The sequence below is a fragment of the Esox lucius genome, chromosome 1 (assembly GCF_011004845.1).
Source record: "Esox lucius isolate fEsoLuc1 chromosome 1, fEsoLuc1.pri, whole genome shotgun sequence".
Classification (NCBI taxonomy): Eukaryota; Metazoa; Chordata; class Actinopteri; order Esociformes; family Esocidae; genus Esox; species Esox lucius.
The window spans coordinates 4198136-4468484 of NC_047569.1; the positions used below are offsets into that span (position 1 = coordinate 4198136).

Below are 270349 nucleotides of genomic sequence, written 5' to 3' on the forward strand. Positions count from 1 at the left end.
ACAGGTAAATAGCCACAGTAAATTATAGTCCACACATATGGTACATCCCCCCCAGGGAAGTATAGCCAGCAAACACCAACAGCATTCACAAAGAAATACAAATATTCACCACAACCTCACAGCACACGTTTCATATCTATAGGTAAACACACACACACACACACACACACACGCACACGCGCACACACGCACACGCACGTTCCTATTTCACTCAAAGGCACAGCCAAAGTTCCACCACAATTCACACATTAGTAAAATAAAGGAAGCTACATGCTATGCTTCTACTCCCTGCTTTATACCCGTCCCTCTAAGCATTCGTTATTGACAGCACACATTTAGCGTCCTCCTGGCAGCTGGGTACATCCCTCCCTGGTGATACAAAACAAAATTACTAAATAATATTGAGGATAAATATCCTGTACTTGTCGCAGATCCCCACGGCCAGTACAGATAAAAGCGTCTCTGCCAGAATGTACACTTGGGAACCCAGCAGTGCCCCTTCGTCCCTGTTGCGATTCCCAATCGACCTGGTTCAGTTGTCGTTCGCTATAATCCACCGCCCGCACTCTGCTTTACCCTCCCTGCACGCCATCTGTCTGGGGCAAACACGGTTACTGAGTGACACACCCGCTTCCACCCTGTAGCACATCTTACAAGAGTACGGTAGGTTACATAATGATCGCGTTCCTTTCTACTATACTTAGCAAGCGTTGAACATGGTATCACGTCCAGCTCGCTCATTAGCAGTTCATCCGAGCCCCTCTCCGCGTTCTCCCCCTGTCGTTCTGTTCTTTGTCGTCCGCTTTATCAGTCCTTGGGCCAATCAAAGTCCATCTGCACTAACCAGTCGGCTACCAGGCACCTGCGGCTACGCAATCGCCGTAACGTAGTATTCCAGCCCATGGATAAGTGTCAGTTTGTACAGCCTACCAACCACACAAACATACAGCATACATGACAGACATGGTATAAATTCCAGTTCTAATCACCCACATATGACATTTACACTGCCACAACTCAGCTGCAAAATGTGTAGAATTTTCTCTTATTTCATGAAAATATTAATCCCTCAAAGGAACAGATTTACAGTAGTCCTCATAATTGACCAATTACAGTAAAAAAAAAGCATACAACTTGTTAACTTTCCAATTATTATTATTAATTACATTGTTGAAGTCAATTATTTTAAATGAATATTAATTAATTAGAATGTCCTGTGGAAAATAAAGTTATTAGGTGTGTGTGAAGCAAGACAGCACTGGAGAGCTGTACTGTACTCAGAATGGCAATAAAACCAGAAAAGATGCAATACAGGGACAAAGAAGAATATTTACCAGGGCTTCAATACCAGGAACATGTGGAGTAGACTAAGAACTACTAAAGACTACAAATGGAAAATCTGCAGTGCACGCCTTGAAAATAATAACACAGGCTTGGATGTAAAGATGCAAATACTCAGTGCAAATACCCAATGCATATACTTGTGAAGTCCCTGGACCGAACAGCATTCCCGGCTGCGTTCTCAAGGGATGTGCTGTCCAACTGTCTGTGTTCTTTACAGACATTTTCAATTTTTCATTGCTACAACACATAGTCCCCACTTGTTTTAAGAAGACCACCACTGTCCTCCAGCCCGACCATCTCTTATCATAAAGTGCTTCAAGCTGTTAGTCAAAGCGCACATCGCTGTCTCCCTGCCTGCATTATTAGACCTGTGACAGTTTGCCTACAGACCAAACAGTATTAGATTCCTAAATAATTATTTTAGTTTACATTTTGATCATTTAGCAGATGCTCTAATCCAGAGCCACTTACAGTAAGTGCATACATTTTAAGAAAGCTAAGTGAAACCACTACATTGTCAAGTCCTGGCATGGCAAGTCTGCTGTCTCCATAAGATCCATTGCCCTCTCTCTTATTATATTAACCTGTGTTTCTTGTCACTGTCCCTATTAAAGTTCCTCCTGCCCTTGTGTTTTTTTGTCGGTCATTATTTGGATTCCATTCCATTGTGACGTGTTTCTGCTTTTGTGTGTAATTTTCCTTATTTTATTAAAAGTCCTCCATTCTCCCAGTGCCTGTGTCCTGTAGTAGTGAGTTCTCCCTTTGCCTGTGTCCTGTAGTAGGGAGTTCTCCCTGTTCCTGTGTCCTGTAGTATTGAGTTCTCCCTGTTCCTGTGTCCTGTAGTAGTGAGTTCTCCCCGTTCCTGTGTCCTGTAGTATTGAGTTCTCCCCGTTCCTGTGTCCTGTAGTATTGAGTTCTCCCTGTGCCTGTGTCCTGTAGTACTGAGTTCTCCCTGTTCCTGTCTCCTGTAGTAGTGAGTTCTCCCTGCACCTGTGTCCTAAGCATAGTAGTGAGTGCATCTTATCGGTTAATTCAAAAGTCAGTGCTGGAAAAAAGACCATACACACAGGAATCTTATAAAACAAAGTTTACAAAAGACAACAGATGTGGTGGAACTGGAACTAGTTTAGGTACTCTATGAAAAGGTTTGTTTACTGTCATAGACCTGCATTGGAAGAATGAATGGACACTGGGCGGGCGGTGGAAGGAGTACTTCAAGGATCTCCTCAATCCCGCCGTCACGTCTTCCATTGAGGAAGCAGAGGATGAGGGCTCAGAGGTGGACTCGTCCATCACCCGGGCTGAAGTCACAGAGGTGGTTAAGAAACTCCTCGGTGGCAAGGCACCGGGGGTGGATGAGATCCGCCCTGAGTACCTCAAGTCTCTGGATGTTGTGGGGCTGTCTTGGCTGACACGCCTGTGCAACATCGCGTGGCAGTCGGGGACAGTGCCTCTGGGATGGCAGACCGGGGTGGTGGTCCCTCTTTTTAAGAAGGGGGACCGGAGGGTGTGTTCCAACTATAGGGGGATCATACTTCTCAGCCTGCCCGCGAAAGTCTATGCCAGGGTTCTGGAGAGGAGAATACGGCCGATAGTAGAACCTCGGATTCAGGAGGAACAGTGTGGTTTTCGTCCGGGCCGTGGAACACTGGACCAGCTCTATACCCTCTACAGGGTGATGGAGGGTTCATGGGAGTTTGCCCAACCAATCCACATGTGTTTTGTGGATTTGGAGAAGGCATTCGAGGTCCTGGGTCCCTTGCTAAGGGCTGTCAGGTCCCTGTACGACCGAAGCAGGAGCTTGGTCCGCATTGCCGGCAGTAAGTCAGACTTGTTCCCTGTGCATGTTGGACTCCGGCAGGGCTGCCCTTTGTCACCGGTTCTGTTCGTAATTTTTATGGACAGAATTTCTAGGCGCAGCCAGGGGCCGGAGGGTGTCAGGTTTGGGGACCACACGATTTCGTCTCTGCTCTTTGCAGATGATGTTGTCGTGTTGGCCCCTTCAAGCCAGGACCTTCAGCATGCACTTGGACGGTTTGCAGCCGAGTGTGAAGCGGTGGGGATGAAAATCAATACCTCCAAATCCGAGGCCATGGTCCTCAGTCGGAAAAGGGTGGCTTGCCCACTTCAGGTTGGTGGAGAGTGCCTGCCTCAAGTGGAGGAGTTTAAGTATCTAGGGGTCCTGTTCACGAGTGAGGGAAGGAAGGAACGGGAGATTGACAGACGGATCGGTGCAGCTTCTGCAGTTTTGCAGTTGATGTATCGGTCTGTCGTGGTGAAGAAAGAGCTGAGCCGCAAGGCGAAGCTCTCGATTTACCGGTCAATCTACGTTCCTACTCTCACCTATGGTCATGAGCTTTGGGTCATGACCGAAAGGACAAGATCCCGGATACAGGCGGCCGAAATGAGCTTTCTCCGCAGGGTGGCTGGGCGATCCCTTAGAGATAGGGTGAGAAGCTCGGTCACGCGGGAGGAGCTCAGAGTAGAGCCGCTGCTCCTCCACATCGAGAGGGGTCAGCTGAGGTGGCTTGGGCATCTGTTTCGGATGCCTCCGGAACGCCTTCCTGGGAAGGTGTTCCGGTCCCGTCCCACCGGGAGGAGACCCCGGGGAAGACCTAGGACACGCTGGAGGGACTATGTCTCCCGGCTGGCCTGGGAACGCCTCGGTGTCCCCCCGGAAGAGCTGGAGGAAGTGTCTGGGGAGAGGGAAGTCTGGGCATCCCTGCTTAGACTGCTGCCCCCGCGACCCGGCCCCGGATAAGCGGAAGAAGATGGTATGGTATGGTATGGGTCACAGAGGTACTGATTCAACTCTGTGGTAATTTTCAAGACTGTGCTTTAGGGGCATTGAGTAACTATACTGTTAAGTGTTGGTCTATCCCTGTCAGTCAGCTTCAACCATTGTCCCTCTATGGCAATGCAATTTGGACATGTTTGGCATATGTTGTCATGATTTTTGAGACTGTTCCTCTTGATTCTGCCTGTAGCTAAGATCTGTCTTTTCACACAATCTCCCGTACCGTTTCCCATTATAAGCGTACCACTAATGTGACATTCACCACCATGCTGGAAAATATAAATAATCAAATTACGTGTTGGATTTGCCGCCCCCCCCCCCCCCCCCCGGAAACATTTGGCCAAATCTGTCAGTTTAACACTCAAAAAAAATATTAAATGCATTATGCTACAATTTAAAAGCTTTATCCGGTGAATGGATTATCTTGGCAAAGAAATTCACACTAACGTAGATCAACAGATTTGTGCACAATATTTGAGAAACAAATCTTTTTGTAGGTGTAGAACATTGCTGGAATTTTTGCTGTAACTCATGAAACATAGGACCAACAGTTTACAACCCCGTTTCCAAAACAGTTGTTACGCTGTGTAAAATGTAAAGAAAAACAGAGTGCAATGATGTGCAAATCATTTAAACACTATATTCAATAGAACATGGTACCAATACAACATATAAAATACTGAAATTGAGAAATGTTATTGTTTGTTGGAAAATGCATGTTCACTTTCAATTTGATGCCAGCAACATTTTTCAATAAAGCTGTGAAAGAGGCACCAAAAGACTGGAAACATTGTGTAATGCCAAAAAAACTAAATCTGGTAGAATATCACACTACTGACGTCAATTAACTACAGGTCAATAACACCATTGGGTATTTAAAGATAATTCCAGAGAGGATGGGCCTGTGAAAAGTGAGGATGGGGAGGGGTTCACCACTCTGAAAGACTACAAGTTCAAAAATAACGTATCAGAGTCTGAGGAGCTCATCATCTACACTACACAATATAATTAAATGATTCAGATAATCTGGAGTAATCTGTGCATGCAAGAGAGAAGGGTGAAAACCAATATTGGATGGCCATGATCTTCGGGCCCTCAGACGGCACTGCATTAAAAACAGACATGATTCTGTAGTGGACATCACTGCATGGGCTCACGAACACTTCCAAAAACCTATGGCGTCACATCAATCTCAAAACTGACGCGCACATAAGCTAGAGTCGAGAGAGCAGGAAGACAGGTTGCGCATGCAGAGGAACTCGTGTGCACGCCGGTCCCACTTCGAGAAGAAAAATCAGTCGAGAGAGCAGAATGTGACGTTAAGAGAGCAGAAACACAAGCCGCGTGAGTGAAGGACCAGTCGCGCAAGAGTATTAACATTGTGAGAGCACAGACATCGTGGCTTGGAATTTCTTGAAAATTCTGCTGCGCCTTCTCGAAACCCCCTGCTCTCCAGTCATGGGTCGTTCGCTAACTTTTTGGTGAACGATGGGAGACGATTCGCGAACGGAAAAGCGCCGTTCATTTGGCTCTTAAATATGTTTGAGGCAAGTTGTGTTAAAATAAGACATTTACAAAAGGCATTTGCCCTAAACCGCAATTATTAAAATAAACTCGTTCTACAAAATGTTGCCCACTGTTAATAACGCTGAACAAAAATATAATTCCAAAGGAATAGCTTGAACCGTGAACGCATTAATTAAGACGTAACACTTTCAATTCGTTCTGGCTCCACCAACAATCTCCACAGGCACGTAAAAACGAAACATCTAACAGTCCTGTTGCCACAGCTGAAAATTGGTGTTAGTGTGTTACCTGATGCTAGCAAATGCCTCTACCAAATCTGCCACCCAGACCTCCACAGGCCAATACATGCCAAAGGCCATTACCTCATCAAAGAAGATGATAGATTAAGAAATTGTTAAAATGGTTGCAAGAGATTTCCAACCACATTGTTGAGGACAAGGGATTCAGAAACTACTGTCATGTTCTAAATCCAGCTTACGTTCTTCCAAACAGGATAACCCTAACACAATTGTTCCTCTGTTGAACCTTGAAACATGTTTATAGTTTTTCCTTTAACCATTTTACATTATGGGTTAATGTGTGTTACAATGTTTTGTTATTGTGTTCTATTATGATCTGTTCTACTGTTCTTTCAATATTAAAATTTTTTCAACACAATGAAGAGTTATTGCATTATTAACAAGATTTGGCACATTTGTTTAATGCATGGAAGTTGCTAGGATTAATATGCATAATTTCAGTGAAAGATAAATTAACCACAGCTTTACTAAGGCCAGCACATGTTATTATGGCCGTTAGATAATTTGGGTTGATTAGAAAAATTTGCATAATCATATTTGCAATAAAGGGAGATAAAAAAACAAGAAACCAGGCAAGTCTAGTTCAGCCAGCCCACAATAGAAAGTGTTGCCCTCTGGAGATTCGAACATGGGTCGCCCAGGTGAAAGGCTGTGCCATTAACCACTACAACACAGAGCTGTACATTTGCCTGGTGTCAGTATAGCCTTGTCTCTATCCTGAACAAATCCTCTTTTGCCACTGGCCATTTTAATAGTTAATTGGCCATTCATGAATGTAATTGATACCGCTAAACTGGCTAACATTTCTTACTAAGTTTACCTCCACCACAAATAGCGTCTATGTATGCCGTTTGCCACTAGCTGTTTTAACAGCGTATTAGCCAGTAATAAACTTTACCGGCATAACTTGAATAGTCATAAGAATTGAGCAATTGTTAGCAAGTCTGCCAAAGCTACTTCATTTCATGGCATGAGAACATATTTTTTGTTTTCATGGCAAAACAACATCATTTTTCTTTCATTCTTGAATGACATTTATACAATAACTATCAATAAAGGCAACGATAACTAACTTTTTCATCTAGTGAAAAGACGAGATAATCATGGAATCTATCAGAATTGTTATTGTTCTCATTAGATTTGAATTTAGGTCTTCCACATGAGAGGCACTGTCTTTAACCACTATGCCACGGCATTACACATTTCAGCAGTCGCTAGACTCCATTGAGGATTGTGTTAAACTGACCAACGTTTCTTATTAAGTTTACCTCCACCATATGAACTGTTAGCTTTTGCCACTGGCCATTTGAACAGCTTATTATCCAGTAATAGGCTTACTAGTATATACTAACTTCCTAGGAATAATCATAAGAACTGAGCAATTTCTAGCGAGACTGAAGATGAACGTTTCCATGCCAGAAACAGTCCCAATATAAGCGTATACATTATAGTGAGCCAAAGCAAAATAACTGTAAACTGTCTTATTTCAGGCTTACTATAATGTAGTCACTGGAGGTTTTAGCAAGGAAAGTTTTGTCTATATGGAATAATTAATAATGCGTACTTCGCTTCACCTGCGAAAAGATACAAATTTGGGACCTATAGTTCGCATGTTCGCTTCTCTAACCACTACACTATTTAACAAGGTGAAGTCACAAAGTCAGTTAGTAAGAGACATTCGCTCCTGTCTCCGCTTATGCGGTCCGGCGAAAAGAGGTGATGCAACACAGTGGTAAACATGACCCTGTCCCAACTTTTTTGACACGTGTTGCATCAATTTCAAATGGGCATGTATTTTTCCAAAAACAATAACATTTCAAGTTTCAACATTAGATATGTTGTCTTTGTACTATTTTCAATTAAATATAGGGATAATGCACATCTTTGCATTCCATTTTACACAGCGTCCCAACTTTTTTGGAAATGGAGTTGTACATTAACTATACTTTAGTTAACATGATGCGAAGAGAATGCATATATCAGATGAGTCGTATTCTGTACATTTCATCATTTTCAAATTATTTAGGTTAGTATTGTGTAACTACAATGTTTTTCCACAGTCCTAAATTTCCTTATCACAACCATTAAACTTTTTAAAAACTATTGTCCGCTTGATGAAATCCCTCAGGGGTTTCACTAATCTCAGGCAACTCGGTTGGAAAGGACACCGGCACCTTAGTGAATCGGTGTATTAACTGTGGAAAGCCTAATTAATACGTTTACAATAGATAGAAAAAACAAAATTTAACTTGTGATTTGATGAGCACATTATTACTCTGGAACTTACCTAGGCTAGTCATACCAAAATGAGTTGTACTAGTCAACAAAGTACAGCTTTTTATTTTTTACGTATAAGAACTTCTGTTGCATCTTCACTTTTAGATGTGTAGATTAGTGACACCAGAAATCAACAAAATTCAGAATGTAGACAAAATGTGGAAAGTAAATGGGGTGGAATACTTATTAGGCACTCTACCACTAGCCTAGTTGACATGACCTGTGTGACTCAGAGCACAGGGAGCCAATGTGGGTGTCAGTTGGGCTACTGTATCATCCTCTGCCAGGCCTTATTACTGAAGCAACATGTATTTACTCAAAATACTGACCTGCACTAATAGACTGATCATTATGCCAGTAATAAACTGTCAGTTGATATTTTTTACACTTAAAATTATAAACGCAACACTTTTGTTTTTGATCTAAGACTTTCTCTAAGTACATAAAAGGTCTATTTCTCTCAAATATTGTTCACAAATCTGTCTAAATCTGTTTTAGTGAGCACTTCTCCTTTGCCAACATAATCCATCCACCTCACAGGTTTGGCATATCAAGATGCTGATTAGACAGCATGATTATTGCACAGGTGTGTCTTAGGCTGGCCAAAATAAAAGGCCAATCTAAAATGTGCAGTTCCATCACACAGCAAGTTTTGAGGGAGCGTGCAATTGGCATACTGACTGCAGGAATGTCCACCAGAGCAGTTGCCCGTGAATTGAATGTTCTCAAAAGGCGTTTCAGAGAATTTGGCAGTACATCCAACCGGCCACACAACCGCAGACCACACAAGCCCAGGACCTCCACATCCAGCATCTTCACCTTCAAGATCGTCTGACACCAGCCACCCGGACAGCTGCTGCAACAATCGGTTTGCAAAGCCAAAGAATTTCTGCACAAACTGTCAGAAAACTGTCAGAAGCTCATCTGCATGTTCGTCGTCCTCATCGGGGTCTCGACCTGACTGCAGTTCGTCATCGTAACCGACTTGAGTGGGCAAATGCTCACATTCGTTGCCGTCTGGCACTTTGGAGAGGTGTTCTCTTCACGATGAATCCCGGTTTTCACTGTATGGCATCGTGTTGGTGAGCGGTTTGCTGATGTCAACATTGTGGATCGAGTGGCCCATGGTGGTGGTGGGGTAATGGTATTGGCAGGCGTGTTATGGACAACGAACACAAGTGCATTTTATTGATGGCATTTTGAATGCACAGAGATACCGTGACGAGATCCTGAGGCCCATTGTTGTGCCATTCATCCACAACCATCACCTCATGTTGCAGCATGATAATGCACGGCCCCATGTTGCAAGGATCTGTACACAATTCCTGGAAGCTGAAAACATCCCAGTTCTTGCATGGGCAGCATACTCACCGGACGTCACCCATTGACTAATGTTTGGGATGCTCTGGATCGGCGTATACGACACAGTGTTCCAGGTCCTGGAATATATACAGCAACTTCGCATAGCCATTGAAGAGGAGTGGACCAACATTCCACAGGCCACAATCAACAACCTGATCAACTCGAAGGAGATGTGTTGCATTGTGTGAGGCAAATGGTGGTCACAACCAGATACTGACTGGTTTTTGGACCCCTGCAATACAGTGAAACGGCACATTTTAGAGTGGCCTTTCATTGTGGCCACCCTAAGGCACACATGTGCAATCTTAATATGCCACACCTGTGAGGTGGATGTATTATCTCGGTCAAGGGGAAGTGCTCACTAACACAGATTTAGACAGATTTGTGAACAAGATTTGAGAGCAATAGGCCTTTTATGTACATAGAGAAAGTCTTAGATCTTTGTGTTTAGCTCATGACAAATGGGGGCAAAAACAAAAGTGTTGCGTTTATAATTCTGTTCAGTGTAAGTCATGACCCTATGTAAAATAAAATTCCTATGTTTGACCATCTGCAAATATTTCATCAATTTTCAAGTATGTTAACACTGGCCCCTACAGCACTACACATGGGTTTAATCCTGCTTTTTCAACAAAAACCTCTTCTCTCTTTCCAACCAACCATTAAAAACGCCTAAAAGAGTCAAAATATGTGCAAATCCTTTTTATTCAAGTACATATCTTTTGATGAAGTTGGTCAACAAAGTCGGTTTACTAACCTTTAACATGGATGAATGTACAGGCAGGGAATGAGTATATTTAATGAGAAATGTGGGGGTATACTGTAAATAATGTACTGGCCTAAAATTCTATTAAGCCTGAGAGAAAATGTTTAGATGTAATCCCACATGCACCAACAAATGATGATATAAAACAAAACAACATATTCATAGCTGAAAACAGACAGCATTAACACAGGACGGGGCACTACAGAAAAATGCAATTACAAATATATTTCAAAATCAAGTAATTACAGTAACATGCAAATACCGTACTTTGTTTTTACACTTGTAGAAAAGGTAATAAAACTAGCGATACGGAGTAGTTCTTCAGTATAAATATTATAAATAAATTCCTTTTGTATATAAATAGCTTCCTTTCCCAATTGCTGTGTCTGACGTACATGTAGTTGTTTGAAAGGTATGCCACACAGAGACTAGGGTTTCAAATATAATTAATTTCTTCAACTTTTAAATTATGGAAATTCATGACTGGGTGAAAGATTGGTTGATTTTCACACCTACAATTGAAAAACATGGTACATTACCACAGAACTGCAAAGGTGAGAGGTTCCTTTGAATTTTGCATCAAGTCTGCTTATTCGCTGTCAGCACAAAACATCTGTTTTAGATAGACTGTTGATTGTGAGGAGTAAGAGAGGTTGTGTTCAGCTAACTGATTCCTGTGTTGTAGTGGATATCACCCATAGAAAACAATACAGGCACCTGGAAATATGGTCACACCCACACACACGGGTCTTTCAACTCCTTATTTCTGCAGAATGAACTGATCAATGAATTCATTCTGCTCAGCTTCCACTTTGGAAAGAGCTTCGTACTCTATGCGATACCTGAAAGAGATCACACACCAACAAAAAACATTATTCCAAACCACAATAAATTATTATCAACCCCTAATAAACATTATTATTTTGTTTGTTACCTTCTTGTTGAAAACGCCACTAGAATGACTTTTTCCAGTGCCAGATTTAAAAGTGTAAGTAGGATCAGCTTGGTCAAAATAAATCAGTGTATTGAGTTGTTTGGAATCACATGCAGAATCCAAGCTTTCAGCCCCACTCTCAGCCCCTTTAAATCACTGGGGGAGTGTGTAAGTGCACTGGGGAAAAACTCCATCGGGCTCAGCCTTCTTACCGCTCTAGTTGCATTTGCTTCTCTGCTATCAGGGCCTGGAGCTGCTGTTGCTGGGCCTCCCTCTGTTTGGCTACTGACTTCAAAAGGTTCCTTGCTCCAATAGCCTGGGGAAAAGGAGGAAGAGCAGCAGCAGATAAGAAGGGCTCTGTAGTTTCAACAATGGCCTAGCTAGCAGTCAAAGTCCACTATTTTCTTTTCTTTAGTTGCCTTACTGATTGTAGAGACAGTCATCACATTGGACTGACCAGATGAAAATGCTTGACTTGCCAGTTAAACATTTGTTCTGTCTGAACCCGCAATTTTAACACATTAAGACTCTCAATGTCACTTCGAAGAATAAATGCAGACATTTACCTTCATCTTTTCGGTCTCTGCTTCTTTGGCCAGTTCGTCCACCAGCTCAATGAGACCACCCACTATCTTCTGAAACTGGCCAATTTCTGTGTATTAAATTAATTTAAGTTATGCAGCACATGGATGTCAACAACCTATTATCAAGTTTAGCATTAAGAACCGTTTTAATTAACTGTGTGGATATCTCTACTGCTCTTTCAACAACAGTATTCTTTAAAAGTCACAAAACTGAACAGAAGTGGTAGGTTCAAAATCACAAGTATATCTCAAGGGTTCCCAACTATTTCCCGAACTTGATAGCAACAGTTACTTCCCAAGCCAAGTCCAAGTTCATTAACTCCTCAATGTAGCTAAGCTTTCTGAATGCCATAGACAAACCAAACATTCCCATATGCATCAGTCACATCTTCCACTAACATTTGACAATTTCTTTCTAATATAAATCACTTTTAAATGTACATGTCATTATAGACTTGGTAAAACTAATCAAAAACCGAAGGAATGTCCTAGCCCACAGTGCCCCAAATAGGTTTTATATAGGCCATATTTATAAAGAGCACATTATATAAGAACAGAATGAACAGATGAAATATAATGGAGTGCTCTTACTATCAACAAAGTCTTTACACTCTTCTTTGAGCTCTGTGGTCTTCTGGCCCACTTCCGGCTCCAGCACCCGTAGCTTGTTGAGTTCATCAAAATGAAGACCAGCTTCTGCCAGTGGGTCTTTTGCCATGGCCACAAGGCCTTTCCCAAGAGTGGGAATATAGACAGGTGCTGAAAAGAACAAGATAGCAGTGATTCACTGTGAAACTAGGCCAAATAATTAATTATAATATGTCTTGGATTGTTATTAAATGCTAGAAGGGTTGTTTGGAGGAAGGACTGTGGACATGGTATTCGCCATTTTAGCATCTAACCTATATGCAACATTTTAGAGACTTAAAAGGTGAGTTGAGTAAGGCAAAGCCAGTTTTGATTTCCTGAAATATGCTTTCAGGTACAGGGAATTTGTTTTATCAGGTCTGTCACATTAGGAAAACTTGCATGAAAAAAGTCAGAAAAGGGATACCTGGAACATGAGAGGAAGGTAGAGGATGCCAAATAATATAGTTTAACCAGAAAAGGAACCAGACAAGCCCACAATTAAAAGTGATAATTGTTGTTTCCCTCACTGGATTCGAACCCAGGTCTCCCACGTGAGGAGACCTGTCTTTAACCTACGCCAGGGTGTCATACATTTGTTCAGTCGCTAGAAACCATTAATCATTGTTAACGTTTCTCATTAACTTTACCTCCACCACGAAGAGCATCTATGAACTGTGTAGCTTTTACCACTGGCCGCTTTAACAACTTATTAGCCAGTAATAGGCTTACTAGTATCTACAAACTTACTAATTGGAATAGTCATAATATATTAGTAATTGGTAGCGAGACTGGAGATAAGCTGTGCACTGCCAAAGCTATTTCATTTCAAGACACAAAAACATTCGTTTTTCTATCATTCGTGAATGACACTGACACATATATAGCTATAAATATAGGTGACGAGAACCGACTTTTTCCTGAAGTGAAAAGACGAGAGAATCGTGGAAACCCCTAATCTTTTACTGCCCAAGGGGTTTTGATCTAGCCTATATTACCCCAAAAAGCATGCACGGATGCGTGCTTCGTAAATCCACCAGAAATAGTCGCAATATTGTATAACCGTAAACAGATTTAGTTTAGGCTTACTATAACGTGAATACTGAAGGTTGTTGACAGCAAAGTTTTAGTCTATCCTGATCTAAAAAGCTTGCACTGATGCGTAATTCAATAATCCACCAGAAATAGTCGCAATAGAATCGTAAACAATTTTATTTTAGACTATAAAGCAGCTACTGAATGTTGTAGCCAGCGAAGTTTTTGTCTATTTGGAACAAACCCTAATGCATAATGTGTTGACTGTGACAAGATTCGAACGCGGGACCTACTTTACGCAGGTCCGCTTTTTCAACCACTACGCTAATAAACAAGGGGTCCGTTAATCCCTCGGTCGCTCACACACTCAGTAAAATAAGATATATTATTCCGGCAAAAAGGATAGCTAAAGTAAGGTAACGTTTGTTTACATCAACCAGGGAAGCCACCTGGTAAGGTTTTTGTATTAGAACCTTAACCTAGTTAATTAGCTAGCTAAGTTATGTAGCTAGTAAAAACGCCTGGCTAGTTAGCCTAGTATTATTAGTATTAGCTATGTATGTTTACCTAGCTAAATTAAATGGCAGCAAAGGCAGATATCACACAGCTTGTTGAGCCATCCAAAACAGCTTGCACTGGCCGCAATCAAAAGCTAACTAGCTATATGGCTAGCCCCTTATCAACTTGTACTTGTGCTGTTGTTGACGGCTGGTAGTGTAACTACATGCAACTTCTGTACTAGAGTGACACGCCGACTATAGGACTGGGTTTGTTATAAGATTCGGTTATAACAAACCGTTGCTAGCTACCTGTTAACGAGCACATAATAATGGTCACTATCTAAAAGCGATGCAAGACTTACGTAATTATTTTCTACAAGCGCAAATTTAAGTAATTAACTTACCTTAAATGTATTTAATTTTGATATGTTAAGATTATGTGTCAAACACCACATATAATATAACACTTCGGCTGCCACAGAAACCAATAATGGAAACAAACATCAGCGTCTTGTGAGCAACATTGAAGAAACACTGCCGGGTCACAAAAATCTGGAATTCTTCAAAATAAAAGAGACCAACGAATTACTTAAAAACGGAGATAAATTGAGTTTATTAATTGTTTGAAAACATGTACCTCTCAAAACATTGACAACAATTCAAATATGATAATATTTAAGAGTAATTTTGATAAAAAGTGGGTGTTAAAACACGTTCAAGGGTAAAATTCAGACAATGCCAATGACAGAATATGGAATACATATTGCCTCATAGCTCATAAACTATTGAATATTCCTCAGAGAAAGCAGTGTAGGAAATGTCCAGGAGAATGTGTAGAGTAAGAGAAACCTGTCTAATCATGGGGATCGGTGTGCTACATCTAGCAACACAATATATCCACACACTCTTTTTCCACAATGTAACTTAATGGATACATATTGACTCATACAGAAAAAACGATTCTATACGCCGCAGTGAATGTATTGTAGGAAATGTTTAGGAGACTATATAGAGAGTTTATGTGCAAAAGAATCAAGGGGCACTCTGTATTTGCAATTGTTGCTGGTGTTTTACTCCGCCCACCCCATTGGCCATAATGTAACTCAATGCATATGAAATATATATTGGCCTATAAAAAAAAACTGTTCTATACGCCGCGGTGAATGTATTGTAGGAAATGTCAAGGAAGGTGGATAGAGTAATTATATGCAAAGAAATCAAGGGGCACTGTGTATTTGCAATTGTTGCTGGTGTTTTACTCCACCCATTCCATTGGCCACAATGTAACTCAATGGATATGAAATATATATTGGCCTTTAAAAATATATATATTCTATACGCTGCAGTGAATGTATAGTAGGAAATGTTCAGGAGACCCTATAGATTGATTATATGCAAAAAAATCAAGGGGCACTGTGTATTTGCAATTGTTGCTGGTTTTTTACTCCGCCCACCCCATTGGCCATAATGTAACTCAATGCATATGAAATATATATTGGCCTATAAAAAAAAACACCAGCAACAATTGCAAATACACAGTGCCCCTTGATTTTTTTGCATATAATCAATCTATAGAGTCTTCTGAACATTTCCTACAATACATTCACTGCGGCGTATAGAACAGTTTTTTTTTTATAGGCCAATATATATTTCATATGCATTGAGTTACATTATGGCCAATGGGGTGGGTGGAGTAAAACACCAGCAGCTATTGCAAATACACAGTGCTGTTTTTTTTGGTTTTGTTTAGCATACAGTCACTTAATCAACACTGCAGGATATAGAATAGTTTTTCTGTATTGGGCAATATGTATCCCATGTACAGTATATTGTAGAGTTTTTCCTTGGGTGCTGAAGAGGGTGTGGAAAATATTGTGTTGCTGGATGTAGCACACAGTGCCCATCCAAACTCAGTTTATTTGGTTAGTAGACACTCTTCTGAACATTTCCTACAATACATTCGTTTAGAATAGTTTTTGCTCTATGTATCCCATGTACAGTATATTATAGTGTGTTGCAATGGGGGAGGAGGTGGAAAGTATAGTGTTGCTGGATTTAGTGCAAATAGTCCACATATAACTAATAAACACAAGCAAATTTACAAGGATTATATCATCAAGGATTCATTAACTCATTTTTAAAATATGAAATGTTTACAACAGTAGTTTACTCCATCTCCATTTCTCAATGTGCTACAACTTAGAATATTATTCATTTTTTGTGAAGTACCATTTAAACAGTATTTAATTATATATATGTTTTGAATATGTAGGTATTCCTTTTATTATCTATATCTTTACAATATACACCAAGCAAAGCGGCAAAATAGATTACTGTAATATTATTAATATCGCGTTTCATCGCGGACTTTTATTTTGAAGGCATAATCCGACTGTTTAGCCAACTTGTCGTTAGCTTCCGGTACGGAGAATAGGAGTCTGCTTTTTGGGAGTTGTAGTACTTACCACGAACGTGGTAGCATGACGTTACTTAGCACGTTCGTGGTAAATTCTACAAATCCCAAAAAGCAGTCTCCTATTCTCCGTACCGAAAGTTAGCTACAAGTTGACTAAACAGTTGTGCAGTTGTTTAGTAGCGTCATGCTGGCAACATTAGAGATTCCGTAGCAACAATAAGACTTCCGGTTTTCGGATTTTACCTTCCAAATGAATCTATTATGCCACGCTGCTTAGTGTATATTGTAAAAAATGTATTGTAAGAAATGTTTAGGAGACTCTATAGAGTGAATATATGCAAATCAATTAAGGGGCACTGTGTATTTGCAATTGTTGCTGGCAATTTACTCCACCCATGCCATGGCCACAATGTAACTTAATGGATATGAAATACATATTGACTCATACAGAAAAATATTCTATACGCCACAGTGAATGTATTGTAGGAAATATTCAGGAGAGTGGACAGTGACATATGCAAAAAAATCAAGGGGCACTGTGTATATGCCATTGTTGCTGCCATTTTATGCCGCCCATACCATTGGCCACATTCCAAATTGATGAATAGCCATCAATTTAGTTACATTATTCCTTTTGTTAATGGAGCTGATAATTACATACTAGAAGTTCAACGTCTTCAACTGTATAAGAAGAATATATTTTATTACAACTACATTCAAGCCATAGCTTAATTTGAGAAAAAAAGTATGCATATGTCTGTTTATTGAAAGATACATGTTTCAATTGAGAAATAGGAAGGCTTGTATTGTATTCCATAGGGTTTGTGGACTGTAGAGAAGATAACTCTTCTTGCTTGGGTACAGATATTGTGTCAGAGCCCCGGTGGACCAGTACCTCCTGCCAAACGGTAACAGAGCAATGTCTTGGATGTCCTTATGTAAGATTAGGGTCTGAATATCAGCACCTGAATACAACAAACCAAGCGTGCCGCACAAGCCCTGAAAAGTGAAGCCAAAACGTCTCGATCGCCCCCTGGTGAGTGGTCCCAGTATAGGTCATAAACCCCGCCCTCCCCATGTTATTCAATGGGACGTGAGACCAACTAAACAATTAAATTACCCTTCAAATATCTTTTTTCCGAAGCTGGTTTCTGTCATTTACTGTAGTTTGTATCACGCTAATGTAAATTCAAGAGTTTGTTTTTAAAATAAGTTGGTTTTTAGTTAGTTATTTAATGCTATAAATATGGTGGTGTGACGTCGTGATTCACAGCTGTGATTGACAGCTATCTGAGCCGAGGATCAGGCTTTTTCCCGATCTTCGGAGGACTGAGGAGATTGGAGCTTTACATTTAATCTCTAAATTTCTATAATTGATATAATTTCACACGGACATAATGGGTTGTTCTGCAGTACATTGTGCTAACCGATCTGGCATTTCCAATCGATCTTTGAATTTTTTTCGGTAAGTTAAACTTATAAGCTATTTAATTAGTAAATAAATGTAATGGGTTAGCTAAAAGACAACAAGCCTTGTTAATAGCCATGTTAATAGCTAGCAGGTGATCGTTAGCTAGAAGTTACCAATTATTTTTGTATTAGGCCCATTCTAAATTAAGGTTAAACATGATGTAAGTTAGGCTATAACATATCGTCTAGGTTTAACAAGCAAAGGTTGTACTGTACTTGGACTTGCGATTGATTACGGTGTGCGCATTCTGCGAGGGAGAGTGAGGGCGGGGCACAGGGTTGGGGCCGTTGATTTCGCAGCTTTACGGCTTTACTTCCTGCTCGCTACTGCGCATAACTACTGCGCAGAACTGGTCCCAAGATCGCTATCTGCGCAGGCGCAAGTCCAAGATGTCAGCGCCGTATCGGGACACTGGTGGCTTCAGTTTTCACCAATGGAAAAGAGCGAAAGGGCGTCGTCCATTTTTTTTACAGTCTATGCAACAAACATTCTGAGAGCCATAGTGCAATTACACAGTATTGCATAATCACATTATTGCAGACAAATTTTCTTGTAATAATGTACATGGAAGGATTTTTTTCATGGTGTTCACCATCTGCTGAATACGTTCTGACATTAATGCAATAACCTTTTTTTCATCTCATGTTGTTTGGAATGAATTAATGTTATCTCCAAATAGGACTGCTTTAGTGAAAAAGCACACATAAGGACCACAACTACTTCCATCTTCCTGAGCTTTGAAATTCCCACAACATTGATAAAATTCATATTTCAGAACAATGTCCACAACCTTTTCATGTAAAGCCAAATGCTTTAATGCCAGATACTTCTGTAGTGGGTGAGTAGTTAATGTAGGGTATAATGTGTCAGAATGGTGATTTATGGCCCTGGGGGGCGGGGCTTCCATATTGATGTGACAGGTGGGCGGGACATCTGGTTTGTAGGGTGGGAATTCCGGTATGACGTATGTTAGGGTGGGACTTCCTGTATGACGTGTGTATGGGCGGGACTTCAGGAGTGACGTACACATGTCCAGTGACTTTGTAATTTATGATTACACTGATGTGTCCGTGTTTGATGTTTTATAACGTCTGATGAGCAAAACAGACTAGTGTTGTGTTTGATGATTAACAAATGGCCCTTAGGGTTCCGGAATGTTAAATTCCCAGGCAATAGATAATTGTTGTGTCAGCAGTAAGTTGTTTGATGCTCAACAAATGGTGTTCGTCAGATCTAAAACCCCCGGTGTTTAATCTTCTGACAAGTGGTGCAACAGATGCCCTACAACTGGTGATTGTTAACCTTTCATGTTTTAAGGGTTGATTGGCGTGGTCTGCGTATTTAAATTACGCAGACATCGGTGATGGTCATTCAGTTTTGCCTGAGCAAACTTACATACACAATACAAAACATGGAGGATTGTGCTACGATCAATGTTTTGGGTGAAACACCAGTGAAAGCTAATATCTTAAACGCCGCTCAGCGATTTGGTAAGAAATTACAGATGGACCACAGAGATGCAATCATCAAGTTTAACCCGAATCCATCACCTACACCAGGATATGTTGGCACAGGAATGGGGATTGGATGATGGTCGGATCGGTGGATACATTTTCAACCCAGAGCTACCGGAGGTGGCATTTTATGAATTACCCAAAGGCCATGTGTTTAAGGCTGGTGTGACCGATCAAATGGTTTTTAATGCCGGATTATGGGCCACCTTTCGAAAATCGTTTTATTTGGGGCCAAAACAAGGCCCACAAAATACAGTAGATGTACTGTTTAAAGTTGTGGAGGGGTTGAAAGAGTATGACTCTGTTAGATTGGAGCTATTTCCGGAAAATGTCAGCGGGGTAGATTGTGACTGAGGGTGGATCGACTGACGTAAGACTGTGAAGCCCCGCCTTAAGCTAACACCGACCTCAACACAGCATAAAAACAGACAGACTGCCTGAGACAATCAAGCAGTCGGAAGAATTTACGAAACATGTCTCAAGAATACAACCAAGCGGTGATTGAAGAACCCAAGGCCGAGGTCTGGCTGTGTGACACCTGGGATGACAACGCTGAAGCCTTCTACGGAACCCCTGACCCCGACAGCTCGATTCCACCGGCATACCCTGCAAGAAACTACCACTGGATTGACCGGATTGGTGATCAGCTAGGTCTTCTTAATCTGTCATACATTTCAAATGCTAACAAGAGTTATCACAAAATGGACAAACACCTTGTACCAAAAGTTTTAAAGATCATCAAAGCAACAAGGGTATGATTCTGGAAAACGTTGTTGGGGCTATTCTACACAAAGCATGCATCGGATGTAAAGTGGACCACCCGAGCCAGACAAGACATTCATGTCTCGAACCGCCTGAGTATTTTTTTGAGGCCCATTATGATGACATTGTGGCAACAGTTTTAACACCGCGACTGAAACGTGTTGGTCAAGGCTTTGACTGATGTTCACGAGGCCGCTGAGAACTTTCTGCAGGAGCTCAAGTTGGAGCCGAACATCACACAGAGACTGAGTGAGAACAGGGATGAATACATGGACAAATTTTATGAGGATGTTGTATGCGACGCAGCAGCATCATGGTGTGATGAAAGCAAAGAGTCTGTTGTCTAAGGCCAGGGTAGCTTCAGTTCTCATGTTAACATGTATATAAACAAAGACTATGAGAAATCTGAATGTTTGTGTAACTTTTCTGAATATCTTGGTTGTGTAATTTCGAAAACTCAAATAAAACGATGTTAAACATGTATTAATTCTCATTATTGCACAAACACTCTACGATGTCTGAACAGGTTATGAAAAGTATTTACTACGACCCGGAAAACCCTGGTGCTTATGTGGGTAGAGAGGGTTTGAAAAGAGCATACTTGGAAAAAATGGTGAGGCCGATGACTGGCTGCTCGCTCAGGATGCATACATGCTACACAGGCCTGTAGCTATACATTTTAAAAGAAATAGAGTTATTGTTCATGATATAAATTTACAATTTCAGCTGGATTTGGTTGACATGAGTGCTTACAGTGTGGAAAACAATAATATGAAATTTATGTTAACATGCATAGAAGTATTAAGCAAATACGAATGGATTTGCGTGCTGAGAAATAAAAGTGCTATCGAGGTAAAGCGAGCATTTGAAGACATTAAAAGAAGGAAGAACACCGCAAAAAGTCCAAACGGACAAGGGGAAGGAGTTTTTGAATTCACATTTTGAAATGTTGATGAAGAAGTACAACATAAAACATTTTGCTACAGGACATGATGTCAAAGCGAGTATCGTTGAGAGATTTAATAAAACAATTAAATCACGAATGTGGAGTTATCTCACAGCTGCCAACACTCATCGCTATGTTGAAGTTATTCAAGATTTAGTTCATGGATACAACCATAGCTACCATCGGTCTATTAAGATGAAGCCTGCTGACTTTTGGGAAGAAAATGTTAGATTAGAACCTGTATGGTACAACATTAACGAGAAATGGTAATCAGAACTACAAGTTCCAGGTTGGGGATACTGTGAGACTCTCAAAGCTGAGAGGTGCGTTTACAAAAGGCTATGAAAAAGGGTACACAGATGAATATTTTACAATAACAGAATGTATTCCTCGGGTACCTCCTGTATATAGAATTAAATATTATGATGGTGATGTGATAGTTGGGACCTTTTATGAACAGGAATTGCTGAAAATAATCATGGCTAAGGATAAAACTTCTAAAGTGGAAGCAGTTTTGAATGAGAAAGTACAGAAAGGGAAGAAAATGTGTCTTGTGAAATGGCTTGGTTGGCCTGAGAAATTCAACAGTTGGATACCATCAGAACAAGTGGTTGACCTAGAAACTGGATACAACTCCAGGATTTTCAGGATCTCGTCATTTACATTGACTGCGATCAGCATGGGTGACTGTGGTTTCTACATAACGCTGCCCAGTAACTCATCGAGACATGTCTATCCAAGCAATACAAGTTCGAGCTATTCCACAAAATTTGCCAAAGGTATAGATTTGAAAGGTGACTGGGAAGTATCTTTGATATAATTCCAATACCCGCATACGTGGAATACTTTTACATGGGGTGAAAACGCATTTGAACTACATGACTCGAATAACGATAAAACTTGGAAATATGAACTCAACACTGGTTATTACAGCAGCATAGTAAAACTAGTGACAGAGATCAACAGTTATATAAAACCACATGGTGTATGGGCGGGGTACGATTAATTTAAAAATAGAATGTTTCTAAATGGTGAGCCCCAGTTTAGTTTGAAATTTAGTGCAAAACTGGAACAGATATTGGGCTTAAAACAAGGTGAGCGGTGGTACGCCCCATGGTACGGGACATTCCCCACAGATATTCTGGCTAGGTTTAACACTCTATAAATCTACACAGATATAATTGATTATCAACGTGTTGGTGACAGTCATGTCCCACTGCTGCGAACTGTACATATTGCTGGGAAAAAGAACGAAGTTGTCACAGTGACGTACGATAAGCCACACAGTAAAATCTGATCAAAACCAGCTGGTTTCATTTGTAGTGGGTAAGGTGATTGCAAAATTACACTTCAGACCCGTCAAACATTCGTTTAAAATTTAAGATGCAGCCTCAGAAACTCTATGATGATCCTCAAAGGTATGTTGAATACTACACAACACAGGCCGGTAACGGTTTACCGGGGTATCATGGTAGCGCTGCAATGTATGGGGCTGGTCTAGGGGGCCTTTTCCGAGGGCTTTTCCGGATGGCAATACCTTTGTTGAAGTGAGGGTTCTCAATAGCAAAACCACATCTGAAGAATGCGGCTAGGAATATAGTTGGCGATGTTGTCAACAGTGTTATGTCCCGACAGACAAAACAGCAGGATGGTTCTGGATTGATGGTTATAACTCAGGGTTTTAGAAAGAGACCACCAGGTAGGCGGAGCCTACCCAAGAGTAAAAAACGCAAGAATGAGACAAAAACAAGAGCCCCGGTTAAAACAGGACATACACCCCGGAGGACACTCAAAGGGAACACGGCAAAGCTGCTTAAGAATATATTTTAGAGAGATGGCACTCCTACACCTGGTGAATGTCTGGTGAATGTATGAAGACAGAGTTGGATTTATTCACAGTTCCATTCACACAGACATCTATCGAGAAAAATACGTTGAAATACCGACCCTATCAGCAATATCAGACGCAGCCCCTCTGGAGTTCTTTATTGCCGGGAATGGCGAAGACTACGTTGATCTAAACAATACTTTGTTGTACCTACGTGTAAAAGTCACTAAACCGGACGGAACTAATATTGATGCCGGAGCACGTGTTGGGATTATCAACTATACGATAGCCACCTTATTTTCACAAGTGGATGTCTCCTTCGGTGATCTTTTAATTAGTCAGAGTAGCAACACATACCCCTAGAGAGCCGTTATAGAGAGCATTCTGAATTACGGATGTGATACATTAAAGACACAGTTTTCAGCTGGTTTGTTTTACAAGGATGCCGTAGGTCACATGGATGTTACGGACCCTGCAGGCGAGAATGATGGACTCACGAAAAGGGCTGCCTATTCAGCGGATAGTACAACATTTGAAATGATGGGCCCTGTTCATAGCGATATCTTCTTTCAAGAGAAACTTATGTTAAACGGTGTTGATATAAAGGTTAGGATGGTACGCGGTAAAGATGAGTTCTGCCTTATGGGGGTCGGGGATGTGCGTTATCGTTTGCATATATTATCAGCGTCACTATTTGTCAAGAAAGTGTCTGTTTCGCCAGCCGTGAAACTTGGACATGCTCAAGCGCTACTCTCAACCAATGCCAAGTACCCAATTGTAAGAGTGTGTATGAAGACATTTAGTTTACCAGCTGGGGGTCGCGTTTGCAACCAGGAAAACCTATTTTTAGGACCTCTGCCAAAATGTATTGTAATCGGATTGGATGACAGTCTTACCTGAAGTTACACAAAGTATCCATTTAATTTCAAACATTATAATTTGGAGTTTATGGCTATGTATGTAGATGGTCAGCAATTTCCTAGCAAACCATTCCAACCAAATTACACAACAGGGTCAGCAGTGCGAGAATTTTACCAATTGGCCTTAGCTGACAGGTCGGACTTCATACACGGCTATGCCCTTTATGCATTCAACTGCGCACCCGATGAGGAGTGTGGTCAGCACCTATCCTTGATCAAGTCAGGGAATGTACGTCTTGAGATGAGGTTCAGACAACCACTAACCAACACAATTAATTTAGTTGTTTATTCAATCTTTGACTCCATTATCGAAGTGTCAAACCGGCGACAAGTCATAGTTGACTACTATTTGGTAAACGGTGTGGAAATGAATACCACAGAGTTGACTAGTGTGGTGAACCAATTTTCACCTAGGACCCATTTCTATGGTGTGCTGGCAAGCGACCAACTACCTAGAGGTCCAAGATGTTGCATCAATGATGATTGTTAATACACACCCAAGCAATCACCCCGGGGAGCACTGGCTGGCTATTTACATAATGGACGATGGCATTGAAAGGTTTTATGACTGTTTTGGAAACCCCCCGGAAGTCAATCAATGCCTTTCTGCAAACCTGTGAGAATGTGGAATACAGTTCAAAACAAGTACAGGACATGGTTTCAACCACGTGTGGGTAACAGTGTGTTCTTTCTCTATCTAATGACAAAAGGTCTGAGTTATAAAGATGTTATGTCTTTTTATGTTGATGATTTACGAGAAAATTATGCCCTAGTCACAAAGTTTGTAGCTAAGATGTACCAGAGTAAGCGTGATAAGCAAATGTTTAATTGCATACAGCATGCTCAATCTTGTGAATCGTTTAATTTGTGCCTTGGTTGTTGAAGAAACAGAAAAGCAAATCAGTGTTTGTCAACTTTATTATTCAAATATAAAACCATTTGTAAAACCACATCAATGTTTACATAGTATTTTTCATACAACATTTATTCAAGGTACAACATACACTTTGACAATGGATCACAAATGATAAAAAAGCATGAAATAAAAACACATTAAAAAGGATGCCATTTTGTAGGGTCCGGGGTAGGGGGTTCAAAGAAAGCTTTGGTTGGTTGAAAACCAGTTAGTGGGTGTGTGGCTAAATCATCCATTGTGTCACCAGACGTTTGTTAATACAAATTAATTTTACGTCTTACAAGCGCATTTGGAGTAGTTGTAAAAGGCATGTTGAGACATGCCATGGCCTCTAAAAACACCCCCCACTCCAACGGTCTTCTATCATCAGAAATTGTATTTGTTGCTGTCACACTTTGAACAAGATCCATCATGTGGGAGCCCCTGATTATCTCACCTTTGAAAATGAATTCACCATTTGAATTCCATGAAGTCAAATCTTTAGACCGGTGCATTCTATTAAGAACATATTCAACATTATTTTTTACGCCTCGCAGGCACATTATCCAAAATGTAATCAACAAGGTCAACATTTCGGTCAACAGTTTGCTTAGTCTCAGTCACGTTTAATACATCAGACCCAGTCTCAGACCCGGGTAGACTTCAAGTCAGTGTGTTTGTATCAAGCTCCCCCTGTCACACAACAGTCAAAAATCTTTGTAAAATGGCAGAGTATCTTTTAGCTTTCTCATGTAAATCCATATCAGGCTTCAACAGAATAAATAATTTAACAGATTGTCTTACATTGGTGCTAGTCGTTTTGGATTCTCACAGTTTTTCTAACTGATGTTGTAGCACCAGAAAAATGTTCTGAGCATGATCCATGTTGTTTAACCGATCCATGTTGTCTCGATGCAATTAGACTGGTTAGGAAGGGAATGGCAAGGCTTAGTAACGGCAGTAGAACCCCTCCAGATTGGTTTAATGGTTTTTCTTTTCCTTGCTACTGATGTGTTCTTTCTAGATAATTTTGTCTTTTTGTCTCTTTACTTTTCGGAGCTGCGATTCTGTTAAGGGTATATTTCCGCGCCTTAGATTAAGCGCTATTTCACAGAGTGATAGAATGAGGTCGGTGGATGCTGATTCTAAAATAACTTTTCGATGACTTGCCGGTGTTTGTAATTGCAGCACAATTCAAATAAATTACTTCAAATAAAATAACATTTACTTACAACAGAAACGATATACTCCGCGCTTGAAACAACAGCTGACTTCTGTGGATGCTGCGGGTTTAATTACTGTCTTTACATCGCAGCCGGGGCGCCTCCAGCAAGTCACGCCTCTTAACTTTGTCATTGGTTACATGTCATTGTTATTCACTTAAGATAAAAATTGTTAGAACTATACAGGCTGCAATGATTAAAATTCAGGATAAAACATAACTATTTAGTTCTGTTGATTGTTGACTTTTGACAACCAAATATATTGATACTTCCTGTCTGGTAGAAACGCCATTCTCGTTAATTATCGCGGCACAGTCGTGACATCGCGTAATATAATGTTATATATTAACGATAAACTAATCTGCTTATATATATAAACGCTGGCGATTGTCACCATATCGCCATTAATCTGTTCAACATTTAACAAAAACAAGACCGTAATACAGCAATCAAAAATCAGATTTCAAGAGTTGGTCATTACGAGAATGCAGATACTACAGTATTTTTTTTTAACCAACGTTGCCTATTATTAAACATCTCTACCAATGTGTGGAAAACAATCTCGCGTTGATCCCTGTTGTACAATTTCAAAAGACGCCTTTACGAATGTTTTAATTACCTGAAATAACCTATCCTTACCTGTCAACGATTCGCCGTTGTTCATGCAAATTTATACGCTACCTGGCAGGTAACTTTGTAGCGTTTTGCCATATAATACAACTTAAAAGTTAATGCTTACTTAAAACAACCATTTTTATTACAAAACTCATACATACACGTGCCTAAATCCATGTTTTTATTTATAATAATATTTTAAAACCCAAACTGCGACACATTCCACCTTTGCTTAATGTGTGGTTGGCCCTGGCCATGACTATTCCTTCAAAATAATAACATTGTTCATGCGATGTTTGATGTAGTGCTGTGTTGGACAACAAACCGTGAAACACGGTTATTAATAGTGGTTATTAAGGGGGCCATGACTACAGGGCAGGTATCATCTTATGAAAAGTGGGCTGAAACTATCCAAATTGTAAGTCCCTACCCCCCCTCCTTTATATTTTACACAAAATGCATGTCTCCCATGTGAAACTCTGTGCACCCTTTTGTTGAACACCAAACAACTTACCACTGACACAACACTTATTTGTTGTCCCATTTGTTAATTAACATTCCGGAACCCTAAGCCCCATTTGTTAATCATCAAACATAACCCACCTGTTATAACACTAGTCTGTTTTGCTCATCAGACGTTGTAAAATATCAAACACGGACACATCAATGTAAACATAAATCAGAAAGTCACCGGACATGCGTACGTCACTCCTGAAGTCCCGCCCATACACACGTCATAGAGGAAGTCCCACCCTACAAACCGGATGAGGAAGTCCCACCTGTCACATCAATATGGAAGCCCCGCCCTCCAGGGCCATAAGTCACCATTCTGACACATTATACCCGACATTAACTACTTGGGTGGATGCCCTAAAATATTTTCTCATACTGCTTTAAGGAGTCCATGTCAGGCTGACCATTGATGGGGATCTGGGTGTTGCAAATGACACCATCATTGACAGCACATTGTAAATGATTTGAATATTTCAGGTTAAGCAGTGGATATTTGTAACAGGCACTATTACATTTTTGATGACCACAAGAACATAACCGGCAGATCTCTTGATAGAACTCCTCTGCACTCCAGCTTGGCACGAAACGCTTCTTGCCTCGATATGGCTGAACTGATGGAGAAGCAACATGGGTAGGAGCAATTTATGTAGAGACAGCAGTGTAATGAACACCGAGACCAGGGGGGTGTGGTTCCAATTGCAGAAACGCAACTGTCGATTTATTTTTGTACAGAGGAGTAGGCAGGAGCAAAAACAGTAGAGACGGGCCGGTAGGTTCAGTAACCAGGAGATCAATCCACGAAGGCGCAAAGGCAGGAATCGACAGAGAGGAGAAACCAGAAGCAGGCAGGCAGGTCAGGATACCGGGTGATCAGTCCACGAAGGCAACAGTACAGGCAGGGGTAGACGGCAGGAGAATCCAGGGGCGGGCAGGCAGGTCAGGATACCGGGTGATCAGTCCACGAAGGCAACAGTACAGGCAGGGGTAGACGGCAGGAGAATCCAGGGGCGGGCAGGCAGGTCAGAAAACCAGGTGATCAGTCCGCGATGGCAACAGCACAGGCAGGGTTAGGCGGTAAGAGAAATCCAAGGAGCAGGCAGACAGGTCAGGATGCAGGTTTCTAGATAACACGATAGGACAGAGTCGGGAGGGGAGAGAACAACAGGCTGGGAGTCAACAAGCAAACACGCCGAGCAATAACGGCTTAGCAGGTCCACTACAAACAATACCTCACAACTGAGTGGAGGCAGAGAACAGGCTAAATAGAGAGGCCAACAGGGCACAGGTGTTCAGTATTCTGGTGATTGGGATCTGGATTGCTGGGTGCGTTCATGCATATCGGGAAGTGAGAGCGTAACGGTGGCAGGTGAGGAGCGTGACGGGGAGGACCTGGATGCGGAACGATGTGCGAACCTCACAAGCAGCTCCTGTTGATCCATCTGTGAGTTCATTGACCAACCTGACATTCACCCGGATCATCCTGAAATCATTAAAAATGACATTAATGTTCTGGACACAGTATATAAACCTAGGCTGTATGAGATGAAAGAAGAAGAAATCTGACATGGAAATGGATGACAAGAAGTAAAGCTTACCATTGGACAATCTTCTGCCAGGCCAGACTCAGAGGCAGTACCTTCAGGTGATGCATCGATGAGTTCAGTGGTCTGACCAACCTGACGTTCACCCAGATCATCCTGAAATCATTAAAAACTACATTAATGTTCTGGACACAGCATACAAACCTAGGCTTACCATAAGCCCTAGACGAATATTGAACGTGCATTACTAGTAAGTAAAGAAATTACACTAAATTATGAGATTACAATTTGGAACCCAGCACAACAAGGTCTAGTTGTACCAATGACCTGCAGTTCCTCAATCGAAGTGTACTTGATCAATGTAGCCATAATTGGCATCTCAGAATCATTGCTCATATGGCTGAAAAGCCTTCTGTAAGTCACACCCAGATCACTTGCTTGGGTTTCATACTCCAGGGACAGCAGTTCTTGATAATGTAGGTCCTTTCCCCCCCCATCAATGCGGAATGGAAAATCAAGGAAAAATATCTGAAAATAATTGGATGTTATATTGACAGATTTTAGTAATTTAGAGAAACATCTGAGAAATTGCACATTTCATTTACAGTAACATGTTTATACAACTAGTAATGGCAGTTAAAGTTTTTTTCTGTGGCCATCTTAACTTAGCAGCAAAGAGGAGTTGTTTAATCTCTTCCTCTGCCTAATGGATGGGCTGGTTTTAAGGTTGTTACCAGGAGCGATCAGACATACTACGTCTGGGACAAGGCCTTTGGGTAACACCTCCCAGCGAACATCTGCCATCAGATATAAAGTTCTTGCTCCAGGAGTGGACATGAAGCCAAAAGCCATGGAAGGTCGACCTTTGGAATCAGCCTGATTTGGCATGAGGACAAAGTTATCCACTAAGGCACAGAGATGAGAATCCCCAATGACAAGGATTAACTATAAGGAAAGAAAGATATTTATCCCAATAATTACATTTTTTATTTATATTGTTTTGAAAATATGTGCACATCCTAAAACCTTCATAGTAAATTCCAAATGTAGGCTATTAAGTTTAGTCTAAATATAACTAATGTGGGGCATTACAACTCAGAAAATACATTTCTACTCAAGATGATCTCCATCTGTCTTGGTAGTTGGAGTTTATGATGCTTAGGATGGGGATTGTATTCCGAATGTGGCCAATACTTTCCTGCTTTGCGGGAGCCAAACTGGTATGACATTCCTGTCATGACTGAAAGTCAATATTATATCCGGCTGTCTAGAACAAGAACATTTGCTTGGAGACAAATATATTACAGAGCTGCACAATGTTGGTCCTGGAGGGGAAAAACACTTCTGTGTTTTGTTTCTAAGAGGAAGTTTGCACTTAGACTGACTCAACTGCACTCAGATATCCCTGGTCAGAATAAGTCAGTAATGTAAGAACGAAGACCTGGGTTTTGGCCCTACGGGACTAACATACAGTACAGGGCAGCCATATGCTGTAAAATTGGTAACATAGAGATGTCCATGGTGCTTTAACGAGTCTCAGCCTTTTAGCCCTTGGCTAACTGTTTTATTAAACCTCTCTGGGAATGTTGCTATAAATACTTTTTAATTGTCTTAATATAAATAATCTAAATTAGTCAATAAGGAGAAGCTGTGTATATTGATTTTCAGCCTCTCTATTTTGGCAATACAAATAAATCAGAATTTTGCCCAGGCAAATGAAATTAACAACATATGCATTCCAACATGAATGAAACAGCAACACCAACAAATTGAGTAGAAATTGCCAACCTAATAAAGAAACAAAGCCTCTTCAATAGTCGCTCAAGAGATTGTTGAATAGTGATTCAGTACATATGTAAACTGTTCCTAGCAAAGAATCCAAACAAGCATTGTCTGCAAATGTGGTTTGTCCTACTTACCTGGTTAATGGGACACACCCTCTCATGTTACAGGCCTATCAAATGAGAGATTTGTGAATGAGATGCTACCTGGCAATTGAAAGGACGATTGGGATAACTATTGCACAAGTTAATTTTATGGTCAAATACAGTATAAAACTGATTAAAAAAATTTTTTGTATGCATTGAAATGCAAACAATTCAATAGCTGATTTTTTTTAAAACTAGTCATGAAGCTGAAGTCATAACATTTGAAATATTCTAAGAAATTTCAATTTGGACAGGTGCTTAGCAGTGACCTAGATTTAGCATAATTTAGTTTAACTGGTAATTACACTACATTTTGCAGTAGAGCTTGTGTTGAGATATATAAAGATTAAATAATGCTGATTTAATAACCATGTTTCTGTTTTATTAAATTGTATGCTGCAGCCAGGTTAGGAAAATATGATTGAATACATTAACTATCTAGGTTTAAAACTCACACTCACTCACACTCACTCTGACTTTTCACCTGTCTTATTGAGAGAGATAGGATTAAAACCCAACTATTAACATGCAAAAGAAACCGCCTCCTATACAGCAGGAAGAAACCTTCTGTCTCCAACCCCCTGATGTTCTAGACTAGGTTAGGACAATAGAATGTAAATTCCTGTAACTTTGTAAAGATTTCACATCTGTATATGAGAATCTGTTGATCTGTGACCGAAAATAACCCCAAGGGGACAGAGTTTAGAGCATGTCCTTTTCTCACTAGACAGCAAAGAAACCAACGAGATTCGTTCAACATGTCACCATGCCAACGAAGAGCCAATAAGGAGGGTTTTTTACTCACAAGAGTGAAAAGTAACCGCCCCTGGGGCAAGAGGAACAAAACTGATAGGGGCGAATAGATATGGAGACTTTAGGGTTAAAACAACTATTTACAGGCCAGCTGAAGCGTAATTCATGTATTTTGACTTATAATTTTTTCATTAATAAATCTTTGTGATAAATCTTCATTCGGACCATAGCCTCTCCTTCTTCAGAGATTCTCCATCCATCATCTTCCGCTTATCCGGGGCCAGGTCGTGGGGGCAGCTGTCTAAGCAGAGATGCTCAGACTTCCCTCTCCCCAGACACTTCCTCCAGCTCTTCCGGGGGGACGCCCAGGTGTTCCCAGGCCAGCCGGGAGACATAGTCCCTCCAGCGTGTCCTAGGTCTTCCCCGGGGTCTCCTCCCGGTGGGACGGAAGGCGTTCCGGAGGCATCCGAAACAGATGCCCAAGCCACCTCAGCTGACCCCTCTCAATGTGAAGGAGCAGTGGCTCTACTCTGAGCTCCTCCCGGGTGACCGAGCTTCTCACCCTATCTCTAAGGGATCGCCCAGCTCATTTTGGCTGCCTGTATCCGGGATCTTGTCCTTTCGGTCATGACCCAAAGCTCATGACCATAGGTGAGTGTAGGAACGTAGATTGACCGGTAAATTGAGAGCTTCGCCTTGCGGCTCAGCTCTTTCTTCACCATGACAGACCGATACATCGACAGCATTACTGCAGAAGCTGCACCGATCCGTCTGTCAATCTCCCGTTCCATCCTTCCCTCACTCGTGAACAAGACCCCTAGATACTTAAACTCCTCCACTTGAGGCAGGCACTCTCCACCAACCTGAAGTGGGCAAGCCATCCTTTTCCGACTGAGGACCATGGCCTCGCATTTGGAGGTACTGATTTTCATTCCCACCACTTCACACTCGGCTGCAAACCATCCCAGTGCATGCTGAAGGTCCTGGCTTGAAGGGGCCAACACGACAACATCATCCGCAAAAAGCGGAAACTAAATCGTGTGGTCCCCAAACCTGACACCCTCCGGCCCCTGGCTGCGCCTAGAAATTCTGTCCATAAAAATTACGAACAGAACCGGCGACAAAGGGCAGCCCTGCCGGAGTCCAACATGCACTGGGAACAAGTCTGACTTACTGCCGGCAATACGGACCAAGCTCCTGCTTCGGTCGTACAGGGACCTGACAGCCCTTAGCAAGGGACCCAGGACCCCATATTCCCGAAGCACTCTCCACAGGATGCCGCGAGGGACACAGTCGAGTGCCTTCTCCAAATCCACAAAACACATGTGGATTGGTTGGGCAAACTCCCATGAACCCTCCAACACCCCGTAGAAGGTATAGAGCTGGTCCAGTGTTCCACGGCCTGGACGAAAACCACACTGTTCCTCCTGAATCCAAGGTTCTACTATCGGCCGTATTCTCCTCTCCAGAACCCTGGCATAGACTTTCCCGGGGAGGCTGAGAAGTGTGATCCCCTATAGTTGGAACACACCCTCCGGTCCCCCTTCTTAAAAAGAGGGACCACCACCATGGGGAAAAGCCCGGCCACCAGGCGCTCGCGTACGAGCCCCAACCCCGGGCCTGGCTCCAGGGTGGGGCCCCGGCTGCGCCATACCGGGCGAAGTCTCGGAACTCATAATTATTTTCGTCATTAAGGGGGTTTTGAACCGCTCTTAGTCTGACCCGTCGCCTAGGACCTGTTTGCCTTTGGAGACCCTACCAGGGGCATATAGCCCCAGACAACATAGCTCCTAGGGTCACTCGGGTACTCAAACCCCACCACCACTTTAAGGTGGCAGTTCATGGAGAGGTTCAGAGATTCTTATACACGTAAATTCTCTACAAGTAGGTGACACTGATGTGATCTCTGAGTGAAGGACGGAGGAATAAGGAGAATCGGAAGGACTGAAAGGTTGAGGCCGCTGTTGACTCTTATGTGGGCCCCAAAAAACCTAGGTAAGCCAATCCTGTTTAATCAAATTTGGCATAGGGTTATGTAGGAAATATTAGACATAAGATTCAACAGCCATCAACTCGTAAGTCTATTAAAATCTGTAAAAGTAATTGATAAAAGTAATATCCAATTGAAAACTACGTCAAATTCAAAAACAATGTCTGTGAATTGTGTGTGATTGTTTGTATGATTGTAAAGCTTAAAAAGCCTGAAAAAGGTCCATGGTATGTTAGTGTACATTAGAAGTTTGTTAAAGTCGACCAGGGTACATGTATCAATTTTTAGATGTATGTGATCTTGAAAAAGAGACCTTGTTGAACGTGTATACATTTTGAATTTACGTGATCTTGAAAAAGAGACCTGTTAAATTTCAGTAAACATTAAAAGTCCGGATTGTGTCGACGGAGTTAGACGCTGGAAAATTAGAGTTAGACTCATTGGACAGCGAAGAAAACAACGAGATTCGTCCAACATGTCACCATGCCAACGAAGAGCCAATAAGGAGGTTTTTTTACTCACAAGAGTGAAAAGTAACCGCCCCTGGAGCAAGAGGAACAAAACTGATAGGGGCGAATAGATCTGGGCGAATAGATGTGGAGACTTTAGGGTTAAAACAACTATTTACAGGCCCACTGCAGTGTAATAAATGTATTTTGACTTATCATTTTTTATTAATAAATCTTTGTGTTAAATCTTCATTTGGACCATAGCCTCTCCTTCTTCAGAGATTCTGATACACGTAAATTCTCTACACTTGTTACTTTGGTAGTTTGAATATAATTAGATATTGGTGTTTAACAGTAATTTTGTGTCTGTTCTGATGTAGCTAAAAACGTTCTTTAAAAGAAAGTATGCAAATATTCCTTTTCTGTTCAGTATCATATTCACACATAAAACATAAATTTTATATTTTACAGATAAAATAACCTACATCTCTAAAGGTGGTACAGCAGGCTAATGACCAGTTAATGTAAGTCATTGACAACAACTTTAGATCGTTGGCTGAATTATTAAGTAATCACCAAGTGGTGATTATCAGCTCCATTAACAAAAGGAATAATGCAACTAAATTGATGGCTATTCAGCAATTTGGAATGTGGCCAATGGTATGGGCGGATTATAATGCCAGCAACAATTGCAAATACACAGTGGCTCTCGATTTTTTTGCATATAGTCTATCCACTCTCCTGAACATTTCCTACAATATATTCACTGCAGCGTATAGAACAGTTTTTCTGTTTGAGTCAATGTGTATTTCATATCCACTGAGTTACATTGTGGCCAATGTTATGGGTGGAGTAAAATGCCAGAAACAATTGTAAATATACAGTAAAATGCCAGAAACAATTGTAAATATACAGTTCCCCTTGATTTTTTTGCACATAATCTATAGAGTCTCCTGATCAGTTCCTACAATACATTCACTGCCGCCTATAGAACAGTTTTTTTCTGTACTGGGCAATATGTATTTCCTATCCATTGAGTTACTTTGTGGCTAATGGTATGGGTGGAGTTAAATGCTGGTAACAATTGCGAATACACAGTGCCCCTTGATTTTTATGCATATGATTACTCTATCCGCTCCTGAAAATGTCCTACAAAACATTCAATGCGGCGTATAGAACAGTTTTTTTTCCATTGTATGAGTCAATATGTATTTCATATCTACTGAGTTACATTGTGGAAAAGTAGTGTGTGGAAAATAGATGTTGCACCCTATTCCCCATGACTTTCTCTGTGGAATATATAATAGTTTATGAGCTATGAGGAAATATGTATTTCATATTCAGTCATTGGCATTGTGTGAATTCTGCCATTGGAACGTGTTTTAATACCCAGTTTTTATTGAAATTACTCTTAAATATGATACATTTTCGTAAACAATTAAACTCAATTTATGTCCGTTTAGAGGTAATACATTGGTCTCGTATATTTAGAAAAGTTCCTAATTTTCTTGACCCGGAAGTGTTTCTTTAATGTTGCTCACAAAACTATCTATAGTTCTGTAGGTCATAGCGTTGCCTTGTGTAAATGTCTATTTTACAGGCGCGCAACGGTACGTACATATCATCGTTTATTTTGTTTTACTAACAATAAAACCCTTCAAAATACGAATCACTCTGCCCAATTAAAGACGACGTGGGTGAGTTTTTGATCAAGCTAAGAGTGTTGACGTTAGCTAGCCAGCTTACTATCTACGACTAGTTACTATATAGTTAGGGCTCTTTTGTATTACTGTAGTTAGTTAGCAAACATAAGCTATTTAGCTAATTGTACTGTAGTTAATTTTTGGAAGTCGGTAGCTAAATTTCAGTTTAATTTGGTACAGCCAGTAGCTACCTAGCTAGCTAACGAGTTTGTTACCATTAGGTCTGATTATTAGTATTATGCAGTATTATGCTCCACCTTTTATGACTAGCTAGCTAGGTCATTATAAATGTTTGTAGTAGTAATTACTGTTCCTACTTAGGAAACAACCGGCAAAGTTGTTAACTTAGCTCTCTACAATTTGACATCATAACCCTGTACTTTATCTTATAATTATATGTACAGTACAGGATTCTAGGATGAACTACTTTCAAATAATTTTAGCTAGTAGCTACTAACGTTAGCTGATTCGTATCTGTTTTAGAATTTGTGTCATCCGTGTTTTACTCAAGAGTACTATACATATACTGCATTTACTAGGAGTTGCCATTTCATACTGTGTGTGAGAACATGAATAAAACTCACAGGACTCATCCCGTACTGGTTTGAATTTCAAGACCCACACGTATGTTATATCAGGGGAAAGGCCAGGGAAGTTGGGAGGGGTAGCTTTATTGCAGCCAACCATGTTCTCAGCTATTGGTGTTAAAGCTGCAGCCAAATGATCTGAACAACTTTTCTTTTGTTTCAGAGAATTACTGAATTCAGACATTTCTATAAGTCACTGACTCAGCCTGTGGTCTCAGCACAGTCCAGGGCTTTGGGGTGCAATGCCTAAAGAAACCCCTCGATTGTTAAGTTTGTGGGCAATTGTTTCATTATTCTATTGTTTTTCTACTGCCTTCCAGGTATGATTGTTTGGGCCAGTGAGAGGCTCTGGAGGCCCCCCCAGTAGCTGTCACCACGGCGGGGGATATCAAGTCCTCGGTCTGCAGGGTGGTCATCTACCTCCAGAAGGACATGTCCGGGGACAGTTGCCACCTTCCCCTGCACCAGCTACACCTCCAAACTCAGCCCAGCTCTGGTTCCCCAGCCATTACACCTCCCCATGAAGGTATACATACATGGATTAGTGGGGAAACAATTATAGAATGTTTTTTAATAAATGAGTCATTGTCTGTTTATAATATGTCTGCAATGTTTTTAATTCCCAGCTAACAAAATAATTGTACACTATTTTCTGGCATCAAGTCAATAAAAGTCCATCCTTGAATAGAATATAACTTAATTTTCCATCCAGGATGGACACTTTTCTTGGGCACCACCGCACATCACAAGCACGTCCCATACATTCTCACACAAAACGATCAGTTCCTCAGAAAACTTGATCATATCATTCATTTAAAACATAAAACTATGAATTCCTTTGACAGCACAATCATAACATTCAGTTAAAGCATGAAAGACAAATGTATTCATTCACAGCTGACGATTGCCAAATCCTGGATTGATAAAATATATTAATAAATAACATCTAAGAATGTTCATTTAAGTGGTTGAGAGGCTTTTAGTAGTCTACTAAATGAATGTTTAAATATGTTCTTGGCCAAGGGCATTCTGTAGCTCCACCCAGAGGAAAGTTTTCAAACTAGGGGTATAGTGGGTGGGAGGGTAGTTAATGACAGCCAGTGCCTTCCTTTTGGTTGCCTTTTGAAAAAGGCCACTCAACAGAGGTTGCATGTGCCCAATTGTTTTACCTGCTTTGTTGACTATTCTGTTGCTTTTGCCTTTATTGCCCAGGTTTCCAGACTGGAGAGTCATGTTGAATGTCAGGATGGTTTCCACCAGACAGCAGTATACCCTTTTCCGAATCTCTTTGCTGACACCGAGCTCTAAGTTTCCTGGTTAAAACAGTCGCTGGATTGCTGTTTTGGAAATACATTCTGCATTCATGAATTTGTGTCCCAAATTATTTAAAACTTTCGCCTCTGCTGGCTGGTTGGCAGGCTTTTGCCACTGATGATCAGCTCTATTGTCTTTTCCACATTGATGTGTGGGTCGGTTGACTGGCACCACTGTTGCATACTTCTAACCTGAGTAAAATAGTTCCCATCTGATGTGGCATCTCTAAAAAATACTCCCACCAAGGCCATTTCAACCGCATATTTAAAAATACTAACGTTATATCCTTTAATCTTTGTTATATCCTTGTTTTGAAAGTTGAAGAAAAATCTATTAATACAATTCGTGCATATGATTTCTTTGTGTTTGAGTTGACCAGCCTGCCATATTTCCCAAAGTTAGAGTAGCATCCTCAGTCCCTCTCTGAGTCTAGTTTATCTCCTATGGACAAGGTAATGTGCTCACTGACAACTCTTTCCATGCATTTTGCCAGCAGGGGTATGAGGGCTAAAGGACATAATTTGGTGGTAATGCCCCTGGCCTCTTTGGCGCTGGTGCAATAGTTTGGGACTCTTCGGCACTGGTACAACACTTTGCCTTGAAGACAATCCTGTTCTGGTGCTTTATTTGGCTTTAAATGTGACATTTATTTTTACTGGAGTGTATTTGGGAATGTTGTCATATTGGTTTACATTCGTATAAAAATCAACAGTATCAAATTTTCCATAAAACTGATGACTGAATTCCTTTTCCTTATGCTTTACAGCATCAGTGTTAATAATAATAATACTTCCTTTCATTTAGGCACCTTTCCACATCTTCTGACTGATGTGGAAAGGAAGTGTTGTTGGGAAGTGCTTAGATTTTCTTTGAACGACATTATTCACAGAACTGGATGTATGATGTAATGCTATCCGTCAGTTTGTGAGATTCCGCACAAGTAAAAACAGCTCCCGGTTTGTGATGTCAAAGCAGTCCCTAAGCGCTTACCTGTTTGGCTCTGTCCGTATCTGGATAAATGGCTCTGCTGGTTTTTCACATTTCAACTGCTGCCTCTATTTCTTTAGAATATGGATGGGTTTATGATCTGATTTCATCATTTATATTTCCATAGCATTGAACTAGGATGCAAGTTGGACATGTACCGTGGCAAGGGACAGTTTGGAGGTGTGTGGCAAGGGACAGTTTGGAGGTGTGTGGCAAGGGACAGAAGTCTCCCAGTAAAAAGACTGTCTGGTCTGTCCTAGACATGTGACATTCACCCCTTCTCCAGCTTCCCAGATGGCATGTCCAAAGACCAAGGCCAACAGCTACAGAAGGGCAGCGGGCCAAGGGAACAAGTATGTCCGTCTGAACGTAGGCGGGACCCTATTCTACACCACGCTGCAGGTGCTCACCAGACAGGACTCAATGCTCAAGGCCATGTTCAGTGGCAGGAAGGAGGTGTTCTCCGATAGACAGGGTGAGTGTCCAGCTCCTCCTTATGGATACGAGAGGAGACTAAATGGTTTAGGCCAGTGTTTCTCACAATTCTCCTCAAGGACCAGCAACCTTCCATGTTTTTATTTTTATTAATTTTTTTAACAATTCCAGAGCTAGCACATCTCAGATTTGTCAACTAGAGAATCGGATTGCAGTTCAGGACTACTGCAAGATTGTGAAAAGTGTGTCCTTCGCCAACAAGAGATTTGAGAACCACTTGTTGGAGACATCATAGATTTTGGAATGGAGAACATAATGTCAAAAGCAGACCTGAACTAACATGGAGTTTACATTTTTTTTCTCTCAGCTATGGTTTTTCATATGAACTCTTTCCTATCAGAGTCAGTCAATCCTGGGAACCTCACCTGACTTACACCACTTGCTACACTGTCCTCATTTCCCCAACCAGGCTGGATCCTGATCGATCGCAGTGGGAAGCATTTTGGCTCCATACTGACGTACCTGCGGGAAGGAGTGGTCACCTTGCCACCGGGCAGACAGGGGGTGCTGGAGCTGCTGGCCGAGGCCAAGTATTACCTCATCCAGGGACTGGTGGAGCTGTGCCAGGGAGGCTTGCAGGTCAGATAATAGAGCGCTTGGGCCACAAAAATGCAACATCTCAACATCTATTTTGATACTGTGGCAAAAAACTATAGTAAATCGGATGTATTTGATTTATTAAGTTACGATTAAAGCGTAGTTTACTTTTTATAAGGAACATTGCTCAGTGCTTAGAAAATCTCTCTAACCAAACAGAATTGTTTTAGATATTATAATATAAAATAGCAATCTAACTGTAATTTAAAATAAGATTAAAAGCAGTGGGTCAGTCGTGAACATCTCAGTCTGCAAATGAATCCAGATGCACTGAAGATCAAATGCACAGATTGATACACTGAAGTGAGCGCCTTAGCTGTCACAGTTAAATTGAACAGTTTTCCTGACAGTCATTCCTTTTACTTAAGGGGTTATAATAGGTGCAAAGTTAACTATTAAAAAGTTAGAGACATTTGTAGAAGTGAAATGGAAGACGCTATGCACCAACTGCTAAATAGTGGACGTCAGTGTTTACGTGCACTTTTACTTATTTTGTAAAAAATTTTTAGAGACTCATTGAATTCCATGAAAACACAATACCGTTCTAAAGGTAGGGGTCACAAAGAATTGTCTGTCCATGAAAAAATAGATGAAATTAGTTTGAATAATAAATGTAGCAAAATGAATAGGAAATAAAGTCATTGGCAAGATTAGAAATAATAATTTTTAATAGAAAAAATTATTGTGTACTTTAAACTTTGCTTTGGTCAAAGAATCTTCCATTTGCAGCAATTACAGCCTTGCAGACCTTTTGTATTCTAGCTGTCAATTTTTTTTTGGTAATATGAAGAGGTTTCACCTAGAGGTGGACCGATAGTGGATTTTTAAAGGCCGATATAATAAAGATAGTTTGGAGCACGAAAAAGTCGATAGCCGATCAATCGGCCGATACCACCCCCCACCCTGTCGGAAATAAACAAACTTTGATTTAATTAGAAACAGGATAACTGTTGAACTGAACATCTTATTTAGTAATAAAGAAATACATCTGGAACTGAGCATCAAACTGACTGATTCTAGTATGCAAAATAACACTGTGGGAGCTATATCAGAGTTTACCTTTTTTTTCCGCTGCCAATATGGCCGTTAAAATTCCAGAAATTCAGCCATATAGAACAGCTACCGGACATATGTCTTAAATGGCCATATAATAGCCTACGTTTAAACAGCAATAAAACACAAATGATATTATCCAACAAATGTTTTTTATTTAAATTAGTCAGCGCAATGAACTCTTCACAAATTGAAAAAAATTCGAAATTGGCATATAGGCTACAACTAGGGCTGTTGTGAATATTACATAATTGCCTGATCGCAATAGTTTGAGCCAGATCGCAATTATTTTATAACCGACCATCATTTTGCACAATATTTTTATTACAAAATCATGTTTTCAATCTGAATAAGGTATTTTGAAGCCAAACATCTCAACAAATACCATGCAAATTGTCAGTTTCCATAGGATGTCTAGAGGCCATGGGTGCAGAAGAGTTTGACAGCTCTGTGTGAAGTTATAGGTGCAGATCATTTACTGAATCTCGGTTGCTTGCCAAAGGCATGTTTATACCTAGTTAGGTGTGCTTGCCAAAGGCAAAGCGCAACTATAGGTTTCTCCGCTACTGCTACCGCTACCGCCACCGCCACCGCCACTGCCACCACTGCCACCACTACTACCACTACTACCGCCACCACTACTACCACTACTACCGCCACCACTACTACCACTACCACCACCAAATAATAATATTCTTCCTCCAGCTCTACAGCCTAAATGGTAAAAGCTATAAACACGAAACCAACTCCAAAACGTCCCACATGCTCAAACTCTGGTTGCTTGAGCAGATTTTTTGATAGCTATTATACTTTTTTAAACTATATCAATATTTAAATGGGTAAAGTGTCCATAGACTTGAATGGTAAAAAAACTCTCCTCCTAAGAGTTTTTAAGCTTTCAAGTCCAAACCAATGCCAAGATGTTCAGTCTGGCCCAACTGGAGTTGCTTGTATTCTGATTTTTAAGTACTATGTACTTTTGTAATAATTAACATTCAAATCTTGCATAAATTAACATGTTTCAATGAGAGCCAAAGTAATACAGAGGTTTCAGTTAAAAATGTTCATGCTTTAGGGCCTATCAACCTTTGATAACAACTTTAAAGGTTTGAGGCATGTTTATGAATAATTGCTAATTTACATTGTTTGGATATAACTGGGAATGACTCTTGAACCGTTTGTGCTACAGACACGAAACCAACTTTGTTTCACATGTTTAGGCTATACCCACTGCAATTTATGAAAGGGTACTTGGTTTTACATATGCAACGTAATTAGCGTAAATTAACTATTAGGCTGTATCTGTAACTGTTTGAGCTACAGACATGACACCAATTTAGGCCATCCCTACTTCAAATTAGGAAATGGTTATACATTTTTACATATGATAATTAGCGTAATTAGCAATTAGGCTGTATTTTTTGAAACCGTTTGAGCTACAGAGACCTAACCAACTTTGTTTCACACATATAGACTTTATCCACTGCAAATTACGAGATGGTAATTGATTTTACATTTGCTTATTTGCGTGATTACTGTTAATTTAGTATTTGGCTGTATCTTTTAAACTGTTCAAGCTACAGGCATGAAACCAACTTTTTTACTGCAGTTTAGGCCATCCCTACTTTGAATTAGGAAACGTTTATCGATTTACATATGATAGTTTTCATAGTTTTGAACCATTCGAACTAAAGAAATGAAACTTTGCTTCACTAGTTCATCTATTCCTTGTTCATATAATGACACAATTTATTTTATGTATGTAATTTGCATAATTAGCATTAATTATCAGGCTGTTTCCGTTGAACCATTCGTGCCACAGACACGAAACCAACTTTGTTTTACACGTTTAAGCTATCCCTACTGCAAATTAAAAAACAAATTGATTTTACATATGCTATTTTGCGTAATTACCGTGAATTTACCATTTGGCTCTGTTTTGAACCGTTTGAGCTACAGACACACAACCCACGTTGGTACACCAGTTTAGGCTATCCCTACTTCAAATGATGTAATGTTTATCGATTTTACTCATGATAACTCGTGTTAATTAACTATTATACTATATAGTTGAAACCGTTCCAGCTACAGACACAAAACCAACTTTGTTTCACACATTTAAGCTATCCGCTTTGGAAATTGTTTCCAACGGGTTATTGATTTTACATATGCTAATTAGCGTAAATAGTGTTAATTAACTACTAGGCTGTATTATTTGAACTGTTCGAGCTACAGACAAAATCTGCGATTGGTAAAACTTTGAGATCTAACTGTCATGTATGCTAATTACTCTCACCAACACTATATCTTGAACCTTTAAAAATACAGATTCCTAACCTTTTGATAGGTAAGCACTATTTCAAGCCATAAATACTTTTTAATCAGCTAGCAAGCACACCACATTTTCTTCAGGAAATGTACGTGTCTAGTTTAATTTATTTCAGTTGCTTATTTGTCGGTTCAGCTCTGATCGTCCATAGAAAAAGAACTATCAAGCATGTGTACAATTTAGACAATATTGACTAATATTGTAAGTTGAATTTTGTCATTTCTAACCATATTTCCTAATTAGATAATGTGCATTAAAATGTATGGATTTTACGATTTTAGTACTAATCGCGATGGAAAATACTCATAATCTGAGAAGTTCCATAATCGTAAATCGGGGTATTCCTCATGTGAGTGACTTGAAAAAGTTCTGCCAGTCACTAATCATCCTCTGCAATATATGGTCAATGAAGCCGAATGGCTCTGCTAGTGTACAGTGGGGCGAAAAAGTATTTAGTCAGCTGCCAATTGTGCAAGTTCTCCCACTTAAAAAGATGAGAGAGGCCTGTAATTTTCATCAACTATGAGAGACAGAATGAGAAAAAGAAATCCAGAAAATCACTGTTGGATTTTTAATGAATTTATTGGTAAATTCCTCTGTACAATAAGTATTTGGTCACCTACAAACAAGCAAGATTTCTGGCTCTCACAGACCTGTAACTTCTTCTTTAAGAGGCTCCTCTGTCCTCCACTCGTTACCTGTATTAATGGCGCCTATTTGAACTTATCAGTATAAAAGACACCTGTCCACAACCTCAAACAGTCACACTCCAAACTCCACTATGGCCAAGACCAAAGAGCTGTCAAAGGACACCAGAAACAAAATTGTAGACCTGCACCAGGCTGGGAAGACTGAATCTGCAATAGGTAAGCAGCTTGGTGTGAAGAAATCAACTGTGGGAGCAATTATAAGAAAATGGAAGACACTGATAATCTCCCTCGATGCGGGGCTCCACGCAAGATCTCACCCCGTGGGGTCAAAATGATCACAAGAACGGTGAGCAAAAATCCCAGAACCACACGGGGGGACCTAGTGAATGACCTGCAGAGAGCTTGGACCAAGGTAACAAAGGCTACCATCTGTAACACACTACGCCACCAGGGACTCAAATCCTGCAGTGCCAGACGTGTCCCCCTAATTAAGCCAGTACCGTCATCGCAATGTCCAGGCCCGTCTGAGGTTGGTAGAGAGCATTTGGATGGTCCAGAAGAGGATTGGGAGAATGTCATATGGTCAGATGAAGCCAAAAGAGAACTTTTTGGTAAAAACTCAACTTGTTGTGTTTGGAGGAGAAAGAATGCTGAGTTGCATCCAAAGAACACCATACCTACTGTGAAGCATGGGGGTGAAAACATCATGCTTTGGGGCTGTTTTTCTGCAAAGGGACCAGGACGTCTGATCCATGTAAAGGAAAGAATGAATGGGGCTGTGTATTGTGAGATGTTGAGTGAAAACCTCCTTCCATCAGCAAGGGCATTGAAGATGAAACGTGGCTCTGTCTTTCAGCATGACAATGATCCTAAACACACTGCCCAGGCAACAAAGGAGTGGCTTCATAAGAAGCATTTCAAGGTCCTGGAGTGGCCTAGCCAGTCACCAGATCTCAACCCCATAGAAAATCTTTGGAGGGTGTTGAAAGTCCGTGTTGCCCAGCTACAGCCCCAAAACATCACTGCTCTAGAGGATATCTACATGGAGGAATGGGCCAAAATACCAGCAACAGTGTGTGAAAACCTTGTGAAGACTTACAGAAAATGTTTTTCATTGCCAACAAAGGGTAAATAACAAAGTATTGAGATTAACTTTTGTTATTGACCAAATACTTATTTTCCACCATAATTTACCAATAAATTCATAAAAAATCCTACAATATGATTTTCTGGAGAATTTTTATTTTGTCTCAGTTGAAGTGTAACTATGATGAAAATGACAGGCCTGTCATCTTTTTAAGTGGGAGAACTTGCACAGTTGGTGGCTGACTAAATACCTTTTTGCCCCACTGTAAAAATAGAAGAATATTGTCACTTACAATAAAAATCTATATTTAATTCTTAAATGTCGTTATGAGTTGAGTTTGTATAGTAATGATATAAAGAATAACCTCGTTTTCCAATTTCTTTACAACAGTACTAGTCTAACCACTACAAAAAAGCTTCTGATTGCGTCTCCACTTCTCACTAAATGCAAATACCAGTCCATTCCATTTCCACGGAACATAAGCAGTTGAAACAATGTTGAGCTCAAACAAACCAATGACGGGAAATTGTTTAAGCAAATTGTAGATTATGAATATGATATACTTTATACACACACCACTTGATTTTCTAATTATAATTTTGTTTATATTGTATGCTAATGGTTAACGCTTTCCTACTGAAAGTGACAGAAGACAATTTGAATATAATTTGCGTGGGCCAATATAACATTGACTATTTGTTGACTGTTGGAAGTTTGACTCTTTGTACTGACTCAGACCTTGTCGAGTCGTTCAGTAAAAAAAGTGATTATTTCAAGTAATTTCGTTAATTTGAGTCAGTAATGTCTGCAGCCAACTTTATTGTCACTGAACAAGTACAGTACAAAGAAATGCAATTAGCATCTAACAAAGGGTGCGAGTAGAAGAGGGCAGAGAATGTACTTGTATTAAGTATAATGTATGTTACAGATTTGATCTACTGATGTGCAATTTATAGATGGGCAATGAAGGCAAATGCAGTACAAATGGCAATTCTAAATGCCACTAAACGTCCTCTGCAATGTATTGTCAATGAAGCTAGCAACCATATTAGGGATGGTCACGGATAGTCGAATATTCAAATACCCAAAATGTATTTTGTATTTGAATACTTGTGTATTCAATTAACCCCAATTTATTTACGTATTTGTATTTTTGGTTGAAATAAATAGACTTGAAGGTTATTTTTCTGAATACTTTTAAAATTCCAATCTAAAGGTTTTACATATGATGATAAACCACGCCATTTAAGTATACCGTTTAAGTGTTTTTGTAACATGCGCTCCTTCACATGTGCAGTAGAAGTGTGGTCGGGCCCAGTCAGAATGATGCAGTATTTACTTCTTAGCCTACTGTTAGCAAGTGGATGCAAATCAACTAATTCAAGGGAAGAAGGAATATATTTACTGAATTGATGTTACCTCCGGGAAAAAATTATATTTGGCCACAAAATGCTACGTAAAGTTCAGCTGTGGAATTGAAAGGTGGTTGAGAGTGCAGAAAATAGTGAGTTAGGTAAACTCTGATATTGCTCCCACAGTATTTTTTTGCATACGAGAATCAGTCAGTTTGATGTTAAGTTACAGATTTCTTTGTTTATTTAGGTATTTTCTTTGACTTAGATGTTCAGTTCAACAGTTATCCTGTTTCTAATGAAGTCAAAGATTTGTGGGGGGGGTGGTATTCGCTGATCAATCGGCTTTATCCTGCTCCAAACTGGCGTTATTATCGGCCTTTAAAAATCCACTATAGGTCAACCTCTAGAAGGGAGTCACACTGCGTTGTACGAAGTCGTTTCTTTGCAGTTTCTTGCATGGAATAGCCTTCATTTCTCAGAACAAGAATATGGTTTTCAGAAGAAAGTTCTTTTGTTTCTGTAATTGAACCCACATTTGCTGACGGTCCAGATACTGAACTAGTACTAAACTGACTGGTCCATTGGAACCAATATCTGCTGCTGCCGTCTGTCTACAACATATTGTGTATGTGGCCCATAACCATATTTTTCTGATTGACAGGATGGTAAGGAGGAAGCTCTGTGTGTCATTCCGGTGGTGACCTCCACCAAGGAGGAGGAGAAGCTCATCCAGGGCTGCACCAAGCCTGTGGTAAAGCTGCTCTACAACCGAAGCAACAACAAGTATTCTTACACCAGGTTAGCTACTACAAGTAAAGTTAACCCCTTCAAAAGGGCAACCCCACACCTTTTCCATTCTTCTGAATGTTTGAAAATAATTAGGTGAATCGGATAAGTGTCTAACTGAGGGCCTCTAACATCAAGTACTCGTCAGTTGTCTGTTTTTTTCTCAGTAAAACACTTACCGTAGCTCCTCAGCCATGGGTTTACCTCCACAGCAATTCCGACGACAACCTTCTGAAGAACATTGAGCTGTTCGACAAGCTGTCCCTGAGCTACAACGGCCGTGTACTCTTCATCAAGGACGTAATAGGGGATGAGATCTGTTGCTGGTCTTTTTACGGCCAGGGACGCAAGCTGGCAGAGGTCTGCTGTACGTCTATAGTGTATGCTACAGAGAAGAAGCAGACAAAGGTTGGCACGCACACTGTTTTCAAGCTCCAGTGTGTTGTCAGACAAACATGGTCTAAATTATTATTTTTTAATTGTAAATTAGGAATCACAAAATGTCTTCACTTGCCCAGATTTCACATATTTTATGAGCCCTCATAGAAATGGCACTAACGAGCACTCTGTTTTGTCTCCTTTTGTCACGACGCTAACCTTGACCTATGTTGGACTGTCTGTGACTCCATCTCAGGTAGACTTCCCAGAGGCAAGGATCTATGAGGAGACCCTGAACGTCTTGTTGTACGAGACAGCGCTTCCTGTCCCCGACAACACCCTATTGGAGGCCACACGCCGTCGACATGCTCCCAGTCACACCCACTGTGGCTCCCACAGCGAGGAGGAGGAAAGCCCCGCCCACGCGGGAGTGGAACTAAGGGAGCGTGTGCGCCGTATCCACGTCAAGAGGTACAGCACCCATGACGATCGGCCGCTGGGACTCTAAGAGCACGTGGCATGCTGTCATCTTCTCTATGCAGTACACACTACAATTCCCCATCGTATTCCCATCTCCCTGTCAGTCACATTACATTGAGTGCCTGGAAGTTATTGGAGGAATCCTCCAACATTGGTTTCCACGGATAGAACTTCAGCCCTCGGTGAGGCGAAGCGCTGTCTTTCGAATTGCGCCTTCATTCTCCAAGGTTTCCAAGCTTTTGCCAAGTTTGCCTAGTCCTGGCTAGAACTGCATTCCTGTGTTTTGGATGTTAACCATTAACATTTGTCAACCATTTATTTTTATTTTTTTTAAATTATTCTAGCTTTTGTCACTGTCTTTCATACCTGCAAAAAAGAACCATTGGAGGAAATAAATACACTGTAGCATATTTGCACAGTTCTATACACAGTGTATGCCTCCAGCTGGGGAACTACACTTCCTTTCCATTGACTTAAGGCACAGGTGTTTGGATCATGGCCCTAGGTAGTTTTTAGGATTTATTTCACAGGAAATAATAGTGGGTCTGGATTTGAAAACAGTCATGCAGCAGTACATATGTGCTGGATGCAGCGAATTGCCATGCTGGACTCCTGCAGGCTGCATCTTGTTTTTTTATATGACCCAAAACTCTGATAAAGAGTGCACTATTGGGAGAAAATGGTATAGGAGCCATCATCTATCATAGGGTTAGCAACACCACATCCTATGCCCAAAGGTCTATGGTCAAAAGTAGGGCACTTTGTAGAGTAGGGGGTTCTTTTTTTGACAAATATACAGTACTAGTCAAAAGTTTTATAGACTTACTCATTTAAGGGTTTTCCTTTATTTTTACTATTTTCCACATTATAGAATAATAGTGAATATCACAAAACTAATAAATGGCATATATGGAATTATGTATTAACCAGTCAAGTATACTAACCCTACCTTGTCAAAACTGATTGACTCAAACGCATTAAGGAAAGAAATTCCTCTAAATTTTAACTGTAAATTGAAATTTCTGGTGATTACCTCATGAAGCCTGATGAGAGAGTACAGAGTTTGCAATGCTGTCATCAAGGCAGAGGATGGCTACTTTGAAGAATCTGCAATATGAGTATATTTTGATCTGTTTAGTTTTTTGGTTACTTGTTGATCCCATGTTTTATTTCTTAGTTTGGATGTCTTCACCATTATTCAACAATGTGCAAAGTAGTAAAAATGTTGAATGAAAAGAGGCGTCCAGACTTGTGACTGGTACTGTATCTAAACTGTCATTATCTACTACTCCCACCGAGACTCTGGTGTTCGTGGCTGAAAATTGACTTTGGCACAACATGGCTGCCTTACCCAGTTGCCTCATGAAATTTGTTGTTGGAAAATGTATGATTTAATATGAAATGTCTATGCTGTTTCATTTTTAACTTGTTAACCTCTTGATTATTGCCCAATTTAAATGTCTTCAAACAGTAAGAAAATCAATTACCTTTTTTAATGTTATAACACAATAGCAGTGGCGCATATATTCCAGTATGAGCTTTATTTAACTGATGCAGACTGTTTTCCACATTGCACCCTGTTCCCTGTATAGTGCACGTAGTAATTACCAGGGCCTTCTATGTAAGCAATAGGGGGAGTGCCATGTGGATCTCACTCACATTTGAATCGCTGGTGAAGCCTGTCTTTGATGAAAAATGTCTCAAACCACTAATATAGATGTCACCACTCCCTATATAGAGGTATTTTCCAAAATAATATATTTAAGGCCATTTTATATTGGAGTTTACTTAATTTGGGTGATTTATTTTATGCTGTTCTATACTTTCTGAACTGGTTTTTGTTGAGCTGTGTGTCAATTTGCAGGACAAGCAAATATGACAACAAATCAATCAAAATCTTGGATTTATTTCCATCTGTGAATAGATGGGGGTGACTGCGATTTTTTTATTTATAGTTTTTTTTTTTGTATTACATTTAATCATTAATCATTCCAAAGTCTTTAAATGAGAGGAACTTAAGGGACATTCATGCAGCCCTGTCTTAATGGCCAGTCTTGTTCCCAATGCTTTGTGCAGTAACATGGGGATGAGGTTACTTAGTTATATATTATGCTTATTTTCCAGTTTGATCAGGTAGTTCCTTAATTCTTCTTAACACAAGTGTGCCTCTCTCAAACAAGTTTTGATGCAGTTTTATCTTTAGTCCTTTATTTTCACTTTTTGGTAATAAAATATATCCAAATAATTAAGCGTTCTTTTGTTCACTGGGCTCCATAGGTGTTGCTTTCTTCACACAACGTTCTTACCGGTACTGGATCTTGCACCCTCTTGCCTTTGCAATGTGACATTGTACTGACTTTCTACCACAGAAAGCTAAATGTTTTTGTTTTATTAGCCTTCAATTGACCAGGTATATCACTTATTCATGTTTTACATTTGTAAAATTGTACTGAAGTATTGGAGTAAAGCAACATTTACTGGCTGTTGTGGTTTCATTGCTAGGCCACTTGGGGGCAGTAGTTGGCGCTATAATGGCTGAGAATACGGACCAAGTTTAGAAGGTTGTATCATGATGCCGTATGACGACATTCATTTATTTTGACTGCAGTCTAACATGAGATGACATGATTTCTAAATCGGGAAACGCTGGCCTCAATATATTCTTACCCTCAAAAGTGACTTAAACATACCAATGCCATTGATCAGAATATGAAAATATTGAGTTTTGTCATGTTAACTGAAAGAAGCTTTGTTTCTCCTAAACATATATATATATATATATATATATATATATATTTAAAAATGTTTATTTGCGTGGGCCGATGTTGCATTTCGAATGAATAAACCTATCTAATGATCGAATGTAATCCAAAATTGATTCCGAAATGAGTGTTGTTGGTTACAGGTGCGTGCGTGTGTGAACGCGCACCTGGCTACCAGTCTGAATAATGCTCTGTGTGTGTCTTTAAAACGTTCATTGTGCCATATTCCATGCAAGAAACTAGAGCCAAAATGCTCAGAAGCATCACACCTTACACGCCCCTCCCCCCTCACTGTTCGGTGGGTGGAGAGGAGAGTAGAGGAGAGCTAAAAATAAATCTGTCAATGGTACTGGAGCTGCTTTCGCTGCGCGAGGTAAAGTGTAGTGATTTACCCCATTGATCAACAATGGTAAAGTGGGCGGTTCGAGTTCGGTTGGCGTCATCCTGAAGAGAAATGAAGATGGCTCCTGAATGCTCCGCGGCAGCACGAGCACACAGATGCGTCAACCGCCAGCTGTCAAGGAGCACGAGCCCATTGCTGTGAGAGGGAAGGGAACGAGGAAAAAGTAAATAGAAGCTTAAGGGCGGAAAGCACTACCCATCCGTGATTGCGGGTCGCAGAGACGGACAAAAGAACGGAGAGCCATGGGTTCGTCCACAGATGAAGAATTCAAAGAAAAATTACTATGGAACGTGAAACGAGAAGTAAGTGCATTTGTTTCACAATCCTGTTGAGCCATGACTACATTGATTAGTAGTTTTACGGGGTAGGCATATTACTGAAAATCGGCTTATTTTTTTATTTGTCTATTTCCGTGTTGGTTATGACGATTCTTTGAAGAGGAATGGGTAATGTGAATATATTTTCATTTACATTGAGCAAAAATCAATACACTATCTTGTGTTGACACAACTGTAAATAATGTACGTTAACACCGTAATCGTCAGTTCATTTTTCATGCTATTGATAATCAGGTTGATCTCTGTTTCCGTCGTTTTTTTTTTTATGTTGACGCTTCAGCAGTTTGCAAAGGGAGTAAAAGGTAAGGAAGAGATGTTGGAAGAAAAACCTTACTATGGAAACCTTTTGTTCTAGACAAGAACGTGTGCTACAGGTGTAAAACAGCGAATGATAGTCTATTAAAGTGTCATACTACTGAAGATGCTCCGTCATTGAGGTTGGGCTGTATGCATTACAAAGTAATAATTTACCTTGTTTTGTATTTGTGTAAAGGTTACCACGAAGCCATTTAACAATGTTGGAGCCTGCATCTGCTGTTATGATCAAATGGAGGCTGTTTAGAAATGTTTTCTGCCGGTTACCAACTTGAATGAGGCGTTGCTTTTACTCTTACTGTGACAGTTTAATTAAATTATCACAACAGGTGTTATTGTGCATTTGAAGCAGTTATAGCTTCACCTTCGTATATACTGGTTCGGCATACTGCATAATTTGACCGTAGTTAAACAAGATGTTTGGCCAGTAATATTATTCTTACAGGGTTTACGTAGGATGCTTCTAAAAGTGTAGGATGTGTTCAGTAGGCCCTGTTTTATAACGGTTTCTTATCATTTTAGGGCAGTAGTTTTGAAAGTAGTGCTCACGAGTCAAAACGGGGTCCTCGTGAATTTTGAACATCTGTGTACATCATCCGTTCCATATGATTTCCCCTGCAATTTCTATGAATTTCAATACTTTAACAATACCATAGTAAGATCCGCATAAAGCCTTTACCTCCCTTCAAACCCCTTGAAGTTTGCTCGGAGCTATGGTTGATTGTGATGATTTTGGTAATGAAGTAGTCCATTACTAGGAGCAAGCTTTTTCCAGCTATAAACCTGTCAGATTTCAAATTGAAGCAAATATGTGTTTTTTTATGTATTTTATATGCCAATTTATTCCTGCTTGAGTTATTCATGTATGTGGGTCACTGGATTTAGCAAGCTTTTGAATGCAGTAAGCATGTGTCATTTGTAAATATATACCGTAGCCAGTTGTTTTGCAAATAATAAATGCTAGTTATTAATTGCATTAGTTAAAAAAAATCAACCATTACAATTATTGTATTCTTTGTTTACTGGTTGTTTATACTACTGTGTTTATTAATATACAGGCAAGAAGTGTACTATCCAGCTTTAGTGCTATTTTTGAATGTCAAAAAAAAAAAAAAAGGACCAGACAATTGTTAGACTGACTCATCCAGAATGGTTGAATGGTTAATATTCATGCTTCGGTTCTATATTCGTCCCGGCATAAAAGTAGACTTGGCACCTCCTCCCTCTACCCCTTCTCTCAGCTCTCCCTGCACCCCCCCCCCCCCCCCACCCCACTCTTCCCTCTCAATATATCTGAACACAGACCTATACCTCTCTGCCCCTTATGTTTTAAACTAAAACCGTCTCCCAACCTCAAGTCCAAAGCCCTCTGGCCAAACTTAATGCTTACTCCCATCCTTTGCCATAAAACACCTAAAAAAGTCAGCTCAGTTCTGGAACAACATTCTTTGGACAGATGAAACTAAGATCGACCTGTACCAGAATGATAGGAAGAAAAAGGTATGGAGAAGGCTTGGAACGGCTCATGATCTGAAGCATAGCACATCATCTGTAAAACATGGTGGAGGCAGTGTGATGGCATGGGCATGCATGGCTTCCAATGGCACTGGGTCACTAGTTTATTCATGTGACAGAATACCGAAGCAGCTGGATGAGTTCTGAAGTGTATAGGGATTTCAAGCAGTCATTGCCTGCAAAGGATTCTCAACAAAGTATTAAAAATGATAAAAATATGGTGTTAATTTGTCATATTACATTTGAGCCTCTGAAATAAAGGGATAGTGTATGAAAATGGTTGCAATTCCTAAACTTTTTATTCAATATTTTTGTTCAACCCCTTGAATTAAAGCTGAAAGTCTGCACTTTAGTTGCATCTGGGTTGTTTCGTTTCAAATATCAAGGTGGAGTACAGATTCAAAATTATGAATATTGTCTGTGTTTGAATATTTCTAAACCTAAACTGGAAACCCTACAGAGAAAGACATAACATTTTAAATAATCCCACTTTAAGTTAAAGGGAAAACCAAACTTGTGTTATGGATGTGATAGAAATAGATAGGAATTTTGGGGAAAATAGAAACTCTGAAGAGTTGCCATTGCAAAAACATGCAAAGTAAAATGTAAAATAATTTATTGGAAATAGATTTTTCATGCTGTGGTTGACCTTACGGTGGAATTGCCCCCAAGGCTATCTTAATTTACAAATGGTAGAATTTATATATAGCCTAAACATTCTCATGCTATAGGTTTTAATAGACAGAAGGAAAAATAAACCCAGGACTAAAATAGCTGTATAAATTAATACAGACACACACACAAAGACTTGGTCACAACAACATAATGCTCAAGGTACAAGCATCTCACTGAACTGAAACCAATCCATAAGATCATATTCAACTTGATCAGAGAGCAGAACAGTGTCAATGTATACACTCTGCAGTGAATACCGTACTATGTCTAAGACACAAACACAATGACAACCAACGGAGATTCTTTTACCTGTACTTTTCGGTTCAGGAGTAGGCTTCATTTGTGTCTGGGATATTGACAAGACAATCTATTAGGTCTCTCTTCTGGTTCTGTGCAGCCTGGAGCTTGCACTGGCCAGACAGCTTGGTCAACATCAATTTGCCACCGTGGGAAACACTGAAATGGCACTGTGTAACCTATTGCAGTAGTCTGTGGGTGTATCCAAAATGGCCTCCTATTCTCTTTAATCTTGGGTACCCAGAAGAGTTTCTCCATGTTCACACAGAATTTGTCCAGGAGTGATTATTCTCTGTATAATTCTGTACTTTTAACCAGAATCTGTGGCCTGTTGGTCTCTGTTCAAAAGTAGTGCACTGTTGGGATTATGTTGTAAAGCTTGATTAGTCAAATATGCAAATACAATATTGCACGTTCCCAATGGCTTGATCCATCTGTCCCCTCACGAAAAGCAGATGTCATGAAGAGGTATTGATCCTGATCACTATCTGGAAATTATTACTGTCTAATTTCTGACAGGCATTTTATATTTTCCTTCTGTTTGAAAATGAACATCAATACATCAATGGTAGAAAATTTGTATTGACCCTAAAGTAGTATATGGATTTACAGAATGAATGCATTATGTTTAAACAGAGAAATCATATTCGTTGAGCTGTGATGGGCAACATTACATTGTTACCTTTCTTTATAATTTGTTACCCTTATTTTACCAGGTTAGTTGTCTGAGAACACATTCTCTTTTACAACAATGACCTGGGAACACTTGGGTAATGGTCTTGCTCAGGGATAGAATGACAGATTTTTCACTTTGCCCAGTCTGGGATTTGATATAGCCATACTTCGGTTAGTGTTCAGAAGCTGTAATTGCTACGCTACCCGAGAAAAACTTTTGATAGTGGTTGCGTCCAGCAGTAGCATCCACACATAGTTCTGAATGTTTGTTGAAATTCTGCACATTTTGACATGGGATAAGGAAACATTTTTTAAATTTTTTTATTTAAAGTAATTGCAATGGGGTAAAAAGAGAGACATTTTTATGTTTTTATTGTTGTGTTTTTCCTGCAATTCTACACAAATTGTACAATATTTTTTCAAACTGTACATTCTAATTTATAAAAAATAGTTTAGGGCAAGGTTTCTTTTGTATGGAAATTAACTCTTGGACTAAATAAACGGGAGGACAGGCCCCGATGTTTGCCTTCCCTGCTGTAGTCAGTGACTGTAAAAAATAAAATCTAAGCAAAGCCGCTGTGGGTTTTTGGTTTTAAGGTCTGTATCTCTTTAAACCGCAGTCAGCCACCTCAGTGTTGCCTGGCAACTGAAAGCATCAGCGGCTAGCTAAGAAGTTAAATTGCATCAATTGACGATTAATACTGCCGCAGCTCACTGGCCTGTCAGATGGAGAAGAGGAAGGGAGAGGAGGAGGGGAGAGGCTTCCCCCTTCAGAAAGATGACTGCTTGTATTCATTCCACCTGTTTTATCAACTCCTCCTTAATTACGTTGTCCTGTTTTCCTCTATCCTTTCACTCTCTCTTGTCTCTCTCCCCTCTCTGTGTCTCTCTTTAGTTTAATTTTACCCCCCTCATATATTTATCCCTCTTTCTCATTCTACTCTCCCTTTTTTCTGTCTCCCTCACTTTCACTTTGCCTCCCCCTTGTCTTCCTTTATCTATCTGCTCCCACTCTCGCTACTCTATCTCTTCATGACAGATACAACAGACCGTGCCCATATGGTAGTGCTGATGATGTGATAACACTGATACTGGTCCCCAATTACAGTGCTATTTAGTTCAACATCCTTCAGTACCGAATTCCCTTTAACGCTGAACTGACAGAGATTAAGACAAACGTTGGCTGCGCACACCCCGCTAGCAATCAACAAACAGTGGAAACACAACTTGTAGAACCGTTAGAATACGAACGGAAGACAACGGTCGATGTGCCTCAGCCAGAAGTGAAAGGATGGCGACCCTCTCCCATCCTGTGCATGACTAGGGTTGATCTGTCTTGACCTTTAGCCACGGCAATACAGAAGGTTTTCTATCCTGAGTAGCAATTCCTCTATCCCGTGCTGTTTTCTGTCGTGTATTAGGTGGTTTCGGCTGTACACCGGTAACAAGAACACATGAACGACTGTGCCACAGCCCTTCAATTGGTGTGTTGATAGCATATGATTCAATTGTTATAAACTTAAATAATACGCCGTGCCTTAATCCAAATGCCCCGTGTTCTTTCTTAACTCAGCGATTAGCTGCGGATGGGGATGGTCACAAATGATCGGACAGTGGCAGCTTTATTGCTACACATTCCCCGTGTTATGTTCCTTCCATTGTGATGTGGCAATACATTTAGCTTTACAAGTGCAAAGACAATTGTTCGTAACTGTGTCAAGGTTCTGTGCAATGCGCATGCATTTCCGTAGATTTCTGGTCCCAGTCCTGCGTGGTACGTCTCAAACATGCCAGTGTTAATTCAAACATAAGGGAAATTATTATGCTAACCAAGATTAGTCTATGTAGCATTTTATTCCCTCTCTCGTCATGTAAACAAGCCCTACAAATGGTGAGTATGGAAGAGTCAGAGAGGAAAGGAGTGGCCATTTAAAAAATGGTCCCCCCTATATTTGCTGTATTATCCATGCCCAGTTGAAAACCTAGCCTGGCTATGTGTTACAGATTCATGATTGCTTTCTTGGGGCCTGTCCCGTACAACATACAATCAGTTCAAGAGCCATCGGAAACCACTGCTGGAAAATCACCCTATGGCACAGACTTTACAGTCCATTATTCTTTTTTATTTTTTTTTACTGTAATCGCATGGTTGCACATTACACCATCGGCACCTCTTCTGTATTGCACACAGAGGAGCTAAATCCTATTACCCTGTCATCTTCCCAGAAGAAATATCTTCTCATTATGCAGCCCAGTGTTGGGTACTAACTTCCCACATTCAGTCTGAAACACAGATTCTGTGTCCCAACTGGCATCCTATTCCCTTTATGTGGCTGTAGTATTCTAGTCAAAAGTAGTGCCCTATAAATTTTATAAATATAAAGTCTACAATTTGTTACTCAAATGGAGAAACTACTCTGGAGGCGGAACCAAGGTTTGTACTGTATCATTGCAGATTGACATTCGGACACAGAAATGAGGTATTGTTGTATTTGTTGGTTCTTGACAAGCTGTCTACATGTTTGGTCTCAAGACTGCGCTCAGATCTTTACTATGTCATGCAAACAGCTGAAGTTGGAGAAGAGTGTTGCCAGTTTGTGTTCCAAGTCAATCTATATTTTCCTTTTTACACTGAAGTGTCTTTTCTGTCTGTCTGTATGTTTGTCTTTCTCTGTGTGTTTGTGTGTGTGCTTGTACAGCTTCTCTCTGTGTGTAGAAGCCGATTGATTTCTCCCATCCATCCTCCTGCTGTCACAGCCTCTCCTCACCCTCATCTTAACTCTCCCCACCCCTCTTATTTTTAGTGTCCTAATAAGGCCTGAATAATCATCTTGTTAAGGTCTTTGTCCCTGCAGTCCACAGACAAAAGCAGAATAGGATGTAACCCTATTATGTCATGCTAAACTCTACCCCAAGGCAGGATTGGTCTGCCTGGATGAATGAATAGCAGGGAGCGAGGGAGGCTGAAACCATGACTGCACTCCAAATCGAACCCTGTGCTCTACAAAACTTGTGTAGAAGTTCCAACCAGAATTTTGGCTTTAATTTCAGTATGTTTGGCCACATTTTTGTGTAATGTAATTCCATCTTCATGTTAGGTTTGTTTCCAGCAAGTATATGTTTTCCTTGAATATATTTAAATATTTACTCTGCTACCCCGTCAAGCACTGTGTCAAATTGCTCCATTCTATGCTAGACACCTTGGTATTGTCAGAGGGCTGCAACCAGGATATGAACCCCAACCACCATAACGCAGTTGTGCTATGAGGCAGCGTCTATGAAAACTGCGTCATTATTCCAACTGTGGAATTGCTACACTCTTGAGTAACTAATTACATCACCTCTATAAGCTTCACTGAAGCAAATACAATTCAACTTCAATCATGGTCAACGTATTCCGGGTAATAGTTTATATACATGTTTTTTTTCTGGATATGTTGTTTACATATACAACCCCATCATCATCATCATCATCTTCCGCTTATCCGGGGCTGGGTCGCGGGGGCAGCAGTCTAAGCAGAGATGCCCAGACATCCCTCTCCCTAGACACTTCCTCCAGCTCTTCCGGGGGGACACCGAGGCGTTCCCAGGCCAACCGGGAGACAAAGTCCCTCTGGTGGGATGTGACCGGAACACCTTCCCAGGAAGGCGTTCCGGAGGCTTCCGAAACAGATGCCCAAGCCACCTCAGCTGACCCCTCTCGATGTGGAGGAGCAGCGGCTCTACTCTGAGCTCCTCCCGGGTGACCGAGCTTCTCATCTCTAAGGGATCGCCCAGCCACCCTGCGGAGAAAGCTCATTTCGGCCGCCTGTATCCGGGATCTTGTCCTTTGCGTTCCTACTCTTATAGGTGAGAGTAGAAACGTAGATTGACCGGTAAATCGAGAGCTTCGCTTTGCGGCTCAGCTCTTTCTTCACCACGACAGACCGATACATTGACCGCATTACTGCAGAAGCTGCACCGATCCGTCTGTCAATCTCCCGTTCCATCCTTCCCTCACTCGTGAACAAGACCCCTAGATACTTAAACTCCTCCACTTGAGGCAGGCACTCTCCACCAACCTGAAGTGGGCAAGCCACCCTTTTCCGATTGAGGACCATGGCCTCAGATTTGGAGGTACTGATTCTCATCCCCACTGCTTCACACTTGGCTGCAAACCGTCCCAGTGCATGCTGAAGGTCCTGGTTTGAAGGGGCCAACACGACCACATCATCCGCAAAGAGCAGAGACGAAATCGTGTGGTCCCCAAACCTGACACCCTCCAGCCCCTGGCTGCGCCTAGAAATTCTGTCCATAATAAATACGAACAGAACCGGTGACAAAGGGCAGCCCTGCCGGAGTCCAGCATGCACTGGGAACAAGTCTGACTTACTGCCGGCAATGCGGACCCAGCTCCTGCTTCGGTCGTACAGGGACCTGACAGCCCTTAGCAAAGGACCCAGGACCCCATATTCCCGAAGCACTCTCCACAGGATGCCGCGAGGGACAGAGTCAAATGCCTTCTCCCAATCCACAAAACACATGTGGATTGGTTGGGCAAACTCCCATGAACCCTCCAACACCCCGTAGAAGGTATAGAGCTGGTCCAGTGTTCCACGGCCTGGACGAAAACCACACTGTTCCTCCTGAATCCGAGGTTCTACTATCGGCCGTATTCTCCTCTCCAGAACCCTGGCATAGACTTTTCCGGGTAGGCTGAGAAGTGTGATCCCCCTATAGTTGGAACACACCCTCCTGTCCCCCTTCTTAAAAAGAGGGACCACCACCCCGGTCTGCCATCCCAGAGGCACTGTCCTCGACCGCCACGCGATGTTGCACAGGTGTATCAACCAAGACAGCCCCACAACATCCAGAGACTTGAGGTACTCAGGACGGGTCTCATCCACCCCCGGTGCCTTGCCACCGAGGAGTTTCTTGACTACCTCAGTGACTTCAGCCCGGGTGATGGACGAGTCCACCTCTGAGCCCTCATCCTCTGCTTCCTCAATGGAAGACGTGACGGCGGGATTGAGGAGATCCTCGAAGTACTCCTTCCACCGCCCGACGACATCCCCAGTTGAGGTCAACAGCTGCCCATCTCTACTGTAAACAGCGTTGGTAGGGCACTGTTTCCCTCTCCTGAGGCACCGGATGGTTTGCCAGAATCTCTTCGAGGCCAGCCGATAATCCTTCTCCATGGCCTCACCGAACTCTTCCAAGGCCCGAGTTTTTGCCTCCACAACCACCCGGGCTGCAGTCCGCTTGTTTAGGTCTTTTTTATGTTGTTTACATATACAACCCCATTTCCAGAAAAATTGGGACGCTGTGTTGAATGTAAAGAAAAACTTAAAATCATTTAAATTAATTTAAAGCTTATATTCAATAGAAAATTGTACCAGGACAACATATCAAATGTTGAAAATAAGAAATGTGATTGTTTCTTGAAACATATATACCCACTTTGAATTTGATGCAATCAGCATGTTTCAAACCAAAAAAGGAACCAGGCAAGCCAAGTTCAGCCAGGCCACAATTAAAAGTGGTACATACTGCTGCCCTCACTGGACTCACACACGGGTCTCCCATGTAAAAGGCATTGTCCTTAACCACTACTCCACAGTGCTACATGCCAAATGTCAGTATAATATCTTGACATTAGATAATTTTGTCACGCATTAACATCACGCCAAGTTTTAATATTTCGCTAGACACCATTAAGCATTGTGTTAAACTGACTAAAGTTTCTTATTAAGTTTACCTTCACCACAAATAGCATCTATAAAATGTATTGCTTTTGCCCCTGGCTGTTTTAACAGCTTATTAGCCAGTAATAGGCTTACTAGTATCTACTAACTTACTAGGAATAGTCATAAGAATTGAACAATTGCTAGCACGAATGAAGATTAACTTTTTCCTGCCAAAGCTATTTCATTTCAAGGCACAAATACATTAGTTTTTCTTTCATTCGTGAATGATATTGATAAAATAACTATCAATATAGGTGACGATAACTCACTTTTTCATCAAGTGAAATGACAAGAGAATCGTGGAAACCCCTACTCTTTTACTGCCCTAGGAGTTTTGATCTAGCCTATATTTTATTATATAGGCAGAAAATCCACCAGAAATTGTTGCAATATAACCATAAACAGTTTTAGGCTTACTATAACGTAGCTACTGAAGGTTGTATCCAGTGAAGTGTTTATCTATCTAGAATTAATCCTAACGCATCATTTGTTTTGAATGTGACAAGATTCAAACACAGGATCTATTGCTTGCAGGTCCACGTCTCTAACCACTACACTGTCATTCAGCCAGTCAGTCAAATTTGCTCTTCTTGGCCGGCTCCGCTTACGCGGTCTGGCAAAAAGCTGGGACAGGGGCAACAAAAGACTATAAAAGTTGTGTAATGCTAAAAAAACAAGAAACCAGGTGAGCCTAGTTCAGCCGGCCTGCAATAGAAAGTGTTCAAACTCAGGTCACCCACGTGAAAGGCTATGTCGTTAAACACTACAGTTTGCCACTTTCCGTTTTAATAGTTAACTGGCCATTCATGAATGACACTGATGCAGTTAAACTGACTAACGTTTCTTACTAAGTTTACCTCCACTTTTTGCCACAGGCCATTTTAATGGCGTATTAGCCAGTTATCAGCTTTACCGGTATCTACTAACTTACTGGAATAGTCATAAGAATTGAGCAATTGCTAGCGAGTCTGCCAAACCTATTTCATTTCATGGCACAAGAACGTATTTTTTTCTTTCATGGCAAAACAACATACTTTTTTTTCCATTTGTGAATGACATTTATACAATAACTATCAATAAAGGTGACGATAACTAACTGTTTCATCAAGTGAAAAGACAAGAGAATCGTGGAATCTACCAGAAATAATTCATAAATGTTGTTGCTCTTAATAGATTCAATGTTAGATCTTCCACATGAGAGGCGCTGTCTTTAACCACTACGCCACAACATTACACATTTCAGCAGTTGCTAGACTCCATTGAGGATTGTGTTAAACTGACTAACGTTTCTCATTATGTTTACCTCCACCATAGCGTCTATGTATGTACAGTTGTAAGTCATAATATAACCGTATACAATTTCTGTTCAGGCTTACTATAATGTAACTACTGTATGTTAAACCAGCAAATGTGTTTGTCTATCCTGACCCAAAACGCATGTGTACTTCGAAAATCCACCAGAAACAGTCGAAATATAACTGTAAGCTGTTTTATTTCGGTCTTACTATAATGTAAATCCTAACGGTTTTGGCCAGCAAAGTTTTTACTATACGGAATAATTCATAATGCGTACTTCGCTTTGCCTACTCGGGACCTATAGTTCACAAGTCCGCTTCTCTAATCACTACACTATTTAACAAGCAGTCAGTCAGTCAGATCTCTGTACGCATGGGACAAGATCGAAAACCAATATTGGATGTCCGGGATCTTTGGGCCCACTGCGATTCTGTAATTCATGCAATGCATGGGCTCAGGAATACTTCAATAATCCACAAATGCAAGTTAAAACTCTACCATGCAAAGAAGAAACCATATATAAGCAACATCCAGAAACACTGTTGCCCTATCTGGGCCCTAGCACATTTAAGTGCAAAGCTGTCCTGTGGTCTGATTAATCAGAATTTGAAATTATTTTTGGAAATCATGGATGCCATGTCCTCCGGACTAAAGAGGAGAGGGACCATCTGGCTTGTTATCAATGTACGGTTCAGAAGACAGCATCTGTGATGGTATGGGGGTGCATTAATGCACGTGGCTTGGGTGACTTGCACAACATTGAAGGCACCATTAATGCTGAACAATATATACAGGTTTTAGAGCAACATACGCTGCCATCCAGACAACGTCTTTCTCAGGGAAGGTCTTGCTTCTTTCAGCGAAACAACACCAAACCACATATTACAACAGCATGGCTCTGTAATAAAAGAGTCTGGGTGCTAAACTGACCTGCCTTCAGTCCAGACCTGTCACCCACTAAAAATATTTTGCGTGTTATGCAATGAAAAATTAAACAAAGGAGACCCTGGACTGTTGAGCAGCTGAAATCCTATATCAAGCAAGAATAAGAATACATTTCACTTACGGAACTACAGCAATTGGCCTCCTCAGTTCCAAAAGGCTTACAGATGTTGAAGTCTAACACTTTGGTTTGTTGGAAAGGAGAATAAAACACCAGGAGTCAGGTTCCGCATATTCCATTTATTACAAAAGCTTTTGGAGACAAGGTGTTGCCACACATTGTCTAAGGATCAACAGTCAAAACATCATTTTTATACTTCTACTACACCCAAAAAGATAGAGGGGTTAACTTACAAAGTGTGTGCCATTGGCCCAATCCCAGTTCTATTCCTTATAGGATAACTGCAAGTATCCCCTTGCCCCCCTTGTGGTGTCTGTGTTGTCTGTCCGACTATATGTGTGTGTGTCTCTGACCTGTGACGTGTTTCTCACAAAACAGACATACTAAATCTTTCTCTCCCCGGCAACCGCTTGAACAGGGTTTCCTATTCTCCTACTTGCTCCTTCAGTTTCAGCTCATATTACAAACAATTTATATTTTGTTTCATTGGTTACAACAGCTTACAACAGTTCACTAACTTATACAATCAATACATCTACACAGAGTATTGTGAAAAGAAGAGGTGATGCAACACAGTAGTGAACATGCCCCTGTCCCAACTTTTTTGGAATGTGTCAAATTTAAAACATTTATTTTTCCTTTGTACTATGTATGTTGTCTTTTTCAATTGACCATGGGGATAAATGATTTGCACATCATTGCATTCTGTTTTTACTTGCATTTTAAACAGTATCCCAACTTTCTTGGAAACAGGGTTGTTTATTTGAATGTCCTGCGTTCCACATGAAGCTGGAACATCAGAGTACCTGTCCGTTTTCTGAAAAACTTCTAAAAATCCTTTTAAAGAGCATTTGAAACAACTCCACAAGTGTTTAATGAGAAGAATTAGAGAGAATGGATTGATTCTGTAATTGTTTGAGAAAATGTGAATGCCCAGTGTCGGGACCCTTTGTCTGGTCTGGTTAGTGCAATCTCTACTTTGGTTGTTGGCTGGGTTATGTGTTCTGTTCATATCCCCAAAAACATCTCATTCAGTGAACAATTTGATAAGAATCAGAATACCTCAGCAAGGTGTGTTTTGTGAAAATATCTTGTTCGTCAAATAACCCACAACTGCCGTGGAGTTGTTGTAACAAGGCACATAGATCTCTTTTTTTGGAGGAGTCAGCCATCAGTGAGCAAACAGTATCTACAATTGCTCAGAAGTTTGCATACCCTTGGAGGATTAGTAATATATGTTCCATTTGTAAAGAAAACAACATGAGTGAGCAGGCAAAACACATGTCTTTTATTTCTTATGGGATTCATATTCAACTGTAGGTCATACCAGAATGGCCAAATCATAAAACAAAACATGGGAGCAAAGAAAAAATGAACTGACCCCTGTTCAAAAGTCTGCATAGCCTTCGTTTTTAATACTGTGTATTGGCCGCTTTAGTATTAATGACAGCGTGCAGTCTTTTGTAATAATTGTCTGTGAGGCCCCGTATTCTGGCAGGTGGCATAGCTGCCCATTCGTCTTGGCAAATGCCTCCAGGTCATCAATCAATCAATCAAATGTATTTATAAAGCCCTTTTTACAACAGCAGTTGTCACAAAGTGCTTTACAGAGACACCCGGCCTTAAACCCCAAGGAGCAAACAACAGTAGTGTTGGATTTCAGTGGCTAGGAAAAACTCCCTAAGAAGGCCAAATTTTAGGAAGAAACCTAGAGAGGACCCAGGCTCAGAGGGGTGACCAGTCCTCTTCTGGCTGTGCCGGGTGAGATATTAAGAGTCCAATTAGAATAATAAATACATTTATCTGGGCTAAATCCAGAGTCTATTTGAGTCTAGACTCGGTCATAAGTATGACCAGGTGGACAAGGACAGGGACAGCAACGGGCCCCCCAAACCAGGTACTCGGCAGGTATGGACCAGGACCTCATCTCCTCCTAAAATTTAAAACTGGAGGAGACTGAGAAAAGTTAGAAAGCGCATTCCTCATATCCCCCAGCACAATAATATAGCAGCGTAACTCCTTGGAACTGAGACGGGGGGGTCCGGCGACACTGTGGCCCTACCCGGGGGAGGCCCCGGACAGGGCCCAACAGGCAGGAAATCAATCCACCCACATTGCCAGGCATCAACCAAAGGGACACCCACCAACCAATGTCTTTGGTGGTCTTGCATGAACCGCAAGTTTGAGATCTCCTCAGATTGGCTCAATGATATTAAGGTCAGGAGACTGTGATGGCCACTCCAGAACCTTCACCTTTTTTTTGACCACTGGAGGGTCAATTTGACCTTGTGCTTAGGGACATTGTCGTGCTGGAAAGTCCAAGTGCGTCCCATGCGCAGCTTTCGTGAAGAAGAATGCAAATTGTCTGCCAGTATTTTCTCATAACATACTGCATTCATCTTGCCATCAATTTTCACAAGATGCCTTTAGAGCTCACACACCCCCAAAACATCAGTGAGCCGCCACCCTACTTCACAGTGGGAGTTGTACTCTGTTCACTATGGGCCTTGTCCACCCATCTCCAAACATAGCTCTTATGGTTGTGACCATAAAGCTCTAGTTTGGTCTTGTCACTCCAAATTACAGTGTGCCAGAAGCTGTGAGGTGTGTCAAGGTCTGAAGGTTACGTGTGGGTTTTTCTTTGTATTCCTTTATGTGCTGTGAAAATGCGGCATGTTGTGCCATTCGAATAGCGATGGGTATAATTTGCTTTAGGCTTCTCGTAATGGTTTTCATAGGATCTAACAAACAGATCCCTGATAAAATAAAGAAAAATAAAGCAACAGTACAGGGAAGCAAAGACAAAGAACGGAAAGAGTTGGAATGACTGAAGTTCGTACGAGGCCATTGACTCAATAAAAAACGGAGCGCTGAAACCGATACGTAGCCTACAGAACCTAAAACAACACAATTACCTCAGAATTCTCCCAAATCCTTCTATTAAAGTTAGATAGTTTTGACAAAATACTTATTAAACTAAATAATGAATACAATCGCTTTCAGTTGCAGTGTCACGAGTGTAGGTGGAGAAGGAGCCGGTCTCAGAAGCGTTATTATTTATTTTACTTTACTCTTTTATCGCTTTTTATTTTTCATAACCGGAAAACCAAATCGCGTTGGTAGTTTACTCCTCCGTCCCCACCTAAGCCCCTCCTTAAGTCCTTTGTATCAAATATATAGTTGAAACAGGAAAGTCTAGAGCCAACATTAGCGGTGTAGACCTGGTACCGGGGTAAAGCACCAGTGGAAATGCGGCACTTGTGTGTCTGTAAGAAGACCAAACATTGAAGGTTATGTAAACTTTTGATCAGGACCTTTTGGGTGATTTCTGTTATCATTATGATTTAAAAAGGAGCTAAACAACTATGTGATAATAAATGGCTTTATATGATCACTCTCCTTAAAGAAAAATGTCACAAATTCTGCCAGGGTCTGCAGACAATGTATGAGCACAACTGTATCTCTAAAGCATCCATATTAGCATAATTTCTAATCAGTTTCTTTTATATGTGCACACCCCAGACATGCATGCATGAAATAAATTGTGAGAATTTATTTTCAAATTCATTCTTTTTCTTTTGCAGTGTTTTTTTTTATTTTTTTATGTAGTTTGACCACAATAGTGATGTAGGTATATCACCTGCAAATTGAGTGCCATATAAATACCCATTCTTGCAATAAATCCCTATTCTTCTCACTCCCACTGATATAGGTAACCAAATAATAATCCATATTAAAAAGTTTGAAGTGTTAAATTATAACTACATGAAAAAACATTGTGTAATGGAAAATCTAATGGGACATGCGGTTTTGCTATGTCAAAGATTTGGAACACTGTTTCGCAGAGAGCGCAATATTGAATATTTGTATAGTGGCTCAATATATAGTTTTAGTTAAACTCTCTACCTATAAATTGATTGTTTTGAAACTTATTTTACAGAGGCAAACAAAGGTAATACATACCATTCCGATGCACATCTAAGTGCTTTTTGGCAATATGTTCTTTCATTACTTTGCGCCAGCTGATAAATTGTATACACTTTCCATACACCAAAGCAAATGATCGGAATAATACGGCTCCCAGGTCACTATACAAGTCCTAAAACAAGCTCAACAATGCAAACATTTCCAAGTGATATGTGATGCATTCAAGACTCTGCTGAATGTGGTGGCAGGTGGAAAGCAGGACCTGTTCATTCTGCAGAACAACATAATAATGTACCTTGTATACACAAGGAAGCTGTTGAGGATGTGTGGCCTGTTGGTGATTGCGATCATGTTTGAAGAATAGTGTATTTGCCAATGCTAAAGTTACTTGAGTTATCCCCCTTTTTAGCAAAGTTTATATTTTATTGGTCAAGTGAGCCACAAGTGACCGATCCAAATAAAACGTTGACATGCTCTCAAAATCTCACGGTATAACAACAATACTCTCAGATTCGTTGCGTTGTTTTGTTCATACTATGGCATAGTACATTCCTTGCAACAGTGTTATAAAAACACATGTCTGCGGACTAGCAACTTTCCATGGAGGAATGCCTACCGGTCTGTGGCATATCCCTCTAGTCCCACCAATTGCCATGACTCTTCCTTTACAGAAGAGTTACGCAAGTAAAAGCCCGCTATTTAGTGGTTGGCACATGCATTTCAATTTCACTCATATTAATTTTACTCTTGCTTTTAAAGAGTTTGGGCCATTAGCTGTTATGACCCATTAAATTAAAGGCATGACTTTCAGGAACCCTTTGTGTCTGTTTTTATTTATGATGCTTACAAGCTGTGTCCTGACACGTTGAAAGGGACTCTGGCAAAATCGCAAATGAAAGCAATGCATGTCTTCTTTTTACTACACTAAATAGTTACTTGATAATCTTCCATGATGTTTCCATGAACTTCTAAATCCTATTCTGATGCATGGCAGTCTCTAACAAACCATGAACCTAAATCCTTCACATTTCAATTTGGTTTACCTAGTTGTAGAATATTTAAGTCAGTTTCTTAAAATTATGGAAATAAAGGTAGAGGTCAGAGGAGAATGGGCCGACTGATTCTAGCTGATAGAAGAGCAACTTTGACTGAAATAACCACTCGTTACAACCGAGGTATGCCGCAAAGCATTTGTGAAGCCACAACACGCACAACCTTGAGGCGGATGGGCTACAACAGCAGAAGACCCCACCGGGTACCACTCATCTCCACTACAAATAGGAAAAAGAGGCTACAATTTGCACGAGCTCACCAAAATTGGACAGTTGAAGACTGGAAGAGTGTTGCCTGGTCTGATGAGTCTCGATTTCTGTTGAGACATTCAGATAGTAGAGTCAGAATTTGGTGCAAACAGAATGAGAACATGGATCCATCATGCCTTGTTACCACTGTGCAGGCTGGTGGTGGTGGTGTAATGGTGTGGGGGATGTTTTCGTGGCACACTTTAGGCCCCTTAGTGCCAATTGGGCATCGTTTAAATGCCACAGCCTACCTGAGCATTGTTTCTGACCATGTCCATCCCTTTATGACCACCATGTACCCATCCTCTGATGGCTACTTCCAGCAGGATAATGCACCATGTCACAAAGCTCGAATAATTTCAAATTGATTTCTTGAACATGACAATGAGTTCACTGTACTGAAATGCCCCCCACAGTCACCAGATCTCAACCCAATAGAGCATCTTTGGGATGTGGTGGAACGGGAGCTTCGTGCCCTGGATGTGCATCCCACAAATCTCCATCAACTGCAAGATGCTATCCTATCAATATGGGCCAACATTTCTAAAGAATGCTTTCAGCACCTTGTTGAATCAATGCCACGTAGAATTAAGGCAGTTCTGAAGGCTGATGCCTGGCAATGTGGTTGGATTGATTTCCTGCCTGTTGGGCCCTGTCCGGGGCCTCCCCCGGGTAGGGCCACAGTGTCACCGGACCCCCCCGTCTCAGTTTCCAAGGTGTTACGCTGCTATATTATTGTGCTGGGGGACATGAGGGATGTACTACTAACTTTTCTCAGTTTCCTCCAATTTTAAATTTTAGAAGGAGATGAGGTCCTGGTCCACACCTGCGGATTACCTGGTTTGGGGGGACCGTTGCTGTTCCTGTCCTTGTCCACTTGGTCATACTTCTGACCTAGTCTAAAATCAAATATACTCTGGATTTAGCCAAGAGAAATTTATTTATTATTCCAATTGGACTCTTAATATCTCACCCGGCACAGCCAGAAGAGGACTGGTCACCCCTCTGAGCCTGGGTCCTCTCTAGGTTTCTTCCTAAAATTCGACCTTCTTAGGGAGTTTTTCCTAGCCACTGAAATTCAACACTACTGTTGTTTGCTCCTTGGGGTTTAAGGCCGGGTGTCTCTGTAAAGCACTTTGTGACAACTGCTGTTGTAAAAAGCGCTTTATAAATAAATTTTGATTGATTGATTGATTGAAGGCAAAAGGGGGTCAAACACAGTATTAGTATGGTGTTCCTAATAATCCTTTAGGTGAGTGTACATAGGAAATATAGTAATTGACAAGGTTAGAAATAATGATTTGTAATTAAAACAATAATTGTGTCCTTCAAACTTTGCTTTTGTCAAATAATCCTCCATTTGCAGCAATTAAAGCCTTGTAGACCTTTGACATTCTAGTTGTCAATTTGTTGACATAATCTGATGAGATTTCACCTCATGCTTCCTGAAGCACCTCTCACAAGTTGGATTGGCTTGATGGGCACTTTTTACATATCATATGGTCAAACTGCTCCCACAACAGCTCAGTAGGTTTATGATCCGGTGACGGTACTGACCACTCCATTGTAGAAAGAAAACCAGCTGGCTGCTTCATCCCTAAATAGTTCTTCGATAGTTTGGAGCTGTACTTCGGGTCATTGTCCTGTTGTAGGTGGAATTTGGCTCCAATCAAGTGCTGTCCACAGAGTATGACATGGTGTAGTAAAATGCCAAAGGTCTGCTAGGAGTGAAATTCTTCCTTCTTCAAGATCCATTTTACCCTGTACAAACCTCCCACTTCACTACCACCAAAGCACCCCCAGACCATCATGTTGCCTCTACCATGCTTGAGATATGACATCAAGCACCCTTCCAGCATCTTTTCATTTGCTCTGCATCTCATGTTCTTCTTTTTGATCCGAACACCTCAAACTTTGTTCATAATTTTTTTTTCCAATCTTCTTCTTTCTTTTTTTGTTCTTTTGCCCATTGTAATCTTTACTTTTTATTAGCCAATCTGAGATATGCCTTTTTTTTTTAAACTCTGCCTAGAAGGTCAGCATACCAGAGTAGCCTCCCCACTATTGCCGTTGAGACTGGTGTTATGCAGGTACAATTTAATGAAGATGCCAGTTGAGGACATGTGAGGTGTCTGTTTGTGAATTTGTTCGTGATGGAGTTTTGACTTTGTTATGTTACAAGGAATCCACCTGAACCATCGATCTAGCAGCTCCGTCAACAATGACAAATGTATTACTGTTGATATGTTATCAGGAGGCCTTGCATTAGCTGATTTCCACCATATGTAATGTTATACAGATGCTGATACATCAACTAGAGATGTACCCTGGGGCATTTCAAACTTAAAATTGATTGGTCTCTTCGGGAAATGCCAATGAAGTCCTTCCTAGCAATGTTGTAAGCTGAGTAAACAGAATTCAAGTTCTAAGACTTATAAAGTACTTGGTTCCTAGTATTGGCAACTGTTGAAGTGGTCTCTAATATGGAGTGATTAGTGAAAGTTATATAGTGTTCCCTATTCGTTGCCCCTTTGTCAGAATTAGTGCACTAGGTAGGGACTAGAGTGCCGTTTAGGATGCGTAATCATTTATACAGCTTGTTTGCCAATTATGGGCCAACAAGATAGAGATGACAGACAGGCCTGGATTAATTAAAGCGCTGTCTGATCCAACGCCTGGAAGAGAGAGGTAGGGAGGGACGGTTGTGGCGGTGAAAGGGGGGGGGGTGAAGAAGTGAGGAAAACAACAAGATGGTGAGAAACAGAGAGTGAACACAGACACATAAATGAAAGACACAAAATGTCTAATGGCGAAATCCTTAATCCTTGTCAGCCCTCCCTGAGAACACCGTCTGCCTTTGTGCCACAGCTCATTCTCATTTGAATGCATTTGTGCATTCACATTAATTAGGCAATTGTCGGCTGGCGATTATATTGAAGAGCTTGGAACGATTTGAGACTGTGTAATTGCCCTTGTGGAGGAAGAGCTGGGTGTGGTAGGAGTCCGATCCGTTACACGTGTTCAACAGTATTGACGGGTGACGGTCAGGATTGTTTTCTTCATGGAGGTACTGCTGCCGATGATGACGGTCATGACAATGATTAAAAAGAGGAAGATGATTAAGGATTTAATTAGGTATGTTCCCCATTTGCCACTGCTGTAATGAGCAGAAACGCTTGGGGTCCGCACAAAACCTAGAACATTAAAGGGGAGTAGCGACGATCATCTAAGACTTGTCTAAGTTCATGAATCGCTAGTATTAATTGTTGGACTGTTTGTACAGTATGTATTCAACTCTCACTCAGGGAGAGCAGGGTCGAGCTAGCGTAAGTGCAGTGTTAGAGGGTTATGTAACATTGAAGGTACCAAAAATGTTTTGGTTCCGTCAAAATACTCATGCAGCGTTTCTATCGCAGGTACTGGGCAGCATGGTGGTTTGAGCCTGTGGGGAAGTTGAGCCACCCCTTGTTTCTAGGCAAGCATAGACAAAATTGGTCATGTGACCAAAGAATTTTGAAGAGTCATCCACTTTATTCAACCTGTGATGGAGAGAGGCACATGGAATGAGTGGTAAGCACATTTAAGTAAAAAACAAATTCCAAGTGATTTTTTTTTTATGTTCAAGATTCCTGAGTTTGAACAATTACAGACAAGTTTGAAAGAATCTCACACGTGTTAGTGCTTTAGAAAGTTACATGAGGCTATACTGCATGACTTTAGCTCTAAACTGCTAGATGATTATATAAGGTTGTTCAAATGGTAGGGATGGGGTAATTTGAGTAAGTGACCTCCCTGTACCATCAACCCATGCCATGGAGTCCTGATTGCACATCAGCAGTTCCAGACCCAGAGATACCCCCTGCTACTCTGCTTGAATCATGATCCTGAACACTCATCCATAAGTGATGCTACTGGTTCTCCTGCCCATTTGGGGTGTGTCCCCAGGAGACAGACTTCAATTCCCAAAAGCCACAGCAACTAAACCTAGAATGAAAAGGAAGAAAGTAAAATCAAGAATCTTGACCAACACACCAGAAAAGCTAGCGCTGCAGAAGGCGTACAATGACTGACAAAATAAAAAGACTGGAAAATTCTAGAAAAGTGACATTTGTTTTGGCCCTGAAAGGGTCCAAACAGATCAGAACCAAGACTAAAACTGTTGTCTACCGTAGCTCAGAAGAAAGAGACAAACATTTCGGTTAACAACACCCCTGACTATGACAGTTCAGAAAATGACCTGAGAGAGAATCTGTGAATATGAGGTGAACATTTATACTTCAGTGTAATTAGTGTCACAATTTACCCTGACGTGGCTCAACTTAACCCTCATTGGGGCTGGTTAAGCCAAGAGACCACTTTTTTTTTTTTTAACTGTTTATTTTAAAACCAATGTGATTATTCCCAGAGATGCACCACATCATGAAATATATGTACATATTTTAGTTGGAGACATTATAGTAATTCCTTCACTAAAGCCGCCTCAAGTAAAAACTGGCTCAATACACTCCGCTCTCTCGTATAGACTTTTAAAATGTGTAAATCCTTGGGCGAAAATAGGCGCTTGATTTATGCTTGGACCTGACAGAAATTAGCACCCCATCTTGATTAGTGATTGTCACTTTCACACTAACTACTTCTCAGCAGAAAATTCTGTAGGCTATCAGTTTTTGCACACGCAATAAATCCCTGTTCTTCTCGCACTCAATGACTTCTACTAGTGATTTCTTCTCCCGCTTTTTGATTGACTCAGAGCTGGTGTCTAGCGACTGGTGATTTAACAAGATGAAATGCTAAGTGCTAGACGCTAGCCGTGGGTGGTCATTAAAACACAGCATGAGTTAAGTTGAGGTAAGACGAGAACCAAGTGGTCTCAAGGTCGACAATCGCCGTAGTATGCCACAGTCATAACATCATAAGTAATTCCATTAAGTATCTACAAAGAGACACAAGTAAAGAGAATCAGACGAACATGCTTATACATTATGTGAAATTATGCAAAAGTATATATAACTGATACTCAGGTGACTGACATTACCCAGGAAAGTCCCACTGATTGTACTGTTTGGTGTCTGTTTACCATTGTCTGTTTATGATATTCTGTTTACTATAATCAATTTAATGTAATCTATTTCCTATGGTCTGTTTACCATATTCCTTTTTTTGGTTCTATACCACTTAACCTGGTTAACAAGTTGTTTAACATTAACATGTTAATTAGGTCACCGTTGTTGTGCTGTGAAGTGCAGTTTTATGTTTAAGATGTTTGTGATGATACTGAGCTTGGGTTATCTATGTTTTCTCTGCAGGTAAAACAGATCATGGAGGAGGCGGTGACTAAGAAATTTGTCCATGAAGACAGCAGCCACATCATTGGACTGTGCAGTAAGTACACACACACACACACACACACACACACAGACAGACAGACAGACACAGAAACCCTCTCCGAGAGCTCTTCAGCTGTGATTTAGGAGGGAGTCTGGTTGAAGGACAGTTCTTGACGTCACCAATGACGTTTACTGTGCCTGCATCAATGGAAAGTTAATAATCACACTGGAGTCAATGGAAACACAGTTTAAAGGCTCCCTGCCTGCCGAACAACCACTTTCTCAAAGAAAACTCAGGTCTTTGTGTGTGTATGTGTGTGTGTGTGTGTGTGTGTGTGTGTAACCCTGTAGTTAGGTCAGTGTTTTCTGGAAGGCTGCCAGTGGAGGGAAGGGGTTTTATGTCCTTTCTGGGCCGGATGGAAGCTAGGCAGTGAGCTGGCAGGTGTGTGACTCACACCTTTACCAACGGATGCTCCCGCCACGCTGGTATGTGTGAGAGTGTGTAGTGCAGCTTTTCATCTTCCTCTGTTCTTATGGAACCAGGAGTGGTAGTGCACATCCAAAATGACTTCCTAAATTCTGTAATGTGCCCTATGTAGTACGATATCTGTTACAAAAGCTCAAACTCACTATGTACTGTACGTTAGGAGAAATTGCGTCATTTGAGACACAACTCCACAGATATTCATGGGTCTGGTTCAGGGAATATGAGAACAGGTAGACTAGCAATAGTCTGACCAATAACTGAAAGGTTGCTAGATCGAATCTCTAAGCTGAAAAGGTGAAACATTTCCTCTGTCCCTGAGCTACAGCTACAGTTCATCTCCCTCCAGTCTCCTGAATCTGGTACCTGTGTGGACATCAACCTGTTGGGATAGTGTGTTCATTATGGCCATTAAACATTGAGAACAGTCAGCCTGCACAGAGTGTGCTAGTTTTGATCAGGGACCATAGTCAAAAGTAGTGTGCTAAGTAGAGAGCAGGGTGCCATTTAGTGTGCAGCCTGAGACCCTGAAAGGGTGTTACCGGGCCATCGGGTAATCAACTGAAATAACAGGCTTCCGTTTTTTTGTCTTTTTCTGTATTTGTTTTAGTACTTTTGTTAGAAAAGTACTACTATGCATGTAAATAAGGTAGTTGTACAAATTAGGCAAGTGAAAGTTGGGTCCTGTCCTAATATTTTACTTTGACTCGTCCGGATTGTGTGCGTGCGTGCATGCGTGCGTGTGTGCGGGCGTGCATGCGTGTGTGCGTGTGTGTTTTTGTGCATCTGACACTCCACGTAGCCCTGGCAGGATATCACTGAAACTTGTTGTCTTTACAGCTCAGTGTCCCCCCCCCACTTAATATGGTGTGTGTGACACATGCCACCATCCCCAAGACATGGCCTGTCAAGCTTGCAAAGACATGTTTCACAATAAGCCAGTGGCTTCCCTTTGCAGTTCAAATCATCCGCTGTTTTCCCTGTCCTTACAGCAGATTCTCAGGGCATGGGGCGGGTAGGTGGAGGGATTTGTGGTCCTGGGAAAGGTGAAAGCTCAGGTGCCAATGAGTGCTGATGTCAGTGCTCATGACTCATCCGGCCTCCCCTGCTGGCAGCTCCGTTAATGCCTGCTAATTATGGAGCATCCGCTAACGAAGGCTGAGCCGTAGTCCTCAATGACACCCTGTTCCCTTCATATTACACTGCTTTCTGTCCAGACGTATCGTCAGGGAATAGGCTACTGTTTGGGAAACTGACCAAATGAATACTGTTGTTTTATTAGCACCGAGTGGGCGGGCAGACGGTTTGGACCTATTTTCCTATTTTGGCTCGCTGTAGTTGGGATGGCTTAATTAAGCGTTTACATGCATAAAGAGCGAGAGAGAGGGAAACGGAGAGAGGGTGTATCTACTGATAGAGTAAAGAAAAAAGAGAGAAAGGTAGAGAGAAATGGTGTAAAGAGATAGGTAGAGAGAAATAGAGGGAGGTATAGAGAGAATGGTGAAACACCCAAAGCTAAATTTGTACAAATAAAGACATCATTAGAGTTTTACCAGTAATGCACACACACACAAAAAATATTCTTGCAGGGGCTGCAGAGATGTCTTTGTCCCTACCTTGTCCCTATTAACTGTTAGCCCCACAATATTTAGCCTTACATCTTAAGATTGAACCCTGACCCCTTATCCTATATTCTAAACCCAATTTCAACTTTTGTGCTAAACCCAAAACCCCTGAGTCAAAAATAGCCTTCCTTATCAAGACCGGCGAAATGTTCTCAAATCCCCACCAGGATAGCTTAACTTGTGGAAACAAACAAGTAGTGCATCTATGCATGCGGTCAGACCGGCACACGCGTTCATATAACCCTACAGTATCAACACGCACCACCACTGGTGGAGGTATGGCTTGTTATCAAATATAGTCCGTTCAGGGGTGGAGAGTAGGAAGAACACAACGACTTGGCAACCAGCCTGGGGGTGGCAGGGCTATTACTGGTACAGATGCTGTATCCTAATTATACCCAGTTTATCACAGCAAACAGAAAATGTGATTCATTAAATGGGTTGTGAATGAATTAACTACTTGTGGGAGTTGATACATTCTTTAAGTGAAATTCAAGGAAAATGCTAGCAACAACTTAACATATAATTTAGCTTATGCTCAGTTGGGAGACAATACTTATTTTAACCTGACAACCTGATAATTAGTCATCAAATAGCATGTGTTGATGTCTGTTTTAAAGTATGTGATCTGTGTTTAAAGACGTTAGTATGCCACGTCGCTTGGCGCATTTAACCATTGCTCCTGTGCAATCGAAAAGGGTGCTCTCGCACGCTTCAAATCTTTCACTTTGAAAAAAAGACGAGGAGTACCAGCACAGGCAGAAGAGGACTGGCCACCAGTCTGGTTCCTCCCTAGGTTTCATCCTAATTTTGGACCCTGCTAGGGAGTGATCACAAACACTGCAAAAAACATTCTCTTTCTTCCCCATAGCTAACCGATACCAGCTTTAGTTCGCTACCTAGTGGATTAAGACCTACACAATTCAAACCAATAATATTAAGTTGATTTTAGTAGTACAACTGCAGTCTACCCATGTTTGTCTCTTCGTATAGAAAAGTAGTCATTATTTGATTATGGCATTTCTCTAAACCATCACAGTTTTTAAACTGCATCCAATTCCATGATTATTCAGTTTCTCCCTTTAAGTCAATGAAATTTGGATTCTAGCTCATGCCAGTCAAAAGATAGGACATTTAATCAGCACCACCTGTTCTTCTTTCTATAGTTCTATCTATTGGTGGGACTCATTTAAATGGATAAAGCATGTTGTGGGGCAGTTCTATAGCTAGTTGTTCTGCTATCCTACCTGTGGATATAAACAATCATCTCATGTAGGCAAACAAATTGTTTTCTCATAACAACCGTGGGCTGTGGTGAATTCACATTTTTATTCTGCTGGAGAACCAATGTTTTAGTGGCAAAACAATTTCAGCTTGGCAAATTCAAGTATCCTTTTAGTCCATTCAATATTTGATTATCTTCATCAAATAACACAATTTTTCTTAACCTGTGACGAGGACCTGAAACCCAAAATGATGGACTTGCCCAGACTTGCCCAGACTTGCCCATTATTACTTGAGACTTGTAGGTTAAGAATTGCAAAATTGTTAGGACTTGCAAAATTGTTCAGGCAGACGGTAGGCAGGGTCCTGGTTGGGTACAGGCAGGGTCTCGGTACACAAATAATCTAGAAAAAGGCACTGTAGGTAAATAGGACACCTGGAACACGGGACACCAAAAACACAAGACAAACTGGCTAAGGACAGAGGACAAAGGTTAAATACTCAGAGGATAATCAAGGGACTGATATAACTGGTGGGTGTGAAGCACAAGACAAGACAGGTGAAAACTAATAGGAAAAGACACAGGGCGTGACAGGAGAAGAGAGATCGTGTAGTTGATGTTTGGACAATCAGACTTCTCGGATAACTCTGTTTAACAAAAAAAGTTGCAATCAAAGTTTTCAGAATGCAACACAATTTTCTTTCAGCATGAAAAACACAGAATCTGAGTATATCCTGGTCCCTTCCAGTTTCACTTAATAAATGGCTCCTTTTTCGCTAGGATTATGTAAACTTGTGGTGCCAAAGAGAAATAGCATAATTGATAGGAAACCATTTAATGACAATGTCATCACCTATCTTTCCGTAACACTAGATTTGAGTGGGTAAATGGATGTTGTTTGTAAATTTGGATCAAGTGACTCACTTGGGCATTAGGACCATTACTCAGTCACCGAAACTCAGTCTTCGACCACAGAGACTTATGACTCAAATTGCGACTTGTGTGTCAACCACTGTGGCCAGGTGTTCGACTGGAACCGAGATTTGTGACTCAAGTGGTGGATGGGACTTTACTTGGATTTAGCCAAAAGGACTCGTGACTCAACTGGGACTCAAGCACAGATGACTTGGGACTTGACTTGGAGTTAAAGTTTAGTGACACAGCTACATTCCTGCTACACAGGGTACAGTTTGGGCAGCAGACGCCATCTGATTGTCAGGCCAGTCTGTGTGGGTAGAGGACCTTAACTCTGACCACTTTAGTATTTGTCTCTGAGTTCATGTGTTGGTTGTGTTTGTAGCTCCGATCCAACCCTGATCCTTGGTCTAGCTACATTGTGAGTGTATAACGCTACAACATGATTATTATTAGTGCAAGATTATTTCCAACGCACGCACACACACACACATATACATACACACACACACACACACACAGGCATATGGACACATACACACCAACACACAAAAACTGGGTCTGGACTTCCTAAAGGAGGATCTCATTACAGTATGGTGTGTATTAGTCTCTCTTTCTGTCACTCTTGGTTTGTCGGTCTCTGTCTGTATGTGTCTGTCTCTCTTTGTCTCTGTATGTCATTCTCTGTCTGTCTGTTTGCCTCTCTCTGACTGTCTGTTTTTTTCTGTCTGTCTTTCTCTGTCTGTCTCTCTGTCTTTCTGTCTCTCTGTCTCTGTCTGTCTTTCTGTCTCTTTCCTTTTGGGTTTGTCTCAGAATGTCTCTCTTAAGTTCAATTAAATAGACTTCAGTGACAATGAAAATTAGGTTACTAACATGTCAAAGTTCCCACATAACTGTGAGATCAATTGCAACTATATTAAAAAGAATGGAAATAATAGTGGTATTGTAATTTAGACTGTTAATTGCTACTATGACCATAATAACTCATGCTTTGTCTGTTATTTCAACTTAGTTAAATGTATTATTGTTCTCTGGGATTAATTATTAATTTACAATACAACATCATTAAAGTAACAATAATAAACTAGATTGCCAAGAGTACAGAGAGTACAATTAATACAATTATTTTCTTTCAATTTGTATTCATAGTTACATCGACACAAGGCTAATTTCTATGTATAGCCTTCATTGGAGATCAGAGGTGGAAAGCCCTAAGTTGTTTTTGCCATTTAAAATGATGAGTCAGTACAGATGATGCTGTCATGGTAGCGCTGAGCGAGTGAGGACATCCTTTGTTACTCCTTAATGTGATGAAGACTATTCATTTGTCTGACGCAGCTTTTAACATGATCTCTTACCTCTTATCCGCTGACAGCAACATGTGAATAATAGCTTTGTAAGTATGGGAGCTAGACATGTTTTAGTCATTTAGCAGACACTCTTATCCAAAGCGACTAACAGTTTGTGCCTTTATCTATAGATATTTACATTGGACAACCACATAGGTGTACTTACGACTAATAGGCTTTCTTAATGAAGTAGCTATCAGCGCAGTAGTAACTGTACTGGTCAATGTTAGTGCACTGGCAATGTACAGTTACTGAGTGTACTATTCAATGTTAGTGCACTGGCAATGTACAGTTACTGAGTGTACTGGTCAATGTTAGTGCACTGGCAATGTACAGTAACTGAGTGTACTGGTCAATGTTAGTGCACTGGCAATGTACAGTTACTGAGTGTACTGGTCAATGTTAGTGCACTGGCAATGTACAGTTACTGAGTGTACTGGCCAATGTTAGTGCACTGGCAATGTACAGTTACTTAATGTACTGGTCAATGTTAGTGCACTGGCAATGTACAGTTACTGAGTGTACTGGTCAATGTTAGTGCACTGGCAATGTACAGTAACTGAGTGTACTGGTCAATGTTAGTGCACTGGCAATGTACAGTTACTGAGTGTACTGGTCAATGTTAGTGCACTGGCAATGTACAGTTACTGAGTGTACTGGTCAATGTTAGTGCACTGGCAATGTACAGTTACTGAGTGTACTGGTCAATGTTAGTGCACTGGCAATGTACAGTTACTGAGTGTACTGGTCAATGTTAGTGCACTGGCAATGTACAGTTACTTAATGTACTGGTCAATGTTAGTGCACTGGCAATGTACAGTTACTGAGTGTACTGGTCAATGTTAGTGCACTGGCAATGTACAGTTACTGAGTGTACTGGTCAATGTTAGTGCACTGGCATTGTACAGTTACTGAGTGTACTGGTCAATGTTAGTGCACTGGCAATGTACAGTAACTGAGTGTACTGGTCAATGTTAGTGCACTGGCAATGCACAGTTACTGAGTGTACTGGTCAATGTTAGTGCACTGGCATTGTACAGTTACTGAGTGTACTGGTCAATGTTAGTGCACTGGAATTGTACAGTTACTGAGTGTACTGGTCAATGTTAGTGCACTGGCAATGTACAGTTACTGAGTGTACTGGTCAATGTTAGTGCACTGGCAATGTACAGTTACTGAGTGTACTGGTCAATGTTAGTGCACTGGCAATGTACAGTAACTGAGTGAAGTTCGGCGCACATTCCTGTTCCTTCGAAAATGATTGCTGATATGACTCCCTTCATGCGATTATCGGAAGGTTTGTAATTTATCCATTTGCCTCCATCATGTAGGCTATAAACTTAAACACACCCCTATATGTATGTATATACAGTATATACACCCTTCTGTTGAAATATGGTGTGTCGGTGAGGATCTCGCATCCTTCTCATCAGGGCTACAGGTTTGCATTATATAACTAGTTACCATGAGACAAGTGTTCATGGTAAGAAGTCAACGTGTCTGTGTAGATAACATGCTGTGGGCGGTTTGGGCGGTTGCCAAAGCAGGCGGAGTGTCCAAGCTTCCAACCCCTGGCCCACGTGCCGACAGATCGATGGGAAAATTACCATCCTCCTCTATCACACGTCTTAAATAGCTCCCTATTCGCTATTATTGGCTCTGTTTCAGAAAAAGTGCACCACATAATGAATCTTGAACAATTTAAGACTCTGCCCAACCTATGATTCCAAAAGTGTGGTGCTTGGCTGCAGAAGGGGCCAAGGAGAAAATAAAATTTTACATGCTTTTTTATTTTTATTTCACTGTCTCATTTGACCGAGTAATGGCATAATTAGGCCAACCCTGTGTGGTAGTGGGTGTAGTCTTTGTGTGTTTGTGTGGTTAATATGCAAACAGCAGTGAGCAGACACACTTAGAAGAGTTCGTTCTTACTAAATGGCTCATTACAGCTATTGACTGCACCTTGACTGGCACTAAGCTAAGCACAAGCTAGCAAGATCCTATTGGTCAGAATGTCAGCCCAGTTCCATCTTGCTACATATGCTTCCTCTGCCCGGCCACTGGGCTTTCTCTACCCATGGACTACATCTAGAATTTTCTGAGGGAAGGGTATATGGAACCAAAATGATTCTGACATGAACCAAAAGGGTTATTCAAAGCTTTCTCCTATGTTCATAGTTGAAGATCCCCTTTACATTCTAGCACCTTTGAATTTAAGAAACCGAGCAGTACATCCGTTGGGATATCTGGCTCCATTATGTTGGTAAATTGTACTGCAAGTCAACCAGTATGTTGTTCCAGTTGGCCTGTGGATGTCCTGAGGATGGCGGTCATTCGTGTATCCCCATCTTTGCAGCATTTCCATACCACTCTCTGAAATCTTTATCCATCAGCAGAGAGACAGTAACAGCAGACCGCTAGATCAGTGCTGCAAGAACAGACCACCGCTGTGTTCTCAGGTCATTTCACCATCAGTTGTTTCTTAATGAGCCTATTAGCTGCACCAGACCAGAAAAAGACCAGACCATACACTTCGCCTGTCCCTAAACCAACCCATCCTTTCTCTTCCCTCTGTCTTTCTTCATCATTCCTCATTTCTGCCTAATTTCTCTCTTTCTCTTTGTCTCTTTCATCATTTAGCCTTCTTTTTCTGTCTCATTGATTCTCTCGCTCTCTATCCACAATATAGTACTTCTTTAGTGTGATGTAACAATGTACATACTGGATGGTCAGTCATTAGAACATTCAAAAGAGTATAATGATAAAACATATCTCTTGTTCTCCGTCCCCTTTCTCTGAGAGCCTTGATTTAGGTCTATTACTTTCATTCCCTGAGGGATGGAATGAGATGCGATAATGTGGACATGCATGCATCATGTACATATGTGAATACAAATATAATCTTGCCTGATAAGTCCCTACAGGTGTGTAGCAACCAGGAACCCCAACTACTGTGCTATAAAATATGCAGCTACACCTGTATTCACTGATTTCAGAAACTCTGTTCACAGCGACTCAAAAGGGTGGGGCCCAAAAGGGGTGGCACCTAGTTAACAGGAAACAAAGGTTATAGACATATCCCTAGGTTCCCTTTCGGTGGGTCACTTTGGTGCCACAATGGGGGCAATACATTGAGCTGCTAAGCTGGAGAGGCGGAATACTGACATGAAGGACTGAGACAACCCGTTCAAAGAAGAAAAAGCAGCACAAAAAACAAAACAGAAATCAAGGCCATCAGGCCATCCATCCCTCTTAGCCGAAAACACCAAATGGGCCAAGCTTCGTAAGGTAACATCCAAGCTGTGGAACCTCAAAAATCATTTGGAGTGTCCTATTTCGTATCCAACTGAACCCTGTCTAATGTAGGCTGTGTTAGATCAATCAGTGGGAATACAATAAAAGAGAGTCCACAGTCCATCCTTCAGTGTCTTAAGATACCAATACACGATGTGAAACTCTGCCCAAAAGAGCCACCGGTATAAACAACAGGGGATCCCTCCAAGGTACCAGAGCCTGATGATAGTGTTGTAATGGGTTTAGGCGCTCTGCCAGCAGCCAGCATGACAAAGACAGTTGCAAAAGTGCACCATCACCCTGACATGGAACAGGGAGAGAACATGACAGAAAATGTCTTGTTGCTGAACGAATGTGAAAACGGTGGAGAACTGAATCCACCACGAGACCCAAAAACGTAACCTGCTAAGAAGGAGTCAAACAGCTCTTCCCTACATTCAACCAGTACCCCGGTGTCACAACGGAGCCAAAGCTAAAGAGAAGTAAGCATCCTTTAGATTGACCGTCATGAACCGATTGCCAGGACGAATCTACTCTAGCAGCAAATGCATCATGAGCATCCAGGACATGACTGTACGGAGATAAGATTGTGAAGACGCAATTCCAGAATTAGACGCAATGCGGGCACCAGGAAGTACCAGCAGTACAAACCACTCAGAGCCTCCGTTCTTATAATAAGAATTTTTAACTGCTGGCTGAAATTATGCATAGTAGATTCTAGTAATCCCAATAATGTTCTCTAATGGGCTTATCTCTACTGAGCCGCCAGTGAGCAATTGAACGACCATAAGATAATAGCATCCATCTCTTTTGACTTTTACAGACCTTTCTGCGATGATGGCAAGCTGTGGTTTTCCGCCTGCCAAATGCAATGCTATGGCTTCTGTAAACTGTATGATTGAACCCGATTCAGTTGCTTTTAAACTGTTTTTGCCTTAGGGCAAAATTGCTACTATGATATTGGTTCAAAAGTCATAGTGTTGTAGATCTTTTCGATTGAAGGTTGTTATGCAGGGATGTTTTTCTGTGTGTCTGTTTATATGACTGGCTGCGTGCGTGCGTTCTTCTGTGTCTGTATGTGACTATCGTTTAAGTAGTTTGCATTTGTAGAAAGTGGTGCGGTACAGAAGTTGCTGTGAACATTGGTGCAGCCTCACTAAGTGACAGACCCTTAAATTCATTCTTGCACAGCGTCTGTACATCTTTATATTTTGGTGCGTAGACGATGCCCCTGTTACGACCAACAGCTCCTCAACAAATCTCAGCAGTTTTTCCTAAACGTGGCACAACCGAGTCGAATCAGGCCTCATTTGGAGGAAGAGGAAAAGGCCTCAAGAGAGCAGCAGAAAGAGAGGTAGAAGCAGAAGATAATGACAACATTAGAGTGATGACAGATCATGCTTCCCTCGCCGCTGATCTGCACCAGTGACCCAGAAGCTGAGATGGGAGAAATACAGCCAGGATACAGGATGCATTGGATACCCAGATTTTGAACGCCCTGAATCAAAATCACCACCTTGAAGCAGCCCCAGCCAACGCTGTCTCACCTAGCCCCAGCGCTTTGCTTAGCTTTTTTTACGGTTCCTCCCATCCTTATGTTAATAAAACATCTTCCAGGGCCTTGAACAGTTGTCCTTTGTCTGTTCACTGTGTCTCTCTCCATTACAATATTTAAGTTCTCTTGAATGCAAGTTATTGGGGTTAGTCTTTTACAATATGTCCTGACAGAAACAGCTATCCAAATGCCATCCTGTTAACTGTACAGTGCACTACTTTTAACCAGAGTGCTATGGGAGTAAGGTGCCATTGGGATACAGATTATGACAAAAGTCCTTGAATTGTGGTATGGTCGATGTGGTTGTATTGTATAGGTTTTGTGGATTAGTATTGACTAAATGCAAGGTGGTACTTTGAGATAGTTGAATAATGGGTCAATATGTAGAAACAATGACTAATAAATGGCAAAGATGAGTGGCAGTACTTCCTACCCATAAAAAAAAAAGTTTAGGCTTACTATAATGTAGCTATTGAAGCTTGTAGCCAGTGAAGATTTAGTCTATTTGTGGGTGTCCATCTACTTTTTGGCTTTTCGTGTTTATCAATGCCAGGGTTAATGTTTACTATCTAGCTAGTACAGCTACATAGTAGTAGTATGATGTCAATCCACACAGGTAGGTTACCTGATAATTAGGTGAATGAAAATTGAAATTGCTATGTAGGCTGTACCAGCTGCTGTAGCTACTACTAGTATTGTACTATTGTACTAGTACTGGCTATGTAGCTAATATTTGTGTATTTGATGATGTAGCTTTATAATACCAAATGAAATGTCCTCCCGCTTATTGGTAGAATTCCCATCCAATGATCCAAATGACATATTTTTCATCCACTTTGCTAGTGGAAAAATTCTAAGGTAGGAACTATTGTAAAGGGAACCAGCGGAAAAATGTACCAGACATGCCTTTTCCTATGCCTTGGCTGTTGCCCACCATCGGCAAGTGAAATTCGTCTCACATTTGCATAAAATAGCCCGTGGCTCTATTTTTCAGCGCCTCCTACGCTTGCTTCGGGCTGCTTTGTATCCCACACTGCCCTACGCACATAGTCACATGACTCAATTGAAAATAAATTGGAGGTGAAAACCACATTTCCCCTAACCTCATTGCGTAGTGGACACCCACCATAATCCCTAATTGGTATGGTCGGTGGCAAGGATTCAACCCTGGTCGACTATGTGACAGTCAGTGTCTCTAACCACTACGCTATTTAACAATGGGTAGTTAGTCAGTCAGTAAGAGACATTTGCTCATCTTGACCAGCTCCGCTTACATGGTCTGGCAAAAATGAATTCATTTTTAATTTCTTAGATCCCAATGTTGCGTATGCATTGTATTTAAATACTTGTGAAACTGTATGGATACTTAATCAAAACATTAAAGAAAAATGCTATATTCAAGATTTTATTCTAATAAAAAAAATGTGTCCCAGCTATTGGCAGACATTTTTATGTTGGGGCTGAAAATTGTTAAAACCATCACAAGAGGTTGAAAGGTCTTCTGTGTTGTAAAAAGTGAGATAAAATGTTTTGTCCCGTACAGTACGTGATATTGGTCTTTAAGTGGTGTGAACCAATGTCACACATACAGTGCTTTCAGAATGTATTCAGACACCTTCACATTTTACACATTTTATGTTACAGCCTTATTCTAAAGTAGATTAAACAGATTTTTCCCCACATCATTTTACACACACAAACCAATAATGAACAAGCAAAAACAGGTTTAGATATTCTTTTGCAAATGTATATAAAATACATAAATATTATATTTGCACAAGTAATGAGTACATTGTTGAAGCACGTTTAGCAGCAGTTACAACGCTTGACGCTTGGCCACCTGTATTTGGGGAGTTTCTCCCATTCTTGTCTGCAGATCGTCTCAAGTCAAGCTGGATGTGTAACGTCTCTGCACATTTTCAGTTCCTTCTGGAGATATTTGAACGGGTTCAAGTCCAGGCTGTGGCTGGTCCACTCACAATCATTCACAGACTTGATTCTGAAGACATTCCTGCATTGTCTTGGCTCTGTGCTGTGTTTGACAATCACCCTAAACTGTCCAATTTGAAGGTCAACCTTCACCACAGTCTGATGTCCTGAGCAGTTTGGAGCATCTTTCTGTTGGTCCTGACTTCTCTCCTTGTCAGTGCAACTGAAAAACTTCCTCACAGCATTATGCTGCCACCACCATGCTTCATCATGCTTCAGAGATTGTATTGGCTAGGTGATGAATGCTGGTTTCCTCCAAATCTGACACTTGGCATGCAGGCCAAAGAGTTCAGTCTTTGATTTATCTCATGATTTGAGAGTCGTGTAGGTGCCTTTTGACATAGTCCAAGCGGACTGTTATGTACTTTTACTGAAGAGTAGCTTCTGTCTGACCGCACTACCACCAAGGCATGATTGGCGTTGCATTGCAAAGATTGTTGTACTACTGGAAAGTTTACCTATATCCACACAGAAACTCTCGAGCTCTTTCAGACTGGCCATTGGGTCCTTAGTCACCTCCCTGACAAATACCCTCAGTTTGGCTAGGCACACAGCTCTAGGAAGTCCGTTTAAGAATGATGGATGCCACTGTGTTCTTAGGGACCTTCAATGCATTGTAAATATTTTGGTATTCTTCCCCAGATTTGGCTTGGTTTATGCTCTGATATCAACTATCAACAGGGGGACCTTATATAGGCAGGTGTGTGCCTTCCAAAATCATGTTCAATCAATAGAATGTACCGCAGGGGGACTCCAATCAAGTTGTAGAAACATTTCAAAGCTAATCGATGGAAACAGGATGCATGCACTTGAGCTCAATTTCGAATGTCACAGCAAAGGGTCTGAATTCATCCTTTTTTTATTTTTATTATAAATGTTGTAAGAACCTGTTTTGGGGGGCCATTATGGGTTGTTGTGTTTAGATTGATGAGGATTTTTTTTATTTAATCCATTCCAGAACATGGGTGTTACATAAAACATGGATAAAGTTAAGGGGTCTAAATACTTTCTCAATGCACAGTATTATATATTTGGGGTCTGCAGAATTATTGGAAGTAAAACTGTGTCTGGGTGTCTATGGGATAAATATATACAGTAGGGAGAACAAGTATTTGATACACTGCCGATCTTGCAGGTTTTCCTACTTACAAAGCATGTAGAGGTCTGTAATTTTTTATCATAGGTACACCTCAACTGTGAGAGACAGAACCTAAAACCAAAATCCAGAAAATCACATTGTATGATTTTTAAATAATTAATTTGCATTTTATTGCATGACATAAGTATTTGATCTCCTACCAACCAGTAAGAATTCCGGCTCTCACAGACCTGTTAATTTTTCTTTAAGAAGCCCTCCTGTTCTCCACTCATTACCTGTATTAACTGCACCTGTTTGAACTTGTTACCTGTATAAAAGACACCTGTCCACACACTCAATCAAACAGACTCCAACCTCTCCACAATGGCCAAGACCAGAGAGCTGTGTAAGGACATCAGGGATAAAATTGTAGACCTGCACAAGGCAAACTGTTGGTGCAATTATTAGAAAATGGAAGAAGTTCAAGATGACGGTCAATCTCCCTCAGTCTGGGGCTCCATGCAAGAGCTCACCTCGTGGGGCATCAATGATCATTAAAGGAAGGTGAGGGATCAGCCCAGAACTACACGGCAGGACCTGGTCAATGACCTGAAGAGAGCTGGGACCACAGTCTCAAAGAAAACCATTAGTAACACACTACGCCGTCATGGATTAAAATCCTGCAGTGCACGCAAGGTCCCCCTGCTCAAGCCAGTGCATGTCCAGGCCCGTCTGAAGTTTGCCAATGACCATCTGGATGATCCAGAGGAGGAATGGGAGATGGTCATGTGGTCTGATGAGACAAAAATAGAGCTTTTTGGTCTAAACTCCATGCGCCGTGTTTGGAGGAAGAAGAAGGATGAGTACATCCACAAGAACACCATCCCAACGAAGCATGGTGGTGGAAACATCATTCTTTGGGGCTGCTTTTCTGCAAAGGGGACAGGACCACTGCACCGCATTGAGAGGAGGATGGATGGGGCCATGTATCGCGAGATCTTGGCCAACAACCTCCTTCTCTCAGTAAGAACATTGAAGATGGGTCGTGCCTGGGTAAGAAGCATCTCAAGGTCCTGGAGTGGTCTAGCCAGTCTCCAGACCTGAACCCAATAGAAAATTTTTGGAGGGAACTGAAAATCCGTATTGCCCATCGACAGCCCCAAAACCTGAAGGATCTGGAGAAGGTCTGTATGGAGAAGTGGGCCAAAATCCCTGCTGCAGTGTGTGCAAACCTGGTCAAGAACTACAGGAAACGTATTATACCCTTGGAGAATTGGTAATATTTGTACGATTTGTAAAGAAAACATGAGTGAGCAAGCAAAACATGTCTTTTATTTATTATCGGATTCACATTCAACTTTAAATCATAAGAGTGGCACAATCATTAAACAAAACATGGCTACAAAGACATTTTTTACTGACCCCTGTTCAAAAGTCTGTATATCCTTAGATCTTAATATTGTGTATTTCCCCCTTTATCATCAATGACAGCGTGCAGTCTTTTGTAGTAATTATCTGTGAGGGCCCAAATACTTGCAGGTGGCATACCTGCCCATTCGTCTTGGCAAAATGCATCCAGGTCATGCATGCATCCAAAATGCACCCCCCCCCCCCCCCCCCAGAACAGCAGTGAGCCACCACCATACTTCACAGTGGGGGTGGTATTCTGTTCACTATAGGCCTTGTTGACCCATCTCCAAACTTAGTGCTCTATTTTAGTCTCGTCACTCCAAATTTGTGTCTGCCAGAAGCTGTGAGGCGTGTCAAGGTGTTGTCGGGCCTATTGTAACCGGGCTTTTTTGTGGCATTGGCCCAATAAAGGCTTGTTTCTGGCATTTGACCATGCAGCCTGCTCAGTGCATCCACGTGAGAGCTAACAAACTTATTGACTATTTATACACAAACACTATTTACTATTTAAAAAGCCACAGGTGTGGGAACTTCCCCTTTAATTACCGGTTTCACCTGTGTGTGTCACCTTGTCTGTCTGTAACAAGGCCAAACATTCAAGGGTATGTAAACTTTTCAGGTAGATCTGTTCTATGAACTAATGACAGTATATCATCTGATATTAGGTTTAATATATGAAAAACATACCCTCATGTGCAGTCCTTTGAAAACGTATTACAGTGCAATTCCTGTAATTTGCTAGAACTTGGAAATGCATAATAGAAGTCAAATCATATTATATGGTTTACATTTCAACATATGATGACTTATATCATTCCCAGACTGCCCCTTTAATAAAGTACAGGCATTGTAAAATATGGACATTTTCTGATTTGCATCAACTCTCCAGGTGATTTGGGAGAGCCAAAGCAAAACATTCCCTCAATGACAAATCGCTGTGCTTCTTATCACACTGCTCGCTCAACCGGCACTGTAAACCCTAATGTATTTCTAACTCAAATGTTTCTACTAAGTGTAACTCAAAGTTAGAGACATTTTCCTAATTTCTTAAAATATTTATGCTATACTGACTTTTACTAAAAACATTTGTTTTAAATGTTTATGTTTCCAGCATGCTCTGCTTCAGGTTGATATTTTGGAATTGTTTCAATAGCTGTAGTGTAAGGCAGTGACTTAGACCACTGTGCCACTTGTGGACATGGAACAGATCTTGAGGAAACACGTTCAATATTTGTTTGGCAGATACATGGTTGTGGTTGGACGTGTGATGGGTGGCTAATTGTTTTGAGATTATTTAGTAGAAGAGCTACTGTACTGAAGTGTTTTGAATGATGTATACCAATGCTGATGTATACAAACTGTTGACCTTAGACATCCATGAGACTATGACATGACTACATTACATTCTGGAGATGTCCTAAGCACATTTCATTTCCAGGGCTTACAGTGTTTTGGCTGAATATATTCACTGTCTTGTTTTTGTGGAAGTATACTACATGTAGGGTTCATGGTTACAAAATCATGGTGACAGGTCACAGAAAGAGGAGTAATGTGGTATAATTATTTTAGTTGTGTGTGGACAATACAGAGGCTTAAGTTATTCATATTTGACACATGCAAACACACAGACACACAGACTAGTAGAGCTTATTGAGGATGACGCGAGCTGTAAGCCACCGGAGACCAGGGAGAAGCTTTAGGTATTCCACTGATTATAGCTGGTCTCCATGACAACTCTATCCTCCCACAGACGTGTGTAGCGTGCGCCCTGTGGAACTGAATAACAGGCTCTCACACACAAGCAGGCACAAGAACACGCACGCACACACACATGCTCACACACACATACGCACACACATACGCACGCAAGAACACAGACACGCGTGTGCACACTTATATAACTGGTCTCAGTTGGGGATCCTGGCTGACTTGTATTTCAGGAGACGTGTTGTACTGCCCTGGCCTGTGCAGAAGCTAGCAACGTTGGTGTGTGTGCGGACCTGTGTGTTGTGGTCTTATAAATCCAACCCTAGGCAAAAGCAGTGATGGACTCTTTTGGCAACTTCAATAAGGGAAATAAATACAATAATAAATCTTCCCTGGGGTTGTGTCCTCTCATAATAAAATCACGAGGCAGTCATACCTGAACTTCATATTTGGAAACCAAAGTTTGCAAGTAAAACCTGAGTGGTTGGTTTAGTTAAGGTAACTTATGCAACCTAGCCACTTGCAAATGCAAAAGTAAAAAATAAGATCTGTGATCTCTGTTGGTCTTTTATTCAAGCAGATGATAAAGTAATGTAGACAGTGACTCTGTTCCCTCAGTACCTAACTTAAGTTCAATTATGTATGGATATGAAATGTTTAGAGGCCACCTAGATGTCTGCTGAGACTTGTGGCTGTGTGCTTGCATGTCTGAGTGCATGCGTAACTGTCCATATGCGTGCGTGCATGGGCATTTGTGCGTGTTGAGTAGTTGCTTTCATGGCTCATGTTTTTCTGCATGTTGTGCCTGCCAGTCTCAGGCTTTTGTGTGTGTGGGGGGGGGGGGGTAATCGACAGTGTGAATACGCGGGCACCGAGCACACAATACTCACAGTGCTACATCAAATGCTGTGTCATCTGCATGACTCTTCCATTTATAAAAACCTAACTGATGTAACTAATGTAACAAAAACAACAGATTGGTCTTATACACATAATATACCAACAAAATGATGCTTCACATAGAAAGGTTAAGTAACTTTTGAAAAGGTAAAATACCAGAATTTCGATGTAAAAAGACCAGTGAAGTGTCGGCCCCCTTTCCATACCCTTATTATAACAGCATGCAGGTTAATTTAGTTCCAAATGTTTAATATGTACACCAGGTTGGGGGGTGGGGTTGGGGGGGGTTTAGTACAATTGTCTTTGTATCCAAAGTTCGATAGTTCAGATCTAAGATCAGGCTGTACTTTGTGTTTTTATCTAAGTTTACATACTCTTTCAAAACAACACTTAAGTTTTCTTCCAAGGTCTGCATATCTCAAGAAGATCAAAATGCATTTACACATGAATCTGAGATTAAATGGTTACTAGGTTAGTATGGTGAGTAAAAACATGTAGCTGATGTTTTCTTCTAAGTTCTTTATCTCTCAGGAAGATCTAAATGCATTTGCACATTAATCTGATTGATAAAATGGTAAGGAGAGTAAAAATGTATGGTGAAATGTGATGTTTTTTGGAATACTATGCAGCAGCGGTGATGGTTTCCGTTATACTATACTATTAACTATTCAATTCGGTTCTGGATGTAGCATATTGTAGTATACTGTAACCTGGGTGAAAGATATGTCTTGCTGTTGCGAGCCGGCATTTTCAAAATTACGTTGATTGACACAACTATAGTTGTCATAAATCCATCTAAATACATGCCCCTATTAAACTGATTGACATCTGTGGTTAGAGTAGGATTATGGGTAAAACAGCAAAAGTGGGGGACAACATGTTTGCTAATGTCTTGTTTATAATTGATTACATTTATTTTCTTGGCACCAATCTACACACAAAAAAAGTGTTGCTCATCTGGATTTGGGTGGTTTCTCATATTCTTCGTTGCAGATCCTCTCAAGCTCTGTAAGATTGGGTGGGTAACGTCTGTGAACTGTGATCGTCAGGTCCCCCCACAGATGTTCAATGGGTTTCAAATCCAGACATCACTATGCTGAGGGACATTCTTAGCCACGTTTTTAAAATGTTTTTAGCCAGGTACTATACTAAGACAAATTCAAGGGCAGAAGACTCCAATCACAGAGCGGATATAAGTCACATAATCAATGACGACTTACATGACTGAAATCTACTTTCTTATTTTCGGTGCTCTTTCAAAGAAAGACCTGGTGGTAAATTGCAATTTCTAAATTTACCCAACACCCAGCGAACTTGGGAAAGGAGACATTGCGATGTCTTCCAAAGCACATCCAATTCCATTGTTATTACGCTGCTTGCCATTTAGTATTAGTGTCAGCGCTATCGTAAACCAATATGAACCCCATTAGGGTGTTGTTAGCAGGTTTACCATCTGTGTAGTATTAGTGTCACTGCTATCGTAAACCAATGTGAACCCCATTAGGGGGTTATTAGCAAGTTTGCCCTCCATGTAGTATTAGTGTCAGCACTATCGTGAATCCAATGAGGCGGTTGATAGCACGTTTACCCTCTCTGTAGTATTAGTGTCACTGCTATTGTAAACCAATGTGAACCCTATTAGGGTGTTGTTAGCAGGTTTACCATCTGTGTAGTATTAGTGTCAGTGGTATCGTAAACCAATGTGAACCCCATTAGGGGGTTGTTAGCACGTATACCATCTGTGTAGTATTAGTGTCACTGCTATCGTAAACCAATGTGAACACCATTAGGGGGTTGTTAGCACGTATACCCTCCGTGTAGTATTAGTGTCAGTGGTATCGTAAACCAATGTTAACCCAGTGGGAAGCTGTTGGCAGGTGGCGGCAGTTGACCTTTTACTGGGTAGCTCTGTACTTGCAGTGGCTGTGGCAAATGCATCTTTGCACTCAATCTAAACCATAAATATCAACTTGGAATCTGCTCACAGTTGGTTACTTGTCTTGTTGGTCACAAGACAAGTGACCAACAAACAAAATAATGATGTTATGCAGAATTATTGTTTCCCCATTTCAGTCCTTACCCTAGACCTGTGAAGGAGAATGTGATACACTACTGATTCCAGAAAAAATTTAGGTATCTTAGTCAACGCAAAATACAAAGCATATGGTCTCTCCAAAATTCAAGTTGGTTTTAATGGCACCCTGTTTCCAGCTGCTGTTTTCCAACTCCAATCCTAGCCTCCTACAAATCCAAATGGATTTAGCTCATTGAAGGCTTGACAAGTAGTTGACAAGTGGAAATAGGGTGCTAGTTTGGAGCTAATAATTAAAATGGTTATTGACGAATACTCAAAGCCTAAAGTTGGGACATGGTTTACCCTATGGCACCATATTGGGATAAGTGGTATTTACTATGTATGTATTTGTGTATCAGACCTCTGTAAGTAGTAGTGGTCCACACTTGCAAGCACGCCAACACACTCAAACCCATGTCTCGCTGTCTCCGAGGCACCCCTCGGTGGTCTCATGCTACGATAAATGGAGGGATTGTTTTCCATCGTCTGGGCAATGGCAGATGTGCTCATTATAGTCAGCGAGCAGTGCTAATCAGGGCCATTGTCACCCAGAGTTTGGGCTGATTGAGCTGCGGAGAGGCTTGCTGTTTACGCGTGTGTGTTGGCGTGTCGCTGTGTTTGTGATTGTTCGTGCATGTCTGTGATTGTCTGGCTTGTTTGCGTGGGAGTCAGTAAATTGAAAGAACGAGGGGAGAGAGGGAGAGGGAGGGACAGTGGGATTATTAACAGTGAACCTGGTCTGAAAGTTGTGTATTGGCCCTCTCCGTTCTTCTCCTTAGGTGTCCACTCTACTGCCAAGTGGTCAGTACCCCACTAGGACCTCTTACGCTTTCTCTCAATAAGCCTGAGATCCCAGGCTCTAGATGCCCTCTCTCTTTCCCAGGTAAAGTGCACTTCAGTCAGGCTGGCGTTGGCTGGAGCCAGGGCCAGGGCGTGTGATGCTGTGGATACTAGATTAGCAATACATCAAATTCTATGGGTCGGGGGAACTTTATGTTTATGCGGTACCAGTGCTTCATCAAAAGGTCCATGTTTCGTGTTCTGTTTTTTCAGGAGTAGTGTAGTAGAAAGAGGGTAGGGAGTGACATGGGACACTTCATGTCTTCAGAGACTGCTCTAGTTTAGAGGGAAATGCTTTTTCTGTTATTTTTCGTTCAATCAAATTTGCCTGAATTTACGGAATATCTGGTAGGAAAATGTGTGAATCATTAGCCTGTATGACAGTTTTTAGAAAGTAAATGTATGATAGGCTTTGGCTGAACTCGCTTAGTCTATTGACCAATCAAGTCCCACGACACATTACTAAGGTTACTCAAGTAGAATGACATGGTCACTCTTAGGCCACCTTGAATGGTTGTTGGCATATACTCTCTGTCCTCGATAAACGTGTGTCAGTCTGTGGTGGACCAAACGTTTCTCAAAAGGTGGCATGGGGGTTATTTAAATGATCCCCCATATTATCTTGAATTGTACATATATGGCTGATCAATGTACACTACCGTTGAAAAGTTTGGGGTTACTTAGAAATGTCCTTGTTTTTGTGAGAAACGCACACTTTTTGTTCATTAAAATAACAAACTTGATAAAAAATACAGTATAGATATTGCTCATATTTTAAATAACTATTGTAACTGGAAACGGCAGATTTTGAATGGAATATCAACATAGCCATACAGATGCCCCTTCTCAACAACCATCAGTCCTGTGTTCCAATGACACGTTGTGTTTGCTATTCCAAGTTTTAAAAGGCTAATTGATGATTAGAAATAAAACTGTCCTTCTTTAGACTAGTTGAGTATCTAGAGCATCAGCAATTTTGGGTCCAATTACAGGCTCAAAATGGCTAGAAATTAATAACTTTCTTCTGAAACTTGTCTGTCTATTCTTATTGTAAGAAATAAAGGCTAATCCATGCAAGAAATTGCCATGAAACTGAAGATCTCATACAACGCAGTGTACTGCTCCCTACAGAACAACACAAACTGGCTCAAACCAGAATAGAAAGAGTAGTGGGAGGCCCCAGTGCAAAACTGAGCAAGAGGACAAAAACATTAGTGTCTAGTTTAAGAAACAGATGCCTTACAGGTCCTCAACTTGCAGCTTCCTTAAATAGCACTTGCCAAACACCAGTCTCAACGTCAACAGTGAAGAGGTGACTCTGGGATACTGGCCTAGACAGAGTTGCAAAGAAAAATAAATATCTCACTGGCCAATAAAAATAAAAGATTAAGATGTGCAAAAGAACACAGACACTGGACAGAGGAAGATTGGAAAAAAGTATTATGGACAGATGAATCTATGTCTGAGGTGTTCGGATCACAAATAAGAACATTTGTGAGATGCAGACCGAATGAAAAGGTGCTGGAAGAGTTCTTGACGTCATCTGTCAAGCATGGTGGAGGCAATGTGGTGGTCTGGGGTTGCTTTGGTGGTGGTGAAGTGGGAGATTTGTACAGGGTAAAGGGATCTTGAAGAAGGAAAGCTATCACCCCAATTTACCACACCTTGCCATACTCTGTGGTCGCTGGTTGATAGGAGCCAATTTCCTCCTACAACCTGACAATGACACAAATCACAGCTCCAAACTATACAATAACTATTTAGAGAAGAAGCAGTCAGCTGGTATTCAGGAAGCATGTGGTGAAATCTTTTCGGATTGCTAGAATGTTAAAGGTCTGCAAGGATCTAATTGCTGCAAATGGAGTATTATTTGATGAAAGCAAAGTTTGAAGGACACAATTATTTCTTCATTTAAAAATAATTATTTCTAACCTTGTCAATGACTATATTTCCAATTAATGTTGCTATATTTCCTATTCAAACTAATTTAATGTATGTTTTCATGGAAAACAAGGGATTTTCTAAATGACCCCAAACATTGGAACGGTAGTGTAGCTGGTGTCACGGGTGGGTAGAGTACTGAAAATATGTACTCAAGTAAAAGTAATGTTACTCGTCCTAAAATTTATTCAAGTAAAAGTTGAAGTTCCACTTGAAAAAACTACTCAAGTAAGAGTCAAAGAGTACTCGGTCAAAAAAGTAATTGAGCACTAGTTACATATTTTGTTCAAGACATTAGCGCCATAGTAACAACAAGGAAAAATGATTTAAGAAATACAAATACAAACTGCATTTTTTATGTTTGAATAGGCATTTGTTTTATAGTCATGCAGAATAGAAAACAAAATAAATAGCAAAAATCAATTATACTGTATTTCTATTGTTAATCTGATTGGAATTTCCCTCATAAACGTCCTCGAATTGACAACTTTCCGGTGTCTGTGTCTGTCATTTTTTTACAGATTAGATTAACTATATAGCCTTATAAATTTCAATGATGGCTTTTATTGTGATAAAGAAAATCTGAGTGCTGCCAGCATAATATCCTGCTGCCAGAGTTGGGGAGTAAGGGATTAAAAAAACAGTAACTCTAATCCGTTACCAACTAACATATTGTAATCGGATTACAGATACTTTTGAAAAAAGATATGATTACTTTTGGATTATTTCAATTGAAAAATAATAGTTACGCGAAATAATCATGACACGTTGCATGTTTGATTTCTTTTTATATAATGTTTTAAAAACATCGTTATTTGAACCAAAATAACAATCGCTCGCCTCAGTTGTTGGGTGTGATCATCATGCTCAAAGGTGGGTGCGCATAACCAGATTAGTGACCGATGACGCACTAGTTGTATTGGTAAAAACAGAGTATATCTAAGATAATATAAGCATACCCATATAAAATTTGATTTAGTTATTCACTCCACGCATATTTATCAGAACAATGATAGGCAATGGGCCTACCTGGTGTTATATATTTTTCAAGTTTCAAGGTCTAATTTATCAAAAGGACTGAACAACACAGTAGGAGAAAATGTGTTGGGAAGCACTTTGCCAAAGGAGGATGATTTGCATGTGACGCAGCCACCTCAACTCGATCCGTCCATGCAGGTAGGACATGTGATCCTGATTTTGCTTTGCATCTCAGAAATTTGGTTATGATTGGCTGCTGAACGCTTTGGATTTAAGCTAGGAGTGCAGGTATATAATCACAGTTTATTTCTTTCATTTGCGTTTTGAAAATCCATCGCCGGTGTCCCTAATAATAACCCAGATAGCAATGAGTCGGCGGACCGGAGGCGGTCCTCCAAAGACAGTAGAAGCGTCAGAATGTCTAAATCGCAAACACGTTTGCCAGCTTTCCGCCGCGGCAGACGCTTTTTAAAAGCGGCAGTCGCACTCCTACCGCCTGTGTTCTGCAGCCGGCCCGTGGTCCAACCGCCTTTCCACCGCCGTTATACAAAAGGTTTTCGAGCGATCTGCCGCTTTTATATATATATTTAATATTTATAGCATGCAGTTTATCGAGAATAATGATTGATCAAACCAGACAAATTTCCATTTGGTGTTTTAATTCCACATTTCAAAGTACAGTAACTGTCATTCAAATAAGATGTGTCAGATCACCGAAATAAATAATAGGCAGAAAAAAATAAACAAATACACACAGAACATGCAGGTTTCCAATAAAATGTTGGTTAAAAAAAAAAGAACAGCCATACAAGCAAATTATAACACAAACACAATCATTGTTAATAATATAGAGGTCAGCTCTGGGATGAAAATAATTACCAGTAAACATAAGTAATGAGGATATTTGGTACCAAAGAATGTGCAGGATACCAAATAAAACGAGGTAGAACATCACATTTTCAAGCCATTGAGTAAAGCTCTAGAGTAGAATATTCCATTATAATGGCATTGCTGACCTGGAGCACAATATTTACACCATGCTGCATTAAGATGTGTCTCTTGTATCTGTGATAAACAAAACTTGATATACATATATAAAAATACAGAGGTAAAAACAGTAGTAGAACAGACCATTATAACTGCAATGCTGACCTGTGGCACAAGGATTTACAAGCTATATTTAACAATAGAATAACAGTTAAGCACTGTGATGGAATGAAAAATGCTGATGTTAAAAATAGAGTAAGTAGAATTTGGTACCAGGTACTGTGCAATATCAAGTATCAGAGGTACGAAATAGTATTTCCAAGCTATTATTAATTGAATAACAGTTAAGCATAGTGATGAAATGAAAGTAGAATGTTGGTACTAGTTAATGCGCAATATCAAGTAACAGGTATGAAATAGGATTTACAAACTATAATAGAATCGTTAAGATGGAATGAAATAAGCCAATACTAAAGTTAATACAAAAAAAACAGGGTGGGTTTGGTGAGTGTAGTCTGGCACTTCTGGCTTCTTGATGTTACTGACTGCAGGATAAAGAAAGTGTTCCAGTTCAGGGATGCTGGGGTGTCAGTAGTCAGCCTAGGTTTAAGGGGTTGGCTGTGGGTCCTTCTCAGCTGGGCGGCTTTTTCCTCCTTCACAGTCTGATGCTCCTTTCAGGTAACGTGTAACGTTAACCTGGACCGCCTCATCAGTGGCATCCTGGGTTGCCGGGTTCCTCCGGAGGGCCCCTGTAGAAAATACAGATCTGTCATTACATTTGAATGGCATAAGGCATAAGGGCAACTACTTAAAAAAATTACTTTGAACAATGGTCTTCAGGAACAGGTCTCTAAAACACGTTTTATCCCCTATACCAGTCCAGGTTGTATTAACGGCAAGATTATTAGAGAAAATACTCTGAGGCATTCTCCACACTGTTGTCTTCAGGTCCCTCCCACATTTGATAGCCAAAAACCGAAGCTGAAAATCCAAAAATGTGTTAAATTACATTTCTCGCAAGCTTCTCATACATAAATATAAAATGTGACAGGCTGTGGATTTAGACTGTAGAATATACAGTGTACAAACTTAATTTGACTTTTTAGATTACCCTACGGCCTTATAAACGAAAGCAACACACTTACAAATCGTTCCTGGAGCTCTTTATCCTCCCTCAAAATGCTGTCAAGAAACACCAAATCTTCCTGGGTGTCTAGGGGGAGTAACATCCCCTGGCAGGGATAGCTCTCCAACAGACACATTGGCACTGAAATGTTGCAGCATAGTGTCCATTTTGTTTTCCATGCTACGCACAACATCGCCAAACTCTCCAAGACGTCGCAGCACTAGGGTCTGATCTGCACCTACAGGGGTTCCCAGAATAAAAGAATAAAGTAGTCAGTCCTGGTCCCTCAATTACTAAACAATGACATTTATACCTAGGTCTAATACACGTACATGTGGACCCAGTGGGAATTAAATCAAAAACCACAGGTGTTGTTTGCAAGTTGTACCTGATTGCCCAGTGCGAGCAAACATCTTCAGCATTGTCCCAAATAGCTTCACCTGCGCTGTCACCCGAAGCTACAAAATGAAAGGCATATGGTCATTCTGAACCTACATTACACACAAAAAAGTAAAATTAAAGAAAGAGTGCATGTTCTCACCTGCTCGTGCATGGCTCCCCTCCCTCAGGGCATGGCTCCCCTCCCTCAGGGCTTGGTTCTCCTCCCTCAGGGCTTGGTTCTCCTCCCTCAGGGCTTGGTTCTCCTCCCTCAGGGCTTGGTTCTCCTCCCTCAGGGCTTGTACAACACACCTCCACACCTTTTATCCAGAAAGTCAAGTGCCCTAAAGAAAAACAGATTATGGATAAAAGGATTCCTAATCTTAAATAGAAGCAATAGTTTCCAAGACAAAAAACATCACAAATAACATCACTTAATTGTACTCAAACTCTTGGCTCTGAAGTGGAGTCTGGATTACTGGGGAGAAACCTGGTTCTGAGAAAGAGGGAACAGAAATTTGAAAATCTAACTAAGTGTACAGTTTAGTTACAGGATCACAAATTAAGCATCACAGCAATACATTTTACATACCAACTCTGAAGTCTACAGATGGCTCAACATTTTCCTGGTTTTCTGGAATCAATGCAACTTCTGTAGAATGTAGTGATTCAAGTGAATGTCCTGTTTGTCCCTCTCAACTCTTTTCATTATTATTTTCCTTTTGGCCCAGTAACTAAACATTGTGACTAACAATGTATTTACCTTTAAAACCAAAACGATTGACCAACAGTAGGTCTCTTGGGTGAAGATAATCGGTTATGCTCTGGCCAAGGTATCTGCAACAAAACCGGATTGTTAACGTTAGGAATATACAGTAGCTATGCTGTGGGGGGGAAACATTATCAGCCAAATGTGGAACAGTGAAATTGTTAAAAATAAAATGTAAGTGGTTACTTTCACAAATGGTAAAATGTATTTGTGTGCGTGTGCTCTCAGTTGCAAACGTGCAAACTCTGATTGCCTAAAGTGGTGTTCAACTGTACTAAGACGATGATTTTTTACTTGACGATGAAGTTTGTTACTTGACTGGGTGTTAACTTACTGGAGTATGTGCGCGTTCGCCTAAAAGGGGCGCGTTCGGCGACGTAAGCAGAGTTTTTGTACAATGTATCGTGCTCCGTTTTCTTTCACGGAACAATGCACGTTTATATAGATAGGAAATGAGAAGTTTAAAGAAAAGTTAACCGTAATCTAACACCGTCGCGGTCAACAAAGCCAGGTACGCTTGTTGGCAGCCTGTTGCCAACAGAGTAAATTCGTGAGCGCAGTGTTCTTATGTTTTTTTTTATTTTGGCTTTGTAGTATGATTGAGATGTAAGGACAAGTAAAATAGTCTAAATATGTGAAAACAATTAAGATAATTCAGTTATGGCCTACACATGGGCTACATCTCTGAAATTGACCCTTTACTCACTGTTAATTATTTAAGATCTACTCCATAAAACACCTAGGTTGTAGGGCTACCTGTATGAATTTAATGATCAAATACATGAACATTAGTGCTGTGAAATTACTTTCTCATATTCTACCAGGGGCGCTCTAATGGTGATATTCGTACGGTCAATTGCACCAGTCACCCTCCGGATTCCCGGGGGGGGGGGGGGGGGGTTATATATAGCCCAAGCCCAGCCTATACATATTAAAATAGACCAAGTATTATTTGCTAATTACTTGCGATAGCATAAAAAGCATACTTGATCTTAAGAACGCTTTAATGGCCGGGGAACAAACAAATCCATCAATGTGCTTATGTTGGGTAACATCGGGTTAACCATGAAGATAACCTTATCCGAGCAGTTAATAATTGCAGCGTGAATTGCCATGACAGCATACCAATTTTCGTAGTACGGGTTAATCGTTTAATTACACCCGACGTCACCAAGTTACTCCGGTTAGGCAGTTCGTAGCATACCCCTCTGGACTAATTTTGTTTAAATACTTGATGGTTTTTCAATGTTAGTTTGAGTTAACACTGCAACGTCTGCTTCAAGTTAGTGAGTGGCACCAAGATATTGTCCTACATACACAACAGCATGGTTATTAAAATGTTCGCCTTCAATGTCGGTGCCTACAAACAAACTTAAAACGGGAGAAAATAAACCTCAATGGTTGGGAAATGTTGCCTAACCAGCTATGGCAACGGCACAAACAGAGCAAACGCCATTCCATTAAATGAACTTAAACGAATAGTTTGACACAGGCTGCACCTTCAAATTTGTAATAAGTGTAAAATAGAAAATGATCTCTATTTTGTACATTATTATAAGTGAGATTATCTACACTGTTTACACCCATGTTTGAAAATCGAAAATAAGAAATCGTAATTCAATATTTTATCCAAATCGTGCAGCCCTAGTAAATATACCATAGTTAGGTCCTGTAGTGTTAAATAATGGTTTGTCTTTGCTCTTGGTCTTTTAGCCATGTTTAATTGACTGAAAAACAAGTTAATGTATGCCTACTTTTGTCTTTAATGAGAGCAAATGTAATGATATGAGAGAGAGTGAGAGAGATTGGTAGTGATGAGAGCATTATGCACACTTTGCAGGTTCATTAACTTACTCTGTAGTCAGTCAGACACACACACACACACAAAGAAACACAAAAACATATTTTTAGAATCTGATCTTTCTGGGGACTCAAACCGCTAACTTTAACCCTAAACTAAAATTCTAACTGTAGACTGAATTTTAATTTGTACTCCATACCAAGCCACTAATCCAAAAATACACTTCATTCCCTAATGTGGACTAGCAAAATGTCCACAGAATGCCAAATGTATGTTTAATTGTCCTTGGCAGTTTTTCTCCAAAGTCTGCTTGGAGCCGAATGACTTGCTTCATCCCGGTAGACCTCAAAAAGCACTCTAGGATTCAAAGTCTTGGCTGAATGACACAACTTCCCTCCTCTACATGATGAAAAGCCATCCAGTGTGGCGTTCTGTCATCCACCCATTTCAAAATGTCACCTACTACAAAATATTTTCTTTTCATACATCCAGAAGGATGTATGTGTCATAGTGTCAGTATTCTGACATGGCAGGTGCTACAATAAACTGAACGAAAACACAAACACAACATGTTAAATGTTGGTCCCATGTTTTATTTACTGAAAATAAAGATTATAGACATTTTCCATAGGTAAAGATTTGGTTCAAAATTTTTTTTACCATCCCTGTTGGTGAACATTTTCACTTGGCTTAGATATGTGTTGAATATTGAGAAGCTGAGTAAACTGCTTGATCATTACAACAAATTTGCCTTGTGCTGGCGACAATAAAAGGCCATTCTAAATTTTGCAAACAGTACCAGGCCAAAGATGTTTACATTTCTGAAGGAGCTTGCAATTTGCCAGAAATATAATGTCTCGATCAAAACACTTCTAAAATTGTGTTAGAGACTTTGACAGTAGTGTATGTTCAACTTCAATTAACCGACTTAAAGGTGGCTTATTCATCATTTTCCATATCAAAATATCCAATGGTAACCCTTATATATCATCAGCTAATGTTAGAAAAGAGTATCTAGCAGAGTGTCAGGACTGACATTATCCCCACTGCCTTGGTAGCAAGTAAAATGTAGAAGGCTGGGACATTCATAGATAAGATTAGATTAGATTGGATTCAACTTTATTGTCATTGAACGAAATGCAGTGGCACAGTGATGCAGTAAATGCGTGTACATCCATGAATGTGTTTGAGGTGAGGGCCCAGAGGCGTTGCTAGAATCACAATGTCACTTGCACCCCAGATCACGTCCTGCTCCTGCACAACCTCCACTTACACACTTATAACCTCCCCCTCCTGAACGTCACTCACACCCCAGATCACCTGCACAACCTCCACTTACACATTTATAACCTCCCCCTCCTGAACGTCACTCACACCCCAGATCACCTGCACAACCTCCACTTACACACTTATAACCTCCCTCTCCTGAACGTCACTCACACCCCAGATCACCTGCACAACCTCCACTTACACACTTATAACCTCCCTCTCCTGAACGTCACTCACACCCCAGATCACCTGCACAACCTCCACTTACACACTTATAACCTCCCTCTCCTGAACGTCACTCACACCCCAGATCACCTGCACAACCTCCACTTACACATTTATAACCTCCCCCTCCTGAATGTCACTCACACCCCAGATCACCTGCACAACCTCCACTTACACACTTATAACCTCCCTCTCCTGAACGTCACTCACACCCCAGATCACCTGCACAACCTCCACTTACACACTTATAACCTCCCTCTCCTGAACGTCACTCACACCCCAGATCACCTGCACAACCTCCACTTACACATTTATAACCTCCCCCTCCTGAATGTCACTCACACCCCAGATCACCTGCACAACCTCCACTTACACACTTATAACCTCCCCCTCCTGAACGTCACTCACACCCCAGATCACCTGCACAACCTCCACTTACACATTTATAACCTCCCCCTCCTGAACGTCACTCACACCCCAGATCACCTGCACAACCTCCACTTACACACTTATAACCTCCCTCTCCTGAATGTCACTCACACCCCAGATCACCTGCACAACCTCCACTTACACATTTATAACCTCCCCCTCCTGAACGTCACTCACACCCCAGATCACCTGCACAACCTCCACTTACACACTTATAACCTCCCCCTCCTGAACGTCACTCACACCCCAGATCACCTGCACAACCTCCACTTACACACTTATAACCTCCCCCTCCTGAACGTCACTCACACCCCACATCACAATCACCAGAATTCTAGACACCTGTTCCTCATCCACACTCCACTTATATAGTCGACCTCACCCACTTCCTCTTTGTGAGGTATTGTTTGTGTTTCGTGATATATTGAGAATGTGATCTTCTCTGCTTACCTGTGTTTGACCAGTTTCTGCATCGTCCCATGAGTTTGTGATTTCAGATTAGCCCTCCTGTATTGTTGCCCAGATTCTGTTTATGACCTCCTGCCTGCCCTGACATCGACTCCTGCCAAGCCCTTCTGTTTTTCTGCTTGTATATTTTGGAACACCTGTGTATGACCACTGCCTGCCCTCTGATCTAGTCCTTGTTTACTCGTCCTTTTTGGCACTGAATAAGCACTACAACTACGCTCTGCGTGTGAATCCATAACCCTGCTCTAAGTGTATTCTTTACAATGTAATATTAAATACCTTATTCATCAAGTTAGCTAGCTAGTCAATGAAAGCTCTCTGTACTGCTGCTAAATTGTTATTTCGCTAGATATTGAAATGTAATTATAGGCCACCAATTATATGACAGTATATGCCACCAATTATTTGCTAGTTTTGACCAGCTTGCTGAAATAAATCCTAATCCTAAATCGATGTTCTTGTTTGTTTTATTTCTATTAGAAATAAAATAGAGAAGTCTTTGTTTGTGATGATAAAAGAAAACGTTAGCAAGCTAAGTTTATTTCCGATCAGACATTCCTTGATTCTATGCTGGAAAATATTGTAACAACCTAGCTAACATTTGTGGTGTTCTCTGCAAAAGACAAAGAAAAAATAAATGTCACTCTGGGAAGTTTGACCAAACTTAATGCTTAAGCAATTATTGCATGAAACAATTACATTGCCTTTTTAACTAGATTTTGTCTTGTGCAAGCTGGTCAAAACGCGCATATAATTTTACCCCTGTCAACAAGCTACCAACGAAATATGGCAATGGATAGTCCAGATGGCTTTGTGATCAGTTAAGTTGTTTGTTTATTCTAGTTTCTGTAGTTATGAAAAGGGCCCTACTAATTTGACCCCATCAAAACAAATGTCGGTGTTCATTGTACCGCCAATTGGAGGTGTCTAGTATAAAAGATTAAATCTGATGAATGCGTGTTGCACGTCAGTCCACCTTGCCGTCTCAGCTGTCTCCGTCTGACTGCAGCCTGCAAGCAGAAATTGTCTCCAGCCGCTTACAAACAAAACTATCAATCAAACTCCATTAGGTACCACAAACCAGCGTAGTAGACCCTGCATTCAACTCATTGCCGATAGGTGGCGCAAACTTGCATAGGGCACCTTTAAGCAAATGCCCATCTTCAACAGCCACTGGCACACTGGAGAAGTAATGCTCTTCACAGATCCCACTTTCATTTCTACCTGGCAACTCTGTAAAATTCTTTGAAATTGTTGCATGGTGAGTTTAGGAGTGAGCCCTGTGATTATGCGATGGCAAGAGCTTTCAGGCCAGCTCATTGATTTCCATTGTGAGTGTTTTCTGGCCCCCTCCCCAGCCACATCCCTAAAGCTGTGAGATTAAACCCAGCTGTTTGTCCTGAATGGCTCCCTATTTCCTAGTACACTACTTTTGAATGGAGAGAGGCCCTAGTCAAGATGGTCATTACCTAAGTACAGAGGAGGGTGCTGTGGATGTTATTAGGACACAGATGGTCTTTTTGATCCCCCCTTATTTTTGTAGATATGAGAGCTTATGTTTGGCTAAAATTAATTGTTATACAGTGATTCCCTGGTTGACCGTTTGGAGACGATAAACACAAACATGATATATTTCATAGTTTGTATCTGTTTAGCCTGTCTTTTCCTTCCTTAGCTAAAAACATCCAATCTACACATCCAGTTCCTGTACCCCTGTGTTCATGCTTGGTTTCCAAATGGCACCCTGTTCACTAGGGGCCCTGGTCAAAACAAGTGCACTAAATAAGATTGTCACATTGTACCCTTATCAGTGCTGGAACCTGAGGATGATCGATGGCTAACTTATGCAGGATGCTGTAGTGTCTAGACTAAAGTGGAGGGATGCATAAAACAAACATGATTACTTCCACTTTCCAACCCCTCGATAATGCAATAACACAAAAGCCAGCTGCCACACCAATAAGGGACTTGTTTTTCATTAAGACAAAACATATAAACCAAGTCCCTCAATCCACCTTTGCACAAAGCTGATAGCTGATGCAGGTAATGAAACAAATCATCACTAATAATGGTAACACACTTGGCCTCTTTAGTGGTGTAGTGGTCTAAGGAACCATTTGCATTGCATTACAACCTAGGAGACTCACAGAAAAGTACAACTGCTTGAAGGACATCATTTTTTCAATGATCCTGAGCTGGCTGGGATTAGGTGCGATATGACAGAACTTAACCACAAATAGGATACGAAATGGCAGAACTGGCAGGAAAACATTTGAATGGTGATACACAAACAAAATGTAAACTTTAAGTGTTACCGTGATTTTGACTGTAGCTAAGAAGGCAAGTAAGATTCTGTATTACTATTTCATATTACAGTACTCTTACTGTAGTATAAATATGGTATCAAAACAAATACTGTGTAATGGTGCTACAAAACTGCAACATGGACTGCATTAGGTACTTGCTACCGAATGAATGAATAGATGGAGGGGTATTGTATTGTATTTCAAAGTATTTTGTTGTAATTACAGAATCTGTCCAGGCAGATTGTGATGAAGTATTTTTCTGCAATAAAACATTTTTATGTTTAAAAAACATGTTTTATATATCACTTACACACTTATAAAGGCTTTCAAACTCGCTGAACTTACAGGGCTGTCAATAGCTTTTATAGCCACAAAGTCAACTTCCAGAGCCAAAAATTCTCCATTGGAACCAACATTTTTGGTTTTAATTTATGTTAACCGTTTGGTTAGAGTTTGGTTTAAGAAATAGCCTAAGTTTGTTAATTTGCAGCTAATGAAGGTAGTTACAACCTGATTCCAAGGAATGATCAGCCAAAAATAACAAATGTTCAACCATTTATAGTCCAAGACTCGCTGCAACTCTAAAAAGCTAATGCTAAGGTGATAATCACAATTATCCACACAGTAATACATGCACACTGGATGCCGCTGTAGCAAGCTGACTGTGAGTGTTGAGCCATCACTCACACACACTGTGTTTGTTTGAGAGTCCTAGCTAAGCTTGCTTGTGTGCAAATGTTTTGGAGTGATATCTAGCCAGTAGCTCTTCCCAAAATCTGAAAGACAGAGAGAGAGAGACATAAGGAGTGTGAAAGATGGATGGATCTGAAGATGTGACAGTGAACTGCGACAGAGAAAGACCGACAGACAGACAGAGAGGCTCTCTGTCGCCTTTCAATATGCTTACCTTACAAACCTTATTCTGTGTGTGTCTAATCCATCCTAAGGACACTGCTACTAACAGACTGTTTCTCTGTAAGCTGTAGCTAAATACCTGTAGCTGTAGTTCCCCTCAGCCAGACCACACTCACAGCAATGTCCGGGATTAGCTTCCGGACTGCATTGTCCTATGGTCTTTTAAGCGCTGAGCTTAAGCCAACATCCACCAAAGCCTCACCTTGGGGGGAGCTACAATTTTGGTAGTTAATGATCCGGCCAACCTACGGAGATGGAGGTTAATGCAAATGTGGATGGAATTTTGGGGCTGGTGCATTTTCTCCCTTTAACATCAACAGTGCATACTCCACTGTTGCTTTTTATGAGCTAACTCAGTGACCTTTTAACTAACTCAAGACCTGCCACTGTTAGAATCCTTCCACTATTTTTTTTATTTTAGGTGTCTTTGAAGGTATCCTTGTAATGAGAAGCGCCACAAAAAATGTATGTGTTATTAATGTAAAGGCAGTGATGATGATGAGGTTTATTATTAGTATGTTTTATTGTAGTCCACAGAATCATGCTCTGTGGTGAATCTTCATCTTTCAAAGGTCAAGGAACTGGTACAGAGACATATCATGGAGTGGAGGTGGAGCCCTGGTTGGTGGTCGCCTTGGAAACCCCTAACCCCCCTGACCTTTCATCCCTCTCCACTCTTCTCCATTCATTCATCCATCCAACTCTCACTACCAATCATATCTCCCCATCTGTCTCTCTGTCCTCCAATTCATCCACCCTATCCTCCATCCTTTTTTTCAATCCTCAACCTCCCCCTCCCTCCCTGGATAAGAGTCTGCTAAATGACTAGAATGGAAATCCCTGTTGTCCAGCCTGTGCAAACAGAAGAAGAGCATGTTCAAGCCAGGCCAAGGAGGCGTCTCAAGAGACAAACAGGCTGTCGATACGAGATAAATCCATCTGGACACTTCTGAAGTCCTTTCATCTGTCAACACATCAACAGCAACAAAAAAAACAGCAACAGTAGTAAAAACAAATTAGGCTTAAGCTGATGTTTGTCAGGCTAACATCCATGTTCTAATTAGCATTCTACAGATCGTCTGTGGAACTTCTACTCTGTTCTCGTTTGAAGTGCACCACCACTTTCTTCTGTCAGTCGGTCTCCCTCACTCTTTTACCTTCTCTCTCTGTATTTTCTTCTCCCCCTCTCTCTCCCCCTTTTCTCCTCCCGTCATGAATCACCACCTCGGGAATGAGCGACCAAAACAATATGTCAGTTCGAGCAACTTTATGCGACAAGCTTGGCGAATCGCCTACGGAAGACGGATCATTATCTGCATTTTGAGGCTTTGGGGTGTGTGCAGCTCCCTTGTGAAAGGGGCTGCTCATCTCTCCAAGGGTAAAATAAATGGCTTAAATAGCAAGGGAGGTGGAAAAAGTGTGAAAATGACCGATTAAATGTGGAAAGCTGTGTTAAGCTCTCGCCTTCTGTCTATCTATTTCTCTCTGTCTCTTTCTCTCTTTAAAATTCAGTTCAATTTAAAGGAGCTTTATTGGTATGGGAAACATATTGTATGTTTGCCAATGCAAATCTTTCTGTCTTTCTCCCTCTCTGATTCTCAGTTACTTTTCTCAAGGCTAAAGGGAGGGGGATGAGTCAGAAAGTAACTACCATTCTCCTCCTATCTCAGTCTCCTTCTCTTTATCCATCCTCTTTTTATTCTAATTTTCTTTGTGTTTTTTTTCTTCTCTCATAGGGTCTCTCGTTCATGGTCTACAGTATCTCTGTTCATTACTTGTTTTCTCTTTCTGTTTGACTCTCTCCTATTATCTTTCAACCTCCATCCCCTTTTCACGCCTTTCTCTCGATTTGACCTCTCCCCTCCCTTACAGAGAACCCCCATGATTTCACAAAATAATTCAGATGGGCAATCAGATAAGAACACTTCGGTTGTGACCCTATGTCCCCCCCCCCCCCCCCCCCCCCCCCCCCGCGTGTAGTGTCATGTTATCACAAGTTGCTCTTCACGTCACATTACCACTTCGGCTTCACAAAGCACATGATCCTATGCAACTTTTCCCATGTGGCCTTGTGGGAAACATACACGTTTTCCTCTCTTTCCGAAAGGGCCTCTTTGATTCTGTCTCTTGCTGTATCTCCTTTTCTTTCTTCGTCTCTTCGTGTATTTTTTTGCTTTCGGATCCTCTCTTCCTTTTTGCTGTAATTCTCCCTGTTCTCTCTATTCCACCAAAGCCCACCCCCATGTCCCCAGCTTGCGGCAGTCTGCAGATAGTTCCCCAGCACTAAATTACGGGCAATTAGGAAGCATAGGCACTAGCCCTCCCAGGCCAGGCACAGGTGGCTCCACAAACAGACACACAAGCTTCACCTACCAGGGCTAGAATAAATTACACTGATTAGTCATCGATCGTGATAGCCTTTTCCATAATGTGCACGTGTGTGTGTGTGAGCAGTGTGGGAATTCTGATGTACATACACAAAGAGGCAGGCAGGCAGGCAAGAAGGTACCTTGGGTTCAAATCGTGTTTGCTTAGCCAACTCATTAAAGCCCAGTTCAAGTGTTCATGTCGAATACTGATTGAAGACAGGGATGGCCGCACTATCCGCTAGTTCAGTCCAGATCTCTATGGCTCTCTCCCTGTCAGCGATGACCGACACCCAGCTCTGCTACGGTAATTATCCCTGTCTTAATTAGATCGGCTAATGAGCTCAATGGAGACAGGGACACGCACACAGGCTAAAGACAGGACCGGATACACACACTGTATCTCTTATCCAATCACAATCACCCTTTCTCACAGTCTCCCTCTCACTCTTGCTTTGTATCTCTTTCTCTTTTCCTATATTATTCTCTCTTCCTTTCTTTGTCCCTTTCTCTCTTTCACCCTGTCTTTTTTTCTTTAAATCTTTCCTTACCCAAAATGTATTTTGTTTTCTTTCCGTTTTTTTGTCTCTATTTCTTTCTTATTGTTTTGCTGTCTTTATCTGTTTTTTTTCTCTTTTTATATCTCAGTTCTTTTCTCTTTTGCTTGCTCTTGTTCACCCACATGTTCTCTCTGTCTGTTCTCCTTTCATCCTTCCACACTCATAGTCCCCACCTTCTTGCTATCGCTCTGAATCTTATCGTAAGCCTTTTAGCTCATCCAGATTGACTTAACTGGAAACTCTGATGCAATTAGACAACTTCAGTCTCTGAGAAAAAAGAGACAAGCTTTACTGTACAGAAAGTTAGAACTTTCTTTTTAAATGTCTTGGTAGAGATGGAAGGAGAGACATCTTTCCAGAAATATCCCCTTCCCTTTCCCATTCCTAAGAAATGACACAGATTTCCCAACAGATTTCTGCAGATTTCCTATCACTAGAGACAAACGGTCATTACAATCCACCCAAGACAGGAGATCTAGGAGGAATTCATTAATCACAGACGATTCGATGCCACAAAGTAATGTGTGGGAAGATTTATGCCAATTTATGTATCAGGCTAATTTGTTTTTGCAGTCCGCGTTGTTTGATACAAAACAGCTTCAGGGTCATTAGAAGAATTGATTAGAATTAACAAATAGAAATTTGTTGAGAACATTTTTGCAATTTCAGCTTTTTTGTGCATCTCAAATGTAACCGTATTAATTTGTATATGTTAGCATACACATTATTTTATGGTATAATTTGGCTTTGCTGAGAAAATGGTTGCTATTTCTTCGTTTTCATATGTGGTAGATATTAGAATTGCTGCACAGGGGTCAGCAGATAGCTTAGCGGTTAGCGTGTCTCACCAGTAACTGGAAGTTTGCTAAATCAAATCCATGCAGGCAGTTCGGAAAATCTTTCATCCTGTCCTTGACCAAGACAGTCACCCCACATTGCCACTGTAAGTTGCTCTGGATAGGAGTGTCCACTAGATGACTGCAATCTCAGACCTTGACTGTTTTCATGTATTTCTACGCGCTCCCATTTAGTCACTATTTAGCTCCGTTTGGGGGGAGGTTCCATTTTTAAATTTATTTCAGTTTTTTTCTCACACCAGTTTGAAACTTGACCTACGCAAACTGACTGAGGCAATCTCACAATCCTGTATTTGAGGCTGCCAATAATTGTCTATAAAACAGGGTATATAATAATTTCAGAACGACGGATAATGAATCCTTCTCCATGCAGCGTTGCTGCCCATGACCGCTGACACAGAGCTGTATTGTGCCAGTGGCATTTCCTTGGTCATATGAGTTCTGAAGGCCACATACTGTTCATTAATAACATGTGTGACTGATAAGCAGCTTCCCAGCAGAGGCCTGTTCCATGTAGTGGTCAAACAAACCCACATTTGTTTTACTGTTTTTTTACCAGCTACGTATGCTAAGAAAATATTCTTATCTACAACAACAACTTGGGAGCATTTGGGGTAACCTGTGTTTCTCAAGGACAGAAAGACAGGGAACCCCAATTTTCACCTTTTTGGCTCTGGGATTAGACCAGCAAGCTTTTGTTTACTTCACCACTAGGCTTTCCTGCCGCTTCAATTTACATTTCATTTAGCAGACACTATTATCTGGAATAACTTCCAGCTAAACCAACTACTGAACAATAAACCAACTTCCTGTAACAATATTATAGCACTATGTGGTTTCTATCAATCTAAAGCTTTTCAGTTTGTGTCAATCATGAATAGGTAGGTGTGAAAAGCAGTCACGTGCACTAATCGTGTTCAGGGAACTGCGTTAAGCAAAGTTAGATGGCCTGAAACATACAACACTGTGCTCAATGAAAAACACTTAGCTACCACTTAGATGATTCATCAGCTTCACACATATACAGACACAGTGCTTATTCTAACATTTGCACTTGGTTAAATGGATATATGCTCGATTTCACCCCCCCCTAATCTAACAACCCTTTTCATTTGACATGTTTCTGCTCTATCCTTCTGCGGCTGTCTCTGTAACAAACAATAATGTGAAACACATTTTTTTTAAAATACATATTGTGAACCTTATTTTCAATATCTTTTCAACATGTGCTCATGGGGGATAACATGTTTGTTTCAGTGTCTGCTGAATGCAAGTCTAAAAGAAGCAATAGAAAAAGCTATTAGAAGCCATGAAGGGTGGCATAGGGTAGTCAACTGGTCTAAATCACACGTACAGCTAGAGAATGGCTTTCAAAACCAGACCTCAGCTCCTTCAGCTCCTCAGAAAGTCTCTCCTTTGTCTTTCCCAATTTCTCTATCCAAACAATCCCTAAATGTCTGAAAATATATTCCATAAATACATCCCTGTTTACCAAAAAGTTGGGACACTTTGTAAAATGCAGATTAAAACCGAATGCAATGATGTGCAAATCATTTATTCCTACATTTCATTGAAAATAGTTCAAAGACAACATATACAATCTTGATACTGAGAAATGTTATTGTTTTTGTAAAAATACATACCCATTTCGAATTTGACAATACAAGCAATACATTTCAAAAGAGTTAGGACAGGGGCATGATTACCACTGTGTTCTCTTCTCCTCTTTTACCAGTACTGTGTAAGCATTTGGGATGAGGAGGCCAATTTCTGTAGTTTTGAAAGTGAAATGTTTTCCCATTCTTGCTTGATAGAAGGTTTCAGCTGTTCAATGGTTCAGGGTCTCCTTTGTCATATTTTTTATTTCATAATGCTTTGTCCTTGGATGCAGAGATTACTCTAGATTCTCTGAATGTTTTAATGATATTATGTACCATAGATGATGAGATCCCCAAACTTTTGTTGGGCAATTTTACGTTGAGAAACGTTATTCGTAAATGACTATTGTCTTTCCCCATCTTCACTTCTGACAGACCCATCCTCTCTGGAATGATATTTTAATAACCAATCATGTTAAGCCTGTTGACAGTTTATCTGTTTAGTTGTGTGATATTCCACCAGGTTTAGTTTTTTATAACAACTTTTCCAGTCTTTTGTTGCCTCTGTCCCAATTTTTTTGTTTAAATGTGTTGCTGGCATCAAGTTAGGTGTAGGCATATGTTTTTCAAGAAACAATAAAATGTCTCAGTTTTAACATTTGATATGTTGTCTTTGTACTATTTTCTATTGAATATAGGGTTCAAATGATTTGCACATCATTGCATTCTGTTTTAATTGCCATTTTACACAGTGTCCCAACTTTTTGTGTAAATCAGCAATGCCTTCCTGTAACGGAATGTTGAACGCATGCAGTCATTTTCCCATGACTTTTTCCTTTTTAAGTCCTGTCAGATATTGATATAATTTAATACACTAGCATGCTATTCCAACAAACACAGGCACTCTTTCAAGTTTGTCCCAAATCCTTAATCCTTGGTGTTTTGGAACAGGGCTCCACGATGCACATAAAAGTGTTAGGGTGTCACTATATGGAATAGGGACTCATTTGTGCAGGAGTCTTTCTTCAAAATTTTGGTCAACCAGCAGCAGAGATATTAATCAAGAAGATGACCATTTCCCTTTTCTTTGCGTAATGTAAATGCCAGCTTTGTCTACTTGGCCGAGTGTGCTGTGTTTTAGTAGAGATTTGCATGGGAAGTCAGATTTATTACTCAGATCAAAAGAAGAGTTCTATGTAGGGTGTAAGTTGCCATTTTAATGATGTGGGATGCTGCCGGATTGGGAGGGACTGTTTCCCCTCCCTGTATTATGCTGGGTTAATGTTGTGTTAGCGAGGCTGAATGGCAAGTGTTACACTGCTGATAGTGGATGGGTGGTTGCTGCTAAAGATTTTGTTTTCCTTTATTAAAAAATGAACAGCCAAACAGCCAAGATGGTGTCTTGCTTAGCTTAAGGGGTCCTTATAGGTTATTCCACACTTCCTCTCTTCAGCCAATTTAAGTTAATTGCTGGCACAGAGCTAATGCATGTACTAGCTTGCTCACAAATCCACTTCTCAATAGTTGAAGCTATATCTTTCTGATACGTCCCCTCCCTAGTTTCCCTCTATGCATCTAATATCTTATCCAGTTTGTGATTGTGGCCACATAGGAGTTACAGATTTTATTTATATTTGACATCCCTTCCTTACTTTGAAAAGACTCTGACATGCACACAGTTTCAGTAAAGTTTATTACTGAGGTTAATTACAAAATCCCACTTGGAGGGCCCTGGTGGTAGAAGGGAGTTGGATTGGTACATGGAGTGTGGGTGTCTTTGCATGTACGTACTGAAAGCAGATTTTGTAACATGGAGGAAAGATGTTCTGTTATTAATGAACTCCCATTAACAGAATCTTGTTTTGGGTATGCTTGTCACTGGCAGGGACTGATGCCCAGTTTAATACTTACAGTTTATCCTAAGTCCATAGTCTAACCTAACCCTGGGACAGAGTTACAATTTTCAGCAGCTCAATGATACAAATGTTAATGCCAAAGCGCACCAGAATGACGTATCATGAGGGGTTGAGGGTTCTGTCCAGAGTTACAGGGTTGAAATATTGCAGTCAGTCAATTATTATGATACATTTTCGTGATCAATTTTGAGCTATTTATGAATTGTATTCTTGGCACTCATGGAGGGGTATACGGTGGAATTGTCAACAGTCATGGAGAGGTCTTAAAGCAGAAAACATCCCCCGGAAGAAGGGCAGCTCCACCTTGTCAAGGTAAAGCTTAAGGTGGTGGTCTGACATCCGAGCAGAGATGTCTGCCTGACAAACAGAAACACATGTCACTTCCTGGGTGTCGAAACATAGTTGTATCATCTGCATTGATAGGAGAGACCATGTGAGGACAAGTTGCGAAGGGACTTGGTGTATAGAGAGAAAAGAGGACAATGAACCTCCTATTTTGGGCAGGACTAAATTCAAACTTACATTTTGGCACCTACATGGCGTAGTACACCATTTTCAGGGGCCTGTTTTGGCTGGACTGCATCGCTTTTACAACTTGCGGCCGAAAATCTCTGAATCCATGTTTCACTCTGTAATGTATAGATGTACCCTACCGATACATATTTTTTTCTTAATGTATTATCAGTTTCAATAGATTATTTCATTTGACTATGTATCGAATACAGTCCCTTTATAGATTTTATGTAAGAGGCGTGCAGACTGCACTAGAATTTCACTAGGCGTAAGTAGGTAGATGCCAGACAGAGGACAAGGGAAAGACATGATTCTGTTGCTAATGTAGTAAATGAACACATGTAATGGTCTTCTTCTCCCTCCACCCCTGTTTCTCTGGTCACTCTTTCAGGCACAATCGAGGCGTGTCTGGGGCACCTATTGAAGCGGCGAGCAGCGGGCTTCTTGCGTAGCGACAAGATTGCTGCCCTCTTCACCAAGATCGGCAAGGTCAACACCACGGCTGGAGAAGTGTGCCGGAAGGTCCAGGACCAGCTTACGCAGCAGGCAGAGATTACTAGGTACTGTATGACCTTTGTGACTTTCGTGACCTTAACGCCTTTGCCTTTATAGCCTAGAAATCCAGTCCAGAAACCTATTTAATAGAAGTGAGTATGTAAAATGTACTGTGAAATGACTTTGAAAAATGTCATGGTTCTGTTGGGATTTTGAGTTTCTGAACTGGTAACTCAATATAAAAAATACAGGAGTATATCCATGATATATGAACTACATAAAATATCTTTAAAACAGGTTGAATTTAATTAGCAGCGCCAAATCTTTTTTTCATGAATTATCATTTTCTGCAGCAGACATATGGTGAGAAATATGTTTGAAACATCCAATTGCCATAAAATCACATTAACATATTGCAACACATACAGAATTTAGAAAAAAACTTTATTGAATTGTGAAAAATCTGTATTGTGATGGCCCTCAATTCCCACCCCTAGTGAAGGGAATTGCTTGTCATTCGTTCCTTAATGAAAAAAACTGATGTTAAAACCGCACAGTGAAGAGGACTGAGAGAGTCACATCTGTCTCACCCTACTGGTCTGTGTTCATCCAAACCCAGTCTTTATCTCTGTACACGCACACACACACACACACACACACACACAAGAAAATTGCGATAAGCGGTTAAGCCTCCTCACATTTCTTGCCTGCCCGGTGTTTGTGCGTGGTGTGTGCAGTGTGTGTGTGCGGACATGATATCCCCGTAGCAGTTTTGCCTGTGTGTATACACAGCAGAAAGATAAAGTGGTCTGTGCCCCACGCATGGACTGTAGCAGGAGGCAGCAGGCAGCCCGGCTGTTTGTTAGCCCATTAACAGACCATTAGACGGAGCCTCATGGTCACAGGCCCACTCTGGGGCTGGGGCGGGGAAGGAAGAACAGCGGCTAATGGAGAGAGGGGCGCACGCATGGCCACACATGCCCGAGTGCATGTACGCACGCTCTCATGGTAGCGGCTCCCAAGTCCCCGTCTCTGTCTGAACGCTGCGAACGCTGGAGCTGGATGCGTACATTTGACTGTATTTGCTAATTGCTGGTGGCCCCGATCGTAAGCAGGATTAGGCCGTTTGAGCACCGACCTGATTGATTGCCACGTCGGGCCCCTTAGGATGCAGTTTGTGTTCTCCGATGTCTTTTATCGCTGTAGCTCACTTCACATTTAGTGCTTTCCTTTCTCCCTCCCCCAGTGGGGAACGAGGCACTGAATTACATGTTTGTTTAGCCGTATTTTGCTGTACGCTCCACCCAACCCATGCCCCTCCTGCTCCACCCAACCCATACCCCTCCTACCCCACCCAATACATGCCCCTCCTGCTCCACCTAACCCATGCCCCTCCTGCCCGTGCACCAGACCCCCCTCCCTTAGCCTCAACTCCAATGCATCACCCCTTCTCCCCTCTATCTGCTCATCCCTCCTCTGGGCCTCCATCGCCCGGTTACTCCCGTTGCCATGGCGACCTCGTCATTGTCCCACCACCATCATGCTGGCCAGAGAAATGATTAGATTGAGAAAGGTGAGATAAAAAAGGGAGGAGAAATGGAACAAAGAGGAGGGAGTAAAGATGGAAGAGAAGAGAGATGGAAAAAGGAGAGAGTAGAGAAAGAGGAAAGCCCATACGGAGAGAGAAAAGTGAGAGAGGCTCTATAGATCCAAAATGTTCTGCTGTCATCCGCTGCAGTGCATTTACCAAAATAAAAGAGTAATACCAATAACAACGAACACGTCGGCTTGATAAGAGAGAACGCTCCCCTCTGTTGGCGGCCAGCAGCTGCTCAATGGTTTGTGCTGTGTTTTGGTTGTGACCGATTTTGAGTCAGTTTGGCTCAGTCTGCTTGTTCTGTTTTCCTGAGACCCTCTTGGTTTTAGCTCCTCAGTTCTTCTCATTAAGCTATTAGTCTGTGTTCTGTTACTCTGTCATTCCAGTTCCTAGCCCTAAGCCCAAACGGTCTTATTTATATTTGGTTAGGGTAAATATTAGGTATGTTTAAATGTCCCTAAACTTGGGCGCACATCCACACACAAACAGATAAACAATCTCACACTTGTTCTTCGTGGGTTGGATCAATGCCGTTGTGAACCCAGCTGACAGGGGCTCTCCCTGCTGTGTGTCTGCGAGGTGAGTGCCGCTGTTACCAGACGGATAACTGGTCACCAGATCTGCCGGCTGGGGTGTGAGAAAGATGGATGACCACCCGGGGTCATTTACTGGCTGGAGTGTGCAGACCCACCCACGCGCAAGCATAAAACTGCACACATACACACAGACGCAAGTAGGCGGGGGTGATACTCTTGCACCTGCACACATGCACTCAGCCACGCCTTCACACTCTGTTCAGCCAGACTATTCAGAGACTGAACCACCACACCCCGCCCACCAGTTGTTTGGCGAACACTTTCCCAAGTGATGTCCACACACTCGCCTTGTTCGAAATACTGGAAGCATCTCCCAGGCAGTCCCCACTCCCCAGAAATGTTTCCACTGGGACTAAAGAAAGTAAGTGCGTTCAAAATGGCACCCATAAACCTACGGGTTCAAAAAAAGTGCACTGATTGGGGAATGGCATGCAATTTTGGAGAGAGCCCAGAATGACACACAGAGATTTATGTTGTATTCAATAGTATTTGCTGACCTCTCACAGTCACAGTTGCCTATTATTTTACATTAGTGCCCATTGAAGAATGAATGTTTAATAAGCAGAAATAAACTCACTCAAATAACCTAACCTTGTTAATATGACTGATTTATTTAGTGGTAGTTATGAGTAATCAATACTTACCAGTAGTTAATATTCAACAGACTTAACTGTAAATAATTAATGATACTATGCTTTATAAGTGTGTTATACACGAATTATGGTTCTTCCCTAGTCCTGTGTCTGATAACCAAGTTCTATACAATGTTTAGTAGTTTTATTTTAATGTTAAATGCATATAATACAAATCATTTGGTGTGACATTCAGAATTGTGACCTATTCAGAATTTGTTTGAGACAAATCATTAAAATCTCAATGGAACACATCTAAAATAGTATCAGCGAGAGACACAAGCATTTTGTTAGATTTGTAACAGGCTTTGTCGGAATTAATCAAAAATACAGTTCTACTGTTTATTGTCAGAATTTAAAGACTGACAGCTATTTGTAATGAACAAATCAAACAGAAGCAATCAAAATAGCTCAACACAACGAATGCTTCAAGTGGTTTCCCCAAATTCAACTGAAAATGCAACTTATAATAACTTCCCCACTGTCAAAATTATTCAACCCCTTCATGGCAAGTATCTATAGTACTTAGTAGAGCACCCTTTTGCTGTTATGACCTGCTGCATACGAGATGCATAACCAGTTTCTGGCAGCTCTCCTGAGGAATCTTAGCCAATTCCTCATGAGCAATGGCCTCCAGTTCAGCAACCGCCTTCTTCAAATCCCACCTGAGATTTTCTATGGGGTTCAAGTCAGGTGACTGTGATGGCCACTACAGAATCTTCCAGGACTTCTTCTGCAACCTAGCCTTGGTGGAATTTGAGGTATGCTTGGGATCATTGTCCTGTTGGAAGTTCCAATGACACCCAAGCTTCAGCTTCCTCACAGACGACATGACGTTTTCTCCAAGGATTCCCTGATACTTCAATGAATCCATCTTGCTTTCTACATGCTGCAGGTTTTCTTTGCATCCATGCCAGAGGATGCAAAGCAAACCCAGAGCATCACCGAGCCACCACTATGCTTAACCGTGCCAGAGGATGCAAAGCAAACCCAGAGCATCACCAAGCCACCACCATGCTTAACCGTGCCAGAGGATGCAAAGCAAACCCAGAGCATCACCGAGCCACCACCATGCTTAACCGTGCCAGAGGATGCAAAGCAAACCCAGAGCATCACCGAGCCACCACCATGCTTAACCATGCCAGAGGATGCAAAGCAAACCCAGAGCATCACCGAGCCACCACCATGCTTAACCGTGCCAGAGGATGCAAAGCAAACCCAGAGCATCACCGAGCCACCACCATGCTTAACCATGACCAGAGGATGCAAAGCAAACCCAGAGCACCACGAGCCACCACCATGCGTAACTGTGGGCAGTGTTCTTTTCAGCATATGCTTTACTCTTCTGCCTCCAGACATACCGCTGAGCCGTCATGCTGAAACGTTGCAGTTTTGTTTCATCGCTCCACAGAACAGAATTCCCAAACTTCTGTGGCTTATTTACAGTGGGGAGAACAAGTATTTGATACACTGCCGATTTTGCAGGTTTTCCCACTTACAAAGCATGTAGAAGTCTGTAATTTTTATCATAGGTACTCTTCAACTGTGAGTGACGGAATCTAAAACAAAAATCCAGGAAATCACATTGTATGATAAGTAATTAATTTGCATTTTATTGCATTACATAAGTATTTGATACATCAGAAAAGCAGAACTTAATATTTGGTACAGAAACCTTTGTTTGCAATTACAGAGATCATAAGTTTCCTGTAGTTCTTGACCAGGTTTGCACACACTGCAGCAGGGATTTTGGCCCACTCCTCCATACAGACCTTCTCCAGATCCTTCAGGTTTTCAGGCTGTCGCTGGGCAATACAGACTTTCAGCTCCCTCCAAAGATTTTCTATTGGGTTCAGGTTTGGAGACAGGCTAGGCCACTCCAGGACCTTGAGATGCTTCTTATGGAGCCACTCCTTAGTTGCCCTGGCTGTGTGTTTTCATATGACAATTTTAGGCAATAATACAACAAACTGGTGAATATATTCAGATTCCAATACAAAATCTTAAAGACCGCATATATTTTAGGAAATCTAAGAGTCAGTATAACACAACATAATTATTTTCAGGCCAAATATTTGAAGTAAAATATATATATTTCAGTCTTATTTCAACCACCCACATGCGGTTTGATCCCACGGCAAAGGGCTGTTCCTACCAGACGTGATGCAGTTATTTCTATTACAAACCGCTCAACAACACAGTTCTGTTACACCATCTGGAACACCTTGGCATTCAGCATTCAGGGTTTAAGAAAGTTGGTTCTGATACGGTTTTGGAGCATGTAGATTCTAAATGGAAGAGCTGTCACCGTGGCGCTCTATTTGTCACAATCATTTGTTGTTGGAGTAAAATGGAAGCTGTGTCGTTTTAATCTACCTTTATCTGAGGTGCAAGTTGACATTTGTTGACATTTTGAATTTGAATGACATCCCTTGCTCCAGTATTGGATTGTTGTCTTGTGGGCATAGGGAGGTTATGTAACGGTTTCACTTGGGTGCCAAATTGGAATCCTAATTACTAAATAGTTCACTACTTTTGACCGGAGACCAGAGATGCAGTGGAAATGAGGTTAGAGTAGGGGTTAGTTGACACACACAAGCGCATACACCCACACATACGCTCACTTTTGTTTATATATTTGTGGGGACCAGAAAACCATAAATCCATGTTTCTTATCCCCTAACACTATTCTTGATGTCTATATTTAACCTAGCTGAGTTGCCAGGTTTTGCTGTGTTCTTATGGACCTCTGTTCCTCACAGTTATTGTTAGACTTGGATCACTCATACACACACATACACACACTTTTTCTAAGTGGAATTGATATTTAATACAAAGCCATTTATACGCATGGCAGGTATAGTGGGTAGACTGAAAAATTACTAATACATGGGATAAATGTATTTCAGTGCATTAGTGTGTGTGTGTGTGTGTGTGTCACAATTAACAAGATCCCTTGGCAACCTGAAGCAGCTGAGGGAGTGCATCGTGACTGCGGCTGGCAGTTTGAGTGGGAGTTAGGGAGTAGAAGGGTCACATCAGAGTTGATTATAAACAGGACACAGCCGGCGCCCTGCAATTATCGATATCAGTAATAATCAAAACATCATATCAATATCAGTAATAATCAAAACATAATAAGGCCAGTGATGGTGACTACATGTAACATATTGATTCACATATTCTTGACTCTGTCACTCCCCAATCTCTCCTCAGGGTTCCCCTGCCTTTCCAGATTCATCTTGTCATAAGACATAAACCTATGGAATGTTTATATTATATCTACTTTGTCCAAATTTTGTAACCACACCGAAACCTCTGTGTGCTCGAAGTATATATTGTTTTATTTATTTATTTAATTGGAAAAAGCATTGGTACCAGTAGGTTTGGACCTCATGAGCATGATTCTTGACAGAATCGTCAAAGTTTTTTTTTTGCATAATGGCAGTGAAGAGATCCACAATGGTGTCTACTGAAGGTCTGTGCAGCATGCTGCCCTCACCTGGTGTAAAGTGCAACTACACCTTTTAAACAGATGTCTCCCTGAGTACAGAAAGGCACTCCTAACATATCTGCTTAATGAACTTATATAAATCTACTCCTAGCTCTTAAGAGTGTATATAGATTAACCCTATTGACCTGTAATAATTTTTTTTATCTTGCTACCCAGTAACAGCAGTTACAGTGCTAATATACCCAGGCAAAAAGCAGCTGCTTTTGAGTGACTTTAAAGAGAGAGTTCGTCCAAAAATCATATTTTGGTGACAGTCCCCTTACCCCGAGTTGTTCCTTCAGCCACATAGTCATTGTTTAAAACAATACATTATTCAACTCTGTCTCAGTCAGTAATTAGCATTATTAATATTGTCCAATTTTATGAATGGAAACTGTGCATCCCACTCTACTAAAGCTGCATTTCAATTGATAAACAACTCCAAAACAGTAATTTGTCGTGCTAGCATCAAATTTTTAAACATTATTCTTACGAAACAATCGACAGAATTGGCTGAATTCAAACTGGCACTAGCGATCTATTTCCTTTAGCCACCATACAAAGCTTCTGTTCTTCAGCAGTGATGTCACTGAGGTGAGCTTTAACCTCAACAAGCTACAGTGGATATTAAAAGTCAACACACCCCTTTTAAAATGTTTTTGTGACGTAAAAGAATGAGACAAAGATAAATCATGTCAGAACTTTTTCCACTTTTAATGTTACCTATAATGTGAACAATTCAATTGAAAATCTTCGAGGGGGAAAAATGAAAAATAAAAACCTTACAATAAACCTAGTTGCATAAGTGTGAACACGCTTTTATAACTGGGGATGTGGCTGTGTTCAGAATTAACCAGACACATTCAAACTCATGTTAAGTAGACATCATTACACACCTGCCATCATTTAAAGTGACTCTGATTAATCACAAATAAGGTTCAGCTGTTCTAGTAGGATTTTCCTGACATTTTCTCAGTTGCATCTCAGAGCAAAAGCCATAGTCCGCAGAGAGCTTCCAAAGCATCAGAGGGATCTCATTGTTGAACGAAATCAGTCAGGAGAAGAGTACAAAATAATTTCCAAAGCATTAGATATACCATGGAACACAGTGAACACCATCAAGTGGAGAAAATATGGCACAACAGAGGCATTACCAAGAACTGGACATCCCTCCAAATTCATGAAAAGACAAGAAGAAAGCTGGTCAGGGAGGCTTTCAAGAGGCCTACAGCAACATTAAAGGAACTGCAGGAATTTTTGGCAAGTACTGTCTGTGTGCTACATGTGACAACAATCTCCTGTATTCTTCATATGAATGGGCTATGGGGTAGGGTGGCAAGACGGAAACCTTTCCTTACAAAGAAAAACATCCAAAGATTAACGTTTTGGAATGTACCAGCCAGACCCCAGACCTGAATCCAATTGAACATATGTGGGGTGATCTGAAGAGGGCTGGCCACAGGTGATGTCCTCCCAATCTGACCGATTCAGAGCGCTTTTGCAAATATTGGGCAGCCACCTCAAGATGTGGCACGCTAATAGACTCCTAACCAACTGTAATAAAATCAAAAGGTGCTTGAACAAAGTATTAGTTTAAGGGTGTGCACACTTGTGCAACCAGGTTATTGTGATTACATTTTTTTTCCCATCAAAGATTTCTGTTTGTTTTTCTATTGAATTGTTCACGTTATGTGTCACATTAAAGGTGGGAAAAGTTCTGACATTTATCTTTATCTCATTCTTTTACATCACAAGAACCTGGCATTTTAACAGGGGTATGTGAAGATAGGTTGCTTCGCCTAGCTGGCCCATTTTCAGCGGTGCACATCATAATAATATTTGTAGTTGTGGAAAATGCTGTGGTCATAAGAAAGGCACAAGGGATGTGGGAGAGGAGACTTGAGGTTTCATTCGTTGCCATATCTGTAAGCTCTGTTCACAGTTCCATCTCTCAACCCCATCACCAGGATGACATACAACCTCCAGATCAACCATATACCAGTCACAATGAACGCAGCACTCCTCCCAGCTCCCAATAACTGAAATACTAAGCCTGTTCAAGAGTTTGTGATAGCTTTATAACGTTCTTTGATCCCAGCATGCCCTCCGTGTTTATGGTTTGGGTTATCCTAGTCTGTACCTTCGCCTGAGCCACATACGCACTTGTATTTTGGAATTTTTTAAATTGCTGCTAGTTTACATAGTTATGTATATTATTGCTATACTTGATATATCTATAATATTCAATACTTAGACACATATTGTTCATATTTCAGATTCTAGTCTTTTTAAAGTTGCTGCTAGTTTACACTGTTATATATATTATTGCTCTATTTTTGCTTTAGATATTTCTTAATTCTTACTACGTGGATGTTGTGTGCCATGTCAAAATAATTTCAATGTGCAGGATGAGGCTGTGTTATTTGGTTAATTTGATAAATATACTTTAAACTTCTGGATTTCCTTTGTTTGTGACGATGTCGACTGCCTGTTCATATCTGACCCCGCTTTTTGCCTGCTTGTGGATCTTGAGTTGAAATTAAGTTCTACCTGCTCTGCAATTCGGACAATACCTCTGCTTCTCCAGAGTCGTATTGTGGGAGAATCAATTAAGCAACTTCAGCAACAAGACATACAAAGTTAGCGAGAAACATTTTACTACAGCAGATCGTGACCCACGTTCACTTAGAAGAGGACTAAAGGCGAATGCAATTCCATCAAGTTACCCAGTTCAAGACAGGACAGATTGTAAGTAACACTTCTGATTGCTATGTGTTAATACACAAAGTACACATTGCCTCTAGATATTCTGGGCAAGGGGATTAACGTGTTCACCATCGCCCCACATTAGCTGCTGTCCAAGCTTCTATTCGGTCAATTCATCATTTAAGTATTATGGTTAGAAAAATTTTCTTCCTGCTCGTATTCACAGTCAGATATAATATATTTGTATTTTTCTTTCTCAAGCAAATACAGTTTGACTGTCCACAGTGAATATCAAAGACAAAATACTTGCTTTCTAGCTCGCAAATACAAACTTTAATTGACTTTGATGTATACACTTAATCCTACCAAAAGAATGCATGGATTGAAGCAATTGTGAACAAAACTGACCAGTATAAACACAGAAAATACCAGAAATGAGTATTATATCGGGGAAATTGAAACTTTATTTCAAGGAATACAACATTGTCATGTTCTTTGAGGTAAACAACACCACTTAGATTGAAGTGTTTTAGAGTTGTTTTCTGCTTGCAATGCAGCTTTGTGATAGCAGTATGTACCGTTTCCCTTCATTAATTTGTATGATTCTAATAACGCTAATTACTGACTGAGACAGAGCTGAATAATGTATTGTTTAAAAAAAATTACTCCATGTGCCCAAAGGAACAACTCAGTGTAAGGAAACTTTCACCGAAATATGATTTTTGGACAAACTTTCCCTTTAAGTAAATAGTCTGAATACAATTAGTCTGTTTTCCTGTGGTAATCAAGACAAAACACTAAGCTACATGGACCTTATAACCAGGCCAGCATGTACCTCAATAGACTCTGTGCACCAGCGTAGTGAAGAACTTCCACTTTTGTCTAGAAGTCGGTATTGCAGTTTCCGGTTTACTTACTAATACTCATCCGCATTAGTAAACACCTAAACTCACAACAAGATGAGTGATGCTGTTGTACGAAAAAAAAGAAATATAATGTATGTGACTCATTTAAGTTTCAAGGTACAAGTGGGGCATCATTTTAATCAGGAGAATGTCCTCTTTTTAATAAAACGAACGAAGGTTCGTTTAAAATCACTTGCTATAGGGACGCGCTAGCGTTCCAGCTCAGCCAGCGTTCTTTTGCAGTTTTTGAGGCTAGGGTGAATTTTTATGCGTTCTATTGTCCTGCATAATACTACACTAAAAAGGAACACATCGCTAACTAGCTTAGCCGATAGCCGATAGCCGGCACACCACAGTTAACTACCTACCCTCGTAGTTGTGCAGATAACTCGATACGTAGAGTTTGAATCCCTTGTTTCCTCTTGCTTGTTGGAGCAAGGGACCAGGCATCAACAATTCGATGGACATCACTAATGCTTATTTTAGGCAGGTCTTGGAGACGCGGGTGATCGCCTTAAGTAAACCGGAAAATGATATGCCGACATCTGGCTAAAGTGGAAGTTCATTGACACATTTCTGGTACTGTTCCAATCTTGTATTTGGTCCTTATGTATTTGTGTGAGCTTTGTTTTTTGTGCCTTAGAACCCAGAGGACCCAGAGTGTGGGTCAGGAGCCACTGAGGAGGCAGGGGTCATCGTCGACAGGTCGTGCCCCCCAGCCCCTATCCGCTCAAGCCATCAAGCACATCTGGGTACGAACTGCCCTCTTTGAGAAGGTGCTAGACAAGATCGTTCAGTACATCGTGGACAACTGCAGGTAGTCCTTGCAAAGATTTTCTACTTTGGCATTCCATTGTTGTAGTCATAGTGGTTCTGGTCTCACACATGTAATTTTTATTTAATTAACTTTTTATTTTGTTCTACACAGTACATTACTTCTTCATCAGATCGTTTTATTACCCTAATTTTAATGATACATTCTGACATGTTTCTTATTTCTTGCACATTAGGCCAAGCAAAGTTCTTTACTCTGTATTGTTAATGGGTATTGATTAACTATTCATTTTGTTGTTTCTTTATATTGCCATTGTGTGTGCTTGTGCGTCCTTTGATTGAGCAGGCATTTGAAAAGCTAATGTTGCTCCTGAATAGTTTTTAATTCTTTTTTTTTTATCAGGTCAAACTTATGTTCGTTATTTTCCAGAATTTGGGTCGTGTTTTTAGTAGGTGGCTTTTTTAGTAGGTGGCTTTCAGATTGCAGGCCTGCATTAGTGAAGGGTGAAGCAGCTATCGAAGCATTGCTCTGTCTCAGCGGTCATGGGTAGCCTCATTGTGTGAGGGACTTTTACCTATTCCCCTTGTTGTCATGTCATACTGTGACAATATTTGAAGATCATTCAGTATTTAAGGTACTTTTGAATGGTGGGCTTGTATTAAGTATTTAAAATATGTGTGCTCGTGTGTGTTCTCTCTGCAGTAAGTACTATGAGAAGGAAGCCCTGATGCACGACTCAGTGTTTGGACCTATTCTGGCGTGCCTACTTGGTAAGTTGGTCAAATGAGATTCAATGCACATCCTTAGTGTTTGTTTTAAATGGAGACATGACAGAGTATGAGAGTGCAGCTTTTATAATCTTTCATACTTGGTAAGTTGCCCATATGAGATGTTATAATACTAAATTCTGTTGTTATAATGCATCTACAGGTAGTTATAATGTTACATTGGTTGTTATAAGGATAGCTTTTGTTGTTATAATGCATCTACAGGTAGTTATAATGTTACACTGGTTGTTATAAGGCTTGGTTCTGTTGTTATAATGCATCTACAGGTAGTTATAATGTTACATTGGTTGTTATAAGGCTTGGTTCTGTTGTCAGAATGCACTAACCAATTGTTATAATGTTCAGTTAGGGGATACAAATCAACATTCTCTGATGCTCTTTTATTTACTCTTCGCTGATATTTACATGCTTCTCTTAATCTTTCTGTCCCTCTTTATTTCTCTGTCTATGTCTCTTCCTCTGTCTCTCCTTCTCTCTCTATCAGTTGGTCCTTGTGCTCTGGAATATACCAAGCTGAAGACATCAGACCACTTTTGGACAGATCCATCGGCCAATGAGCTGGTCCAGCGCCACCGGATACACGGAGCCCACCGAGGCCAGGATACTTCCCCTAGCCGGAGGCCTGCTCTGGGGGTGAGAGAGGCCAGGTCCCTAGGGGGCATTCACTGGAGGGAGTCCATTAATACAATTAATTAAATTAGAGATTCAGTAAGCAGCGATGGAAATCCTAATTTCCTTTATAATTATCAAGCTAGTATAATCCCCTCAATTAAAATTACCAGTCCCCTCAATTAAAATGACCAAGTCCGGGGAGTAGTTCATCAGACCTTTGTAGCCAGAAAATAGGTATGGTAACTAGAACGATATTGGTTAAAATCATTGGTTGGTAAATAACCATGTCAGATTCAATCATGGTCAAGTACCTACATATAGATTCTGAATCATGTAGACCTTTCTCTTGGTCCGCTTCCCAGATCCGGAAAAGGCAGTCCAGCGTCAGTGTAGCCGATGATAAGTTTGCGGCGTCGGCTCGGGAATATGTGGAATCTCTTCACCAGAACTCCCGTACTCACCTGCTCTACGGCAAAAACAATGTCTTGGTCCAACCGGTAAGGATTTATAATTCTTACCTTTGGGGCTGGGGTCCATTATATTTCAGTGCCAGCCAATTCAGAAAAACGCTCCAGATAAGCATATAAGACACTTGAAATTTGAGTGCACAATACTTGATGCATCTGTTGTTGAACTGGAATTGTCACTTGGCTGTAGTGCTATAATAGAACTGCAATAGTAAGCAAAACCTAACTTTAACTATCTGAAGAGGACTCTCTTAGCTGTGTTCCGCTTCACGTTTCTTCTGACACTCTAAAAAGAAAAGGTTCCTGCAAGATTCTTTAGGGGTGTTTCAAATTAAAACTGTGGTGTACCTTGTAAAAACCCATTCTTATTGGTTCCTGTAAAGAACCTTATGAATAATCCGTTGAGTTTCATTTTTGTAGAATCGTTAAAAGGAGTTCTTTAAAAAATCATTTTCTACTTCTTATTAAGGAACAAAAATCTCAATTTTAAACCCCTAAAGTAAGCAGTGGTTCTCAACAGGAGGGTCTAGGCCCACAAATGAGCCCAAGAGTGCTGCCAGAGGGGCCTTGATATTAGAAGGAAAATCATAACAATAATTTATATAGCTATTTTACTCAATAAATAATCCACAGTATTACTGAATTAGGAATGGCACATTGAGATTTCAATGTTAGATCATTTATTTTAAAACACTGAAATGCAAATTAAAATATTTTAAGTAGATGTTAGGTGATGAAAGAAAACCTCCACATGTAAATATTTGGTAGAGCCACCTTTCACTATAATAACAACTTTCTGTATTTTGGGGTAGGTAGGTACCAACGTTTTGTGAGTAATTTTGACTGAGCCACTGTGGAACATTCACCTTTTTTTTTATAAAGCCACAACATATAGTCCTTGCTGAAGAGAATCATCCCCATAACATGATGTTGCTACCACCATACTACACTGTAGGGATGTTTTGTCTTTATGGGCATGGGCAATGTTGCGTTTTCCCACACAAATCTGGCCAGAAATCTCTATCTTAGTGCCCCCATCTGACCGGTATTCCCTCTTATGCTTTTTGGCCAACTCTATACATGCTTTCAGATGGTACTTTGAAAAACAGCTTTTATCTTGCCACCCTCCCATTCAGGCCAGTGTTATGCAGAGTTCTTGATATAGTTCACTGGTGTACCCAGGGTCGGCCCTAGCCATTTGGGGGCCCTAAGCAAAATTTGATTTTGGGGCTCAGGGCTCACTAGCAGTCTGGGGCCCCCTAGTGGTTGGGGCCCCAAAGCAGTGGCTTATGTCGCTTATGCCTAGGGCTGGCCATGGGTGTACCAATTACTACATTTCCAGCCAATGAACTCTTGAGCTCCTTCAAAATGATTGTTGGCCTCTCTGTGGCTTCTCTCACAAGTCTCCTTGTTAGGTAGCTGAGTTTAGAGGGACACCCTTTTTTTGGCAGTGCCTGGGAGGTGTGATTCAACTACAACTTCCTATTTGTGCTCACTGGGATATCCAAAAAAGTATATTATTTTGTACCTTTTCCCTAATCCTTCCAGATATTTGTATTACTTTTCCTCTAACTACTGTTAAATGCTCTGTGGTCTTCATCTTCTTTTGGATTCACAGCCTGGCCAACAATTTTTAAATACTGTTTTTATCTAAACATTGTGCAAGCAAATTCAATGGTTCACTATCCTTGTGAGGGCAATTTATTTTATGTTCTTTTATTCATGTTTCATTAATTACTCAATAATATGAGATAATTGGTCAGCGGTTTGAAAATATTGTTAAATCCAAAAATATAAAAGACAATTCATTTGATAATATCTTGCTGTGCCAAAATAGGAACATCTGCCAGTAAGAATGTTAACTACTGCCTCAAAACTATCACCTGACCACTTCATTCAAGGTTTGCAACATGAAATGTTTGCTCATGTTGAATGAATCGACAGCCATGAAAAATAAATGCATGGCCAGGCATTCTGTACATTCTCTATTTGAAAATAAATCAAATATAAAAACAATAACATTTAGTAATGTTGGCTGTTGGTACTGGCCACAAGCTACTTAATTTTAATAAACACAATGAAAATATGTACTTTTGTAATACATTTACCAAAAAGAAAACTGAATATTTCATCTCTATTTATTATCTTGGACCCAGAGGGGCTTTTGAGGCAAAACGATTGAGAACCTCACTGCCCTGAAGGATACCCTAATAACTCTGTCTACTTTGCCTCTAGGGTCCTTTTAGGGAGTTAATTCCCCAACCACTGTACTTCATGTCTTCTGCTTTGTTAGCTCTTTGGGATTAAGTGCAGGTAACTGTAAATCTGCTCATGTAAAACAGGTCGATTGAACTCTAGGCTAGGCAGCAGCTGTGAACGTCACCAACATTATTGAAATCAATGAGGCTTCAGTGTTCCCTAAATGATCCTGTATTGGTGTCTTTGGTATTGTGTATTATACACAGCACGCCTACACTGTTCAGCTCTGTGCTACTGTGGCTCTGACATGCGCGCAAAATCACACATTTCAGCTCCCACCTACTGTCACACCACTGACCCTTACACAGTCAGGAGGCAGGCTAGTGGACGAACGTGGGGGTGGTGCTCCCACACACTGGTGCACAGACATTCTAATTGAGGAAACATCGGCCTCTTTCGGATGGTGGTGAACGCGTTGATCGTAAAAAAGTGTGGACATTAGATTTTTTTGTCTGCAGTGTTTGATCGAATAGACCACAGGTGTCAAACCAAATCCACGGAGGGCCTAGTGTATGCTGGTTTTTCTTTCCAACTGGTTCCCAGTTCAGACTTAACAACCAGGTGAGGGTGGAACCTAACCAGTTAGTGACCAAAATAACCAATGAAGTACAAGGTAAGAGTGAAAACCTGCAGAAACTCGGGCCTCCAACACCTGTGGGACAGACCCTGGTTTGGCCAAAGCCTTGAGTGGAGGAACTCGGGCACAGTTTAACAGGATCTGTCTGTTAGTTCATAGACGATTTCTCTGGCTCTACTGTCAAGGTTGTCGAGGTTTGGCAGCACATTGCTGAGGCTGTGTGGTAATCGATAGTACAGGAACCCAGAGCGATCACAGCCAGCTAGAGACGAGGAAGGTTTAGCTCTAATTAGATTTAGAAGGGAATGTTGATAGTGAAGCACTACACCAGTAAACATGCTGCCACCCCTCAGCAGCTGATATTCTCTACCATTTCCTTTTTACATATCTTCCTTTTTTTATTTTAATTTCTGGCTCCCTCTCTGGAAAATGCACATTCACATACATTGGTTTTCCCTGTGCAATATTCCAGGGTGGGTAAAATGTCGGCAGTTAAATGTAAACGCAAAGGTATGGCCTTAACCCAAATTGCTCTGATATAATGGCACTTTTCCACTGCATGGTACCTGACGGACTCAACTTGCTTTGGGAGCTTTTCCCCTGTATGGTACTAGCTTGACTCTACACACCTCGCCTTTTTTGCTTTTACACTAGCCAAAAGGTACTTTTTTTCGTACCTGCTTCGTCGAGGTTCCAAGCGAGCTGAGGCAATACCAAAAGGTGATGTGAAAACAAGGAAGACTTCTAATTGGACATGAGTGACTCAAAGCGTGCAGAAAAGCAAAACAAGGTGTTCAACAGTTAGCCTTCCAGTGTCAGAGAATGCACTGGTCGTTGAAATCAACTTGTTATCCTCGTGAGAGACGCGCCGTTTTTGAAGCCTTCAAAAGGACCTCGCCTTTTTCCTCTGGCTTTTCTATAGGCTAACTGGCATACATTGCGCTGGTCAGAGTAGTAATGTCAAGCCAAGTCCAAGAAGCCTACCAAGTTTTCTAACAATTTTTGCAGTTTGCAGTATATTAAGAGAAAAGTTATTGCTCACACGTGCTTCTTCGCTACTACCGGAATAAACACTGCCTTGTGCACAGTAGGCTACTCTAGAGTCAGTCGGCGTGGTATTATAGCCGGAATTAATAAAGCAGTTATTTATACCTTTTAATCTGGATGGAGGTGTTATGTATGTATGTGTTGGTGTTGAGTTGTTAAGAATATACGTTTAAATCTAACAGAACATTGCAGATTTTTTTTATACTGCAGGGCAATAATTCTATACTTATACTTTTTCATTGTTTTTCAAACAGGGTCTGTGACCATGTTATCCAGATTTAGTTTAGTTTGATTTGCCACTTTACGTTCAGAGCTTGTCAAATTAAAAGAAAACTGATGGAGTTCATTCAATAGATTTTTTTGTTCATAGCAGGGTTTATGTTAGTTGGCAAATGCTGGCTTTTCGTCGGAATAGCCGGTAGTTTTACGATATCCTCCATTGATGTTCCTGATATCCTCCATTGTTGTCTCGCGTTGGAGGTGGCATCACGGCAGTTTTCCTGTGATGTCACTATGGGTGGGTACTATCTGCAGTGGAAAACGACCTCGAGACGAGGCGTGTAGAGCCGAGTCGAGCTGGTACTAACCAGAGGAAAAGTTCCCAAAGCGAGTAGTGTGGTGGCGAGTTGAGTGAGTACCATGCAGTGGAAAAGCGCCATAAGATACAGAGATTACTGCACACGTGTTGGTTTTACTTTTTATGTTGCTCAGTTATCCAGTATGCTCCACCATCCTTTATCACATATAGCCTAAAAAACATGGTCACTGGTATAGCCTAAAAAACATGAAATGGTTGAACCATTGCATTACAGGCCTTAAACAGGCTATTAAGCATGGGAGTCAAGGCTACATACAGCTACTGTATTACTTGTTTTACATGAAATTGAAGGGCATTTTTAAATACACTGGGTTGGTTGTATTGGAAACATAAGCACGACACAAAGTCCTGGAGTGCTGCAGCCACTGGAAATTGACTGGGTTTAATCAAATACTAGTAATCACTGAAAACCTAGTTTAAACAAAAGGCTTACCTTTTGGCATTCCAGGAACATGGACACCCCTGTAATAGCTGCTGAGTTATACACAGCTCATTACTTTTGCCACGGTATAGCAGAACATAATGGCAGCAGGATATTCAAAATGCAGTCCGTTCGCGAAAATACTACATAATCTAAGAATAATGTTGTGGTCCCGAAATAAATATCTTGTGAGATGGTTAGGAGAAATGTCATGAGGAAATGTTTAAGAAACTGGGCAAGCTAAAGATAGGAAATGGTAAAGACACTTATTGTCAATTATTACTTTTATTCTATCATAACCCAAACTAGATTCAACTAGATTAAGTATTGGAAATTGGAGCAAGCGGACAGGTTAGGTAGTGGCTGTGCAACTGTCAAATAAATAATATACACAATAGTAACATAATAAAACAACAGGCCTTCATGATTTTTAGAGCTAAATCAAGACAAATAATCTCATGTGAATAAATGTGACATAATTTTACCAATTCATGTATACAACTAGCTACAGTTTGGAGGAATAAAAGCTGGTGCAAACCCAGCTGGCCACTGCTATGACATCTCTACCTGCCATCTACAGTGAGAAAAAAAAGTATTTGATCCCCTGCTGATTTTGTATGTTTGCCCACTGACAAAGAAAGGATCAGTCTGTAATTTTAATGTTAGGTTTATTTGAACTGTGGGAGACAGAATAACAACCAAAAAATCCAGAAAAAAGCATTTTAATGAGTGAAATAAGTATTTCATCCCCTCTAAATCAGAAAGATTTCTGGCTCCCCGGTGTCTTTTATACAGGTAACGAGCTGAGATTAGGAGCACACTTTTAAAGGGAGTGCTCCTCAGCTTGTTACCTGTATAAAAGCCACCTGTCCACAGAAGTAATCAATCATATTCCAAACTCGTCCACAATGGCCAAGACAAAAGAGCTGTCTAAGGATGTCAGGGACACAATTGTAGACCTACAACGCTGGAATGGGCTACAAGACCATCGCCAAGCAGCTTGGTGAGAAGGTGACAACAGTTGGTGCGATTATTCACAAATGGAAGAAACACAAAAGAACAGTCAATCTCCCTCGGTCTGGGGCTCCATGCAAGATCTCACATCGTGGAGTTGCAATGATCATGAAAGGTGAGCAATCAGCCCAGTACTACACAGGAGGATCTTGTCAATAATCTCAAGGCAGCTGGGACCATAGTCACCAAGAAAACAATTGGAAACACACTATGCCGTGAAGAACTGAAAATCGTGCAGAGCCCGCAATGTCCCTCTGCTCAAGAAAGCACATGTACAGTCCTGTCTGAAGTTTGCCAATGAACATCTGAAAGATTCAGAGGAGAACTGGGTGAAAGTGTTGTGGTCAGATGAGATCAAAGTCGAGCTCTTTGGCATCAACTTACCGTGTTTGGAGGAGGAGGAATGCTGCCTATGACCCCAAGAACACCATCCCCACCGTCAGACATGGAGGTGGAAACATTATGCTTTGGGGGTGTTTTTCAGGTAATGGGACAGGAAAACATCACCGCATCAAAGAGACGATGGACGGGGCCATGTACCGTCAAATCTTGCGTGAGAACCTCCTTCCCTCAGCCAGGGCATTGGAAATGGGTCGTGGATGTGTATTCCAGCATGACAATTACCCAAAACACACAGCCAAGGCAACAAATGAGTGGCTCAAGAAGAAGAACATTAAGGTCCTGGAGTGGCCTAGCCAGTCTCCAGACCTTAATCCCATAGAAAATCTGTTGAGGGAGCTGAAGGTTCGAGTTGCCAAACTTCAGCCTTGAAACTTTAATGACTTGAAGATCTGCAAAAAAGAGTGGGACAAAATAACTCCTGAGATGTGTACAAACCTGGTGGCCAACTACAAGAAACGTCTGACCTCTGTGATTGCCAACAAGGGTTTTGCCAACAAGGGTTTTGCCACCAAGTAATAAGTCATGTTTTGCAGTGGGGTCGAAAACTTATTTCACTCATTAAAATGCAAATCAATTTATAAAATTTTTGACATGCATTTTTCTGGATTATTGTTGTTATTTTGTCTCTCACTTTTAAAATAAACCTACCATTAAAATTATAGACTGATAATTTTTTGACAGTGGACAAACGTACAAAATCAGCATACGATCCAAAAAAAGTTCCATAGAAAATTCAGAGAATGATGATAAACATTTTGAGGACCGTGACGTTGCCCGGTATGGCGCAGCCAGGGCCCCACCCTGGAGCCAGGCCCGGCTGGGGCTCGTATGCGAGCGCCTGGTGGCCGGGCCTTTCCCCATGGGGTCCGACCGGGCTCAGCCCTATGGAGCGACGTGGGGCCTGCAGGAGGGACCGTAAGGGGTCGGTGCGTAGAGGATCGGGCGGCAGTCGAAGGCGGGGGCCTCGACAACCCGATCCCTGGACATGGAAACTAGTTCTAGGGACGTGGAATGTCACCTCGCTGGCGGGGAAGGAGCCTGAGATTGTGCCTGAGGTTGAGAGGTTCCGACTAGAGATAGTCGGGATCACCTCTACGCACGGCTTGGGCTCTGGAATCACACTCCTTGAGAGAGGATGTACTCTTCAACACTCTGGAGTTGCCCATAGTGAGAGGCGGCGGACTGGTGTGGGTTTGCTTATAGCCCCCCAGCTCTGCCACCATGTGTTGGAGTTTACCCTGGTGAACGACAGGGTCGTTTCCCTGCACCTACGGGTCAGGGATAGGTCTCTCACTGTTGTTTGTGCCTACGGGCCGAACGGCAGTGCAGAGTACCCAACCTTCTTGGAGTCTCTGGGAGGGGTGCTGGAAAGTGCTCCGACTGGGGACTCCATCGTTCTACTGGGGGACTTCAACGCCCACGTGGGCAACGACAGTGACACCTGGAGGGCCGTGATTGGGAGGAATGGCCCCCCTGATCTGAACCTGAGCGGTGTTCAGTTATTGGACTTCTGTGCTAGTCACAGTTTGTCCATAACAAACACCATCTTCAAGCATAAAGGTGTCCATCGGTGCACATGGTCAACTTTGTTGTCGTTTCATCTGACCTGCGGCCGTATGTCTTGGACACTCGGATCCGATGGCGGGGGAGGAAGCTGGACAGACTCGGCAGACCCAAGCGTACTGTAAGGGTCTGCTGGGAACGTCTGGCTGAGTCTCCTGTCAGAGAGATCTTTAACTCCCACCTCCGGCAGAGCTGTAAGTTCTCCGGTGCCTGTCGAAGCGGCGGCAACCCCCGAACCCTGTGGTGGACACCAGAAGTAAGGGATGCCGTCAAGCTGAAGAAGGAGTCCTATCAGGCCTGGTTGGCTTGTGGGACTCCTGAGGCAGCTGAGGGGTACCGGCAGGCCAAGGGGACTGCAGCTCGGGTGGTTGTGGAGGCAAAAACTCGGGCCTGGGAGGAGTTCGGTGAGGCCATGGAGAAGGACTATCGGCTGGCCTTGAAGAGATTCTGGCAAACCATCCGGTTCCTCAAGAGAAGGAAACAGTGCCCTACCAACGCTGTTTACAGTGGAGGTGGGCAGCTGTTGACCTCAACTGGGGATGTCGTCGGGCGGTGAAGGAGTACTTCAAGGATCTCCTCAATCCCGCCGTCACGTCTTCCATTGAGGAAGCAGAGACTGAGGGCTCAGAGGTGGACTCGTCCATCACCCGGGCTGAAGTCACTGAGGTAGTCAAGAAACTCCTCGGTGGCAAGGCACCGGGGGTGGATGAGATCCGCCCTGAGTACCTCAAGTCTCTGGATGTAGTGGGGCTGTCTTGGTTGACACGCCTGTGCAACATCGCGTGGCGGTCTGGGACAGTGCCTCTGGGATGGCAGACCGGGGTGGTGGTCCCTCTTTTTAAGAAGGGAGACCGGAGGTTGTGATCCAACTACAGAGGGATCACACTTCTCAGCCTCCCCGGTAAAGTCTATGCCAGGGTACTGGAGAGGAGAATACGGCCGATGGTAGAGCCTCGGATTCAGGAGGAACAGTGTGGTTTTCGTCTGGGCCGTGGAACACTGGACCAGCTCTATACCCTCTACAGGGTAATGGAGGGTTCATGGGAGTTTGCCCAACCAATCCACATGTGTTTTGTGGATTTGGAGAAGGCATTCAACTGTGTCCCTCGCGGCATCCTGTGGAGGGTGCTTCGGGAGTATGGGGTCCTGGGTCCTTTGCTAAGGGCTGTCAGGTCCCTGTACGACCGAAGCAGGAGCTTGGTTCGCATTGCCGGCAGTAAGTCAGACTTGTTCCCTGTGCATGTTGGACTCCTGCAGGGCTGCCCTTTGTCGCCGGTTCTGTTCGTAATTTTTATGGAAAGAATTTCAAGGTGCATCCAAGGGCCGGAGGGTGTCAGGTTTGGGGACCACACGATTTCGTCTCTGCTCTTTGCGGATGATGTTGCCTTGTTGGCCCCTTCAAACCAGGACCTTCAGCATGCACTGGGACGGTTTGCAGCCGAGTGTGAAGCGGTCAGGGTGAAAATCAGTACCTCCAAATCCGAGGCCATGGTCCTCAGTCGAAAAAGGGTGGCTTGCCCACGTCAGCTTGGTGGAGAGTTCTTGCCTGAAGTGGAGGAGTTTAAGTATCTAGGGGTCTTGTTCACGATTAAGGGAAGGATGGAACGGGAGATTGACAGACGGATCGGTGCAGCTCCTGCAGTAATGCGGTCGATGTATCGGTCTGTCGTGGTGAAGAAAGAGCTGAGCCGCAAGGCGAGGCTCTCGATTTACCGGTCAATCTACGTTCCTACTCTCACCTATGGTCATGTGCTTTGGGTCATGACCGAAAGGACAAGATCCCGGATACAGGCAGCCGAAATGAGCTTTCTCCGCAGGGTGGCTGGGCGATCCCTTAGAGATAGGGTGAGAAGCTCGGTCACCCGGGAGGAAGTCAGAGTAGAGCCGCTGCTCCTCCACATCGAGAGCGGTCAGCTGATGTGGCTTGGGCATCTGTTCTGGATGCCTCCTGAACGCCTTCCCGGGAAGGTGTTCCGGTCCCGTCCCACCGGGAGGAGACCCCGGGGAAGACCTAGGACACACTGGAGGAACTATGTCTCCCGGCTGGCCTGGGAACGCCTCGGTGTCCCCCCGGAAGAGCTGGAGGATGTGTCTAGGGAGAGGGAAGTCTGGGCATCTTTGCTTAGACTGCTGCCCCCGCGACCCGGCTCCAGATATGCGGAAGAAGATGAATGAATGAATGAATGAAAAAAAAAGTATCTCATTGTAATAGGGCAAAATAGACTGAGATGACAATGTGTGCAATTTCCAACACATGTCAAAAACCACATTATTAGCTTTATCCAGATTAATGTTTTTTGTTAGATTGTAAACAATTAGCTTGCTAACAATTAGCTCATCCTTGAAGTTTATGTTGACTAGTGACAACACTTAACTTACACTTCTCTTTTAAGTTGACTTACTGTTTGACTTAGCTACCTAACCAAGAATCATCTAAGTGTAACTTAACCAGTAACATTACCGTGGCATAGTGTAGGATGGCACACACTGAGGTCTACCTTGAGTACACATTTGTGTAGCTGCAAGTCCAGATAGCTTTGAGAAAGAAGTTTCCAGAGTTGGGGGCTTGAATGGGGTGTACATGAAAGGCTGTGGCTACGGATACCGAGTTATCATTTGCCACTCCATTTAAAAGCAGAACTCTCACTGAGTCTTCTTCCTTCATCCCTGTAGAAAAAAGAAATGGAGGTGTTGCGGGGGTATCTGTCCCTCCACCAGGCGGGGGATAACCTCACCTTGAAGTGGACCCCTAACCAGCTCATCAACGGGACACTGGGGGACTGTGACCTGGAGAAGAGGTAGATTCATGGACATTATTCAAGGAGCAGAAATACTCCAAAAGCCACCCACCCCCAAAAAGACCAGAAATGATGTTCTTCACACTGCAATTCACAATGTTGGAATTTTGTAGAGTTTTAGATTTTTGGGGGGTCTATTCGTTGGCTGTTCCATTAAATGTTACTGTCTTTCACTTGTTTGTTTTTTCATTTCCTTGAACATTTAATGTCTCAGATTTCATTAAAAAAAGTATTTCCCTCTCTTTCTCTCCTTTTTCAGTATTTACTGGGACTATGCCTTGACTGTGCCTTTGCGACAAATCGTCTGCATACACTGTCACCAGCGACGTAAGTCTCCACACTCACACATACACAACAAAGTATTTGCATTTAAAATCCTTTTGAACCTCATCTCTAAACATAACCCACTTCTAGTTACACTTCTACACACATACACAATGCACAACGTTATTACAGCGTACCTTCATTACTTCCTATCGACGTTTGTGTAACAGGAACTAGATTGCCTTCCCCCTTCTCCAGTAATCCCAGGGAGCCCATTCTATCATGGCACCTGTGTCTTCCCAAATGACACCCTATCACATAGTATACCACTTGTTTAGATACCAGTAGTGCCGTGTTGAAGAAATAGGGTGCTTTCTTTATGGCTATGTCACAATAGGCTATTAATCAGTGTTATTCATGAAGTGTTAATTTCCTGGCGGCGGTAATTTAGTCTCACAGGGTTGAAGTGATATATCTGCTCCCATTTTCTCATGTTAGTCACCCATCCCCCATTTTACACTTGCTTTGAGCAGTACACCAGCTTTTCTTGTTCTCCACTCTATCCGTTTTCATTTTGTATCTTCTTAACCCCCGCTACATTTCAACCCCCTCACTCGATATCATTCTATTTTATTCTCAACACTCAATCATTCTCTGTCTAAACGTCACCTCTCCTGCCCCATCCTTCTAGCTGACTGTGGTGGGTCGTTAGTGTTGGTCAGTCAGGATGGTATCCAGCGGCCACCCCTCCACTTCCCCCCCGGTGGGCACCTTCTGGCCTTTCTGTCCTGCCTGGAGACAGGCCTGCTGCCGCGCGGTCAGTTGGAGCCACCCCTCTGGTCCCAACGAGGCAAGGTGAGGGCTTCTGGTTGACCCTACCTGAACCAGTTGTACTCCTTCAGCAGAAAAGTTTTTCAAAATATGGGACAATCAAGTTTCATGTGAAGATAATGTAAATACAGATCAGCATCGAGTGATGTGTTTGAAGTTCCTCAATAACAGTTGAACCCGGTGATAATGTGAAACGTGTTTGTGCATGCGTGCCTCTTTTTGTGTGTGTTCCAGGGTAAGGTTTTTCCAAAGCTGAGGAAGAGAACCAGCACAGTGAGGCTGCTGGACCAAGAGGGACCTGGAGAGGAACAGACAGCTGCTGACTACGTGTTTCGCATTGTCTACCCTGGACACAACCATGACTCTGGTGAGATACACACACAAACACACATGTAGGTGACATTGTGCTTTATGTATAACTGTGTTCTTTGTGTGTATTACTGGCTGGTCATGTAGCAGTGACTATGAACTACCACCACACCCCCAGGCCTGTAGGTGGCGCTACTCTGTATATTTAACTGTGTTCTCTGTGTTTATTATCGCCTGGTCATGTAGCAGTGACTATGAACTACCACCACACCCCCAGGCCTGTAGGTGGTGCTGTGCTGTATGTTTAACTGTGTTCTCTGTGTTTATTATCGCCTGGTCATGTAACAGTGACTATGAACTACCACCACACCCCCAGGCCTGTAGGTGGCGCTGCTCTGTATATTTAACTGTGTTCTCTGTGTTTATTATCGCCTGGTCATGTAGCAGTGACTATGAACTACCACCACACCCCCAGGCCTGTAGGTGGTGCTGTGCTGTATGTTTAACTGTGTTCTCTGTGTTTATTATCGCCTGGTCATGTAACAGTGACTATGAACTACCACCACACCCCCAGGCCTGTAGGTGGCACTGTGCATTTTGTATAACTGTGTTCTCTATGTGTATTATCACCTGGTTATGTAGCGGTGACTATAAACTACCACCACACAACGGGCAGCCGTGCTCCCTCGCTGGATGACGACGAAGAGGAGGAAGATAGACTCCACGCTATGATCTCAATGATCTGCTCGCGGAACCTCACAGACCCTAATGTCATGAAAGGTTTTTATCCATCACCTACCTGACCTACCTGAAAACAAACTACCTTACCCACAACCCTCCCCCCTGCCCGCCCTTCCATTCCTTGCTGCATGTATTCAAGACCTGAAATCCAAACCCCCTCTGATCCTTTTGTGTGCTTTCATCCTTATGGCCTAGCCCAACAGTGACTGGTTCTGTATGGGTGGTCCGTTGGGTCGATTGGGAGAGTTGGAGAACGAGGAAGGATCCTTTACTCATTGATTCAATTGAAAAGGTTTTGTTTTGGTATAATGCTATTTAACCAAAAATCAAGATAAAATACAATCAAAACAAAGATATAAATTTCCACCGATCAAAAATGATTTACATTTCAGTCATCTAAGATACGCTGTAATCCAGAGCGACTTCAAATAATGAATACATACATTTCCATACTGGTCCCTAGTGTTATTTAAACCTGCAACCCTAGCGTTGCAAGAGCCAACTGAGGTACATAGTAATTTACATTAATTGTGTGCCAGACACATTTTCCTGCATTGCAGTATCTTTAGTAATGCTACATACATGTACTGCTTTATAACATCCTATAAAATGCCTCATATTACATTTAAAATGTTTTATAATGTGTTATGACACTGACATGGCTGCACTCTCCTTCATAAATCATGATGTTAACTAGGCCCTGGTCCATTGCCATGGGGAGCATGTCAGCCTGGTCAAATGGCACATTTCTGTGTGAAAAATAGATAAAAAATGGGGACGAGAAATAGCTGCCACTTTTATTCAGTATTTACATACAATTAACTTGCCTGCTACTTACAAGACCACTAGATATTTAGTATATGTAATTTCTAGTTATTATTATTCAGCTGACGCTAGCACATGAGTATTATCCAAGAAAATATTCTGGAAAATGTAATTTAATAATTAAAAAGGCAACAAATCTTAACCTTCTTTTTTGTATTTTCATGGACTATCTGCAGTACCCACCAGGACCACCAGGGGTCCGAGGACCATACCACCACTGGTCTAGTATAAAATTGCCCTTTCAATTTGTCTCTGTCTATGCTGTAATATGGATATTCTCATGGGGTCACTCTGGTCTTCTATTGTTGTTATCTTGGGTGACCATGACTTGTAATGGTAGAGTCGCTGTTCCATCTTCTCTCTTCCCTCTCTCCTCCCTTGGCCTATAGTAGGAGGATGGCTACACCTTTGGCTCTCCTCCCTCCCTTCTCCATAGATCTGTAGGAGGATAGCTATGCCTTCCACTCCTTCCCACCTCTCTAGGCCTGTAGTAGGACAGGTGTTCCTCCTCCCTCCCTCCCTCCTTCCTCTGTGGTCCTGTAATAGAACTGCTGTAACATCCCATCTCTCTCTATTCCCTATAACTGTAGTTGGAGGATGGCTGTTCCTTCTCTACCTCCTCCTTAGTCTCCTTAGAGGTAATAGTGACTAGGTGCTACTTTTGATTGTGGCTTATCGAGGAAACAGTCCTAGAAAACAACACTTGAGATCAAGCTGCGCTGCAGTTGGCTGTGAGCCGATGTGATGCGAGGCAGAGACGGCGATAAGGTTACCCAAGTGTGACGGACAGCAGCAACAACAGTGCGTGTCCGCTGACTCACAGTTTGGGCATCAATGGAGGACGCTGTGTTTAGTGCAATCCTCACGTGTTCACGTGTGAGGTTGAGACCTTCTGATGGTACTCATAAATAGTGTTCTACTTTAGCCCAGTGCCCATGGCGGATAGGGTGTTATTTTGGACACAAGCCTGGTTTTACTTGGTTGCTTCAGGTTTGCAATCCAATGAATGTGTTTTTCTGTTCAGCGCCAGCACCGCAACACACTGTAACTGTGTGCAGAGTCGTGTGCTTCATCAATGTTGCATTGCGATGTGGAGTGGAGAGGGAATAGAATGACATAGTCATATGACTGAAAATATGAGAAATCAACTGTTATAATGTAGCATCAGCGACTAGTTTAATATTTTCCAGGGAATCTACCAATATTGCTTCCTTCCATAAAAAATGTAAAGATATTACAGGGCTTCCCAGCTTTTCTTGTTCAAACCCAAAGTGGTATTTAAAGGCATAATAACATCAAATAAACAGACATAATTCAAACCACTGTAAACGGTGACATATATACATGGATCTAAAGTTTCTTTTGTTACATTTAATAAACTCAAACCGTATTTTGACTAAGGGGAAGGCACAGAGAATGTAGATTATTTTCACAATTAAAGCTCTATTCAAGATTTGCAAACCTGGAGCAGAAAACAACACTCAGAAGAGTCAGATCAAAAGCTCTCTGTTGAAGGTTGAGCTCAGGCCTATATACATTCAGTACAGCCCACTGTGTCTCCCTCCTATGTACGGTTAGAGGCCTATATACATTCAGTACAGCCCACTGTGTCCCCCTCCTATGTACGGTTAGAGGCCTATATACATTCAGTACAGCCCACTGTGTCCCCCTCCTATGCATGGTTAGAGGCCTATATACATTCAGTACAGCCCACTGTGTCCCCCTCCTATGCATGGTTAGAGGTCTATATACATTCAGTACAGCCCACTGTGTCCCCCTCCTATGCATGGTTAGAGGTCTATATACATTCAGTACAGCCCACTGTGTCCCCCTCCTATGCATGGTTAGAGGTCTATATACATTCAGTACAGCCCACTGTGTCCCCCTCCTATGCATGGTTAGAGGTCTATATACATTCAGTACAGCCCACTGTGTCCCCCTCCTATGTACGGTTAGAGGTCTATATACATTCAGTACAGCCCACTGTGTCCCCCTCCTATGCATGTTTAGTCTACATGTCTTCCCAGCCGCTCTGCGAACTTCGGCTTACCAAGATGACAAGATGTCTGAGGAGTTTAACCAAAGCAATAGCTATCTGCTATAGGCACATCCTGTACAAGTGATCAGAGCAAAAACACACAATGGCCTTACTATATTACTGGATAATACTTAGAATAAGAAATATTAGTTCATTGTACTATGGAATAACAACATTTCTACAACAACTACCCTTTACTGATAGATACATCTTTGTCCTTTTCTTTTTAAAGGTTGTGGTTGTCCATACTTTATTTTTGAAATTTCAAACATTCAACAATAACATTTTCTGTCACACTGATTATTTAAATAATTGATTATAAATAAAAGAAATCAACATTTTCGGTACTGGAGAAAGGGAGTGAGCTTTGGGGGGAATGCCTGGTATATCTTGGACGTAGTAAGTCTCTGTAGGCCCTGGTTAAATGTAGTACACTTGTGCGAGGAACAAGGTGTCATTAAGGATTCACCCGCGGCCGTCTAGCCTTTTCATACCAACCCTAACAGCTGCCAATTTGATCATGGTGTAAATCCTTTGCCAGGTTTTATTTTTTATCAGAAAAGTAAACAAAAGACATGACAGTAACAAAGCTCACGCATTTGTTTCTGACATCCAAACTGGCTTAGTATAAATGGAGGTATTATGATGAGGCAAAAATGTTTTGCAACTCTGTTCCGTGTTGTGACTTTGAGGTTCTGACGCACAATGCTCACTTGGATGAACCAACCTAGAAATTGTTCTGAGAATAATGCATTTACGTCTGGATTGGTGACATTCCTGACATTCCAACAGTGCTGCTAGATGGGGAGGTTTCCCGCCCAATTGGGTTGTTTTTAATGACAGTGTGCATTAAAAAGGTTCATTAACAGATAGGGTTGTATAGAAGAAATAGCATTAGGGCGTTTTTTTGTGGAGTCCATGGGTGATTGTGCAGTTTACAGTCAATGACAAAAAAAAAATGAAACAAAAAAAAATACATGTATTGCAGTATGGAGAACACATTCAATCATTAAACTAAAAGTATTTCTAATTATTCCTGCAAGAAAGCTTAGCTAGCTTCATAATAACAAATGCTTAATTTAAGCAAAGAAGTACTACGTAACAACTTCCAAGCCAACTAACATTATTGTATAGCAGTAGTTATCTAGACATTTTTACTAACCTGAATGCCAATGAGGCTGTAACATAGCGTTCCGTTTGTGTACTGCATTCTTGAATAGCTGGCTAGCTAATTGACATAATACTGTAGTTTAATACCCGGTGAACCATAAACGGTATGTTACATGCATTTTGAAAACCAACAAATGAAAGTAAGTAGCTAGTACAATGTTAGTGACAACATTTGCTAAAAAGTCCATGCACTGGCACAACTCTGACGTAAGCGGTGTATGCATATCCGTAGCTCATTTACGCATACAGCCAAACAGCTAATCATGAGGCTGCAACTCAATGTATAAAGCATGCAGACATTGTCAAAAGGTTTAGTTGTATCAACCAAACATTGGCCGATAAGTGTTCTGTGATTGGCTACTTAATACATATGTCCCCGCCCATAGCTAAAAATGTAGTTGTATCTGTAGAATTGGAGTTGTACATGTAGAGCTGGAGTTTATCTGAAAAATGTAGTTGTCTCTGAAAAAATTTATTTTTATCTGTAAAAATGTATTTCTATCCGTAAAAAGAGTTGAACCTGCAAAAAAAGAGTTGCATCTGCAAAACAGGATATGTCAGTTGGAAACTCATGATGTTTACAAGTGCAAATCGTGATATACAAGTTGCGCCTTTTTGGGTTGATAATAGCTCCATAAAAATCTGTTTCTGGCAAGTTTTGGAACTGCTGATCTGCTGTCAACATGAGTGCGTTCATCTCAGCCTATGCTGCCCTCCAGGGCTGGGGAAAATGTCTGCAAGTTGTATTGCGCCATGGCTTTGATAGCATTGAGTAGCATATTCTATTTTAATTATATAAAGTTTTTACAATTGGAGTTATATTAACTATTTATTCTGCACATGTACAGTGGGGAGATACATTGCCGATTTTGCATGTCTGTAATTTTTATCATAGGTACACTTCCGATACTGGATAAGCGGATGAAGAAGATGATATAGAGGTACTCTTCAACTGTGAGAGACGGAATCTAAAACAAAAATACAGAAAATCACATTGTATGATTTTTAAGTAATTCATTTGCATTTTATTGCATGACATAAGTATTTGATACATCAGAAAAGCAGAACTTAATATTTGGTACAGAAACCTTTATTTTTCCATTACAGAGATCATATGTTTCCTGTAGTTCTTGACCAGGTTTGCACACACTGCAGCCGGGATTTTGGCCCACACTGCCATACAGACCTTCTCCAGATCCTTCAGGTTTCGGGGCTGTCGCTGGGCAATACGCACATTCAGCTCCCTCCAAAGATTTTCTACTGGGTTCAGGTCTGGAGACCAGCTAGGCCACTCCAGGACCTTGAGATACTTCTTATGGAGCCACTCCTTAGTTGCCCTGGCTGTGTGTTTCGGGTCGTTGTCATGCTGAGGGAAGGAGGTTGTTGGCCAAGATCTCACAATACATGGCCCCATCCATCCTCCCCTCAATACGGTGCAGTTGTCCTGTCCCCTTTGCAGAAGAGCTTCCCCAAAGAATGATGTTTCCACCTCCATGCTTCATGGTTGGGATGGTGTTCTTGTGGTTGTACTCATCCTTCTTCTTCCTCCAAACACGGCGAGTGGAGTTTAGACCAAAAAGCTTTATTTTTGTCTCATCAGACCACATGACCTTCTCCCATTCCTCCTCTGGATCATCCAGATGGTCATTGGCAAACTTCAGACGGGCCTGGACATGCGCTGGCTTGAGCAGGGGGACCTTGCGTGCGCTGCAGGATTTTAATCCATGACGGCGTATTGTGTTACTAATGGTTTTCTTTGAGACTGTGGTCCCAGCTCTCTTCAGGTCATTGACCAGGTCCTGCCGTGTAGTTCTGGGCTGATCCCTCACCTTCCTCATGATCATTGATGCCCCACGAGGTTAGATCTTTCATGGAGCCCCAGAATGCAAACAGATGCAGTTAATACAAGTAATGAGTGGAGAACAGGAGGGCTTCTTAAAGAAAAACTAACATGTCTGTGAGAGCCGGAATTCTTACTGGTTGGTAGGTGATCAAATACTTATGTCATGCAATAAAATGCAAATTAATTATTTAAAAATCATACAATGTGATTTTCTGGATTATTTTTTTGATTCCGTCTCTCACATTTGAAGTGTACCTATGATAAAAAATTACAGACCTTTACATGCTTTGTAAGTAAGAAAACCTGCAAAATTGGCAGTGTATCAAATAATTGTTCTCCCCACTATATGTCCAGATTTTTTTACCATTCCTTTTGAGTTTGGACAGGACCTGATCACAGCCATTCTCCAGTTACTGGCTTCATAATCTGTCATTACAAGAGTTTACTGACAGACAGTGAGTGATGGCATTGGGTGGTAGGACCTGAACCGTTATATTGAGTGCACTTAAATTACATTGTACACTCACCTAAAGGATTATTAGGAACACCATACTAATACTGTGTTTGACCCCCTTTCACCTTCGGAACTGCTTTAATTCTACGTGGCATTGATTCAACAAGGTGCTGAGAGCATTCTTTAGAAATGTTGGCCCATATTGATAGGGCATTCCAGTCAAGCTGTTTGTTTACATTAACTGTAGCTGCTAATCCACACTCAATAGTTAACTACATCCAAAATAAACCTATTTATTTGCTTGTTTCATCAATCTTTCACCTTCGGAACTGCTTTAATTCTACGTGGCATTGATTCAACAAGGTGCTGAGAGCATTCTTTAGAAATGTTGGCCCATATTGATAGGATAGCATCTTGCAGTTGATGCAGATTTGTGGGATGCACATCCAGGGCACGAAGCTCCCGTTCCACCACATCCCAAAGATGCTCTATTGGGTTGAGATCTGGTGACTGTGGGGGCCATTTCAGTACAGTGAACTCATTGTCATGTTCAAGAAACCAATTTGAAATTATTTGAGCTTTGTGACATGGTGCATTATCCTGCTGGAAGTAGTCATCAGAGGATGGGTACATGGTGGTCATAAAGGGATGGACATGGTCAGAAACAATGCTCAGGTAGGCCGAAGGCATTTAAACGATGCCCAATTGGCACTAAGGGGCCTAAAGTGTGCCAAGAAAACATCCCCCACACCATTACACCACCACCACCAGCCTGCACAGTGGTAACAAGGCATGATGGATCCATGTTCTCATTCTGTTTACGCCAAATTCTGACTCTACCATCTGAATGTCTCAACAGAAATCGAGACTCATCAGACCAGGCAACATTCTTCCAGTCTTCAACTGTCCAATTTTGGTGAGCTCGTGCAAATTGTAGCCTCTTTTTCCTATTTGTAGTGGAGATGAGTGGTACCCGGTGGGGTCTTCTGCTGTTGTAGCCCATCCGCCTCAAGGTTGTGTGTGTTGTGGCTTCACAAATGCTTTGCTGCATACCTCGGTTGTAACGAGTGGTTATTTCAGTCAAAGTTGCTCTTCTATCAGCTTGAATCAGTCGGCCCATTCTCCTCTGACCTCTAGCATCAACAAGGCATTTTCGCCCACAGGACTGCCGCATACTGGATGTTTTTCCCTTTTCACACCATTCTTTGTAAACCCTAGAAATGGTTGTGCTTGAAAATCCCAGTAACTGAGCAGATTGTGAAATACTCAGTCCGGCCTGTCTGGCACCAACAACCATGCCACGCTCAAAAATTGCTTAAATCCCATTTCTTTCCCATTCTGACATTCAGTTTAGAGTTCAGGAGATTGTCTTGACCAGGACCACACCCCTAAATGCATTGAAGCAACTGCCATGTGGTTGGTTGATTAGATAATTCCATTAATGAGAAATTGAACAGGTGTTCCTAATAATCCTTTAGGTGAGTGTATGTGAGCACCTATTTTATCATTTATGATTCTTTATATATTACAATTAATCTCTATTGACGAATGTGCGATCATAACATTTGTCATAACCATGATAATCTGGAGAATAAAGTGAAGTTTTAGATAGAAATACAGTATTAGGTAAATACACAAGGCAAGCAAGCACCTTTGCAGGTGTTGTTGGCCTGTGTTATGCTAGGGCAGCAATGGCACTGCCTATTTTCAGAAAACAACTGTATCCCTGCCTTTTCAAAGAGTACCAAATATAACTCTCCAGCCACCCCCTATTTGCCTAAGTGAACTAGCGCTTGCTATTTTTATTATGTTCATTATTTGTGTTGTTTTTTTTTTATGATAACTGACCAGAGTTAACTACTGAGTTGTGCGGATGTTTCATCTAGCTTCTTAAAATCTATGCACAAATTGTAATTTGCTGAGGTTTAGAGAATGCCAAATTGGTAAAATTTAATAATGTATGGCGGTTGGTGCCATGCTAGTTGGTTCCAGTATCTCAGAAACAGCAGACCTCACAATATTTTCAAGCACTACATTCTAGAATTAACAGAGAATGATTCGATAAACATAAAACATCCAGTGAGCGGAGATTGTAGGGAAAAACACCTTAATAAGACACCTTAATAAGAGAGGTCAAAGCAGAATGGGCCAGCACAGAAAGGCAATACAATAACCAGTCAGAAGATCACGACGGCTCTCAACCTAATGGATAAGGTGGAATGGGAGGTTTGCAGCAAAATTGTATGGCTGAAACATCCGCATGGTCAGCTTGATGCTATCAAGTCAAAATGAACCAAAATCTCTTTGGAATGCACCTTACTGAATCCGAAAACATCAGACTGCTCTGAAGGCAAAAAGAGGATCCTACCCGTTACTAGATTAGTGTATATTCATTGTTTTCTTCCAAAAAGCTATTGAAGGGAACACCAAAGCTGTTAGCCAGAAGATAAATTCTACTAGCCAAAAGCTTAGCTTACTACAAAAGTTAATTAATATACACTTAACACTGCACTGCTCATTAATGATAATGCATGAATGGGCATTCCAGTCAAGCTGTTTGTTTACATTAACTGTAGCTGCTAATCCACACTCACTAGTTAACTACATCCAAAATAAACCTATTTATTTGCTTGTTTCATCAATCTTAATGTTGTAGACATTCTTGCCCTAAGCGCGCCTGTTACGGACATCAGTCAGTAGTAGATTGTAATTTTTACAGGTTTCTGTAGGTGTCTTGGCAACCACAGGCAGGAGGCAGCTGGCAATAACAACGCTAATTATATGTCACTCTACATAAATGCGTCTTCTAAATGACTAAAATTTTCAAATCTATTGTTAGCTAGCACTAAAAGCTTCCACACCTCTTAGAATTCTGTCTACAGCAATGGTTATGTGCATACCGGCAAGAATGTGGTAAACATTTGCTTGAATGAAAGTGGATATAACATTTCATAATTATATTTGACCAAAAAAATACCAAGAATTGGTGCAGTATCATGGTCCTCTCCCATCCTCTCAAAGCACTGTTGGGCTTGGGATCTGGTGGGGAATGTAATGCTCAGCTCTTTTTGCACTCTTTGATTTGGCTGACTAAAATCTTTTTTTCAGTTACATTTCTGTTCCGGCTCTGTTCTCTTCATTTACGTTCACTGCAACATGCCTGACGACTTGCATGCGAGAGACGCAGCAACCAGCTTGATATTGTTAGAAAGAAAGCTTATTGTTTTTTCTAATTTTTGTAACCAAATATCCTCTGTCTGTATCTCTCTTTCTGTTTATGAGTTCTTTTTTCTTACAATTTTTTGCGTTTGTTTTGGTCCCTTCTTTGTTGGTACAGTCATTTCTTCTGCAATGCTGTTCACTGCAATTCTTCACTAACCCCCGTCGTTCCCTCGTCCCTTTCATTGTGATGGCTAGGTCCTGTGGGGTTCCGCAGTAGTAGAGACTTGGAAGGACAAATCTTGGGTTCCTACCCTTTCACACTTTGGTTCCTACTTGTTACAATATTGTTATGTTTGGTGCATAACTCCAGAACCTAAAATAAATTCCTGTTGAATTTTAAGCTCGCATAGCCCAAATAATGAACGTTTATATGGGGAGTCCAATGCTGGTCTCTGTTTCCAGCAGCGTTTTATGTTTGGTTATTCTTTATTGTTTAGATTTTTTGGGGGGGGGGTTCAACCAAAGAGAAGATTCTCATATTTATAACAGGTCCTCAGCTTCACCCTGAAGAATTAAGGTGAAGAGCATTTCTTTGATGTTGACGTTTATAATGGTTCTATCTTGATATTTATTTGGTATACTCTCAATTGGTGTCCGTTTTATTTAATTTTTTCTCTGTTCAGCGTTTGGCTTTTCTGTCGTCTGGTTCTGACTCTATGCTTCCTGCATGGCCTGATTTGCCCTTTGACTTGTCTTTATCTGCCCTGTTCTGCTCTTCTCCCTTTCTCCTTTCCCCCCTTTTTTCATTAGTCATTTGTGAAGCCGAACATTGTTTCCGGCCCTCCTCTCAAAATGGGCTTTCCAAGCACGTCTTCCCACCATTCTCTCTGCCTGGCCTAATCTCCCAGCATGGTGTCTGCTCCCTTCCTTGCTTCCAAAACTCGCCTTCCAAAATGTATTCTTCTTCAACTCCAACTTTTAGTTTATTTTTCTCTATATGATGTATTTTTATGTTGTCTGTCTAAATCTTGGATAGCCACATAAATAATGTAAATGTATGCATCATGCGTATATGCAAGCAATGTACAAAACATAAAAAATACTATTTGAAAAGGCCATTTGTTTTATAAAAACACATGTGAAATTGATAAAAAGAGAAATCTCTCTGTGCCTTAAATTATCTCACGGTTGAGCTGAAGGGCCTGTATTGCTAATGTTAAAATTAGTGTTTCTCTCTGAAAGGGATAGTAGAAGACTTTGAAAAAGAGTCAATTTCTCAATTTCTCCAGAGTCAGAGGAGCTACTGTACATACTGTATGGATAACATTTTATGTCTCTGCTTGCAGTTGAAAATTACGATCTAAAGTTTGCTCTAATTCCTGTAATTCTAGTTAGCAGTGCTTTGAGAAACCACATCTAGTATCCACTTAGCCATCTGACTCTGGGGAAGAAGATAAATGGCCAATAAAATAAATATTTAAATACATGAGGACTGTTATTAGCCAGACTAGAGGTCTCAGGAGAACACTGATATTTTATGCAGTAACTGAACTGATGAGACTTCATGGATGACTTAGCAGGTGGGTTTCATGTGTCTTTAGTCTCAGAGCACCGTAAGATCTATCTCTCCTCTATATTCATCTCCCACCTTTTTCTTTCCTTTTCCTTCCCTTCCCCTATCTATCTCTTCATCCCTATCTCTTCCCTATCTATCTCTTCATCTCTATCTTTTCTTTTCATCCCTATCTCTTCATCCCTATCTATCTCTTCATCCCTATCTCTTCCCTATCTATCTCTTCATCCCTATCTCTTCATCCCTATCTCTTCCCTATCTATCTCTTCATCCCTATCACTTCCCTATCTATCTCTTCATCCCTATCTCTTCATCCCTATCTCTTCATACCTATCTCTTCATCCCTATCTCTTCATCCCTATCTCTTCATCCCTATCTCTTCATCCCTATCTCTTCCCAATCTCTCTTCATCCTCTCACCACCCTTCTCTTGCCATTTTTGTCTTTTCATTCTTCTCTTTCCATCCCCATTTCACCCTTCTCTGTCTACCTTTTCATCTCTTATTCCATGCCTCTCTCCTTTTCTTCCCTTCTCTTTTCAACCCCCTGTCCATCCACCCATCCTTCACTCACTCACTCCCTTTTCAAATCCACCCCCTCCTCCATCCATCCATCCATCCTTCTCTTTCTCCTCTCTTTCCACATCCCTCCTTCAGATCACGGGGAGATGATGGATATACAGGGTGCTTATACAGGAAGCAGCCCATCGTCATGGCAGCAGGCGGCGGAATGCACCTGTATTGTGTCGTCATGTCAGTCTTGCTCCACAGGGGACATTAATGTCTCCTTGGATTACCCAGCGGGCTGCACCTGTATTCACGACCGGTGAGAACACTTCTGAATGAACGGGAACTAATTAAAGACCAATGAAACCATAACACACAGTATTTATGAATCTAACTGCAGTACCTCTCAAAAGTGAGTACACCCCTCATATTTTTGTAAATATTTGAGTATATCTTTTCATGTGACAACACTGAAGAAATGACACTTTGCTACAATGTAAAGTATTGAGTGTACAGCTTGTATAATGCCTAAACCGCTGGCAACAAAAGTTAGCCATTTTCCCTTACTGGTGTCATGTTACTCGTTAGTGTTACAAGGTCTCAGGTGTGAATGGGGAGCAGGTGTGTTAAATTTGGTGTCATCGCTCTCACACTCCCTCATACTGGTCACTGGAAGTTCAACATGGCACCTCATGGCAAAGAATTCTCTGAGGATCTGAAAAAAAGAATTGTTGCTCTACATAAAGATGGCCTAGGCTATAAGAAGATTGCCAAGACCCTGAAACTGAGCTGCAGCACAGTGGCCAAGACCATACAGCGGTTTAACAGGACAGGTTCCACTCAGAACAGGCCTCGCCATGGTCGACCAAAGAGGTTGATTGCACGTGCTCAGCGTCATATCCAGAGGTTGTCATTGGGAAATAGATGTATGAGTGCTGCCAGCATTGCTGCAGAGGTTGAAGTGGTGTGGGGTCAGTCTGTCAGTGCTCAGACCATACGCTGCACACTGCATCAACTTGGCCTGTATGGCTGTCGTCCTAGAAGAAAGGCTCTTCTAAAGATGATGCACATGAAAGCCTGCAAACAGTTTGCTGAAATCAAGCAGATTAAGGACATGGATTACTGGAACCATGTCCTGTGGTCTGATGAGACCAACCTAAACTTATTTAGCTACAGTTCATTGAGGGAACCATGAATGCCAACATGTACTGTGACATACTGAAGCAGAGCATGATCCCCTCCCTTCGGAGACTGGGCCGCAGGGCAGTATTCCAACATGATAATAACCCCAAACACACCTCCAAGACGACCACTGCCTTGCTAAAGAAGCTGAGGGTAAAGGTGATGGACTGACCAAGCATTTCTCCAGACCTAAACCCTATTGAGTATCTGTGGGGTATCCTCAAACATAAGGTGGAGGAGCGCAAGGTCTCTAACATCCACCAGCTCTGTGATGTCGTCATGGAGGAGTGGAAGAGGACTCCAGTGGCAACCTGTGAAGCTCTGGTGAACTCCATGCCCAAGAGGGTTAAGGCAGTACTGGAAAATGATGGTGGCCACACAAAGTATTGACACTTTGGGCCCAATTTGGACATTTTCACTTTGGGGTGTACTCACTTTTGTTGACAGCGGTTTAGACATTAGTGGCTGTGTGTTGTGTTATTTTGAGGGGACAGAAAATGTACATTGTTATACAAGCTGTACACTCACTGTTTTACTCACCTTTGTAAGATGCTGTACGTGTGGATATTTGCGTTGTGTTCCAGTATCCCTCTGAAGATGCTGTGTCAGAATATGAAGAGGCAGATTGTCTCCCGAGCCTTCTACGGATGTGAGTCTGCTCACTCGCTGTTAAAATTCCAATGTCAGACTAGTAAGGAACTCCCTCATCTAGCTATTAAGGGGTTGATGGGACACAAATTGAAAGGAAAATATAAAAGAGACACTAGTTTTCAAAACACAATTCTCAACTTCTTACTCCTCTCTATTTACATGCCCGGTCTCTGTTCTCCTCCCTCTTTATGCCCCCCAGGGCTGGCATACTGTCGACACCTGTCCACAGTGCGGACACACCTGTCAGCATTGGTCAACCACAACATCGTCCCCCCTGACAAACCCTGTGAGGCGTCTGGTGGTCTGAGCAAAGACATGTGGAGCAAGTACCAGAAAGACTGCAAGGTTATTGGCTTAGTGGTTCAATGGCTTTTTTAGCCATATATTTCACGGTTTTGCTTGTTTGATTGTTTTTATGACAGAGAAATTGTTTGTAATGACTTGTCAAACATAGTCGGGTAATGGCTGAAATGGTCTCAGTGTAAGAATTGAACATTCTCTGTGTGGAATGTTGCGTATAGGAACGCCAATGTTTAGTTGTGGATTTAACACTAAAATCATGTTGGTCATTTTGTATGAGGGCAGGCCAACCCCCGTGACCAGAGTCTGTTTTTCAGACCCAAAAGCTGCTGAAGGGAGTCGCTTTAAGTGGAATGACACCAGGAAATCCCTGCTGACGTAACTTCCCCCCTCCTCGTGTGAGGCTATACCACCCCCCTCCTCGTGTGAGGCTATACCACCCCCCTCCTCGTGTGAGGCTATACCACCCCCCTCCTCGTGTGAGGCTATACCACCCCCCTCCTCGTGTGAGGCTATACCACCCCCCTCCTCGTGTGAGGCTATACCACCCCCCTCCTCGTGTGAGGCTATACCACCCCCCTCCTCGTGTGAGGCGATACCACCCCCCTCCTCGTGTGAGGCTATACCACCCCCCTCCTCGTGTGAGGCTATACCACCCCCCTCCTCGTGTGAGGCTATACCACCCCCCTCCTCGTGTGAGGCTATACCTCCCCCCTCCTCGTGTGAGGCTATACCTCCCCCCTCCTCGTGTGAGGCTATACCTCCCAGTCAGCCAGCAGCACAGCCAAAGCTCAAACCTGCACTGGTGGAATAAGGCGACAATATTAATGCATAATTATTAAGGCAGTGTAGACAGTGCAGCTGACATTTTTAGAGATACCCTGAGGAGAGGATTTTGTGGGGGATTGCAAACCTCTTCATCTTATTATGTTAATTCATTTATGCAAATCCACCTGGTGTGTTAATAATCACAAAATATTACTAAATCGCTGAAAATTATGAAAAAAATTAATTCAGCGGCAGCTCCATGCATAATAGACATAAGCACTCCCCAGCCCACTAAAGGGCCCCGATTCCACATTTGTTTTAATGTTTATATTTGCTTACTTCAGCCAGGTTCATTACTTACTGAAAGGTGGAATTGTGAAATACGTCAGGGGCTATGATGTATTGGATTGTGCATCAATTGTTTTTCTCTTTTAATAGTTAGTCTTAACATCTAGCTAAACTTGACACAGTCATGCCAGAAGACTTAATGGTTGTGCAGAACACAGTCAGTAGACCTAACGTCCAGGGGAACCTTAGTGATTCCTCAGGAAATATTAACAATGTATACATGTGTAGAATTGTAAAGAAACAAACCAACAAAAAAATACAATGGAAATATAAATAGGTGTAAAACTGCAAAAACAACATAACTTAATAAATAATAGACATTTATGAAATATGTTATAGAATTGCCACATTCTCCCTTCCCCTCTTGGTAAATGGGTAGAATTACAATTACAGAACATCTGCTTTAACCTGTCATGTTAAAGGTTACTTTCTGTGATTAGTAAGCCGTTTTTAAAACTCACAGTTTAGGCGTGGTTATTACATGACATTCATATCTTCGCTATCTATAAGTAAAATCGCTATCTTACCACAGTTAACAATGAACTTCCAAAGCTAGTGGTTTCAAATTCTTTCAGCAGAAAGTGTACTCTGCGCGGGAATCTCCACTGAAGTGGATGACGTACTGGTTACAAAAGTATTAATATCAGGCACATATAGATGGCAATTTGTTAATAATGAGCAGGCAAACTTTAGTTACTGCACATATCATAGCATAATGCGTTAGCCAGTTGTCTTCCATCCTGTCAAGGTACGATACTAAAGCCACGTCTCCCTGTAGGACCATCATTTTCACTGATTTAATATATATATATATATATATATATAACACTTGTAGCTACCGATAACATGCTGGACAACGGAACTTGATCACTGAGCAATGTTTTTGCCAGATAATCTGTCAAATATTGTTGTTATGAAGCCGGTAATACCATGTTGTCGCATAATATAGGAGTCCAGCAAAAAAGATGCCACGTCGTTGCTAAGGAACCCTCCGTTTTCGATTACATTTTGAGCCTGTAAACTAACCCACAATTACTGATGCTCCAAATACTTAACTTGTCTAAAGAAGGACAGTTTTATTGCTTCTTTAATCAGCACAAAAGTTTTCTGCTGTGCTAACATTATTGCAAAAGGCTTTTCTAATGGTCAATTAGCCTTGTAAAATGATGAACTTTGATTAACAAACACAATGTGCCATTGGAACACAGGACTGATTTTTGTTTATAATGGGCCTCTGTATACCTATGTAGATACTCTATTAAAAATCAGCTGTTTTCAGCTACAGTAGTAATTTACAACATTAACAATGTCTACCCTGTATTTCTGATCAATTTAATGTTATTAAACTGAACAAAAAACTGCTTTTCTTTCGTAAATAAGAAACTCAGACGTATTAATGGTACTGTACTTTAAGGTCTAATCCTTTATTTTAAAATGTTTGCTGCAATCTGGGTGGCCGCTGAAACAAATTTAACTTAAGGCCCCCATAAGGATAGAGCCGATTCTGCCCGGATACAGTTTTCCTGTAAGCAAGTCAATATCTGATTATCTTTCAAAGTTGTAATATCCAACTGTAACATGCGTTTGAATTGCTCTATCAATTTAGACAACTGTTGCTACAGAAAAACTGCGAGGCGGTTGGCCAGGTGATAGGTGGTGGTAGTCATTTCAGGATCTGTCCTGTAGAGGGGAGCAGTGCCATGTAAGCACTGTACAGTAAACATGCTTTCACAGAAAAGTTTACAAAACTAATTTATGTTCATTCAATTAATGTATTCATCCCCCAACGACTGAATTATCAGATCAGACATCTCGTGTTGCCTAACCGGATTTACCCATTTCCGAAAACCCCTGGATTAGAGTGTCTGCTAAATGACTTAAATGTACATCTCCATCCCTCTTTATCTCTATTCTACTTCTAATGGGTGCTAGTGAATGGAACTAGCATAATAGATATGTAATAAAATATCTCCATCAGAATTAGATGAGAAAAGGTAATAATTTATCATTCAATGACATTAATGCGCCATTACTTATTCACACGCACGCACACTCCGTCTCTGGTTCTATCTTGGTCTCTCCCTATCATTTTGTCTTGGTAGTTGTCTTTCTCTTTCCATTTATCTCTTTATTTAACTATATTGTATGTTTTCTCCCTGCCCGGCCTCTGTCTTTCCCCAACCTCCACTCCCTGTATGTCGCCCGTGTAGAACTACAAAGAGTTGGAGTTGCTTCGACTGGTGTATTATGGAGGCGTGCAACATGAGATCAGGAAGGAGGTCTGGCCCTTTCTGCTAGGCCACTACAAGTTTGGCATGGGCAAGAAGGACATGAGCCAAGTAACTAACACACCACACAACTGGAAGTGTCTGTTTGACTGTTTCTCTGTACACCTGTCTGTCCGTCTGTCTGTCTGCCCTCTTGTCTGTTTGCTGGTCTGTCCATCTGCCTGTCTATATTTGTGTCTATATTTGTGCATTTCAGTGTCAGCTAGCATTGCAACATATTGTCACAACATGTTAAGAGTTCTTAACACCATTAACTATCTGGTGTACTTGCTTTCTATTTAGCTAGCCAAAGCTGGTCATTCTGGAAAAGAATGTGTGCCAGCTGGTTTAAATGTAAACATAATGTTTGTCTGTAGATTGACGAAAAGATCACCACACGCTACCAGCAGGTGATGAAGGAGTGGAAGGCCTGCGAGGTGATCGTCAAGCAGAGGGAGAAGGAGATGCAATCAGCCATCTTCGCTAAGCTGTCTTCAGGAAGCAGCATAGACAGCCACGTCCTCCGACTCATACACAGAGACTCCACCCTCAGCAATGAGGTGATTGGTGGAGTTTTATATTGTTTTTAATATAATATATACAGGTGCTGGTCAAAAAATTAGAATATCATCAAAAAGTTGATTTATTTCAGTAATTCCATTCAAAAAGTGAAACTTGTATAATGTATACATTCATTTAACAAAGACTGATATATTTCAAGAGTTTATTTCTTAACATTTTAATGAAAATCCCAAATTCAGTATCTCAGAAATTGTTTATTTTACTCAAGACCAATTTTAGAAATGTTGGCCAGCTGAAAAGTATGAACATGAAAAGTATGAACATGTACAGCACTCAATACTTAGTTGGGGCTCCTTTTGCCTGAATTACTGCAGCAATACGACGTGGCATGGAGTCGATCAGTCTGTGGCACTGCTCAGGTGTTATGAGAGCCCAGGTTGCTCTGATAGTGGCCTTCAGCTCTTCTGCATTGTTGGGTCTGGTGTATCGCATCTTCCTCTTCACAATACCCCATAGATTTTCTATAGGGTTAAGGTCAGGCGAGTTTGCTGGCTAATTAAGAACAGGGATAGCATGGTCCTTAAACCAGGTACTGGTAGCTTTGGCACTGTGTGCAGGTGCCAAGTCTTGTTGGAAAATCTGCATCTCCATAAAGTTGGTCAGCAGCAGGAAGCATGAAGTGCTCTAAAACTTCCTGGTAGATGGCTGTGTTGACCTTGGACCTCAGAAAACACAGTGGACCAACACCAGCAGATGACATGGCACCCCAAACCATCACAGACTGTGGAAACTGTACACTGGACTTCAAGCAACGTGGATTCTGTGCCTCTACTCTCTTCCTCCAGACTCTGGGACCTTGATTTCCAAAGGAAATGCAAAATTTACTTTAATCAGAGAACATTACTTTGGACCACTCAGCAGCAGTCCAGTCCTCTCCCAGACGAGACGCTTCTGACGCTGTGTCTTGTTCAAGAGTGGCTTGACACAAGGAATGCGACAGCTGAAACCCATGTCTTGCATACGTCTTTGCGTGGTGGTTCTTGAATCACTGACTCCAGCTGCAGTCCACTCTTTGTGAATCTCCCCCACATTTTTGAATGGGTTTTATTCACAATCCTCTCTAGGGTGCAGTTATCCCTATTGCTTGTACACTTTTTTCTACCACATCTTTTCCTTCCCTTTGCCTCTCTATTAATGTGCTTGGACAGAGAGCTCTGTGAACAGCCAGCCTCTTTAGCTATGACCTTTTGTGTCTTGCCCTCCTTGTGCAAGGTGTCAATGGTCGTCTTTTGGACGGCTGTCAAGTCAGCAGTCTTCCCTGTGATTGTGTTGCCTACAGAACTAGACTGAGAGACCGTTTAAAGGCCTTTGTTTTGGGTTAATTAGCTGATTAGAGTGTGGCACCAGGTGTCTTCAATATTGAACCTTTTCACAATATTTTAATTTTCTGAGATACTGAATTTGGGATTTTCATTAGATGTCAGATATAATCATCAAAATTAAAAGAAATAAACACTTGAAATATATCCGTCTGTGTGGAATGAATGTATACATTATACAAGTTTCACTTTTTGAATGGAATTACTGAAATAAATCAACTTTTTGATGATATTCTAATTTTATCACCAGCACCTGTAAAGTAATATAAGCAGCCATGCATGTGGCCGTCTGTTCAAACGTCTAAAACTTTCATCTTTAAAAAAAAGCTCCCCCCTTTGTCTCCCTTCTCCACCCTCAGGTGTTCATGTCAGTAGATGAACCTGATGCCGGGGGTCCAGACACTCCGGGGGGGGGGGGCACTCCCGGCCACTCCACAGTGGTCCCGCCTGCCTCTGGGGTGCTAGCGCCTGACGAGCGACCTCTAGTGGAGTTCGACTCCCCCGACTCCGGCCTCCCATCCTCCCGGAACTACTCTGTTGCCTCCGGACATTCCCAGATCCTCTCCTCTATCGAGGACGGACAAAGCATGGAAGAGGAAGTGGGGCCTGAGGACGAGGCTCAGATACGCACACCCTCCCAGGGGCGTGACGACTCGTTGAGTGAGGAGAAGCTATGCAGTCAGTTGGATAAGCTGATGACCAGCGGGAGTGAAACAGTGGAGGGGATGCCTTCACTGTCCTCTTACACGGTATTCATACGCACACTAGAAAACTCCAGGTAGGAGGCTTTCTCTCCTATCTTGTAGGTGATTTTTCAGTTAAGGTCGGTAATATCTTAGGATCCTCCCTAACCTGGTTGTTTAGATCCTAATTGTACACCAAATGAAAGAAAAAGATTAGGACCTCAGTGAGATGAGTTGTACTCACACTTGCAGATACACAGTGCGTACAAACCAAGCGTGCCGCACAAGCCCTGAAAAGTGAAGCCAAAACGTCTCGATCGCCCCCTGGTGAGTGGTCCCAGTATAGGTCATAAACCCCGCCCTCCCCATGTTATTCAATGGGACGCGAGACCAACTAAACAATTAAATTACCCTTCAATTATCTTTTTTCCGAAGCTGGTTTCTGTCATTTACTGTAGTTTGTATCACGCTAATGTAGTTTGTTTTTAAAACAAGTTGGTTTTTAGTTAGTTATTTAATGCTCTAAAAACGGTGGTGTGACGTCGTGATTCACAGCTTTGATTGACAGCTATCTGAGCCAAGGAGCCACTGAAGCGCCATCCTCCTTCGGAGGACTGAGGAGATTGGAGGTTTACATTTAATCTCTAAATTTCTATAATGGATATAATTTCACACGGACATAATGGGTTGTTCTGCAGTACATTATGCTAACCGATCTGGCATTTCCAATCGATCTTTGAATTTTTTTCGGTAAGTTAAATTTATAAGCTATTTAATTAGTAAATAAATGTAATGGGCTAGCTAACGTTAGCTAAAAGACAACAAGCCTCGTTAATAGCTAGCAGGTGATCGTTAGCTAGAAGTTACCAATTATTTTATTCTAAATTAAGGTTAAACATGATGTAAGTTAGGCTATAACATATCGTCTAGGTTTAACAAGCAAAGGTTGTACTGTACTTGGACTTGCGATTGATTACGGTATGCGCATTCTGCGAGGGAGAGTGAGGGCGGGGCACAGGGGTGGGGCCGTTGATTTCGCGGCTTTACGGCTTTACTTCCTGCTCGCTACTGCGCATAACTACTGCGCAGAACTGGTCCCAAGATCGCTATCTGCGCAGACGCAAGTCCAAGATGTCAGCGCCGTATCGGGACACTGGCGGCTTCATTTTTCACCAATGGAAAAGAGCGAAAGGGCGTCGTCCATTTTATATACAGTCTATGGTACAAACACACACACACACGTACAATAGTATTGAGCTCTCTAAAATCCAAAGCCTGATGGTTTTCTGTTCTACCGCATCAATAATTGCTCCCACCTGGTGTCCCAAAATAACAAAGTCGACCTGGCCTTGAGGTCAACAGTTTAGTTTGAGAGCACTGTTGCAATGTATCCAAACTCAAATCTTTTAGAAACCCCTATGGCCCTTTTTCCACCAAATCACCTGACAGCTAATTTGAGGACTAATGATAAGTTGTCAGGGTAAATCAGATGTGCTTGTCTGGGGTTACAGCAAAAAATATGTGTTGTGTACTCTGGGACTGACAATGGGAAACCACTCACTAGCATAGTGCTTCTCAAACCTCAACTCGGGGACCGGCAACAGGTCCATGTATTTGTTCTCCAAGCTAGCCTTTCAACAGGTCCATGTATTTGTTCTCCAAGCTAGCCTTTCAACAGGTCCATGTATTTGTTCTCCAAGCTAGCCTTTCAACAGGTCCATGTATTTGTTCTCCAAGCTAGCCTTTCAACAGGTCCATGTATTTGTTCTCCAAGCTAGCCTTTCAACAGGTCCATGTATTTGTTCTCCAAGCTAGCCTTTCAACAGGTCCATGTGTTTGTTCTCCAAGCTAACCTTTCAACAGGTGAGACAGGTGACCTGGTTCAGATTGTTGTGAAACATCTGGACCTCCCAGAGGGAGCTTTGGGAACAACATGACCAGCAGATAAACACTTATCAATTTCAGATGTTAATTTTGGGATTGTAACTAGATTTCTTTTAATGAAAAAACTAACTATGTAATGTTTAAATGGTCACCTTTCATACATGAGCATATAATATACATATGAAATGAGATTTTAGCAATATAATGAGATCTATTGAGGGATTCTACCCAGCATTTTGGAACCATCTTTAAGACGGCCATTGAAGATGCATTCCAGGATGTTTGGCAACTTGTTATAAAACTGCTGCTTTCGGGACAAAACGAATACCAGAAAATGGTGCATTACTGTATGTCCATCAATACAGTATCTGTTTACATGTGCCTCATGTCCTCAAAAACATACTTTCAGACTTGGAATCAATCATTCAAAGATATGTCTTTTCGTCTCTCTCCTTCCCAGAGCTGGGGAAAACCATGGCATGCTTAGTTTGATTCAGATCTGGTGTTTGATTTGGCCAGTCAGAGTCTGCACACTAACAACTGTCCTGAGCATACACTAACACTACAAACATACCTGCAAAAAACAATCAGCTACAAAGCCAATTGTGCTTTGGACACCAAGAAATTTGGTGAGAATATATTTGTTTAACTGAATGAATTGGTGAGGTTGTTCCCTCTCTCTGTGCTGTGTAGATTGAATTGTTGGATACAGTGGCTCTGAATCTCCATCGGATAGACAAGGATGTCCAGCGTTGCGATCGTAACTACTACTACTTTACCACCGAAAACCTGGAGAAACTACGCAACATCATGTGCAGGTAAACACACACGCACACATGTACAAGCACACAACTGTAGCCCGCATTTCCCTCCTGTGTCTCGTCATTGCTGTATTTCTACTTTCCTAGCTATGTGTGGGAGCATCTGGAAGTTGGTTATGTCCAGGGCATGTGCGACCTCCTGGCTCCTCTCATGGTCATCCTGGATGACGGTAAGACATTTGTCTCAGTCACGTAAGGCTTACTTCCTAAATTCCACGGTATGCCCTAGTATAGTGCATTGCGACCAATTCACAAAATAGGAAATATAGTGTAATTTAGGACTCAAACCAGTAGCTGTTAGCTACAGTTGCTGTAAATTGTTGGCTAGCTGTAACCTAGCAGTAAAACTATTAGCAATTATACCCATTTGCAATGAACTTTTAGCGATTAGCCTGTTGCAATTATCCGCATATGCAATTATCACCATTTGAAATGAGCTTTTAGCAATTAGCCCTTAGCCTTATCACACAGTTGGCTGTAACAGACAGACCAAACAACAGCCTGACTCAGAGCATTTGGTGTCATCTCACTCTTCTTTCCTCTCTTTTAGAGTGTTTGGCGTACAGCTGCTTCACCCAACTAATGAAGAGGATGAGCCAGAACTTCCCTAACGGCGGAGCCATGGACACACACTTTGCCAACATGAGGTCCCTCATTCAGGTATGTGTGTTTTAATCAACCAACCTACCAAAATTAATTTTCTGAAGCCCTTTTTACTTCTGCAGGTGTCTCAATGTACTTATAAAGACACCCAGCTTAAAACCCATTTAATGACCATAACTTGACCCCTGAACTCTAGTTTGGTTTCTGTTTGATGATGTCATTAGATCCTGGACTCTGAGTTGTTTGAGTTAATGCACCAAAATGGAGACTACACCCACTTTTACTTCTGTTACCGATGGTTCCTGCTGGACTTCAAAAGAGGTACGCTTTGTTGCTGAATCTCTACCAAACTTGAATCCTAAATGGAACCAAATGTCCTGATATAATGCACTTTTGACCAGGGGTCAGATTATTGTATTTATTTTTGTATTATTTTCTCTATCACTATATCTGTATTACTCTATTACCAGTACATTTAAAAAATATATATTTGTCTTGGGATGTTAGCGATCTAAGCCACTGCTTTTCACTTTTACTTTCTTCAACATCTGATCTAATGAGAACACAGGAAGTCACTGCCTTGCAGTTAACGGCATCATTGTGTTCTAATTCCTTTTGCAAATGAGCAGGGCCCCATTGAGGGCGGTGCAATTGGACAGTACCATCTGGGTTGGGGGGGGTAGTAATCAAATATGGTTGCCTTGCCTTGTCAAGCTTTAGCATTTTGTGGCGGCTTGGGCAACTGTGAGTTTAATCGAGTCCATAGAGCGTGTTACTTCCGTGAAATTGGGAAGAAAATCTGTGTAAAATGAAAAAAGTGGTAATTATAAAAAGGGGTATTCCCCACTTTTAAGAGTGAACAGGACTCATCTGACATGTTTCCTCAATTGTGTGTGCTTCAATCTTCCAGAGCTGCTCTATGAGGATGTGTTTTCGGTGTGGGAGGTGATCTGGGTGGCTCCACGTATTTCCTCAAAGCATTTTGTCCTGTTCCTGGCTCTGGCCCTGGTGGAGGTGTACAGAGAGATCATCCGAGATAACAACATGGATTTCACAGATATCATCAAATTCTTCAACGGTGAGGAGTTGAAAGAGGTTGACTCCCAAACATCAAACATATGGCTTGTGGGCTGGATTTGGTCCCCAAGGGGATCCAATTCGCACTGTGGGTGATTTGATAAAGAAATAAATAATATACCTTAAAATTACTCCGCAAGGCGAAGCTCTCGATTTACCGGTCAATCTACGTTCCTACTCTCACCTATGGTCATGAGCTTTGGGTCATGACCGAAAGGACAAGATCCCGGATACAGGCGGCCGAAATGAGCTTTCTCCGTAGGGTGGCTGGGCGATCCCTTAGAGATAGGGTGAGAAGCTCGGTCACCCGGGAGGAGCTCAGAGTAGAGCCGCTGCTCCTCCACATCGAGAGGGGTCAGCTGAGGGGTCAGCTGAGGTGGTCACCCTCCCCTTCCTGGGAGGGTGTTCCGGTCCCGTCCCACCGGGAGGAGACCCCGGGGAAGACCTAGGACACGCTGGAGGGACTATGTCTCCCGGCTGGCCTGGGAACGCCTCGGTGTCCCCCCGGAAGAGCTGGAGGAAGTGTCTGGGGAGAGGGAAGTCTGGGCATCCCTGCTTAGACTGCTGCCCCCGCGACCCGGCCCCGGATAAGCGGAAGAAGAAGATGATGATGATGATGATGACCTTAAAATTACAATAATCAGAATGGTGTAGAAAGTAAAATAGACCTAAACTTCTAAAGTGTTTTGACACTGTCCAGCTTATTTTTACCATAAATGCCAGACAGGGAGCATCAACAATTCTGAATGGGGAGAGGACTCAATTTTTGCTAATTTGGAAGGCAATATATCAGTGTGTCCCATTCCTGGACCTTGTCAAAGGCCTACTGCGGACCACTGCACAATGTATTCGGCACCCCGAGAATAGGTTTTACCAGTTCAAAAATGTGGCAAAATGTGTTTTAGTAGGGTAGGACAGAGCAGAAAGGAATAGTGCTCATTACAGATTGAGTATGTGTGTGTGTGTCTGTGTGTTTAACAGAGATGGCTGAGCGCCATGACGTGCAGCACATCCTTCAGATCGCCAGAGAGTTAGTGCACAAGGTCCAGTCTCTCATCGAGAACAAGTGATACAACAGAGGAGGAGGGCCAGAGAGGAAGAAGATGAGATTAACGGAGAGGGGGAGGAGCCAGAGAGGAAGAAGATGATATAAACAGAGGGGGAAGAGCCAGAGAGGAAGAAGAGATAAACAGAGGGTGAGGAGCCAGACAAGGAAGAAGATGAGATTAACATAGAGGGGGAGGAGCCAGAGAGGAAGAAGACAAGATTAACGGAGAGGGGGAGGAGCCAGAGAACATCCTTGCAACCCCTCTTATTCCACACACCTGTCATCGTCCACTGGCATAACTTCTCTATCTCACCCTTCTTCACGCATCCCCACCTTGGGGAAAAGACTGGGACATGTGGCCTCCAGTCGGACTGGCGAAGGCTCCATGTGACCAACCTAGCCTGGGTGGAGAGGGACGCTGGACTGGATAGAGGTCAAGGAGAAGGCTTAATAGTTCCAATGCCGGTCTGGTTCTGACACTGGTTCCCGGTCCAAGGATTTAGTCTTTAGCCGCTTTTCAGAACAAGACAGCCGACAATGTGCCTTCTAAAGACCCATCTCCCCCATTTGTGGAGAGGGCATTCATTCGATTCGCTCAATTGCATATTATCCAAAAAGGGCACATTCTTGGCTGTTTAGTTTGGTTTTCAATAGTCTTGGCTTGAATCCCCCGGTCCAAATCTATGTCCGGATACTGGTCTAGGTCTCACTCTAGTCTAGATGTTGTTTACAAGCAACCAGTACCACAGGCACTGGTTGTTGTCTGACGTTTGGAGTTGTCTGCATGCTTGTTACATTGATCCCACTGTGACTGCCTGCCCGCTGTACCTTATGAATCCTCCACTGTGCACGTGCAAATGGCATGCACTCACCCATACACACCGACCAAACAAGTGCACCATTGTTAGTCCAGAACTCATGCACTTGCCCTCAGAGACTCAAGTATTTGAGTCCAATCAGTAAGATTGAGATTCCTTTGAGAGTCAAATTGGTGGATTGGCTAAAAGCACATGCTTTATGAATGCTGCTTTATCAAGTGTGACTTCACTTTTAAGCGACACAACATTGGGAATGAATTACCAAGTAATTAGCACAGAGACTTGAGTGTGGTTTAATTGAGTATATATAACCAGTGTGCACAGTGCACTGCCATTAGAGGCCTCTTGAGGTCACTAGCGCACATAGTCTATTATGGATTTCCCATTAGCGGTATTACAAAGAAGATTAGTACTAACTCAGCCACGAAGAAGAAGCCTTTATTCAGTGACCAAATGGACTGTGCCAACTTTCTGACCTTTTCGTAATGTATTTATACAACTATAAAGGCATTTGTCTTCTTCTGTCTTCTGCTACCTTCTTCTTAATTCTTAACAATCTTAAGTTCCCACTAGATTGTTCCTTTATAAACTTTCTTTATAGTTCTTAAATGTATTTATTTTTATTGATTCTTCAGATGTTGCCTTTCGAATATACTAATACACTGTACGTCCACAACCCGATCCACTTTGTTGCACTTTTTTGTGAGTTTTTCCCTGGTTGGTACTGTAGCTGTGAAGCCCCACTACTTCCCCAGATCAGGGTGCTCTTTAGTGGGGTGGAGGTGCAACCCAGTTCTCCTTTCGGGATGGATGTCGCTGACTGACAGATAGGTAGTCTTTTATTTTCTCTTTCAAAATTAAATCCTAGGTTGAGTACCCAAAATTAAAATTGTCCAATTATAATAATAGAAAACATTGTTATCTATTAGTTGTTTGTATATGTGGGGAGAGGGGGTGTATTCTGACACTTTACTGAGACTATGAAATGACAGAGGGGATACACAGGTGGAAAGGATGGACTGGGAAGTGGAAGACCATCAGTGTGGAGAGGAATTATACAGTAATGTGAAAAGGTGTTTGGAATTAGTTTTTAACATAATTGGAAACATGGACATGTTGTCTTCACCTCAACACTATTGATGACCAACACTATAGAAGTGACCAAATATATAACAATCAGAAAAATTCTGAATAAAAAAAATCATGTATGCAGTTTCAATGGTGCAGGATAAAAATTATAACCCAAGCTTCAATTGCTAGTGTTGTACCCTTTGGTTGAAACTTCATGGAGCTGTTTCTTGTAACTGTCCACTTTCAGTGCTGCTTGAACTGTGTCATGTTCGAGAGCTTCAGGTCCTGTCAAAGCATTTCAATAGGATAAAAGATACAATGCTTTTTTTCTTTTATAGAGCCACTCTGTTGTTGCTTTGCTTGTGTGTTTTGGATCATCGGCCTGTTGCAACATCATTGTTCAGTTCAACTTCAGTTTTTTTTTTTTTTTACAGAAGGCCTCACATTCTCCTCAATAATTCTTTGGTGCTATATGGAATTCCTGATTGACTCATTGATGGCAAGTCGGTAGAGTGCTGAAGAAGCAAAGCAGTCCCACCCAAATTGCTACCGCCACCATGGTTTATGGTTGGTATGAGGTTCTTCTGTTCAAAGGCAATGTTTTGTATTTGTCAAAACTTGGATCTGGCATAGCGCCTGAACAACTCCACCTTTAACTCATCTTTCCAGAGCACATCATTCCAGTAGATTTGTTCTTTACCTGGGTGATGTCTGGCAAATGTCAGACATATCTTGATATTACTTTTTGAGAGCAGAGGCTTCTTGTTGACCTCTATGTAGGCCAAGTTTGTGCAGTCTCTTTCTGACAGTTGACTCATGCATTTCAACATTGATTTTGGCAAGAGAGGCCTGTAGATGCCCTGATGTTATGTTGGGGTTTGTAGTGACTCCTATGAGAATCTTTCCATCAGCTCATGCCCTGAATTTGGTGGGATGCCCTTGGATGAAGTACAGTAGGTATTTTGATCTTGGCCAAGTAATCACAGCATTAAGACCAAACCACAAGAAGTTTCTAATCTTTATGGACCATACCAAGTTACACTACCAAGTTCCTTTGCACCTGTTTTGGTATAAGGAATTTCTGTTGATGTTAAATGCCTAAATGGTTTCAATTAGATTGTTTATGTAATCTGCTAAATTGGTATACCTTTATTAGTGAATGAGGTTGGAATTTAGCTCATATACATGTGTCCAATTATGTAAAAAAAATCTATGTATAAATTTCTTCCCATTGCATTCCCCTTCCAAATTTGGGAATTTGCGACTACCACTATGCCATATCACAACAGATCCACAGCAGGTGCTGTAGAATCAAAAATCTAGATTTGTCTCCTTATATACTTTTCACCAAGCCCTTTCATGCAGTTTTAGAACTTCATATGTGGTAATTAATGATCGAAACAGGTTTCCCTTGTTTTACTGTTCAGGGGTGAGCAGTGTTACATGGCTCAATTCAAATGGAATGACAGCCTGTGCTGTCCGTCATCCACGTAGCAGCAACGTTTTTTGCACTTGGTTTTCAGCGTACATGACATACTCTTTATTTATTTTTTTGCTGTGTAAGAAATTCAAAGTGGCAATGATACAAATAATGAGACACAAATGTGCAACCTCACACAAGCCACTAGACTACTTTCTTTTGTGCATTGGTTTACTCTGTTTACCTGAACATGTCATGTTGATGACACGTGGCACGTCAGCACATTCTACATGAGATAGTCCAGAATGTCCACCGTTGGCCAGAAATACTGAAATGCTTCTTTGAGAGAGAAATATCTAGGATTGCTTCTCTATGTGGAAACCAAATGTCCACCAAATCCAGTATGAAATGTTCTTAACCTGGCTCCCCAAACCTGTCTTTAAAACCTGTGCTATAAATTTCAGTTTATGTTGACCAGGTTAAACGGGCAAAAAGTTAGGGCACTGCATTAAATGCAAATAAAAACAAAATACAATAATGTGCAAATAATTTATCCCTGTATTAATTTTTTACAAAGACAACATATCAAATGTTGAAACCGAGAAATGTTATTGTTTTTGGGAAAAAACATGCCCATTTTGAATTTGATGCCAGCAACACATTTCAAAAGAGTTGGGACAGGGAAATGTTTACCACTGTGATGCATTACCTCTTCTTTTTATGTAAGACTTTGGGAATTGAGTAGACCAATTGCTGTAGTTTGAAATGTATTCCCATTATTGCTCGATATTAGAATTCAGCTGCTAAACAGTTCAGGTTCTCCTTGTCATATTCTTTATTTCATATTGTTTTCAATGTATAACAGGTCTGGACTGCAGGCAGGACAATTTAGCACCTGTTCTCTTACTATGAAGCCATGCAGAATGTAGTTTGGTGAAATAAGCAAGGCCTTCCCTGAAAAAGACATCTGGATGGCAGCATATGTAGCTCCAAAACCTGAATATATTGTTCAGCATTAATGGTGCCTTCACAGACGTGCAAGTTACCCATGCCATGTGCACTAATGCAACCCCATACCATCATGGATGCTGGCTTTTGAACTGTGCGCAGATAAGAAGCTCCTCTTTAGCCAGGAGGATGCGGCGTCCATGATTCCCAAACATTTTGATTTGTCATATCACAGGCAGGTTTCCACTTCGCCTCAGTCCATCTTTAATGTGCTCTGGGATTTCTGGATCTTTATATATGGTTTCTTTTCATGGTAGAGTTTTAACTTGCATTTGTGGATGCAGCGACATGCTGTTTTCACAGACAATGGTTTTCGGAAGTGTTCCTAAGCCCATGCACTGATTTCCACACAGAATCCTCTATGTAATGCAGTGCCGCCTGAGGGCTCAAAGATCATGGCCATCCAATATTGGTTTTCAGCCTTGTCCCTTAAATAAAGAGATTTTTTGGGACTTAATGATTATTTTAATGATCTTATGTACCGTGGTTGATGAGATTCATAAACTCTTTGCATCTTCTCTGGGATGCTCTTTTTATATCCAATCATGTTACTGACCTGTTGCCAATTAACCTAATTACTTGTGAGATGTTCCACCAGATTTATTTTTAGCATTACACAACTTTTCCATTCTATTGTTGGCCCTTTCCCAGCATTTGTGGTACATGTTGCTGGCATCAAATTCAAAGTGTGCGTACATATTTCAACAAACAACATTTCTCAGTTTCAACATTTGATATGTACTAAGTACTGATTGTACTATTTTCTATAGCAGTGTTTTTCAACCCTGCTCTTGGGTGTCCCGCTGCATGTTTTAGATCTCTCCCTGCTGTCACACCTGATTCAAATGATCAGTTCATTATCAAGTCCTTAATGAGCTACATCAGGTATGTTAGGGCAGGGAGAGATATAAAACATGCAGAGCAGGGTGCCTCCATGAGCAGGGTTGAAAAACGTAGTCCTTTTGAATATAGGGCTTAAATGATTTGCACATCATTGCACTCTGTTTTTCCTTACATTTTACACAGCATCACTTTTTTGGAAACAGGGTTGCATATTGGTAACATATTTCAACGTGATTTAGATGGCACTATGATTCCCCTTCACTGCTTGTTTTTTTTAAACTACAGAAGTGAAGTGAAACAGATTTTTTGCAACCAGGAAAGGACAGAGGGATTTCACCTGCCATGAATTGATGTGCTTGAGGAAAGATCTCTTAGTGACACTTTTGGAGGAGAGGGAAGGTGCTGCTTTTCCACTCAACATTGGAAATAGAAAGTCTGCATATAGGTTGCACTCTTGTATGGACCCCAAACCGGTGCTTGACTTGGGCTGGAACAGTCGGTGTTCCAGAATGCTATTTTAGGCTCCTGTTTTAGGCAAAAGAGCCGTCTGGGATGTCTAGGATATGCTACTTCAACGGAACAAGCCTTATTAACACATACATTTTAATGAACATAGCCTAATGTGCGATTTGTCAGTTCCTCCACCTGTTTTACCCCAAGTCAAGTGCTGCCCCAAAATATGTCTAGGTAGAAAATATTGTGGAACACTGTTATTCCACTATTACTGCAAACATTTAATGGGGGTACGATCATAATCCTAGTATAGAAAGCATACGTCAATCTGTACATCTGAAGCAATCTTTTGAATTATAAGGACATCAATACCTTTATCAGAGTTCAAACGGGTCTGTTTAAACTGCGCATATGCTATCACCAGCAGCGCAAGACTATTCATTTACATGAGTGAAGTGTATGTGAAAGTATGCCTTTTAGAAAGCGATTTTTCACCTATACATCCAAACTGAATCAAATGGACTTCCCAAAATAATATGGTCACTGTGGTAGACCATTTTTTTCCTTTTCATCTTTTTTTCTTCATTTAAACAAGGTTAGGGAAAATGTTCTTCTTGAAAAGCATGTATGAATTTTAACCTAACTATTTATACTTATCTGAGTATTCTAAAAAATAATTGTGTGCATGCAAAAAACCCAATGAGGCAAGATTTTCAGAGCTGTCTACTTATGCTTTAATGATAACCAAGTGGGAAGGTGGTATATCATCACTTACAACTGGAAATAATTTTAATGACCATTCAATTGGTAGCTACGACTGAGAATTTTTTTGTCAACATAACTGCCCATCATACCTGACACTAGATATGAAAGAAATTACTATAATTACCGCAGTTACAGTAAATGCATAAAATGTATAATAAAAGCAATCTATTGACATGTTTTTACGCAGCTTGTTGACCGTTAATGTTTCTCAAGTTAAACGCATGTTACTTAAACTGGTAATTGCCGCCTCCACACTTGGTTATAAACATATCTGCATTGGATTTGTCAGATTTCTCAATCAGGTGGTCTAATGGCATTGTCCGCAATAGGTGCAGGAAGCTTGTGGTTTTGGACGGCTATAACGCATTTCCACTTCTGCAATGGCCAAAATAACCGCCACCCGGCTGTCGGCTGAAGTGGGTCTGATTGAATCGAGCCTTTACGCTGCTAAAACTAGCAAATTCAGTGTTTGAGGCCCTTAGGAGTGCTAGCTATTTTCTTCCAATCAGGACTGTGTACCAAAGCCTCAAAACAGCACTCTCTGTGGCATGACAACGATGATAACGTGCAATTTCATACTGTATCTCCAAGACTGTTTAATAGGTGTGGAAAAATATTTTTTTAAATTGCGCTGTTTAATTCTACATTATAACTACTGTGCATTTTCTGTTGTTTGAGAATCTGTGCATCTCAAGTCAATACTTATGTAAATAAATATCATAAAAACTGAAAAAGCCCACTTTCTATGAGGATGGTATGAGGATAAAAAGTATTTTAGAGTATATTTTTTATGTTGGTTTTAGAGGAGAGTGTATTTGAGAATGCCGATTGCTGTGTATAAGTGAATGTGTGGAGCCTTGTTACACTTTGCTGACTGTTATGTGTTTTTCTCTAAATGTTATGCACTGATGTTAAAAAAAAAAAAAAAAAAAATCTATTTCTTTTCTTTTGAAAAGCCAACATTTGGCTTGCAGAGTATGTATTGTATGTTAAAGGATGTAATTGCCTTGAATGTAATGTATTACTATAAAGGTTGTTCCATATTATTAAACCATTTTAATAACGAGATGTGGCGATTTCTCCAACTCTTTAAGAACATTCAGGTTGTGGCTTAAATGGTGCCTTATTTTTCCTATATTGCACTACTTCTGACATTTAAACTCCCTCTGGTTACATCCACACCACCCTTTCACAATTCACCATACAGCAGAATCTCCCATTCACAACGAAACACAGTGAACACAACTTACAAAAAGCTATTTTTATCACTGTCAATACTGAGACCTTGTACTTCATTCAGTACCCATAGAATTGCACAATACAAAGGCATGAAGAAGAAAAAACTAACATGAAAATAGATATTGCATTTCTGAAAAGTTAACTTTCATCCATAAATATTGTACTTCCTTTTAAAATGTTTCATTATTTCCACTGCAGTTTCTTACAACAGAATCACAGGTTTGTATATAGCCAGGAGAAATCATTATTTTGTTTAAATTCCAGATGAGCAAGATGTGACAAATAAAAACAGCAACATTGACATTCTATGGTCACATTTGTGACAAACATCATTATTTTACAGTACGACATCAAAGGCCAAGAGAGTTCTCCACAGAGGCAGGCTGGTTCGATCCCCACAAACACAGGCAAACACGTATGTGTGTGTGTGTGTGTGTGTAAAACGGTAATATCCAGTCAAGATAGCACACACTGTTGTGTCTTGCGTGTCTCCACAGAAAAGCACTGAGGTCCCCAAAAAGGTAGTGGTGCAAGTATTAAATTCCATCCTGTCCCTTAGTACCCAGTATCTGATTCTGAAACACAAACACATGACACATTCATCGTTAGAAGTCTAGCGCAAACAAGCTGTTTCCCAATCAAAAGAAACAGAAGGGCTCTGATTAAACAGTTAAAAGTAGTGAACCATTTAAGACAAATTACATACCATCAGACAGTACTCCAGCTGCAGCTCTTTCCATCTTCAAGAAAATTCTAGAGTGAAGACAACATGGCTTCAGTTTAAACATGCCCTTCCTATCCAATCAATTGTGATAACTGCCATTTTCTAAAATCAGACCTGATACTAGCAAGGAATTTACCAAATCGATCAAATAGCTGGCCACACAAGAAGTTCAGGAAACAATATTTAATGCGAAGCATCTACAGTAAGATGTCTCACATTCTGAGTCCCAAATGGAACCTTATTCCCTATGTAGTGCACTACTTTTGACCAGGGCCCATTGGCCTTGTATAGGGAATAAGAGTGAATTATTGATTGACCCACCTGTGTTGTAATGGTCCCCCCCCCATTCTTCCTAACTAGGGTTGGGCTTCTCTGGTGTCTTCTGAAGCTGCAGGGAGAAAAACACATTTGTCAGACTTTTTGCCATAATGGAATCATCTGGGGACTGCAGGAGAGTGACGTCTCATTTGGGGGAGGGGCAGGAATGATTCCGGTGTGAGAGTTTGTTCTGTACTCAAAATGAACTTGTCTGCCAAAAGTATGATCACTTGAAAGAAGTCAAATTCGTCTTGGCTTTAGTTGCACACTTGCAACACGCACACCTACATGAACGCATGTGCACAAAAATCACAGTGATTCGGCTTGGATTGCTGCCTGTCATGTGGGGTGGCGGCCACATGGTGGCAGAAGTACTCCTTCCACTAAAGAGTGCACAACCTGAATGTCTCCAAATCAACCAGGAAAAACAGAAAAATGGGGCAGGCACACTAACCACTAATGTGAGAGGACACATTCCAAAAACATGAAGAAAAGTTGAGAAATTAGACCGGAAAACACAAGTCAGACTACAGTTCAGCAGACGGTGAGGTGAGGCAAGGAAAGCTAGCAGACAGCATGTCATGACCAAAAAAATGAGACAGAAGAAAGAAATTAATAACTAAAAGTAGATGGAAAAACATTACCAGATTTCTAACAAATGCAGGCCACCATTTGCCTACTAATACCAGCTATATGGTGGTTACTATGGTGGTTATAAGTCAAAAAACGTCAATAATATGTAAAAAAGTGGAATTTGGTAAATAAAGACGCAGTAGAACAGAACTACAGGCAGAATGGCTACTGTACCTGTGATTGTTCTCTTAGAAAATCAGGTAGCTGAAATTCCCCTTTAAAGACCTGGGAAAACAAAACACTGTGTTTAGATGCTAGGTAGTGAGTAATACACATGGTGAGAGGCTTTACACCTTTCATCTTGATCCAAATACTGTCACCTAGAATATAATGAGTCTAAACCTTAAGACTAAGGACCGAAACACATTCGTTTGGTCTAGCAACAATTCAACAGCACCACTGTTGTCCATGAGATTTTGAAAATGTAAGATTATTTTGACTACAAGTGTTTTAACATTTCTGTCATCTTGGCAATACATGCCCCAGAGCTGGTATTGTCGTATAATTTGTCCACTAGGCCATCTTGTTCTCTCTCTGTCCAGCTGTTCTGGTGGCCCAGCAGGATGAGCTAACGCCAGTGTAGCTTTGGCACTTTAAAGGCCTGTGCACACTACACGCTAGCACCGCAAAGAGGCACGCTCCCATTCATTTCCAACGAGATAAAGTCTCCCAGTGGCTGCGACAGTTGAGAGTTGTTTTACTTTATGCCAATTTCCAACAAAGGGGCAGTGAGTTCAGCAACTACCAATGGAAGGGGTAGATGTTCTCTGCATCTTCAAGTCCCTTTTCTTTTCTACTCGCTAGCTTAAAACAGGGACGATAAACCTATTATTGCTGTGTCTGGTTTCCCTATTATTATCATGCATTATTATCATTATTAGCATGCACACAATTGAGGGTTCAGCGACAGCTCGCCAGAGATAAAGCGATTTGCGAGTTGAGCAAGCGGGCAGCCTGACTGACTGGAGTTTTTTCCCCCCATAGCTAAGGAAACATTGACAGACTCCTTTGACTGGTCTTGGCATGGTAGCAGAAGGGAGTGTTAAAGGAATGAGCAGGAAAGCATTCAGGCCAGCCTTTGCTTTTTCCTGCAGTCTTGCCGAGGGAGGGCCTTGTGTCCTGTTTGATGTCACAGTGTTTGACCGAGTACTCGGTCCAATAGTCTAGGTGACAATACACAGAGAGAGGGATGAGAGAGGTGCTGGACAGCAGCAAAGCCCTGAACAGCAAAGCATATGGGAAGTGAGAGAACATGTGAAAGGGGAAAGCAGACAGAAAAGGCAGAGTAAGAGAGGAGGAAAAGACAGGAATAAAGAGAAAGAGGAGAAAAAGATAGGGCTAGAGAGGTCAAGCAGGACATTAATCAGTTATGGTGTGTCTGCCTGGTATCTGTTGACACAGGAAACGGTCAACATTTCAACATCTGGCTTGTGGAGTGTTTCTGAGAAATGGGTCCACGGGGACAAAATCAGAAGGGGGGGAAAGAAAGAGAAACTGGAAATGAGGGCATGTGGGTGCTGCAGGGGAACATGCTTTCAAAGGAACTTGACAACCCGCAATCAAGAAGCTTATCCTCACTCTTCACCACTGTTGCCTGCTGACCTAGACAGAAATCAAACTAATTGACCTCACATTTGTCTTTGCGCAAACTGGGAAAACAATTTCCACCTCGGCTGGTCACATGGCTCAGTACTCATGTGAGCCCTGAATGTCAACCAATTCATTATATGGTGTACTCATTTTAACATGACCTGTGCTGGACCTGGTAAAAAGTGGGTTCCGTTTGGGATGCTGTGTAAAGGCCTTTCAGACTGCTGGGCCAGGATTCCTGGATTGGAAAACACTTGCTCATCCAACCATACTGAGCAAAAAAGGAAAATGGACAAAAAAAAGAGTGAACCAGAGACGGGTGAGATACGGTATCTGTCAGGTGAGGGTACCACCATAACACATATGGAATGTTAATGAGGGTCAGCATGGCTCCTTTGAGCCTGTCTGGATGCAGCTTGTCGTTGCATCCTAAATTATACCCCATTACGTATATATCGCAACTTTACCTGGAGCATAAAGTGATCTGGTCAAATTGAGTGCATTATGTAGTCAATAGTGCCAGTGCCAGTTGGCATGGGTTAAAGACGAGACCGGTAGAAGAGGGCGTTCTGCTCTCCCGGACAAGATTCCCGGCCGGGGGACAGGATTCCCGGCCGGGGGACAGGATTCCCTCCCGGGGGACAGGATTCCCTCCCGGGGGACAGGATTCCCTCCCGGGGGACAGGATTCCCTCCCAGGTGAAAGGTGGTGGCACTAAAACTATCGAGTGTCATCTAGCCGAATAGGTGCATGCTGAAATCCTGCCCCTTATCTGGGGCTCCAATCGCTTCACAAATGTATAAGAGAAATTGCCAGCAAACAGAATATTTTACAGTTTTGTTTACTATACCATTCAAAACACTGCCAGATTCTCTGATGTTACAATCATACAACTGCATGTAGTGTAAGCTGCCTTTCCATATCCATATCCACAACTTTTTCATGTAGCTTACTTTGACCTAGTTCAAGTTAAATAAATTGGTATCTTCACTATTTATGCAATAAAAACGAAGGCAGTAGAAAATCGAACAACCCCACCCGGAAGCTGTGATACCTACTAAATCACTCAAGAAAGTGTTCCAGTAAAATCTCCTGGAGGGGATTTGTTAGGCATGTGTGTGTTGCCAGGAGGTTGTGGGTGGGGTGGGAGTACTAACATAGTCCAGTCTCGAATCTATTGGTTATGGGTGAGAGAGCACGAGACACAGACAGTGAGAAAAAGACAACAAGGGACAGAGAGAAACAGAAAGAGGTAAAGCAAGAGAAATGACAGTGAGGTAGTTTTTTATTTCCCATCAGGGTTTTTTTTGGCCTTAACATGAGATAGGGTGCAGGTCAGGCCGCAGGCTGTTAGCCAGCCTGCTAGCATAGTGGAGTCTGTCGATAGCATAGCCAGAGTGGTTAGTACAGCTTTACCTATTGCCACTGTGACTCGTTCCAGGCTGAGAAAAGTTAAACAAAGTAGTGCTAACAAAAACAACCGTATTAAGATAAAGCTTTCCTCTGCCTCGGTCACAAATAAAAGTAGAAATGACTGTAGCATCTCAAAATGGGACTCCTAAATATTAGATCTCTTGCTCCAAAGGCAGTTGCTGTAAATGAATTAATCTCTGACCATAAACTAGATGTTATTGCTTTATGTGAAACGTGACTAAATCCTAATGAATTCACTGCCTTAAATGAGGCCTCTCCTCCTGGTTATACTAGTGATCATATCCCTCGTGTGCGTCCTGAAAAGGAGGGGGTGTCGCTAATATTTATGACTGTAAATATAAATTTACTCTCAAACATATCACAGAGTTTCATTCTTTTGAAGTTTTACTAATGAAAGTTAACCAGGCCGATAAATCGTTTTACACAGCTACTATTTATAGGCCTCCCGGGCCATACACAATGTTCCTCACTGAGTTTCCAGAATTCTTGTCTAACCTTGTGGTCATGGCAGATAGTATTCACATTTTTGGCGATTTCAATACTCATATGGAAAAGTCCAATGATCCTCTTCAAAAAGCCTTTGAAGCCATAATTGACTCAATGGGTTTTATCCAACATGTCTCAGGTCCAACACATTGCCACAATCACACCTTAGATTTAGTCCTGTCACGAGAAATAGATATTGTAGATCTAATAATTTACCCCCAAAATCTTGGATTATTGGATCACTGTCTTATTACCGTAAAAACAAGAAATCCACTTGCTCCGCAAACAATGAGTCTCAAAGGCCGTACTATAAATTCTCGGACTACAAATAAATTCCTTGATATTCTTACAAGTTCGCTCATTAACGACAGAATAAATAAATCTGTAAACGATCAATTAGACACATTAGACACAGTTGCACCACTAAAAACTAAAGAAATACGCAACAAGAAACTTGCTCCCTGGTACACAGACAATACTAGAGCACTTAAGCAAGCCTCCAGAAAATTGGAGCGAAAGCGACGCTCCACCAAGTTGGAAGTATTCAGACTGGCCTGGATAGATAGTACCAGAGATGGGGACAAGTCACACATGGTCAAGTCCAAGCAAGTCTCAAGTCTTAACCATCAAGTCTCGAGTCAAGTCTCAAGTCACAGTTCAGATAAATCAAGCAAGTCAAGTCGAGTTCTTATAAGTTTCAAGTCAAGTCAAGTCACAGTACTAAAGAGATGAACACACACACTGTCCTCTGTTTCTGACGTGCGCTCTGTGCGAAGCTCGATTTCAAAATCAAATACCGTTCCGTCTCTGGTTAGAATCCTGCTGCGCCCATAGCAACACGCTGTTTTTCATGGCAACGGTCTGTTTTCAAGAAATAACACGCATTCTGCACTGGAATTCCGCCAATCCATGTAATAAGGGCTAATAATAACAACCTTATAAATTCATTATTGTGACTGAAAAACTGGCTACTATGTAATTACGCTGTAATTATTCTTGTCTGTATGAGTAAAAAAATAAAACTCTTCGAAATGTTTAGGTGCTAGTAATCACATCGGCACCTCCATGTTAGCCTTTCATGCAGTAAAGTTAACTGTTATGGTGTAAGCACAATGCTTTTTAGTTTCCACGCGCAGTCCACAAACACTTGAAAATGCGCACATTTAATACAGACATTATAGCCTACGTGTAATAATACACATGCCCGCTCATCAACATTAAAATTCAGGCTATGCCACTGTTATAGTCAAATTCCCTTACATCTATTTACCAGACGTATTCAGTAATGATAATGGTCACATTTCTAACAAGAAAAAAACAAACATAATATGCAACCAAGGCCAAATTATGACAAACAAAATATTAATTCATTACATTAGTAACTTAATCGTTATAGATCTTAGTGAAACTGAATAGAAAGAGATTACTTTCTTACCTTTCCTTGGGGTTCTTAAAATGACAAATGAAATTTGACGTTTTTGCATATTTAGCATCTGGCAAATCTTTTTTTATTCACACGGTCCAGTTCAAAGTCCTTGTATCCAAACGATACTATTTGTGGAGCTCGACTAACGTTACTGTCTGCCATGTTTGGCGCGGTTTGAATTGTGCAGCGTTAAAGGCACATACGCTGATTAGTGGTGCTGATGTCACAACATATAAAATAATTGTATTGCTGTTTGTTTATTATAAGTTCAAGTCATTGTCGAGTCTTCCACTTCAAGTCAAGTCAAGTCTCAAGTAACTTGTTCTCAAGTCAAAGTCAAGTCAAGTCATTTTGATACTTTAATCAAGCAAGTCACAAGTCCTGAAAATTGTGACTCGAGTCAGACTTGAGTCAAGTCATGTGACTCGAGTCCCCCACCTCTGGATAGTACACTACAATACTGAAAATCACTCACGTCTGCTCGATCAGCTTATTTCTCCAACATGATTGAGGTGAACAAAAACAATCCAAAATGTCTCTTTGATACAGTTGCAAAGTTAACAAAAAAGCAAAGCTTAGCAAGTGGGTCTTCACTTTAGTTGTAATGAATACATGAACTACTTTGATGAAAAGATCATCACCATTAGAAAACAAATAACTGAATCCTCCTTAAATAGTTATGGTCCTCAAAATCTCAGTTGTCCTAAAAATGTCCTGAACCTCCCTGACCAGGTGTCAATGGGGACACTTGAATGTTTTGATATCGTATCACTCGACACATTTACTAAATTTGTAATGAGTTCTAAACCCACAAACTCTCAGCTAGACCTGATTCCAACAAAATTACTTAAGGAGCTATTTCCTGTGCTAGGTCAGCCAATGTTGAACCTGGTCATACGTTTGACCTAGTCTAGAATCAAATAGACTGGATTTAGCCCAGAGAAATGTATTTATTATTCTAATTAGACCCTTAATATGTCACCCGGCACAGCCAGAAGAGAACTGGTCACCCCTCTGAGCCTGGGTCCTCTCTAGGTTTCTTCCTAAAATTCAGCCTTCTTAGGGAGTTTTTCCTAGCCACTGAAATCCAACACTACTGTTGTTTGCTCCTTGGGGTTTAAGGCCGGGTGTCTCTGTAAAGCACTTTGTGACAACTGCTGTTGTAAAAAGGGCTTTATAAATACATTTGATTGATTGATTGATTTGGGGTGGTAAAAGAAAAGGAAGAGACTACAAAGAGAAAGGGGAGAGATGAAAGAGACAGAAAGAGTGGAACATATAGTACATAAATGTAGCACATAAATGCAGGGTCTCTCACATGGACATTCCTCTAATCCACCACGGTTAAATGCCCCCATCTCTTATACTGGAGGACATCAGTGGCACCCTATTCCTAAAAAAGTGCACTGCTGTAACATACAACCCAAAGGCGATACGGAGTGTACTATTTGTCACACTAACTTCATTCGATGCAGTGATTACGGTCCTATTCCCTGTCCCAGGACCCTGTGACCTCATATGAACACATGGTGGCCGGGGCTAACACTGAGTTGATTTGAGATGTGTTTTTGTCATGGTGTCTCCCTGGACTAGTATTGGGTTGGTTTCTCTGTAGCTGGTCTAAGGTCATTGAAAGACAGGTAAGAACCACAGCCCCTGGTAGAGCCGTATTATAAGGAGATTAGGGTGGTAAACCGTTACTGTGCGCCTCCCCCATGAGCAGAGACGCTAGCAGAATTCCACTTATCAGTCAACATGTTCATGGATAATCCCCCCCAACACACATACCTCCCAGTATAGGAAGCACGCACACTAAAATAGGAACAATTTCTGAGGACGATGGCCAGCTATGGATTGGTTGCTTAATTGCGTCATGTCCATCCATTCACAATAATCTACATTTTTCTATACATTTTTAAGACTTTTTTTTTTTTTTTTTGATAGGAAAGTGGTGAAAGATAAAGGGCAGAGTTCTTGCTGAAGGAACAGTAGGACAGATTGAAACCCCTGCCACAGCCGTATGTGTACCAAAGCTGGAACACACTTGGCCGACACAATGAAACTCTGACCAATTATTTTTTTTAACTTCTACAAACCTGTATCCAAATAAATTTGGGATGCGGCGTAAAATGCTAATAAAAACAATGCAACGATGTGCAAATCATTTATCCCTATATTTAATTGAAAAAAGTACAGAGACTGAAAAATTATTTTGTTTTAGGAAAAACACATGCCCATCTTGATTTTGATGCCATCAACACATTTCAAAAAAGTTGTGACAGGGGCATGTTAACCACTATGCCGCGTCACCTCTTTTAACATTAGTCTGTAACCGTTTGGGAACTGAGGAGACCAACCACTGTAGTTTTCAAAGTGAAATGTTTTCCTATTCTTGCTTGATATAGAATTTTAGCTGCTCAACAGTTCGAGGTCTCCTTAGCCATATTTTTCATTTCAAAATGCACCAAATGTTTTTCGTGGGTGACAGTTCTGGACTGCAGGCAGGCCATTTTAGCACCCGGACTCTTTTACTACAAAGCCATGCTGTTGTAATATGCACAGAAGCTGGTTTGGCAATGTCTTGCTGAAAAAAACAAAGCCTTCAATGAAAAAGACATTGTCTGGAGGGCAGCATATGTTGCTCACAAAACTGTATGTGCAAGTCACTCATGCCATTCGCACTAAGGCACCCGCATACCATCAGGGATGCTGACTTTTGAACTATGCGCTGATAACAAAGCAGGACAGTCCCACTCCTCTTTAGCTCAGAGGACACATCATCCATGAGTCCCACATTTTATTCTAATTATGATCCATCAGACCACAGGACAGTTTTCCACTTCGCCTCAGTCCATCGAAAATGAGCTTGGGCCCAAAGAAAGCAGTGGTTCTGGATCATGTTCACGTCTTGTTTCGTCTTTGCATGGTTGAGTTCTAACTTGCATTTGTGGTTGCAGCGACACAGACAATTGTTTTCAGAAATGTTCCTGAGCCCAGAATCATGTCTATTTAAATGCAGTGCCGCCTGAGGGCCCGAAGATCATGGCCATCCAATATTGGTTTTCAGCCTTGTCCCTTGCATTCAGAGATTTCTCTGGATTCTCAGAATCGTTTAATGATATTATGTACTTCAGATGATGAGATCCCCAAACGCTTTACAATTTTACATTTAGAAACGTTATTCTTAAATTGTTGCACTATTTCCCTGCACAGTCTATGGTGAACCCCTCCACATCTTTACTTCTGAAACACGCATCCTTTCTGAGATGCAGTTTTTTATCCAATCATGTTACTGACCTGTTGCCGATAAACCTAATTACTTGTGAGATATTCCACCAGGTATTTTTAGCATTACACAACTTTTCCAGTCTTTTGTTGCCCCCGTCCCATCTTTTCTGAAAAGTGTTGCAGGCATCAATTTCAAAGTGGGCATATATTTTTCAAGAAACTATATAATTTCTCAGTTTCCACATTTGGTATGTTGTCTTTGTACTATTTTCTATTGAACATAGGATTTAAATGATTTGCACATCATTGCATTGTGTTAGTTTTTTTCACATTTTACACTACAACCCAATTTTTTGGAAACAGGGTAGTATTTACAAAGCATCCATTTTAGATTAAAGTGGTAGTGTTTTCATTTTCTTAGTCTACTCATTGTGTAATTGCAATTTGGTGCACTGAACTTTTGTTTCCAGTGGAATGCTGCAGGTTTTTTGTAACATTTTGCTGCTGCAACAGTTGCAGTTTGTCATATGAGGTATTGGATTTATCGGTCATCTCATCATAATGAATGTGTACACAAATTTGCGGACATGTTAGCAAAGGGGGAATGTTGAACTTTTTTTTGCACAAATGCTCTAATGATGCATGCAGCTTTGCTCACTAACGCTTTAGTTGTGACAGAGGTGTTAGAGCTTCAACAGAGCTAACACTTACCGCCATTAAGTCCCATTACCTAGAGGATGATAGCGATGTTAGGCTGTCTTTGTCTTGTCATTTGTTGTGAAAGCAAAGAAAACAAGTCATTCCTAGCATACAATAGCTAGCTGCTTTAATAACCTACATCTCTATGTGAAGTTTTTTTTTTTTGAGAAAACATATACACTAAAATGTTATCACATTTGCCAGTACAACCTACCACATTTAACCCTGTTTGATTAACCCAGCACCTAAAACAATTATGCACCTAAAACAATTAACCCAGTTTGTAATGTGAAAGTAGATAATTAAGTTTGGTTATTCAAGGAAAAAAAACAGCTATTACAGCTATTTATAAACAAAATACTTCAGTCTACACTGTTGTTTGGTTTATTCTTATTAAATCGGTAAGATTACATTTGTCAATGAACGCAAAATTGGGTACTTAGCTTAGCTGGTTCTCAAACCTTCCTTTAGGAACCATTACATACAGCTCCGGAAAAAATTAAGAGACTACTGCACCTTTTTCTTTCCTTTTCAAAAAAGTTGAAAAGGATGGTTTTGAATGAGGAACAAAGTTAACATTTAGAGACCACTGCAAATTGAATGCTTCTGTTCCTCACTCAAAACTTTCCTTTTCAACATATTGGAAAATGAAAAAGGTGCAGAGGTCTCGTTTTTTCCAGAGCTGTATATCACTGGAACCAAGCAACAACCCTCCCCTCACAGATTTGCAAAAAACTATTTGTGAGGAATTTTCAGACGTAAAACGACACTGCTGTGCTCTGTCAGCTCTGTTTGCTAATTCTGTAGACCGGCCATTCGGCAAAAACGTTTGCTTTTATGGAAAACCAAATAGTATTGAAAGAAAATAGTTGACAGAGTTATATTCGTGTGGGGGTCGTATGCAGGGCTGGGCCGCAACATAGGCCAAATAGGTCCAGGGCCCACAGGCTGCGAGGGGCCCCATTCTTGCTCTGTGTGCTTCTTTTGCAGTTACCACAGACATAATAGATTGGTAAAACTTGCAGCAATCCTGGTCTAATACAGACAAGGTTCATAAGGCATGTATGGAAAGGCTCAGACAAGGCTCTAACCTCCAGGGTGCCCCAAACCAATTTTGCCATTCATTCTTACTAGGATGAAAATGACTAAACTAATGGCAAAATATCTTCTAAGTAATGTGTAGAAAAGCACCATAATGTCTAAAATGTTCAGGCCACCCTGAGGCTAGGTGTCGCTGACAGACAGCTGTAACAACATACCCTGCCAAACATGGCTAGGCTCTTGATCATAACACTTAACTTTACAACATGTGCTAGGGTGTTGTATTTACTGCACCCCCAGTGTGTGTATTAAATGCAACCGCATAGACCGACATGACTGGTGAACTCTGAAGATGAGGTCACACTTCAGTCATTCAGATCAAGTCACAAGGTTGTTTGGCTTTCAAACTTAAAGCACCAGAGGGTTTGTAGTGGCTTGACACCGCCTACCTGCCTATCTGAATGGATGAACAGATTTTTCAGATCCAGCTAACTGGCACCATGTTCCCTGGACAGTTCACTACTTTGGATGGTTCTGCTAAAAAGTATTGCACTACTGTATGAAGGAAAAACTGTTTTATTTTGGGACCACTACGGAACTGTTCTCTGAGTGAGGCTCTCACCTACTGCCCCCTGGGTGTGGATCTCTATTCCCAGGGGGTGTACTACAGAATGAACTAAAACATCGTCAGACTACCTCGAACTTTCATCAATTGCACATTCAGTACAACGACAGTAGCTGTCCAAAGTCTAAGTTCCTGCCTTCAGTGCACATTTGCTGCTACAGCATGGGTTCAAATCCAGACCACTGCTCTTTCTGCATAAACCATTGATTTCCCCATTTTCCCATCAAAAAGGAATACTGCTTACTAGGGGTGAGAACAAATAGTCTAATTGTCGACATTTCGACAATGATGGCATTTATCGACATGTTAATCACATTTTTGAAAAATCTGTACTATTTTGCATCAATGGATACACTAGCCAAATTTGGTTTGGTTTTTGTTCTTTAATTTGATATAATTCATTCCTATTAAGCTTCCTTCCAAGGATATTTTTGTATTGACTGGAACGCATCGGTATGGTTGTGTTTGATTTAATGCAGACTGTAATGAAACTCTGTTAGTCTGTATATTAAAGGGTAGTTTTGTTTGGAAAGTATAGTTTTAAGGGACTGTATATAAAAAAAATACCTGGCTAATGCTGGTCTAATACACTTTTGTATTTAGTCGTTTTGCCCATAAAATATTGACACAAAGACAATAATTCGAAATAAATCACTTATAAAATATAAAATAGAAATATAAAATATAAAATACTAACGACTTGACATGTCAATGCATAACTTTGAGGTTGTTAACATATAGATTTTTTTTAACGCTGAATTTTTTTGCGTAACACATTACAATTTACATTCATTTTTCTTTTCTTTTTGGGTGGGGTCGACTATTCAATTATTCGATGACAAAAGCTGAGGAATTATCGATAGTGAAAATATTTGTCATGCACATCCCTACTGCATACAATAAGGACTCACTTGCTAACGTGCTGTTGTAAGAGGCCAACCTGCCTATAGAAGTCTGATGACAGGTTATGACTATACAGACTGAGAAGCAAAGGACCAAATGCCACAGAATCATTTCATCAACATAGTAAAAAGCAGTGTATGGAATAGGACACCATTTGTTACCAACCTAGAGATCGATCAGTGGTCAGGGACAGGGTTGTCTGCCTGCCGCTAAAAACCTGTCACAATCACGTTAATGAGCACTTTCCAGGTATTTTCCATCGAATGACCACATTAACTGTCGCGCATCCCAGTTGGCACAAATAGTGCACTACTTTTAACCAGGGCTTTGGCCAAATGTAGTGTAGTGCAGTACAGGGGGGGCACGCCCTGAAACCTCTCAGCTAACTGTGTTTGATCCTGCGTTAATAAGCAACATCGTCGTAGAAACGTGAGAGGAAGTCAGGAAGACGGCTCATGAGCTGGGCCGGAAAATATCTCGTCTGCAGTTGATTTGGAAACAATAAAATCCCCCTGTGTTTCTTGCCTTGTTTTTGGCAAGTTGTGCACCCTCAGACGCTAAGGAGGTGGGGGGGGGGGGGGGGGATATTAGCCAAATATCGTAACAACCATAACATGCGAGGAGGCTGGAAAACCTGGACGCAGCCCCTGATCCCTGTCATACTCCACCCGCCAGCGCGGGACTGGTGAACTGTCATTTCCTTAGTGTTTCACTTGTGTGAATAGGCCTGAAATAAACCCAATTGACACGGTCTAAATGGTGAGCTCAACTCAATGCCAGAACTCAGAGCTTGGAAAAAGATACAACCTTTTTCTTTTTTCACGGAAGAATACAAAGTTCTAAATGGATTCATAATCATTCTGAAAATAATTTATGCCTGGAAATATTACTGAATGCATTCCATTATACAACTGCAATTTGGCCAACATTGTAAATGTTCCACGTCTAAACATTATCTTGTGTAGGTATCAATGGGGAAGGACTCAAGTGGTAGGCATTCAGACTGAAGATACATTATTCTGTGCATAGCCAACAGTGTTTAATGAGGAAGACGTGAATAGTTAATGTCACATTTTTTACAATATTCACAGCAGAATATTATAGTGGTAAATTTAATTATGCTTGCAAATCGTACTAAATGTTTTCAAATATAAAATTACAAGTTTGAAAACATCATAAAAATTACACAAGCTTGCAAAATGTTTATTACACGCGTGAATCATACTTGCAACCACAAATCACAATGTACGACCACACATTTTGAAAATAAAACTCAAAAAGTGCCGTCACTATTCTTATCATGTAATCATCTTGGTTTCATCACTCTTGCCGTGAGGTGAGCTGAGTGTCCAGACTGAGGATGTATTGATCCAATAACTAATTCTCACCAGGGATCAGACACTGCACAGCCACTTAAAACCTATTGATTGTGGCTTTGGATCTCATCCGCGGTTTATATCCCAAATTCCACCCTATTGTCTACAGAGTGCACTACTTTCTCACCCATAGGGCTCTGGTCAAAAGAAGTGCATGATGAAGAACAGATGAAGTGCCTCATTTAGAGTCTAGCCTGCTAGAACACCCAACAGACTACCCGCTCATGTTTTTTATTGTCATGCCTGACTCAAAGTCCAGGGACAAGGCACTCTATCCACTATGGAGCCATGGTCAAAAGGAGCCTACTATGTAGGGAATAGAGTGCACCTATTTCTTTCCTTTCCAAAAAAGTGGAAAAGGAAAGTCTTGAGTGAGGAACAGAAGTGTTCAATTTGCAGTGGTCTCTTAATTTTAACCCTTCTGTTCCTCACTCAAAACCTTCCTTTTAGACATTCAAGTGGAAAGGCTATGATTTAGTTAATTCCCTCTACATCTACTAGGGGTCATGATGATCAGCAGATATGCAGGGAATGATTCATCTTCATCTTAGAAAAGTATTTTTTCAATTGGCTAATAGATTATTATGCAAGGGTGTTTTTAGATCAGACAAGATCTAATGAAATGTAGGTCTTTGGAGACTAGGAAAGATAATAATGAAGTTAATTCTATGAGGGAAAGGAAGCCAGGAAGGTCAGTGAGTACGGGAAGGATGTGGGCAGGCCTATTTGTTGGTTACAAGATCGTAGAAAGTGTTTTTATTGATCTGTAATTACAGGGGCATGCAAACATTTATTATTCCTGAATATTATTCCTGTATATCTGCACTTCTCTTACACAACTTAAGATAGAAACACAGTTCAACCTTCAAACGTGTACACTAGACTGGATTAAGTTGCTATTCCAATGTAAAATGCTTAAACCTGTATCAAGTATGACAATTTATAATTTGATGTGTATAATTACACTTATTTATTAACCCTAACATATTATCTCTGGAGTCATTCAACCTAGATAGACCAAAGAAACTTTGCTTCACATCCTGACAATGACTATATTTATTTGGATACATTTGCATGATTAGCATTAATTACACTTTTCAACAATGTTTTGAACCACTCAAGCTTGTGATACTAGGTGATGTCCAGAATCGTTTGAACCGTTTAAGACTGTTGAACGGTGATGTGAGGTAAACATCTACTTGTAAAACCCCAGAGCGATATATAGATATATATATGCATGCTTAGGGGAACACACCCATTCCACTGTTCTTATGAAATACCCTTTCAGATGTTGGGATAGTATTACTTAACATTTTCTACAAACCTACCCAACTCTACTTCCCAATTCAAATTGAAAGAAAATGCTTGATTGTGAATGTCTTCATAGTCCAGTGTTAATACTTGGAGGAAGCACCGTTTTTTTTAAACGTTCCAATCAGATTTGACCCATTAACTCCTTAGACAAAATACAGTATGTCCGTTCTTTCATACAAATAACATTTTCAAACAAACATCAGAGAACATGTTTGCTAACAAGCTGCATTTGAGGTTAAACTTGATTGCATCCAATGCCATGTAAACAATGAGGTTTCTGATACAGAACTAGTTGGAATTGGATTACACCCTAACCGGATATGTTTCTTAAGCTAAAAGGTAATTTGTTTTTCGTCTTGTGGTGGATTGGATGTTGTTAATTTGTCATACAGGATTGTGTGTTGTGAAACCCTCGGCATTTACATACTGTAGTGACAATGTCATGTTTGGTCATAATTATCAGGAAATGTGAGCTGTGGTGCTGAAATCTTTTCAGCCTCTGACCATATTTTGATCTAAAAAAGTGTTACAACCTTGCAGTGTAAAATAGTAATTGGTAAAATGACAAAAATTCAGGAAAACATCAAAGACAATCCTCAGGCAATAATTGGGTGATGATCTTCTGCATAGAAAATAAAACATTTTTCCCACTAACCTAAATTTTTCAAGGTTATTACAGTTTTGTACCCTAAACTGTTAAAAAAAAAGGAGCAACATTAGTAGGATGAAAGCAGAATGTGCATTTTTTTCCAGGTGCCCCAAAATGGTGTCATTTTCTCTGATTTTGGGGAAACGCTGAACTAGGAGTTTGCTAGATTAGAAAATAAGGTGCAAAGCACTGAAAAATAAGCCCTCAGGAAGACCATCACAAATCCTACCTCAGTGAGACAGCCAATGCCAAAGACTCACCTAAGTGACAATCCAGCATGTTAGGCATTCCTGAGGGGTTCACAGTACTGAGTGTATTTACACTGATTTTAGCAGATATTCTTACAGTTGTGCTCAAACGTTTGCATACCCTTGAGTATGAGTGAGCAGGCAAAACATTTTATTTCTTATGGGATTCACATTCAACTGGTAGGTTATAACAGAATGGCACAATCATGAAACAAAACTAATTAACTGACTCCTGTTCAAAAGTCTGCATACCCTTAGTTCTTAATATTGTTTATCGCTCCCTTTAGCATCAATGACAGTGTGCAGTCTTTTGTAATAGTCGTCTATACCCCCCCCCACACACACACACCTTTTTCTGCTGTAACCACTGAAGGGTCAACTTGGTCTTGTGCTTAGGGTCATTGTTGTGCTGGAATGTGCAGCTTTCGTGCAGAAGAATGCAAATTGTGGCAACTCGACATTGCAGCTCATTTTTGTTCATGTCTCGTTGTATTGTGCTCCTTGTAACAACCACGCCGTTTTTTGCAGAGCAGCCTGTATTTCTCCTGAGGTTACCTGTGGCTGAAATCTTTCTTGGTCTACCTGACCTTGGCTTGGTATCAAGAGATCCCTGAATTTTCCACTTCTTGAAAAGCGATTGAACAGTACTGACTGGCATTTGCAAGGCTTTTGATATCTTTTTCAATCCTTTTCCATCTTTATAAAGTTCCATTACCTTGTTACGCAGATCTTTTGACAGTTATTTTCTGCTCCCCATGGCTCAGTATCAAGCCTGCTCAGTGCATCCAAATTACAGTGTGCCAGAAGCTGTGAGGTGTCAGGCATACTGTAACCAAATTATTTTGTGGCATTGGCACATTAAAGGCTTCTTTCTGACAACTCGACCATGCAGCTCATTTTTGTTCAAGTGTCGTCGTATTGTGCTCCTCAAAACAACCACACAGTCTTTCTCCTGAGGTTACCTGTGGGGTTTTCTTTGTATCCCGAACAATTCCTCTGGCAGTTTTGGCTGAAATCTTTCTTAGTCTACCTGACCTTGGCTTGGTATCAAGAGATCCTTGAATTTTCCACTTCTTAATAAGTGATTGAACAGTATGGACTGGCATTTGCAAGGCTTTGGATATCTTTTTATATCCTTTTCCATCTTAATAAAGTTCCATTACCACGTTACGCAGGACTTTTGACAGTTCTTTTTTTTGCTTCCCATGGCTCAGTCTCTAGCCTGCTCAGTGCATCCATGTGAGAGCTAACAGACTCATTGACTATTTATACACAGACACTCATTTCAATTTAACAAGCCACAGGTTTGGGAAATTCACCTTTAATTGCCATTTTACCCTGTGTGTGCCACCTTATGTATCTGTAACAAGGCCAAACATTCAAGGCTATGTAAACTTTTGATCAGGGCTATCTGGGTGATATCTTTTATCATTATTATTTAAAAAGGAGCCAAACAACTATGTGATCATGAATAGTTTCATATGATCACTATGCTAAATTAAAAGACAAAATTTCGCAAATACTGCCAGGGTATGCAAACTCTGTATGTACAGATTTTACTGGACCAATTGGGGTTAACTCACATCGACAGAATTACCAATTTGTCTCATTATCAGTGGTTCAGATTTGGGCACCCCAGTAGATGCTGTTGGTCAACTGCTGTTAGTAGGTGCAACCGATGTCAAACACTGTACTGTCTCTCTATTTCACTACTTTCAAGTGTATTTAAAAGTGGAAAACTAGAATGTAAAAGGAGTGTTACGTAGGCCATCTTCTTGTCGATTGTGATAGTTTTAACATCAACACATCATTTTGTGCTTTAATTTTGGAAATAAATAACATTTTGCTTAAAAAGTGTCAGTTATTGCATTTCGGTGAAAACGAGCCAATTAGCGAGTGCTCAATCAACCATCACTAACGTTATCTAGCTAAAAGTTAGTTGGAAAGTTAGTTAGCCACACATTCACCCAGCGACCAACAGTGGTGCTGATGTGCCTAGTCAACTAATGTTACGGTTAGCGGAACACGCACACGAGCTAGAGTGACAGTGACATTCATCAGGTTTTGGGGCAGCCTCAGATAAGAAGCTGAAAGCAAGGAGAAAATGAGTACCACTCTGATGATAGAAGTATACAGTAGCACAAGAGGTGAGTCAATGTTTATTGATACAATAATCAGTGCCACTCAGATCAGAAAAGGTTAGTAATCCATTCCTGAACATCATGGCAAGGAACACCACTTGTTTACTGATACTATTCATTTCATGTTCTCTCTGGTGTGTTCAGGGTAGAGAGAGCGAGAGGTGTAGAGGTGTAGGTGTAGAGGTGTAGAGGTGTAGAGGTGTAGGTGTAGAGGTGTAGAGGTGTAGAGGTGTAGGTGTAGAGAGGTGTAGAGGTGTAGAGGTAGAGAGCTGGAGAGGTAGAGAGCTGGAGAGGTAGAGAGCTGGAGAGATAGAGAGCTGGAGAGATAGAGAGGTGTAGAGGGGTGTAGAGGGGTGTAGAGGTGTAGAGGTGTAGAGGTGTAGAGGTGTAGAGATAGAGGTAGAGGTAGAGGTGTAGAGGTGTAGAGATAGAGGTAGAGATAGAGGTGTAGAGATAGAGGTAGAGATAGAGGTGTAGAGATAGAGGTAGAGATAGAGGTAGAGGTGTAGAGATAGAGGTAGAGGTGTAGAGATAGAGGTAGAGGTAGAGATAGAGGTAGAGGTAGAGATAGAGGTGTAGAGGTGTAGAGGTAGAGAGGTGTAGAGGTAGAGAGGTGTAGAGGTAGAGAGGTGTAGAGGTAGAGCGGTAGAGAGGTAGAGCGGTAGAGAGAGAGAGGATACCAACAGAGCAGGGAAAGCAGGTGACATGGAGGTAAGTGAGAAAAGGAGCAAATATTGACTAACCTGATATCGCCATGTTGGTGTTGTTCCTACGACACTATCATTAAATTTGGCACAACTGAGGTTAGGCCTAGGCACAGGTACCAGTGAGCAGTGGTGTTGTTAGGCATGTGCAGGTGGGGCTACAGCCTCGGATCTCAAATTTACCCAAACAAATTATAATAAAAAAATAGCCCCTGATCTATGCATCTATAATTCTGATCGCGCATTATGACCATGTAGACATGTAGACCACTAGCATGTACATCTACATTTTCTTGGGGGGACCCACGGCTGATTGGCGCCCTGTTCTCATCTGTGAAGAGTACAGGGTGCCAATGGCAGACCTGCCAATTCTGGTGTTCTCTGGTGAATGCCAGTCAAGCTGCATGGTGCTGGGAAAGGGGCACAGGTCCCACTAGAGGACGTTGGGGCCTCATGCCACCCTCATGGAGTCAGTTTCTGACAGTTTGGTCAGAAACATGTATACCAGTAGACCACTGGAGGTCATTTTGTAGGGCTCTGGCAGTGCTCCTCCTGTCCTCCTCACACAAAGAGCAGATATAGATATGTCCTTCTACAACCCTGTCCAGTTCTCCTCATGTAACGGCCTGTCTCCTGGTATCTCCTCCATGCTCTTGAGATGGTACTGGGAGACACGGCCAACCTTCTTGCTACGGCTCGTATGGATATGCCATCCTGGAGGAGCTGGATTACTTGAGCAACCTGAATGGGCTGCAGGTACCGCCTCATGGTACCAGTAGTGACAAGGACACTAGCAGAACCCAAAACTAAAGAATCAGTCAGGAAGGATAAGGACAGAGCATTTCTCTGTGGCCACCACCTGCCAAACCATTCCCTTTCTGGGGGTTGTGTTGCTGTTGCCTCTCCAGTGCACCTGTTGTCATTTTCATTTGCACAGAAACAGGTGACATAGATTCACAATTGCTTATGCTTCCTAAATGGACAGATTGCTATCCCTGGAGTTTAATTGACTTGGTGTTATTCTGTAATGATTACATGTTCCCCTATTTTATTTTTTTGAGGAGTGAAAAAGAAGACTGAATTTTAAATGTTAGACTATCACACCAGACACTATTTTTTAATATGGCTTTTAAATGCACTATCACATGGGGTTTGAGGAACACATGGCTATACTACACACGCCTTCTCATCTTGCTTGTTCTGAATGCCCAAGATACCGCGGCCTTGTCACCAGTGACAGGGTTTGATTAATCTCCACTGGCTTTCTAGAACAAACTAGAAATCCTGGGTACCTTGTTAGGTTAAGTCAGTATAAACACAGACAGGTTTAGGAGGTTTGTATGCCAGATCCTGATAACTCCCTAGTGCCATGATAACAGAGCTAAGCAATGCTTTGGGATTAGCTTTCATCCCGAGGGAAACAAACATCAAAGAACATAATGAGATGAGACCGAATGAGTCAAGTGATGGAAGATTTCCAGATCCTTTATCTGGTAAAACGGTTTGGCTGCATCTCAAAAATAATTATAATAAAAATAATAAAAAATATTTGTTGTTTGCACATCCTACTCTCCCTGCGTCACATTCAGAGAGTGATGTCACAACCAGGGTATTGGCCATTTCTGAAGGTGTCCCTGAAGATGTTTCTTTTAACTGCTTTGCAAAGTAATGAATGGTAGATGTTTAATCTTGTCTACTCTGGGATTCGATCCAGCAATGTTTCAGGGACTTATCCAACACTAGGCTAGCAGTATTTCAATGAAAGCACATTCCTCATAGGGTCAAAAACAGTATGGAACCATTTCATTCACACAATTGTTTTCTGAACGATACTTTAACTACAACAGCTGATGTCTTACAACTGGTTAATGAAGGCTTTGTTAGGTCTTGGAAGTAATTTGTGACCTACAAACTACATATGCTTGCAGTCAATAACAGAGATGACATTCAGAGGTTTTATTTATATTACCTTTATTAAAACCAGTGTCTCTGTTGCAAGCATGCCCTTCACCTTAAAATTAGACAACAATGTATAGGAAACACAAAAGATACAAACCTAAAACTCAATTCTGGAAATAAAAGCATTCTTTGGCAGCGAGGTCATTAGTCAGTTGTGAAATGGGCCGGAAATATTTGGGAAGTATTCAAGACCCAGAAGAAGAGCACTTCCACATGTGGCTGGCCGGAGTGCCATTTAAGGCTGGATGCAACAGCAACTGATGGAGAAAGATTCGGCCACTGTATTGGGGCATCACAAATGAGACACCTTTACCCATTTAGGACCCTAATTTTGACTATGATCCATAGGTAAGTAGAACCACATAGGAAACAAGATATTGTGTCTGAGTAATTTGATAGAGTTTGTGTATATTCCCAGCAGTCGGTGAAGGCTCATAAAGGGCGTATGCACATAATATGAGCAGGAGTAGGCTGTTAACACAGTTGTTATTGAACACCAGGAAGGGTAAGCTGCTACTTTAGTAGGATATAACAAGAATCCAAATACATAAAAGTCTGACGCAAACTAAAGATGGACCTTTTTTTTGCAGCTCTTTTTTCATTTATCACTTTCTACTAGTCCAAATTGGTTTATCAGTACATAATCACATCTCAGGGGTTTGTGATATATTGCCAGTATACCACAGGAAAGTGATTAGCCATAGTTTATTGGTCATTTACCATTAAAAAAGTATACCCACTGGAAAGTTGTCTTATTCATATTTGGACATACAGATATATAAATCGTCATTTAAACACTATTTACAGATAAAGGCAACTAGCAAATAACATTGAAAGATTAAACTTCATAGAGTAGAAAAATACACCCCTAGCTTCAGTAGCAGGTGTTGCCCCTTTGGCTGAAAAAACGTCATGTAGCAATTCCGTTTACTGTAGCTGTCTATCATGCAGTCATACTAGGTGGCATTATTTCGATTATCCCATGTGGAGATAAAAATGTAAAAACCTTTATAGAACTTTTTACTCAAGACCAATAACATTTTCTTTTACATCTCCCATCCAGGCCAACTTTGCGCAGTCCCTTTCTGACAGTTGACAGGCACTTTGACATTGAGGCCTTTAGAATCTTTGATGTTACACTGGGTTCTTAAAGATTTTGATAATCTTTTGATCAACTCCTGAGCAGAATTTGGAGGGACAACCTATCCTTTGTAGATATCCAGTTTTTAGAAGATTCGTTCCAGATTCGTGATGGTTTCCGCATAAGGAAATAGCATCTGTTTATTTGCATAAACAGTTACGAAGAAACAATTGTGTTTTATTTTTATCTATTTACCTTTATCAATGTATGTGGTTGGAATTCTTGCTTGAATATCCTTGTGTTCAAATATGTGAAACAAATACTTTCCAGGAGTGGCTATGTTTTACCACACCACCTTTGCCTTGCTGCTTAAATTATCCTATTCACAATTGGGTGCACTATGACCAGTAATAGATTTGTACCAAGACGTTTATCCAAACCCCAGCTCAAAGTAAAAGGTTAAGAGAGAGAACAATGTAAAAACCAAGAGAAGGGAGAGGCAGAGAGGAAGAGCGCAGACAGAGAACAGAAGACCCAGTTGTAGACTAGCTGTCTGTGCCTCAGTCTTTCAGTCTGGGAAGCCTTACAAAAACATACCATGGTAGTATAATAGCACAAAGCAGTGACAAAAGAAACATGATAGTACCATGTCTGTCTGTCTGTAAGAGCCCTGTCTGGGTGTGTCTGCCTGTATGCATGTGTGTATCCCATGCAGCTTTTGAAGAAAACTGTTTGTTGCCAAGGCGTCACTACTCTATTTCTCATAGCTGTTGTTATCCTACATGTTCACAGGGTTGTGTTGCCATGGCAACAGGATATACAGTATCTGCGGAGCCTGGATTCTTTTGAAAGAGATCCTTGGGCTTTATTGTTGCAGTGACTTAACAGCTGTCAAGTGAACTGTTGCGCAAGCTCACACACAAACACATTATGCAGGCAAACACAAGCACTACACAGGGTTAACAATAAAAGTATGCCCTGCCGGCCTGGTAGCACGGTGTCCACACAACACACCTCGGTAGGTTAGTCTGTCTTCCTTCTAAAGTTCCACTGTCGCCGAGGGCACAGCGAGATGAGGAGCAGAATATAAACCCGGCAGCGGGGCTTGATCCAATGGGGAAGCATTTTAATACTAAGCAGATGTAGTGTGAACATACATACACACAGGCAGAGAGAGGGAGGGAGAGAGAGACATGCAGGGACAGATACACAGTGGTAATGACATACATGGGGCAGCTCACCTGGTGAAGGAGAAAAGGCTGCAGTTGAAGTCATGAGATATTAATAATGAATTATACTGAGGACAAAGGGAGAGTGTGAGGGGGAGAGAGAGGGAAAAAGGAGTGAACTCCCTGTCCTAGTTCCTCCCTGTCTGCCAACCAGCCAGTGTAGCTTGGGCAAACAAAACATTTAACATACGTTTGCCCTACTCTACAGTGGTACATGGGCACAAACAAACAGCTCAACCTCTAACACAGTTTCAAACAAAGACAGCGGCATTATCCAGGCACATACAGAAAACACGTTGGACAATCTCAGTCTTTGAACAGAAAGGACGTTCTCCACCCCCCTCCCCCCGAAACACACAGTGGCCAGGGCCCAGACTCCCACTGGAGTCCCCTGATCTCGTAGGACATAAAGAGAGAGAATGAGATAAGAGTAGGAAGGAGTGCGAAACAAAGAAGTTGAAACAAGAAAATAAAGAAAGCGCTGGCATAATGACACGCACAGAGACCATTGTTAGGGAGACAGGGGGTTAAGTATTACCATGTTTGTGTGACGAGAAAGAGTGGGGGCCTGGGGAATGTTTGACACACTGGGACGCACAATGACACCAACCAAAACATGGCAGCTCACTCCCACAGGCTTTTGCACATATGTACTTGTGTATATGGACATGCATATGTCGCAGATGATGACATGCAAACTCACAGGCTGACGCACATTCGCTGTACTCACACACACCCACGAAAACAAGATTAAACATACTCATGAAAACAGTTGGGAAAGAAGGGTTAGTCGTGAGGCAAAAAAAATGTTTGTAGAATGGCTAAATATTTGCAACCGTGTCCAAGTGAATCCAAAACTCCTTTGCGGATGGATAACATTTCTTGTATACACAATGATGTATCGGAAAAATATGAAAAATACCATTTAAGGGCTATTACTTTGTACAGTGGAAAAACAATTTCAGGTAATTAATTTTATTTAAAATGAATAAATCTCAAATTCGCATTATTCACTTGCCCCGATTTTTTTTAATGCCCACACTCCTCCCCTGAATGGAGAACTCCCAAAGACACACTATTATAGTTTGGGAAATCCAAGGTCTAGTAGCCAAAAGAGATGATGGCTGAAGACTTCAATTAGCGCCAAGCTAATTAAATCAGAAAAGGAACCAGGCAGGCACAGTTCAGCAGGCCCACAATTAGAAGTGATGAATGTTGTTGCCCTCACTGGATTCAAACCTGGCTCTCTCACGTGAGAGATGGTGTCTTTAACCACTACACCACTGTGATATATGTTTGCCCAGTGTCGTTATAGAATCTCAAAATTAGATACATTTTTTCACGCATGAACTTCACGCCAAGTTTGAATATTTCGCTAGACACCATTAATCATTGTGTTAAACTGACTAAAGTTTACCTCCTCCACAAATAGCATCTATGGTCTGTGCAGCTTTTGCCACTGTCCGTTTTAACAGCTTATTAGCCAGTAATAGACTGACTAGTATCTACTAACTTACTACTTGGAATAGTCATAAGAACTGAGCAATTCCAGCGAAACTGTAGATGAACCAAAGCTATTTCATTTCATGGCACATGGTTTTTCTTTCATTCGTGAATTACATTGATACAATAACTATCAATATAGGTGACGAAAACTGACTTTGTGAAGTGAAAAGATAAGAGAATCGTGGAAACCCCTACACTTTTACTGCCCAAAGGGTTGTGATCTAGCCTATATTAAACCAACAAGCATGCAGGGATGTGTACTACAAAAAAAACACAAAAAAATAGATGCTAAATAATTGTAAATAGTTTTATTTAGGCTTCCTATAACACCGCTACTGAAGGTTGTAGCCAGCAAAGTTTGTGTCTATCCAGAACAAATCCTAAAGCATAACTTGTTTTGACTGTGATGAGATTTAAACACAGGCCCTCTTGTTAGGCAGTCTGCATCTCTCACCACTACACTATTTAACAAGGGGTGGTCGGTCAGTCAGTCAGTCAGTCAGTCAGTCAGTAAGAGACATTCTAATTGAAAGACTGGCGACTCATTCTGGCAGGACACTAACATTACATCACACATGGTTCTATCTGTCCCTGGACCACATCTTGACAAATACTGCAGTTTTCATGTATTCGTTTGCAGTCAGACAGTTCCACATTCCCTCCCCCCTTTTCACTCTCCTTTTTTCCACTCTCCTCCTCTCTTCTCCTTCTCACACTACCCCCCCCCCCCGCCTTTTTAGAATGCTTTCTGTTCTAGTAATAAGCCAGGCATCTTGAAGTGAACAGATTCAGTTGTGTCATTGACTACAGGTAACTGCCAAAAATAAAAGCACCAATTTAGCAGAGAGAGCTTATAACACAAACTGCTGAATCTGCTTCAATATGTCTTGGCATTGATTCTACAAGTGTCTGGAACTCTGTTGCTGGGATGCAACACCATTTTTCCACAAGATGTTCTATAATTAGGTGTTATTGACGGAAAACTGCGTCAGGCACGCTCCACAATCTTCCAGAAAGGTTTAGTAGTGTTGAGTTTAGGGCGACGGAACATCCACATGTAGACAAGTCTTTTGTCAAGTAACCGAAATCTCTAATTCCAGTTAAAGCAATGAGCTACTAGACCAGTGCAGAATTTTAATACATGATCCTAAGCATGATCAGAGGTTAATTCCAAACTATGTGGAAGCAGCTGCTTTCAATACACTTTGTATCCCTGATTTACTGAAACATTTTATTTACTGTGGCCATTGGATGTAACTACATTTCCCAATCCATGCCAGTTCCTCAATAAAAATTTAGAAATGGAAAAACTTTGTAATGTTGCAGATAAACATCAGAACTTCACCAAGATATAAAGGTACGGAGGGGAGGCTACATATGAACACTGTTATGGAAATGTTGATCTTCCTTATTTAAGAGTGTCGATCGATGGAATTACCAGCACAACACTCACACTGAGGAGTCTCCATTCTTATCTCACCAGCTAATCCCATCCTTCTATGGCCCAATAAGACAAAACCGTATGACTGTTAAACCAGGAAAGTTGGCTATTGGAGAACATGGTAGTCTACTGAGAAGTCATCTATCTGATAGTCCTTAATACAGCTTTAAAACTTTATTCTGCTTATCCCCATGGGTCAGTGCCTGATTTGATCGCTAAGGTTTCCACAGAGAACACAGATGTCCATTTATTTATGTATTTTTTTAAGCGGCCAAGTCCTGTGTGGCTGGCAATACTTTGACGTGATAGTAGATATTAATGTAGCATGTGGAATTAAAACGCAGTAATAGCGTCCGTATTCCAGGTGCGAAGAGGAACCAGCTGAAATAGTATGCACTGTGACACCGAAAAGGAATAACAGTTTGCGCAACAACACACTGTCCAAAAATGGGTGTAGAAATTGCTTAATTGCGATCAACACTGACATACAATCAACCATATTAAATTATTCATATTGTTATGGAAAGAAATGGCATTTTAAACTTGCCAATTCTAAGTATGTGGCTAAGTGCAATTCTGCTGGCCCTGTTAGTTCTATAGACTTAATGCCACAATAGAACAAATCAACAATGGATTAAGACAAACGGAAAACATATCGAAGGTTAAAAGAGAAGTTGCTGCCAATTTAATCTCCAATCTAATACTTATCATAGAGCTCTGTGAAATTTCAAAGCGCCTACTCTCCCCCGAGAGCCAATTAGGATAACAGGAGATCAATGCGGTCGGCTACTGAAAAAAGAAGGCTGTATGCGGGTTTCCCAAAGCCTATATTGAAGTCACTGCTCCAAGCCAAAAGACCAAACTCTGATGTATCCTAAACGCACCCTATTCTCTAAGGTGCCCACTAGTTTTGATCAGGACCCAGTGTCAATGAAAGGCCAATATGGATGGATTGGGGAAGCCATGAAACACAGTGAATTTGAAAGGCGGCAGAATTCAGCAGCACAACACACATTAGTTCAAGGTGACAGCTATTAGCCAGACAAAGCAGCAGCGTTTGGCGTTTACATTTCTCTCCAACAACTGTGCTGACAGGACAGAAATAAAGACCTGCTGACATAAAACACACTGATAGCCGGTCAGTATACCGCTACAGCTTAGCATGGGATCGAATACGGACCACTGCTCTTTCAGCAAAGCTCTCTGCTTTTTTGGAAAGGAAAGAAAAACGTGCAGTGGTCTCTTCATTTTTTCCAGAGCTGCATACACACACACACCGATCAGCCATAACATTATGACCAGTGACAGGTGAAGTGAATAACACTGATAATCTTATTATCATGGCACCTGTCAGTGGGTGGTATATATTAGGCAGCAAGTGAACATTCTGTCCTCAAAGTTGATGTGTTAGAAGCAGGAAAAATGGGCAAGTGTAAGGATCTGAGCGACTTTGACAAGGGCCAAATTTTGATGGCTAGACAACTGCAGCCCTTGTGGGGTGTTCTGGGCTGCAGTGGTCAGTACCTATCAAAAGTGGTCCAAGGAAGGGAAAGCAGTGAACCGGCGACAGGGTCATGGACAGCCAAGGCTCACTGATGCACGTGGGGAGTGAAGGCTGGCCCGTGTGGACAGATCCAACAGACAAGCTACTGTAGCTCAAATTACTGAAAAGGCTAATGTTGGTACTGATAGAAAGGTGTCAGAACACACAGTGCATCGCACTTTGTTGCATATGAGGCTGCGTAGCCGCCAGGGTGCCCATGCTGACCTTCGTCCACAGTCGAAAGCACCTACAATGGGCACGAGAGCATCAGAAGAAGGTGGCCAGGTCTGATTAATCAAATTTTTTTTACATGACATGGCTGGCCGGGTATGTGTGTGTCGCTTACCTGGAGAACACATGTCACCAGGATGCACTATGGGAAGAAAGCAAGCCGACGGAGGCAGTGTGATGCTTTGGGCAATGTTCTGCTGGGAAACCTAGGGTCCTGCCATTCATGTGGATGTTACTTTGACACGTACCACCTACCTAAGCATTGTTGCAGACCATGTTCACCCTTTCATGGCAACGGTATTCCCTGATGGCACTGGCCTGTTTCAGCAACAAAATTGGTTCAGGATTCGTTTGAGGAACACAAAAACTAGTTCAAGATAATGACTTGGCCTCCAAATTCCCCATATCTTAATCCAATCAAGCAAACAGGTCTGATCCATGGAGGCCACACTTCGCAACTTACAGGACTTAAAGGATCAGCTGCTAACGTCTTGGTGCCAGATACCACAGCACACCTTCAGAGGTCTAGTGGAGTCCATGCCTCAACGGTTCAGGGCTGTTTTGGCAGCAAAATATTATCCACAATATTAGGCAGGTGGTCATAATGTTATGGCTGATCGATGTATATATTAATCAGACAGGAAAAATGAAGACAGGACAGAACCAGGAACTGAGGCCAAAGGATGGCAAAAACTTGGTTCAGAGCTCACACGCAAAGATGTCGACAGAAGGATGCTAATAAGGTGAAAGTTTACACAAAGCAAAGACTGCACAACAAAAATAGCAGTTTGCTAATTTACACTGAAGTAATTGGTCTTCCATGCCTTTGCATACATTTTAATCCATTATTCAAGAGGAACTAAAATGAACACAGATAAACTGAATTTGTCCTCAGACTGCAAGTCAGAGAGATGAAATCTCTTGAAAGTGGGATACCTGATACAAGGCCTCCTTGCTCGCAAAGTGTTTTAATAAAACATAACCTACTCCAAAAATAGAGGCTGCTGTGCCCACAGGACGAGCGAAAGAGACTTACTCAGTGGAGAAGGACTTTCACACCACATTGGGTCTTGGGCTCGTTTGGACAACACCACACTATTTAGACAGATGCTGTCAGGAGGACTGCATTCAAATGGAAATGTATTATTTCAATATATGGAGTATATTGATCGTAAAGGTCACTTAACTAGAAGCAGATGATGCGCAAGGGAATTTAATGAGGGTCGGAGATTTGACCGGTTATCTAATTAAAGTGGAAGCGATTGGACAGGTGATGTTATTGGACAAAGGCAGTTGTTCAGATTCTGCTGCCCTAACAGTGCAAGAGTAGAGTTGTTTTCTGGAAGGAATTGTTTGTGTGAGTGTGTGTTTGTACATATGGCATTGGTTAACACACGTCTGTGTGTCCCAATTTCCAATCCTTGTGTGTGTGTGTGTGTGTGTGTGTGGTTGTTTGGGGTCTTTGTTTACGTTTTTAGGGTGTTTTTAAGGTTTATGGGTAATGCGTTGCCTGACTGGTTTTCTACTCAACTCACCCTCCTGGTGTTGTCCAGAACCTTGGCGTCTGGCCGTCCGTAGTTGGGTGGGTTGGCATGAGGGTCGTAGCCCAAGCGTGACAGCATGGGGGCGATGACAGCCATGTCTCTCAGCACATCCACAGGGATCTTGCCCACCCACTTGGATAAGGCCTCCACATTGACAGGCTTGATTACTTGGTCTGTGGACCTTTCTACCCTACAGAGAGAAAAAAAGAGAGATCATAGGACTGTCAGTACGAGGGACTGCTCTTAGCAAGGATTTAACAGCGAAATGTTTACCCAAGTGACCACTGACTAGCTAACATTATTATAATTACTTATTTCATGATGTCCAGTTTTTGAGTAATGCTTCAAAGAGTCAAACATCCAGATCAGTCCATTGATCCACATCTCCCCAAACTGTTGTGCTTTTTATCACACTGCCTACTCAACCAGGACGTATTTGCCGGGACATAAATGCTGGGCAGAGTGCATTCCACGGCCTAGAGCCAGAATTTAACCTGCAGGAGTCCGACTTACACATTGGATGCATTGAGACAATTCAACCCTCTCTGAAATCCAACCCTGACAGAGCATCCCACAGGCTCTGCAAGAACGTCACAAACAAATGTCCTGTGGCAGCAATGTACGGCTCTGTGAGGCAGTGTACTCTACAAGGAGCCTTCCTTCTTCCCTCCCAGGAGTCACTCATGGTTGGATTAGTGCAATTAATATGACGATAAAGGTCTTTACTTATCCAATTAATTACAGATGAGTGATTACCTGAATGAACAGTAAGAAATACTACCATATTTTAATGTGGCCTAACAGATCCACATACACCAGCATTGCTTAACACGGTGCATAACTTGACAATTCAAGAGTGGTATTGTGCTGGACAGCCCCGAGGACCAGCACTTCTCACTGCAGGTTGGGGTTCTGAACACATAATTCCCTAGTCGGATCATTGAACGCGAACATGGCTGGCTCTTTCTCCAGGCTTTTTCGGAAAAAGCTAAACGAACAGAAAAGCCTCTCCACGGAGAGACGCATCTCTCATTTTGTCCAAACAAGGTCCTTGTCCCCACGTCTGTCTCCATTAGTCAGAAGTGTGTGAGTGTGTGAGTCAAGGCGGTATGTCATAAGGCCCAAAGGCACCAAAAGTCCCCCTGGCCAAAACAGTATTTTTAATAATCATGTAAAGGGATTTGACTGTAAGCAGGGTCTCAGAATCCAACAGATGATTGGAAGGGATGGCCACGCAAGATTATATGGGTTAACCTGGAACCCAGGCTAACCCACATGATTAGGGACCAGCTACGGCCTCCCTCCCTTGGTTTGGAGGAGCGATATCAAAAATTAATTTGCCATTAGACTACTACCCTGGGTTAAATTATTCATGTTCTCTAAAATGAAGAAATGCATCAAGCAGGAGGGAGGGGCAGGGGTGCAGCTTTTGTTTTCAGGAAAGGATATGGATTTACAGTTTATGCATGAGATGGAGAGATGGAACGTTAAAAAAAATAAAACGTTTACATTGAAGGGGAAAAAGGAAGAGGCACCAAAACAGTGCATCATCGATTTGAATGAATCATTTAATTAATCTACAGACACTGGCAGTCTTCATTATGATGGGCATAGAAGTGTTTAAGCACAGAGCATTAAATTCCAACTATTGACTCAATCGGTTCAAGAATCTGTTCCCCCAGGTTTCATAATCTATCAACTAACAATAATCAGCAATTTTGCAAGTTGTCTCTGTAGACACAAATGTAAACCTTTTCAATGACCGAAAACATAAACATTTGTTGGGGATGAAAAATTTACAGAAACCGGGTTGTTTCTAGTAGCTGTTTTCCTGTTAAAAGGTTTTAATCGTATTCAACGCATTGATATAACAGGCATTAAGTTAGTGTATATCAATAATGGATCTTCACTTACTGTTTGGCCAGGGACCAAATATACTTAGAGAGTTGAGAACAGAGGTCTGTGGGTAACGACCTGCAGAAAGGATTACTGTGAGAAGGACCAGCAAACCCACATAACCCGGACCAACAAACCCACATAACCCGAACCAACAAACCCACATAACCCGCACCCACAAACCCACATAACTGGCAACCCACAAACCCACATAACCCGCACCCACAAACCCACATAACCCGCACCCACAAACCCACACCCACAAACCCACATAACCCGCAACCCACAAACCCACATAACCCACAATCTCACACAACCTGTGTTGTTGGAGCCAGGCCAAGCCGTTGTAACCGCCTCCTCGTGCGCCAACCCCCCAACATTTGAAAAACAGGCCACGTACATATGGAGAACAGATCAGTGCCACACAAACTGCGGTACGTCTTGATCCAGGACACAAGGTGTGAACCCCGATTGGCAGCCTTTTTCACTTCGTAAAGCACTACTTTTGACCACAGCCCTAACTACGTTAGTGTACAATGAAGGGGTTAGGATGCCAATTGGTATGAGATGGGGGATTTAGAGCGGGGCGTCTCCACAGCTTCAGCGTGCTGCAGCATTGGGTTGGAGACGTCTGCTGTTCCAACATTCTCTCCACTATCCTTCCTATTTCCTCTCTTTCAAAAAGACATCAAATTCCCCAACATATACAGACAAAAAAGGACCAACAAAAACCATAAAGCCTTCCGCACATCAATGTCCTCAGTGGGGAGCAGAGTCATACAAAATGCAAAAAACGTGCCAGCCCAACCTTTGTTGGAACCAGCCACATGGTAAATGCATTACTCAGTCTGTATTCTGTATAGAGCACATTGTAGGGATCAGGGCGACATTTGGGATGACGACTCTGTTTCAATGGATCCTGAAAGGTTTTAGTTAGATATTTCTTAATCCCCTGGGTGGTAATTATAGGGCCTGTTGGGAAAGGTGAGTTCTAAATGAACACGACTCACATTGGCATTCAGTTGTAACTTACATTATTTGGACTGTAGTCCGCAACTGCACAGTCGGAAATCAAGCAGCCGGTACTGAATCATGTCATGTGTTTCAAGTTTCTAACAAACCACTGAGCAAAATCGCATACTTCGAGTTACTTCCAGTTCCCTTGTGAAAGTGAAACGACAAAATAATAGAGTAAAAGGAAATGTGTGCAAAACTTAAAAAGACAAAAAGGAAACAATACAAATAAAGGGTGCAAACACAGTAAGGAGGTGAGTACAGTTTTAATAGTGGTGTATAAGTGAGTGTTAAAATTTAGCATTGGCAACAGAGGGTGAGCAATAATGAATATTAAGAGTATGCTAGCAACTGTGATGGAGTGTGGGTGTGGCAAGAAGGTATGTGTGAGCAGACAAGTACAAGGTAGTAGTGCAACAAGGACCTGAGAGGCGGGGGGGTATGGTTAGTGATGGGTCACAGAGTTCTCTGGGCCAAAGAGTTCAGCAGGGTTACAGTGGATGGGAAGAAACTGTTCTTGAGCCTGCAGGTGTGGGAACAAAGAGACCTGTTCCGCCTGCCTGATGGTAGGAGGGCAAACAGTTTTGCCCTCCTATCAACATGTTTCAAGACCGCAACCATTGTGCCAGTGCTGAAGCAGTCTTCTGCATCTAGTTTGAATGACTTGCGATCGGTTGCACCCACCCCCATGATCATATAGTGCTTTGAAAGCCTAGTTCTGGCCCAGCTCTAGTCCGGTCTCCCCCCAACACTGGACCCCTACCATCTCCACGGCATTACACTGACCCACCTGGACAAAACCAACACCTATGTTAGAATGCTGCCCATTGACTTCAGCTCAGCATTTAACACGGTCATACCCTCTAGGCTGGTCAACAAACTCCATGACCTAGGGATTAGCCCCCCTCTCTGTACCTGGACTTTGGACTTCCTAACCAACAGACCCCAGTCTCTCAGGTTAGACAACATCACCTCCTCCACCCTGATTCTGAATACTGGTTGTCCACAAGGCTTTGTGCTGAGCCCTCCCCTGTATTCCCTCTTTACCCACGACTGCGTTCCTGTACACTGTTCCAACACCATCGTCAAGTTCGCAGATGACACCATGGTGGTAGGCCTGATCAGTGACGAGTCAGCCTACAGGGAGGAGGTTAAGTGCCTGGCGGCATTGGTGCACTGATAACAACCAGGCTCTCAATGCAAAGAAAACCAAGGAGCTCTACAATGGCTGGGATGGCCCTGTAATGGGTCGAGAAAACTGCCCAAGACTTCACAGGTACCAGCTCCCAGCCATTGTAGACCTCCAGCGCAAGCAGTGTCTGCGTAGGGCACGCGGCATCACCAGGGACCCTTCACACTCATGCCACAATCTGTTGGTCTCCTCCCATCAGGCAGGCGGTACAGGTCTCTCTGTTCTCAAACCAGCAGGTTCAGGAACAGTTTATTTCCATTTGTATCCATGCTGAACTCTGTGACTTCCCACCACTAACTATGCCCACCCTCTGCACTACTGGATTAGTCTGATAGGATTTTTCAATTCACGTGTCATTGCTGCTTTCCTTGCATTTCAGTTGCACATGCTACCTTACACCTTCAACTTGCCTCTATTGCAAATTCAGAATGCCATTGAGAATTGCCACAACTTTGGGTGGTAGTCAGGGATGGCTTGGATGCCCTGCCACATCAGACTCGATCTTCAGTCGGTCTTAGCTATGGGTTGTTATTGGTACTGTACACCACGCACGCACGCACGCACTTCTGCTTTTGTTCACCTCTAGAGAATGAGATAAAAATTTGCAGCACAGATGTCATTCGGTGAACGTTCCATTATTTTCTCACTGTAAAGATAGTTGCCAGCTAGCCTATACATTAAGGGCGTTTCTACCTAGTACAGATCATGTTTCTAGAATTAACCCCCCATGGCAGATGGTCACTGTAAAAATTCCTGTGGTTATCAGAGCGCAACCTACGGAGAGATAATCTAAACAGAGGTTTGTTTCTGTTGTTCTCATTATCTAGGCACATTCACTTCCAATGAAACGTGCATATTGTAATTGTTAATGCTCAAATTCCACAGAAGTGAAGAAGTTGCATAGTATTTTGCTCTCAGTGCAAGTGAAAAAGGCCATCCTTAGACTGCAGTAGAAAATCCATCAGAGAGATAGCAGGAACATTAAGAGTGGCCAAATCAACAGTTTGGTACATTGAGAAATAAAGAATGCACTGGTGAACTCTGCAACACAAAGGCCTGGACGTCCATGGAAGACAACAGTGGGGGATGATCGTAGGATCCTTTCCATGGTAAAGATAAAACCCCTTCACAAAATCCAGCCAAGTGAAGAACATTCAAAGAGGTAGGCATATCATTATCCAAGTCTACCAAGTCTATAGAGAAGACTACAAAAGAGTAAAAACTGAGTTGCAAACCATTCATAAGCCTCAAGAATAGAAAGGCCAGATTAGACTTTCAAAACATTGAAAAAAGACAGAAGCAGCCAGATAAAATCTGATGTGTATAGGGATACATTGTCTGCTCAGATTCAGCCAAATTCAGCAAAGTTAATAGGACGGCGCATCACTATACAGATGGTCTATAACCCAAAACATACTGTTAAAACAACCCAGGAGTTTTTGAAGGCAAATAAGTGGAATATTCTGCAATTGCCAAGTTAATCACCTGATCTCAACCAGATCGAGCATGAATATCACTTGCTGAAGACAAAACTTAACGCAGAAAGACCAACGAACAAACAACAACTGAAGACAGATGCAGTAAAGGCCTGGAAAAACATCACAAAGGAGGAAAACCAGCATTTGGTGATGTCCATGTGTTCCAGACTTCAAGCAGTCATTGCCTGCAAAGGATTCTGGACAAAGTATTAAAAATGAAAATTTTATTTATGATGCTGTTAATTTGTCCAGTTCTATTTGAGCCCCTGAAATAAGGGGACTGTGTATGAAAATGGTTACAATTCCTAAACGTTTCATATGATATTTCTGTTCAACCCCTTGGTTTAAAGCTGAAAGTCAGCACATCAATTGCATCTAGGTTGTTTCATTTCAAATCCATTGTGGTGGCGTACAGAGCCAAAATTATGATAATTGTGTCAGTGGGCAATATTCTCATAAAATGAGGGAACATATCCTATGAATTTGTAAAACAAAAGTTCAACAAAAACTCACAGCAGTTTTACAGTTTTATTTTTGTTGCATAGACCCACCAAAAGATTTTTAACAAAGCCTCTTGTAAACAATTGCGTTAGAAATTAGAAGGTTAGTAGTCACACGGCTGGTCTGCAAATTGATGACGTATTTCACAAAATTTGAGAGTTGAGTGATCCCAATCAGAGACATTCTGGATATGCAAAATTGTTTTTGACAGATGCGTGTCAAGTTCTTTCTAGCTAAATAACATGTTTCGAATGCAAATCATTTTGTTTGCTTGTATAAAATGTTCAGTAGCTAGCCAACTCAGTAGTAGCACATTCACATTTAAACCTTAACTCTCTGAATTAATTTCTGGAGGAGATATATTATAGTGTCACCTTGTTCCTAAAAGCAGAAGTAGCCTCAAAGGCTCTTGCTCTTTCTTAGTCCCCTGAAAGGTTGTACTGTACATTCACTTGATATAGACGCCATGTAGGGTTAGATGACAAGGTTAGTTTTGGTGAAAACCTGGTATAGCACTGCAAATTTATAAACCTGTAGTTACAAAATACCACAATTGATTTTCTATTTCCACAACGATCCATTAAATATGGTTATTCATGATTAAACAGACATGTATTCCCCAAATCCACATTGCTGTAATGGTGTTATACAATAGCTAACTTTATGACCATGGTCATGGCTGTTAGGTTAAAGTTAGATTTAGGGCTACTGGAGAGGGAACATGGATTTCTGAGTGTCATGTCCCACACAAGGATAAAAAAATAAAATAAAATAAAAACTGCTTATATGTGTCTGTGAATTAATTAAATGGCACAATAGTGGAGTCACAGAAATAGTGAGAGTGATAGATTGAGAATGTGTGAACTCATAAGGCATGAAAAAATATCAACAACTCAGAGTGGCAACTGCACCTACTCTGAATAGTTACACTTTCAACCTCAGCAAACAGAGAGGAAGATGTAAGTGTGCGAGTTAGATGTGAAGCTGTGAGTGTGCGTACTGCGTTTGTGAGTAAAGCAAAGAATGGTTGTACGTGGGTGTGTGTTTGTGTACGGTGGGCTGGTAGTCACTGTTCATATCATCATAAAGTGACTTATACCAACTCTCTCATCAACTCCCCGCTTTTTCCCCATGTGTGTGTGTCACAAACCACATTTCCATCCACGGAGTTGGTTGAAAGTTTTGATAAAAACAAGACGGGAAATTATTCAGTAAAATATTATTTGTAAAAATACGATTTGATTGTTCATTCAGCATAGTAGGACCTGTTTGAGTCTGTAAAATTAGGAATGAGACGGTGGTAGAATTGCCTTTATAAGCAAATATTGACAGACTAGACATAATTTGTTTCGTGCAAACGTTTTAACTCAGCTTCATCCTTCCTTGAGACAGACAGTTCGATCATAAAATACAAAGGCCATTGATTTTGCCAAATACTTTTTTTGGGCTGACCATTTTTGAAAAAGACAAATGCATATAGGTTTGGGCTGAAAAAGATATCAAAAGCCTTGCAAATGCCAGTCAGTACTGTTCAAACACTTTTCAAGAATTGGAAAATTCAGGGATCTCTTGATACCAAGCCAAGAAAGATTTCAGCCAAAACTGCCAGAAGAATTGTTCGTGATACAAAGAAAAACCAACAGGTAACCTCAGGAGAAATACAGGCTGCTCTGGAAAAAGACGGCGTGGTTGTTACAAGGAGCACAATGACAATACATGAACAAAAATGAGCTGCAATGTCGAGTTGCCACAATTTGCATTCTTCTGCACGAAAGCTGCACATGGGACGGTCTTGGACTTTCCAGCACAACAATGACCCTAAGCACAAGGCCAAGTTGACCCTCCAGTGGTTACAGCAGAAAAAGGTGAAGGTCCTGGAGTGGCCATCCTGACCTAAATATTATCGAGCCACTCTGGGGGGGGGTATGATCAAATGTGCAGTTCATGCAAGATAACCAAAGACTTCACATGACCTGGAGGCATTTTGCCAAGATGAATAGGCAGCTATATCACCTGCAAGAATTCAGGGCCTCATAAACAGCTATTACAAAAGACTGCACGCTGTCATTGATGCTAAAGGGAGCGATACACAGTATTAAAAACTACGGGTATGCAGACTTTTTAACAGGGGTCAGTTCATTTTTTCCTTTGTTGCCATGTTTTGTTTTATGCTTGTGCCATTCTGGTATTACCATTCTGGTATTGAATGTGAATCCCATAAGAAATAAAATACATTTGTTTTGCTTGCTCACTCATGTTCTCTTTACAAATGGTACAAATATTACCAATTCTCCAAGTGTATGCAAACGTTTAAGCACATCTTTATTAGGATACAACTGAAACAAGTAGTTATGGCTATGTTGTTTTTTAACTGATGTCATCATGAACTGACCTTTTACCTATTCACCCCTTCCTCAGTGGATTGTGCAGTCTGTCCTTTGCGCACACCACATGCTAGTGTCCTTATCAAACACAGAGATACCATTGAATCTGATAAAAACTGTTCTTCCAAACAGAAACATTTTACAATATGAAGGAAAAAAACTGCCATATTAATACAATGAGGGGGCAATGTATGAACTTTAGAAGCTTAAATACATTTTCTAGGCCCTAGAAAATTACTCCATGTAAAAATAAACAGAACTTTCATTAGACAGCGGTGAAGTACAGTATTTCTCTACTCCAGTCAAGTTGCATGAAAAAAAACATTGGTTGTCATTCGCTCATTGGAGCAGGGTCTGAGGGGAGGGTTCTTAAAGGCAATCCTCCAATACGGTTGACAAATCGGCAAGGAAATTGGATTGGAAGAATAGCTTAATCACACGTATTGAGATACAGCCTTGGTCTACCTTGGGCTACGTACGAAACAAGACAAACCTCGGGGAGACGGGGGGAAGCCAGGCTGGGTGGGGGGGTTGAGGAACCGGGAGGAAAGGTGCACTTAATGGTTTGTGGCTTCTTGGCTGTTTTTCAATTATTCATGGATGGGCTTAGTGCTCTCCTCCATCCTGGATGGTGTTCTCTATCACTAAAAGAGAGAGACCAGAAAGCGAAAGAGCCAGAGAAAAGGTAGAGAGGGGGGCTAATTTCCCAGACGAGACCACTGCAAAACAGATAGGGACCTGCTACAAGCCACAGGGTGTGTGTGGGTGTGTGTGTGGTTTCAGTAGGTAAAGATAGAAAGGCACTGCTATGCCAGGTGACAGGAGTCTGGAGTTAATGCAGTGTGGGTGAGGTGGCACTAGTGAGTGAGTGTGTGCACGCGTGTGTACGAGCGCAATGGTAAAAGGCTGCCATGAGGCCCTGGGGGCATCGAGAGCTGCTCAACTCACTCCTAAAATCATATCTGGAACCATTTAAAGATGAGGTATGATGGCAGACAGACTTCCTCTGGAGGACTAAGCTATTAAGTCAGATTCCACAAGGATTGGTGTGTGTATTTGTGTATGTGTTTAGTCAGACTCAGGAAGCATGTAGTAAGAATGGAGCAATGCTTGCAGTCCTGTGTGGCAAGGTTGGTTCCGGGTTCAATTCCCACATGGATTCTAGCCACACACACTGAACTAAATAATGCATGAGTCATTGTGGGAAGGTATTCACACCCTCTGGGATTTTCCACAGTTTATTGTGTTACAACATGAAATCAAAATAGATTTAATTTCTAGTTTTGCCACTGATTAGCACAAAGCCCATCATATCCAAATGAAAAATAAAATTTGCAAAATGAATTTAAAATATAAAACAGAAAATTGTATAAGCATTCACCCTTTTACTTTGACAGACCAGAATTTGCTGTGGTAATTGTGTTTAGAATTCCACAGGTGTACAGTCAAGGTGTTTCACATGATTTCAGGTTAAACACACCAGCCTCTTGGAGGTCTCACGGTTGGTTTTGGGTTAAATACACCAGCTAAAAATACAACTCACACCTGAGACAAAGTGGAAGAAGATTATATGGTTTGATGAGACCAAAATATATCTAAGCAATATGTTTGTCACAAGCCTAATACTGCACATCATTCTGAGAAAACCGCCCCTACCATAAAGCCTGGTGGAGCACGGCTCTGCACCACGGCCTGGAAACCAGGCAGAATGGAGCAAATTACAGAGAAATTGTGGAAGAAAACCTGCTGAATTCTGCAAGACACTTGGGACTTGGGAGATGATTCATTATCTTGGCAGGACCATGACCCCAAACATACAGGAAAAGTCATAGTGGACTGGCTAAAAACAAAAAGGCCAGTGTCTAGGGGTGGCCCAGTCAAAGCCTGGACCTAAATCCAATTGAGAATATGTGGAAAGACTTGAAAATTGCAAAGGTCCCCATACAACCTGACAGAGCTTGAGCAATTTCACAAAAAAAGTATGGCCAAAAGTTGCTGTGTTGAAATACTCATACTCATAAATTAATTGCGGTATTTAGCAGAAGCTCTTATGAAGTTTGATGTTAAAAGCAGACATTTGCCTTAGGTTATGGGTTATACAATGAGTAGATTTATCATTGGGAAACTATGCTTGTTGGTCCCTCCAAAAGACAGAGGATGTTGACAGAAATACAACCACGTGTCATTTCCTGTTTGCGTGAAGTGTGAAGTAAAGAAAAAGCTTGAAATATATTGTTTATTCCCTTTGCATGCCATCACAGAGTTTATATTACTCAGTCAAATCCTGCAATTTGCACAAATTAAACAAAACGTGACAGAAACCAGGCAGAAATTAAAGCATTTCCACTGAAATGTGAACAACAGTTTTGTGGTAAAACACAAAGAAGCAGAAAAATGCCTGATTTAAGGTACACAATTAGTCAATATCCCTATTAATAATTACCTGGCTGGTCTTGGTACAGCAAACCTGGCTTCTTGAGGCACATATTTGTCACTGTCACGATTCTGGGACTAAGAAATAAAAATGCTTTGGAAGTTAGTTAATGGGGGAATGTATGGTTAGATATGTGGTTCAGACGGGGATAACATACTAATCCTATTGAGATGGAACGTTCTGAAAAACCCATTTTACAGTTCTCATCTCTCCCTCATGGCCACATTACTGGATGTGTGTCTTTCGGTGCTAAGTGAATGTTCTGCAGCAGTCAGGATATGGTAGCACATTGTTTTTGCTGCCCGTCTTTAGCTGTGTGTACGTGCATGTGTTTGTGTTCTGCTTGTCTTCAGCATTTTCCAGGGCTTCTGGTTAAAGTCCCATTTTATTAATATTTGATAGGAATCAATGTGCTGAGGGGTGACGTGTGTGTGTTTACAGGCTTAAAGATACTCATGTGGACCAAAAATCCCCACAAGGATAGTAAAACAAGAACAGTTCGGCACTGTGGGAAACATTTTGCATGTCCTTGTGAGGAGGGTCATTTTAGGGTAAGAGGTTGGGTTGAGGGTAAAAGTTAACAATAGTGAAGTGTTAACTTAGGTTAAGTTTAGGAGTTAGATAGAGTGTTAGTTTTGAGATTACAGTAACAGAAAACGTTTTTGAAGGGATTCATTTTTGGGGGTTTTACAATTATGGCAAAATGTAATGTGTGTGTTTGAAGCCTTAAACTACCTTTTGCTCTCACTCTAATGAGTTTCTGCATCTTGAGAGCTCTCATGCTATCCGTGTTTTTCCAAGGCTAGAATCAAGATGAGCACAGTTCACAGCATCTCCATAGGAAAACAAAAAACCTGCTACATTGTGTGAATTTGTAAGTGTATGTGTGTGTGTGTGTGTGTGTGTGTGTGGTTGGGGGGGCTGTAGTGCTCAGTGAACATTCCTAAGGGACATGAAGTGGGCTTATCCCTTTTAGAACACTCCAGAACACTGCCCTCAATGCTCTACAGCCCTAAACGTTTTGCTCACTGCCCTGAAAGTAAAAAACTCTTAACGGTGTCTTCATGCGGCAGCTAGTATCTTAAGAGTTACTGCCCAATGGCTATAGACTGGTCAGTACCTAGGCCCAATAGTATAAAGGCTAATTGAGGACTCTGGGCTCGTAACGTATTGAGAAGTACACTCCTCTGTATATTGTATTACAGCTCTTCAGTGTTGTTAAACCATGGCTGGAGACTCTAGGGCACTGCTGTGTTTCCCGTACTGGAACGAGGACTGGAACTGGCTACATCTTGAGCATCATTGGGGCATACTACTTTAAGTGTGTTTAGTGTTCCTAAAAACTTTGGCTGAACATACCGCAGAGGATGGCTTTGTGTGAATTAGCTGCTAATGTAGGAGATAAAACCTAGAGCAGATATATAAAAAAAATGTGCCTTCACTGGATAAAAAAAAAGGGACTGCATTAAAAGAACAAAGTTTACTTACTTAAATTGGAGCTCTCGCAGTCGGTTTTCTATGCTGATTTCAAATAAATATTTGCTTCTAATGGAATTATGTTTTACAAGGCATTAGAAAAGTTTGGGAAAACATCTTCAGATAACAACAGTGTATGATCTTCTGTGAGAAAAAAAAAAATTATATATATTATAATATCATTGATAACATTCCTTCTATCCAAGTCTAACTTACAGCATGGCTCTGTCCACAGACTCAAACATGTTCCTGGAAAAGTGTTATCAATTATTATTTTTGTAGATATAACCATTCAGTTAATTACCATTCCTTTATCTGCTAGTAAAGTTATTACTGATTTATACTAATGTAAACCAAATTGATTGCAGAAAGTGCAATCTCCCACAACCACATTAATAGAAACAAGGCTAGAAACTAGAGGGAATCCCTTTAACAAACTAGCAGGTTGGCAGTGAACAGGTTTTTGGAAGACAAAACCTTTTAAATGTTCCCTTGTATTTATCTAACAGGTCTTTCAATTGGGATCATTTGGAGCCTTATTACTCTTGACCAGAAGTGCCAGGTTGAAATGGTAGGGCATTATACAGGAAATGGGGGGGCCATTTCGCACCCAGATTGGACCTTATTAGAGTGATCACTTGAGTGGGTCAATATGGAGCAAACCAGGAACGCAGACAGACAGCTGAGAAAAACAATTGAGGAAAAGCAAAGGATGAAAGACGGATGGAGAAGAATAAAAATCAATGGTGCTACAGAGCAGCTCCCTCTCTCTCCCGCATCTCTCAATCAATCCTCATCTTTCTATTTTTTCTTCCCTCTTTCCCTTGCTCTCCAACATTTCTCTGTCTCTCTTCCTCAAAGTCTTTCTCTTAGTATTTCCACTAGTTAAAGAGAAAGATTGCCACTGAATGAGGTGGTGGAGGGAGATGGCTTCCAGGCGTCTGTGTTTGGTTCCTGCTGCGGCTGGCTCCTGGGAAGATGTTCCCTCAGCCTGACTGCTATATAGACCGGATGTGTGTGTCTTGGAGGACTGTGTCTGGCTTTGTTTACACTCAGCTTAATGAACCAATCCATACAATCAATCTATCACTCTAATCCTTCACAATTTTGCAGAAGTCACGATCCAGGCAAATCTTACCATGACCTCTGACCTGAACAGGCATTCAAGAGCTTGCAAACCGTTTCAGCTTTGAAGATTTGAAAATGTACTGTGACAGTCGGACATGGTTTGTCTTTCCTATTCCTAACAATTTGTTAAGCATGCCTGTTCTTTCCTGAATATTCGGGCGCCACTAGATATGTTGACCTTCAAAGGCTTATTATAACCTTCATTATCTCATTATAAGAGATCATGTATAAGTAAATGAGTAAATGTCATGTAATATAAAGCATGACAAAATGGTTAATGAAGCAGATGTTATGACTGGAGTTCTCTGGATTCAGAGCCTCCGGAAATATCTGGCCGGCTATCTTCCTGTGTGTGTCTCTCTCTCTCTCTCTCTCCAGGGTCTGCCTGTCTGTCTCACTCTCTGTGGTTGACCTGTCTGCTATTCTCATGACCTGAGCTTGTAAGCATGGCCCTGAGCCCAGTAACAGCTTTCAGGTCAACGGGCAATCTCCAAAATCCAGCTCTTCCAGGAAAGAGCCCCCCCCCCCCCCACACACACACACACACACACTCCACCCGCCATTCATGGCTTTCTGCCTGAGCTGAGCCCTTGTCTGATAACAGAACTAAGAGAAATGGACACTAACATAACCAGAAAGAGCCGGTGCCATAAGACACCCTTAACCCTATACGTCTGACCAGGGCACACTGGAGAACCTTAGTGCCCTATGTGACAGTCCACCACTTTGGACAAAAGTAGTACAATATATAAGAGAATCGGGGGAGATTTGGGATGCACCTGGGTAGTAGGCTGCCCTGAAGCTCTAGTCGCTGTGAGGGGGAAAGAGGTCACAGGCCTCCACATGTGATTACATGTCACTGGATGTCATCTACCACAGTACTTTATGCCATTGTGTTAAGAGGCACATTTCTGTTGCTGATTTGGTTTATTTCCTCATAGGGACACCTGTTTATTGTTAAACAGGCTATGTGAGGGGTCAACCCCCCTCGACTGTAATGGATGGCCTTCGCTCAGGGACCGGGTCCCAGAGTGATCGGTCCTGTGGTGGATTTAAGATGCCTTCGTGTTTCTTAACCCCTCCCTCTCTCCTCTTCCTACTTCCAGTTCGGTCCAGTCAGTCACGAGGTGAGACAAACACAAGGAGAGGAAGAGCAGAGGAGTGGAAGAACCCAAGGACTGAGTAAAGAGATGGCGTATTTGTTTAATTATGATATTTAACCAGATTAAAGCCATTTGAAGGGAGGAACTAAAGAGTGGAGGAAGGTGTGTGTATTAGCATGAGGAGAAGATGGGAGGGTTTACCTCTAGAACAAAATGTGCTCAGCGGAATCTGACAGTAAGCTTTTTATTAAAAACCACGAGTGTTCTCATCTGCAGACAATAACAAAAGTGGAGCCAAATTTTGGCAGGGGGCAATGAAGCGGTGGAGAAGTTCAACCGGCGCTACGTGGCAGAGAGTGGAAAGTTAGTGTGCACGCGCACGTGCCCACCCAATTGATGTTTCCTTGAAGACTTCCAGAAGCCAGAAGAATGAATGAATGTAAACAACACTGGTTCTTTACGTAGATTTACATTTGATCAAGGCCAAAAGTGGCGCACTACATGGAGAATAGGAAGCCAGTTGAACCACAGTCTGAGAAATGGGTTATGAAGATGGGGGGTTTCTCTCTTCTACCATGTGTAGCTGACTAATGAGTGAGGGCTTTATATTTTCGAGCTGCATTCAATTATTAATCCCCAGCAGATAGATAGTATGTGAATATTTTGAAGGCCTCCCGGAAAGACACAGCTATGATAGATTGTTATTATTTCAGAGTCTGGAGGGCCTCAGTAACTGACCTAGATTGTAAAATTTATGTTCATAGCTTTGAGTCAGCAAAAAAAATAAAAAATTGTACTCCCAAACTACCTCATTCTGCTGCACCCTTTGCGGTTTGCACCGTTTCTTCCGCCCCACTGGGAGCAATAACAGCTGGAAGCCAGAGAAAGAGACCTGGATGGGCCTTAACTTGTCATGTTGCACTGGGAAAGGCAATGTGGGAAGAAGAGTCCTCACCCGTTCATTGTTTGCAACTACTCAGCGATGCCTCTACCACAGTACTTTATGCAATTGTGTTACTGTGAGTCATGAGCCGGGCAAATCACCGCTTGCACCATGGCAGCCCGAAGCTGATATCTTAAATCGTGCCCTATTCTTCGTGTTCATAAGGGCACTGTGCTAAATGGGACAGCACTAGAGAATGGAATAAGCATGTAATTTGGGACAGAGCACTTTGAAGAGATATTTGACAAGGAATGTAGTGGAAGTTGACTAAGACATGGACAGGGTTGCCAGATTTCATTGACAGTACACCCAAAACCCCTGAGACTCCACAAAAAAACCTGCCCAAACGTCATTTTTATTATACAACCCTATCTGTAAATCGACACACCGAAGCCCGTTTTTGCCCGCACACGGCCATTAAAAATAGCCCAACCCCCCATCTGGCAGCACTGGACAAGGAAGTCTTGGAAACAGAAAATATCCCACAGGGTAGCTGGTTGTTGTGGTTCTTATTAAAGCCAATGTGAATGTATGAATTAATCAGTCAGGAGTCTGTTGTAGCAGCAGTCTGTTAGGGAGTTTAGCCAACACGGTTTCTTTCTGAAAATGTCATTTCTCTAACAGAGCCATTTCTAAGTGACTGGGCGGAGCTGTCATTTTCTGATATTCCCGTGGAAGCAGATTATATGCAATCTGTTGACAGCATATAGTACCAACTAAATGTTGGTTAAATTCTTTGGGTTACATTAAAGTCAAAGTGTGCTTCTGTTGTCAGATCACTAATGTTTTAAGAAAAAAGGTGCCAACATAACAGCTATTCTAAAAACAATGTTAATGTCCACTTGATGTGTTTGTCTAGAATCAGAAAACTAAGAACAAGAGATTATGTCCTAGAAACTCTAACATTTTGCATCCAGAACCAGACAAAAATCGCAGTACAGCGTAAATGAGAATGAGGCTTGAGAGAGCCACTGTAACCGAAATAGTTCCATGAAGTCATACACTGAGGTTTTGCCTGACTGCGTCTTCATTTTGAGCCCCTTGTCCTAGTTTTCAAAAAAAAATTAGAATAACTGAGTCTGCATTTTTAATCAAAGTTGAAATTCAGATAATATAGTGCAACTTCCAATGCCAGTCCAGAGGGTGGTGAAGTCAGCGGATTGCATCTTCTGCTGCCCTCTCCCCTCCGTGCAAGGCATCAACCACACACAATGCCTTTAGAAAGCACGGAACATCTGCTGCCATTTGCCCATATACCCCATTCAACACTCTTTGGAATGGCTGCTAGTTTACAATGTTTCTTAATGCTTACTGCATAGATGGCACCTGCCATGTCACAAGAATTTCATAGTTCAGAATGACACTGTTATTCGGTGCATTTGATAAATAAAATACTTTGACAGTACTTACTTGGACAGGGACACACCTCCTACTTTACCGATGAGCTCCTCGTGATGTAGCACCGCGTCGTTCCAGGGAATGTCTAGGAATTTGAGCAGCGTCCTCATCCATTTCTCTGGATGCAGGACCAGCTGTTCATAATGCACAGGAAGGCACTTGTCCGATGCATCAATGCACTGAGAGTACATGGTCTCTATGGCCCTGTTCCACTTGGTCAGACAGTCTCTGTAGCTGCCTAGGTCAAACCCGGCAATCGTCACCTTGCGTGAGATCATTGAATGGACCGAGGCGCGTCCGTCTCGGATCATGAGGATGAACTTGGCATGCGGGAATATCTTCGCCAGGTATGAGAGGGACTTCAGGGCGAAGGGGTCCTTGTTGCACAGGAAGTTTGCCGGCTCGCCGTGCTTCACAATAATCTCCAGGAGAAAGGCCTGCATAGCAGCATCCAGAACCTCGTCCGTCACCCCGGCCTCATCCAACCTCATCTTCTCCCTCCCAGAGCGTGACCACATCTGCTTCATGGCCAGGATGCGAGGAATGACCCTGGTCTCCTCGCCACACCGAATTTCAGGGTGGGCATCCAGCATCGCTCTCATCAATGTGGTCCCGCTCCGGGGGACCCCTCCTATAAACACCAGAGGCATGTCCTTGTTGTAGATGAAAGGAGAAGAGAGGTTGTGGCCCCCTGTTCCAGAGCCCCGTAGGGTGGCGGAAGAACCGCCCAGGAGAACCCCACCGGGACCCAGGAGGCCCCCTATGAACCCTTGGCCCTCGGGGTGGCTGCTGCGCTCCTCGATACGGTGGTGGCACTCCATGGCGTGACGGCCTAGATAGAAGACAGTGGCCGAACTAATGACCAGACAGGCCACCAGCAGGTTCTGCTTCAGCTTCCCGATCAACATTGTATCAGGTATGGGGAAGGGGGGGAGGTTACCAGAGAAGGTTATGTGGGGGGCGGGGGGAGGGGGGGTAAGGAGTGTCCCTCCCTTCAAGGTTGGCGGAGGGGAGCAAAATGTGGGGCGTGTTCCACGGTGGTCAGCGCTCGTCGGGTGCCTAGCTCCATGAGGCCTGGGGGAGGACAGAGACAAAGAAAGCATTAGCTGGCCACTATCATTTGTTGGCTTAGACCTGTTTAAAATAAATAATAATCTTGGTCAACCAAGTTGTCTGTTCTTTCAAATCAACTGTAATATTTCCTTTAAAATAGTAGCTCGCCACAATGTATTAATGTGTCCCTACATGTTTTAATAGAATGACAAAAGTCAAAAAAATTTTCAAGAGACCATCAAAAACTCTAGAATGATAGAATAGGCCTGTGTGATCATTTATAAAATAATTTTCTTGACCATTATGATGTGAACTGTTTTATTTTAGTTCTGCTAACCAACAACAAATCAACCAAAAGTTGACTAAATTATGTCAACCCTAAAATGGTAACAATTGGTTTAACATTACCTTTATTGTTTTAAAAGTACACAGGAATTCCTTAGTTCTAATGTCAGTCAGTATTCAAATGGATCAAAACACAAATGTTTACTTTTTTTAAGTGTCGGAATCTGGGTGAGCTAGCTGTTGCCATGGCGTCAATTACTGTCTCTCTAAATAAATGAAACAAGTCAATAACTACATTGACAAAACCACTGAGTAAAACCTACAGACTGCAGAGGCAAAACTAGACTTCGACATAAAAAACCTGTAATGATCACATTCCCGCTGTCTGACGAAGTTCTCCAGATCGAGCCAAAACCACTGTACAGCTATGGTGTCAGAAAACAAGGTTCACCATACAACTATGGTGAAGAAAAACATGGCATCTGTCTTGCCTACAACATAAAGTTGTCATAAAAAAAACTCTTCATGCAGCAAAGTAAAGCCCTCTGCTTTACTTTGAGACACAATCCTGCTATAGGAGAGACCGACAAACAAAGAAACATAAGAAAGACCAACAAAGCCAGAAAGAGAAATATTGTATATATTGAAATATTGCACAAAGCTCCATTGAGTGCTCAGTATGGGTTATATGCATTTAAGACTTATGCATTGGCACTACCTTCAATATTAGCCCTCAGAGGGAGGGATCATGGGTTTATCAAGCACTACAGAGACTTTTGGGGGACACCCTCAGTTTAGGCCACAAAAGACAATCTTGGCCAGTAACAAACCTCTGGTTTCTAATTTGGCCCGGAGCATTACAAAAGACGGCGCTTCAAAAGAGTGGGCGGTATTACATCCCATGGAGAGTCTCCGCCACATTAGCCTGGTCATCCAACCTTGCTGGCTGCTGTCAGCTCAGGTGGGTCGTCTGTATTGACCCGCTTCCCAAAATTAAACCAATATTCACATCGTACAGTACCTCTGACCGTCCTACTACAGGATGCCATTTGTGACATGATGTAATCAGATGAATATACTGAGTGCTGGGAGTGATGGAGTTGGAGAAGAGAAGGGGAGAAGAACCAGGGGAAAAGGAGGCAGAGAGAGAAAGGAGAAGAAGGCAAGGAGAGACATCTGAGAGAGGGGGAGGGGGATGAGGGGAGGGACGTTGGAGGAGACGGCCACAGCAGGTCACAACACAGCTGGAGACAAACAGCGGGCTGCGGACTGAACCTACCGCATCGGCAAGTCGGTCATCCATCAACTCAATTGGAAGAAAAAGCTTTCCACCAGCAGCAGTGGCCTAGCGGGTTCCGTAGCCCTGACCATCTAACTGAAGGACAGTTAGCTAGCGTTGCCTCCAGGGTTGCTCAGACACATTATCAGATGGCCATGGATTCGCACACTTTAGACCCATTCAAATGGGTCTCATCTGGAGCACGTAGAATAATAATGAATACATTAAAACTATGAAATAACACAAAAGGAATAACATACCTCTTGGCTGCTTTTCCTCAAACCTAATTCTAACAATAAAACCTAACCCCAAGAAAAATAAAGCTTCATTTTAAAGTAAGGACCGGACAACTTTCCTCACTTTGCATGAAAACAGGAACACATACCTTCCCGGGACTTTGAAGAAAGGCTTTGATGCATTGGTCTTGGCAGTGCTCAGCAAGGCACCCAGCAACTGCCCTGACGACAAACACTACTCTGACTACAAGCATAGGCGGAGACGTAGAATCAAAGACAAAACAAAGGAGAAACCCAGTCACGATGAATTCCTTACGGACACGCCGAAAGCATGCAAGCCCACAGACCCATGCGTTATCTTTGGTGCAGAGCCAGCATGTACATAATTAAAAGGAGTGAACACAGATACACAACAGGAAAAAACAACACTTGCACACACCTCCGCATATCCGGTGATAATCACAACTACAGCAGTCTTTCCTTGGGGATCACCAGGTCCAGAAAAGAAACCATCTAGACAAGATGATTAACCTGGATCCCTTTTGTTATATTTTCCTAATGTATGTTCTATCATTACAAACTTAACCCCTATAGGAAATGTCTATACTACAAGTGTGTGTCTATTGCGTTTTCCATCAGCCCCATTCAGAAGGGCAGTTAGTCAGGCGGGCATCAGTCAGTAAGATGGGCAATAAGTCAGGCATAGTTACCTGCTGCTAACAAATGGTCAGTCAGTCAGTGGGACGGACAGTTGGTTCCCAAAGCTAACAACTACTGATAAGATGGAGGGAGATGAAGGGGGCAAAAAACCCTTCCAAGGTCTTTTTACCCACAAACATGGCCACTATGTTTCAAAACAGAATAGCCGACTTTCGTCAGAAGCAAAAAGTGTTTAGCTGTGACAGCCATGGTCTGCTATGTGCCTGGAGCTGCTCTGGTCTGCCTCTCTGACCATGTTGGAAATTTATGATTCTTATAAAAGTAGCTATTTAATAAACAAACAATCCACATAGTACTTCAAATACATTGCAAAGTATTCAAACTCCTGAGGGATTTTGCCCCATTCTTTGTAGATTTTGCTCCCGGTTTTTCAGAAAACATTTTATCTTACCACTAGGAGGACTTCTAAACAACACTAAAAGTTCCTAGCTAAGAGTTTCCTCTTAAAACCTATTCACAAAGCTGCTAAGACCAACTTTCACTAAGGATTGGGGAGAAGTCTTGAGCTAAGAGAAAGGGCGGGGTTGACCGCGTTGCTATGGATGATGTCGTGTTCCACGAACAAGCCTACTTACTTTGCCAACAGTGATTGGCTGTTAGGGGATGGGTCTCTGTCAGTGAATTCATAGCAATACTGTACAAACCAAAAATGACATGCTGAAATTTGTGCAATTATGTGTCCCATCTACAGCACCAACTACAGCGCGTGGCCCAGCTATGGCCATGAAGTCGGATTTGTTTCTTTGTAGCTGGTAAATGAGGATACCAAATTATTTATCTGACGATGTGGGGTCTGGAGAAGGCATTAATTGTTTGATGTAATATTCTACTGACAGATGACTGAGATACAAAGCTGCATTTTCCATGTGGCCAAGTAGCGTAGAGTTCTCAACTTTGATCTCAGATGTTATTGCGCTATTTCTGTTTGTTGGTGAAGTAACTGAATCCCTGACCAGCTCTACTAAGCCAATACCTTTTGAAAAGCTTGGTGTCATTAACTCTAAAACGACGACATGATTACAAGGCGGATTGCCGGCAGCAGCCCTTTTATTTACACGAATATTTGGCACATCAACCTCTGTCTTGTTTTGACCTGAATATGCTGTTGCGAATCCTTTTGCGTTCAAACAGTGGAGAGGTTGGAGTGCACGCAAGGTCCCCCTGCTCAAGCCAGCGCATGTCCAGGCCCGTCTGAAGTTTGCCAATGACCACCTGGATGATCCAGAGGAGGAATGGGAGAAAGTCATGTGATCTGATGAGACAAATATAGAGCTTTTTGGTCTAAACTCCACTTGCTGTGTTTGGAGGAAGAAGAAGGATGAGTACAACCCCAATGTTGAGGGGAGGATGGATGGGGCCATGTATCGCAAGATCTTGGCCAACAACCTCCTTCCCTCAATAAGAGTATTGAAGATGGGTCTTGGCTGGGTCTTCCAGCATGACAACGACCCGAAAAACACAGCCAGGGCAAATAAGGAGTGGCTCCGTAAGAAGCATCTCAAGGTCCTGGAGTGGCCTAGCCAGTCTCCAAACCTGAACACAATAGAAAATCTTTGGAGGGAGCTCAAAGTCCATATTGCCCAGCGACAGCCCCGAAACCTGAAGGATCTGGAGAAGGTCTGTATGGAGGACTGGGTTAAAATCCCTGCTGCAGTGTGTGCAAACCTGGTCAAGAACTACAGGAAACGTATGATCTCTGTAAATGCAAACAAAGGTTTCTGTACCAAATATTAAGTTCTGTTTTTCTGATGTATCAAATACTTACATCATGCAATAAAATGCAAATGAATTACTTAAAAATCATACAATGTTCTGGATTTTTTTTTTAGATTCCTACACTTACAGTTGAAGAGTACCTATGATAACATTACAGACCTCTACATTCTTTGTAAGTGGGAAAACCTGCAAAATCGGCAGTGTATCAAATACTCCCCACCGTAACATAGTAGTGGACGGTAGCCTTGCGGTTAGAGCTACTGACTAGTAACTGAAAGGTTGCTTGATCGAATGGAAATTACCTGATGCCTCAGATTCTGTCCATCTCTACAACATCTCAGAAAAGAGCACAAAGGGGAATTGTTCCAATAAATCAGTAATGCATCCTTACCCTCCTTGAAATAATAATCTCAGGCCTGATTGAAGTTAGATTGGTGGAGTTAAGTGATATCTTTCACCCCTGTCCAATACGAAATACATTGAAAATAAAAGGTAAGAATTTTGTAATTAATTGAAAATTGTCTCTGGCCATTACAGAGTCAAAAGATTCTGTAAACGTAAACTCACTTCGCAGCATTTTCTGTGGGCTTTAAGTTTGGGATTAAGTTGGCTCAGCAAGACTGAACCTCAAAAGACTTAAGTGTTTTGTTTTTTTATAGATAGTTAATGTGGTGGAGAGTGTGGGTGGTTAATAACTGAGTGGTGTGTGTGTGTGTGTCTGTCTGTGTGCACACCTTTGACATCTGTTCCCCTATGAAAGTTTGTTTCCTGGAGTGCTAGTTTGCATAGAGACTGTGTGTGCATGCATGTAGTAGTTAGCACTGCAGAGCTATGTAGTACATCTCAGCAAACACTGACTGCGTTTGAAGCAAATTAACACTTGGATGTCAAACCTTTAAGGCTTCATCGACAAATGAACATTCTCTGGCATTTCCACGTGAGCCACTTGAATAAGTAGCTCTTAACAACAAGGAAGATGAGGTTAGAAGTTTATGGTTAACAACACTCACCAGTACAGTTTCCCAATATGTGCTTGGCAAAGTTCAATTTTAGCCCACCCACACAATCTCACACCTCTTAGTCTTTTTTTTTTTGGAACTCAATGTTTGGAGTAGAGTGAGCCAATAGGTCTGACAATACCATAATACTATTATAAACCATTACAGAGTGCTTTCTGAAGTAGGTCTCCTAATTTGGATCCCAGTCTGGATAACCCACACAGGCTCAAACTAAGGCTGCTCCCCCCTATTCCTTATATAGTAAACTACTTTCTGGTAACAAGTTAGCCACCCTATATTGAGAGTGGCTATTTCATTTGCAGGCCTCTACATTCTGGGTTAATGACCAGGCAACCGCATTTCTTTCGTGGTTGAGGTAATTCTTCATGCACTGAAACATGAGTTCACCGCCTCTGTGAGTGTGTCAGGATATCCCCACCCAGCTGGTACATGACTCCTTCCGTTTAATTACCTCAAAGACTTTCCACCAACTGTTTTAAAACACCTAGCTAAACACATTTGGAATGGCTCTTTGAGGACAATAACTTCAACATTCCTCTCAGTTTCAGCTGCGGTGCTTTGGAGTGCCAGAGGAAATCCCTTTCTAAGAGTTGTATCAAAGCCCAAGAGAAACTCCAATTGCATGGAATATAACAGAGGTTTCTCAAACCTCAGGAGGACTGCCCTTGTCATTGGTACTGATTAAAGTCAGAATACAGGCTGCATGTACAGAAAAGGCCCATCCATTTACTTTTGTTTACTACTTTTGACCAGAGAACCGGGCTCATACAGAATATGGGCCTCATTCAAAAGTAATTCACAATATCGAGGCAAGGGTGGCATTTTGGAAACAGACACACAGTAAAACAAAAGCCAACAGTCCGCCCTAGCCGATTATGAGGAAAGAGGAAGACATTTCCAGATGTATGAGCATTCCTGAAGCTCAGAGCCACTAGTCTGAATTACAACGTGCGGTTAAGGCTTTAGCAGAAATTAGGTTTCGCATTTCACCTTGCTCTGCTGTGTGGACCAGGATAAAATAAAGGATGTGTTTGTGTTAAATTAATTGAGGCCCATTTCTCCAGTTACAGTTATTGCATCGTCCATAAGAGTATTTTCTCCACCTCGGCCATTGATCTTGGCGTACATTACCAGAGGCACATGCTGGAGGCCAAGACGTTCATGAAAAGCATTGTTCTCCATTTCCTTTCTTTCCCTCCCTGATCTTCTTTCGCTCTCTGCACTGTCTAACTATTTATCCTGTCTCCCACTGGCATCTTGGCTGCCCCCACCTTAGCACTCTAATGGTGGAATCAGCTTCCTCTTGAAGCTAGGACAGCATAGTCCTTGCCCGTTTTCCATACATTTCTGAAACCCTGCCTTTTTAAAGAAAATCTGAAGTAACTCAGGGTCTCCGTTGGTTACCTTTGTTAAACTAATGCTTTACATTGGTATTATTTTTTTTCTTCTGTTTCTTCGAGCGCTGACAGCACCAGCCGGATGTGTTCACCCTTTACTTTAAAAAAAAAAAAAGAGTAAAATGTGTTCCTTCTTGCTAACAGCTGTGCAGTAAAGAAATTCAGCAATGGGGAAACCTAAAGGGAGTAGGAAAACCTAATCCAACTGTGTTCTGCCCTTTCAAAATCTCTAGAAGAGGATGTTAGTATTAGAATTACACATTAGAAGTATCGTTTAAAAGACTTTGAACACTAAACTTAACCCGCTTTAGCTGGAACACACTTCTTGTCTTCATTGTTCTCTGGGGAAACGTACAATACTGTATGAAAATGCATTGAGATAGGTATCACTGGTGCCTTGACAGGATCCCACAAATGGACAATGCCCTCAATTGTGTGTTCAGGATCTTGAAAACAATCTACAGGAGTAAACTACTGGTGGTGTCTACAGTGTTTGTACTACGCAGCATGGGTTTGAATCCAACCCACTGGCCTTTCAAAAAATCTTTCCCTACGCTATCCAATAAAAGCATCAACATGGCAGATGAGCGATAAAGATAGATGGATATGAAAAAGATTATTATACAGACTATGCCAAAAATAAAAACTATCAATTCACCTGCCAGAGCACAAAGTTACTACCAAGAGTTATTCTCCATATTGAAAACTGCCTGTGTAAGTTTAGAAGGGAGTAATACAAATGTACGCAACCTGTATCAGTTTTCAATGGTGAAATTAGAATTAAATCTATCCTCTATCCACTTGCCCACAACAGCTAGATCCATCAACAGTAGCTGGCGTTTAAGAATAATTCCCCTCAAAAAAACGTCTGCATATTTATAACATTGGCCACACCTATGCCCAGAAATGAAAGATTATCATTTAGTCAGGACTCCATAATCTTTCATTTCTAAGCCTCCATAATCATTCCATTTTAGGCCTAAATGTGGCCAATGTCATAAAAAAGCTTTCTAGGTGCAATATTGCAACAAACTGTGTGATTTGAAGTTTAGATTTTAATTTAAATTTTTTGAATAAAATTTTTTGAAATGTAAAAATGTAAAATGGAAGTTCCTTTTTTACTGAGCAGGACATATTTTGTGCAGTATAATATTGTTAAAAATATCTATGTTTGTAGAATAGAATTTGATGTCTGTAGAGTATATAATGACCATTAATAAATAAATAAATAAATAAATAAATAAATAAATAAATAAATAAATAAATAAATATATATATATATATATATATATATACTAACAATGCTCATACATTAATGTAAACACACAACACTTACATTTAAATTAACTGGGGCGGGGGGGGGGGGGGGGGGGGGGGGTCATTGCTGTTTTGTGAATATTGTTTGAAATCTCTTAAGGATGCATTTGGGGATTTTTGGACACTTGTTGTAAGAAATGCAACGCCAAAGCAAAAACAGCTAAGTTTCAATATGTCAGATATGACGATAAACTCACCGGACACTTTATTAGGTACACCTATCTAGCATCAGGTAGGACCCCTTTTTACCTCAATCAGCTTTAAGGTTTGATGCAGCACAGATTCAGAGATGCCATTCTGCACATCTGTTGTAAAGAGTGGTCATTTGAGTATGTGGCCATTCTGTCAGTTTGAACGATTCTGGCCATTCTACTCTGACTTCTCATTAACGAGGTGTTTTCACCCAAACAACTGTTGCTTTTTATTGTACCATTCTCTGTAAAATCTAAACACAGTATGGTGAAGATCCCCGGAGGTCACCTGTTCCTCAGATGCTAGAACCACCAAGTCTGGCACCAACAATTATACCATGGTCAAATCTTACCATGGTCAACCTCTGCCTGCAAGCTTTATATATTGAGATGCAGCCACATGATTCGCTGTTTGGCTAATTGCATTAACGAGCTGATGTAGCTAATAGTGGTGATTCAGTGCAAAAGCCATAATTATTATTATGCAGATGAGAGATATCATATATACTATGATAGTAAATGTTATTGTTCTGTAGAATTTGGCCCAGAGGCAGCATATAGAGATTAAACAAAAAAGGTCCAAGAACTGATCCGTGTAGAATTCCACATGCCATAGCTACCCTATCATTTTCATGATTGCCAACAGTGACAAAGTAACTCCGGCCTTCTAAATAAGACTTGAACCAATTAAGAACTGTCCCAGAGAGTCCTACCTTATTTTCCATACTGTCCAGCAGTATTCTATGATCTACAGTGTCAAATGCAACTGAGCTGGAATGTGTCCCAAATAATCCTCCATGTCTCAAAAGAGTGCACTACCTTAGCTAGGGCCCATTAAAGAAAGTCGGCAATTTGGCACAGCCAAACACTGTTTTACCAAGCAGATCAATTAAGAACAAATTAATCCAGAGACATTGCCACCCTACATGAAGAGAGATCTATAGCAGCAACAACAAGTAGGCCTAATAGCAGCCAGAGGACTGAAATCAGACAACAAAAGCATTGCTAATGGGCACTTCAGCACAATTCCAGCAAGGTTCTTTTCCCATGTAAACATTTCAACTCTCTGGCTCTGGTTTTGTCCTTTAAACTTAGAATGGAAGCTGCAAATTATCTTTAGTGGCTGTTTTTTTTTCTGAATGTGTGAAATGTGCAGGCCCCTCTGGACAAAGTAGGCTGTGGTAAAAAGTGCAATCGGGGATCACGTTACCCACAATTCCCTTCTTTTTCCTTTTCTTTTCTTAATAAGAAATAGTGTCAAGGCCTGCAAGCTCTGGGGAAATGTCAGTACACAAACAGAAATCATTAGTAACCCCGAGAAGAAGTGCTTTGAGGACAATAACTTTCCTCCCAGTTTCAACTGAGGGCTACGGAGTGCCAGAGTAACTCCCATTCTTTGAGTTGTCTCAAAGCCCAAGAGAAATTGTGCAGGGTGTGTTTAGAATAGAACAGACATGTTTCTCAAACCTCAGGAGAACTGGAATTGTCATTTGTACTGACAGAACATCCCAAGTAATGACAGTTGATAACTCTACACTATGTAGAGACACACCTCCCAGGTGATGAGTTGAGGGGGAGGCCCTAAGATGGCAGCCTCCACAGCAGTAGGCAGCAGTGGCCAGTATGTGGAAAACAACAGTGGCCTGGTTGACATTAATCACAGTAGTCATTTCGAATTAGCCACTAGAGCTCCGTGGCAGAGCAAAACATCCAGGTAACGAGAACAACACCCTGACCCTGGACCTCGCTCCCTGCCAGCGCCTCTTCATTAGCATGTACTGATAAATTGGTGCTTCAAACTCTAGTGCACTCAGCTCCTAACAGTCACACAACTCAGACACACAAATTTTAAACACTGTTATCCTTCGGGGGATGTGATAGCGAGAGACTGTTGGAATGAGCAGACAAATCAGACTCCAGTTGAGAGGAATTATTTGAGAATTCGGGCACTGAGCAAGAATGTGCCATTTCGACATTTACATTCCATTTGCATTTTAGGCAAGACCAATAGTGAATGGTCTTATTAAGCAGACAGTCTTATCTAGAGAAATGTACATGCACAATGAGGTGCCTTGATGGACAGGACCAACAGATTTTTCATCTTGTAGCATCAGGTGAGCAAACCTATCCATTACTGGCCAATAGCTCTGTCCACTACGTTACCCCAGCATCTCAGTAGACAATTTATGATCCAGATGCAACAGAAATAATCTTTTGCCACTTTACTGATAATTAATTCAAATGCAAATCAAATGCCAAATGGAATGCTGTCACATACCACATCATGATTTTGTAAATTATTTCTACCTTCAAATGTTTGGTATTTGTAACAACACTAAGACAAAATGCTGGAATTTACAAATTCGTTACTGTAGCTGAAAAAAAGATTAAGGGGACTCTCTGTGATTACATGCACTCCTAAGATGCAGGTCTAGGTTTTCAAGCTGTGAGGCAAAACACTGATAAACAACAGGGGTCGAGAGAGAAAGACGTCAACCCAGAGCATGGAAAAAGAGGGAGACAGACAGACAGAAAGAAAGATCCAAGGAGAACAAAACAAGATTTGTATTGTCGCCTTCTTAAAGAATGCTAAGTCCACTTGGCCCAGCTGCCTGAGGCCATCGGTTCCATCTAAAACAGGCACTTGTTTCCATTGCAATCAATAGGCTAAAACAGAGTCAGAACAGGAATCCTACATTGAAGCCGGAGCTGGCAGCAAACTCCTAAATGACTCCAAACTCCTAAACAGTCCTCTTCTCGTCAAGAAGGAAGACAATATCGACATCTAATCAAATACAACATCTACAAGCCAGGAACACTGTAATTAGGAGAACCGTCCCAATGATATGATCTATACTCATTAACAAGCATTGGATTGGTAGGGGTCAGCTGGAGTTAATTTCCACCTTGTTGTGAAATATCAGTCATTAATCTCACTAATTTATTTTAAAATTAGCTAAGGGAACAAGAGCAAACTTTGGGGAGGTTGAGATAACTGGGGCAAGGCTATACAGCCTAAACCTTTTGTCTAGTGGTCTGAGGGCCAATTTTACTCTATCAGCATTCAGCACGATAATGAAATGTTTATAACAGCATGACATACTTTCTAGCTGTGGCGGTTCCTGTCTCTCTCCATGATATCAAGTAGGCAACTTAGTCCAGAACCATCTGGCTATAGTATTAGTAGGTTAAGGAAGTGAAGAGTTAACATGATTAGTAATGTTTCCTGTCTACAAAACATCTAGTATGGAGAACAGCCCTGTGACATCTTGCTTTTCTTTCCTGTCACCATCTCCTTCAGTGGGTGTCAAGAACATGCAAACAATTAATAAAAATACAAATTAGACTCGTTTTTGGTTAGTAGGACTAAAATCGCCAGTAATTTAGATAAAACAGTTATTTAGGAAACATTTTCCAAGCATTCCAACAAAAAGCTAAATCATCCTGTCTCAGTTTAATCAAGATAGAGAATTCGGGGGTTTTATCTTTTTGGAGGCTAAGTTGAGGTAAATTTGCAGTGTGCAAATATTTTTATGATGATGATTCAGACTCAAAATCTTTTTCCTAGTCGCGTTTCAGCCTGACCAATTTCTGCCTGTGGCTGAATCTAGTTGCCCACCCTTGTCCTACAGACTGAGCCATCTTCGCTTCCTTTAATATGTACCCCAAATGGCACAACAATAAATACATTTACTAGGACATTCCTGGCCAGGCGAGTTGATACAATACTGTCAGCCTAAATATGGAATAATGTGCCATTAAAACGTAATACACGCGCTTCTGCTTATTTCCTGGTTTGGAAAATTAATATCATTAGGCTGTGCCCCGGCCGTTTTACAGATAATACGATCACATGATTTGGCATAATGTCTCTTTTCGTAAGCGTCTACCTGCACGCAGAGGTTTATGCATCCGGTTAGTTGACTAACATAGCTAATAGGGCCTATGTTTCCACCCACACGCACAACCTTATTCACTATCCATTCACAGGTTTATATACAGCAGTTAATGTTATCCACCTTAGTTAAAGAGAACCAAGTTACTAATCGCTTGTTATGTAGGCCATCAAATCTGTACGAATATTCTTTACTGTCGGTTTGTTTCACCAAGCGAAAAACAATGTGTTCCTTTATAGTCTACGTTATTTATTATGTATGGTGCCGCCAATGAGGAAAAACAAAGACTCAGTTCCAAGAGCCGCACATCTGTATGCAACTGAACAGGCTATATCTGTGTACAAATCACAGTGCATCAGTTCCAACTGGCAGCATTTTTAGTGCACTAGATTTGACCAGACCCTATGGACTCCGGATTATGTAGAAATTTACCAGAGCCCTATAGTGAACTCCGGATTATGTAGAAATTGAGTGCAATCTAGGAAGACATTTATATTTTTTGTCGTTGTTTGAAGGACAATTTAATGCATGTTCTAAACTTTCATCCTTTATTTTAAACATGACAAAGAAGTTTGCGTTGACTGCTTTTTTCAACCCAGGAACAGCCTGAAATTGGAAATTCATCTATCAAACGCCCAATCTCCAGGAGGCAAAATACTGCAAAACCTCGGAGATATTCCGGCCGGTTGCCAAGATTAATATTTGATTGTCTACAGCAATTAGAGTACGAACAAATAGGCCTGAAGGTTGTGAGGGAGGCCACCCTAGCTGGAACGCTTTCATTTGCAATATTCAATCTAATATTCCCTGTGCTATGTGGACGAGTAGTCTTGGTATTCTTCATCAGTAGCCTACAAAATACAGGCGACAATCTAATAATGTAGACATCCAAATGTAAAATACTGTCACGACGTGATTTTATCTACAGTAGCATGCAATTTTCTCTTTACAAAACTCTCCGCGACAGTGACTCCCATCAGCAACATCGGCGAATTCAGCTGACCACATCACGCATCGTTGATTTTGGTGTCCAAAGATTAGGCTACTATTTACACAAAGATTTAGCAGAAGTGAAAATTGTGAAACAGCAGATCAAGATCAATTTGAAGCTGTGAAACACCAGACACGTGTCAAAACATTTTGAAATTGTCTCAACTAAAGTAAAATGAGAAACGTTTCTATTTAAAATGACTTCCGAATTAGTGATGCTCCTGATGTGTGATACGGATAATACAGTCGAGGTAGCGCCGTTGATGCTAAAAGAGGAATGGGAAAAGAGACGGTTGCCGCTACACTGTCGCAATATTCTTTCACTTGGTAGAATTTTAACCACCCACCTAATGCTGCGGATCCAGTGCGGGAGAGTTGATCAAGCTGCTTAACTGTTACAAAGAGTAGAAGAACGTTGCTTGTACATTCCATTCGTTTTAATTGCTCAATGTTTTTCACTGATCTGACACACACGGTTACTTATTACTGCATTCCCTTCAATTGTCTCGCTGCAAAACGCGTCACCCCCACTTTCCTAGAGTGGTGCCCTAGGCCTGAAAGAGCCGGGGATTGGACAACCTGCAGACAAGAATTCAACGAACAGTATCTGTTCATGACAGACGATTGGTTAAAATGCTTTGTGGGGCGTCAACACCATTAAAGAGACAGTGAACACATTCATCACAACTCACAAATAAAAATTGGATTTGTAAATGTGAAAAAATATTTTGTAAATAAAATCATTATCTGTAAATATTTTTCACAAATAAAAACATATTTTACAAATAAAACACAAATCTGTAAAAATGTTGTTTAACATTTACAAATGTTGACAAAGAATCTCAGGTCTATTTATGGGTTTGAATTTTATATTTACAAATTTTTTAGACACATTTTCCTTCGGCAAATTCTCCTGTGCGTGGTTTCAGTTAGAGGGCTTGCTTGGTGGGACTTATGGAATATCCGGACTGGAGCCTGGTTGATTGGAGTCTATAGGTAGCTAGGACACGTTCATTACTTGAGTTAAGCTACAGTAGCCTACTAGCTGACTAAATAGCCAACCAGATGTAGGCTGACTTAACTAACTGTGCTTAAGTTAGTTACCTGAAGTACAAAATATTTTTTCACATTTACAAGTTGTGATGAATATTCACACAGATTTTCTATACATATTTACGAATATTGAGACACATCTAACTCCATACTGTTGGAGCTCATGGTAAAATGAAATGGCAGCGTAATTCCTTTCCTCACATTTTATCTGTTCCTTCTATTCTTTTACTCCATTCTATCAACTTTTTAACTCGTTCAGCTAGCACAGAGATTTGAAGGAGCAAATTAATTAACAAGACATTAGTACTTTGTTAACAGTGTTTACTTTGCATAGCATGTCGATGCCTATGATAAATGAAACCCATTTGGGAATCTGCATAAACAGTGCTAGTGTTCTCAGTTGGGGATGTTGGGGGCTGTCTCAGCATAGTAAGAGCAGATACAGGCACGAAAAACAAAGGAGGAAAGTAGTTACACATTTAAGGAATTAACTTGGCTTGATAAATGAATGCATAAATATTGAATAGATGGATGAGGCTCTTATAGCAATAACCCTTAGTTAAAACAATCAGAAATTAGTCACCCTCCCTCCCTGAAGGACTGGCCAATAGAGTACTGTCATCAACATTAAAGCCTGGACTGACCATCCAATATGTTAATAATAGTTTTGACCATGTTTTGTAGATTTGCAAAGTTTGAAATTACATTGTTTACTAACATTCTGTTAGTTCAAAGCATTTTTCCACCAAAAATGTAGAACTGTTCGGGGAAAGGTGGGCAATCTCTTTATCCTTGTTTACCCCCATGATTCCCAACTCTGCCCTTGATATACCCAATTAGTTGAAGGTCTGGTGATTAGTTGACAAATCAGATGCAATATTCCAGGGCTATAATTTTTTAAAATCCTTTTCGGTGGGCTAGGAGACTGGAGTTGGGAGCCACTATCATACCATTAATGAGCCTAAGCCCTTAATTGATAAATGCAGAACCCTAGGTTGAATTTGGGATTTTCATTAGTTGTCGGTTATAATCATCAAAATTAAAATAAATAAACTCTTGAAATATATTAGTCTGTGTGGAATGAATGTATACATTATACAAGTTTCACTTTTTGAATGGAATTATTGAAATAAATGAACTTTTTGATGATATTCAAATTTTATGACCAGCACCTGTAGTTCTTAAGTTTTACCCAAAACCCTTGTGTGTTGATTGCTAAAAAACATAAAAAACATCAGACCATAGAGCCAGGGTACAATCAAAGCCCTGGGTACTGTGTTAGGATATATGGCAATTTGGACTCCAGGAGATTTTAGGCAAAAACCTGTCTGCCTCTGCCAGCAGGCTAAAACTGGGTTGTCATTGGATCATCCAGGATGGAAACATTCCAAAGCATACCACCAAATCCACACAAAATGGTTGGCTGATCACAGAGTCAAGCTTTTGCAGTGGCCTTCACAGTCCCTTCACTTAAATACCACTGAAAACCTGAAGGGTGAGCTGAAAAGGAGTGAGCACCAAGGACTCTAAAGGTCCTGGAGTTTTTCTGTATGTTGTTAAATCCTTTTTATGTCTTCTCCCACTTCATCAAACATTATTAGATATGACTCAGAGCTGTTAGATTAGAGTTTTAGATTAGATTAAATTCAACTTTATTGTCATTGAACAGTACAAGTACAGTACAACAAAATGCAGTTAGCATATAACCAGAAGTGCTATTAGAAGAGGGCAGAAATGTACAAGTATTTACAATATTTAATAAAATGTATGTTACAAGTGGGATGTATAGATGAAGACAAAAGCAAAGGGAGGGTGCCTTAAGTATTAAATGCTATGATGCCTATAATTGTGGCATGCATGTTTTTTAATCAACAAATTATTTCTTAATGAGAATTGTTGTTGTGCATGCTATTGACATTGTGCTACTCTGTCTGAAAAAAACACTGATATAAAATAGAAAAAATGCAAGCCAACTGCCCATCAAGATGTCGTTATTCTGGTTTTGTGTGGGCTGTAGACATAACCAATAGAGAGTTGCTGGCATCCCCTTACTGTTTTGTGTATTATTTTATTTTAAACAGTCTTTCTCAACCTCTCTTTTTTACTTTCTTCTGTCTCCCTGTCCCTAACTGTCTCATCCTCTCTCTCTATCATTTGGTCTCTCTGTCTCTCTCAGTCTCTTGGCTTGTCCCTCTTTCTCTCATTCTGTCTCATCCTGTAATGGTGTCTCTTTCTGAGACATCTCTAGCTAGAGGCTAAACACAGCAGTCAGAGATTTGGTTAGCAGCAGAACTGACTGATCTCCCTGGCTCGTAGCCTCCTCTGTAGCACTGTGGATCTCCAGCGCTGACTCACCAAGTAGCTGAGCAGGCTAGTGGTCTGGTAGGCTGAGTGCACTTCCTGGCTACGTCCCAGTTGGACACGTATTCCCTTTACACTCCTTTTCAGGACAGTTCATAGAGTTGCCATTTTGAAATACACCCACTTACTGTCAGCAGGAAGAAACAGAAGTAAGCAGGATGTTGCTATCTTTTGATATTTTTTATGTGATGGAAGGTATACTTCTTTGAGCAATGATCCTTGGTACACTGTTTTAGAGGAAAGAGAACCTGCGTTGAATGTCCAAGTTCATGTTTTTACATTTTTTTCTTTTTTTTTCTTTCGTTTTTTTTAGCAATGAAGGGGCACGCAAGCAGCAGCATTCGTTCTGGCATGTTTTTCTCTTCTTTGTTTTGAGCATTGCTGTAAGCAAAGCTCTGCCACCTCCAATAAAGATAAACGTCTCATGAAATACAAGCTGGGTTTCAAGCTGCTAGGAGCAGGGTCGAACAGTCATCAGAATGCAATCACATAGTCTCGATTTACTTACATAATCTGGGCTAAATTTCTGTAGGGCATGCAGAAAACCTTGACCCCAAGTTCCCTAACCTATCCAACAGATTTCTTTCAGCCCCTTGGGAGGTCAAAGCACCAATTGCTCTGGACTATTGTTGTATGTTTTGCTTTAAATTCACCTTAAATCAACAACGTTTTCTCTTATTGTCATGAGAAAATGTATCAATATTAAACCGATTTTTACACTGCACCATGGAAAAGGTTTAGTATGTTTTTCTTAGATAAATGATTGATTCACACTAAGTGTCTACATCTTAAGATAGCTAGGTAAGACAGCCACATATATCAGTGTCGTAGTAAGGACATTTTCCTGTCAATAAAAAGGTAATTGCCAAAGTCAGTGCTGGCCAGACCAATGCTCTAATTTCTTATTTTCTTGTTGATTTAGGGGGAGGGTGTAGGAGTTAAGACTGAGATGTGTTATTTGAGATACACTTTAAAGAGTTTTTTTTTCTAGATATTTATCCACTGGTTAGGGCTATTTTGTCCTAGATCACCTCAGGGGAAGTTGTTTCCACAATTGGGGTGCCGGGGGATGTAAGAACTATTGAATGGACTGAGTGAGAGCTGCCCTCCTGTAGAGGTTGGTCTGCCAAGACACCAGAGGTGGCAAAAGAGAGTTTTGGAAAGCATCAGGCAGCGCCCTTCTGGACAAATTGCAGAGGTTTGATGAGACAAGTGGAGCGCTCAGCCAACAGCGTTATAGAAGTTAAAAGAGCCGGTACTTGGATGAAGAACTTTGCTTCTTCCTGTGTCAAAGAGCTGTTGAGGGTTATCACACATTTAGTTGGACAACATGATGGAGATCAGGTAAGCTTTCTACAACAGCTGTCTTGTTGAGTTGTGATTGTGGCTTTATTTTTTTTATTAAACTCTGGAAAAAGTTAACTTCATATTGCACTACAATGCTTAAGTTCAACTAGCACTAGATTTTACACAAATAAGTAGTATTTTCAAAAGTGATGCAATCTAGCAATGTACAGTACATTACTGATGGAACCATAAACTACTTTTTTACCAAACATTAAATCAAATCTAAGGTGAATTGTAAAGAATACACTTAGAGCAGGGTTATGGATTCACACGCAGAGCGTAGTTGTAGTGTTTATTCAGTGCCAACAAGGAAGAGTAAACAAGGAGTAGATCAGAGGGCAGGCAGTGGTCATACACAGGTGTTCCAAAATATACAAGCAGAAAAACAGAAGGTCTTGGCAGGAGTCGATGTCAGGGCAGGCAGGAGGTCATAAACAGAATCCGGGCAACAATACAGGAGGGCTAATCTGAAATCACAAACTCATGGGACGATGAAGAAACTGGTCAAACACAAGCAGGCAGAGACGATTATAAAGCTGGGAGGATAACAGGCTCAGTATGTCACAAAACACAAACAATACCTCACAAAGAGGAAGTGGGTGAGGTCGACTATATAAGTGGAGTGTGGATGAGGAACAGGTGTCTAGAATTCTGGTAATTGTGATCTGGGGTGTGAGTGACGTTCAGGAGGGGGAGGTTATAAGTGTGTAAGTGGAGGTTGTGCAGGTGATCTGGGGTGTGAGTGACGTTCAGGACGGGGAGGTTATAAGTGTGTAAGTGGAGGTTGTGCAGGTGATCTGGGGTGTGAGTGACATTCAGGAGGGGGAGGTTATAAATGTGTAAGTGGAGGTTGTGCAGGTGATCTGGGGTGTGAGTGACGTTCAGGAGGGGGAGGTTATAAGTGTGTAAGTGGAGGTTGTGCAGGTGATCTGGGGTGTGAGTGACGTTCAGGAGGGGGAGGTTATAAGTGTGTAAGTGGAGGTTGTGCAGGTGATCTGGGGTGTGAGTGACGTTCAGGAGGGGGAGGTTATAAGTGTGTAAGTGGAGGTTGTGCAGGTGATCTGGGGTGTGAGTGACGTTCAGGAGGGGGAGGTTATAAGTGTGTAAGTGGAGGTTGTGCAGGTGATCTGGGGTGTGAGTGACGTTCAGGAGGGGGAGGTTATAAGTGTGTAAGTGGAGGTTGTGCAGGTGATCTGGGGTGTGAGTGACGTTCAGGAGGGGGAGGTTATAAGTGTGTAAGTGGAGGTTGTGCAGGTGATCTGGGGTGTGAGTGACGTTCAGGAGGGGGAGGTTATAAGTGTGTAAGTGGAGGTTGTGCAGGTGATCTGGGGTGTGAGTGACGTTCAGGAGGGGGAGGTTATAAGTGTGTAAGTGGAGGTTGTGCAGGTGATGTGGGGTGTGAGTGACGTTCAGGAGGGGGAGGTTATAAATGTGTAAGTGGAGGTTGTGCAGGTGATCTGGGGTGTGAGTGACGTTCAGGAGGGGGAGGTTATAAGTGTGTAAGTGGAGGTTGTGCAGGTGATCTGGGGTGTGAGTGACGTTCAGGAGGGGGAGGTTATAAATGTGTAAGTGGAGGTTGTGCAGGTGATCTGGGGTGTGAGTGACGTTCAGGAGAGGGAGGTTATAAGTGTGTAAGTGGAGGTTGTGCAGGTGGTCTGGGGTGTGAGTGACGTTCAGGAGGGGGAGGTTATAAGTGTGTAAGTGGAGGTTGTGCAGGTGATGTGGGGTGTGAGTGACGTTCAGGAGGGGGAGGTTATAAATGTGTAAGTGGAGGTTGTGCAGGTGATCTGGGGTGTGAGTGACGTTCAGGAGGGGGAGGTTATAAGTGTGTAAGTGGAGGTTGTGCAGGTGATCTGGGGTGTGAGTGACGTTCAGGAGGGGGAGGTTATAAATGTGTAAGTGGAGGTTGTGCAGGTGATCTGGGGTGTGAGTGACGTTCAGGAGTGGGAGGTTATAAGTGTGTAAGTGGAGGTTGTGCAGGTGATCTGGGGTGTGAGTGACGTTCAGGAGGGGGAGGTTATAAGTGTGTAAGTGGAGGTTGTGCAGGAGCAGGACGTGGTGACCGGCTGGACCTTACAGAATTTTGACATCTTCTTAGTCACTCAGCTCAGTACTCGCTTGACATATTGTTTTAGTGTTGAACAAAAACAATATCATACGTTATTGACATATGCAATGTTATTTGGACATGGTTAATTACTTTCCAGTTATACATTTTGTTAAATAGGCAAATTGTGACTCACTCGTAAGCGTGATAAAATAATGGCACATTCCCAACATCTCATGATCAACAAAAACAGTCTAGTATGATGGCACATTCATTGAGTTGGTGCAGCATATGCTCCATATCATAGATTTACATATCAATGTTTACCCTATTTCTGCAACAAATAGAAAAATCCATACAGAAAAACAGCGGAAAAGAGTGGGAAAGAGAAAGAGAGTGAGAGAGAGAAGGTACAACAAAGATTACCCCTTTCCCTACATGGGCCTTGGTCAAAGGTAATGCATGAAACCGGGCACTATTTGAGACATCCAAACTTCTTTTTGGCCTCATGGAAAAGGAGATGAGATATTTGTCACAACAGAAGTCCTTTGAACCAGCGCAACAGAGAGATAATGGGGTGTAAATGATCTAGCAAAGGATGAAATGTGCCACTATAGGAGATTCTCAGGTTTCATCTGGACTGGGGCACAAGAGTGCACGGTCAGCTGGGATCACCACTCATCTCTGGCAGAGTTCAAAGTGCACGTTAACTGATCCGAATGACACAGAAAAATACCAGATAGGAACATTTTCAGCTTACGGTATCTGTATGAAGACACCAAGGATTGTATCTCTGTTCTCAAGGAAGCTCTGTCTCAACCCTGCAGTGTTGATTCGATAGGGTCTCCTTTTTAGACGATATGTTTCTAAATATTACACGGTAATTCAGATATTATTCAGATATCTGTCAGATGGTGCAAATCTATCTTAGGTTCTGTGTCATGGTCGAAGAGCTTAATAACAATTGTGCTTCAGTGAAACACAACTTGTTATCTCTCTGCATGTAGACACAAAGCTTGTAATTAGATCTCTCTGTCTGATGGTCTATATTAATAATGTGGATTGTTTTTTATCTATGGTTCTCTTCAACTTCTCAGAGAAAATCTCACTTTTAAAATGTATTATTCGGTAAGTTAACCATACCCAAATAATTTTGTCAACTTGTCTTATATTAGATTAGATTCAACTTTATTGTGAGTGAACAGCACAAGTACAGTACAACGAAATGCAGTTTGTGTCTAACCAGTGCAAATAGAGGAGTGCCGAAAAATGTACAAGTATAAGTATATGTATATGCATGTACAAGTGGTATGTATAGATGTGCAATTAATACAAATGCACTACATATGGCAATTCTAAATGTGCAGTGGATAATGTAACAATTTACAGAAGATTTACAAGTATTAAGTATAATGTATGTACAAGTGAGATAAACAGTTGTTGAGTAAGGTAGCATGTGCAACTGAAATGCTGGGATAGCACCAATGAGCTTCCCGAGGTAGACATTTGTATGTAACAATTGAAAATGCAAGTACAGTGGCAGTTCTGAATGTGCAATGTGTAATGAGGGCAAGTTTAAGGCGCAGGTTTAAGTTTAAGGCGCAGGTTTAAGTTTAAGGCGCAGGTTTAAGTTTAAGGCGCAGGTTTAAGTTTAAGGCGCAGGTCGGCATGTGCAAAGGAAATGCAGATACCTGTAGATAACTGAAACTGAAAAACGTTATCTTCGCAAGGCAATGACAGAGTCCAGTAGTACAAATGGTGGACATAGTTAGTGATGGGAGGTCACAGAGTTCAGCAGGGTAACAGTAGATGGAAAGAAACTGTTCCTGAGCCTGCTGGTACAAGAATATAGAGAGGGCAAACAGATTGTGGCATGGATGTGAAGGGTATGTACCCATTTGTTGCCAAAGCTTACATTGTAGGGGGAAAAAATCTAACTTCAATCTCAAACAGACCATTTGAGAAATGCTCAGGAGGATTTATAACTGGACAATCGGCTCTCTAGCTATATTCAAAAGTACCATCCTTTAAGATGGTGGATGTGTTTCTATGAAAATCCTGTAAGGGAAGTCTAGGAGATCAATCTTATAGGATTGGATAATGAGTAATAATGAGGCCCCCACAATCCTATAATAATGATTTGAATGACCATCATACATCCACTCAGTTGTGTTGTGATACACAGACTCCATTCCTGTTTAGGGTTGCTTTGGAGCTTCAGCAGCCTGGCCCAGATGCAGAGCATGTTCCCTTAGATCGTCACAGGAATGATCTCTGTCCATCAAGACATAGCTTTCTGAGACTGCCTTTACTACACATAGCAATGTATGTTTTGAGTGAATTTTGAGCAATGGCATCTTTTGCCACTCTGGGTAATGGAGCTGCATGGTCATATTGTGTATGTACCAAGAGAGTGTTAGATCATTTTAGTGTTTAGTGGTTGATCAGTTGATAAGTACCTTGAGAGGGTTGAATGCATAGACATAATAAAGAATAGACGCCGCATTGGCTGCTGGGGCGCGAGAAATACGGCCGCCATGTTTGACCGGTCATACGCCTATTTGCGTAGCAGCAGAAGCAACGATGCCAGAGCACTGTGGAGCATACTCCTGCTCATATCGGCGGACCATCGAAAGCAGGGCTCGTGGGATTACTTTTCACAAGTAAGATTTAACATTACCGTATTATTGGTTGTATTTTGTGACTAGAATATTACCAGAGAGTTGAGAAGGAGCAAGGATCTTTGAAATCACTGTACTGAAATCGTATCCAGCTAGCTAGGCTATGTTTACTGCACCAGCCGGTGTTCACCCAGCGAACTGAGACTTGATAAGTCATATTCTATAACACTGACTTAGATTACAACTGACTCAATAATGCTATTGTAGAAATAAAGCAAATATTACTGGTATAACATTGGCCAGCTAATTATATATTCATATAAATAAAAGACGGTATTATCATTGTTGTGCAGTACTAGCTTAGCTAGTAACTTAGTATTTTGGTGGTAGCTTCACTATTTTCAGAATCAAGTAACTTTTTTCAGTAGTAGTAACTCTTTTATTTACCAAGTAGCTTGGCCACACAAGCTACTTTTCTTGTCATGTTAAATTAGCACAACTTAAAGTAGCTTCCTGTGTAATGAACTAGCCTACTGCTGTGTTTGTGTAACTTTTTTTTTAAATATATATTTTTGTTTTGTGTTACTTAGCTTACTACATTTGACTGGGTGGTAGCTTTTGTGTAGTGAAGCTTTATTCATGACAGAGTAACTAATAGCTTAGCTCACTGCAATTTCCAAGTAACTTGCCCAACACTGTGTATTATTCACATGTAATTCACCCTAACAAAGGTAAGTTACCTCTCATGTCTCATACCCACCCCACTTAAAATAAAGGCAACAGAACACCTGATAGTAGAATGGTTTTCAAACAAGCTTATTATTTAGTTCAGCGGTATGTGCTCACCTACAGGTTCAGCCAAGATCACTTGGAGCTCCTATTTAATTCAATCAGAGCGTCAGGTAGGGTTGGTGTTCTTTTAATTACAATTTTGAAAATATACCTAATGAATATCTTTGTCTTGTGAGTAATGTATGTATTGTGTGCCTGTTTTCCATATAAGGAGGGTGGAATAACAATCCATCGGCACTTCCAGGCCATCTTCTGCCGCCTGATGGTTCGGTGTGGTGTCTCACCTGTGTAAAGCACTATATAAATATAATGTATTATTATTATTTTAATAAGGTGCTGAGTGCTGCAGAGAGGGTGATCTGCCAAGCTTCACCAATGCCAACTCCTAAGGTGTCGACAGTCACAGACATCGTCCGGGAGGAGATTGGAACGGAGGATGTTTTACTGCTTGGGGAACACATTGAGGAGACTCAGTTTGGCATCGACAACCATCATTCTGACTTGTTGTCATTGGTTGTGTCTGTGTTTCTCAAAATAAGGCTGCACCACATTACCAAACTCACCTCTCTTGAACTGCAGAAAGGGAGCACGAGGAAGAACTGTCCTCTTTCAGGGGTTTTAGAGCGTGTGCATGTGTGTGGTTCCACGACAATTCAAGACTTTAATCCTAAAAACGAATTCTAAGCTTTATCTGTACTTTAACCTTACTCATCACACATAGTATCTTTATGTCATATCTGTCATCATTCTGACAAGATTAACACTGAATCTGAAAGCAATGGCTTAAAACTGCCGGAAAACAGTGGTCTGTCACATTTTATGTGAATACTGCTGTAAGTGTTGTTGGGTCTGTAAATACCTCTGTTTGTTTGTGTTTCATGAACTCTAGCCTCATGGTGTGTGTCTCCAGGAATCCAAATGTTGGTCTCCTTTGCCTTACACTAAGTTTGTGAGCTTGTGTATAATGAAGTTTATCTTTACATTATGTCCTTGTTATTGTCTTAGCCCTGATCCCTTTCCCTCTGGGTTCTGAAAAGCACTTGTAACAGTGTTTTGAAAATTGCTACATTAATTAAGTTTGCAGACTTTTCAATGGAGTTTCAACAAAGTAAATGTGTAGTTTAAATAAAAACAGTCACTTTTCATTTCATCCTGCTATTTTAGACTGGGACCCATGTGAGTATGTTGGGATGGGGGCTGTGAAATGAGAGAGAGAGAAATATATATTTCTGACTTTACTGCCACTATTTACACATTAGGTGTTTCAATCAGAATGATAGTCAAACTGGAAATGTTCCTGTTTTTCTCCCTTTTTGGGGATTATGTTCACAGTTTTGATGAATATAAAACTATGAATATTAAAATACGCCGAACCATGTGTCCTGTATCATAGCTACATATATGACCTTTGCAGCAAAAAAATCCGCGTGAAAATCAGTAAGGTATTCACTGAGGTATGATTAATTAAATGCGCTGACAGGTCGTTTCACCTGCCAAAACAATTACATTGAGTGGAGCGGCTGACCGGTCCAAGATGGCGGTCCCACGGCTCGTCAGCCCCAGTAGGCAGTAGCGGTCGATGCGGCGTCTATTCTTTATTATGTCTATGGTTGAATGTATATTTTGCGTAGGATAGCACTCATGATTGATTTCAAACTGAATCTGTTGAGGGGCTCACTATTAAAGATGCATTCTGTGATTTTTGGCCATTGGTTGTAGAAGTTGCACTGTTGATCCAAAACGGGTCTCCAAACATTGTGCATGGTATGATAGTGATTGTACTTATATATTATGCACATATAAACATATTAATGCATTAAATATATTACACATTGAGCCCACCCCTCCAAGAACTGCCACCTTAACGTGGTGGAGGGGTTTGAGTACCCGAGTGACCCTAGGAGCTATGTTGTCTGGGGCTATATGCCCCTGGTAGGGTCTCCCAAGGCAAACAGGTCTTAGGCGACGGGTCAGACTAAGAGCGGTTCAAAACCCCTTAATGAAGAATAAAATTTTGAGTACCGTGACGTCGCCCGGTATGGCGCAGCCGGGGCCCCACCCCGGAGCCAGGCCCGGGGTTGGGGCTCGAATGCGAGCGCCTGGTGGCCGGGCCTTCCCCCATGGGGCCCGGCCGGGCTCAGCCCGAACGGGTGACGTGGGGCCGCCCTCCCGTGGGCTCACCACCCACAGGAGGGACCATAAGGGGCCGGTGCAAAGAGGATCGGGCGGCAGTCGAAGGCAGGGGCCTAGACAACCCGATCTCTGGACACGGAAACTGGCTCTAGGGACGTGGAATGTCACCTCGCTGGCGGGGAAGGAGCCTGAGTTAGTGCGTGAGGTTGAGAGGTTCCGATTAGAGGTAGTCGGGATCACCTCTACGCACGGCTTGGGCTCTGGAACCACACTCCTTGAGAGAGGATGGACTCTTCACCACTCTGGAGTTGCCCATGGTGAGAGGCGGCGGGCTGGTGTGGGTTTGCTCATAGCTCCCCAGCTCTGCCGCCATGTGTTGGAGTTTACCCCGGTGAACGAGAGGGTCGTTTCCCTGCGCCTACGGGTCGGGGATAGGTCTCTCACTGTTGTTTGTGCCTACGGGCCGAACGGCAGTGCAGAGTACCCGACCTTCTTGGAGTCTCTGGGAGGGGTGCTGGAAAGTGCTCCGACTGGGGACTCTATTGTTCTACTGGGGGACTTCAACGCCCACGTGGGCAACGACAGTGACACCTGGAGGGGCGTGATTGGGAGGAACGGCCCCCCTGATCTGAACCCGAGTGGTGTTCAGTTATTGGACTTCTGTGCTAGTCACAGTTTGTCCATAACGAACACCATGTTCAAGCATAAGGGTGTCCATCAGTGCACGTGGCACCAGGACACCCTAGGCCGCAGGTCGATGATTGACTTTGTTGTCGTCTCATCTGACCTGCGGCCGTATGTCTTGGACACTCGGGTGAAGAGAGGGGCGGAGCTGTCAACTGATCACCACCTGGTGGTGAGTTGGATCCGATGGCGGGGGAGGAAGCTGGACAGACTCGGCAGGCCCAAGCGTACTGTAAGGGTCTGCTGGGAACGTCTGGCCGAGTCTCCTGTCAGAGAGATCTTTAACTCCCACCTCCGGCAGAGCTTCGACTGGATCCCGAGAGAGGTTGGAGATATTGAGTCCGAGTGGACCATGTTCTCCACCACCATTGTCGAAGCGGCCGCTCGGAGCTGTGGCCGTAAGGTCTCCGGTGCCTGTCGAGGCGGCAATCCCCGAACCCGGTGGTGGACACCGGAAGTAAGGGATGCCGTCAAGCTGAAGAAGGAGTCCTATCTGGCCTGGTTGGCTTGTGGGACTCCTGAGGCAGCTGACGGGTACCGACAGGCCAAGCGCGCTGCAGCCCGGGTGGTTGTGGAGGCAAAAACTCGGGCCTGGGAGGAGTTCGGTGAGGCCATGGAGAAGGACTATCGGCTGGCCTCGAAGAGATTCTGGCAAACCATCCGGCGCCTCAGGAGAGGGAAACAGTGCCCTACCAACGCTGTTTACAGTAGAGGTGGGCAGCTGTTGACCTCAACTGAGGATGTCGTTGGGCGGTGGAAGGAGTACTTCGAGGATCTCCTCAATCCCGCCGTCACGTCTTCCATTGAGGAAGCAGAGGATGAGGGCTCAGAGGTGGACTCGTCCATCACCCGGGCTGAAGTCACTGAGGTGGTCAAGAAACTCCTCGGTGGCAAGGCACCGGGGGTGGATGAGATCCGCCCTGAGTACCTCAAGTCTCTGGATGTTGTGGGGCTGTCTTGGTTGACACGCCTGTGCAACATCGCGTGGCGGTCGGGGACAGTGCCTCTGGGATGGCAGACCGGGGTGGTGGTCCCTCTTTTTAAGAAGGGGGACCGGAGGGTGTGTTCCAACTATAGGGGGATCACACTTCTCAGCCTGCCCGGGAAAGTCTATGCCAGGGTTCTGGAGAGGAGAATACGGCCGATAGTAGAACCTCGGATTCAGGAGGAACAGTGTGGTTTTCGTCCGGGCCGTGGAACACTGGACCAGCTCTATACCCTCTACGGGGTGTTGGAGGGTTCATGGGAGTTTGCCCAACCAATCCACATGTGTTTTGTGGATTTGGAGAAGGCATTCGACTGTGTACCTCGCGGCATCTTGTGGAGGGTGCTTGGGGAATATGGGGTCCTGGGTCCTTTGCTAAGGGCTGTCAGGTCCCTATACAACCGAAGCAGGAGCTTGGTCCGCATTGCCGGCAGTAAGTCAGACTTGTTCCCAGTGCATGTTGGACTCCGGCAGGGCTGCCCTTTGTCACCGGTTCTGTTTGTAATTTTTATGGACAGAATTTCTAGGCGCAGCCAGGGGCCGGAGGGTGTCAGGTTTGGGGACCACACGATTTCGTCTCTGCTCTTTGCAGATGATGTTGTCGTGTTGGCCCCTTCTAACCAGGACCTTCAGCATGCACTGGGACGGTTTGCAGCCGAGTGTGAAGCGGTGGGGATGAAAATCAGTACCTCCAAATCCGAGGCCATGGTCCTCAGTCGGAAAAGGGTGGCTTGCCCACTTCAGGTTGGTGGAGAGTGCCTGCCTCAAGTGGAGGAGTTTAAGTATCTAGGGGTCTTGTTCACGAGTGAGGGAAGGATGGAACGGGAGATTGACAGACGGATCGGTGCAGCTTCTGCAGTAATGCAGTCGATGTATCGGTCTGTCGTGGTGAAGAAAGAGCTGAGCCGCAAGGCGAAGCTCTCGATTTACCAGTCAATCTACGTTCCTACTCTCACCTATGGTCATGAGCTTTGGGTCATGACCGAAAGGACAAGATCCCGGATACAGGCGGCCGAAATGAGTTTTCTCCGCAGGGTGGCTGGGCGATCCCTTAGAGATAGGGTGAGAAGCTCGGTCACCCGGGAGGAGCTCAGAGTAGAGCCACTGCTCCTCCACATCGAGAGGGGTCAGCTGAGGTGGCTTGGGCATCTTTTTCGGATGCCTCCGGAACGCCTTCCTGGGAAGGTGTTCCGGTCCCGTCCCACCGGGAGGAGACCCCGGGGAAGACCTAGGACACGCTGGAGGGACTATGTCTCCCGGCTGGCCTGGGAACGCCTCGGTGTCCCCCCGGAAGAGCTAGAGGAAGTGTCTGGGGAGAGGGAAGTCTGGGCATCCCTGCTTAGACTGCTGCCCCCGCGACCCGGCCCCGGATAAGCGGAAGAAGATGGATGGATGGATGGACATTGAGCCCAAAATGGAAGGTAAACAGATAAAAAATTATTTAAAAAAGTCCCAGAAACATGGGAGGGAGGTCAAAGATCAACCCTGTGTATTTTTCTTGTACAGAGAAGCTGTTATACACCTTTTATGGCTGATTCCTACAGAACAAGTACCTCTATTCAAGTAACTGAGGTCTTTCCTGAGAATAAAGTTGCTAAAAGTGTTAGAAATCAGTTTATTGAGGGCATCATTGATCAGGCTCTCAAGAGAGCTGAGGACGTAAGTCAGGCAGAGGCTTTAATGTGCTCTGTTTGACATACATAAAGAGGTTATGGTCACTGGAGGATCTCCTGGTCACAGTAAAGTCAAGAGCAAAAGATGTGTGACAATATAGGGAGGGATTGCCAGTGTGCAACCGTTGATATACAAGAAAAACAGCTGACAGATGAACCAGGCAAAGTCAAGTTATTGGAGAGCTAACAAATGTAGTCCAGGTTCTTAGAGCTAACACTAATAAAGGAAAACAAAGAGCTAAGCCAAAAATAACTATTCGGACGATTGGTTAAGGTTTTGTTTGTGAGCCCTCGATACTCAATATTTAAGCAGCTGCTATAAATTTGGATGTCTGATCACAATAATGGGATTGTTAGGCCATTGTGCAAAATGAACACAAATTACATTGATCAATACAAGCCCATAGATGTTTTGATGAATGCATGGTACAATAATCTATGATTTGTACATATCTTTTTAGCTTACTGTCAGTGTTGTCTGCAGCCAATATAAAAAATATAACTTCTCAGGAGACCAATCCAAACCCTAAACCTGCTTGAGCAAGCAGAATCCTTTCGCCTCTCCAACCTTCCTGAAAATAATCAAAAGTATCTATAATCTGATTGCATAATTTTTTGCTGGTAACGTATCAGATTTGAATGAGAATTTTTTTTAATCAGTTATTCCCAAACTCTGTGTTTACTGCAGATGAACGTGGCCAAGATCTTTTGCAAATTGGTTCAAAGAATCTCTACTAGAAAGTGTTTAAGGTAACAGCACAAGTAAAGCATTTTTCCTCACCTTTTTCTGCCTAAGAGCACTAACAGATGGTGTCCCCAGATGGCCTCAGATTAATACAATAAAAAAATGATTTGAGGTTCACCCTGTTATGACTGGACTGAATGTGTACCCTATATCAAAACTATTTGGTATAAAATAGGAACCAGAGGATCCTGAATCTTGTGTATCCATTGGAGTAGGAAAACAAGATGCTCACCAACAGGCAGACAGAGACTTTTTCTTTGTACACTCTTGCTTTTGCATGTGAATCATTCCAACAAACCAGTCATGTTTCATGTCTTTAAGGTCTGGATAAACCTGACAAGGCAGCTCCTATAGTTGTGTTCGAATCATCCGCACCCTGTGTGTTCTCTTTGCTCTGTCCTGACTCTACCACTGGCCTTGTCTTTGCTCAAACACAACAATTTTATCAACATGTTTCTTCAGAATGTTCAGAATGTCGTCTCTCTACCTCTCTGCTGGCCGTTTGCAGAAGCATGACAAAGATAAGTATTGCCTTGAAAATATACTGAGACGATACAACGGAAAGGTACAGATGAGGTTAGATTCTCATTAGGGTTGCATAACTTTTCTTGACTGCATTTAAGCTTACACAACCCAACAATGATTTCACTTTTTCACCTCTACCCCTGTTAAATGCCCAAGTCAGCTTATAACACTTGTTTGATATTTTGTTTATGTACAGTGTTTTGCTTTTTTATATCAACAAATTCATTTTTGTGTCAGGATATGTCAGAATGTATAAAAAGTATAAAAGTTCTTTATGGACCTGGGTAGAGTTAGCAAAGTGAAGAAAGCACCAAGACACAACTAAAACTGTTTGTATAATTGATTTAACTAGGGCATGGTCTTCCAGTTCTTTCTGGATTGCAGAATAAATGAACACCTTCACACTGTTTGTGAGGTGTCTGTTTCTGGAACCCTGATCTGTCTCTGTATGATGGTGCCATGACATCAACCTGCAAGACTTGTTTCCTAACAATAGCACAACCTGTTTCATACAATTCACCTTAAATTAATCGTATCTTTAAAGTTTGAAGGCCCAGATTCAATTCAAAATGTACAGGTTGCAAAGTTAATGTTCGCCGAGATTATCATTCACAGTAAATGCTGTTAGCCCAATCAGAAAAGACCTTTAAAAGATGTAACACATGGGCGAAAGATGTACTGCACAGCATTGTTTTGAATCTAACCCACCCCTCTTTCATCAAAAAATATCTTCCCACAATCATATATAAACACCTGAAGAAAAAGTTTCCCTTTAAAGGATATGATACCTATTACCACTCTAAGTCTCTGAGTCTCTGAACCCTTAGACTGCTCCCCATATGGCGCCCTATTCCCTTCGCAGCCCGTGTCACAAAAAGTGCTCTACAGAGGCAGCGGAGTGCCATTTGGGCTGCAGTTATATTCTTCTGTGCGAGGTACGAGTCTGGAAAAGACATGGAGGGAGGTGAAAATAGCTTCTGTGACAATGGATCCCCAGGAGAACAGGGTGAAAAAGTATTTGGGGGAACAGACATTGGGAACAGATGGGAAAGTCATGGGAGAATGGGAGGAAATGACAGCATGTTCCAATGCCTACCCCCAACACTGCATTTCCCCTGGAAGAAACCACAGTATGGTGAAACTGTGATGCTTTAGGTCTCAGGTGCACATCAAGCAGTGTAAAAATATATTTTTGAGAGCAGGTGTAGTGCTGCAATCCACCAGCAAGCCATGAGCTCCTCTGTTCGCTGTTAGCTGCTCGTTTGCTACTTTCACAGAGCTCTACTCACTAACAGGAATAGAGTTCTAACTGTAGCAATGTGGATATATGTAAAGCTGTCGGATCTTAGAGACTTATGTTTCGTCCCAAAAGGCACCTTATTCTCTACATAGTGTTCAACATTTAACCAGGTTATGCTCAGCATCATAGCAGTTTGCGTTTGCATGCTTTCCTGCCCTTTCAATGCTTTGAGTACTGGACAGGCCGCTAGGTATCTGGGCCAAGGGCTCCTTTGTGCCCTCACTCTTTATTTTTGCTTGATTTTCTGGCAGGAGTTGAAAAGCTGTTAAAGCTGTTAAATCAGTCCAGATGCTCTGATGTTAATTGGGGAGTGAGCAAAAATAACTGGTGGAGAGGCAGGCAGTAAGAGAGATAGGTTGAGGCAGGCAGAGATGCAAGCAGAGGGACAGGCGGTCTGGGTCACAGACAGCTTCTGGGATTAACCATGAACACAGAGAGGAAGACAGGCAGAAAGAGAGAAACAGACAGAGATGCAGGCAGACAGAGAAGAGGCAGAGAGGCAGAATGATAGAAATAAGCAGGCAGAGAGATTAACAGGCAGTGAGGCAGGCAGAAAGAGAGAGAGGCAGAAGAAAAGTTTGCCTGAAGGAGACTACCCTCTGTGGAGTCACCAACAAGCAGGAATTCCAGCTTTCATGGTAACTTCTCTTTTGGACATTAAGAACGGGATACTCTAACTCCTCCCCACTTACTGAGTTGGTTAAGCAGTGCAGAAGCAAACCTAATTTTTTCCTTTCTAGCCAATGCCAGCATGTAGGGGATTTAGTTCCCCTACATGCTGGCATTGGTGTTTATTTAACTCTTTCTTTTGCTATGTCAGGTTATGGGAGACAGAGGCGAGCTTGGGAATAAATTATGTCACAAAATATCTTCCTTCCACAGATCCCATTTTCATCCACACATTAGAGGCAAGAGAGAGTGTGAGAAGCAATCACAGAAGGTATTGTTCTCTTTCCTTAACAATAAAAAAAAACATTTAGATTATAAAAGCCATCTGGTCAATGAGTGAAAAATGCTTTCATTTGCAAAATTTTTGGGGTCTATTATTATTCATCATATGCCCAACACGAATGTATGAGTCACATCTCAGAAACCTTGTCATTCGTTGCATGTGCAACTAACTTCCTTTAACACAGTGTCACTTGGGATTTGTTTCACACACAGTTTCCCACACCCATTCTCTCTCATGATTATAACTCTCAGTGGATATGCCTGACAGAGTAGTTCACACATTTGAAAATGTTTATTTGTTAAGTTGCTTCTAATTCAACTTAAACAATTCAAAACTCTTTAATTTCTTCACACTGTGTTATATTATAGATGTAATTTATAATTTATTACACATTCTTTGCATTCATCAACACACAATGCCCCCTAATGACAAAGCAAAAATATTTTTTAGGAATGTGTCCCAATTTATTAAAAATAAAAAAACTGAAATATCTCATGTATGTAAATATTCAGACACTTGATTTAGTATTTTGGAGATGTGCCTTTGGAAGCAGCCACACAGTGGTCACAGCATTGATTCTTCTTCAGTATGCCTCTACCAGCTTTGCACAACTGGGTTTGGGTAGTTTCTCACATTCTTTCTCGTAGATCCTCTCAAGCTCTAACATATTGGATGGGGAGTTTCGATGAACTGTGATCTCCAGGTCTCCCCACAAATGTTCAGTTCAAGCCTTTGGCTGGGCCACTCAAGGATATTCACAGACTTGTCCCAAAGCCACTGAAGCATTGTCTTGCCTGTGTGCATCAGGTTGTTGTCATCCTGAAAGATGAATCTTCGCCTCAGTCTGACATTCTATGTGCTCTGGATCAAGTTGTCTTCAAGAATCTCAATGTATTTTGCTGATTTCATCTTTCTCTCAATTCTGACCCAACTTAAAATCCCTAGGAAAGACTTTCTGGTCTGATGAGACCCAAATCAAACTATTAGGCCTAAATGCTAAGCACAACATTTGGCCAAAATAAGATATTTCCTGTCTAATACCATCCCTAAGGAGCATCCCCATAGCATGATGCTCTCACCACATTGCTTCTCCATAGGGATGGTATTCGCCCAGTAATAGGCGTTATCTTGTTTTGGCTAGCCGTTGCTCTTCTCATTCAGGCCTAATGGTTTGATTTCAGTCATATCAGATCTTTCATGGAGTGCTGCCGGTTCTTCCATCTCTGCAGAGAAACTCTGAAGCTCTGTTAGACATGTTCACTTTCGGTTCTTGGTTACCTCCAAGGCCCCCTTGCCTGGTTATTCAGTTAGCTAGACAGACAACTCTGGGAAGAGTCTTGGTGGCTCCAAATTCCTTCTATTTCACAATGGAGCCATACTGTGCCCCTGGGATCTTTCATTACTTTAGCAATTTGTTTATAACCATCACCAGATCTATGCCTCGACACAATTCCTTGGACTTCATTGCTAAATTTTTGTGTGGGACCTAAAACAGGCAGGTGTGTTCCTTTCTTACTCATGTCCAATAAATGAATTTTCAACAGTCAAATTCAATCGCGTTCTAGAGAAATTTCAAGGATGATGATCAAAGGACACAGGAGGCATCTGAGCTCAATATGGAGTGTCACAGCAAAGGTTCTGAATATTTATAAAATTACATGTTGGCATAAATTTTATAAACCTAAAAACTTGGGTCATGGTAGGGTACTGTGTGTAGATTGATTCCTAAAAAATATTTTATATGTAATAATTGAATAAATAATAAACTGAATAATTGAATTGTACTGTATATGACAAACAAAAGTTGAGAAATTGAAATGTTCTGAAAATATTCTAAAACCAGTGCATATGTAGTGTTTTTAGAAAATGCCTTTACTCTATTTTCACATTACCTTTATGTAGTATATTGACAGTATGTAGTTGCTAAGCAGCCTTGTTTATTGAGGTGAGGTCATCGCTTCTGATTTTTTTGTTGGTGGAGTTGATTTCAAGGGCATTTGATCAACTAGAGCCACCAAGTTCTTTTCATTTAAGCCCCAGTTTATGGACAGACAGGACAAATTAATAAAAACTGGACAAAAAATGTACACACAATATTACACAATTTAACGTTTTACAGTTTATATAGTAAGGATCAGTCAATAGAAATGAATTAATTCAGTTCTAATCTAAACATTTCAAGATGTGAATACAGATATGCATCTATCTATTACACACCTTTAAAAAAAGGTTGGGGCATTATATGTAAACCAATCAGTATCTCTTGTGACAACCAGTTGACCACCAGTCTCATACAGGAGACACGTCTTCGCAAAGATTTGAATAGGATGTTGATTTTGGCCTGTGACTCCTCTTCAATGGCTGTGTAAAGTTGCCGTTCCAGATCATCCCAAAGATGCTTATTGGCTGATATGTCTAGAAAGTATTAAGGCCAGTGGCGTTGTTTGGCCTGGGCGTATGAGCCCAATGTATTATGATCCAAGCAACGCCTCTGATCAAGGCCATGGATGAACTGGGACATTTTCACATTCCAGGAGTTGAGACTTCACATTATGATTCTAAAAATTGAGGGGATGGCGGCAGATGAATGGCAACATAATGGGTTTTAGGATAGCGTCAAGGTGTCTCTGTGTATTCAAACTGTCATCAATGAAATGCTACACACAACCCCAGGCATGATGTCTTCTGCCTTATGCACCTAAAACCAGGATTCATCTGTGAAGAGCAAATCATGGCCATGGTCTGTGAGCCCTTTAAAGAGTCAAACAGTGATCAGACCTTGGGGAGGATGAAAAGCGTGTAACTAAACTAACCTGAGAAGGTTATTTAGCTGTGTAACTCCTTAGTTTCAGAAACTGTCCAGGTTTGTGAAAATGCCAGATATAGAGGTTCTGGGCTGGCTTGATTACATGTGGTCTGCGTTTGTTAGGTCAAATTTTCTATAGTGACATTGAAAGTGGCTTATGGCATGTGTGGCATTGTGTTGTGTGACAAAACTGCAAATATTTAGTGGCCTTTTATTGTCCCCAGCACATTTTACATTTGCATTTTTGTCCAGTGTAATATTTGAGACCTGTTGCACCCTGCTGATTGCGTTTAGATGAATATGATTTCTGTGCCTTACAAGTGTTTTAAAGACAGGAGAATTGTTCATTTAAACTAAAAACAAACAACAGCAACATAGCCATCTTAAACTGAGCCTTGCACAAGAAAACCACAACAGGGATTTTTGTCTGTTCTATATGCATATCCCCCAAGTGGTGTGAAAGAATGATTGGGTGGGTTCTCGCTGAGCAAAATCATTTTCTTATGTATTTTCAACATGTTTTCAACCAGAAAGATATTGTGCTAGTAATTTTACTCTGTGTAGGGCAGGGAAAAAATTATCATTGGCACACTAACACCAAATAGGAATGGATAGTTTTTTTGTGTGCTTGCCCTCTCTTCTAGGAGACTTGAGTTTGATATACTTGAATGTGTCTTGGAGGCAGATCTGATCTGAAGGCAGAAATGAATGCACATTTTCCAACATTTCTGAAAATGCAAATCCAGTGTTTTGGAACGAATCCCTTCAAGTGAAGCAATGGTAAGGAGCCAGTGAGAACATTGTTTCAAATGAGAGAGCTGTTATTTTGAAAGTGTTTGCCGAGAACCAGCTGGGTTGCTCTCGGAACAGAGTGCCAAGAAGCACCAACTGAGAAGAATAAATAAAATTATGTGTGTCACGAGATTCTAATTTTTTCCATTTGAACACGCTGTTCTGCGTTTCACAGAGGCCACGGTAGGCTCATTTGGCACTTTGGCCACTATACCACTATTTCCATCTCCCTTTACACTGATTAATGAAGTGATCTGGTGTGAAAAGAATGACAGCATAGCTTATAGATGCAAACAATGGTGAAGTTGACCTGAGGCACTGTATATGTTTCACAATGGCTGTATTCTATAAAACTCCTTTAGGACTCCGGTCGAAGTAATGCAGTAAATAGTGTGCCAGTTAATATCACGCTTCTTAAGTGAATACACTTGAATAAGGGTCTTAGCAGTGGGTCCCATTACACTCTACAAAAAGAAGCACACATTTTGTTTTTTATTCAGGTTAACCGTGAAGTGGCCTGAAGGGACTGCCTGTGCTACATCACACCAAATCATGAATTCACAATGAGCAGTGGAGTCAACATGTTAATCTGGGACCAGGCTAAGGCTGTGACTCAACTGTTGACCGATACTTCGTTGGGAAATTGTAGAGGGGAAGAAGTCTGGGTGTTATACAGTATATGCGTTCACAAGGACAGAGATATCACTCCAGCCATAAAGAGTAAATGACCCTATCAATCTGAACCACATTCTTTAATTTATAGAATTCCAGGCAGTTTCACCTCAGAGCTGAGCCATGGAGAGGTGACTTTCAATCCAGTTTGATGCGCATGGTGTCTTGTTTGGCACTATATAGTGCATTGCTGTATGATTTTTCTCACATCCTCATTTTGTGATGACCTTGCTTCAGGGCAGAAACCTTTCTGCAGGTCCTCAGGGAGTTGAAGATCGATACATATTCCTCGACGCACATCTCTTCCGGCTCTTTAGGACTTATCACTCTGCTCATTCAACCATAAAGCATTCACAGCCTTGATGAGACCGCATTCCTGCCAGTCAACCACAAAAAAAGAAGTTAGTGTGCAGCGACAAGGTAGCCCGGTCCAACATCCTACCTATCCTCCCCAGACGATGATTGATGCAGTTTTGGCCCTCCACGGAGCATCTGTCGGTATGCTGCAACTGACTGCAGTGATCATGTGACTGAAAAGTGAACAGGTGTTATTTGAGATATACCACACCAAATTAAATCCTTAGTAGTCGAACAACCAAAATGTTGCACACAATCAGAAAAACAGTGAGTGATAAGAGCAGGGTGTCTAGAGGAGACATGGATAAGTCTTTATGACCGAGTCATCAGAAAATGGAATTGCAAGTCATTGTAATTGTAATATTATGTATTCAAAATGTATTATATACAGTATATTTATATTTGATATTTCCATGAATGTGAGCGAATAATATTAATCAATATTATACAGTGGGGAGAACAAGTATTTGATACACTGCCAATTTTGCAGGTTTTCCCACTTTCAAAGTATGTAGAGGTCTGTAATTTATATCATAGGTACACCATTTTTATTTATTTTTTTATAATTAATTTGCATTTTATTGCATGACATAAGTATTTGATCACCTACCAACCAGTAAGAATTCTGGCTCTCACAGATGTGTTAGTTTTTCTTCAAGAAGCCCTCCTGTTCTCCACTCATTACCTGTATTAACTGCACCTGTTTGAACTCGTTACCTGTATAAAAGACACCTGTCCACACACTCAGACTCCAAACAGACTCCAACCTCTCCACAATGGCCAAGACCAGAGAGCTGTGTAAGGACATCAGGGATAAAATTGTAGACCTGCACAAGGCTGGGATGGGCTACAGGACTAATAGGCAAGCAGCTTGGTGAGAAGGCAACAACTGTTGGCGCAATTATTTGAAAATGGAAGAAGTTCAAGCTGACAGTCAATCTCCCTCAGTCTGGTGCTCCATGCAAGATCTCACCTCGTGGGGCATCAATGATCATGAGGAAGGTGAGGGATCAGCCCAGAACTACACGGCAGGACCTGGTCAATGACCTGAAGAGAAATGGGACCACAGTCTCAAAGAATATATATATATATATATATATATATATATATATATATATATATATATATATATATATATATATATATATATATATATATATATATATATGAGAGAGATTATTATTGTTGGTGTTTATTGTTATTTTATAGGTGTTTGTAGTTGTAAAAGTTGCTATGATTGTTTACAACCTCACTTGTAAGTAGCTTTGGATAAAGCAAAACTTTACATGAATGGCTTAATGTAAATTTACTTTTATATATATTTTAGTTAATAATAAATTGATATAAATGCACACATTATATAAATGTATTACATATACATTTTCACAACATATAGGCTATAACAAAGCTTCAGATTATTATGATTTGAATCAATATGTTAATTTCCTAACACCAGGAAAACTGTGCAGAAATTATGCTGTAAGAATATGGTACGCCACTGTTATATTTAAAAAATAATAAAAGGAAACAATAGAGATGATATTATGGAAGAAAGTCCCAGTAATTAAAAAATTCTTCTGTAATCAACATGAGGATCTAAGACAAGGAGCAGTTTATAGTCTACATTCTATAGTCCACTAACTGGAAGTAACTTTACATTAATAAATAATGCAGTAAGTAATATCAACCCTGAAAATATAAAGAACTGAAATATTGTCAATTAAAGAATATAATTGTAACAAGAAATGTTGCCCAAACAAACAGCTATCATTCAAATCTCTAATAACTTCTTCATGTACTGAATCACTTCACCTTGACAAGTAGTTTGTTCACCACTGGGCTAAGGGTTTAGGAGAAGCAATTTATGGTGCTGCAGTGAATACAGGGGAGGACCCAGACACAAATCAAACGGAGACAATCCACAAACTCTTTTCTATAGCGCACTTCTTGTCTCATTGGCTCTTGTCAAAAGTAGTGCTGTATAAAAGGAATAGCATATAATTTGGAACTCAGGCTGAAACCTTACTCCTGCTTTTGTTAACATCCAGATGGATCTCGTTTGCCCCCTCACCCCAGCCTGCATCAAAATCTCTGGTTAAATGCTGGCATTGGTGAAGATAATCTCTTGCTACAGTTACAAAATACTCTAGGTGTTGTATTTCATTTGAAAACATCATTAGAATAATACTAAGCATGGTTCACAATGGTTCATTTTTTACCAAATATAGTCACTGCATAATATTTATATCCCACCATGGTTGCATCTGATCTCTCATACCAATTCAGGCTGAAATACATACGAACAAAACTGTGAACCTCTGTAATTGTTACAATGGTTCTTGTTACAACATTTTTGTTCAGTTCAGAGAAATGTACAGAAGTAACACATTTTATAAACTGCCTATATCTAGCCCTGTGTAATATGTACAGTAACAGGGTGAAGGAAAATGTATGGTGCATACTGGGTGGTGTGTACGTGCGTATGTGCTAGTGTGTATGTGTGCTATTTGCTGTGGGTTATAGATCAATAATGGAGAGTAGAGGAGTATGGACTGTACAGGAAAGGAGGAGGAGTGGTTGCCCTATTCAAAGATACATTACAGTGCAAAGAAAGTATAATAGGTAATTTTATTTCTTTTGAATACCTCTGTTTTACATTGAAGGGTACCCCCAAAAAGTTTGCTTTTAACCATTTACAGACCTCCATGATATTCTGCAAATTTTATTGATGATTTTGCTGAACTACTCTCTGTTATATCAGTTGATTATAACTTATTTATTATTACAGGGGATTTTAACATCCACATTGATAATAATACAGACAATAATGCCAAATATACTTCTGATCTCACTCAACATGTGAAAGAGCGTACACACACTCAAGGCCACATTCTAGATCTATAAAGGTCTCGATATTTCCTCTGTTATGGTTAAAGACTTGGCCGTGTCTGATCATTTCTGTTTCTTTTTTGATTCACTCATCACCCTGAATGTTCCAGTAAACTCTGTTTCTGTAAAGAAAAGGTACATTAATGAGAGTACCAATGCTCAGTTTATTGAAGCCATAGCTATCTCTCCAACAATAAGTGGTGAGTCAGTTGATGTACTCCTGGATCATTTTAATGCCAAAATATTGAATGTCATGGATCGTGTTGCACAAGTAAAGGTAAAGAAAACTATGAGCAAACAGAAAACAACATGGAGAATAACTATGATGGTAAGCGTCCTGAAAAGAGAATGTAGGAAAGCGGGACATAAGTGGAGGAAAATTAAACTTCAAATCCACTATGACATCTATAAACAAAGCCTTGGTAGCTTCAACAATGAAGTATGCAGGGCCAGACAGCAACATTTATCAGGAATGATCAACAAGAATATCAATACCCACACTCTATTTGTCATGGTCGACAAGCTTACAAACCCAATAAAGCAGATAGCATCAGAACTCATGTCCACTGTGAAATGTAATGAATTTGGGTGTTTCTTTAGTGAAAAAATTAGAAGTATTAGACGGACCATCAGAACTACACAGTCTAACAAGGACTCTGTACCCTCACCACAACCACCAAGATATAACTAGGTTATTATGTCGCAATTTAATACAATTTATCAAACATTTTCCCAACATCTCTAAAAACAGCTGCCATTAAGCCCCTATTAAAAAAGAGGACAATGGATGCAACTATTATGAACAACTATAGACCTGTATCAAATCTCCCTTTTATAGCCAAGATCATTGAGAAGGTTGTCTTCAATCAACTCAGAAATCTTGTGACCTCAAGCGGTCTCTTAGACAGATTTCAGTCAGGTTTCCGACCTCACCACAGTATTGAAACAGCCCTGATGAAAGTTTTAAATGATATATGGTCTGATAAAATAACAGTTCTGGTTCTATTAGATCTCAGTGCAGCATTTGATACTGTAGATAATACAACACTTATAGATAGGCTGGAAAATTGGGTAGGACTCTCCAGGACAGTCCTTGATTGGTTCAGATCTTGTCTAGATGGCCGGAGTTACTTTGTCACCATTGGTAATCATGAATCTGATGGCTATGACATGCAGACTTCCCCAGGGATCAGTTCTCGGACCGCTTTTGTTCAATCTCTATATGCTACCTCTGGGCCAAATTCTACAGAACTACAACATTAACTACCACAGCTATGCCAATGATATTCCAATATATATGGCTCTCAAACCATATGACAAAAGCTCAATAGACTCTTTGTGTCACTGTAAAGAGCACGTAATTACCTGGATGAACCAAAATTGTCTACAATTAAACCAAGAATATTGTGTTTGGCAACAAAAATAAAAGAACAAGTATTAGTAAAGTGCTGGATCCTTAAAACCAGGGATCAAGTGCGTATTCTTGGTGTTCTGATAGACTCAGACGTCACATTTAACAGTCATATCAAAGCAGTCACCAAAACAGCATTCTATCATCTAAAAAATATAGCCAGAATCAAAGGCTTGGTGTCCCAAAAAGACCAAGAGAAGCTCATCCATGCTTTTATCTCTAGTAGGGTTGACTACTGTAATGACCTCTTAACTGGACTCCAGAATGCTGCTGCCAGAATGTTAACCTGGACCAAGAGAACAGAGCACATCACTCCGGTTCTTAAATCTTTGCATTGGCTTCCAATCAGTTACAGAATAGAATTCAAAGTGGTGCTTTTAGTTTAAAAATCTCTGAATGGTTTAGGACCTGAATACATTTCTGATATGTTTGCAGAATATATAAACCATGCAGGGCTCTTAGATCCATGAACACAGGTCAGCTAGTAGAGCCCAGAGTCCAAACTAAACATGGAGAAGCTGCGTTTAGCACTTATGCTGTACAAAACTGGAATAAAATACCAGAAGATCTTAGACGTGCCCCAAACGTATACATTTTTAAATCCAGGTTAAAAATACTTTTCACTTGCCTATGACTGAGCACTTAAACCTAACCACGTTGTTTAGCCTTATAGCTTCCTATGTTTTTATCCCATTTTTAATCTTTATATGTTTTCTTATTGTATTCTTTTTATTATTATGATGTTTTCATTTGTTTTGATGTTTTCATTTGTGTATTTGTTTTCATGTTATTGTACTTTCATATATTTTTCTTTGTAAAGCACATTGAATTGCTTCAATCTATGAATTGTGCTATATAAACAAAATTGCTTGCAGTAGAATATGGATAGGGTTTGCACATTTTCAACTATTTAATTGTGCAAGGCATGCTCAGTTCTGGTCAATGTGAGAATACTTTCAAATAGAACTTGAACCATGGAACTCACCAGGCTGGATGGTTGCATATAGGACTTGTTCATGTCATAGATTCTATAGAATGGGGTATGTTGCCAATGTAGGTAATTCTGCAAAAGCAAACACACATTTTTTATTTTATTATTCTTGTGGGGACCCCTTATTTCCATTACATCCCCAGCCTTAAACTTAAGCGTAACCTTAAATGTAACCCTAATTCCTAACCCCAACTGAGCGTAACACCCAACCCCTAACGCTTATGCTAATCTCAATTGTAACTTTACCCTAAAACCCAAAATTGAAAATAGCCTTTTTTTAAACATCAAGGCCGGTGAAATGTCTTCACAGTGTTCTTTGTCTTAATTTCAATGTTTGGATTTTTTGTTCCTACAGGTGAACACACACAGAGAGGCCTTCCAGGGGCTAGCAACGCTGAAAGAAGGGTTCAATTACTGCAAGATATTACAGCGAAATAGCTGCTGGGCAATATGCCATACACGGAGCTGCTGCTGAGCAGCTCCGTGTGTGATTGAACATGTGTGTGTAAGTGTAAAAGTGTAAAGTGTGCATGTATGTCTTTGATTGTGTATACTCGAATTTCTGTCGAAGTGAGGACAGGTTAGAGTGTTACACCAAGCAAGTAAGAACCTTTTGGGGAAGTCAAAACTTTCTGGCCTGTCCTCACTTAAAACCCATTTTAGGCTTGGGGTTAAGGTCAGTTCAGAATGATGGTCTTGATTAAGCATAGTTTAGAGTTAGGTGTCAGGGTTAGGTTTGGATAGAGGGATTGGAGGTAAGGGTCAGGGGTTGTGAAATTGAAAAACAAAACATTTTGTAACAACATTTTACACATTTTGTGGGCGTGTGTGTGTGTCTTGCAAACTATGTACGGTTGGAGAATAATAGTCTTTGGACCTATGCAAGCCCACCTTTCCTTAGGATGTTTACCATTGTCCCAAATAGAAAATGTGATGCATGGACATCAGTCGCAGAAACCGCATTTGTCAGACAATGGTACAATGGTTGAAACCATGTTAATCTTCCTGCCACTTCAGCAGCCAACGTGCATAACCACATAAACACTTGTTTTTGGTTTCTGACATTTCTAAAACTATAGGGCTTACATGGATCTGTGGGATTGTGTGCACTCAAGCATTCATTTTGACATTGTGTGAATGTATATTTAAATGTACATTTTCTAAAACCCCTTGTCACTCCAGCTGAAACGCTGTGAAGCTCAGAATTATATTTAGAAATGCCTTGATCCGGTTAAGTTAAAACACAAATTTAAACATGAATTTATGCTCCCATGGTCTAGGGGAAAAATAGACGTGTTATCAACACTATCGCTCATGTATTCTCTGAACAGATGGGCTTCTGCTAGCGCGGTTATTATATTCAGGCATTTATCTGAGAAATGTGTTTGCTGTACATCATTATTAGAAATAAGAACTGGTTTGAACCAGTTTCTATTTCCTTGGAGAAGGCACATTGGGACGCTGTTGAAGTATTTTCCAAATTGTGCTCTATTCCCTTGTCAATAACATTTACATTGAAGTCATTTAGCAGACTTTTTGTGCTGGCCCCCCATGGGAATCAATCTCAGAATCCTGGCATTGCAAGTGCCATGCCACTTACTAAGTGAGCAACATGAAATCCCAGACATAAGAGCCGTATATAGAATAGAGTGCCACTTAAAATGCTGACCTAAAACTCAACACAATAATTCATTTTAATTATTATTTCTGTAGTGAACTGCACATGGGTGCCATCAAAATTTCGCTTCCTCTTGTTGCTGGCCCCCTACAGATAAGCTGGAATTGGTGATGCCTTAAATGTGTCTGGCAATGAAAGGCAGTTCCACACAGTACAACTGATTTCACAATGTTTTCTACGCTATGCGAAAAACTTCTCCTGTTCTCATACTGCAGTCACAATAACAATTCCAATGTAACCCAACTCTGAATTAGAAACTACCATTTAATTTCCAAATAAACTGGGATGCTGCGTAAAATGCAAATAAAAACAGAATGAAATTATGTGCAAATCATTTATCCCAATATTTAATAGAAAATAGTACAATGAAAACATATCAAATGTTGAACTATTTGAGAAAGTTTATTGTAACTTTTTTGAAACATGTTGCTGGCATCAAATTCAAAATGGGCAATGTATTTTTCAAGAAACAGTTACATTTCTCAGTTTCAACATTTGATGTGATGTCTTTGTAATATTTTCTATCAAACACAGGTTTTAAATGATTTGCACATCATTGCATTCTGTTTTTACATTTTACACAACTTATTTGGAAACAGAGTTGTAGATTATTATTTAAAATATATATTGAATTGTTGAGGTAGATCTACAGAAAACAGTACAGGGTACATGAGAGTCCCTAGCAAAATCCTTTCTTCCTAATAGTACCCTGTTGCATATTGCACTTCTTTCAACCAGTTCAGTGTTCAGTACTATAAAGAGAGTAGGGTGCCGTCCTTGAAAAATAAAATGTATCTGTTTAAACCCAGCATGTCTTAACAAGCAAGCCACTAGGATGGCACCTGAGACAAACCAGACCATTCAGCCGGCATGCTGATACTGGGTCTTTGTACCAAATAACATTTTACTCCCTATGAAGTGGACTATTTTTGACCAGAACTCATACGTCTCTGGTTGAAAGCAGTGCACAAAAAGGAAACAGATGTGTTTTCTTTGGGACACAATCTTGGTTGTCCCCCCTAGCAATAATTTTAAAGGAATTTCCTCCCAGAAGTACCTCCAGTTTCAATCTTAAACCTCCCTTAAGATAGCTGCAGGGCTGCCTTGAATTGGTGCTGTCGGAGTACCCGGGGAAATGCAATCAGCCTTTCTTTTGCTCTCACCTTTACATTAGTCTTTTCTGTGCTTTCAATCCTCTTTACAGTATCATCATAGAGTGACATACACATCCACATTTCATTGTGCTTCTTTGTCATAATTAAAGGTAGACTGTCCTTGCTTGAAGAAAAACTTAAATTCTAAATAATTGATATAGCTGCTGATGTCTTGTAGTTGTATGTTAGTTAACAGGAAAATATTACAGCTATAATCCATTACCTGAAAATCTGCTTTCAGAAAGATTAAAAGGTTTTAATCTGACAACAAAATGTGTATCAATTTAATCCTCCCCTTCTCCTACAGATAACAAAATGTTTATAATGCCAGCACATGGAAATTAATATTGGCATTAACATACACAATACAAAATTAAAATGTGTTTATGTCCTCTTCTCTTTGTATCATCATCAACACCATTAAATATATATCATGCATCCATGCCTCGTTGAACCTGTCTTGTTGTTTTAGGCAACATTATTGGTGATTGTCCTTGAACCAACTCTGACTAATTCCTGGCCAGACTGTGTGGCTTTGCCATTGTGGTTTGTCCCTACTACTGCATTTCTGTCAACCTTTCTGATCTTTCTGTTGCTATGACCCCCTCACCCAACTTCCTGCCCCCCTCCCAAGTTGAACTCCCTCCACGGTAGCGCCATCTGTCATAGAGCACTTCACCGTCTTGTCTATCCATCTATCCAAACACAGGGGGCCACAATCGGATTAAGCTGAGCAGCGGGGCTGGACTCCGTAATTAAGCAGCAGGCACAGCCTGGTAATTCAGAGATGTGTTCGGCTAAGGGGTGCGTGTGCATGCGTGGACGCACTCTTCATCACAACTGTCTGGGTGGAGGTAGACACACAGGGATGGAAAATCACATGAACAAAGGCTTATGTCCCAGAGCACGGGCCATCCAGAGGTCACCAAGGCTCCGGACCGCAGCTTTGGATCGCTGACTGGGGCCTCTTGTGGCTACTGGTCATGTTTGAAGTGGCAGTCTGGAAAACAAGAAAGAAAACAGCATGCATCCAGCCACTGTTTTTGTAAAGACCAGAGGGAAAGGAGTGGAGAAACGTAAACATGCCCAAAATCATACAGAGATCATAAACAAACAAAAGACCAATATACCTAAGTTATACTTCTACCCGTGTTTGATTTGATTGAACAAGTTCAAGATTAAACAATTTGATATTTTGAACTCAACCGTTGAACCACGGTCATGGAGCCATACATAATTTCTTTCAAAAAATGAATGTCTACACTATATATATATTATTTTTTTAACTAGGCCGATTAGCATTGGTGCAGCCTGACAATAAGAGACCAGGTATGTGGACATGGATTGTGGGGGTAAACCATGTTATAGTCCAGCTTTGATCCTGCCCTGGGAGTAGAGTTCAGTGGGTCGCAACACAGCTTTGTGGAACGCAATTCATAGTGGAATGCCATGTTAAATAACACTAAACAATAAAGTCTCTGTGCGATAACATCAGTGCCACTCTGATTGAGAGCTATGGTTTGTTGCTAGTGTACCGTTTGTAAAGTTTGTATAGGACTTTTCAGAATACTTCAATGCGATCTTAGAGCATGAACAAACAACCAACTGAGGCTTTTTGAAGTCACTGAATGCTGTGTCCTCTTAAGTTGTAGAGGGTCAGGTTTGATTGGAGAGAGTTGGTCAGAGGAAGATAATGATGACAGCCTGCTGATGATCTTGTAGAGGTTATGCCTGGAAAACATCCCCTCAGCCAGTCTGGGTACCTAACACATTTCAGAATTGCAGCCTGTCCACATCCACAAAACTGTTGTATTCTTTTTTTAATTGCATTTTTTCTGTCAAAAGCACTATAAACACCACAACTAGCTAAGTGGAAATGTGTTAACCAAATATGCAAATAAATATGCAAATCTGTGTCTCAAAAACATGAATGAAGTACATAGTATATCACCAAAAGTAATATGGCGCTTCAAAGACCCTTCTAGACTGTATTATAATGTAAAAGGTTGTAAGAAGTGTATATATAATGTAGTATATACAGTGGATATAAAAAGTCCACACACACCTGTTAAAATACCAAGTTTTTGTGATGTAAAAGAATGAAACAAAGATAAATCATGTCAGAACTTTTTACACTTTTAATGTGACCTATAATATGAACAAATTAATTGAAAAACATACTGAAATCTTCGAGGGTGAAAAATTTAAAATAAAAACCTTACAATAACCTGGTTGCATAAGTCCTCTTATAACTGGGGATGTGGCTGTGTTCAGAATTAACCAATCACATTCAAACTCATGTTAAATAGAAGTCATTACATACCTGCCATCATTTAAAGTGATTAATCACAAATAAAGTTCAGCTGTTCTGACATTTTCTTAGTTGCATCTCAGAGCAAAAGCCATGGTCTCCTGAGAGCTTCCAAAGCATCAGAGGGATCTCATTTTTGAAAGATATCAGTCAGGAGAAGGGTAAACATTTTTTCCAAAGCATTAGATATACCATGGAACACAGTGAAGACAGTCATCATCAAGTGGAGAAAATATGGCACAACAGAGACATTACAGAGAACTGGACGTCCCTCCAAAATGTATGAAAAGACAAGAAGAAAAGTGGTCAGGGAGGCAATCAAGAGGCCTACAGCAACATTAAAGGAACTGCAGGAATTTATGGCAAGTACTGGCTGTGTGCTACATGTGACAACAATCTCACATATTCTTCATATGAATGGGCTATGGGCTAGCGTGGCAAGACGGAAGCCTTTTCTTACAAAGAAAAACATCCAAGCCTGGGTGAAGTTTGCAAAAACAAACATCAAATCCCCCAAAAGCACGTGGGAAAATGTGTTATGGTCTGATGAAACCAAGGTTGAACTTCCAAAAGATATGTTGGGTGCAAAAACAACACTGCACATCACCCAAAGAACACCATTCCCACAGTGAAGCATGGTGGTGGCAGCATCATGCTTTGGGGCTGTTTTTTTCCAGCTGGAACCGGGGCCTTAGTTAGGGTGGAGGGAATTATGAACAGTTCCAAATACCAGGCAATTTTGGCACAAACCCTTCAGGCATCTGTTAGAAAACTGAAGATGAAGAGGACATTCACCTTTCAGCACGACAACGACCCAAAGCACACATCCAAATCCACAAAAGCATGGCTTCACCAGAAGAAGATTAACGTTTTGGAATGGCCCAGCCAGAGCCCAGACCTGAATCCAATTGAACATCTGTGGGGTGATCGGAAGAGGGCTGTGCACAGGAGATGTCCTCGCAATCTGATAGATTTAGAGCGCTTTTGCAAAGAAGAGTGACCTACAGCAACAAAAAGATATCAGTTTGTTTTTCAATTGAATTGTTCACGTTACAGGTCACACTAAAGGTGGACAATTTTCTGACATGATTTATCTTTTTCTCATTTAATTTACATCACAAGAACCTGGCATTTTAACAGGAGTGTGTAGACTTTTTATATGCACTGTATATATAAGTATAATGTTGACAAGTTGTATGAAGGGGGTTACCTCGAGAACAGCTGAGTACTCTTGAGGAAAGATTTAAAGGAAATCAC

The 270349-nt window shown here is 41.4% G+C and overlaps 4 protein-coding genes and 1 long non-coding RNA gene across 11 annotated transcripts; 2 read left to right on the forward strand and 3 right to left on the reverse strand.

Moving 5' to 3' along the window:
* Positions 1–10293: 10293 nt before the first annotated feature.
* ift20 (intraflagellar transport 20 homolog (Chlamydomonas)) lies at positions 10294–14569 on the reverse strand. Its single transcript, XM_010886637.3, has 5 exons — positions 14457–14569; positions 12482–12649; positions 11873–11958; positions 11519–11622; positions 10294–11214 (listed from the first exon to the last, which is right to left on the reverse strand). The coding sequence occupies exons 2-5, from the start codon at positions 12606–12608 to the stop codon at positions 11133–11135; spliced, it is 399 nt and encodes a 132-aa protein (XP_010884939.1). The 5' UTR covers positions 12609–12649; positions 14457–14569; the 3' UTR covers positions 10294–11132.
* A 13277-nt stretch (positions 14570–27846) lies between these two features.
* On the reverse strand, positions 27847–28821 carry LOC105019313. The gene is made up of 3 exons (XR_828656.3): positions 28751–28821; positions 28569–28635; positions 27847–28275 (listed from the first exon to the last, which is right to left on the reverse strand). It is a non-coding gene; the product is annotated as an uncharacterized LOC105019313 (long non-coding RNA).
* A 6520-nt stretch (positions 28822–35341) lies between these two features.
* tnfaip1 (tumor necrosis factor, alpha-induced protein 1 (endothelial)) lies at positions 35342–50099 on the forward strand. 5 transcript variants are annotated; one of them, XM_010882055.3, is made up of 7 exons: positions 35342–35426; positions 36427–36632; positions 38694–38882; positions 39312–39481; positions 46635–46771; positions 46927–47167; positions 47394–50099. In XM_010882055.3, exons 2-7 carry the CDS (start codon positions 36539–36541, stop codon positions 47643–47645), a joined length of 1083 nt encoding a protein of 360 aa, XP_010880357.2. In that variant the 5' UTR covers positions 35342–35426; positions 36427–36538; the 3' UTR covers positions 47646–50099. The 5 variants fall into 5 exon arrangements, with proteins under 5 accessions (XP_010880357.2, XP_028977082.2, XP_010879509.2 ...); XM_029121249.2 differs by having other exon boundaries at positions 35361–35513; positions 47398–47518; XM_010881207.3 differs by having other exon boundaries at positions 35362–35513.
* A 618-nt stretch (positions 50100–50717) lies between these two features.
* On the forward strand, positions 50718–169968 carry sgsm2 (small G protein signaling modulator 2). Of its 2 annotated transcripts, XM_020050664.3 has the most exons (24): positions 50718–51084; positions 73217–73292; positions 115476–115644; positions 126152–126325; positions 126986–127053; positions 127556–127704; positions 128046–128180; positions 138705–138829; positions 139089–139156; positions 139785–139948; positions 140159–140291; positions 140876–141013; positions 152695–152863; positions 154311–154375; positions 154577–154722; positions 158004–158132; positions 158438–158620; positions 160321–160710; positions 163222–163346; positions 163437–163519; positions 163900–164009; positions 164177–164273; positions 164863–165030; positions 166011–169968. In XM_020050664.3, the coding sequence occupies exons 1-24, from the start codon at positions 51025–51027 to the stop codon at positions 166097–166099; spliced, it is 3213 nt and encodes a 1070-aa protein (XP_019906223.2). In that variant the 5' UTR covers positions 50718–51024; the 3' UTR covers positions 166100–169968. The 2 variants fall into 2 exon arrangements, with proteins under 2 accessions (XP_019906223.2, XP_019906228.2); XM_020050669.3 differs by lacking the exon at positions 140876–141013.
* Positions 169969–173701: 3733 nt separating this feature from the next.
* tpst1 (tyrosylprotein sulfotransferase 1) lies at positions 173702–235384 on the reverse strand. 2 transcript variants are annotated; one of them, XM_010879131.5, is made up of 7 exons: positions 235161–235384; positions 220727–221788; positions 203759–203957; positions 175544–175594; positions 174740–174806; positions 174401–174447; positions 173702–174269 (listed from the first exon to the last, which is right to left on the reverse strand). In XM_010879131.5, exons 2-5 carry the CDS (start codon positions 221620–221622, stop codon positions 174771–174773), a joined length of 1182 nt encoding a protein of 393 aa, XP_010877433.1. In that variant the 5' UTR covers positions 221623–221788; positions 235161–235384; the 3' UTR covers positions 173702–174269; positions 174401–174447; positions 174740–174770. The 2 variants fall into 2 exon arrangements, with proteins under 2 accessions (XP_010877433.1, XP_010878252.1); XM_010879950.5 differs by lacking the exon at positions 175544–175594.
* Positions 235385–270349: the final 34965 nt, after the last annotated feature.

Excerpts from the sequence above, each read along its gene's own strand:
- ift20 (XM_010886637.3), bottom strand. The coding sequence starts at position 12,608 with ATGGCAAAAGACCCACTGGCAGAAGCTGGTCTTCATTTTGATGAACTC. Across the intron at positions 11,623-11,872 it reads CAGAGACCGAAAAGATGAAG|GCTATTGGAGCAAGGAACCT; the intron begins GTAAATGTCTGC and ends CCTTTTCCCCAG. Across the intron at positions 11,215-11,518 it reads AAGCAAATGCAACTAGAGCG|GTATCGCATAGAGTACGAAG; the intron begins GTAAGAAGGCTG and ends GATCTCTTTCAG.
- tnfaip1 (XM_010882055.3), top strand. The coding sequence starts at position 36,539 with ATGTCCGGGGACAGTTGCCACCTTCCCCTGCACCAGCTACACCTCCAA. Across the intron at positions 36,633-38,693 it reads CATTACACCTCCCCATGAAG|CTTCCCAGATGGCATGTCCA; the intron begins GTATACATACAT and ends CCCCTTCTCCAG. Across the intron at positions 39,482-46,634 it reads TGTGCCAGGGAGGCTTGCAG|GATGGTAAGGAGGAAGCTCT; the intron begins GTCAGATAATAG and ends TCTGATTGACAG.
- sgsm2 (XM_020050664.3), top strand. The coding sequence starts at position 51,025 with ATGGGTTCGTCCACAGATGAAGAATTCAAAGAAAAATTACTATGGAAC. Across the intron at positions 127,054-127,555 it reads TATTCTGGCGTGCCTACTTG|TTGGTCCTTGTGCTCTGGAA; the intron begins GTAAGTTGGTCA and ends TCTCTCTATCAG. Across the intron at positions 154,376-154,576 it reads CTCCCGAGCCTTCTACGGAT|GGCTGGCATACTGTCGACAC; the intron begins GTGAGTCTGCTC and ends TATGCCCCCCAG.
- tpst1 (XM_010879131.5), bottom strand. The coding sequence starts at position 221,622 with ATGTTGATCGGGAAGCTGAAGCAGAACCTGCTGGTGGCCTGTCTGGTC. Across the intron at positions 203,958-220,726 it reads GGAGGTGTGTCCCTGTCCAA|GGTAGAAAGGTCCACAGACC; the intron begins GTAAGTACTGTC and ends TTCTCTCTGTAG. Across the intron at positions 175,595-203,758 it reads TTCTGGACAACACCAGGAGG|GTCTTTAAAGGGGAATTTCA; the intron begins GTGAGTTGAGTA and ends TTGTTTTCCCAG.